This window comes from Harpia harpyja, chromosome 8 (genome assembly GCF_026419915.1).
Source record: "Harpia harpyja isolate bHarHar1 chromosome 8, bHarHar1 primary haplotype, whole genome shotgun sequence".
Lineage (NCBI taxonomy): Eukaryota > Metazoa > Chordata > Aves > Accipitriformes > Accipitridae > Harpia > Harpia harpyja.
The window spans coordinates 52,390-296,182 of NC_068947.1; the positions used below are offsets into that span (position 1 = coordinate 52,390).

The 243,793-nt window shown below is 44.9% G+C and overlaps 2 protein-coding genes across 12 annotated transcripts; one reads left to right on the forward strand and one right to left on the reverse strand.

The window, feature by feature from the left end:
- Window positions 1-106,705: 106,705 nt before the first annotated feature.
- On the forward strand, window positions 106,706-153,010 carry RAI2 (retinoic acid induced 2). The gene is given in 5 exon segments (XM_052793990.1): window positions 106,706-106,879; window positions 150,837-151,436; window positions 151,438-151,793; window positions 151,795-152,080; window positions 152,082-153,010. Coding segments are annotated over 4 exon segments (1,671 nt in total). The 5' UTR covers window positions 106,706-106,879; window positions 150,837-150,941; the 3' UTR covers window positions 152,616-153,010.
- A 10,431-nt stretch (window positions 153,011-163,441) lies between these two features.
- Window positions 163,442-238,611, reverse strand: SCML2 (Scm polycomb group protein like 2). Of its 11 annotated transcripts, none has more exons than XM_052794205.1 (17): window positions 223,917-224,010; window positions 223,636-223,811; window positions 217,670-217,738; window positions 212,611-212,749; window positions 211,030-211,100; window positions 206,090-206,324; window positions 201,905-201,993; window positions 200,217-200,460; window positions 186,530-186,780; window positions 181,611-181,746; window positions 179,530-179,733; window positions 174,882-175,064; window positions 173,626-173,739; window positions 168,312-168,593; window positions 167,439-167,602; window positions 167,069-167,216; window positions 165,811-165,922 (listed from the first exon to the last, which is right to left on the reverse strand). In XM_052794205.1, the coding sequence occupies exons 6-17, from the start codon at window positions 206,286-206,288 to the stop codon at window positions 165,915-165,917; spliced, it is 2,022 nt and encodes a 673-aa protein (XP_052650165.1). In that variant the 5' UTR covers window positions 206,289-206,324; window positions 211,030-211,100; window positions 212,611-212,749; window positions 217,670-217,738; window positions 223,636-223,811; window positions 223,917-224,010; the 3' UTR covers window positions 165,811-165,914. The 11 variants fall into 11 exon arrangements, with proteins under 11 accessions (XP_052650164.1, XP_052650163.1, XP_052650165.1 ...); XM_052794209.1 differs by having other exon boundaries at window positions 206,090-206,344; XM_052794206.1 differs by having other exon boundaries at window positions 223,636-223,829.
- Window positions 238,612-243,793: the final 5,182 nt, after the last annotated feature.

Below are 243,793 nucleotides of genomic sequence, written 5' to 3' on the forward strand. Positions count from 1 at the left end.
AGCTGGGGCGCAGGCGCTCTGCCCTGCCCGCGGCCACGCTGGAGCCTGCCGCAAGGCTTGGCCTGGAAACCCGGGAGTCTTCGGCCAGCGTGCTGGTCGGGAAAAAGCGCTAGAGCGTCTCGACTGATTTCGTGGCGATGATAACTGGCAGGCCATTAGAAGCAGTAGGAGAGGGACAGGCAGGGCCGAAGGAAAATTTTAAGGGTGCCCAAGGTGCAGCTCTCCCTGCCGCTGTGCAGCCAGGGCGGCGAGTGCCTCGGCCAGGCTGTGCTGGGAGCGGGCTCACGTGCTGGGGCATTACTCGCGCACACCCGCTTGCTCCCGCACACAGAGCGTGGAGCACAGGGGAGCCCAGACGGGGAGCCCCGGGTTCCTCCCCCCTTGCCTGCATGTAGCAGAGGCACCACGGTGTTTTTTGTCCAGTGTTTGCATTGAAGACCTGAAGCTGTCGGAGTTTCTTTCCTCGGGTGTTGGGAGATAGAAAAGGGTGAAAGTAATGAAAATCTGCTAAAGACTCAAAGTAATAGAATTCCTCATATTCTCCCCATCTTCTCTAGCCCCCTGGAGCATATGAATTCATTGGCAAGATAAGCCAGATATTTTATCCACTTGGCTATGCGATCTTAGTTTGTATCCAGGGGACTTTACAGGTGTAAAATTAACCACAGGAGAGCTCTTCTATTGTTCACTGACTGCAGTGCAAACATATGGAGGACTACAAGTGAAAAATAATTAAAACAATATTTGAGTATACGCCTGTTCTCTCATTTTATATGTACAACACATGTAAATCCATCCTCTTTTTTTGTTTCATTATCTTGACACAGAAAAGTGAAACTTCCTTGTTTAAAACATAGTTTTCTCTATGAAATAGTACCTTTTGAAGATAATTTGCCTCTGCTGAGAGCACAGCAGTGTCCAGAAATGCATACAAAAAGGAAGGTTTTATTGCTTGGCATGAGCAACAGAATACCTTGGAATGATCCTGTGAAAATACTATGGCAGACTTCTCTAACTTGGCTGCCAGTGCCTTTCAATAGCATACCTCTTAAAAAAATAAATCTGGATCTAACTGATACTAAAAGGTCACGGTCCATCAGGTACACTAAAATGTTTTTAAACCTGTCCTAATACACACCCATCCAATAAACCAGGGAGGCTTCTTCTGAGGTTTTCTTCTATCTGGTACAGAAAATGTATTTTAAAGTTTGCCTAGACACATGCTTACTCAGCAGAATGGAGTGGTTCCAAATTAAGTGCTTTTTTAATTAAAAAAAAAAAAATCTACCTAATTAGATCTTTTTCCTCAAGAGACAGGAACAGCTGCAAAGGTGCCATTCTGATTTCTCTGATAAATAGCCTTCATTTTATTTACTTATTAAGACCATTTAGCACCCCGAAAGGTGCCAGTTTGAGAGCTGTAGAGCATCTAATTATTTTTTCCCCCTCTTTTTTTTTTTTTTTTGAAGTGGCCAAAACAACTGTGGCACAGGAGGCTGTTATTAGCTTCCCCACTGTGCCTGGTAGTCTCAAAAAAAAAGACTGAGGGATTCACACAAATTTCTCCCTCAAGTGGGAAGGGTGGCAGAGTGCTTGAAACTTGGGTGGGACCAAAGAGAGAAGGAAACAAGGAGCAATAGGGACAGCAATGTGCAGGGTGGAGAGTATGGATAGACCAACAGAGATGAAGTGAAGCATTACTGAGTGTCGTGGTTTAACCCCAGCCAGCAACTAAGCACCACGCAGCCGCTCACTCACTCCCCCCCACCCAGTGGGATGGGGGAGAAAAATCGGGAAAAAGAAGCAAAACCCGAGGGTTGAGATAAGAACGGTTTAATAGAACAGAAAGAAGAAACTAATAATGATAATGATAACACTAATAAAATGACAAGAGTAATAATAAAAGGATTGGAATGTACAAATGATGCACAGTGCAATTGCTCACCACCCGCCGACCGACACCCAGCTAGTCCCCCAAGGGGCGATTCCCCCGCCCCCACTTCCCAGTTCCTATACTGGATGGGACGTCCCATGGTATGGAATACCCTGTTGGCCAGTTTGGGTCAGCTGTCCTGGCTGTGTCCCCTCCCAACTTCTTGTGCCCCTCCAGCTTTCTTGCTGGCTGGGCATGAGAAGCTGAAAAATCCTTGACTTGGTATAAACATTACTTGGCAACAACTGGAAACATCAGTGTTATCAACATTCTTCACATACTGAACTCAAAACATAGCACTGTACCAGCTACTAGGAAGACAGTTAACTCTATTCCAGCTGAAACTAGGACACTGAGAAAAGCAAAGATGCCCCTCCAAAGAGGGAGAGGACTGCACAGCAGCTAGATGTGTAGAGTGAGATGACAGATCTCTTCCCACATCAGACGCTAATCTGTTGTCTCGGTTTTCCCCCAAATCTTTTTTCCTCCACCTAAATAAAAACAAATCATGCTTTCCTCTCTGACAGCACTGTGCATTTGATTGAGGATCTAGAAAATCATGTTGCTGTTAAAATAGATTAATATGCATATATATCATTGTATTTGTGTGCATAGTGACTGAGTATTTCTGCCCCAGTGTGCCATCATAAATTAAAGTGCAACTGCTCCAAAATATTAGTAATCCACTATTGGCGATTGCTTGGGGGGGCGGTGAGGGGGCGGTGGTTCATGGCAATTACATCTGCAAATATGGTATGTGTTATGTTCTAGTTGTTCATATTTTTTCTAAAGCAGCAAACAAAAAGAAGCTTACAATACAAACCACTGCCTGGTTACAAATATGAAATCCATTAGATCAATTGGTAGCAGAAGAAGGAACTTTTGGGTCCATATTTGGGGTCATTATCAAATCTACTTCTTATGTTTACTGCAGGCAGCGTAATGTAATGCCCCTCCTCCAGTGTGACTGCATGTGTGTATGTGCACAGGCACAGAAAACATGTCTATCAATTATTTGCATGTAGAAATACAACTGGTTAGCATTATTTCAATAGCGTCCAGGCACACACAAACAGGCATGTGTAAAATTTAATGTAGAAAAGCTCTTTTTAAATGCTGGATTTGGAGACTGACCTCTCAAAACTATTCCCTTGGCCTGACTCCCTACCATGAACATCAGCAGGAGCAGGTTTACAGCTCAGCTGTAGCCGAATGCAGGTTTGCAGCAGTTTACAGCTCTCTTTTAAGCCGGATTTAATTTGCACTGCCAGTCCTAGCAGGATGGTGCTGGGTTACACGAGCCGAAGCCCAGGAAGAGATCAGGCTGGTGCAGCTGCACGGAGCCTAAGCCAGTGCCAGCACACTGCCCTGCTGAAGACCGGGTAGGTTAAAGAAAGCGTAGGTCCACAGCACCATACAGCTGTATCCCTGAATATGTCACAGACAGCACAGACCTGGGGCTAAACTCTGTCCCCTGTGAGCTACATCAAGTGTGGTCATCTGGCTTTTGCTCAGGGAATGAAACCCCCACTCTTTTCAGGCTCCTTGGTGTGGATGGGGACAGGACTTCCCAGGTTTCTGTCGCAGGCCCCTGTGCCTGTGCCCCCTTCCTCTGCTTAGGGCGGTTTCTGGAGGGAATTGCTGTGAATTGCTTCATTTTCCTCTTCCATTGTCTGTGGTAGGGGGAGATGGCAAAATATCTTAGAGGCAGTAATGCTAGAGATGATCTCAGAGCGCAAGTGGAAAAAAGGCAGTGGCAGCAGGCAGTCAGAGGAGGAGGAGGAGGAGGGTTAGGCAGCCCTGTCCCAGCCCCAGAGCAGGAGCAGAGCATCAGGTTGTAAGGGCAGGCAAAAAAAGCAAGCCTTACACCATCCCTCCCTAGCTTTAAGGGGCCAATGCAGAGTTCAAGGCTTTTTCACAAGGAAGCAGCTGGGCAGCACCTGCAGGCAGTTTACTTAAATTGTTACTGGATTATTTTGGGAATCTGACTGGGTGCCAGGCTGCCTGCTTCTGAGGAAGTAAATACTTAAAGGCAAAACGTTCAAGTGTTTTGCCTGAGCTGTGTGTGCTGGCAAGAGGATAAAAAAATAAAACAAAGCAAAGTGTGCGGTCAACAACAACCTGGCTAGACTGGAATGTGGAGCTCATAAAAAGGAGAGATGCCGGAAGCCTGGACGGAGCACAGTGGAGTGGAGCAGCCTCTGCCCAGGCATCCTTGCCAGGCCTGCCCACCGCCCACATCGCTGCAGTCCCCTTACTCTCAGCTCAGGCATCCCCCCACCTGGCTCCTTTGAACAGCACTGCTGGGTGACACACAGGCACAAAAACATCAGGCGTGTGCTCTTTATGAAATCCAGCTAGTGATTTTAGTGGATGGAGAAAGTGGGGGTGATTGAGATCCCCCCCTCCCCAAATGGGGAATTACCTACCCCTTTTACAGCCTGGGTAGCACATTCTGATGGTACGAGAGCAGCCACCCTGGTCACTACCAAGTGATAGGGCGGTGCTAGGATGAATGATGGGGCCACAGGTGCCAGGTAACACCAGGCAAAATTAAAGCTTCTCGTGTCATCAGGACAAGACACTAGTGAACAGGACTGGTCAGACTTTAGCAGGCCATTTGGCAGTTCTTAAAAGACATCTTGGATGTGGAGCTCCCACCTTTCACATTGCCACAAGAAAAGAGGGGCATTTACCATCCTCGAGGGAAGTGGGTTTGAAGCATTGTAAGGACAAGAACCTGGATGCACGCAGCTGAGCCAGGGAAGGATGCACCAGTAAGGGACTGACAGGGATGCCCCTGTGCCAAGTCTGAAGGACAGAGGAACAGGTGGTTAAAATTATCCTTCCAGCTGCGAGTCTGCTTTGCCCAGGAGCCCATTTGCTGGCAAAGGAAAGTCCAGCCCTTCTGGCCATGATCTGGGAGGGAATGATACAGATGGTGAAGAGAAACCGTATGGAGTCAGATCAGGTGTTGCATCAGCCACTGAAGAGCTCAAGGTGTCTATAAACATGGGAGGAAAGAAGTTTGGAGGAACCACTGCCTGCCTCCCACTTCCACGGCCTTTGAGGGCAAAAAAAGCAGGTTTTATCTGGGCACACTTACACATGCCTTTGCTTTTTATGCTTTTCTTGGACCTTAAGAAACCCAAACAAGCAAAAGCTCCTCCTGGTGGTGTGGTCACATAAGGAATATCCCGTCCTGCATCTCTTGTGGCTGTGTGAATTCTGCTGTCACTTGTAGCTCTACAGGAGAACGAATTGTTCAAAGTAAGGGTGGGATGCCCCTGTGTTCATCATAGTGTTACACATGGAGCGTGAGCAAATTAGGTGCTACAAGGTATAGGGTGTATGTTCGTCGTGCCTGAAAAGAACAAACAACAGGAAGGTGTGTATTGCCTTTGTGTATTCCTTTTAAAGTGTGCTGGGGGGCGGGGATTGGCGGCGCTTTTGTTAAGTGAATTTGTGCTTTGAAGAGAAACTTTAAGGCCTCCCTGACCTGAGAAATACTGCTAAGTACAAGCCTGTGTTGGACTGGAGTGGGTCTCTGTACTTCATGCTAAGCCAATGCCTTACAGATCCAGTGACTGCTATCATCAGCCATAAAAGCAGTCCTGCAGAACACAGATACTTGCTCTTCTAGGATTTCAATCCCTTGCCTTAGGGACCCAAAGCCCAATGGCAGCAGATAGGGCTTTCTGCCTGAAGACCTTTATTGTGATAACCCACTAAGTCGCATCTGCTGGTGGCAGGGGGCATGCTCAGCTCAGCTGGGTAGCTCTTGGGGGCCCAGGGAAGCCATGGAGCTTGCCCGTGGCCACATGGCAAGTCAGCAGGGGAGGGATGTGACCACAGCCACGCAGGGAGAGATGAAGTCCCAGTGCAGTCCTGGCACCTCTGGTACCAACACCGCTATGCAGCGCAGCAGCCGTTTCAGTGACCTTCCCCTTCTCACACCATACTTATAGGTGTAGCCATCCAGGGCTGTGATGGAGGTGGGTTCGCTTCGTTGAACAGAAAGCACTGTTAAAATCGCAGCCTGGCTGCTTCAAAATCCTGCCTCTAGCAAGTTTTGCTCTCTGTTTGCTCCTCCTGGGAGCTGCGCTGCTTGTGCCTGACTCAGGCAGACAGATTCTACATCCCCTGAAAACAGATTTAGAGCCAGGAGCTGCTGTGTGGTCCCTCCCCGTTCCCACTTGATAGCTCATGGCAAGCTCTCCCAGAGCCCCATGATCATGCCAGCCCCCACAGCCCTGCAGTGCCTTTCTGCTTGATAATGTACATGCCGTGTGTCCATGGAGGGATACCAGTAAGCTCTGACCTATTTCTGTATCACCCTCAGATCTCTGGGTAGGAAGGGTTTCCTCTTTCTCTCCTGCTGACCCTCCAGTTGCTGGTTTTTCATGGCACTGCTGGTGCTTGCTTATTTGAAATGGAAGAGGAAGGTTCCTCTTTCCCATTTGTTTGTTGGTTTCTAAGCCTTTTGTATTTTATTTTAGCCCAGGGGGACAAGACCACTACAGCATTCTCTCATCTGTTATGCCTCTCTTCAGCAATATCATTTGGACAGAAAATATCTCCTTTTAAAATGAAAGGTGAAGCTTGGAAATAACGCAGGCTGTTAAATACAGTGTTGTGAGCTTGAGAGCCTTACCATGCGTTCCTCAAGACCGGATGCCTGCTGTAACACTTCCTGAAACACGGTTTTCCCTCCAGGCCCACAGGCAGAGTTAAGGCCCTTCTTCCCTATTGCAAGTGGCATCGTCTGAGAATGTCACAGCCTGAGGAGCACAAGCCCCAGAGCATGGAAACGTTTTGTTGTTGCCCTCACAGATAGAGACAGAGCAATTAATCAGAATATGTTTCATCATCTTTCTTTTTCTGTTACCAAGCCCTGTTAATGTAATTGCCAAAGAACAACTGCTAGCTTTTCAGTGAGCTCCTGAGCTATTATTCATTCAGTCTTCAGAGGATGTAAATGGCTTTTTCTCATGGCAGCACAGGGAGGACTACACATGCGTTGGTCTCAGGGAAAAGATGGTGATGCCAGCAGTTGGGGTAGGAAGCATGACAGTAAAAGGTGTGTTGGAGACACCTCTTTCACTCTGCACTGCCAGCAAACATGGTTTAGACAAGGACAGAAGTTTCTGACCAGCACAGCTTGCACAGACATGGCTAGAGATTCAAGACATCTGGTCCCTTCTAGGCATATCCATCAGATCTGATCCCAGGCCTTTGAACAAATGGGAGAATTTTCTCTGGCCCTGGCTTGGCCTTTCGGGGGGCAAAATGCCGGGGGAGCAGGCTCCCCTCCTGCTCAGTTCCTGTGAAAGCCTGCGCTGCTGAAAGCATGAGCATTACTTGTTTGGGTGCCTCTCTGGGAGCTGAACTCCTTGAGTAAAGTCTCATCCTGACCCTAGGTGCTATGCACTTGAAAATGTGGCCCCTTGGTGCTGCCTGAGTAAATCACCTGTGATGTGCTTGAATCAGATGCAGAGTATGCAGTCATCCTTCTTGATCAAAGGAGAGTTTCCCTTAAGCTTGCTCTTGAAATCTGCAGTTATGAGCCTGCTTCAGCTACCCATGCACTCTGCAACGGTCAGCAAAATGTATTCAGATTTAATGTCAACAGCTCTTGGCGTAACACTCCTTTGGAGCAAAGCTGAGCAATGGGAATAAGAGGCAAAATCTGCTCAGTCATGATGACTCGTGTCTTGTCCTTTAGCAGTTCACCAGAGCACAAAATATCCATCTCTTCAATGAGGGAAGAGGGTAATGAAGCAGCTGCAAGAGCAGGAAACCAAGCTGGAATGGGGGCTTCAGATCAGATGTTAGTGCACTTCACAGATAAATCAATGCACCAGTAAGTCGTTCCCACCATCACACTCGCCCTCCTCAAATGTCCCTTGACTTAAAACTTGAAGCCATATCTCTCTCCTCCAAAATTAGCACATTGTTACCTGGGCAAGAGTTTAGCTCCTGATTTCACAATTTGCTTTCCTATTTCAAATTTGTGTTTCTTGGTTGCACCAGCCCAAATAGTTGGGTTGCTACTGCTGCTGCAACTTTAATAAAATGCTCCTCAATACACACAAAAATCCTGTGTTTTTGAAGCTACGAAAAAAACCACTGACAGATGGTGGCTTTTCTGAGAAAAAAGAGGATAGTAGAAAGCATCTACAATGATAATGTCCTTCTGAGACGTGACTGTGTGCAGAAAGGTATACAGAAGACCTGTTGTGTCTCCTATGGGTTGACACTTGGACCCTCTGTCAGTGATATCAGCTTCCTCCTCCAAGGCACCATAGTTAGTGACTGCAACATGCTAATTTAGTTGCTCTGTTTAGTTGGTCTGTGTGAACTCAGTTTTTCCATCAAACTGGCAATAAGTTGGCACGCCTTGCCTTTTTCCTCCATCTTAAGACAAGACAATGAAGCCACAGCGCATACAATAGTGGTTTTTTCTTGTGGGGAGATATTGTTTCCTGAGGAACTAGTGCTTTGTTTTGGAGTAGCTTTATTAAAGGAGAGGAGATCATGGGGATTAACCCCACCTCTTGCCATTTCTTGGGGCAGCAGACCCTGCATCCCTCAATGGGGGAGTGGAGGTGGAATCCCTTTTCACCTAAGAGGTGCATAAGAACAGAACTCCCACCCCCTCCCCGAAATACTGTATCAGACCAAAGGTTTATCTAGTTCAAGACCTAATCTTCCACAGTGGCCAGAAGCAGACACCTAGGAAGAGTATGCAAAAAAAGGCTAGCACAGCGCGTCACCCTTGTCCTGGCACACCTTTTCAATCTCCACCAGCCAGCTATTGCAAGACTTCCCACGCTGGAGGTTGTGTTTGCAATTCAGTTTAGTAGGCTACTGATAGACTTTCCCCTGGGGAACTTTTCTAATCCCTTATTCAGTTGCTCTGAGCCATTTATGGCAATGAGTTGCACAGCTTTAATTATGCACAGTATGAAACCAGCTTCTTCTCTGTGTCGGTTTTCAAATCTGCTGCCTTTTTATTTCATGGGGTGCCTCCTAACTCTTGTGGTAAAAGGGCAACATTTGCTCCCTGCCCACCTTCCCCATGCCATCTGTGGTTATATAGCCCTCAGGCATAAATTGCTTCCATCATCTCTGTTACTGCTGTAGCGGAACAGAAGAGTCTTCGTCTTTTTAGTCCTTCTTCGTGTGTAAGAGGTCCTGTGCTTCTGATCACCCACTTCATCCTTCTCTCTACTTTCTCTAATTCCTCTATATCCCTTTTGGAAAAGACTGACCAGAACTGCATATGGTAACCATGATGCGTGTGCTCTATTGATTTCTGCGCCAGCATTGCTTGCTCACTTTTTTCCTCCTGAACATGTACGGCACAATAGCAATGCTAATTATTCTGCCCTGCCTTAGCAAAGTGTATTTTTCAGGCTGCTGAAAGCTAATCTTTTGATGTAAGTGGGTAGTCTGTCCTCCAGTGCCCGTTCACTGACTGAGGTCATTCATGGAATTTGGTCCTGGAAGAAGAAGTTGGAAGTTTGTGATGTTGGTACGCACTCCCCGGACACTTAATTCATTCTGATAAGTCACTGAGGAGGTGATCAGATGGCAGTGATTCCGTGTGCCACAATGCAGGTTAGCCTCAAAAGCATCATCAAAAATCAGTGGAACAGTTTGCTCTCCAGCCATAGCCAGAGGATCTTCAGGATTTACACGATGTTTTCAAAAGCTAAAAACCTCTGACCTTTCTCAGGAAAGTGCTTGAAATTTCCTGAAGAAATTTAAAATCTTTCTGTAATAAATTTAGCCTAGATCCAGCTCAGTAAAACATTAAGCATTAAACATCTGCTGAACATGAAGAACTACTAAGAATGCTAAAAATGTGTAATCCCATTCCTATTTAGGTCTTTATTCATTGTGGCAATTAAATATGTGCATTAGTGCTCTGCTGCATTAGGATCTAAGTACCTGCATACAATTAAACTCCGTGCTGAACTGAGTCCCAAAGCCAACATTGCTGTACAAGATTTTAACTTATATTTCTGTCTACTGTGCACCTCAGTTTAGTGCAGAGAATATTTATTACTTTTACAGATATTTTTGCATGAAGAGGGATTTACTCTAAAATATGTCCCACATGCTATTTTAATGATTCCAGCTTGCAGAATTATTTTGTGATAGGAATAATTAATAAGGTTTTGTGTATAAATATATTTTAAAAAATAAGGTTAATCTCTTGATTAATCACTTCAAGACCATTCTAGGCAGCAGCATGTTTGTAGGTTTGGCTATGTATACATCAAAACATTCTGGGGTTATATGTACAGTAAACTCATCAGAGCTTCATATAGTTTTACATAGAGAGATATATAGTTAATATGGGATTTATTAGAAAGAATACCTGAAAAACAGGATAGGAGCAATTTTAAATCTCATCTAATTCAATCCATTGCACTTTGAGCTACAAGCTTGTATGACCGTTAAGATCTACAACAGCACAAAGGCTTCAAGAGACAACACAAACGCTGCTGCTCACACTGCTGCCCCCAGCTATCCCTGGTTTCTTTTGAGTTTGCATTGTGAGCTTATTTACCCAGGAATGCTTCTTTCAGCAATGGCATCTGCAGCATATTGAATATTGGAGCATACTGACATCCATTCTGCTTTCATCCAGTTGAACTGCTGGAATGACTGAGATGCAAAGAAGTCCCAGGACTTGCCCACGGCCACACAATGAGTCAGTGGCCCAGCTGTTTTAAAATAGAGAATAATTTTCCTGTCTCTTTGCTTTAACAACTTTACTGTAAGGCATCCTTTATACACATTAGATTATTTCTCTTTTTCAGAAAGGATGGGTCTTCATGGATACCACTTATCCTTCCACTCACATGCTTGATCATCACCTTTCCTGATGGAAAAAATCTTCCCTAGGAATTACTAGTGAAATTTTCTCTCCTTGTTCTATGAAGTCAGAGGACAAAATAAGCTAAATAAATGAATTTTCTTTGGCACAAACAAAAATACCCAAATTGCTGTCAGCATTGTGTATTATACAGCCCCATTTTCTCTCTCACTTTGCAGACCTGGTGTTCCTCTCTTCAGAAGCTTTTTTCCTCCAAGACCTGCCAGTTTTTCAGATCAAGCTACATGGTAGTTTCACTGAACGATTGCATGACATCTGCTCATGCCTTCTAACTACCCAGACGTTTACTTCTAAAACTTTTTGCCTCTGATTTTGCTCGATTTCTTGTATGATTTTTAGTTTATTATTATTGTTATGTCTAAGTGGAACCCAGAATGTTGTTCCATTCATGGGTCTTGTGTCTTTGTCTGTTAAATTCAAAATTTTTTAATGAGGCTGGAATTCCACAGAGGTGATAGACTCATACCAATAGATGGCAGTGTCTGTGTCCTTGGAAATACAGCAGCAGCTGTACAAAACACCATGTGCTAGCATGCCAAAGTGCTCAGATTTAACTTGATAACCTGATAATACCTCAAGAGACCTGAGGGTACCCACAAACACAGTAGCTGCAAATATGCTTTTTCCCCTCAAAGTTCACTGGCTTCTTAGGACACAGGGTTATTTTTTCACCTTTCCAGAGAAGATTTTGACAAAATTCATCAAACACCATCAGGAGTTGAGTTCAGCTGCAGTATATGTATGTATAGTATATGTATGTGAAGTTGTGGTCTGACCCATCTTGGGTTGCTCCTTTGCAGGACCAGCCCTGCTCACCATTGTCTTCACTCAGTGGTAAGGTCATCTTTGCTCTGTCCTCGGTTCTGTCCTCACAGACTTACTCCCAGACACAGTAAGAAACTGGTGAAATTTAAATTGGAATTTTCACTTGAAAGAATCCCGTGGAGAGATACTAAGTTATTCTGAGCTGCTTGGTCATTGCTATTTTGGGTTACAGTGTGTGAACCCTCTACTTGTTAATACTAGTAGTGTTGCTTGCCACACAAGTTGGCAAAAATGGGCTCACACAATGCACTTCTTCTCACATCACGTCCCACGTTTCTAGTCTCTCACTGGCTTCCATTGGAATATATAAAAAAATCCCATTAAAATTTTTTTTTACTCCTTTTTACTCCCACTTTGTTCACCAGATGTGCAAACTCATCCTGGGCTTTGGTTGCCAGCTGGGCTTCCTTTTTTTGTTTATTGACTTACCCTCAGTAATGTGGGTTCCCTCAGGGCCAGATCCTGGGTTCACCTAGAGCCCTACAGCCTGTGGTCCTCAGCAGGTGTTTGCACTCACGTGGTGGGTGGATGTGGAGCTGGGAATATATCCCTGCCCGCAGGGGGTCAGTTAGCATGTCCGTGGTGATGCACAAAGTGGACTAGAGCCGGTCACCCTCCCAGGCTGTTGGGAGTACTTGGCATAGCTAGCAAAAATTAGCACAACTGAGATCATATACATTTTCATTAATCATTGTGAGCCTTAAATAAAAGCAGCACTGCTGGCAGCTCTGATTAAGAGCTTTCCATTGATCATAAAAGCCTAACGCTAAAATGAATTGTTTAATGTTGAAGGATTGAGATAACAGCCAAATAATTTGATATATCGTGAAACCAAGACATAAGAAGAAAGAAAGAATTTCAAAATAAGAATGCTACAGTCTCTGTGGCAGGCCTTGAGCTAATTTCAGGCAGACCAGGAAAACACCCCAGCCTCCTTGGCCAAGTCTGCACCACAGTACAGGGTGGTCACAGCCCCTTGATGCCTGATGGGTGCCTTGGCCAGCACTAACATGGAGGAAGGAGGCCTGAGATGCCTTAGCTTTGCACAGCAAGTCCATTCTTCTCTTGTGTGTGTGTGCTTTCACGTGCCCTTGCTCTAATGGATACACATTTTTATACAAAGCAAGAAAATGAATACAAATATTATATATTGTGAGTGGAATTCACCTCACCTGGCCAATTCAGCCATCTGAAAGCTGGGCACTTGGGCTGGTTATTTATATTTAATAGCCTCTATTGTTACTGGAAGGAGAGAAAGCAGCTCCTTGGTGAATACCTATTTGAGGGAATCTGAGTCACCTTCTGGAGGTGTCTGTTTCTGTTCACTGTCTAGGAAGGGAACCAAGACTCTTGGGTTAGATTAGATACCTACTTTTTAGATTAAGCTAGACATTGCTACTTCTATGTATGTGCAGGGTGATAGAAAGTGTGAACAAATAACACAGTATCTCATGTTTAGACCCTGTTGAGACCCCAGAACTCACTCACAAGAAGTAATCTGCCATTTTGGTGTGTACTGAAGGTTCCCACCGAGCGTACCACCCCAGGCACAAAATGCACTTGCAAATCGCCTACCTTACTCTTGATAATGAGTAAAAAACAGAGCCACATTTTCTTTCAGGACGGTGGACTCCTTGGAAGAGTTTTGGCTATTCATCATCAGCCTTGTAGTCTCTGGGAATAAGGGAACACGGAGGTGGTGGGCGAGTCATTTGGAAGAAATGAGACATAATCCAAACATCTCTATGCCTACTTAGCTACCAAAATGGCTGCTCTGGCTCTGTTAGCAGTTAAGCATCTGTCAAGTTGCTCTGCTGTAGCCAAAGCTTACTCAGTGGCCAGCCAACTGCAGGCTGGGCAGTGGAGCTCTACCAGGGCTTAAGGCAGACCTTGGCTATGAACTCTGTGAGTTGTGCAGAAAGAGTTGGGAGAAGCCCAAAGACTAGCTGGCTCCTTCACTTGTCCGTCAGAGGACAATGCTTGCCTCTGGGTGGGAAGAAGTTTGCAAAGGAAGTGTGGTGTCTAAATGTGTGTGCCAAGGGTGGGGACGTACGTGCTGAGCATGAGACATGTTCAGGAAGTGTGTGTCCACCTCATCAGGGCTTACGGTACAGGAAACTCTCACTTGGGGTATGTGTGTGAGTGGCATACCCTCCTAACCTTCATTACCTTATAGTTAAAGTTCTTTCAGTGTGCCTTTTTCATAAATGTGTGTGTATGTCTGTCTGCTTAAGAGCATATGTCTTAAAAAACGAGTGCATACGCTACTTTAGTCTGCCACCCAAATCCTCCTCCCAGTCTCCCACCTGGTTTATTCAGGACTCGTACTGCTTTGGTTCCCACTTTAATGGTTGCACTCCTTTTGCTTTCTCCATATGCATGAGCATGTATAGGTGCCAGATAGCATCAAAGATCCCCACAATAATTTCCTCCTGGAGATCTGCCAGTGAAAATTAGGGCAGACAACAGCTCTGTCCATACACTGTTGCAGTGGAATTAACCTGTTTCTTTGTTTTTAAGGGGGGGCTGTGGTGTAAATCAGCCTGGCTCCCAGCCTCCTCCGCAGGAGGAAGAACGTTCCTGGGTTTCACTATTCCCTTGCTGGTTGTTGAGCATCAGAGCTGAAGCTTTCTCTTCGAGCCACAATTTTCAAGTACTGACCCTTTAAACTTCCTGGTGTCGAATCACTTTTATGTCTTTGTGCTCCTTATTGCCCAGTAGATACTGACTCTTACAGCACCACAATGGTTATGGCTTTGCTTTTGGTTATGGCTCTTTAAACATTTAAGCAGGGCTTAGTCTCGGGCAAATAAGCGTAGGGGAAATTCCTGTTTAGTGTTTGTGCCCTTGGTTTGGTGGCTGTGCCTCCTCAGGGCAGCTCGCCATGGATGAATTTGCATTTGGCAATAAATAAGTGAATATTAAAATGCAAGGGAGAGTTCTTTCCCCTCTGCTGTTGTTTCTTTGCCTGTTTTGACATTTATTCTGAATTCTAACATGATATGCAGGTGTGAATAGGAACATTTCAAGCACTATCCGCTTGCTGTGATCCCTATAAACAGTGGATGCCACCAATGGAGTCCCTAACACGTTTTTGGAAGAGGAATATAGATGGCATATGGCACAGAAGAATAATTTCATACTAATAAACAAAAGCTGGTTATTAGTGAGACACTGCTTCGTAGCTAATGGCGTTATGGATGATGATGGTGGTGAAGGAGAACCTGTTCTGAGTGCTGGGAAATAGCCGATTATTCCCTCAACAGAAACAATACCATTCCTAAAACTCCATTGATCCTTTGATAGACTTTGGGGAAAGCTGTCACAGTGCTCAAAGGCAAGCTGCAGCACAGCTTTGGGACTGGGCTGTGCTGCAGCTGGTGGGAGAGCTTGCTGGCAGCTCTACTACAAAGTTAGGCCAACCTGAGCAGCAGTACAGAAAACCCTGCAGGTGGCATGGCCATGCAGCCATTGCCACTGTGCTGCCATCCCCGCACATTCGAGAGCAGCAAATGTTTGGGTTTCTGTGCACAGCAGGGGTTGTTTTGTTTTAAAATAAAGCCAGCAGCAGGTTCCTATGGCAGCCCCAGCTCCCTGTCTTGCCAGTTGCCATGCAAGGGGGGCCTGCAAGGCTGGCCTCCCCATACCCCCCAGCCACTGACATTTCCTCACACCCTGCTAATGGCAGCGCCTCCGCCAGATTACCGAGGGCCACGTGAAATTGTTATTAATAACGACAGGAGCCGCAGCGGTGCCAGCATCCCCTGCCCCACGCATGCAGGCCTTGTGCCCGCGCTGGCCTGTGGGCCCCGGTGCAGTGGCAGCTGCCCTTGGTGGCCACAGGAGCTGTCCTGACGCCCGCCCTGAAGGGTTTCCCCAAGGCTTGTCTCCCCACATCCCTAAATAGATATGGTTCCCCCGCACACTGAAATATAGCCGCCTCTGGAGCAGCTGTCCCACAGCTGCTGTCACCCAGAAATTTCTACAAAAAACCGTTTCCAGAGGCACTTGCCTGGGGTATGGAGCCATAGCAGGGTGCCCATGCACCCAGCCTGTGCCACCTTCCTTGCTTCAAGCCACACTCAGCTGGAAAGCTGAAATGTCGCTGATCAGGGCTCAGAGGACAGGGGTGGTGGAGAATTTTGTTCCCTCTCTCCAGAAAGCGCGGGCCAGCCGGTGAACGTGAGCCAACACAGCTCAGCAAAACCCACCCCCTGGCCACCCGCCATCTTCCCCTGATGAATGAGCTGCAACACACTCAAAAGGTGAGAAGGCCCAGCCATACCCATATCTTGCGAACCTCAGCAAAATGGGTGGTAAAAACCTGTGAAGTAAGCTTTTTTTTTTCCATTCTGTTTTTATTTTTTGTTCTTGCTTTTGGGCTCCCTGTGCAGCATGACCGAGCGGGCCGGGGCTGTGAGGATGGGGCTGTGGCAGGGCCGGGCAGAGTCCTGAGCCTTACAGGGTGGGAAGGAGGGTGGACATCAGGCTGAAGTGTTCAAACGAACGCTGTGCTTTTCCTAGAGTGACGTCAGGCCACCTTTTCTGCTCGAATCGTAGTAAAAATAAATACAACTAGAATGTGTGGGCATGGTTTGGAAAAGGATTAAGGGGACATTTTAACATTGGTCTCACTGAAATGGAAATGATTTCTGATAGCCAGCTGGAAGCTGACAGAGGCACTAGGTTGAAGTTGAGAGTTCGTGCAGCTGGAGTTTCGTAATACAAAATTGCTAGTCCTTCATTTATTACTTGAGTCAGATCCTAAAATCTTATTTATATGATTAGTCCCTCTGGGCCATACCCTTATTTCTCTTACACCAGACTGACTCAGAGGAGGGGACATCTGTGAGGCAAAGCCTCCTCATTAAAAGGTCCCTCTAGAATGGAAAAATAAAAGCCAGCTATGGTAATGTCCTCTAGCCTGCAGCTAGGAGGCACAGACCAACACAGAAATAAGCTACACACCAGGCAGCTCTCTTCAGCAGAACTAGCACAGCCCTCCAGAGCCCTCCACTAGCTCCTTCTTCAGATGAGGGTTCAGTTCAAGTACCTGGTACTAATCATCCAGGTCATTAATTTTTTGGGTCCAATTTACCTCAAAACCTGCTCCCCCCTCCACAATGAGCAACACAGCAGCCATTACTAGGGAAGCATTCAGTACGGAGATGCCTGGCTCAATAGGCTGTCTCAATAGCCTGGCTCCTTCATGTGAACCCACAGCCAGGTGCCCAGCACATCATGGGGTTCCTGCTAGTTTGCTGCCTGACACTCATTTGGAGTGAGCCAGCCCCAAACTTTCTGGGACAAAACTTGGGTAACACACTGGGTAGTGCCATACAGGCTGTGTAGACCAGACCATAACGGGTCTGACCCTGCTGCACAGTCCTCCAGTGCTATGCCAGCAGGCCTGGCACCCTACACCTTCCCTCAGGCCACATCCACATCTCCACTCTTCACATCCCTTTGGAGCCAGGCTGCAAAGCAACTGTTCTGGAGGGCTGCAACACAACTCTCTCATTGATTTATGCACTTCAGACTGCCCCCCACCTCCCCAGCAATGCCAGTTACAATGATGAACAGGCCGGTGTGTCACATAGTGTGGATTCGGCCATTTTGCTGCAGAGAGCGCCAGCCTGGAGCAGTGTGCACAGAATATGCTGCACCATGCTTGGCCTGGATGCCAGGGACCGCTGGCAGGGCAGATGCCCTTAGCAGTGCAGTATCACTCTCATTATGGATTTGGAGAGGATACACCAGGTGGGACTCTGGGCGTGGGAGGCCCCTCCAAGAGCAGAATGATGGGCAGAGGGTGGGGAGGCACACCTACTCCAAGTGTTAGCCTGGTACGGAGATGTCTGAGGTCACGGAGCTCTGAGCTAGTCCATCTATATGGTGAAGCACAGGTTTGCCAGCTCAGACTCTCACGCTGCCCAGGCACCTGAGCCCACTAGCCAGGATTTATTAACACGGGGGGCAGTGGGAAAACAATTCCTCCAAGCTTGATTCTGGATCTGGGGGAGTCCAGCACGAGTGCCCCTGTATGTGCCCCACCTGCATATCTAATCCTGTGCCTATCTATCTCCCACACAGACAGTTTGGGGCTCCTTGCACCTGGTGGAGTAGACTCTGCCATATTTTCACTCCCAAACCTGCCTCTTTATCTGCAGCCTCCTGCAATAACAGTTGTGGAATGAAAAGGCAGGGGACAAAAGGCAGGAGGAGGAAGATGAAGAGGAAGGAAGTGGCCAAGGTCTCTGGCACACAACATGAACTCAAATGAAGGCAGCCTGCCTTCTGGACTGTGTTCATGCTGTATAAATATCCCCAACAAATCAGAGAGATGGGGAAAAGACTCTGGAGCAAGAGCCTGCAGAATCAAGGCTGCAGGGGCATGTACAGTGCACTTATTCAGGGATGTGAGAGGCTCCAGGATCCAGGGCAGAAATTCCCCAGCAGAAACATTATGCTGGGGGGAATCCACCAATTACTCCTGTTAGCACCTGCAAGCATGCTTTTTAACAAAGCAGCATTCTTTCACTCTGTGGAAAGGCATAGCACATCCTGCCGGGCTAATTAAATAGTAACCCTCCTCCCTTACAAATAAGGGCGCTGCAGTGGGTGTGCATGAGCTCAGCCCCTGAACACAAAGGGCGACCGTTCCCAGGTTGGATTCCAACAGGGAAATAAAAACTTCCAGCAACAGGGATCTGCTCTGCGCCCGATGCCACAGCTTAGCTCGGTCTGCACAGCAAGCCCTCCTCTGCTTCCCACCCAGCCGGAGCAGCTGCGCGGCGTGCTGCCCCCACCGAGCCTGCATCCGCCTGCCCAGACTTCATGGAGCAGGCGAGCTCCGCTGGCTTCTTGGCTCAGCTTCCCAAGCCCTGCCTAATTGACAGCCAAGGTGCATGTAACACCATGTGCCACGGAGCGGTTATGTTTGTCAACCTGGAGGGCTTTGTGCAAGTCCTATAAAACACAGGCAAAGTATATCCAGCGCAGCGTGGTTCGGTGTGCAGCACAGTGATGTCGTCTGCACCTGGACACCTCTGGGACCCGTTACCGTTGCCGAGGGTGGGATAAAAAGAACTTTGTTTCTTGACTGCATTTTTGAAAACTGAGAAGACTGCTCAGGGATTTCTGAAGCTTGAGTTGATTAACAGTTAATGATGTGTGTCCTGAAGAAAAAGTAAGATTAAATATTGTGCTCCTATTGAGCAGGGCATTTTAAGCTTGAGATTTACAGCTATTTTGTTGGTATTTCATGAAGTGTTTAGGTCTGCCCAACTCTTGGTTACACAGCCGCTCAGTATTTTGAACACTCATTTTATGCAGATAGAACTTAAACAACCGATGATGTATTAAAGTGTATAAGTGTATGTGTTGTAACTGCATGTTAACTCTCAGGGAACGCTATTGGAAAACAGACAGCCAGTGGGATGGGAATCACTTCTTTGGCAGCCTGCAGATCTGTGCTCAAGATCTGCCGGCTCATCCCAGGGCCATCCCAGTCCCAGCGCCAACTGCCTTGCAGCTCGGGCACTGTGCCTTCCAGCCTGGGAAATGTGCTGTGGCAAAGCTTGTCCTCTTTGCTTGTCACCTCAGCCCTCACCATTGTGTCTTGACTAGTCTCAGCTGGAGTTGCCTTATACTCACTTTTGAAGCACTGCACAGCCCTGCCCTTTCCCACATGTTGTATTTCTGAGTTATGTTGCCCACCTGTGGCCCCAACCCTGCAAGCACATCCCAACTCAGCTGCCTGCGTGTCACCCCCATGCTGTTTCTGTCCACGGCCCTTAGGATGTGGTGCAGCTTTCCTGCAGTAAGTACCATGCTCTCACTACTTACCTGTTTTGATGCCTGCCTTCCTGAAGACCTGCTTCTGTCATGTTTCCTCCAAGGAATGCCATCCATACATATATCAATTTAAAAGAAAGGTGAAGAAGAAGGAGGTGGCATTTTCCTAATCTCTTAGGAGAGAAACAAGTCATGCCTTCTCTCCCTTTCCGGGGGTTTGTCTCCATAACACGATAAAGGTGTGCTTAGAAAGATGTACAAGAGCAGCAAAGATGCAGTGGAACAGGCTTCAGGCCTCACTGACAAGTCTTGGGAGGGCAATTGGGTTGCTGAGCCGTTCTGATTCCTGTACACCATCCTTCACTCCTCTTGTTACCCAGTCTAAATAGATTCAATGAGGCATAGATATGCCCAGCCATGCTACATTCATAACTTCATTTTGCCATGGAGACATACTGCAAGATGAACAGCTAACACATCAGGCTTAGCAAATGGTGACAATACAGTGTATAAAATGAGGACACTAATTTTTTTTCCCCTCACTTGGGGAAATTTCCCTCACACAGTACCATTTGTGCAAAAGAGTAACTATTGCCAACATATGAAATGTAGCCAAACAGGCTAAGCTGGACAAAAGCTTCAGGCCCTACGTGGCTATTAAGAGTTTCCAATTAATTGAACACTTGACTGATAAATGCACGCAGCCACATTTGGATAGGTATCCTGTTAAAAGCAACCCTTCTACCCTAGGGAAACCCTAGGGAAATAATTTATAGTGCAAGCCAGTGGTGTACTTTACAATGTATGCAATGTATATCTCAGGCTAAAAAAAGGCTAAAGCTAGAACTGGCTGAAAGAAATGAAGCAACACATCTCAAAAGTTCTGAATCTGCACATACAAAGTCGCTAGTCTTTAATACATATGAACTGATAAAACTTGGACTTCCAGTTTGCTACACACACAGACACAAAAAGCAGAGTAGCTAACGTTGGTCAGTAGATGCTCTGTGTTATTACTGTCATTGCCCGTATGGGGGTCATACAGATTTTGTTACCAATATAGCTGTGAAAATCTTCTAACTTTCTTTCTCTGGCTCTCACTTTCCAAATGTGAACCTGAATTTCTATCTTGCAAAAGGTACTATAGCTCCCATTATAAATTGGCTCTGCTCCCCAGCCTGACTGAGCCCACTCTGTGTGGCCAGGGGGATTAGCAGAAGTCAGCTTAAGTGCTTTTTTTTTAGAGGAAACAGGATGCATTGTACGTACGCGAGCCTTCCGAGGCAGCTTAGCAGAAGCACAGCAGTGCTGCCGACAGGGATAATAGCACTGCTAATAGGTGTGGCACATCTTCCAAATGCATTCAAAATACTGATGGCTGCATCTCTTTTTTTTTCAAGTGACAAACACCAGTGAAAACCTATAAAATAATAGTTTATTTTCACTAACATCCTCTTGAAGGAAATGTGACTTAGTCTACAGTTATCTGCTAATTTGGGAGAGAAAGTTTGTTTTAATGCATTGTAAAACAATCATTTGAATTGCGTTTTAGCATTGGTTTTCTTTAAAAGTCAAAAGGCCATGTTCCTACTTACTGTAGGACTATATCTGGTGTATATCCAGATTCACAAATAGCTAAAGAGTAAAAATTCTTTCTTTGGCAGCTGGAACAAAGTGTCTTAAGCAAAATCATGTGTTTGAATCTACATCCAGACATGGGTCTTACTAGTACAGGTCTGGAAATTTCTCCTACAGTCAGACATACATTGCAAGCCCTGTATATTAAACAGAGCACTGGGCTTAATTTGGATTGCTTTGTCCATACAGAAAAAATTACAGACATTCACAAACATGACCCTTGGATCATTCAAACAATACAGTTTGAAACTAGAAGAATAAATTCACATGGCTATTTTGATTTAGCTTTTTAGAAGCCCCCGTCTTTAGGTAGACCTTTCTACCTCTAGAGCTGGGGATGGGACAGTTCTTCAAACACCAAACTATTGTATATGTCAGAGCTTGGAAAGTATTTTGAAAGCAAAAGAAAGTGGAATCACTTCAAATGCTACCACAAACTCCCTTCCTTTTGGATTAAAAAATTATTCATGATTTACTACTGATTTCCTGTGACCACTGTTTATTGGCTGAGAGTTTTACCCAATATTTTGATGGAATATCAAAATTCTGGGTTCTTCTATTTAATGACTCTTTGTGTTGCACAAATTTCATGGGTCATATGGCAAAATATTTTTTTTTGCGATTGGATGAATAAAACATCTTATATAAGAAAAAAACAAACACCACTAGTGAATGAGGTGCTTCTGGCACAAACACTTGGAGGACTACTCATTCATTCTTAAAATTCATGCCACTTTCCCACACAAGGGTTGTCACATACTTGGCAGTGGTCCAAATAGCATAAAACATAATCTAGGAATAAAAGCAACTGAATACAGGTCTTCTAGCTCCAAAACATCTACAGATCAGATTCTGAAAAAATATATTTTCAGCCATTTCTATTAACAGTGTTTGCTGTAAAACAAAACCTACTTACACAGATGGCTGTGTGTTAGTCCTTCTGGGATTTCTTTTTTTTTTTTTTTTTTTAAAACCTTAACTCCTGCATTTTATCTTCTTTTGTGGGTTTGAGTTAGACCATCAGTGTTATTTTCAGAGAGCTGTTTGTGTTCTAATTAAGCAATAAGGAGCAGAGCCTGTCCTGGGGATTAGGAGTGACTTGGAGTGTTGACGCAAAGCTGAGAGCCATTAGCGACACCTGGCCATTAATTCCCCAGGAGATTCTACTGCCAAACTCATCAGGGCTGTTTCTAACAATTCTTGCTGCTTTTTTAATAGGGAAAAATATATTTTTTACTTTTGGAAAGTACTGGAGGGCAGGCAAGATTACTACAGTTTACCATCGAAGAGGTGACAAGAATAAAGGGAATATGGGTGACTACAATGGTGTCTGTAGGAAAATATTTTCTTATTTGTCAGCCCCCACACACATTCCCACAGCAAGTAGATATTCAAAATACAAATCTGAGAGGAGAGGTGGGAGATATTTTCAGAGCTACCAACTTCCAATAAACCAAATTTCATTAGACGAACCAAGCCAACTTCCAAACGGCACAACACTTGCTGTTTATCAGTTTTTAAAGCACTCCCATTACTGTTGCTTGATAACCATATAGAAAAATGATAGGAAAAACTTATCCAGTTAACATATTTATGCTTTACTTGGCAGAGAGGGAATGGTGGGTATAACCATCTAAGCACTTTTGCATTCCTGCTGGAAATACATTAACCGTTCCCATCCGCTCCACCCCCCCCCCATACTATTACAGCACCTTCATCTGAGACAGCCTTGCATCGCTTCTGGGAGAACACTTTCACTAAATTCCTACAGGATATTAATGGACATTCATGTATAGTATTGCCATATGAATGTTTCAATGACCTAGATAAATGTACATAATTTCCTTTGTGTGTAATGGGCATGAGTGTTTAATTATGACAAGCTGTGACTTTTGTAGTTTATCTCAGCCCCCCAGGGAGCCCTTGAAAATGAAATTTCCTACTCCCTGGTATGCAGCAAGTACAATTTTACAATAACCCTATACTAGGATATCACAATCCATGTTGCTTCCTCCTTTTTCCTCCACTTAGTGTATACAGAGGAGTACAAACACTGAAACTGGAGTTTGTGTGAGATGGTGGCTTTGTACAGAAAGCAGAAGGTTACAAACAAAAAGAAAGATTTAATGGGAAATGGGCTGCAAGACAGCAATCAGGATGATTTTTTTTACAAGTCACTTAAATTACTGACCACACATTAATTCTGAGGTTAGCTCCGTTGGTTAAACTAATCGCTATTAATCAATGAAGCTGTTAATCAAATTGCTGAAAGCACAGGACCAAGTAAATTGGACAGTCAGGTAATATCTTGGGCTGACCAAAGACGCAGAAAAGTTTGTGTCCCCCTCAGAAAAATGAGCAATGAGCTAACTAGTTTGTGTGCTGTCTGAAAACGATGTCTGTTTGCAACAGCATTAAACCCTACTATGCCTTAGTTTTTGGGTGGTCTTTTTACCCATCTCCTGCCTTTCTGCCAAATGCATGCTTTTGTCCCACTTTCACCCTCTCTCTCACATACATACATGCAGGCGAGGATGGAAAAGCCTCGCAATAGAGAGGTTTCAAGTGGAGGATTGATGGCTGGCGATTGTGAAGCCAAATCACTCGCTATACTTGCTTTGCACTACACGATTTCCTGCTGTTGTTTCTAGTTACAGTAGATAATAAAAACTGTTACAAAACCCTCTTAACAAGAAAACAAAACACAGATGGCATGTTGAATGTAAAGCATCTGGGGATGGCAATCGACTCTGGCCTCAAAAGCTATTTTGTTCCATCCTGGTTTTCTTGAAAAAGTGGGAAAGGGACGGCAGGAAATGCTGCACGAGTTGCTGGAGCGAACTTTGCCAGCTACCAAGAAACTAACCCTATGCTGGGAAGTAACTGGGTCTGGAGAGGGATTGTGGCTTTCAGGAACGCTTGGGGCTAATGCGTAGTGTTATTACCCTCTTATCTCTTGAGGTCTTGGCTGGGAGAGCCATCTCTGAGATGTTCATTCCTCAGATTGATAGCCAACTGTGTGAGGACCTGCATGGCTAATTCTAAAAGAAAGAAAACGTGGTTATTATTTGTGCTATAAATTCTGAAAATGGAATAATAGTCAAGGTTTAAAGAGCAGATGATGCCTTAGAGAAAACTTTTAAAAACATCCCATTGAGAAATATTTATGTCTTTCTCCTCCTTTGTTCTCCTAATTTTAAGTCTTTCTCCTCCTTTGTTCTTTGGTAATACAGATAGCGAACCAAATCTGGAAATCAATTACACAGCGTATGTTTGGCATAACTTCACTGACCCCTTTTGTGTTCATTAGCCTGTCTTTACAGGCCAGCGCCACAGAGATCAGCCGGGTTCAGTTTCAATGCAAAGGTCCCCGCAATGAATGCATTCATCTATTCCCAGGGGCCAGCCTTGGAGAGTGCTACCTGCTGGGGGAATATTACCCATTTGTTTGTAAGAACATGAAAACAGATAATGACAGATAACAAAATGGCTATGCCATCGTCCTTGTTGGCAAGCGAAAAGCAATGGAGCGTAACTCGGGGAAGATTTACGCCAAGATGCTTTGGTCTTATTCCCTGGTGTAAGCTGATGCAGGCCGCACGGGCTGCTGCAATTTATGCTGACTGCTGAGGCCTCCTTTTCCAGCAGACATGAATCTCACTGAGCAGGAGAGTGGCTTCCACATTTGCTGTGTTGGGTGTCTTCAGGCCTCCAGGGTCTGGATGGAAATGATTTACTGGCGATAGGTGTCAGTGTCTGCATTTGGCCACTTATTTAGGTGGCTCCTTCTGGCTCTTTTCTTCCGTGGGGGCTGCCAGTATGGCCTCGGGTGGTCCAGAGCCTGCTCAGCAAAAGCAATATGATGCAGAGTAGACTGAAATCCGGGGGACAAACAAGTGGCTTGACATTGCATATTTCTTTGTTCCTACTGACAGAGGCTATTCCTTTCTCACCAGACACATCCCGAATGCACTGCCACATCTACAAGTGGCTTGCCATGTGACAGGGGATACTTGATAACAAACAGATTGAATGCAAGTCACTAGGGTGGGTTTGAAGTGGCTTTGAAGCTGGCATGGATTTTGCTTGACTAGTTTGGGCATGGAAAATTCATGGCAGGCATATGGCAATGCGCTGGGCATAGCAGAAGAGTGAGTGGGTCTCATATTTTGCTGAGGACAGCTGACGCTTGACTGGCTTTCTGTGTCTGGAACAGCATCAGCCTAGAGTTCACAGTTATTTTGAGGATGGGGGTGTTAGCTTAATCAGCTACCTTACTGTGATGTTACTCACTACTTCCCAGTGGCTCCAAAATATCAGAGTTCAACGCAGGTGCTCTGGCCGTGGGGCACGTTTTAGGCCCTGTCGTTTGAGCATCATGTGTAGTTTTTGAGAAGCAGAAGGGATCTGAGTATGGAAGATGCTTGTCGCTGTTCTGTTGCACTTGTCTGAAGGTGCCACTTACCAAAATTTTCAATGATAATGGCATTTCTGACAGTCACAGTAGCCTCTCATTCACCAAGAGACCAAGCAAGGGTGTCATCTGCCAGAGAGAGCCTCTGAGGGTCTGTGTGGAAGGTCGTTACAGCAGAGGCTGAGCAGTGCAATGAAATCCAGCAAGAGTCTGTGACTTCTCTTAACCAGGTCCTGTGTAACCCTGTTTCACTGAAGCAGCTAACCCAGATGGCCAAGTGGATCGTGGTTCAGAAAATTTGCTCCTGTCAGTTTGTAGCAGGGCTCGCACCCACTGGCAGCTCTTTGAACCCTACAGAAACTGGTAGTCAGCAGGGAAATGGCCTCAGGACATTCAGTGAGGGCTGTGACACCTGCGTACAACATGGTTTGTTAGTACTTCCCAGCCGCCCTGCTGAGATAGGGGTCTGTTGAGAGGTGCTGCTTGCCCGTGTGAGTTGTTTGAGGGTGTTGTGCTTTCCTGCTGACCAGTCCCTGGCGTTAAGCTGTGGGAGCAGCTGTCTGGGAGTCCTACAGCGATGCTGCAGAGGGGCATAGATACAAGCTAGGGGCAGCAGATAGCAGCATGAACAAAGTTCGGTCCATTTGTCCGCTGTGGACTGTGCATTTCCCCACGGAATGGCATGTGCCACTCAGGGAGCACTACAAGAGCACTGATACCCTGCACGTGGAAGGGTGGTTGCAGACTCCCAGGAACACCAAGTTACGGACAAGTCTCAGGCCAGGCCCTCTCTGATGCCCCAGCACTTCCCTTGGGGTGCGTGTTGTCATGTTTCATGTTTCTTGGCAGATAAAACATTTGTGAGCCTGGAGTCACAGAAGGAAGCCCAGGTGAGCAACATGAGCGCACAGGGGCTTTAATGGCATATGCGGCCAAGCAGAAAGGTTAGTGAAGGCCTCGTCTGCTCTAGAGATTGGGTTTGGAGGTGGGGTGACCACAGCTCAGTTGGTGATGAGCTAGGAAAGAGGAGAGGGAGGTTTTCGTCTTTCTTCAGCAAGGCAAACCTGGGTAAGAAATGGTCGCCAGGGAGTCCAGAGCCTGTCCATGCAGTCGTCAGGTGCATGCTTGCACAGGACTTTCTTACAAGCGGTGGAGGCCCCTCAGCACTGCTGCAATGCACAGAGCAGTCTTCCCTGGGACACGTGGCAAGTCCACTCTTCTTGTGTCTTTGGTATAAAGTTTCTCTGTGTGCTTTCACATCAGCGATGTGAGGTTGCACAGGCAGTGAGGTGTACCATGTCAGACCTGCTGCGTACTGATAGAAGGCCTTTACAACGTTGGGCTGCAATGACCTGGCCCTCTGGGCACAGCCCTCTTACACTCTGCAACACCAGTGCAGCAGGGCTTCCGCACCAGAGGACAAGGCCAGAAAGTCTTTGTGCAGGTTAGCAATGAAGATGGGAGGTGCACTTGGCCTCAGGCACAGGTGCAGATGCTTGCGGACACGTCACCTCACTCATGTGGAGGACGAGGGTTTGAACCTGAGTCTCTGATACGCTGTTGCCTCATCCTTACCTTCAGATTCCTTTTCTTTACCTCTTCTGTCTGTCATTCTGGATCTTTTCTCGCTGCCACTGCTGCCTCGATTCTGAAAAACATTTCAGACACAGCTTCATTGAAGCCATATGTGCAGTTTGCAGTGCCCCGGTTAGTCTGATGGAAAAGGTGGAGGATGTTGGAGAATTCAGAAACATTACGAGGGAGCATGGACCTGTGGCATTTATTCTTCATGAGGTCAGCCAGTGGCTTAAAGCCTCACCCGTCCCTCAGGAGGCAGGTACTACTTTCTCCTCCTCCTCGGCTGCTTCTCCAGGCTGCCAAGCACCTGGCCTGTTCCTGGGAATTACCCGGTGCCATTAGATGCATCGCCAGCTCTGCTCTCCGATATACTGATCTCAGAGGGCCCAGATCATAAAATTATAGTACTTACATGAAAAATACAAAGGTTGGCATGATGACAAAGCACTACATTTAGTACTGTAGACTAGACACATATATGCATGTATATATATGTAAACAAAAACAGACCTAGTGTTTTGTGGCATGTATTTTCAGCAGTCTGCCCACAAAATCAGAGACAGCAGATGGTTGGTCTCTCAGCAGGATAAAAATTAGGATTATTTGGGTACCTTAGCTGTTCCTTGACGCATATTCAGTTCAGTTTAATGCTAATTTTGATAGCTTTTTAAACCTGGGGTATTTTATGTTCTTTGATGTGAATGCAGGGTTCATTCTTGACTTTGCTTTTAAAAGCTTCGTGTGTGTGTGTGTGTTTGACGAGGATAGCAGCATAGTTTAAGGAAGAAAATGATAGCGTGTGAACATGCATTACCCTCCCGGCAGGGAAATTACTTACCCTGAGGGTCATATCGGCCTTAGGCATTTAGAGAGTGAGATACCTGGAAATTTTGCATTGGAGGGCTACAGTGACCAGGAGGAATAACTGGTAGGGGCTGGATGCCTAGACGTGGGCCAGGAAGCAGACAGTTGAGGACTAGCACTAGGCAGACCTGTCTGCTGCAGAGGCGGGTGAAGCATATCCAGTGACACCCCTCCTGCCCCATCTTCAGAAGGCTGTGATTGCATCTGTAAGGAGTTATCAGTCCAAACACTCTGAATATTTTGCTGGGGACTACATTTTACTTAATTCGGTGGAAAATAAAAATTACATGGACATGGAGGGTTTATAACAATGCAAAGATGGGGGGACGTGCTTCTGAAAAAATAAAAGCCAGCAGTCCTGTTCCTACATCCAGTACTCAGGGTGTAAAATATTGGCATGCATTGCAATGGCTGAAGCTAGACATGTCAGCGTGACTTTGAAGGTCTGTTTGATTCCCTTATAAAGTATTTAAGCCAATTCTGGCTTGAAGCTAATTGCTTTTCCCTTAATTGCTGCTCAGATAATAGGAAGCCAAAAACCAAGCAAAGAACAGCACAACAGGTTCTGTGGTAGAGGTGCACCATATTTTCCCCCAGAGATGACTGGACTAGGGGTCTGATGTGCTTCGCTGACATGCGAATAGTGGCATTTGTATAGCAAAGCTGCAGGACCTATTTGGCAGCAAAACTGTGGACTTCTTCACAGGATCATGGGATAGCTGAGGTTCAACAGCACCTCTGGAGCTTGTCTAGCCCAACCCTCTTGCTCAAATGGCTTTTTAGGTACCAAGTGTGTATTTCTCACCTTGCAGGGCTTTAAGCTTTAGCAATACATGAGCTAAGAGGGAGAAAAGAAAGACACCCCCCACCAATTTGCAAAACACATTAATTTTTCTCTTTCTACCAGAAGGATGAGAAGCAGACAGAGCCCATTTTGTAATCTGAAAAACTTATTATGTCCTAAAGATTCCTCTGAGGGTGAAATTCTAGCTGTTCCTTAAAATATTGTAAACCGTACATATTCCTAGTGAACTATATGCAGCGAATGGTATTCAGTGAATGAAAGAGCAGAGCAGCACTGCACTGAAGACAGGGGGCAGAACTGTCTCTCTGGTCCAGTGTCTTTTATACAGATACTGCCTCTTTTTTTCAATTCTTTCCTGGATAATAATATCCTATGTAACTGGCTCCTTAAGGTGCTGCTACAGCTATTCTCAAGTAATAACCATGCATTGTACGTTGTCTGTCTGGGAGCTGGCTTTAGGGAAAGACCACCCAGACCATTGGTGGTGTGGCTCTGCAAGGAGGCCGCATTAACATTTCTGGGGGGCTCAGAGTGCTTGAATGCCTGACTGCTGTGATCTTCAACTAAACATGCTGGCACTGCATTAAGAGGGCTCTGGATTTTTTACATTTCATCTACCTTATCTGTTTGAATGCAAAATATACCTTTCATCACATCCTCTTGTACTCAGACTGTCGTGATCCATTTTCCACTGTGTGCGTCCAGATGGCTTTCACAGGTTAGATTTCTCCCACTGATTGTTTTTCAATACAAAGATGTCACTGTTTACTTTAGGCACTAGGAGTGCTTAACCGGGATATTATTTTCTGCTGAAAGTTTTACTTTCCTAATCATGGCTGAGTGACTTTCACAGACACATCCTCAGCCACTGAATCATGGCTCGGCAGCTTGGCAATTGCCTCCATGCCTCCGAAATATGCAGCCTGCTGTGGCTGCTCATGGAGACTTCATGGTCCTCTTGGATGCCCGCAGACCCCAGTCCTCCCCCCATCTGAAGCATTGTGGCAGGTGAGGGACGACCTCTCTTGGCATGCAGCTTGAGCTCCTCGCTGCACGTTCTCAATATCACAGGGTCCACCGACTGCTACCTGGTCGTGTCTCTGCATCAAAACCTGTGGGGTTTAGTGATGTGCTGCTTGTGGTGTGGGAAGCTTGGCAGCTCTGCGTCCCTGTAAGAAGGCCCATCAGCTGAAACCCAGTGGGAACTGTGTCCAAGGACAGGGTATTTGTTCTAGTTGTGTCCTCCTGTTCCATTAAGTAGTTACAGAAATGTATGATGCATTCAGCTTTTTTCATATTAGACTCCATAATTGTATTAATAAAAGGTATTTACCCTTCATTATTTTCATTCTCCAGAGGATTACTGAAGACAGGATATAGTTAATCCAGATGCTCATATGAATCCAGGGAAGTTGTGTGCAACAACCACTGTCTTTACTAAAAGTAATTGCACACATTCACCATAGTCCAACCTCTGTGGCATTTTAAGAGTAGCATGTCTAATTCATGAAAGGGAAGAATTGGTTATTATCTGTATTATCTGTAGCACTCCAGCTTAATTAAGAGTGTTAAGGAAAGATAAAAGGTAGGAGAGAAATGCAGGAAGATGAAATGATTTGCCCAAGGTCACAGAATGGAGATTAGCACCTGGGTCTTTACCACCCCAGTCTACTACCCAGCCCATTAGATCAGATGGCCTCCCAAATCACCCTTCCTGAAGATCAAATACCTTGAATGCCCATGTAAACCTCTCCGGGAGAAAAACAAAAATGTCTCAGCATAGTCTGATAAAATTATAGCAATGTGCAAGATATCACTGGAATTCATTAAAAAGAACACCTATTGAGAAGCAATGTTAAAAAGGAAACATACATGCTTTAAAGCAGTGAAGGCAATGAAATCTTCCAACTTGCTTCAATTTGGAACTCATATTTTTGTAAAACTAATCAATTAGATCATGCTCCTAATTTAGAGTACTGATGCTTTCAGCTACATTTCTGAGCTAGGAACAGGCTTTCTAGGATTCACAGCTTCTGAAATAAAAATAATTGGTTTCTGAGGAATGTAAAGTGCTAAGGAAGTAACCACTTACCAACCTATTCATCAGGGAGCAGTTTAAGGAGCAGCTTTACATCTCCGGGCATCTGCAAGATAAAAAAAGATACAGTTCATTAGCAGACAACAATGTTAACACTCAGGTTACAGCTGAAAGGAAAAAGCAAACTTCTTGGGTGTTTCAGTAAGGACGGCAGTATGAGCATCATCCCTTCTGAGCAGCTCTTGTTCAAACAAGTCCCTTGGCTGTGTCCTCTGCCCAAGCCACCCTCCCAGTCCTCCTTGCCCACTGAAGCAGCCAGTGCCTCTGCCTATTCTCCCCCACCCCTACCACCATAGGGGATGCCGAGGGGCTTTGGAAAGATAAGACCCCGGGTTGTGGCCAGCCCCTGTGTCCCTCTGAAACATTGCGAAGGTAGCAATTGAGGGATGGAGCACTGGTCCTGATGGCAATCTCAACATGGGCAGTAATCTCTAAAAGCTATAAGAAACCAAGCCTCTATCCCCCAATTGAAAAGGCAACAGCTAACATAGTGTTTACATTAAAAGATCAGTGCCATTCTCAAGCACTCCAAGGAAATCCAGATGGTAGTTTTCCAACATAGGTGTTTCTGTTAGAAAATGTTGGTTTACTGAAACAAAAGATCTAAAGGTGAAATATGCCACTTCTGAGATGGAATTTCTGTCCAAACCGTGGAGGTGCTCCAAAATAGCCAAAAGCCCTGCTCAGGGCAATGGCCTGCGAGACTGAGGTCATTTCTAGCTGGTACGATGGAGTGAGCTACAGACTGTACCAAAGCCAGCCTAAAGGGGCTAATCCAGAGTACCTGTAGAGACAGTAGGTGTGATTTGGTTTGAAATTGTCACATAGAACTATGTGAACTGGATATTGAATCTCACATTTCAATCAGTGATGGTCCAGGGCTTGGTACAGTTTCCTAACCATGGGTGTCTAAAGCCATTTGAGACATCATAGATTGTCTGAGACATCCACGTGAGACTGGCAGTAGTGGCAACATATCTGTGGGTGACCTGTGCCTTTCTGGACCAGCTGGGGTCCTGCTGTCCCTATGGCATCTCAGCTGCTAATGAACACTAATGTTTAGATAAGAGTGGAGCCTTTTGCTGCCTTTTAGAGACTTTGATGAGGATGTCTGAAGTTAGATCATCTTGCTCTGAAATGCCACCGTGGGCACACCTTCCTTTCAAACACAAGCCTGTTTGATGTGCCTATCTTGGCAAGCCCCACCACCCAGCAGGGCCAGCAGTTTGGGTGCAGCTTTCTATTGACACAGCTGTAAAACCTGCCCATTCTGGGAGCGAAGTAGATCCTGTTGGGCTGGGGCTCTCTGCCCTGCTTTTCACAGCACAGCATAGATGCGTCCTTTGTTTTAAGCCTCTTGTTTCAATCAAGTGAAGTGAGGCCCTGAACTTCGGGCTCCCTCTCCCAGGCACTACCTGCACTCTCACATCTTTTCTTCTGCAGGCTCTCTAGAGAGGGAAGTCACCTCTAGCACTCAGGAGGTATGATCCTAAACCCCGCTGGCCACTTCTGCACTGAACAGCTGTCCAGTGGCTCCAGCCCAAGGTGTTGTGTGCCATCTCAGTGGGATGGGTCAGTCTGTCTCGAGCCTCTGGAGTCAGTGGAAAGGATCCATTAAAATTTATCAGGCTATGGAATTCCATCAGGTTTTTAACTGGAAATGTGAAAGAAAACACAAGGGGTAGGATTCACATCAGCTGATTTTAGTGGGTGTCTAGTGTAAGTGACTGTCAAGGCACTTTATACCAATACCATATGGGAAGATAAGTGCCTTCAGGGGTTAAATCATAATGTTTCTCTTTCCCTTACATTATTTTTTATGCTGAAATGGCTATCTATTTCAGGGGAGGGGAAGCAGGCAGGTGATGGGAAAGTTCATCTGAAACAGACATCTCACATCTAATGGGCTGGGTAGGCTAATTCCCTGCCCTGCTATAGCAGCAAGCCCGTGGCTTTTCCATCTGATGCCTCACCACCACAGTGCAAGCGAAGGCTGCCCTTGAGCCTGCTGAATCCAGACTGCTTGGCAACACTGAACAGCCCACACTTCACGATCCTTATTTTGTATGATCAGGATTCAATTCTCACTTGACTTTAATAGGAGACAGATTTGAGTCCTACAAGACTGCCATACAAAACTGTGCTTCAGAACTTGCCTCTGTTTTCGAGTACTTGGTGAATGTCTTCTTCCTAAGAGAGTGGATTTTAAAATCCAAAACAAAGAAAGATTAATTTGAAATTTAATGGGTCAAGCTGAACACTACAGGGATTACACTGACCTTGAGAAGGTGATAAAGGAATTACACTTTTCCGTACACACTTGCACTAAAGACTTGTTTTGTCACTTCTGCGCTTCCCAAAAGATGTAAACCCGCTTCCTGATGTTCACTGTAGCTCCCATCTCAGATCCACATACACCCAACTTTTGATACTCTCATAAGGTCCAAGGTTTCTAACTCAGCAGAAACTGGCCTAGATAACCCAGCAGGCTCTCCTCTCTTCAGCAAAAATCCACCTGAGTCAAAACATTGTAAACCATTAGAAATGACAGTAGGTACACAATGCACACATATTGATCTTGCCTAGGACACTGCTTTTCCCCAGATGTGCTTGTGTGAGTCTTTGCCAAAGCGTCATTGTATTCCCATGTTTCTGGATTAAGTTTTTTCATACTTTTCTATTTCCAGCATTAATTTCTTCAAGGCATTTGAAGTGGGTCTGACAAGACTGTCAGACGAGTATTTGTTTTGCAGAGTCCTGTAGTATTATAAAGTACCTCAGGCATCTAACCAGTAGGCACCTAATGGCATCCTTCAGCCACAAACCAGGTACCAGACTCTTTCTGCAAGGGGAATGGTGAACAAAGGATCCTAAAGTGGGCAGCCAGACATGCACTGAACACAAAGAAAAAAACCATGTTTCTTCCAGCCAGCACACAGGGAAGATGGCTGAGCTCACTGTGCCTTGCTCAGTCCTGACCTTTCTGTTAGCGTGGAGTTAGGTATGTATGCTGGACCTGCCTCTGAAGGAAAACAGCAGTCTCCCCTCCAAAATGGCCAAGAGTCTCAGTGTGGGAGCATCTAGCTTGGGTGTAGGAAAACAGCATTAAGATCCCCAATCTTGCTGATCAAGAACAAGGACTTAACAAACACAGCTCTTCATCACTGTTCATGAGTGCCCTTAAAGACAACACACAGATAGTTTTCCTCTGGAGCACTTCATGATGCTAGAATAGAGGAAAACTAGGGGATGAATGGCAAGCCATCATACCTCTCTTCAAAATGAAACATGTGAAACCCACCCGGTGGCTTTCTTTGGCAGGGTGACTGGCAAAGCAGATGCACAATAGCTGTAGTAGGTGTGGATTTTACAGTTTTTTCCTGTATTTCTGCATGCTACACTCATAAGAAGACTAGGGAGACAAGAGCTAAATGGTGGCCTTGAAAAGGGGATACATGTCTGGCTGGCAAACTTACTTTAAATCAATAGATAGCACTGAACCAAGACAATGAAAAATATCACACCTGCAGGAGAAACCTGCACTTTCCATATCAAATGAAAACAACTTCAATTATTGATAAGTGATCTGTGCATTAGCAAGCGATGCTGTTGTGAGAAAAAAAACAACACAACTCTTTAGCTGTGACAATCCTTGTCATGTGTCCTGTTAATACATAACAGAGGAGGCCATTATAACTTTCTACCTGGCTGTGGCAAGGCCTCAGCTGGTTACTGTTTCCAGGCCCGGGAGCTTCAGATAAAGAAAGATAGAGATACATTACAGAGAACACAAAGGACAAAAAAGAAAGTTGTGAGACATCTGGGAAATTCAGCAAGGGTGGGTGGGTGGGTGGGTGGATGGATGGAAGGAAGGGAGTGAGGGAGGGATGGAGGACTGGGGGGAGGGACTGAGTTGTTTGTTTCCTGAAAGCGAATACTGAAAGGAAGACAGGGATCTCAAGAGTGTCTTAAAATGTGTATAAACTTGCTACAAGTAGGATGTTGCTCATTTCTTCATCATGACTGAAGGCAAGACAAGAAATTATCAGCTTGAATTGCAACATGAGAGATTTAGGTTAAATGTAATGATTGTTAAGAATTGGCATGGGCTACTGAGACTGACTGTGGAGTGTTTTAGGGCTACACAAGACACACATCTCTCAGTAATGGATGTTCACTCCTGCCTGAGGACAGGAGGATGGATTAAAATTAGCTGACGTCCTGGGATTTAAGCTAAGCCTACATTCGTATGATTCTACAAAATCAAAACCAGGCAGTTTGCAAAAGAGAGGTCATCTCAAACCAGTATCTCTGAGGACTCCTGCTATTCCGCTGTTGATATTGGTTGGTAATATTTTAGGCCAATTAGTTGCATCTGCAATTATTTACACAAGTTAAGCAGACATACAAAGCGGCACATGACGGGGATTTTTTCAGTGTAGTCTTTGTTTTAAGCCAATCAATTAATTTGGCATCTAATCTCTGTTCCACTTCTTCCCTGGGGTTAGTTTAAATATTTGAACATGTTAATAAAGAATTTGAAATAAAAGCTAGAACACACATTTTGTTATAAATCTCTTTGTTTTGTAGAAACGTACTTTGACATTTTGTCAGTTATTAAACAGCTTTTCCCAGGTACTTTATCTACTGCAGTATTAAAGGTGAGATCTTGCTGAAATAAGAAAAATTTACACAGAAGTATGGAAACCCACTTCTGCATTTCAGGATAAATCTCCTGCCTCAGAATGGAACTCAGGATTTTATTTTAGAAAGATATGTTGGTTTTTTCTTGAACAGTAAAACTTGTTTCTTTTGTAGCCCTGTGGGTCTTCAGGGGATTTTTCCGGAAGGGCTTATAGAGGATATTATTTTTTAACAATTTATTTTTGTTTAGTCTTTGAAGGAGTGGGTTTCTCAGGTTCAAGAACTCCGCAGCTCAGATAATGAAAAGTAATTAGATCATAACCCGTGATTTGATAACCATAATCTGATAATCTCTAGGAAATGCAAAAATGCATTCAATATGTGTTCTCACATGGCTGTTGCTGGAGTGTTACAGATCCAGATGCAGCATTCTTCCTAATATATATATATAGAAAAATCCACAATCGCTACAAGGTGCAATGAGATATTATTGACATTAAATTCACTGGAAAAATACATTATGATAGAATGATTGAATACTTTCTGCTGGAATTGAAGGCACTGCTTGCAAACCCAGCAATATTTTCAGTAATTGCTGTTCCATCGTGTCTCATTGGTGCCTCTATCCTGTAGGCACCAAGTGTGTAAGTGTCAGATCATTGTGACTACCTCCTTGGACCTCAAGCCATCAAGCACACATGAGCATTTGAAGTTCAGATATTCTTTGCCCACCCTTTCCTGCTGGTAGGGCCTTTCACTTACAGTCCTCTGAGGTCCTTCTGTTTCTAGCTTTGACAGCGCTGAGGGACAGAAGGCCGTTTAAGCCAAAGGCAGTGAACTGTGGCTGTGCACGCCTTGGAGTCTGCACGGGCATGAGGTTTCTGCACTCTCATTGCAGATGGGAGGCATCCAAGGTGGGAGGGAGTTTGGTAAGCATGGCTGTCCCGTGCCCCCTGAGATGCCTGAGGTCCAGCCCTGGCCCCCAGCTGTCACTCCAGAAAGGCCATGTCTCATATGTCAGCCCCATCTGAACACTCTGGACACCTCAGGGAGTCCAAAATGGCACAAGGTATCCAAGTTTAGATGCTAGTGTATTATCTGGAGAGGAATTCAGCTGAGCTGCTCATTGGTGTCTACTTTGGGATGAAGCACATTGCTCCCCACCCTCCATTGTCCGGGTCTCCACAGACGAAAATGGAAATTTAGGCACCCAGCTCTGATGTCAAGACCTACCATCAGAGACCTTAACCTGGACCTGAATGCCAGCTGTGCCTCCAAAATTTCCCTGTTCCTGTGTGAGAGCTCAAAGATAATTGCTATCACTTCTGAGATTACCCCAGCAACTCCCTTCTGTACCTTGAGCAGCACTCGTCAGACCCTGCTGCTCTGCTGACTGGAGGATATCTAAGTGATCTAAATGTTCTTCAGCACTGTTTTTTTTCAATAAAGGCAGAAATTGCTTCACTGATTGTCTGCCAAAGAAGCAGGAGCTTGGTTATGACTGGCACACAAATAACAAAAGGAAGCCTTTTGAAATGAAAATTAAAGCCAAGACAGTTACATATCCACAGCTTTTTTTCCCAATTATTCTAGCTAAGTTTCCAGGATGTCTTTCCACACTCCTCCAGCCATTTGTTTTTGCTTCCTAAAAAGCTCTGTGTTGTTTCTCTTCATTATTTAGCAGTTGCTGTTTTCCAGAACAGAACGGCTGCGCTTCAGGTTTTGGCAGGAACAGCCCCTTTTTCTATGCTTCGTGCTGTTTGTGAAATGCTTTGGGAAACTTTCCACTGAAAAGCATTGTGAAAATGCAAGCTTATTATTCTTGTGGTGGGGAATAACAGGTTCGGCTGTCGACTCACTCTGTGAGCAGGTGCCAAAATCCTGCCAGGAAACACTGACGGATTTTGCTGATTCACTGCGGCAGATGGGATGTGTTAGTTGGGCTCTGTGTACCAGGGGGGTGCAGGGGGCTGCCTCGGCTCTGCTCAGGGGTCTTGGCCTGGAAGCGGGAAAGTGAGCAAGTCTAAGATTTATACTACAGTAGTGCATAAAGCGCAGGTTTTAAAAGCCCAGCCCCCAGGAAAGTGGATGGGTTTTGGCCTTCCTCTTTGCCTTGGAGCTCGGTTTCAAAGCAAGCTGAGAGAGCCATCTGCTTGCTGACTGCTACGGAACCGAGCAGTGCTTGTCTCTCCTCCACCTCCCTGTAATTGTTTGTAGCATGCTGAGCTTATCCCACCTCTCTGCAGGAGTGCAAGGACCTGGGGCCAAAGTTTAAGAGATTTGCAGGTGCTGTGCTTTGCAAGGCCTGAGCAGCTTGCTGCCTGGCATCCTCGGCACGGGGCGGTGGCAGTGGGCTGCTTGTCTGGAGTGGGTAAAGAATGCTGCATGGGGAGTGTCCTGGTTTCGGCTGGGATAGAGTTAATTGTCTTCTTAGTAGCTGGTACAGTGCTATATTTTGGGTTCAGTATGAGAAGAATGTTGATAACACACTGATGTTTTCAGTTGTTGCCAAGTAATGTTTGTACCAAGTCAAGGATTTTTCAGCTTCTCATGCCCAGCCAGCAAGAAGGCTGGAGGGGCACAAGAAGTTGGGAGGGGACACAGCCAGGACAGCTGACCCAAACTGGCCAAAGGGGTATTCCATACCATGTGATGTCATGCCCAGTATATAAACTGGGGGGAGTTGGCCTAGGGGGGGGATCGCTGCTCGGGAACTAACTGGACATCGGTCAGTGAGTGGTGAGCAATTGCATTGTGCATCACTTGTATATTCCAATCCTTTTATTATTATTATTGTCATTTTATTATTGTTATTACTATCATTATTAGTTTCTTCCTTTCTGTTCTGTTAAACTGTTCTTATCTCAACCCACGAGTTTTACTTTTTTTTTTTCCGATTCTCTCCCCCATCCCACTGGGTGGGGGGGAGTGAGTGAGCGGCTGCGTGGTGCTTAGTTGCTGGCTGGGGTTAAACCATGACAGGAGGCAGGCTGTGATGTCTGGGATCATGAATGCGGTAGGGCCTTAAGGGCTAATGTGACCTCTGCAAGGCAAATGTGAAGAAGCAAGGGTGACTTCAGTGCATAGCGAGTGGCACATCCAAACTGAGCTGTTGGCAGTACCAGGCTTTGCCATCTCTGTAAAAGCAGGATCCCTGCAAAATACTGGTGGAGCTGGGTGTTTGCTGATGCACCTTCCTGGTCACCCTTCCACCCAGTTCTGCCGTACTGCATGGGATGTGGTCAGCAAGCTCTGGAGGTGTAAGCCATGGGCTAAAGCAATGGTGAACTGTTCTACCCAGCTCTGTTAGGCAGCCCATGCTGGTAATTCCCAGGGACTGGGTGTGAGGAAGGGGGTGCCTCATAAATGCATGCAGGGATGTCATATCCCTTATTCCTGGATATGTGGAGAAAACAAGGTTTGATGTAGGAAGTCAGCTTCCATGGTATCCTGGGCCACATGTAGCACTGCAGGCTCTGCTGGGGTGTTGTACAGGGCTGAATGTCTGCACTAGGGCTTCTGTTGCTTAAATAACTCCTGTAACGGATGGAAATGGTGCAAATTTTGTAGGGAGAGGCTGGTCAGCCTTGCCAGTGAAGCTGGGGCTTTCTCTAGGTGATGGGCACAGAGGTCTGCAGGCGCGCGAGGTGCCCTTGCTGCTGCTGTGTGCCACTGGCTCCTGCACCCGGGGCTGGAGAGCCGGCTGCCACAGCTAGTGCCCGACGCCGCAGGGCGCACCGGCACACACACGCTGCCTGGTGCGACTGACCCCAGAAAGCGCCCGCGCGCTCAGGGGAGACGTTTCACCTCGTCCCCCCAAAGCGACCCCCCTCTTTGCCTGAGGCTAGTCACTTCTCTCATGCAACATGTCCCCGGCCAGCCCCACTCCTGCCCCTCTGGCGGGCTGAACCAGAGGACACCGGGACCCACGGCCGGGGGCAGCTGAACTAGGGGTGCCCAGAGAGCAGGAGGGGGGGTTGGGCTGGGGGGGCGGCAGGGACCGTTCAGCCCTACAGCTGTTTCTTTCCTGCCTGGGTGGTCCTGACTACTTCTGCCTCTCCTTCTTTTCTTGCTTTCCTAAGAGATCCTGATCCCTCCTCATCGCCTGTGAACAGACCTCCAGCCCCAGCTGTGGAGAGCGTAGCCCCGGCATGGCTCTCAGGGGAGCTGCTGTGCTCCCCAGGTGCTGTGCAGGTCCCCATGTTTGACTGGGCCCCTGGAAGGCTTTGGGCTGGGAAAATGCCCTGGAAAGTGGCAGGCGCCTCTGCTGTGGATGTGTAGTTCAGATCTGACAGCGATGCCCAGCAAAAGCACCTGGGACCCTGTGGAAATGCCTCTGGGGGGCACCTAGGAGGCTCAGCTGGCAATTGCATAGCAGATCTGGAAATGTCACTGTGTCCCCAGAGTGCTGTGAAACACTGTCAGCACCTTTCCTGAGGTGCAAGGGAAGATGAGACACTGCGATGTTTCCTCCTCCTGTGTTGTTGAACTGCTAGTGAAGCTGGTGGTTTGCCCCCAGGTCATGTCGCTCCTTCTGTTGGCCTCCCAGCCAGAGGTCCAGGGGAGCTGGACAGCCTGCGTACCCCCTGCTGCCACCTGAACTGCCCCAGGAGGGCTGTGCTCTGCCCCGGCATCAGCGGCAGCCAGCCCTCGCTTGCCAGTGCCCTTCTTTGCGCAGGGAGTGAGTTGTAAGGGCTGCTCCACTGCAGAGCGGATAAGCCTCGGGGGAGTTTGAGCTGCCCAAAACAGGGCTGGAAAGGCTTCTTGGAGACTTGCTGCTTAACAGGTCAGCAGAGAGCAAGGAAAGCAGGAGGTAGAGGGTAGCATGCAGTACCGATGAGTGGCATGCTGCCACTGGGAATCGCATCCTAACTAATTAGTCAGCATTGTTGAAAGTATTTTGAAAATGAATATAAAAGGGTGGGGGAAAAAAGAAAGATGCAGAAAGCAGTTTAAAGGATCTCCCTTAGTGTGATATTTCTGGACTTAAGGCACTCTTCCCAAGGGAGGCTGTTACGATACTAAAAAAACCCTTTGATTTTGCAGTAAGATTGTTACCTCCATCTCTCAATTCATTCTGAAGACAGAACCTGCATTACCAACATTAATGTAACCAGACAGAAATAAACCTAGCAAAGGTAATAAGTATTCATTGGCAAGTAAGAGAATATCTTACAAAAATGGTTTTTCCTTACATTAGTTAGGTTTGCTGTTTTTCAAAGGAAAATTGTAATACAGAAACACCCTGTAATCCCCCCAGGTGTCTTGTACATCTCAACTGTGCCCTCGCTATTCAAGTGTCCTTTGCCTGGCAGTTCGTTGTCCCCTGACTGTCCCGTCACACAAATGGAGGAGGCAGCAACATTTCCACATCCTTGACTATTCCACTTTTAGAAGCCATTTCCTCGTTTTTCTTCATGAGGAAGCACTTTTCTTGCTCTGCACTTCCATTAAGAAAATGTACAAGCCTAATAGTTACTAAAAAGAAAGTGACTAAAGCTATCCTAATGTTTTTATGGACTCATTAAAGGTCTTATTAATTTTTCTGCGTATTGGAAAAAATCTAATTTTTTACTTGTGACATAACCAGGAGCAGTACCCAGGTTTTCAGGGGTGAAGCGTTCACATGTTAACCTTTCCTTCTGCTTTGAGCAATCATTCTTGTGAACTTGCTGAACTACAAATCAAACCAGGGCTTTTAAAGGAGGCCCTTCTCCTCCCGATATCTGTTGTACCCTCCCTTCGCTCTTTGAAGTGTTTCTCTGTCTAGCTGAGCTGGGCCCAAGGTGACTTGTGGAGAAGCACCAGGCTAACAGCACTTTAGTCCCTCCGTCCCTGGGCTCCCCATATTCTGGGGCTCCCCCATGCCACCACGGGGCTTTCCATTCAGGCCGTGATTCCGCTCACAGGGGGTGTTTGGGGCTCATTTCCAGCTGCTGCTCCTCATTTGCTTTCTGTGCTTTGCCTCCTGCTTGCTCTGGCAAGGTGGCGGAGCTAGAAAGGGGCTCCAGGCTCTGTTTGGGCCCCGGGGTAGCCCCAAAGACCCCACATACCAGCTCAGCACCATGGTGGGAGAGCCACGGGTGAGGATGCTGTCAGCCCCGCTGCTGGATGGGGCCGGGGGACGGTCCCCACAGCTGGCCTCACATCCCAGCACTAGGGAGGGAGGGGAGTACCCACATGTTCCCTACCCAAGGGTGATACGTGATAAGTAAATTTTTAATTGATTCCGTTACAACAGCTAGCGGCTAAAGTAAAGCAATAAAACTACAAAAGCATAAAAGAAAGGATACAACAAGTGATTTACAGCGCACTGTATCTGCTCGCCACTTACCGGAGCGCCAGTGCGAGCGGGCAATATTTAGTGACACGGCGATGGCGGTGTGAATGTTAAGCATGGTGTTTCACAAAGTGCCCCAACCCTCCCGACAGCCAGGCATGAGTTATTTCAGAAATGCGTGGCATGTCTGTGTGATGCTGATGCATCTCTTAACAATGATACTTCATAAATCCCTGGTTTATAAATTCACTGCCAGTGGAGGAAAAAAGTGTCAGTCTATAATCTGTTGTCATGGAAATAGTTGGGAAGTTCAATGTGCAAAGGTATGTAACTGGGATGGGAAAATACAAGCGTGCTCCTTTTGATTTTGTCTGTTCAAATTTTCTAATCTGGAAATAAAGGTAGAGGCTACACCGAAGCCTAAGGGAAATGCATTTACTTTCTGGACAGAAGCATTTCACTAGCCAAGAAAACCATATCCAACCTAATCCCTGGCATCCCCATGAATCCGCTGTAGTGCAGCACTGCATTTTCTCTTGGATGTCATCTCTCACCTGCTGATCATTAAAGTCTTGTGCTTTCTGTCCTGGGAATAAAATATCTTTTATAAAAGATCCCACACAAGATGAAAAGTGAGACAAGGACAAGCAGAGATGAAACAGAGAATAAATGTTAGAGGAGGTGAGTGCAGGGAAGCATATTCCATTTAGGCTATTATGGAGGTTTTTAATTTCCTGAAAACATTTTATTTAGGCCTGGCAGGGACAGGAGTGGAAGGCAATCACATTATCAAGCCTCTTATCAGTGTTGATTTCGCTCGGTCTTACCTGAATGGATTTTTTTTTCAATAATTCAGTAACTAAATTAAAAAAAGAAAAAAAAAATCACACTTTGGTTCAGGATGATAAATGATGTGTTGTTTCAGTATTTCTCAATTCAGGTGAATTTTAGAATAAAAACATCCTCTCAAAATAATGTGCTGAAACAATTTATTCTGAAACTGTCAAAACAACATATCGAGGAAATATCAAGAAACTTCTCACTCCTCCATTTTTCTCCATTTATCCATTTAATCTAACTCCAGTCGGTGCATAGTTCTCACTGGAAACTGAATTTTTCATTTGTTCTGCTTACTATTCATCAAAACAAATCCTGTCTACTTCTATTGTAGTTATTTAATACTCACTGTGCTGCCGTTCTGCTGCTGCAGGGATAAATCTTTCATCCCCTTTTACGGCGGCTCCTTAGGGGCTAGTGAGATGCAAAAAATTTTTTTTTGAGGAGCACTATGAATTTCTTGAGGGGTGCCAAGATGTGGAGGCTGAGGTCACTTAGGTGATGTTCACCTGGGAGCACTGGTCAATAGCAGTGACCTTGGCATGGCATCACTGGGGGCACCGGCAGCATTGGCTGCCTGCCTCTCCTGGCACCCTGTAACAGCGGGGCTGGGGGGGCAGGATTTATGGCACTGGGGAGGGGTTTCCAGCATGGGACACATGGAGGTGATGTCCCAGGCACTCTTCTGGCCGAGGCGTTGTCCCTTGGCCCGCTGGTGACAGCAGAGAGCCAGGAGGAACAGCCCAAGGGCACCTCAAGTCACAGCCATGGGAGCAAGGGTACAGGTGATTCTGGGCTGAGTGTCAGTAAATCTGATGCATGGATATGACCAGGGTCGATTTTCAGAGATGCTCATGGCCAGTATCCTGTTTGCTGTGGCACAGGCTGTACAGCATGGCACTGAAAGGTTTCCCCTCAAAAGTGTGGCTTTCAGTGGCTGTCAGGAGCATTGAAACATGGGAAAACCAGAGGCAGTCAGAGATTTTGTGATGAAGAGCTCATCCTTAGAGGGTTTTTCACTGTCAGAGTAAGAGTCCGTAGGACTGTTTCAGTGACCGTATGTAAAAACCAGAACAATTACTGATCATGTTTTATTCCTGCTGGAAGATGCTGTTTTGTTTTTCTTTCCAAGGAAATGACTGGATTTGGACCATTTTATTTGGGAAAGGTTTCAGGGGCCCTGTACAATCCAACAGAGGGGCTGTGAAAGATCCTGGACCCCATTTTCAGATAAGGGGCTGAGGATGCTGGGCCAAGGATCACAAAGTTTCTGCTGCCCCAGTGTGCCTGGTGCTGGGATGGGGACCTGTAAGCAGCTGGATACCCCTGTTGCTGAAATGAAGGGGAATTTTTTGTTAGGTTCTTTCAGTTGCAGAATATTTTAAGAAATATGGTCTGTGCTGGAACACTGACATTTCCTGTAAAGGAGAAATCGCTGTTTTGGTAAGCATTACAGTTGGTCACTTAAAAATCTGGATCCCTGGGAAAAGCAGCTGGAGACCAAAACCACAGCTTCAGGAGGCTTTGTCTGTTGGTTGCTCTCTTCACTGGTGGGCTTTGGGCACAAGTCTGGGGGAGGAAAATTAGGTTTGGGCTCTTTTTTGCAAGGGAGGGAAAAGCTCCTGCTGTTTTCAAGTTAAACCTCAAGCCTGGACTTCTGGAAAGAGGAGCTCTCAGTTAGCCACACCAGCCAGGCTGGGTTTCATCCTCACTGGGGGGATACACACGCAGTGGGTACCACCAGTCCCAAACACAGCACCGAAGCTAAGTGGCCCTGCTAGATCAGATCTAGGGAAGGAGGCAGCGAGACCCACATGCCTTCGGGTCCCCTGACCACCCATCTCCCTGGGGAGGTTTGGCACTGACGCAGACACAGGAGTATGGCTTCCCCTCAGTTTCTGTTAAACACTTCAGCTTTTCCACAGAAAGGTTTTACATTGTACTGAAATCCATCTGGGTTTCTTTGCAGTCAGTACTTTTGTATGAGGCTTAAGTAATCAGTATATAGTTTTCACCAACACTTCTTTTTCACACCCTTTTTTCCCCCTTGCCCAGTCATTGCTGTGCCATCACCAACTGACAGCCTAACTGATTGCACTCCTTCCCACCGTGATTTATGTCTAGGAGCAAACAAGGAAAGAGAACTGCTCTTGAAAAGCTGTCCTTGAAGTCCCAGTCTACAATAGCTTTCCCTTTTTTTTTTTTTTTTAAGCAGGGATCAGAAAAACATAAATTGCACTATATCTTCAAAGTGTTTGGGGGGTTGTTTGCCACATGACTCATACTGACTTTAATGGAAGTCACATGCTAAACTCCCATGCAACACTGGAAAGTTTTAAAGTGCCACCGCTTTGTGCAAGAACCCCAAATGAAAAGCTACTTTTGTTTTCCTGCTCCATAGCGCTGGCATTGTCCAAATCCCGGCCCTCCAGCGGGAATGCAGTGGGACAGGGTGGGAAAAACCCAGCTGGGGAGCCAGCGCTGCTACCAGGACCCCCTGCCTCCTGCCTGCCAGCTCTTTACCGCTGCTAGCGCGGCAGGCAGGTGAAATCAGTGCTGCATCAATGCCTAAGAAGATCTGCCAGAGCCCCCCGAAAAACAGGGCAGGCTGAAGATAGGTCTGGCGCCGAGATATTTACATTTCCTCTCCTATTACTAGTGCCTGCTAGCTACCTTCCCTATGTTTTGCAGGGTTACATGTGTTTTCAACAGCATCTGTCTCTCCCCTGATAGTTCCCACTAAAGCTTCTCGTTATGGGACCTTGAAGTCATTGCCATTATCTTGGCATCTTAAAATATAGATACCATTGGAAAAGAACAGAGTGAATACAAAGAAAACTTTCTTGCAAAAAAAAAAAAAAAAAAAAGGCTCGTCCAGCAAGATGCAGGCAGGGTTTTTCTGTTTTGAACAAGAAAAGAGCAAAATCTCCTGCCCTTCCCCACTTTCCACCCCTGAAACAGGTCATGTATTAGCCTGCTGTCAGGTCAAATGGCTAAGCATGATTTAGAGGGATAAAAACCATGTTAAAGCAAACTAAGAGCAGATTGTTCCAAGTGCGCACATGGCTAATCCTTGCCTAGGACTAAGGCAGCCTGGGTACTGCCGATATGAGAATCTCTCCAGGTTTCTTTGAAGTATGGGCAAGTATATTAAAGCGGGAGGAAAGCACCGACTCCTTCAGGTGGTGATTTGTGTTTATTGGCTGTGATTTTTATGAGTTGGGGAACGAGGTAGAAACGCCGGCATATGGTAATTGAAATGTACGGGGTTGGTGTAAGAGACTGTTTCACGATCAAGGGAAGGTGACAAAGCCGTTTCAGAGGAGTGTTTTTCAGCCTTCGCTAATGTTGCTGCATAAAGGGTCCTGGTGCTAATGCTACCTTTAATGGTGTAAGTGCGAAGCCGTGAATCATCCGCCTGACGATTATAAATAGCAATACATCCTCGGCCACTCAGAGCCGGGACCCTGCAGCATTTTAAAACACTTGCTTTAAAAAGCCTTTCAGTACTGTGGGCAGGATGAGGGATCTGTAGGGCCGCCACTGCCTGCTACAGCTCCCCCAGATTGCTCTGTTACCTTGGGGTGTTGCCTCATCCCAATTAGGGAGGGAAGCAGAGGCTCTGCCAAATAACAGCTGGCCGATAGCTGTTTCTCCTGTCTGCCGTTGTCAAGCCATGTTTGCTAGTGAGTTATGCATGCCCTGAGCTGGGAAAGAAAAAACACGTGGGATGTAAATCCAGTGGTCAGGGACTCTGGTGAGGCTCCTCAGTGGTTTCAGCAAGCCATTTATGCAAGCAGGAGCTGCCAGAGTGGGTCCCAGCAATACACCCTCAGCATGAAGGTGACAGCAGTACTGCAGTGGCTTTCCACGCATATGGCTATTTTTTCTGCCTGGAAACATTGCATAGATAGGATTGAGGACTTGGGATATTCTTCCAGCAGCCCAACTGGCATTATGTCTCTGCCGGATATCCAGAAATGCTGGACAAAGGGCCACTGCCTGCAAATAAATCATCTCTGTGGTGCACGTGCAGTGAGCCCAGCGTGGCCGGGATGTTTATCACACAGGCACTCTCCTACCCTACAGATGGCCTGTACAGATGCAGTAAATCAGCCCCATCCTGACGTGCCCGATGCAGCACATCTGGGCAGCGCATGCTGGGAAACCCAGCCCAGAAGCGCTCCCTCCCCAGGGGCCGCACACACGCAGCCCCCCACACGCTGCTGGCCTTGCCAGCCCAGTGTTTGGAGTCTCACCCTACAGGGAAGCTGAGAGGAGACTGGAAATCTCTTCCTCAGTGTTATTTTCCAGCAAATGTTTCTTCACCCACCTCCCCTCTCTTAACAAAATGGAAAAGCGAGCGAGGCGCTGTCGAAGGCTGGGAGCATCCCTGTGCTCAGCCCGGCCCCCACGCTGCGTCTCCCCAGCAAGCGCTGCAGGACCACCCGTCCCCTCCCCTGCTTTCCCCTTCCTCACCCCCTTAAAGTTCAGAGACAATGTCTTAAAAATAGTGTTTAATTTCTGTGCTGGAAAGGGGACCCCTTCACAACCCTGTGTGGGAGGAGGGCTGGCACGAAAGCTGTCCCATCTCGAGGTGTGTATCTCAAATTCAAGGGGGGGGGGGGTTGCACTGCATCCACCCTCTTATGCACTTGTGCACTATGGCAAATGCTGGGGCATGAGCGATGCGGCGGGTGGCAAAGGCTGGAAGTGAGATGGGTGCATTTTTCCCCCGGGAGAGCTCCTCTGCACAGGGATCCGAGGCAGCGCCCTGAAGCTAGGCAGGGCAGCTGCCAGCTTTCACCTCCGTATGATGGCACAAATTACAGTAATGCCCTGAATTTTTTTCAGTGTATACCCGAGGGCCAGCGAGCCCTTTGCTGCACCAGAAGCCCACACAGAGCGTAAGGATGTCTCTTCAGTCCTGTGGCCAAACCTTGTGAAGGTACAGCTCAGTAGGGGCAGCGTTTGTTTGTATGCTTGTTTTTTTAATTTCTTCCTTCACATACTTTGCTGGAAAATAGCCTGCCTGACCTTGACAGCTGGCTGAAAAATTTGGTTGCATGGTTTCTTGGCACAACATGCAGATTTTGTCTAAAGCAGACTGTTTCGTAGGAAACATTGACTATTACCACCAAGTTTTTTGACAGGGAAATGAGACATTGTGCTTTGAAAAACTGTGACCATTTGTAGTCAATTGTCAGTCCTTTTGTCGCGCCTCCCCCTACAAGGTGATTATTTTTAATACTAAAATATGCAAAATATGTAGATAGTCAAAACAAAATCATCACTGGTCTCCAAGGAAAACGGTTTGAATGTTTCAAAAAATTTTGTAGGCTCTTTAAAATATTCATCTGTTTATTAGTTTTTAAAATCAAAATGTTATGTCAAAATTGTGCTCAAATAAAAAATGTCAGCATAACAGCACAGTGAGGTCAAACAAAATCAGATGGTGGGGGGCTTCTCTTTGCCTATTTATGTTCTTCACTGTAGTTTTATAGCACTTGATTTCAGGGCATCCAGCATATCACTGTGTATGTGTGAGAAGAGTATGGGCATAGCTCTGTGTGTACATTATCTCATCAGATATATAGCCAAATTTAGGAAATGAGAGTTTATGAAAGGGACCTCAGCTCAGACAAGGGAAACACAGGCACACTCATTCATTTTGTTGAATAATGGGAAGAAATAAATGTATTGAGTAAGACAGTGAAAGTCAGTAACAGTCCCATCAGCAAGTAGGTTATGATTAATGGAGGACCTGCTTCCTGGCCAACATACTAAGGTCTTCTCCTTCTCAGAGGGGCCTAACCAATGAGTTAGGAAGTTCTTCATTTTCTGGATTAATGATTATTTATGTCACCAATGAAAAACAACTCTAGCAGAAAAGGCTGAGCTCATCCTGGAGCACCCCAGGGCCCAGTGGCTGGATCATGGTCCTAAGAGCTGGGTTGAATCCTCTCAGGCAGAAGGTGGATGTGAGGCTGAGTTTCTAATATATATTGGCCGCTCCTGGAGCTGGATTGGGCACAAAGAAATTTTGCAGACAGGTTTGTGAATCCAGCCTTCATTCCCTCAGCTTTTATGATATGACCAAAAATCAGCATGTTATATGTTAGGTTGTTTGACTGAAATTGGAAATTACCTTTTCTTGTTTTTACCTTGGTGAGGGAAAACAAGTAAAAAATATTTTAGGTTGATCTGACCCTATATTTAGATTCTTCTTCAGGTCATCTGATGAACCAAAAGGCAGTTACTCATATAGCACTACCTTAAGCCCAAAGTGGCTGGTAACATCCTTCCCTTTAAAGATGCTAACTGGTTTCTTCTCCCACTGAAAGTCTGTTGTGCTGTCCAGATACAAACTGGGAATCTATCACAGCCAAGCCTACATTTTGATGACCAGTTATTTCATTAACACTGAATAACTGGGGAAAAAAAGTCATTACTCTTCTTTGGTCATACCTAGTATCCTCCAAGGAGGTATTTACATGTGAGAGAAGTTGTTCATTGGCTTAGCTAGGATGTTTATTACTGTCCCCTGTATAATAAAGCCATCAGTCAGGGTGGAAAGGGGCGATGGAGAAGGGAGAGCCAAATCACTGCGACAGAATTTATGTGTAGATAGTTGTATATATGTTTTCTTTTATTTTTAAATGTTGATTGGAGTATGAGGTCCAATAAGATATACAGCCCCTTAGCCATACACATGTGCTGCTATAATGCAGCCATTCATTCAAAAAGGCTGGCAATGGTTAGGGTGGCAGATTTATTGTGTGTACTGCAGGTTAAGGATCATAGGTCATTTTGCAAATATCCTTTTCAGGTGTCTGTAAATTCCTGTAAAAACACACACAAAGCGCAAGAACACTCAGAAGAGTTATTTTTTTATTACCTTTCTGACTCAGAGCCCAAATGAAAACAAGATAAACGTGTCCTTACTGGGAACACTGGGAGCGAGCTAACTTCTCAAGGTGGGAGTCCTCTGCTAGCCTAGATGGCTGCGACACCTGAAGTTCTCTCTTCCCTGCACATAGGCGTCTAGTTCATTTCACAGAATGCCATAGCAGACCATAAACTTTCTCACTGTTGAGCAAAGTCTGCTTTTAACTCCCGCTCAGAATATGTACCTTCACCAAGGGGTAGCATAACCAGCCCAACCACCTTTTAAAAGGCCGCCCTGACCCCGCTTCCCACACATAGAGTGCTTAATGGGAGGCTTAACCGTAGCCAGCCTGAATTTTAAATGATTTATTATCGCTTGTGCAGATGATCAAACAGTAGCTAAAGTGGGGTCACGCGTGCAGGGCTGGCCGTGAGCATTGTCCCGATGAGGGCTGCCAGCCCCCATGCAGGAGGGTCCCCCACTTCCCCGGGGTCCCTGCTCAGAGGGCTTCCCTGCTGCTGTACGAAGCTGCCTTGCTGCCTTGCCAGCCCTGGCAATGATGGGTGCTCATCGTGATGCCTGCTACCCTCCGATTTCACCAACTCAGGACCAAAGATGCTGCTGCAATAAGTCATATGCTACCCCTTCCCAGAGGAGGCAAAAGCTCAGAGCCATGCTAACAAATTTTATGGGCTCCCCAGATGTTCCTGAAGAAGGATTAAATCACGCTAGCCCCTCAGCTCACCATCCAGGTAAAATGCCCCCGAGGGCCTCTCTCTCCATACCTGACGGTCCTGACTTACTGCAGGTGTGCTAGAAGAGAGCACCGCACTGGCAGTGCGAGAGGGTGAGACACACGCAGGGTGGGAAACACGCTGGCAAGAGGCCGTGTGGAGGCGTCCGGAGGGGCTGCAGTGGTGCATCCCTGCCTGCTCGCCCTTGTCGCCACAACGGACCAGCAGCTACAGCTGCTGTGTTGGTGGGACCCCCAAACCCCTGCTGCAGCTGGGCAATTCCCACTGCGATTCACGTTGCAATTCCCAGGGCGGTTCTCACTGCAATTCCCAGTGCTGTTTCCACTGCAACTCCCATTGTGGTTCCCTTTGCAATTCCCAGTGCGATTTCTGCTGCAATTCCCATTGCAATTCACTTTGCAATTCCCAGTGCACTTCCCACTGTGGTTCCCTTTGCATCTCCCACTGCAAGCCCCAGCAGGACCTCAGGGCTGGCCCTGCTGCCCCTTCACTAGGCATGGGGTTTATCTCAGCCTCGGCAGGGCCCGTGGCAGCGGCTAGTCCTGAGAGATGAAAGGGACTCGATGACTTTTTTTTTTTTTTTCAATCTACGATTTGGCAGACAAGCTAGCCAGGGGCATTAGTGGCATAAAATGAATAATAGTTTCTGACAGAAGGAGGTCACACAGCCCATTTCAGCCTGTCCACCTACGTGTAGGAAAGAAGCATGACGAGGCAGGAACACTAAGTTCTTGTCCGAGTTTTCCGACCGTTCACTGTGCTACTGTAGATGCTTTGGCAGCCTTTTGAGCTTCATTGCATGTTAATTAGTGTAGCTGGTAAGATTTTTTTTTTAACCAAAACAAGGAAAATTTTGCTGACAAGGTGCCTCAGCTCCCTTCCAATATAGGTTTTGGCTGTAATTGTGGAAAGTCTCGTTTTTCTGTGAAAACAATGTCATCTTAACAGTTTAGTTTACCTCAGTGGTATGGCTCTACATTCACCAGAAGCAACGGCTTTGGTCAGTGAATTGCTTTAACCATCAGTTTGATGAAATAATTCACACACTGCAAAAAAGTCAGGTCTTTTGAGCACTTCAGCATGACGTGATGCATTCTGAAAATGACTGGGTTTTTGTTTCTTAGCCACTCCTTGTATTTTTTCCTGGATATTCATGTCTTAACTAGAGCTCATCAAACTCCATGAAGAAACCGTGTCTGGTCTGAGAAGGTATTTGTTTCATCCTGATGAAGATGATGCCAATGTGCTGTCAGGTGGTATTTGCACCCATGGCCTGCAGACCTCTCTGCCCTGACACTGGTGATTTGGAAAATAACGTTTTGATTAGCAGAATCAATATTTTGGCCAGGTCCCCAAACACAGCCCTCCTGCCTTGACCCAGGGCCCCAGCAGAGGCAGGGCAGCCACAGCTGGCTCTGCCCCTCGGGAGGTCTGGCTGGTCCGGGGTGACTGAGGTGGCTCTTGACTTGCAGCTGCAGCACAGCATTTCTGCCCCTCCACGCTGTGCTGCACCTGGGGAAAAGACACCTTTTCATGAGGGTCCATGCATGGCTTTCATCACTGCATTTATTGTTTGCATCCATCCGTGCCACGCTCCCTTTTGTGAGGCTGTTTTGCTTTTGCTTCAGTGTTACTCGGCTGTGTTAAATAACTGTACACCCTCCTGTTACATTACATTGGCTTTTCACTCTAATGGGATTTTATCACAATTGGTAACACCACACAATATCGTATATTCTGTATGTGACTTTCTTAAATGCTTCCTTTCTAAGGTGAAGATCTGCAGATGTGACTCAGGGCTCATTATTCAGAGCATATATCAAGAGAGATGGAGATTTTGGGGGGGGGTATTTGTTTTTAACTTCCACCTAGTGTTTTTTAAATAAGTTAAAAAAGACCCCTGGTTTGAAGATGGTGTTGCAGGCATTTTTTATACTACTTCATCTACTTTTAAAGAGTTAAAATCCAATAGAAAATCCCTCCCTCACCTCTCAGGTCCTGTTGTCTGGGATGCAGGAAAGGCTGTGCACATCTTTTACCATTTCTCAGCCCTCTTCCCTGAGCACCCTGCGCTTGGGTACCCGAGGGCAGGGATGTGGGTGAGGGGCAGTTTCATAACAGGCACATAAGCATGGGCCCCCTTCTCTGTTGCCCTAAAACACTGTCTTTTTGCAGTGCTGCGAAGTAAGTTTGAAGCTTTTTTGGTAGTATTGGGTCTTGGTATTAGTGGCAGCACAATATTCAGAAGAGTGGAAAAACATGTCAGTGGAGAGACCCACTTCAATCCTCATCATGTAATACTTTATATTTCAGACTAGTCCTAAATGTATTGGTAATACTAATATAGAGTTATTGCACTCCATTCAGAATGAATCTTTATTTTTAAAGGAAAATCCGTGCTGAAGCCAAGTTTCGAGATGTCAAATTTTGTAGCTGTTCCCACTTCTACCACAGTTGGAGGAACATATTACAAGGAAGTTTTTGAAATGACCTGCAGTGAGTTTAGGTTCCTGGAGTCTTGCTGCAATTCAGAATCTCCAGACTCTTTTAGAAATCACCCTTTATTTGCTGCCCCACTTTCTTCATTCTAGCAAAAATGTGTTTCATTAATTTCTTTGCAACTACTCCTTATTTAATTTGGCAAAGAGGAAAGCGCGAGTTGGTTCCCCTCGTTTGAAAGTGATGCAGCAGTTTCTCAGTGTTCGTGTTGAGCCGTGTCCTTGAATTCACTTTGTCTGATCAGGAGCCATTTTTCAGCCCAACTGTACTTCTGGCGCAGCCAAGTCAGGCTGGGAATGAGCAAAGCCAATGGAAGATCATGTCTCTATCGAGCAAAATGCCTGGTTCCCTAGCTACAAACAAGGACGTGCCAGAAACCCCAGCTTAAGTGAGAATTTTGTGCTAAGCACTGAGGTCACTGTGACCTTCAAAAAGATTACTTCATGCATTTTTATTTCAGTAGGTGTCAACAACCATGCTGAGATAGCTTGGTTTGTGCTGCAGCCCGAAAAGGTTAGGGGAAATTAGACACTTGGCATTGGCTAGGATTTTAAATGGAAAAGTCCTGCTCTCTTTTTGTTTGCTCAGCCTAATACAAACCTGCTTTTGCTTTTATCTTATCATGACATTCAAATTCAGAAGCAGAGCACAGGGGCTCAGTAGGGTAGCACTGACTGAGAGACCTCCATCTGCAACCTTTTGAGACTGCCCTTTCACTGCTACCCCTTGGATTTGTCTAATACAAACTAACCCCACCAAGGCACGTGCGGCAGCCCGACCAGACCACGGCTTTGCCCCCGCGCTGGGCACCCCAGCCCAGCCCAGCCAGCCAAGAACCCCCTCCCCACCATGCCTGCTGGCCACGGGAACCGGCATGCGGGCTCCCTCGCACTGATCTGCGTCCTCCACAGGGGCAGGGTGGACATGAGAATAAAATCCTTGATAAGAAGAATAAGATTTCATCAAAAGGGGCAGCTGGCAGAAGGCTCAGCCTCCCATATCAGTCTGCACCACTGATCACATCACCGGGCTGCACTACAAATATCTGCCTCTACCTGGCCTGCAGGTGCAATAACCCAAACAGGTATGAGTGCACTGTAATGGTAACAGGAAACAAGCAAGCAGCATTTCTATCAAGCACAATAGCAAAAAATGAACATTAATTAAGAGCATTAACTCTTTCCAGGCTGTTTGACTTTCCCTTACTGTCCTGCTTTGCAAAACTACCTGTCCTCAGTGCATAAGCATTACTCCACAGCAGTAAAATGGCATAACAGTATGAAAACACAATCAAAATGTTTTAATGTGAAATGTTATACATACTATGAAAGGAATTTCTAGATATAACACCCAGAATGCTTCAAACAGAATCACAAAAGTCATAGTTTCTCTTGTGTTTGCCCTGTTGCATACTCATATAGCAGGGTTTTTTTGGCATGGACATTTGTGGAAACTGAATTTCAAAAATGTGCCTGAGGAGTAGTGAAAAATGAATCTTACATTTGCAGGAATGATAATTCCTACTGAAATCTCAATGTGGCAGGAATCAGGGGATCAGAAATGGTGTCCTACGATCTCTGCGTAATGATGACCAGCTTGCAGCTTTCAAATATTGAACACCTGCAGAACGGTGTTTGGAATCAATCAAGCCTCTGAATTTAAGATTTGCAATGTCATTCAGATAATCAAGTATATCTGAAGGATCTGCAGCCCACTCTTTCACTATCCACAGGTAGTAACAGGAGACTCAATCCATCAGACAAATTATTCATTGCCAGCTACCCGCTCTTCTCAACTCCGAAGGGTCTGTTTCAGCTGGAAGTGTCTCTCTCTGACTGCATCCTCTCCCGATGTGCAGCTGGATTTACCCTCCATTGAATAATTTTCTTCAGCACTAAACACACCATCATTCCACTGTATCTCTTGACTGACTTGTGGTACTAGAATTTAAATTAGGGGTATCATGCACAGACACTCCCAAAGCAAGCTTGTATCCTCAGGTTTTAAGAAAAGAATGACAGCCTAAACTCAAATAATATAATGTGCAGCAGAGAGATGGATCTGGACATCGAAGTTGTAATGCGGCATTTTCCAGCTCTGCTGTTGCTACCACAAATTTGACTTGCAGTTAGCAAAAATTGGTTGCTCTGTGAAATAGCTCCCTCCTATCAGCCCATTTTTTCATAGATTATTGAGCTTTAGTAAGGTGCAATTTGACTCCTTTAGAGGCAAGATTGTCTGGGCAGTCAGTTGTGGGGGAGTTCAAAGGCTCTGTGTTTCTGGCCAGGGCTGGCAGAAAAACATAAAGAATTTGATATTTCCACTCGTCTGGTAAGAAATCAGAAGAACTTTGGTCTACATAAATCTATCTATCAGTAATATTATTTGAGACAAAATACACATAATCTTTTTCTCTCCTTTCTGTCTCCTTGTCAGCCTTAAATGAGCAAAATAAAGCTGCTGCTTTACAAACCCGCAAGCAGAGTATTGCCTGCAAGTGCAGTATCGGGCATGGTGACTCTGGGGTCAAGGTGGATTTTAGGGCAGGTTTAGGACATGCGCTGTGCCCTGAGGACATCCCAATACATTTCTCTTGAGTTTTTCTTGCTTATCTCTTATCGCAGCATCTGTCTGCTGTATTTCGGATGTGAAGACTGCCTGTAACTCAGCTGCGTTAACGTTATCCCCTATGGTACAGGTAGCTCAGATGATGTTTTAGTGGTGGACTTGGCAGTGTTAGGTTTACTGCTGGACTCGATCTTAAAGATCTTTTCCAACCTAAATGATTCTATGATTCTATGTTCTGCATGCACACCAGGGCTATTCAGAGAGAAGGAAAAAGACTCGTTTGTATTGCTTTTCTATCCCTCTCAGCCCAGCTCTACAGCAGTTGGTGCACAAGACTGACGTATACTTGAAAAAATTGTACTCCTATTCAAATATCCCCTGCTTTCCTTTCCATCTAAAATAAAATTAGGCTCCTTTTCCTAAAATTAATCCCAGTGACTCTTCCTCTTCACATGGGCTTCCTGGTTCCTCATACCTTTCTCGCAGTCTCCCAATTCATCTGTCCCATAGCTCTTTCGCCCCTTGGGCTGGGCTTACTTCTCACTCAAGACACATGCCTGGGCAACAGTTGAGGCTCTGACCCACTGTGTATTACTATTATTATTACTATGTAATAATACAATGTCATAATACATTGTAATAATACGATGAGCTAAGGCCCCCTCTGCCTCTTGATGATGGTTCCAGAGCATATTGCCCTCTGCTGTCTTCCTTTATTTAGTCTTAACTCAGAAAGCTTCTGGGTTTGTTGCTCCTCACAATTTCTTAAGCTTTTGCCCCGGCTTTGTCATTGCAACATCTGCCAGTGTCAGCCCCGAGGCTGGCTCCTGTGCTGTCCCCATGCCCAAAGAGAGGAGGACAAAGAGAGGAGCCATGCAGAGCGGGGCTCATAGCTCACAGCCGAAAACGTCCAGGCTGCCCCATGCGTGGTATGGCATCACAGGAAAGCAAACTCTCTCTTGCATGGCCAGAAGGTTGCTACACAGCTTGTGCTCGTCTAGTCTTACCTCTTCCCAAAATGTCCCATTTTGAAACACCTGGCCCGTCACCGCGCACTAGCCAAGGAAAGCAGAGGAAACATAGGAGCTCTCCCTCATGGTCTCTCTGTAGCCATCAATGGCTGCTGTGTTCATAGGGTCAGTCACACCTGGAGGTGTTGGAGGAAAACCAGCCCACCTGAGGGGTCATTGTGCCCCCTTAATGCTCCCAGCACGCTGCTCAGCCGGAGAGGGAGGATGCCATGCCTCTGTGCTCTCCAGCTGTATATTTTATGATCCCCAGTTCCTGACTCCATTAATTTTCCACCCATGGCCTGCCCACCTGAAGCACTCCTGATGTGCTCGTAGGCTAATAGCAAGTCTTCTTCAGGCACACAGATCAAGAAACAATCTTCCAACCAGCCGACACAGGCAGCGAGGGGGCAGGGGTGGAAGACTCGCTGCTGTGTTGGGGAGTGAGAACACCCCACGGGAGGTTGGGCGAAGGAGATACGGTCGGGCTGTTGCACATGCTGCTGTTCTCCCTCAGCACCTCTGTCTGTCAGGAATGTACCTGCGGTGGGAAGACGGTTTTTCAGAGCTCCAAACCCCCCTCCTAGGCCATTAAGATCTGCAGGGCTTTCTTTGGTCCCCTTAGGCTTTAAGGACTCGCTGGAAGGAAGCTCACTCTCCATAGTTCCTCTGGCGGCTCAGCAGCCCCAGGCCTGCAACGGGGGACAAAGCCGTGACCCCCTCCGCTAGGATGTCTGCCAGTGTCACGATCCAGATCTGTCTAACCTCTCAGAAGAGATGGCCTAGGACAAGCTGCCTCACACTCCCACCATCCCCTCCTGGACAGCCATGGAGGTCATCCTGTGCCTTACCCGGGTGCTAACATTCCCTCCTGATATCACCTCTACTTGCTTCAGATTTGCTTCCAGAGCAGGATATTGTGCCAGTTCCCCTCTCAGGAGGAGTCCCTGGAGGCACTGGTCCACCTCCCCCCAGCCATCTCCATCCTCACTTGCCTGCAGTCCAGGTACCAGACAGAGGGAACGTGTGAGTTACACGGGGAGAAGCAGCACAGAAATTACAGTTTAAAACTCCAGGAACAGTGAAATGAACACACACACACACACACACACACACACACAAAACCTGCCAACAAAGCAGGGGCTGGTCCTTGCCACCTCCATCAGCCCAAACGTTCCCCTTTGAAATTACACCCTTGCTCCCTTCACCCATTCACCCCACAGCAGTCTGATTTCTGTGACACTAGCACTGTATTGCTTTACATTTAGGACATTGAGGTCACAGAAAGTGCTTTGTACCATGAAGAAGTTATCTCCACTTGACTGAAAGCTTTCTGCAACTGCGTATTGCATCCAGCGTTTGCAGCCGCTGATCCATTATTTGTAAAGAGGACAAATCCCATCCTTTGCTTTTCGGCTGGCTGAAGATTTAACCTCCCTTCACTGAATGAAAACATGATGGTATGAAAGATTACTAGCCATTTTCTTATTTTTTTAAATTATTATTATTACTATCCTTATCATCGTTATCTGTCTGCTCTAGCTATGACATGTAAAGCTTGCACAGCTAACGCCACTCGGCTTGATCAAATTATTTTTGCAGTGATGTTGTAAGACGGGGAAGCGTCTAGTCCCTCTATCCTATTTCATTAAAAGGCAGAGCATTTTATGATTTCTCCGCTCCAGCCACAATGATATGATGCCAGGCACTGTAGCTTATTCCCCTCTCTTTCCTTTGCCTGCAGAAGCAAACCATCTAAGATCTGCAGAAGTCACAGGTAGGACATTAATCAAAACCACAGCAGGGATCCAAAAGTAGTTCCTGGAGCAGGAAACAGTTCGAAGAGTGTACAACATCATTATTTTACCTACGCGCTTAGTAAACCCACCTACAGATGAGAACTTAGGAAAGAGGAAAAGAGCATTATGTAATCAAACCCTAATGTTAATAGCATTTTTCCATAAAAACATATGCTAGCTTGGGTTCAGTTGCTATCCCTTTCTCCAGAAAGGCTAGGTGCTAAATACAGAAAAATATTCAGTTTACATTATAAGTTAATGCATACATGTGTGTACACACGTGCATTTAAATGTGCTGTGTGTATGCATGTACACAAAGTAGTGATCTTTTACAAACGTATCTTTCCTAAGACTACTAAATAGCTTGGTATGAGCTGAAATATTTTCTTTAAATGATCATAAAAGGTGTTCCTAAAATGTCACCACTTATTTTATTTTCCCAGCTTGCCCCACAGTTCACTTTAGACTGAAACTAATTTAAATTACTTTGTAGCTCCCAGCAATAAAAGGAATTTAGTAATTTGCAGTTCATTTGCCCTTGCTATTCTTGGAAACGGTATTTGAGGTTGTCCAATCCTTTGCATTAGGAAATGTGTGGAGTGCGAGTAGCAGTCATGTCATGCCTGGCAGATTTTGCCAAAGAAACTATTGGGTTTTGCAGCTTTGAAATTCTGGGGATAATTGACGTGTGCTCCATTCCCACAGAATAGCTGCGATCCTCGTCACTGCCTGGCTATGGATGAGTTTAGTGAACATTGTATTTCCCGAGTGGTGGTTAAGCTAACTTAATTAGGGAAGTGCCTTTATCCCAGCCCAGACAAAGGCTGCCCTTGATGGAGCACCGTTGAGAAAACAGTTCTGAGGCGACGGGCCTCTGAACTAGAGGTACAGAGGTGTCTCCTCCCTGGCCTCGAGATTCTAGCGGGGATGAAATCTTGGGGGGAAAAAAGGAAAAAAAAAAAAAAAAAAGAATGAACTTTCTAACCTTCTCAGATGCTAACGAAACATGACCCCCGTGTAAGCAGCAAGCAGCATCTACTTCACCTGGGGGCAGCCTGAGCAGGGAGCATGGGGGACCCCTTGGAGACCCTGCACTCCCAGCCTGCAGCCTGGCAGGAGGGAGGCAAGGAGCGGGGCAAGCCCCACCAGCACCCACCAGATGTGCCCACCGTCCCCCATTGCACTGGGGAGTTTTAGGCTGCTGGGAGCCCTTCACACGCCTACACCCCAGGGCGTCCCCAGATGAGCGTCTGCAGATCACCACCCGAGCAGCTTTAGGTTGCCTCTGGGGCAGAAGAGCTGTTGTCGGGGGCACTGTCAGCTCTGCTCTGCTCCGTGCAGGAACCCCATGCCTCCCCCGCCGCATAAATCATTATTATTATTGGGCTTCCCAAGAATAATGAGAGGGGAGAGTGCTTTCACTTAGAAATCCAACTTCAGTGCTAATAAAAGGGAGGAGATAAAACAGTGTCATAGAAATGAGATCTTAACACTAATGGCTGCAAACAAACAACTGATGTTGTACATAAAACAGCATTAGAGAGAAAGCATTGCTCTAGATATATTAGCTGCTTCTGCGTGTGCCGTAGGGTTCTTCCTGTTGTCTCTCTTCATTATTCAGTGTAAAAACATGGGAGGAAAATGTGGGTGGGTGAGACACCACTATGATATTGGGGTTTGGTTTTAAAGTGAAGGTCTCTTTCCCAGCCTGGAAAGAGCTTTGTACTCTCAGGATTCCCCAATTTTATCAGGAGATAAAAGCCTAGTTCTCACAGCCTCCATAAAACAAACATGTTTTTTCTCCTTTTGCCTTAAACATACTTTGGTATGTTAGTTGCTCTCAAGCCTTAACTCTCAGCAAAGGACTGAGCACGCCAGACGCCCTTGCCTGTGCCAAGTGCAGGATCAGGGGGTCAAGGCTGGTGGCAGCGGCAGTGCAGGGCACTTCAGGCGCCTCGTCCACCCCATTGCTCAGACTGACAAACACCCCAGAGCTCTGACCGCTTTCTCATTATGAAGAGAAACCAGCTCCTCCATGGGAATTTTGGTCTGGGCTTTCAGTTCGATCCCTAATCTGACAGCTCTCCATGTCCTACAGCAGTGATAACCTGTGCATTACGGTTTCTGAGGGTGAGGCTTAGTCTTGTAGATTGAAAGTTCCCCTATTGTGATAACTGCGCATGCAGAGAAAGGTTGGGAGTGGGAGGGAGGGAGCAAAAAAAATCTGAATTACCTTCACCACCGCTGGCTTGAAGATGTTTTTCTGGAGAAAGAGAAGGTCTACGGTAACATAGTGCATTGCAAGTTTTGCTTTTAGCTGAATTTTGAAGCAAGTAAAACCACTATTCTTCCTGAATTTTTCTCCCTTGTTCCAGTTTCCCTCTTGAGAGCTCTCCCAGGGCTGGGAGTCTCCATGCTGCCCACCGGCAGCAGTTCCTGAGTGTCCAGCATGTCCCTCAAGTTACTGGAAACCATAGGCTTGTACCTTCCCATTGTGTAATGGTAATTTGGGACCAAGACTTCAAGCAAACAAGAAATGGCATTAAAATGTGAATTGTTTTAATTTAATTTTCCCCTAGACAGCCCAGCAGCAACATACGGCTATCAGTGAGATCCTGCTGCTACACAGTTTGGCAACTGGGCTGACTGAGACACAAGAAGGTCAGGCACCTTGCAAAGCTCACAGTGTGTCAGCATCTCAGATTGGGGGAGAAAAGCCAAAATTTGGGCCCAGTTTCCTCCCTGTATTGCTCTTGGCTCCCAGGGCTTAGCCCTTGGGATGGATCCCAGCTACAGAAACTACAAATGAGATCTTGCCACAGATAGAAGATGGCTTCAGACACCAAAGCTAGTGCATTTTATCAGCACTGCCATTTCCATAACAAGCAATAAATGTACCAGCTCACGACAAGCCTGTGATAAGGATTTTGTGGGATGTTTTCCAGTCGTGTGGGGTGTAAGGCTTGAAGGAACTGTTAAATCATCCAGTCCAGCTTCCTGGAGGCTGTCAGCTACTGCAGCCCCAAAATTTATATCAGACCTGAAGATCCTGGTAAGGCCACAGAGCTCAGACCTGAGGAACAAAACTGGCGTCGCTGGCAGAGCGCACCTCGTGCCCACTTGCCTCAAGTGCCCTGGGGGTGCGGGGCTGCCCGGGCGCTACACACCCCCAGTGATGCTCCCAGCTGAACCAGCCTCAGGCTGCGGGATACAGCTGAGGGCTTGGGTTTAATTCCGTCTACTCCTCTAGAGTTTGTTTTGTTCTTTCTGTGTCCTCAAGAAAATTCCTCCCCAGGTCATTGTGTTCTCCCAGCTTGTGTTTACAGGTCTGGACACAGCTGTGGTTACCTAAGCAAAGTTGATGCTCAGTCAGAAACCCAAGAGGAAAAACCATATTCGTGATGTGCTCTGAATGTCAAGGGAATTGCATCCCAGCCGAGAGGAAACATTTCTTTTATTATCTGACTCCAGCGCTTTCACACAAATGGAGCCAGTTAAACAAGTACCGTGTGGGGTCGTCTGCTTAGATTACATGCTCAGCTTATTGTAGTAATGTGCCTTGGCAGATAAATATCTGATCATCTTTACCTGGACGGTTTCTAGTTGCATGGCAAAGTACCTTACCAAGTGTGTTTTACATGATCCTGACACATCCTTCGCCAGTACATTTACTTTGTGTTAACGTTCCTCTTTGCTGCCCTGAGCACATCTAGTTCACTGATTCCCCCCAGGAGTAAAACACTGTGTACCTGTTGAACAAGGGAAGCCTAGAAAATCAGTGGGTAACAGAGATTTGAGGGTGATGCTGCACAGAGGAGGTAGGATGTGCAAGGGGCCAGGGGCTCATGGTGCCGAGCCACCTGAGTTGCCTTCCTCCCTCTGACCCCCCATGTGCGACCGCCTGGAAAAATCACTTAAAAGATGATTTTCTCTCTTAGGTGGATGGGGAGAGATGCAAGTGCTTTGGCCTCAAGACAGGTGCTGGCTGGTGCCTTCTCTTTATTTATGGTGAATTGCATGACATCTCACCCTGCACACCACCTTCAGTTGAGGTCCGGCCAACAGGCACATGTGCTCTCATGCCTCCCTGCATTACGTCTTAAAAAAATAAACACCGCACAGCAAACTGTATACCTTGTTCTTTGACACTGAAGTGGGAGCCGTGGCAGGAAAGAGTGTCTATTGCATTAATTCACTGCCAGTGTAATGAAGGTGCCAAGGAGAGTAGGCTAAAATGGGATTCAGTTTCTGACTTAGATGTCCAGAAGTTGCTCATGGTGTGGGTGGCTACGGGTGACCCTGGAGTTTAAGCTCCCATGGCAGTCAGCACACATCTAGTGAATACCACCATGGAGCCCAGTGGTGTGTTCAGCTGATAAAAAGTGGGTGTTTCTGCACAAGCCTCTGGGGTCAGTGATGGTCTGTTGCCTGTCTGCAGGCACCCGGAGCAGTTGGAGATGCAGTAGGACGTCCCACCAAGTCCCTGTGGGCACCGCTCCCCATTGACCCTGTGGCATAGCTGCCAGCCCAGCAGAGCCCACCGAGCACCCCCAATGGCACCAGTGGGGCAGCCGCTCCTCTGCACACCCTGCCTCCCGTCTCTGGTGCCTGACCACAGCCGTGCAAATGTTGCCTCAGCTACCACACTTTGATTTTAAGGAGCGAGATTTCATAAGACTATCAAGCTTCTGCTCAGAGACTGCCACTTGACCTTTATAAACAGTATTCCTGTGTTGGCATGTTAAAGGCTACAAGAAAAAATATTCATAAAGTGTCTTTCCTAGCAAATGGTTCCCTTACTCAGCAGTCTGCCTTATAACTCAGAGCTTCAACATTGCAAAGCTGAGGCTTACACTCGCACACCGTGACTTCTCCTACATTGCTGATTGCTACGTGATTTTTTTTTTTTTTGTGACTTGTTAATAAAGTGCTACCACAGAAAAAGCAAATCTATTTGCTGTCTGGGTAATTTCTGAGCTTACCTCAGCTTGGGCAGTAAGGACTGGTAAGAGCTGCTTGCTTTTCCTACTCCAATTAACTTTCAGATTTTAATGAGCTAGTGCTTGAGCTCAGTCAGTGCAAGGTTATGAGGATTAAAAGACTTACGAGACATTTGTGGTCTCAATTGTTGGTGCTGTTATTTTAAAGCTTTCTTTAATATCACCTCTGATAAATGCTTGGGCTCTTTTTTAGGCTGAGAAAAGCTGGGGAAACTGTGCTGCTTTCAGATCGGAAGGCTGTCAGCTAGGCCTCCAGTGATATCCCCTTCCACTCTCTCTTTTTTGTGGTTTCCCCCCGCACGGTGCTGAAATACAGCATTTTGCTACCTATTAAAGTGTCACTCTCAGCGATATTGTGAAGCTATTAAATTCTGCCAGATCATCCTTTGTGAACAAGAGGATGTTGACAGAGCCGCAGCCCCATCCTTCAGCTATTATCTGGTATTCAGTGTCCTCCAATTAGTATGCACAATAAATCTAGTCCAAGACCCCCCACTGCTTTATGTCATTTCTGTATTAACCTCACTGCTTCCCAACCTGTTCCTATTATTAAGCCATTTAAAGACTTCCCTTCATTCACTTACCGGAGCTATGTCTCATTTTCCTTCTTTCATCTATTTGCATACATTTCCAAAGGTTCACTTGACATGACTTCCGTTGTTGTTGGTTATTTTTTTTTTAATTAAAGATTATTTCCAATATATTTTTTTTACTTCATCCTCCTTAACGTGTGTTATCCTCCTTATCTCTATGAAATTATAATGACTGGGTTCGAGAACAGATTGATTGTCATTTCGTGTGTTCAAAAAGCCAACCATTTAAGGCTGCCTTGGTAATTCCAAGGCTAAAATTAAGTTTTGAGACACTTTTTCTCAAAGAAAAATGTGAAATCGTTAAGGCATTGCATTATATGATCCCCTCTGCAGTTCTCACTCTGTGAGGTCTGGTGATAGAGTCAGGAGTGTGCTCCCTTTGCTGTACAGCCTCAAAGGCAGATGGTTCTTAGCTGGGTGGGAAAGTTGGAGGTGGGGGGTACAGATCCAAAGATGGAGCATAAGATTTCAGGTCGAGGAAGGCTTGAAAATTACTTGTTTAACTATACCTGTAACTGCGATAGTTTAGAAAAACACTAATGGAGGTGCCAGAGGATAACCATTGGGTTTCTGTAGATAGGTTGGATTTTATTTTTGCTGGTATTTTGCATCCCTGCATTGTTTTAAGTGAAAGCTGAGGGAATTGGGTTTGTTCATCCTGGAGAAGAAACAGATTCTGGAGGACCCAACAGCTCCCCAGTGCCTACAGGAAGGTCATCGGGATGGAGCTGGGCTCTCTGTGGTGGTGCATGAGGAGGGCAAGAGTTGAAACAGGAGGGTCAGGCTGGGTGTAAGGAGAAGCCTTTCACCCATGAGAACAGCCAGGCAGTGGAGCAGGTTGCCCTGCGAGTGAGGTTGTACTGGCTCTGTCCTTGAAGGTTCTGAAGACCAAGCCCTGAGCAGCCTGGTGTGACCCCAGAGCTGGTCTGGCTTTGGAGTAGAGATCTCCTGAGGTCCCTGCCAGCCTGAATAATTATCCCATGGCCCTGTGAGAAATGAAACGCTCAGTTTAACTGGGATCCAGACACCAGGCAGGCCACCTGCTGCAGTTTCAAGGTGGTAAGGGCAGCAACAGGCCGGGTGCCCCTCATCTCTCAGCATCGGTTCAGTCCCTGCCTCTGCGTACCCCATGCTGGGGATGGGGAGGCAGCGGTGTGTTACCGTGCACTGAAAGATGCTTGGAGGCAGGGTAGCACGCCTGCTTGGCTGGGGTGAGGAGCTGCCGTGGTGCAGGGGTTGGCTGAGCCCCACTGGCTTCTTTGCTGTCTTTGCCGCCAAAAAAGACCTTCCTCAAAGAGGGCTGTGGGGGTAAAACAGGAGATAGTGCTCTCCTGTCTCTCTTCTCTGTAAAGGAGCAGAGGGGAAGGGAAAGGTGTTTCACCCCATAGTGGTAGCTTGTGGGTAAGAGGGAACGTCATCTTGTGCCCTCCTTTCTCAGCCACCTTCTACAGGGCTATGCACCCTTTTGATATATTATACATTTTAAAAGCTGTGAATAACCACAAAAAGGGAGAAAATAATTGGAAAATAAACTCTGAAGCAAGTTCCCCCCACATTCTGAGTACATTAATGCAAAAATGTTCAAAAATACTAAACTAAGGGAAAGCCCAAGGAAAAGTATATAAAGGATAAATTATGTATCTGTTTCCTTTTTTATCATTTCTGGCAGAAGAATGAGGAACCAGGAATATTTAGAAAATTCTCCACCTATTTCTTTGCAGGGCAGGCTGGGTACTACACCATTGCCGTATATCCAGTGTGTCAAGCCCCCACATTTCACTGTCTGGAGCTCAAGAAATACCTTTTGTTCCCCTTATCAGTAAGAAAGCTGATTTTAGTACCAAATAAACTATTCCCAGAGTAGGGAGCACAATGCAACAACAGAAGAAAGCCTTTTATGTGGAGTTCTGCATCTTAATCTAAACTCTCACATCAGAGGTGATGTTGAACTCCTGTATCGGAAGTATTGAAGGTGGAGAGCAGCGAGCCTGGCTTTCTTTGTGCTCCCAGTTTTCAAGCGAGGTACTGGTTTGGTTTAGATTTGAGACATCTGGGGAAAGGGTTTCCCAAGGCTTGAATGGGAAATGAGCATCTTTCCTCCACCTTAGTGATGCCCAAGGCCCCCGAAGGCATCCCAGGGCAGCAGGGCTGGGAGATGTTCCTGCCACCGCTCCCCTTCACCGCCATGACCAAAGCACCTCGATGGGGGCTCTGGTTTTCACAGGCTCAGTTGGAAACAGCCACAGAGATACTGAAATGCAACGTTTCTCTTCAGCCCCCTCCTTGTGCATGGCTCCACACTCACAGCCTGGAGGGCCCACAGCCGCAGCCCCAAAATTGCCATGATAGCATCCTCTTTGTTAGACCAGCCAACCCTCCAATCCACAAGAAGGGAAGTCAAGTGAACCTTGGTTTTTGGGTCACTTTTCTGGCCTGGTGATTGGAAAGGTGACACAGAAGCTCCTACATCCGCGGCTACATTGCCAGTTGGAACAAAAGCGACCTTGGCTTGTGGGACCCAAGGAGGTGCTCAGCATTAACCAGCTGCTGGTGGAAATCATCTTCTTCTCCTGGCTCCTTCCCACTCTGCTTGCCTGCAGCCCCAACTGTGGTACTCTCTGCAGCTATTAAAGGGCAATTCAGATGAGCACAAGTGGGCAATATCTGACATGACAGAGGAGAAAAAAGGAGGAAAATTGGCAATTGTAAGGGATTTAAATAACTCTCCATTTGGAAGCCTTTCTGCTTCCAAGTGGCTCTGACCACCCCTGGCTGACAGGGCAGCTTGTGCTGCAGCTGCATCCCTGCGGAGCAGATCTCGCTCCTCTGGGAAAGGCTGGCTGCCTTTTCCCGATCGGCCCTTCCAGGCATTTTTGTGCTGCACACAGAGGAGGGGAAGAACAACCATCTTCCCTTCCCTGGCAGCTCATGTTCCTTTTTTATTCTAGATGATTAAAATAAAATAGCATTTCCACCAGCTGTAGTAATCTGCTTGAGAAACAGATGTTTCTTAAAGGAGATGGAAGCAGCTTAAACATCTATGATGGGCTGATTCCTGATTCTCTGACTGAGAACCGAAATTATCTTCATGTAACTTTGAAGAGGACATGGTATTTGTCTCCCTGGGCAGGCAGCACTCTGCAATAAGCCCCTGAGCAGGGCTGAGTCTCTGAAAGAATTTATATCCCCTGAGGGATGATGCCACTGGTTTATCTACTTTTTTTAAGAAGTCATTTCACAGAATTAATTGATTATGGAAATTGTTTAAAGTATTGACGTTACTGGTTTGGTGACCAACGGGAGCTTACTGCGAATATTACAAGTCAACTCTCGTGTCCTGCTTTTGTCCATTTTGCCACTGGCTTCTAAGAGCATCTGGCCAACGTTGGGATGTAACTGCAAATAAAAGTGATATGTTGCAATCTCATTACAATAAAAATGCATGTCAAGCTAACACTTTAAAAAAAAATCCTATCTGTGTATGGAAGCTATAGCTATCTCAGAAAAATGTCTTTGGGATTTATATGTTATGAATTTATTGTCCTTTTGCAGAAGTTGTGTGTGTTGCCTCCATCAAACACCAAGCTTGTTCTCAGCATTGCTTTCTGGCAGCATAAATCCCCGTCTGTGCGGGCTGAATCCTACTTGATCCGCCTCCATCAGACACATGAAGTGGAGGGATCTCTGGTTATGAAGCAGAACTTAAATAAAATGAAAGAGCATTTGTTGTTTTGTAACCAACTTAAATATGCATGGGCATAACATGGGGAAAAAAGGATCCTGTGAAAGAGGGTGTATAGCAGCCAGGTACAGCGAGATACTATCTCCTCTTCCCATCTGGATTTATCGCAGTACTGTCTGCATTATCCTAGTGAAGGTGATGGAGTTGCCCACCCCATGCCTCATCAGTGGGCTCTAGCTTTCAGCAGTTTGGGACCTGCACAACTGTTATTCATCCTTTTAAAGTAATTAGGAGAGTCCTCTCCCCCCAGGAAGCTCCAGCTGGGTGGCTGGCTGCGCTGCAGACCATGTCATTGCTATTCCACCTTATCTGAAAGCGTCTCAGGTGTGCACTGTGTGATTAATAGCACCTAGGGATGCCTGACAATTTTATAATTTGAAATGGAAAAAAAATCCACCGTTACTGCCACTTCTCCTTTTATCTTGTTGGTGGCACTGCTGCTTTTTGACTGGCTAGCTGCTCCAGCTCCGGGCTCACTCGATGGTAAGGGAGATGGGACCCATCTCTCTCCACAGCACGCTCGCCGCATCCTCCTGGGAGCACCCTGCCGTGCTGCTCACCCACGCTCGGCCTCCGCCGCAGGAAGCCATTGGGTTGCACGGGTGCGAGCAGCACCTGCGCTGAGGGACGGTTGGGCAGGGAGCAAACACAGGCAGGAGGGCAGGCAGCACCACGGGCTCACGGGACCTGCTCTCCGGGTCACCTTCCCCACACCAAGCGATAGCAGTGCCCTTGGCTTGCCTACCAGGACGAGGGGACCGCATCCCCGGGGCTCCTTCAGCCACCCCTAGTGCCTGCCTCCAGCCTCCAGAAGAGGTGCCGGAATGTCATTTTATTTCACATTGGTTTACACAGGGTTGGGTGGTTTGGCTGCGGTTTTTTTCCTTCTTTTTTCTCTCTGAGAGCCCATCCTGTAGATGTAGCTTCCAGCTGGACGTGGCAATGGGTTGCAGGAATCTCTCTAGACAGAGGGGGCTGCAACTCAGCATCGCCTCAGAAACCAGCCTGCTGCCAGCCCATCAGACTCTCTCCTCCGCCCTCTGTCCTGGCATCCCAAAGACAAAACAGCCAGCCTCAAGGTCTCCGTACTAATCTCTGGTGCCTTGGCCCAGTGTACCCAAAACCTGACGGTGGCTGTGTGGGAATTGCGCTCGGCGATGTCGGTCCCCTGATTTCCCCCAGCAGAGGAGCCACTGCGGTGTGGTGCAGACACCAGGGCTCGGCCACCCGCCTGTGCACCCCCTTTGCCACACTGGCCGTGCAGCTGGGAGGCACTCCTGTCACCCGTCATTTCAATCCACCCATAAGGCACCAAGATAAGGACAGTTGTCAAACAAGATGCACTCCACAGAGCTGAGCGAGCTGTCTCTTCTAAACTAATCTGGGCAAGAGAGAGACTTTCCTCTGTCCCTTTGTGTCTGAGGCTGCAGTACCAAATCCCACAGGGGACTAAGAAATCTTTTTTTCTTCGTGCGCACAGTGTATTTCTTTGGCCTGAACTTTCCTCATTTGAACACAGCCCGGCATGTACATTAAAAGGAAAAAAAAAAAAAGCAAAGCCCAATGCAAAATACTCTCCTGCACATGTAGTTTTTCCCCGGAGAGCAGATGAGAGAAAGAGCAAACCACATGTGACAGGTATTAGTCACATTGCCGAATGCATTGCTGGCAGGAGGCATGGTGAAAAGGCAGTCGGAGAACCCCTACAATATTGCTGCCTTAATAGTTTCAGGTTCCAGGCAAAGATGCCATTCCATACTCTTGGTATATACACAACTTCCAATTGTTTTTACTTCTGCTGTAAGTGACAAGGGAAATTGATTTTACAGATTATTAAGATACTATTTATTTGCAGAAAACCTATTTCTAAATAGCAGTTAGTAATTTTATTGAGCAATCTATGGCCATTTATATTTTGGTTGTTTATGTTGTGTGCCATATAGGGCTAGCAATTTCCTAATTTGCATGATATTCTGTGCAAGGGTGTATTTTGGTTTCTGCTGCTGTGTCAGGCTAATGCCACTGTTGCTATGGTAATGGCGATGTTTGAGGCTGCTCTGTCACCTTTGTCCTGCTATTTTTTTTAACACAAATTCATGCTGCAGAGGCCTGAAAAGCAGGCAGAGGTTTTGCTACAGGAGCTCAGCCCCATCTCTTATTTATTTATAATAGATTATAAAGCAGTGTGGCAATTTCATAGATGAATAAAGTTTAAAGCCAGCAGAGCTCATCAGATCTGCTGAAGCCAAGCTCCCATATAAATGTCACCAAGTTATCCTTGTATGGCAGTTGGGACATCCTGGTTGGGAAATACTGCAAGGCATCCCGTCTTAGAAGATACCCGTAACTATCAGTTCATCGTCATCCTGTGCAGTTTCATCCAAGGTTTTAGAAATTCTCCATGGTTTAGAAAGAGAAAAAGTCTACCAGATTTTTACCAGCTCCACCATGACCTCCAGTGCTTTTTCAAGGTCACCGTGTTTCCTGCCATGTTCCCTTGTCCCCAGGTATCGCCCTCAGGATCGTGCTTTTCCTTCCCATTTCCCAGCAGTAAAGCACATTTTGCTTGTTTGGGTGCAGCTGGCAGCGTGATTCAGCCAGCCTTTCAGCTTTATTTACTCTTCCGCCTTTCTTTGGGTATTATATCAGCAGTGATTTCATATTTATTTCCACATCACTAACGAAGACGCTGGGGAGCGGCTGTGCGTGGATCTCTAAGAAGCTCCAACAGCAGCTCCCGTACCTGAGGATACCTCTTATTTTTTCCACATTGTCACTCTACGCCAGCATTTTCCCAGTATGGCAAAGTATATCAAACATGATGCAAGGCACAGGCTCCTCAGCCATCTCTTTTAGGATTGCTGAGTTTAAGCTATTTTAAAATGTGAATCTCCAGTGGAGTTATTACACGCTGTCCTTGACTGCCAGTGGATGGACAACACTCCATCATTCCCAGCTTGGACTTACATGTGAAGCAAATCAGGCCTGAATTCTTGTTTGATTTCTTGAGAAAAAATAGGTAGAAGTGGTTAAGGTGAGCTGGACTGCTCAGCTGCCCCGAGTGCCTGGCACACAAATCTCCCTCCTCCGCAGCCGGGGCAGCACGTGTGGCTGGGGCGGCAATCCAGAGCTTGGCCTTCAGTGAAGGAATATGGCAGATCCGCCCCAGGCCTTCCAAACCCATGTGAGCCTGTGCTCTGGAAAACAACAAAGCAGTCCCGTTTCGAAGGAAGTACAGACCGTGGCTCCCCTTGCAGGCAGAAGGAGGGGGGATTTTGGCAGGCGGTTTTGGGCTGGGTGGCCATGCCACCCTGCCGCACCGCTCCGGGGTGGCTGCGGGCTGCAATTAGCCTCCAGCGGCAGGAGGGTGAATAGCTCTACAGGAGCAACCAGCATCGCCCATACTCTCCCTGAGCTGGGGCTGGAAGTCATGAAACCCTAATTCACTTTAAGCTTTGTTTTGTGCCAGGAATTGCCGATGTTTTCTTCTGAAACGTGCAGGCTCCCCAATGATGGGACCTTCCTGTCAGCATCGTTTCTTGCTCCGGCTCTCCGTGTCGTGCCATTGGAGCGGATAACAGCGAGGGCATGGTGCTAGCACAAGGTGCCCTTGGGGCTGCCTCCCGCAGATGGGGATGTGCCTGCCTCTAATAGACTTCCTTCCCCCTGTGACCTCCTGGCTTTGCAAATAGAAGGAGGGGGGATGACTTTTTGGCAGAGGGTCAGGATCTGGGGTATCCTACCCATACTACCTACAGCGGTACCCAGCTGATTGTGAAAGAGCGTTTATCATTCCTGAGCCGTTCGTTTGAGGCAAATTGAACAACATGGCAATTACCCTCAAGGTGTCCAGGGACCATCCGCTGTCTCTCATGTGTACATGATATGATGAAACTGGTTTGGAAAGCAAAAAAAAAAGAGTATTTATGTCCCTCGCTACCTCTACGCCTCCTTGCTATCTCCAGGCAGCGCGGCGACGGAGATCTTTGATGTTTGCCATGCATGCAACAGCAGCATTGGCGGTGCTTGCTTTTATGGCACCAATACAATATTAACTGCAGTAATTTAAGATAGACTGTAAAGAAACCTTGTGCAACTGTTTAAGTCTGGAGATACGGTTACCGTTGCTGTCTGACACTTTGTCCTAATGGGATCAAGGCCATGGTTCGCAATCCTCCCTGCCTCTTCCTCAAATGTAGTTGGCAGTTTCTAAGCAGTGTTTGTTCCTCAAGGACCCATAAAATCACCTTTTAAGAAGGGGAAAGACACAAATCATCAGGAAGTTCTGGTTTCCAGTAGTTTCTGTATTTTTTAAAGCCTTCCAAAAATCTTAAGAATCAAAGGAAAACTAGGGTTTCAGCAGAAGTGGCCCCTGCTTTTTCAAGAATGTAGAAACCAGACAATGCTGAAAAATAAAAACCATCACTCTAAACCATTACTGATATCACTGCACAAATGCCAAATATATCAACTATGTTTTGTCTTCTCTGTCATTTCTGGATAAATGCCAGGATCATGAATATCAGAGCTATTAATGCCGCTACAGCTTTGTTAGACGCGGGCCTGCCTGCATCTGAAAATGAACATCACCTTTACGGGGGGAAAAAAATCTCTTAAAATCTGCTAGTGAGGTTTTTCCCTGCCTTGGTTACAGCTCCACCCTAGCACAGGAGAGTTAGTGGAGAACTTGATTTCTGTAGACGCTTTGCTGAGTGTACAGAGCACCATCAGCGAGCAGAGCCTTGCAGCCCTGCTGGCTGACCCGGGGCTGGTGGGGTGCATGGACACCACGTGGGGTGGGACAGGAGAAGGTGGTGGGGACGGCCACACTGGGGAATATTTCCATCGCTCCTGTTGCAGCTGGTCACCCACCCCTGGCAACGTCCTTCCCCGCTGCCTTTCCCCAGTGGGGATGCTGTGGCTGGAGGAGCCAGCCATGCTGCCTGCAAACCACACAGCCATGAGCCAGCATCCTTTTCTTCAGGCTGCCATTGTGCTTCTTTTTCACATCCAGGAAGGAGTAAGTCATGTTTATTATTTATTTCAGTTATTCCTCCATTACAAGTCAAACATAAAAGGTCAGCAATGTTATTTCACCCTATTTGTTTCCTTAACGTTGAAGTCATCCTCACCGTGGCTTCCCTGGCCTGCAATGACTGGCAGCATGCAGAACAGCTAACTGACAGGTAGCCAAGATCTTTCTCCTGGAGGTTAGATGTGATGTTGTCTGCTTCCTTCTGCTTTTTGTTTGTGGTATTTACTTTTTCTTTTTTTTTTTTTTTTCTTTTCAGAAGGGTGGGGGGTGGTTTTGTTCCTTTCTCTTCTTCTCCTCCAAAGATGGGCTGAAACTTGACCTCCTGATTGTTCATCCCAGACGCTCTCAGGAAAGCTCTGAGTGGCAAATGAGGTTCCAAATGCAGGAAGAGATTACTGTATTTTTCTTTTCCTTTTTAAAACCTTGAATAGATGAAAATAGATGGTAATCAACAAACCTGTGGCTAGAGGAAAAAATCCCTTTAACTCACATTTTACTTCAATTACATTGAGGACAAAGAAACACATTGCACCATGTGCATGAATAGATGCTTTATTATTCAAAACAAGCTTCAAAGAGCATTACGTCCCCTATAGAAAATATGCAATCAGAGTTTAATTCAATGGTAGGATGCAAATTTAAATTCCCATAAGGGGAAGACTGTTAATACCATTTAAATTGGTTGTAAATTACAGATAATACGCTTGAGACCCGAATACAGATTAGCAGAGTGTTGCTTTATGAATCCAGCCCTACTTTGAACTTATGGCGTATTTATTTATGGACAATAAGACAATGCAGGCTTGTTTACACCTATATTTTATTATCATCTGACACAGTACATATGCAGAACCCCCCCCAGTTTGTTTTTAAAATACAGCTGTTAGCTCCAGTTTGATGGGGACTGGTTGTATGGAGATGGTCTTTGGTTGCAACCATATGTTCTCCTCTCTGTCCGCTCCAGTGTTAGGTGTTTCTGCAGCTTTTGAATCACACAGAAATTAGCCCAGAGGAATCACCATTTCTCTATTTTATTAGCAGCAGAGGGAAAATCCTGGCTCCTTAGTGTAACGCATCAGTTTGTGTGTGCTTGGAACACCAGCCCCTTGCAGGGCTCGAGGGCTGCCACTGTCTTTGCTGGGGTCAGTACCTTCGTTGTTTTGGTATACCGAGTCCAGTGTGTCCCTCCCTCCCCATGGTCACGGCTGCTGAGCAAGGAGCCCGGGCCCTCTGCAAGAGTTTTCAGGGGATTTTTTGCTTCCAGAGAAAACAAAGTTCTGTGGCTTCATCCTTTGTGCACCAAAATAATCATTAAAAACAACCAATGCACTTTAAGACCAGGGTGTTTAAAATGAGCGACGTGTCTCACATGGCACCATGTCTGTTTGCTGTTACTTTCTGCAGCATATTTCTTGCCCATTCTTCTATTGCATTTGTATAAGACAATAACTTGTAGAACCAGGAATTTTTATTTGGTAAAAAGTGACTAACTAGGCATTCAAGAAGCAGCTCTGCAAACCACTGATGGTATGAATGAGCCCTTCTGGTATGGATCCCATTAAGGTCACACTAGCAATGTTTTGCTGGGCTGTGTCATGAGAAATTTTGGAGCACGTTTCTTCAGGTCCAGAGCATGTTGTATGTCCCCAGCTGTACTGGTATTACACCAGCACATTACAAACCGAGTAAAAATATTTTGTGTAGCAAAAGCACCACACTTTGTGGTGAATTTCTTTCAAGGCAGTACAGCTTACCTACCCAGGGTCGTGGAAATGTGGCCATTGCTCTCAAACACTATTTTACAGAGTGGCTTTTACTTTGAATGTGTATATGTGGGAGGGTGGAGGGGCAGAACACACCTCTCTGGTCGTTTCTGAACCTTCTGGCTCCATCACGGAAAATGACCATTTCAGAGTTACCTGGAGTTTACACAACCGCTTGCACATTCATCCTACACTGGCTACAGAGAGAAAACCATTTACCCACCTTACTTTCCTCCCGCTGTTTTCAGGCCCATCCAATTATCTAATACAGATGAAGCACCGGAGCTCCTTGTGCTTTTCTGTCATCTTAAGGAGCTCACTGCCATCAGAAAGATCTTCTTAAACAGAATGTAAAGGTGCTTATCCAGCCTGATCTTAAACTTCTCGTGTGTATGCTAACCAGCTCGTGCTGCTGCAGCCTGTGCTGGGAAAGCACGTGGCTCGTTCCTGGATCTTTCCAACTCCTCCTGACCCCTGCTGACGTCTGGACACCAGAAGTGGATGCAGTGTTATGGTAATGCTCTCACAGAAAGATAATTTCATTGTATGCAGGGATGATACTATTTCTCTATTTCTACGTGTTCAGATGCTCCCGAAGCCTGCTTGTTCCTCTGGCTAAATTGTTATACTGGGAGTACCATATTCAGTAATTTATCTCAAATGACTTCCAGGCCTGTTTTAGGGTCACCGATTTCCAGAATACAACCCCCCATCTTACACACCTGATCTCCATTTATTTCTAAATTCATAACTGGACCTACGCCTACATGAAAATGCATGTGGTTTACATCAGCCATCGTCACCAGAGGTGCAGGTCTTTCTCTCCAGGTTATAAAACCTGTATTAAATAGCATTAGATCAAGAATAGGCTCCCATCGGACTCCACTACAACCACTCTGTACGGGATTATCATTCCCTACTTCCAATTTTTTTCAGTCTCTCAGTTCACTAGTTTATCATTCTTTGAATGGGACCTGCATTGGTTTTGTTTAGTGCTTTTTCCCAAAACACAAAAATGTAGGTACCTTATGGCAATACCGTCTTTTATAACCTACAGACTTGTGATTTTATTAAAAACATGCTATCACATATAGTTGACAAAACCTGTTTTCCATAAAGTGATGGTGATTGGCATTACTTATGCTCTCATCTTTCCATTTTTTACGGATTGATCAGCCTTTCCCCTGACTATGCCTGGGATCAATGCCAAGGTAACTGGTTCAGTGTCTCCTGCATCATTCCTTTGGCTTTCTAAAATATTGGCCCAACACTTGCTTTTAGGGCCCTCCTGGTCTTCTTCTTGTTTGCTTTTTATTCCCTTCTCCCGCTCCCGTCTTCTTTGGGGGATTTTCCCGGGGCTTAAAGATTTAGTTCAGAGGACTTCTCTGCTGGTTCTAATGTTGTTCTTGGGTGCAAGCTACTTAGGCCTATAGATTTTAAATAGTTACAGATTATGAATAACAACAGGCTAGGATATAAGACCCATATCTGTTATGTAAAGGGAAGGTAAGATCTCTCTCATGAAGTTCAGTCATGGATCTATGTTTCATTCTGGTCTTTTCCAACACTTTTTTGGTGTGAATGAGCCCCAAACTTTTCCATCCAGCGGACCAGTTCAGCCTTTGCTTCATACTTTTCCTGGTGGTTTGCACCAGTTCAACGTGGGCATACACACATTACCAAATCAGCCTGACATTTATCACTGCACTTTCAGTGCTGCCATCTCAAACCTGACTGTGCTCTGATTGAAGTAATTTGGTTTTGAAATGGGCATCATTAGCATTACAAGCGGGGTCTGGATTTTAGGATGCAAGTTCTGAAGTTCCCTGCTATTGCTAAGTGCCAAATTTTCTAGGCTCCTCTGCAGCATGAATAAGGTAAACTGTTTCATTAATGAGAAATGGTTATGTATATTTTCATTTCCACCTCTACACCATGGTCAAAAGTGAACGTCACTGCAAGGAGGAAGACAGCGGAGTCTTGTCCAACATATGTTTGACCTTAGCACACAATGGGCTTAATCCTGCACTGTGAGTCTCATTGAATTTCATTGCAGGAGATATACCCAGCACTTTATAGCCTCAAAGTCCCAGAATCACCTTCCCCCAAATTTCAAAACTTAAATACCATAATTACTTAACTGTCTTATTTAATTAAAGCCACAGGGAGGCAAGGCTGACAGACAGGCATGCCGCTACTGTGTCATGGTAGGATTGCTCCCAGACGTGACAGAAATGGGTCTCCCTCTGTCCCTCACCCTGCATCGCTACCCCTCTCACCTCCTTTCATCATGCTCTTCTCAGCATAATTAAAGGAATTTCCTCCTTGGCCTTGTTGGCTGCAGGTACCAATTTGCAACCTCTGCTTGACCGATGATTAACACGTCTTCAGAGCAAAACTGGGGGTATGCCTCCAGCCTCCCGTGGGTCCTGCCATCCCCGTCCTTCTCAGGTCATGCAGAAGGTGTGCGCAGCCTGTCCCCATCTCCTCGCTCATTTACGTACATCAATTGCTCCGGAGCAGAGTGGAGCATACCGTGGTAAGGGCAGGTGCCAACGCATGTCCCACGGGTGCAACAGACCGGAGTGATGTGGGTCAGAGAGGGGTTGAAGAAGAGCTTAAAGCCTCCCTGGATGCATTGCCTGGTAGCCTGTTTCACTGTGCACCGGGCTTTCTAGTGTTTATGACTGAACAGAAAGCCAAGTTTGCTCTTTGAGTTTCTGTATGAAATAGTGTGATAACACATCAAGCGGCTAATGTCAAGAGACTTTGGGCTATATTCATAAATGCTTCAGTGAATTGGTAAAGACACAATAAATTATTGCTTCAGAAGTTTCTTCATTCACCTGCTCCAGGCAAATGGGAAAATGACAATCAGTATTTCTTTTTGAAATGCCAGAAATCCTAAACATATGAAATTTCCTGACAGTCCCTACATTTGCACTAGGATTTTATGAGGTTGCATCAGTTGACCTTCCCCCTTTCAGAGTTCAAGCAAGCTGAAAAAAAGGAATTGTAATAAATACAGCCACAGATGGATTTAAGCACAATACCACAAACCAAAGGACATTCAGTAATCCAGAAAATGGGGCATATTCTAAAGGCAGTTCATTCTGAATTTTCAGTGAAGGAATTGATAATGTTTCCCATTGAAATGGAAATGAGTGGGACAAATTTTTGCTCCATAAAAGCCTCTGATTCTAAGCCAGCATCTTAAGAAAGCTTTACAGATGAGAGAATGGGAAGCTGTTGTTTGTTTGTTTGTTTTCTATTAAGAATAGGGATTTAAGGAAGAAGGAGGGAAGAAGGTGGTGGTACTGCCCCAATGACCGCTTGCGAGCCGGCCATCACTCCTTCTCGATGCTGCAGCCAGGTGTGGCCCAGAGCAGACTGTGTGGCCATTCAGCATATGAAAGCACAGACATTTGTCTTCAATGTCCTTTAGCTTTTGAAGCTTCTTCCTTCCATCCTTGGGCTGCCTTTTTCTCCTGGCATGTCTGTTTCCCCCTCAGCCACTTCCACATGTCTCCCCATGCATAGGAAAATCCTTCAAATTTCACAAAGCACCCATCTTTCCCTTTTCTTTAAGCTTCTCTTGAAAACTTTCCTCAGCCACCATACCTACAAATCTCTCCCATCTGGGGCTGGTTAGGCAAATACGAGCTGTGACTTCTGGTTTTCTGCAAACCCTCTTCCTTTTATTGCTCCCCCACTTTCCCAACCCAGCTCTTAGCCGATTTTTCCCACCCCCTGCACCCTGCTAATGTGCAGATCTGGTGGCGAGGGGGCTCTCCTTTTCACAACCCAGCTGCAAGATGCCCAGCACAGAGCTTTAGCTATCAGGTCCTCTGGCCGGAGGCACCAAGAGGGAGCCGGCTGGGAATTTGCACAGCATATTCCTCTGTTGCTCCAGTTATGGAACCAGAGAGAGTGACCTTGCTGTCCGCACGCTGCCAGTGCCAGCACACTGTGCACCTTCACCTGCTGCAGGCAAGCTCTCAGCAATCAAACAGTTAAATATTCAGCTTTTTGCAAAGTTCAGTGGCTTTTACAAACACTGCTTTGTGCTTTGGTTGTTATTTGCACAACACTAGGTGCTTCATGGAAAAGCCAAAATTTGAGCACTGAAGCAAGCCCAAGCCACAGAGCCTCCCATTTCAGATGTCATTCTGAGGTAGGCACAATTCTGGCTGCCTACCCCTATTTCAATGAAAATCTACTGGTTGAAACACTTTTAGGTGTCTCTGACAGAAATACCGTGTGCCAGCAAATAAATTCTAGTTTATAAAACTGGTTTGTTGGTACGAGGAACGGGGAAGCCATTTTCCCACTGTGTCTCATCCCTGTCCCTAAATATGCAGCACACACCACATATGTGGAGGTGAGACCTCTGTGATAAATTGCAGAGCAATGTGCTAAATGAATTTGTATTGCAGTCCCAACAGCTTCCCCTGCCCTCTGACTTTTAGCCCATCTCTCAGGATTTACTCTAACATTACCCTGAACAGCCACCATTTAAAAACAGAAAACTAACACAGAAAGCCCACCATGACCAAAAAAATCCAACCCAGCCACCTGCTAGAGGTTTTTTTCCTTCTTCCACACAAGAATTTCCAGAGAAAGCAACCTGGCTAGGGGATGAGATGAGCAAGCGGTAGACCTGGACCGGTTAGCAGTTTCTTTATACATAACATTGCTGTGACCCTAAGGCTTTTATCCTGCAGCCATACAGAGAAATGCAAACGGGGAGCGAAGTCCGACTGTTTGGACGTGGCAGCCTCTCGCCACAAGCGTGGCACAAGATGGGAAAGCGGAGAATCAGACTGTGCAATGTTCAAATTTAATCTTTCAGGGAGAGAAATGAAAGGGCCGTAGCACTGGGAAAGAGAGCTTTCCTGTTTCCTAGTGACACTCTATTTAGATCTGGAAGAGCTCCCAGAAAGGACTTTAAGTATGAGAGACCTTTGTTTTTGAAAACACAATTTTGGCTCATTTCAGAGGGGTTTTATGGTTTTCTGAGGGCACGGATAACTGGATTCGTGACAAGTCCTTTTGTATCCTTTACCAGCAAAAGTATACTTTTGAAGCTGTCACAGTATTTTTAAATTTCAAAACCCACATTGCTCATTATTCCCTAATATGTTTGATCTATGCGGCATCACCATCATCTGGTGTATACACGTTTTATTTACATTAATGTAGCACAACTCATGTAATTTACTTGGATGAGGTCAAATTGATTCAATTTTGTACTTTTGATTGTCTTGCTAAGAGCTAGTTCTCTTTTACCTCCTGCATCAGAGCCCACTGCTCTCAGGATCAGAAAGTCTCAGAGGCCATGATGTCCCATTTAGCAATGACCATGAAGAATCAGCTAGCAGTGAATTTGTAGCAACATATTTAAATATCACAGCATTTAGGTGTGTACCACTATTAATCCCAAGAACCAGCAGTGAGCTATGGTGCGAATCATGTGTTGCACGAACCTGTTGCAGCTTACATCACCCCTTACAAGTGACCATGCACATAAGCTGTTGTCAATTATTTCTATCCACGCTGCACGTAAACATAGTCCAAAAGGGCGTTTGACCACCACAGCCAAGGGAGAGGTTGCTGAGCTGCTCAGAGTCTGCTGAGCAGGAGGCCTGTGGCAGCATGACGATGGCCGTGACCTGAAGTCACGGAGGTTGGGCTGGCACTGGGACGGGTATTTGGAGTTGTCCTCCCTGGTACGGACCAAAGAGGACTGGAGCCATGTGATTTCCTTAGCGCTTGGGACTTCTGTGTCCTTGGAGAAGGAGTGAGATTTACATCAAACATCTTTAACAAAAGAAAATTATGATAAGCCATTCTCCAGGCAAGAGCTGTAAATACCACTGTGTGTATTGGCTTTTAAAATAGAGATGTTAGCCAGAATACCTCAGACTGTGTAATTTAGAGTCTTTTATCATTTCATCTTCCAGTTATGGTACCACAAGAAGTGATGTCTGGAAGATAAATTTCACATGCAGAAGAAAATCCCTCACTTAAAATATATTTAATACTTGAATGGTGTAATAGAAAGGCCACTTTTATTATTTTTCAAAAAATGGACTTAAAAACTCAGTACTTCCTGCAAAATGGCTGAGTTTTTTAAAACTACCTAAGCTTTTACGAGTTTCAGATCTTTCCCTTCTTCAACATCACAGGGAGCAAAGTTATTGTAGTCTGAGAATCCCAGTATATTTTTCATGACACATTGGTGTGCAGCAATGGGCTAAGCAGCAGGTTATTAAACATAGGCTACAGTAATGCCTATTTCCCAGCAGAATGGAGGATGCAGACCTCACAAGTTTCTGAGGTTAAATTATAACAATGACTTTGACTGGTCTTCAAGCTCTTGTACTGAAGCAGATGTTCATACTTTACCTCCATGTGTGATATACCTATTGAACAAAATTAAATGGCAGAGCAGATGCAGTCGATATGTGATGTATGTGATTTGGTGACCTTATGGAAGGAAGGGGGAAATCAGACTTCACAACTGTTTGTGGTCTGTTCGTTGCTTGTGGAAGGTTAAGACCAACAGGTGAAAAAGATGGGGAGGTTATATTGAGAACAGGGTAGGCTGAATGAAAGAAACATGTAGTCCCTGCCACGCAATCTATAGGTAACCTGTAATTATCAAAACAGAACGCTGCTTTTCACATGGTGTATAGGCAACAGACCACCACAGAAACCAAGCACGGCAGCTCTGCACTTGTATTTCACCTAAAGAAAACACAGAATTGAGCCAGCCTTAGCAGAAAAGTGCATGGCAAATTAACCTTCTCTTAGAGACAAGAAAAATCATCCCAGGAACTGACCATCTCAGCCATTTCTGTGTGTCCATGGAGATGTGCGGAGGCACAGTGGGTGAAGATAAGGCCAGCCAGCAGGACCCAGGAGGTACCCTGGGCATCCTGCGTTTGGGAAGACTCGCGAGGGAGATTGCTGAGGCACCAAAAAATCCTTTACCTTATGAAATACACTTCATGATGTGTGAGTGCACAAATCATCCAGGGAGAAACTTGTCTGTCCGATCTGCCATGTAAATCACGGTGAAGTGGCAGGAGTGCAGTGTTTGCTTGGCTGCAGAGCATGAAGGGGACTCAGTCCTCCACGCCTCCCGACGTGGTGGGCCAGACCCCATTTCCTTCCCACCATCCCATCTGGTCAGGTGCCAGTGCTGCAGGCAGCGCTTGCCTTTGCTACCAGAAGCCAGCCTCCCTGCTTGCAGTAGGACTACGTATGTCCTGACCGGTGCTGTGCTGGCATCTGCCCTCGCTCTTGACCCACCCTGGCCAGCCCTACATGCCCCAGCAGACTGACCCGTGCATCAGCTTATTGGTGTCAGGTCCCGGAACCACAGAGGAGAAGTTTGAAAATCCACGTGAAGATGCCCCTTGTCCATACAGTGCAAGTGGCCTGGGCGCTTCACTCCCTAGTCCCTGTATCCCACCTGGAGGTGCCTTGAAGAGTGCATCTGTGTGTGGGGGGGGGGAGCTCCACGCTGACTGAAGAGAACAGATTTTTGTGCTGCATGCTCCTGTCTGAGACATGTGGATTTCATAGGAGAAATCATGCAGAAGTTAGCCCAGATAAAAAAAAATTCCCTGTAGGTAGGTGTAACTATACAGCATCACCTGGACGATGTCTCACCTACACATGGGACAGCAACATTGCTATTTCCCCAGCTCCACTGGAAACACCTTTCTTCCCTCCTCTTGGAACAGCATTAGCACTTCATACCAGCAACAGATGGCCATCCTGTGCCTCATGAACCCTCCCAGGCTTTTCTGCCCTGTGTGTAATTTCTGACATGAGAGCCTCCAGCTTCTGTCAGCAGTGCTTGTTCAGCACCTGAGAGCAAGACCTGGCATTCAGTACTATTGAATTTCATATGCTTTTTATTAGTCTGGCTTTCAAGGTCACCCAGTTTTCCTGCATGGTCGAGCGCTGCACCCTGACCAGGGTGCTCATTCCTGCCAATGGGAATACATTTTTTAGAGACTATGATGAGTGCTTGATTAACAGCATGTGTCAGGAAACGACACCAGTTCCCAATGTGTCTCCCCAACCCCACAGCATCACTTCTAGCCTACAGAGCAATCAACTCAGATTGCGCTTCTGGAGCATGAGTTTCCCAAAAGGAAGTTTTCTGCCCAAAAAGGGCTCTCGTGCAGCAGCATCAATGTGGAGCTGGTGAGCAGGCAGCGGAGACAACCGATGAAGACCTCATCCTGTGTCCAGTTGAGGTGAAATGGACGTTGTAGGCTTCAGGAGGGTTTGTCTTTCACCAAGTATTTTCCAAAATAATGTTGATGGACGACTGACAGAGCATCTGCCGCCTCCATCTGTACCCACGTGTGCTGTGCGCCGAGGTTGGGGTCCCTGCCTGTGGCGCCATTTTGGGGTCCATGTGTGGGAATGCTGGTGTTTTGGTCAGCCATACTAAGCACAGGTGTAAAAATCCTGATTTAAGACTAATTATGGCAAAGTAATTATTTCTGAGCCACCATGGCAGGCAGTCCCAATTAGCTCTAAATAGGATATAAGTAGTGGGGGGAGAAAACCTTCTGTCAGGGGAATCTAGGCTAGAAGGGGCCGAGAAGACCCCAGACGCAAGCAAAATAAATAGGAATCTTTTCAAGTGGAGGATTAGGTTGTGTTACTGCTTCTCAGTTTCCAATAACCACGAGTCCTAGAAGGCACGCAGGCAGAAGGTTGGGCTTTCTCTGCTCTGCCGCAGATGGGGAATGGCCTCACAGTAGCCTCTGCCAAATAAAAAATTAATAAATTACCTTTATCAGGATAATTTTCCGAAAGGCAGCTCTACCGTTGTTGCCAGCACCCATATCCTGGTAGCTGCATCCACAGCTTTTTGTGTTCAGCACGTTTCATATGCTCAACAGAAACCCATCAGACAGCATTTCCTTCGGCCAGCCAAAGGAAATCCTGCTTGATTCCTTCCCAGTTTACTCCGGGTGCAGCCTTATGGCAGGCGTTTTGTACCTTTGGGTTTCCTCCCAATCAATAGCTGCTGGGCAGCTGCATTTTCCAGAGCTAAGTGTAAAGATGTGCAAGAGGTTTTCAGACTCAAACATTAATAATGTTTTACAGTGTTATCTCAAAAAAATATTTACAGCTTTCCTTAAACATTACAACTAACTTTCTGATTTTAATATACATTTGTCCCGTGGGTTTTTCACCCATTAAGATAGATTAAGTGACTATTCTAATATTCAATAGCAGATTTTGCCCTGTGGTTTAGTGGCTGGCTGTGGTTGACTGATACCCAGCCCTCTGAATCCCTGCTGAGTATCTAAGCTCTATGAGCTGCAGTGAATGCATTTAATCTACATAAAAAGAACACAAATTGCATGTTAGCCTTTTTGAGCCCAGTAATCAGTTTTACAATTTACTTGGTATGCTTCTCCGCAGTCCTAGTGGCTCCAAGGAGGTTCCAAGGATTCTTCCTTTTTTTTTTCCCTACCCGTCTCACGTAGAAGAAAAGTGTTTGCATTTTGATTGTGCTCATTCCCTGACCCCTGTAATTTAACCATTGTTCATATTTAGTGCCGACTGGAGTCCTGCGGGGCAGCTGATAACAATAATTTGTAATAAAGCATACGCAGGCTCCATTTTTTTTATCCTTGTTTTCCCTAATAATGTGAAATTAAATTTGTTAATTAAAACAGATGAAATCAAATAGGATTCTGGGGCTGCAAAAATACATGGATTATCCCAGCCTCACATTTAGGATGATTATAATATTTGGCATATATATAGCACTTCAAAGTGGCATCGCAGTTAATCCTTACCCTACCGCCCCTCTGAAGTGTTGTTATTCCTCAATTTGCAGATGAGGATGCCCAAGCAGAGAGGTTAACTCCAGAATTAGCCAAAGCCTGTGCAGGCACAAGTGGCTTGCCGCAGCCCCGCCCCAAAGTGTGATTTTGGATGATCGGGAGATTACCAGGGAAGCCTGTAGGTCCCCTGAGCTTTTGCAGGGCAGGGGATTTAGAGGCGACGTTCCGAAACAGGGATCGAAGGCTGCGGGTTCAGTCGGCGCGCTCCGAGCCAGAGGCACTGCGCGCATCCTGCTGGTCCTGTCACAGTGGCATCATGTGTAGACCACGAGGTGCAAACCGAGTTGCTCATCTGCCAGCTGTTGCCCAGCGTGGCATGCAGATGAGAAGCTTGTCCCAAAATTATTATAATCCCAAACACATACGTGCTCTTCGGGACTCGGAAAAAAGCAAAACTAAACTTAACGACTAGGGGAAAAAACATACAAAATACCCTTTAGACTGAACTGTTCTCTAGCAAAATGCAGTTTCAGCTAAATGTTTTGTGGGGTAATGTTGATACCAGTGTTGGCACATGCGAAAATATTGTAACCTTCCATCTCCACTCAATTGCAGCTCAGGTCATTTTGATGTTTTTTGTGTTGCCGTTTTGATACACAAATATGCTTTGGTGTGCAAGCGAAAACAAAACCGAAATTAAACACACCAGAACGTGATGTCTTGGCAGCTCTGCAACTTATTTTGGAGGAGAGCTGGATTTTCTGGGGCACTGCAGGACGCAGCGCTCCCTGCTAGGGCTCAGTGCTGCTCCCTCCCTCTGCGCTGCAAATTCCTCAATGGCAAAATCCCGGTCCCTGAGCAGCTCTGGTGGAGATAACGTGTGAGATGATGGGAGCGTGCACAGGCTGGGCTTGAGGTTGGTTGTGGCTAGTTTTCTCATTATGACTCACAGGCTATAAAAGTCCTCTGCTGCGCTGTGGGAGCAGAGCCGCAGCCGTCGGCGTCTTCTGCAGGGAGCAGGCTGGGGCGGGAGCATCAGACCCCGCGCTGGGGTGGGCAACTGATTCTGCCTAAAAGGCTTGGGTTTGCCCTGTTGTGGGGGAATAAAGGGTAGCCCTGAAACTCCGGTGAGTCTGCCGAGAAGACCAGGGGCAGGCGGCCGGCACTGCCGCACCGCCGAAGGGCTGGGAAGGAGGCACAGTGCCGTCTCAAACGGAGATGTGAGTTGATGGCAGGTGGCAGGACTCGCCCAGAGGGATCGGCCTGGGTATTCCTCATGCGCTGCAGGCTACCCAACGGGGAGGAGAGACACGGGGTATCCTTGCTGAAGGGACGATCATAAATCAGACCGTGACACGAGCTAATGAGGAACATGACGAGGGGTTAGAAGCTGAGGGTGGCTGATAGCAGGCAAAGCTGATGCGGCTGGGAACGTCTCATATGGCCAGGAAAGTGGCTTGTAGCCTCCGTCAGCCGTAACAGACAAGATTAAAAGGATCATCTCCATATTCTCCCCCAAAATATGTACCTTCAGCAGGCAGTAAATTCTGGCAGCTCGAAAGGGTGAACTTTGCAGAAAGCCGCGAGGACATCGGAAAGAGATTACATCTTTTTCCTTAGCGGAAATCTTCAGGACATCTGGAGGACAGCTATAAAATTTTTCTATTTTATGTTTTAATTACATTTTGAGACTGTTAGGCTAAGCATCCTGTGCTTTAAAAAGAGAAAATTTCATGCTCAAAGTATACAGAACATTAAAAGATCTACCGAGAACTGTAGCTGTGTTTTGGTTAGTTGTCACTTGTAACTCAGTATATTATAAATAATGGAAGAGGGAACATTAAAACATGAGCTCCAACAATTTTCACCAAGAGTCCAACAAAGAAACAGACTATAGGTGTTGACAAGAATTGTTTGGTGGAGAATGATATTGCATATTGCAGAGCCTGTGAACATCAGCTTTACATAAACTTCTTCCATATGAGATGTTAATCAGGACGGAGAACTGAGGGATCTGAAAACAATCAACATTTCCCCTTCCAGACCCTTAATGCTCAGCATGGGGAGTTCGTGGTACCCCTGCACGGTGGGAATGCAGGAGGATCTAGGGTAGCCGTGGGCTGATGGGAGGTGGGCACGTCTTCTGAGGCGCGTTGGGCAGACCCCGAGCCGAGAGCCCCGTGCCGCCCCGGCGGAGCCAGCCCGGGGAAGGGGCTCCCCGGGGCAGGGGTGTGGGACCCAGTAAAATGGACTTCTGAACTAGGGTGAACCAGACCTCAGTGAGCCTGGGACAGATGTTTCAGTGGTAAAAATGAACAAAAGAAGGAGTAGAAAGTGCCTGGGAGGTTTAAAAGAATAGATGGAAGGGGGAAGCCAGCAGCAAAGGAGGCAGAGCTGCGGATGTACACACGCAGCTTAGGTAAATAGATGGATTACTGTAGTTCCTACAAATTAACTTTGGTGATGAACGAAAGCATTCACAAAGGTAATGTAATAGGTATTTGCAAAATATGAGGGTATCTTCAAATGTACTGATATGAATATATTTCGTATGTATATGACTATATATGAAAATATATAAGCATGGTTTGCATATCTTTTGAACCAGAATTTGGAAGGAAGGGGTAATTTTCAGAAAAGTAAACAACTGTATTTCACAGTTTCTAAGGAAGATTTCAATTTTGCTTTTTCAAATGACATTTTCATTTTCAAAAATGCAAAATGTGTTTCAAAAAAAGAGGGGCTGGTTGCCCTATTTACCTTTGTATAAAGATCTAGTGGTGGAATACAGTTTGATTGCAAAATATATGCTGTTCCCAAGGGAACTGCTGCTTGAAAGCGCTCACTAGCCGTGATTAGACTGATCAGATGATCATTTGCTCTCAGCTTAAGCTAGTATAAAGCCAGAGAAAGTCAATTGGCTTGAAGGACCTGTGTTATGGTCACCCAGGAAGCTTCTCTTCCTTGGGTAAAAAGGACAAAAACAGTTATTATGACCAGAGTATTGCTCTTAGCTCAGAGCAGTACCCCGGCTGAATTCAAGGGCTGGATCCACAAGTGTGGGAGATACTGCCTTGTGATGTACTCGCGCCATACCCATTTAAACCAGCAGTGATTTCATCAGTTCCTTTTAGGGGCAAAACTCACCTTAAACTGTGGGGCACAGCAAGTTCCTAATGATAATGACTCTTTTTTTTTTTTTTTTTTTGGTGCTAAACTGATCAAGTCGGCACTGCCCTAGGAAGGCTCAGGGGGCCATGCCCAGATGCCCTGTGCCCACCGTCAGTCTGGCAAGTCCATCATCTCCAGCCCCTACCAGGGAAGGCCCCCGGGCTGTGCGTGTCCCTGCTGCTCCCAGCACCTGGCACAGGGATGCTCCAGGGGCTGGCGGGACCTCTCTCCCTCGTTTTCCCCCAGCCCTCCCCACCAGAGCTGGATCCCCGCTCTGCTTACAGCTGTGTTACAGTGGGTCAGAGCTTCAGCACGCACAACTTCGGAATGCACCATTAAGAGCAATACTCAACTTATCTATACATTTTTCATGTTCTCTTCTTTTTTTTGTCCCTTTAAATGCTCTTGGGGGATATTTGTGGAGTATTTTAATTATTTTTTTTTGCTGCAAAATGAATCCGAAAGATTAATGCAAAGTCAAGCAATCTTCTTTTACTTAAACAAAGTCACTCTCACATATACTTTCACTCCCCACCTCTTGGGGAGTGAATATTTATACACTGAATTCTGCAATAATAATTTAACTCCAGTGTGCCCACTGCCTGACAGACATGCCAGTGCTGCACTTACTCTTCCAAGTAACACGGTGTATTTGGGACTCGAAGAGAGTGAAGCTAGGACAATCGCCAAACTGGAGCATTTAATCCCACAAGTAACTACACAGAGCCAGGCGGGAGTGCCTTCGGAGAGTTGCAAGTGTCTGTGCTGTGCAGGACGAGGCTCAGGATCAGAAAAAGAAGACAAAATCTCTTGGTAGCATGCCCAGCTTCCCTCTCCCACTCGCAGGGCTGTCACCATGTAACCCCAACCCGGGGTCTTTTTCATCTTGCATGGCCACAGAGATGAGCCTTGGCCTCTGGCCTTGGCAATTGTGCTACATACCAGATACTTTCTGCCCCCAAAAGTCTAAGTTTTCCTTTCCTTGACCTTTGGCCAACACTTGCTGTTCTACTATAAATAATTCCCCACCTTTGTTTAAACTGTTAAACTGAAGGTATTTATTGCTTGTCATCATATTCCCCAGGATTTTCCTCTCTCTGCTAAAGATACTGGTGATCTGTAGTCACTCTTCATAAATCTTACCCTCCCGTCTGTCTGTCCTTCCATCCGTCCCTCCTGACCTGACCCCACAGACAAGTAACGCATTTTCAGCCAACCTACAGGGAAGACAAACTTGTCTCTGGGGTAATGGAGAAGGAAGGACACAGCGGCAGCGCAGAGAGCAGGCTTGTCATGCACAGCTTACAGAGCCTACCAGATCGCCACCGTTTTCACTTGACGAGTAGCAACTGATCCCATGTAACCCTCCTCCCAAACCAGGCTATTATACCCAAGCTGCAGGACAGTCAAATTTCATTATCCCTTCTGCAAAACATATGGAGGAAACAAAATATTGGAGGATACTCCAGTGACAGCTAATGACATTACTGAAATGACTATAAATATCATCTTTAATCTAATAAAAAACAGTATATCAAAGGCATTAAAGCTGCAGATGCTTACTGTGCCAGGGGGGGAATCAAATGAAGCCTTACAGATGTGTCATACTGTGAAGTTATATTTGCATAATAGAAAATGAATGCTGGTTGTATCTCAGTTTTCTGCTGCTTTTTAAACCAGGGGGATCTGGACGCTACATTTAGTGAAGATCTTTTTAGGTAGCCCAAGATTCGGGCAGACAAACAAAAATACAAATTAGCTGCAGGCCTGACAAAGAATTCCCAATGAATGGTCACTTTATCCCTTGCTAATTAGTACCTGGGCTACTTTGTCATGTATTTAATTAGCATAATTTCTCTTGAAAGCACATTTTGCTGAACTGATGCTGATTGTGGGGTGAGAACCAACAAAGTAACATCAATCGGTTAATTAACTTGGTAACACATTTCCTTCCTTCTTAATTTCTGCTTTTGATTTCCATTTAGCTGCTTTTAGGATCTGAATTTTCAGGAGGTTTGTTTCTGGGCAACCGGAGGTAGTGATGGGTGAGAGGGGCCCTACCAACATGACCTTTGTGATATTATTTCGCTATTGTAGGAAGAGGATGCTTTTGTGCCCTCATGGGGTCTCTAGCACCACAGTGAACACTTCTGGGAAATAAAGTAACAGGTGTACTTTTATTAAACACAGGCACAATCCTGCTTACTGCTGGATTTCAGGGTTTTGCCTCTGGTGCACGAGAGCAGGAGATGCCCCTGGACTTAGGCACAGTGCTGCTTCCTGAGCCGGAATATTTCCAAATTGGCAGAACTACCACAACTTTGGGCTTCTACAAGCATGAACCAAGACACCTGACCAACCTGGGTGATGCAATGCTTCCCTCACAGTGTGGTCTCCTATGTCAACCAAGAGCACTACGTTGCTGGGACTACTGAAATCTCATTAAAACAGACAGAGTCTAATAACATTTTCATTTGACCTCATTCCAGCAGAAGGTACAGAGCTAAGAAAAGAATCTGGTGGGGGGTTTTTTTTGTTTTGCTTTAGGTTGTTGTCTGTTCTCCTATTTGGTCACCCTGCTCAGCAATGCCCCCCTCCAATGACTACTTAAACCTCAACCGTGTCCTTGCCTGAGCTGTCCTGGTCTCCTAGCAGCCCTACTTCCAGCCGCCCTGGCTTTGGTCATGCTCCAACTTCCCTCTTTGGTGGGATGAGAACAGCACTTGTTTCTGGTAAAGCAATCCAGTTCTGTGTTATACATGGGTGATGCTGGTGTAAAGGATCAGCCACGTGTTTCCCAGCCACCTCGTGCAGTTGGGCTACATGGAAGGAGGTACGGGTCCAGCAGCAATGTGTTTTGTCTCCCCTCACTCAGCTCTTTGGAAGGAGATTTTGAGGTTGTCCTAAATGGACCGTGGTAGGAATATGCGTTATCAAGGCAGAAAAGGGTGATATGGTCCCGGTAACTAAGCATGAGCGTTGTGGAGGTCCATGGTCACCCCTGTGCTCATAAACTCCAGTAGAAGCATTGCACTGAGCAGGACAGCAGAGCTCTGTCTTCATGGGGTGCCTGAGGATGGATTTCACTAGACTGCACACTAGATTTTACCTGGCACGGGTCCCACATGTGGCCTCTACTGGAAAAAACGGATTTTTGCCCTAAAAGATTATGTGCCTGGATTTATTTAGGCTGCAATTTGCATGAAGATATTCATTTTAAAATTAGTCCCCCAAAAGCACCAGGGAAAGAAGGAGGTTGACTGGAAAAAGGATTTCTGTTCAGCCTTAATTTAAAGTGGAAAATAATGTTTGTACTGCTGCATGCCAAATATATTAGAAGGATTTGAGATTATAATATAGAGTAGGTTAATGGCAGTTTCATAATCTAATCTGCTGTTGAATTCTGACTTTAGCAACCACCTTTCTTTCTTGGGCTTAGAAGGTCTTTGTGTTTCTGTAAACTCCAGCAGATTGAGAGAGTTCAGAGTTGAAAGCTCAGTGATTTAAATTCGCCATGCTGCTAAGTGCTAAGGCTTAGGAGCAGTGAATAACTGCAGCGCGGAGTCTGTTATACACCAGGACTTCTCCAGCTCCCTGAGCCAGCGACCAAATCCGTCCCAGGGATTTGCACCCCGGCCCCCACGGGCTGCTGCCCATGGGTGCCATACGTTCCTGCCTCTTTTGCAATGGCACTCACCAAGAGTGCCTGCACGCCCGTGCTCGGATAACTCCCCGGAGGCAGGACACGCCAGCGATTTTAACTCTAAACATAGCTCATTTTCTCCACCTTCAGCGGACGAGGATGTCAAAAGGCAAGCCCTAGAAATGCAGGCCACATTGCATGGTGTTCCTGGGCATCCCCTTCTCTGGGGGGACATGGGCTGTAGGCAGCCAAATTCCTCCCAGTGCCTGGTTTCTCAGAGAGGATGGCAAGCAGAGAAGGAGATCTGCCGGTGTGGACCCCACGGGGACCCTCGGGACGTGAATCTGACCCAGCAGCACGGCCCGCGGGCTGCTTTAAAGGGATGCTGTGCGCATTGTGCTCCATCAGGAGCAGATCCGAGGTACAGAAGCACCGCATCGCGCTGGGTTTTTCCAGCTGCGTGAGAGGACATGAGCTGACTGTGCCTATTAAATGATGCTTTTAACTCAGCTCGACTGAAAATGTTGACATACACAACGTGGATTTAGTACTTTGATACTTACAGGGAAAGACTGAGGAAGGAGGAGGGGGATATCTGACTGTTTAGAAGGGCAATATTTAAGGAAGATGCAGAAGAAGAAGCAGTCGGCAACTGGTACGCCTAACCTACAAATGTCAGCTTTACAGAGTGAGTCAGTCTAAAAATAACCTCCAATTGTCTCCCAGCTACTCCAGCAGCACAGCAAAAGCACAAGTGGTTGAGAAAAATCACCAGAGGGGAGAAGGATTCTCTGTCTGGCTTTTTTTAAAAAAGCCTATGCTTTTAGAAATTTCTGATTAAAAAATGAGGCAAATACCAGGCTCTTAGAAGTCTAGATGCAAGTTAACCTTGTTTAAATGTATTCACTCTTACGTATTTTGCCTCTATTTATTTTACCTCTGAAAAGCAGCATAGGCTGAATTCCAGATATTCCCCGGAACGCTGTAAACGTAAAACATGGGTATCCTTGCAAAATTGCATGAGAACATATCTCCCATCCAGACTAGACTCCCTTTCTAGACTCAATATTTTAAATAAGAGTATTGAATATCACTCCCTATAATTTGCATGCTTTCTTTTTTAAGAGTCTCCCTGTTCGTTTACGCCCTATGAACTATTCCTTTCTCTTTCAGTGATCATTGAAATGCAGTCTGTCTATGGCAGCATTAAATTAATCCATGATTCATTTTCAATGCATAATCCAGAAACCTATAGATGCTTTCTTCCCTCTCCCGCTGTCTGAAGCCATTGCTCTACAACAGGTGCATACTGGCTTCAGATGTAGTAAGAGCCAGAATAATGCCAGCACCATCCCATCCCAATGCACTACCCTTTGCTATAGCAAACCAACCAACCAACCCAAAGGAAAGACCTGAGACACATGACATTGTAAACAAACAGGCAAAAATGCTTTTGAAAGACATGAAAACTAAATACCTCTCCAATGATGTATAGGACTGCTGCTTACCTGCAAATGTTCCTGAGATGGAACATACTGCTGGAGATTAGAGAAGCTATTTCTCCTATTAATGCTACATAATTCTCTGATTTAATGTCTCCCTCCCAGCTGGGAATGAAGATGCCATGTGGTGTCTCCACTCTGGAATGGGAGATTTTCCAAAAGCTGAGGTTTTAAACAGTTAAGCCTGGGAAGTACCATTTTTGGACTTAAAACATTCCTCATCTACTGTGTTATATTCCCCTTTTCTACTCCGTGAGTGGAAAAAAACCCCAGCGGTGTTCCTGATGTAGACTTCCAATGTCTTGTGGACCCCAGTGGTATATGCATTGCCATAGCAAGAGCAGACCGAAAAGGGTCAAGCTTGCTACTGTTGATGCTGCTGCTCAGGAAAGATCAGCCACGAGGATGTGGAGGAGCACGCGATGAGGGAGGCGAGGTACCAGGAGGGGGGATGCTGCACTGAAAATACGTTGTGCCCAGGGTGGGATGATGGCAGGGGCTGGTATCCCTCTAGGATGAGTTCCTCAGCTGGGGTGGAGTCATGAGTGCTGCTCCATGATGGGTTTGTGCCAGTGGTAAGACCGGTCCCTCTCCTCCTAACACCACGTGGGCAGCTCAGGTGAGGAAGACATGAATGATAGTGTCACACGAGTGACTCTTCCTCATGGGGAAGCAGTGTTAGGCATCTTCATACCTTTACCCTTACCCGGGGGGTACCAGACTTTAATGCCCCGCGGTAGCATGCTGAATACATCAGAGCATGGGAATGCAAGGACAATGCAGAACTGCTGGCAGTAGATCACACATATGGGCACATGGGAAATAAGTGGCACAAAGTACTATTAAGCTGTTAATTGATTATTTGAATTTTCCCCAGATTCACTGGAATCAGCCACAGAGATGGACTCATACCATAGAAATACAGCTAGACTTGGGCAGACTACCAGGTTTCGTCTTCAATTGTTCCACATTTCAGTGTTGCGGGAGCTCCATATGTGGCTCAAATATGCCAGATGGCCTAAAACACACACTGTCCTCAATACTCTGACACCTCTCCCACCCTGCAAAGCCACCAAACACCAGGCACGTAGTAATCACAGAACTGAATCCCCTTGGATATGAGCTAGTGACAGCAAAATCGAGTACTCGGTTCAAGAGATCCATTCCCCAGTTTGTGTGGCAAATTGATTTGTTTTACTCACTGATGCCCACTTCCCTAGTTCATTTAAATAACGCCTCTCTGGGAGGGCTGATGGCAGGAGGCTTTGGTGACCGAGAGCCAGAGCTGTTTATATTTACATCATTGGTCTGAATCCAACAGAGACTGATAGTGAAAGAAAATATTAGCCATCTGCCCAATGCTGGACAGCCTTGCTAGCAATAACACCAAGAACGGATTAGGTACAGAGGTGGTCTGAATATCCCTTGCTAAAGTTGGCCTTCCAGCTTGGAGAGGGGCTTTCTTGATGAAGCAGAGCCGTTAGTCCTCTTGCCACCCTCACCACCTGCTGTCAGACCATCAGGCAACTCCAGCAGTCACCACCAGAGACTCAGCTTTTATGAACACTGACTTGTTACAAATATTGAAGGGAAAATATTGAAGAGGGGAAAAAAATGGCTCTGTATAAGCCATTGCTCTTTCTGGTGATGCATCACACTGGTTATGAACTAACAGATGCCACACAATGTCTAGTATTTATGGCAGCGCTTACAAAGACGCAGTTGGAAGGTAGACCTTGCCCATTACTATGTTATTGCTGTGTTCTTCCTTGCCAAAACAGAGTCCTGTACTTTAATATTTCCTACTTGCAATTGCATTTTACCACATAGTAAAATGCCTCAGCTGTAAAGATAATACTTTATAGCCTTAGACCTGAGGTGTAGGTAGTTCCCGTACTCGAACGGTTGGTACCACCACTGGGTGCACGGAGTGGAAGGCAGCTGCCTATGGCTTTGCCTCCCCTTTGCTGCTGCAGCTACAGCAGAGGGACTGCCTTACCATGTGGGTCACTTCTCTGCCCAACAGACTGCCTTGGAAACTGCCGTCAGTAATGAGAGACTAGTGGGTCCACATTTCACTAGTTAAAACCTCTCTTCTTGGTTTGACTAAGTAGGTAAAATATCTTAAACCTGATACAGAGGGTGGGTACACCCGAGAATAGGTGGTGGTCTGGAAGTTGTTGGGCTTGTAGCAGAATCCAGCAGCAGGGATGGGTAAGGAGAAGATGCTCTTCCCACACCCAGATGGGCAACATGGCCCATCTCCCCTGGCGTGGCCAGATACCACGCTGCTCACCTGGGAAGCAAGGGGAAGGGCAGTGTGCCAGGCTATGGCCTGGGGGTTTGGTCCCCTTTGTCCTCTGCTGCCCAGGCAGAGACCCCCAGCCCACGTTTGTACGTGTGTGTGTTGGGAGGGCACGCGTGTGTGCTGGGGTCGCAGGCCCAGCCCTTTGCAATCCACCGAGCAAAATGGGCAGGAGGAGCTGCAAAACTGATTGCTCCCGGTGGCAACAGGATTCCCCCCAAAGTGGAGTGCAGTGGGCAGCACCGTGCTTACAAGCAAAGTGTTTCAACTGTGAGCGGTTGTTGGGTGGCAACATGTTTGTCTCTGCTCAACTGGGCCAGTGCCTTTCAGTAAATAATATCCCTTGTTTCTCACATAGCGTTCCTGCGTGTATTGGGTTTGCGTGGCAAGGTTTTGGTAGTGGTGGGGGGCTACAGGGGTGGCTTCTGTAAGAAGCTGATAGAAGCTTCCCCCATGTCCGACAGAGCCAATGCTAGTCAGCTCCAAGACGGACCCGCCGCTGGCCAAGGCTGAGCCCGTCAGCGACGGTGGTAGTGCCTCTGGGAGAACATATTTAAGAAGGGGGGAAAAGTTGCTGCACAACAGCAACTGCAGCCAGAGTAAGGAGTGAGACCATGTGAGAGAAACAACTCTGCAGACCCCCAGGTCAGTGAAGAAGGAGGGGAGGAGATGCTCCAGGCACCGGAGTGGAGATTCCCCTGCAGCCCGTGGGGAAGACCACGGTGAGGCAGGCTGTCCCCCTGCAGCCCAGGGAGGTCCACGGTGGAGCAGATCTCCACCTGCAGCCTGTGGAGGACCCTACGCTGGAGCAAGTGAATGCCTGAAGGAGGCTGTGACCCCGTGGGAAGCCCGTGCTGGAGCAGGTTCCTGGCAGGACCTGCGGCCCCGTGGAGAGAGGAGCCCACGCTGGAGCAGGTTTGCTGGCAGGACTTGTGACCCCACGGGGGACCCACGCTGGAGCGGTCTGTGCCTGAAGGACTGCAGCCCGTGGAAGGGACCCACATTGGAGCAGTTCGTGAAGAACCATAGCCTGTGGAAGGGACCCCACGCTGGAGCAGGGGAAGAGTGTGAGGAGTCCTGCCCCTGAGGAGAAAGGAGTGGCAGAGACAACATGTGATGCACTGACCATAACCCCCATTCCCCATCCTCCTGCACTGCTGGCGGGGGTTAGGTAGAGAATTCGGGAGTGAAGCTGTGCCTGGGAAGAAGGGAGGGGTGGGGGGAAGGTGTTTTAAGATTTGGTTTTATTTCTCATTGCCCTACTCTGGTTTGATTGGCTATAAATTATGTTAATTTTCCCCAACTCGAGTCTGTTTTGCCTGTGACAGTAATTGGTGAGTGATCTCTCCCTGTCCTTATCTCGACCCACGAGCCTTTCGTTATATTGTCTCTCCCCTGTCCAGCTGAGGGAGGGAGTGATAGAATGGCTTTGGTGGGCACCTGGTGTCCGACCAGGGTCAACCCAACACACTGTGGCAAAATGTTTGCACCACCTTGCTTTTATTGAGTGTCTTGGCCAGAAAGATCCCTACCACAAATGATGGACTGACTTACATTGTACCAGCTACGCTTTATCATGTAAGGCAGTAATAAATGCATGGAGAAGTACCACGCCTCAGGACAATTTGGGCACTGTGCAAAGGTCACTCTCTTCAGACCCTAATTGCTCAGCAGAAGTGACATTTAAAATCCATATCATTAAAATCATAACAAATTTATTTACCTCCTCCCTTATTGGGATAATTTTTGCATACATTACACGTTTGATATATTGCATGCTATGGAGGTCAGAGTGTGTTTGCATCATAAAATAATGTCTCGTGGAATCATGATGACACAGGATGCCAGGCTCCGAATATTACTCATGCACCGGCTGCTCTTGTAGGAGCTGTCACAAAATCCCAACAGCCAGAGAAGGCCAGCACTCTCTGAGCTTTGTAGGAAGACAGTATGGCAGCTATTTTAAGACAAGCAGGTAATATTGCAAACGTAGTGGGCAAATAATAGGGTGAACTCTTCTGGACAGTGAAAAGAAAGTTGCAGCAAGAAGGACATATAGAAACATGTACATGTGCACCTCTGACTCAGCTCTGAACCATTTCTTCAGTGCTAGCATTGACATACATATATACGTGTGTATGTCTATATTATGTTTCTTTCTGTTACACTTATATATGTATATATCTCTATACCTTTCTTTCTGTCTCAGAAGACAGCATTCAAGCCAGCATTTTTTTAAGAACTGGATACACTGCTCATCTAACATGTCTAGTAGGTGTTTTCTCTCTCATTTGCCATTAGACTTCAAACACTGCATTTTAGCTTCATCAGCCTGAAAACCACATTCATCGTGCCGTTATCATAGCACCTCTATGTTCCTCTTTGCCATAATATGATTAGTTGAAGGCAGACAAGTTAAAAGCAAGTTCAAATAAGACAGAATTATTTCAGGTAGCCTCAGTATTCTCTATTTCACTTATGTGCATTCATTTCTTTTGTTCATGGTGTTATTTACTTACCTTTTAATGTACTTTGGGACACTTGGAGTTGTGTACCATATGAGAGAAAAAAGGTTTTGTGACTATAATCATGACAGCCTGCCATCAGTGCCAGAGGCTGAAGGAGATCTAGCTTGCCTTCTAACTGAAGATGAAATAAATCTAACTCGGTATTTCTCCATGTGTGTAGCTCCCTTCTTCTACGCAGAGACTGTGGAGGACCGAGGAGTCATACGCTCTCCTAAAGCATGCAGAAAATATTTATTTGCTGCTTTACAAGGCCTGAACCAAAGCCTACTGGACTCCTTCCAGTCCATTGAATTTTGGTGTCTTTTTTTTTTTAATTAAAGCTGGGAGAATGTTTTTGGCAAATAACGAATTTGTCAAAAAATGTAGTTTTGAAGAAGCAACTTGCAGAATCGAGTCCAACTTGGTAAACAGATTTAGCTGGGAAAGAAATAGAAAACATTTGTGAGAACATAACTGAGACTTTCCATGTTTTTCTTTGGAAATTATATATTTGTTCCACGTGTGACATTATTTAAAAGCTACTAAAAGGGATCTAGGCTGGTTAGACCCTGTAGAAAAATCTCTTCTTTTTCTTTGATTTTCCAGACTGGCCACTAAACAGATGTGTCCTATGTGAGTTTCTTACTCTCTTCCATCCCATCTTCTCTGTTCATATCACTTTTGCTTGCTTCTTGCTGCCTGTCTTCATAATTTCCAGTGCTCCTCCCCGGCATGGATTCAGCTGAACAGATTCTAAGTTACTGATCCCCAAATTTATTGCAAGCAAAAGATGCCACCATTGGCTGGCAGCAACCTCTTACATTATATCTTATGCAAAATATAGCAACCACTAGTGGCTCACTGTGCTTTCCCATATTGATCTCGAAACACACTCTAAAGTAGGCTAGAGGTAAAATCTGTAATCTGTGTGAAATTTGCCAATGGGCCAAGGTACTATTTCCTCTTCACTAAGCATAGGGAACAGTGAAGAGCCAAAATGGACGAGTCTCTCACCCATAACAGAGCCTTCAAAGTGTAACTCTTCAACCCTTCAATGCTGCTGCTGGCTAAAGCTACAGGATAGTACCCCATGCCTCTGTCAGGCAGAATTCCCTCTGACCAAAGCAAGTCAGGTCAGCAAGGGTTGCATTTTTCATTGCTGTGTTGGCCCATTGCTGATCCTGGCAGACGTGTGAAGACTATTCCAGCCTGACACCAGGATCAGACCCCAAGTTCTTGATTTTCCCGGACAGCCCCTTTCCGAGGTCCCCAGTCCAGCACCCAGGTGAGCCGAGCAGGGGGCTGGATGTGTGTGTGTGTGGAGGGGGTGGCTTTTGCAGGTGGGAAGGCTGGCATGCAGATCAGCATCCTTCTCCCAATCCAGCCGTCACGCTCCTGGCAAGATCACTTAGTGATGCCAGCTCGCCGCTCTGGTGCTGCGTGGAAGACGGGAGCGCAAGAGCGGGTCCCCGTGGGGTGGTTAGGCTTGCGCCACAAACCAGGAGCAAGCTCTGGAGCTGGCTGCCCTGCTGGTTTTGATTGACTGCAGCTGCTTGTTTGCTCTCAGCTAGGTTGCTTCTGGAAAGCCTGTCCGTTTGACCTGTCTGCCTCCTTCCTGACGCTGAGCTGCTTCTCAGCTGCCTCATTTCCTCCCTGGGAGCATAACAGAGGCAGCCTGAAATCTCTCTGCCCGTTGGGCTTCCAAGTGACTTTCCATCTATTTAATGTATCATTAAAACTTAATGCAAGGACTTCCTTTCAGAAAAAAAAAAAAAAAAAAAAGGAACAGAGCATTCTTTTCCTTTTATGATGCTGCCTGATTTTTAGCAACTACGCCCAGATATTTGTTTGACAGCTACAAATCAGGAACTCAATCAAATGCCCGTACCAACCACGTACAGGAGTTTCCCCTGGGACACCGCTATCTCTTTCTTTCCTTTCTTTTTCTTCTGCACAGCAGGAGTGAATGGCATAATAGTGGATATTGGAAATAAACTCTCGAGCAGTGGAAGGGCCATCATTAGTGCTGACAAAAGCAGCTTTTGAGGCTGAGCCAAGATCAAATAAATGAGAACTGGTAGGAGAAGCTGTCGTGTTTATGAACAGCTTATGAATGTGAGGTTCAAGTTATCACTTTTTTGGAATCAATTAACTTTTGATACTCTGTATAGATGGGTCAAAGCTGAGGGTTTCCCCCTGATTTAAGCAGAGATACCCTTGCCCTGAATTGTTAATTATTTCTCCTTGGGTGGAGCAAGAGGCTTCCTCTAATTTACTTCGAAGCTGTTTAACTCTAGCCATCACTGTCCTTTCCCTCCCCTCTTTCACAGCTCTCCCACACCCAGACTTCTCTGCTGAAAGCACATGACAGGCCAGCCTCACCCCAGAAGGACAAGGACACACTTATTTTCCTGTGAAAACACAAGAGGAAAGAGCTGGACTGCTCTTTTCAAAAGGGGATTTGTCATGATATCCCTGCCTCCACAGCCAAAATGTGCACTGACCACAAGGACGCTACTTTCACCTTCATCCATGGAAGAGTTTAATTAATCTTTCCATATTGGCAGGTGAACAACATTTCCTGAAGAGAAAAATAAATGTTAATTTCCAGAGGTAATTAACAGTCACTGAATGAGACTAAAGGGCTTTCATCAAAATTACCAATCAGCTCAAATTTGAAGAGATTCTCTCCTCCTCTTTGCTTCTTCATCTCATTCAGCCAGTCCTGCTGAATTAGTGCCTAATAGAGTCTCAGACATATTCATATCCTGTCAAATACCCATCCTCCCAAGGAACTGTCCCTTTCAAATGGTAATACAGAGGGCGTATGATGTGCATTCGTTGCTATTTTGGATTTAACAGCTGGCTGCATCGCACCAAGGGTAGCTGTGGAAACTTAAATAAGGGATGTGTGTGCGTGTGTACACGTGTGTGGGTGTGTAAACACCTACTCTTTTGCAAATGATACCCTTTATCTTAAATAATGCTCTCTTTATAACTCTTTGCTAGCTAGTTCTCTTTTTAGACCACCACGGCTGCCGAAGGAGAGAGCGGTACAGCTTCACAGCAACCAAGAGCGTGGTCTCACCCCAGGACTCAGCTGGGCAACTCCTTTCTCAAACAAGTTCCCGCTCGGCAGATGACCAGGGATGGCCCATCATCAGTACTGGGGTGCTGGTGGCCCTTGTCAAGACCTAAGGGATTAAGAAAGGCTCTCCTCAGGCTATGCTCACCTTGGCCAAGTATTACGCGGCTTCAGATGTTCTCAACGCAGCTCAACACACACGCAGTCGGGGTGCCTGGGCGAAGGGACGGGTGGACGGTCTCAGGGCTGGCCTCCACAGAGCAGAATGAGGACAGAAAGTAGGAGTCTTTCCAGATCAGTGTAATAGAAAAGGTTCCCTCCTCCTGCTTTGTTAAATATTTTGGGCCTGAGCCAAAGACCCGTGGTGTTCGCAGGGACATTTCCACCGTCTCCAGCTGGATCTGGCCCTGTAATATGGAAATCTTGGGGGACCCCATGATGACAACCAACAAGGAGGATTTCTAGTGAAACCTTTCTGTGTGCTGTACCAGGGCACTTCTGGAGACAGCACTAGATAGGCACAGAGCATGACCTCCGTTAACAATATACACTACATGAAAGCTAATAATTCTGGCTAAAGCATATTCAAAATAGGATGCTTGAAGCAAAACTAATGCATTATTCACTGCTTGTTGGGAATACAAGAACATAGAGATAGACATCTGAGCCTTGGGCCTTTTCTGAGATGTACTGTACACGGGCAGGCTCAGTGGGCTGATGGAAGTACAGTGACTCTCACTGCCATAGATTTTTCATTACTAATAGTATTTAAAATCTTGCCCTGTGATCAAATAAAACCACAAATGTGTGTGTATTCAACTTTGCTTTCTAGTCGTATACAGTGATGGGAGATGTTTCTAATGCTGTATTCATTTCCTTGGTGTAAAATATGCCCTTCTTCCACCTTTTCATTAAATCAGACAAGTATTTGGCAAAAGTCACAGGGTGAAATAGTGCGAAAATTGCCAATTTCTCAGTAGGTAGCTGAAAACAATTCTGAACAGAGCACCAACATGCTCAACTCCAACACAGCGTGCACGCCCTGCTAAGGTAATGCTTCTCAAAAATAAAGACTGCAAAAGAAGGAGAAAAATATGTTATTTTATATACTCATGATATAGAAATAAAAATCCTTGTAAAGCGCTTCAACAGCCATTGTGAGAGCAGCATTGTAGAAAAATCGGTTTGACATTCACCAAATTGCATGTAGACAGCCTGCAATAGAGAGACCTGCCTCTGAAATAATCACTCTCTGGTCCTTTTGTGGTCAACAGAGAAACATAGACACTTGGGGGAGTGATTTATCTCTTCCTAAAGTAGATGTCTAAGAAAGGTCAAATGAATTGCTTCCTAAAAGTGCCTATTTCTCTCCATTGACCATAAAGGTTGAAGAGTGACTAGCTCAGATGTAAATTAATACACTGTAGACATGCAAGCCTGTAGGCTGGTGGGGAGGTGGGGGATGCTGAAGTGCACTCCTATACCCCTGTCTGCCACAGTGGAAAGGTCTGTAGAATAAAGACAGATAACTCCTCCTCCTCTTCTCCAAAGACAGATTTCCAGGTTTTCATCAGGTGAGATATTTTTGGTTCAAGGTGTTTTGCTGTGCATCAGCTCAAATGGTATTGTATGCCCAGACCTGCCCCACAATATCATGTCAGACAGAAAAAATTCTTTTGCAGGTGCTGCTACAAAGAAGAATCTTACGCAGTTTTGGATCCCAGCACTTCCAGCAAGCAAGCCTGATTTACAGCACTGGTGAAGCCTTCTTGGAGCTGGAAGCAGCTTGACTGGATCCCAGTCACCGTTTTACAAGGTATGTCTTGTGAAAATGGTTTTGAGGCCAACTTCTGATCCTAGCTGATCTTTAAGTGCGACTGCAAATTGGCTCCAGTGGCACATCTTTTTCATGGCAAATTCTCTTTAAGGTCTCCTGGGGGGCTGACATGGGACCCACCTTCTGCTGGAAAACAGATTGACCTGTAAAAAGCAACATAATTTTATGCGTTACTGTTATCCAAAATTCTCACTTGTCATTAGCTTTCCTATGGCTTATCTTTTTAAAGAGCCACATAGTAATGTACCTGGCTTACCGGTGATAGCTTTGCCTTTCTCAATAACTGCTTTCAGGATAGTTGAATTACAATATGATTTCTAATGAATGCTCATACATTTAATTGAAAAGAGAAACAATTGTGAGAATGGCGTTACCTGAAGTCACTGTGCTTGATTTCAACATCCTTGAGTTTATATTTTTCATGTTTGATCCCAGAAACATTGCCTAAAAAGCCAGCACTTGAAGTTCAGACGACCTCAGAAAAAGGCAATTTTTAAATGTGAAAGAAAAGCCAAAGTACATTCATATCTGTTAGCATGTGCTCTTATTATAAAGTAATTTAAAAAACACAACTAGATCAGGCTGACAATAACCGCATCAAAAATCAGTAGGTACTTTGGTCACATTACAAGCAACAAAGCTGAGCTTGGTGATTTATGATAATATCACTAAAACCTCTTGATATATTTAGCAAGTGGTAATGGTAAAGGTTATAATTCCTCTGAGGGACAATAGTGATGAAATAAACCACAAGGGTCAAGTGGATTATGACCTCGTGAAAACTCAAATAATGGAGATGGAGCTTTATAAACTTCCTTATAATAGATAATGCCTTAAACAATTTTAAAGCTGCTTAGTACTTAATTCAGCCTTGCCACGGGCTTCCTACTGCCTACGTATTATTAGAGGAAAAACTGAAAACAACTTCTGTCACTACAAATCTTGTATCTGCTCAGAACCCCCATTTTAGGTGCAATGAGCACTCTTGCTGTGCTCCGAAAGTTCACAACAGGTAGTGTGTGTGCACCCATCTGTCAGTTCTCCCCACCCAGCATTTGTAGTGTGAGTGCTTATATAGAATTTGTGATTCCAATTTAAAGCTTGCAGTGCATCCTGGATTGCCATGTTAATAATCACACCTGGCAGCATTAATTTTGCTGCTGTATAGTATTGTCATGGGATCAAAGTGTTTCTACAAGACCAAGAAATAGGGCAAGATGAACAATACCACCGACTGTTTTACATGCCTCACTAAAGGAAAGAGTAACAGCCCATTGGTATGCTTACCAGCACAGGCATAAAGTTCATGCAAATCCTCTATATATAGTTACCTTAGCCACCGGACTTTAGAACAAAGCTTACATGGGAGGTCAGAAGTGCCACATGCCTGAATTTGTGGTGAGATTCAGGTGGAGGGGGAGCAACCTGACAGGCAAATGGTGACTATCCTGACCTTCCTGAATACGTTTCCCTGAGTAAACACTGTGAAAACACTATATGGGATCAGTCCCATAAAGAATTATGTCCATGAGTCACTTGACTAAGGTCACTCACGTACAGAGTTCGGGCTCCTTCATCTTCATTCTTGCTGTAGTTTGCCTCCTGCATGTCAACCCACCTCACCACAGCAAGTTTTTCTCCTGGCATTGTACTAAGATAAAAACTATTGAACTGGTAAATTCTGGAGAAGCTGCATGGATAAAGCAGCGACACTCGGGCATACCTGCACAGCTTTATAAACTACTGCACAGAAAAAATTCCTCTGTCAGAAACACAGAGAAGTGTTTGAGGCCATGCTATCTCAACTTCAAAGACGTGGAGGAAGAAGGGAGACAAGAAGATGGCACAAGGCTTACCCACTTGTGTAACAGCACTGACGATGGCAGGCCTGGGAAAGCATCAGTCTGAGATGTGAACAGGGTGATCTGCTGCCATTGACAGAGGGATTTTTGATTGATTTTAAATTAAGGTCACTGTCTCCAGGCCACAGCTAGATTTGATTATTTCTGTCACGTTTTAGAAGGGTGAGAGAAACTTATTTGCAATCAGTGACCCTCTCTCTTCAGTGACCCTCTCTCTTCAGTGACCCTATGTATAGTGATGGTTTTTCCAGTGGGCTTTGACACTTCCAACTTCCACGACATGCTGTGCATTGGTACAGCATTGCCACTCTCCCACTGAAACGAGCAGACATCTTCTTCAAGAACTGAATTTTGAATTACAGGTTTACACTATTAAGAGCTTATGACACCAGCACCAACATCATCCTCTCCACTCCTTCCCAAGAGTGTAAAACAACCGGCTCATGATTTCATACCTATACATACTCCATTCCATACGTGATGTCACATAGTCCACACATGCCTCAATGAATATGTTTGACAACGACCTTTCCAGCTCTCGATGGAAAGGTGGTAATGTAATCCAAGCACTCGTGTGACAGCTGACAGTCCTGAAACACTAACCCACTCCATTCTTCCAAACCAGAACCTTTTTCCACTCTTAAATACAGCTGTTTAAAACCAGTTTTGCTATTGCGCATTTGAGTGACCACCTCCTCCTCATGTTCCTGACCGCTGTCCCAAGCAGCCCGCTTGGTTGACAGCATTTCCAGCTGCCTCTCTGCTTGCTTACAAGACTCCCCCACCTTACTGTCCTGATACCTTCCAGAAAGCCACTCATCCATTTTAGTACTCAATTCTATGCAATACAGGTGCTAGGAAAGCTGTGGGCAGCACAAAATTAACCCAGATGTGACATTAAATCTGAGAAGTGTATTCACTGCTGGCAGGTAAATGATGGCTATCAATGGACACCTAGGGGAGAGTGCAAGAACAGAGCAAGCCCAGCCATGAACCATTTGTGGTGGAGGGACCTTTCTGAGCTGGCTGTGATTTGGCTGCCCTCTGTGGATTTCTCATCTGCCAGTTAATCCATTCTCCCCTCGAAATGACATCAACTGCCCGCTGTCAGATGGCGAGGGGCTCCACAGTTGTGTTTGCATGAAGAATCACCTCCGTACGGTCAGGTGAAGTGGCCACCTGCTACCTCCATTTAATGGCCTCTGCTTCGTGTGCTGGAAGTCAGGGTCAGCAGTCCCTGCTCACTCTCTCCATGCTGCTTGAGAGTTGAGGAGCCTGTGTCACATCTCCCCTCAGACGCCTCTTGCCAGGCTTGCATGTACCTAACTGGAAAGCCATTTCAAACCATGGATCGTCACTGCTAGCCTCCTCTGAAGCTATTCCAGCTCTACCGTGCCCTTTTTGAGCAGTATTCAGGGCACAGGTGCACCACGGATTTACAGACCAGTGTAAAATCCGTTTTCGTCTCCATTTCTGTCCTAACAAGTCCTGACATTTGACTCACTCTTTTGGCCACACAGAGCACAGAGCTGACATTTTCCCAGCTGTTCTTGTCCCTGGGCTCTCAACCTGGGGGAAGTGATGGCCAAAATCTTTCTGTGCTGATGGGCAAGAAAGAAATGACCAACTGCAACTGCACAGTTGTGCTGTTCGGGAAAAAAAAAAAAAACAAACCTTGGAATAACAGTAGTGGATGTTAAATCCCAAGATGCTACGAAATTCACTCTCAGGCAGCTTGACCTAAATTCCTATGGGCGATGAGGAAGCCACATATTTGGAGCATTTGAAAGAAAACTAGACAAATGCCCATAAATTATCCTATGGGGGACATTCCTACTCTCTTTCGGAAGATGGATTAGGCAGATGACCTACTAAGTATTTTTTTTTTTCTTCTTTCACTAATTCCTACAATGTCATGAGTGCGCGTGCTTTACCCTTTCTTAAATCATAATCTGTTTGATCCAGCACCAGTCAAAGGTTTTGAAACGCCCATTAAACCGCAAGAGGAAATCTCGAGCGGTTTGCTAATATCAACAGAAATCCAGATGGAATTACAATCATCTTTTATGTACATTCGAGGGCATATTATGTAATACTAGCCACGGATTTAGTTTAATGCACGGCACCTTCCAATAAGCTGCTGGCGACACTAATAGCGATTTGAAACCTATGAAAAACTCTTTTGCCCTCAACAAAACCATTTTAAAGCCCAGAGTCCGCAGTCAAGGGGCTTGGGATGTTCAGAGTCTTATGGGAAAATGGGGACAGGGGAGATCAAGGGTGGAAAAGACAGGCCAAAAAAAAATTTTTTTTCGAAAGAGGAGAAAGGGGGGGGAATAAAAATAGGAAACTAGAAACGCGGTCAGTCTGAGATAGCGGCAGAGGAGACAAGGTCAAAACTTCAGGCAAGCGGGGAGCAAAAAATCCATGAGATTTATTAAGCAGCATGACGCTGACTGCTGCAGCATCCTCCCGGCCGTCGGGCTTGTTCCCGCAAAGGCTGGGGCGGCCACGCGGGACCCTCGGTAGGCCCTACCCCACGCAACCCTCGCGTGTCCCCGTCGCCCCCCCCCCCCCCGCGCCGAAAGCTCCGGGGGGGCGCGGGGGGGGGGGGGGGGGTTACGGGGACGCGCCGGCGGGAGGGCGGAGCGAGCGGTAGTAGGCGTGGCGCAGGGTGGGGCAGCCCCGCCCCGCCCGCCGCTCGCCCCGCCCCCGCCCCGCCCGGCGCGGGGGGGAGCGGGACGCGGTACCGGGCAGGGCAGGGCGGCGCGTCCCCGGCGGCGGCCGGCGTTGACAGAGGCGGGCGGCGGCTGCGGCCCCCATGGAGCCTAGCTAGGGGCTGCCGCACCCTCCACCGGAGGTAGGTGCCGCGGAGCGGCTGCGCACCGATAACCGCGGGCGGGCGGGCGGAGCGGTGACAGGTTGGCCGGGGCGGCGGCGTTTTGCGGGAATTCCCCCCCTGCCCTTGCCGGCCGCGGCCGGGCTCTGCGGTACCGGGGGGAGGGCGGCGGCGGTTCCGCGGTCCCCGCTTCGGCCCGTGACTATTGTTTCTGGTGGCGCCGAGCGGGCGCAGCGAGACCCCGGCGGCGGCTTTGTGCGGGTTGTCCCGGCAGTGGGGCTGCGGCGGTGGCGGGGAGGGGGGGGGGGGACGCGGAGGACCGAGGCGGGGAGAGGGACGGGGCGAGACGGTGACCGCAGGGGCAGAGCCAACCCCCCCCCCCCGCCGCCCCTTCCTCCTCCTTCTCCTCCTCCTGCCCGCGCAACTTCTCCAAAATCACGCCCGTGGGTGCGCGGGGAGGAGCGGCGCGTGCCGCGGCGAGGCATCGCCGCCCCCCCCCCCCCCGGCTTGTGGCTCCTGCCCCACGGGAAAGAAAACGCGGCGGGTCCCGGCGGCTTGAAGCACCCGGGTCTGCGCCCTGGAAGAAGGAGAGTAAAGACATAGGGTGGGTTCCAAGAGGGGCGGTAGTGGGGGGATTTGGGGTCCCCCTCGTAGCCGGTCCCAAGCGAGGAGGAGGAGGAGGAGGAGGGTTTATCCTTCCGAAGTCGGGGCAGAAATTCCTCCCGCTGCCGCCCGGCTTCCCGGCGAAGGCTGCCAGCGGGGTGAACTGTCACCTGCGTCCCCCTTAATGGCTTTTTCTGGAGGAGGTGGCCGCGGGGCGTGGGTCCTCTGCGCCGGCGTGGCTGCGCTGCGGGTGTGCGAGCGGTGGGTGCCTCGGTGAAGTGTCGTGCTCCAGAAGTTCTGCATCCCTCGGGGGAGATGGAGATGCTGCAGGGTGCAAGCGCCCTGTGCCAGAGTTGCAGGGCAGCCCATCACCTTCTCTCGTTTTTTCCCTCTTTTTTACGAGGTTGGTTTGGCTTTGATTTAGTCACTGCTGTTGATGTCGGTTTTCTCGCGTGCCGTTCTTCATCAGAAGTGCTTTTTAAAATAACGCTTAAAATGCAGGCTTCAGAATGTACGTATAGTCTAATGGGGATGTATTGTTAAAGAGGAAAGGGTATCTGGTTGCCCATTAATTCTTCAGGTATTTTCCATTTAAACTTGATGAGGAAATGTTTTTTCCAAGTAACCTTTCATGTCATCTATCACTAGCAAACTGGCTTAGCGTTTAAAGTAAAGATTTCCTCACAAATATGCTACTGATTGGCGTGTTTCAGGCATAACACTAGTACAGGATGGAAAATCAGCACGCTTCCATTTTTTTAATCTGTAAATTTGGAAAAGCCTTTCCTTCCTTTTCATGACTCTGAGTGGCCCTGGTCAATCAGATGTAACTACAGTAACTAGTCCAGGAGGCCGCTGATAGCCTGCACGTTTTCTTGCGTGGCTCTGCTGGAGAAGCCTGTTCAGTTAATGCACCCTCACTATTTTGTTCTTGGCATCTCTGATGAATTTTGTAGCATTTCTGTGATAAGCTCCAGTGGGACTCTCGTGGAGACACTGAAATCTCTTTTACCTTGAGAGATGATGGATGCCAAATTTGAAGAGGGGATAACTGCTCGAATTAACTGGAGAGTGATGCTGAGTTTCCGTGTATACATTAAATTCTGGAGGCGCTGCAGTAACCAGAGCTATCCGAGTCAGACTGGGAATCACCCCAGTGATGGGTTTTGCAGGGTCCTGACAGCTTCCTACCAAAAATGCAAGTGATAAGCTTTTGCAATGTGCGTGGATTGCATTGCAAGTGCAGGCTGGAGGATGGAGCTAGTCATGTAGCGGGCATGACGTGTGTGATGAGCAGGTCACGCTGAACACGCTACAACTTTGGGAAGCTGGCATTTGCTGTGCAGAGCCTGCAGCGGTGTGAATTGCAGGGAAAAAATGCATTTGCATGTAACAAAGGCGGCTGGCTCATCTCCTGCGTGAGGAACTCTTTTTTTTTAGAAAATCTGGCTCCCGTTTCTGCCTCTGCTGCAAATTGCCGGTGTAGCTTTGGGCAAATCATTTAATGTTTCCGTGCCTCCCCTCTCCTCATCTTGGCCCATGACCCACGAAGGGCTTGCCTATACCAGGCTGTCAGTTCAGACCCTAACTCAAACCCTTTACCTTCCCCGCTTGCCTCGCGCATAGCAGCCTGAAGCCTGCGATAGGTGGTACCTAGCTGCTCCGAGGAGATACAGTTTGACATTCAAATGCTGCTGCTGGAGCCAATAATACAGACGTAGCAGCCTCACAGCTATTCATTAATCTCTAATCCTGTCCCTCTTCTAATCCAGTCATTCTCTGCTGCTAATCAAATCGCCCGGCATTGCTCGAGCGGTGTTTGGCTGTGTGCTTGCCCTCGTGTTGGCTAGACTATGTCAAGGCAGGGAAGCGGTGGCAGTGAAGATGGGCTGAGTATCACCAGCTCTTCAGGACAGAGACCGTCTGTCACTTGAGGTTTGTAAAATCCATGGCATGAGAGAGGCCCGGTGTGATTTAGTAATACAGATCATAGCTAGAGGGTAAATTGCAAAAACATCACAGAAAAATGGCCAGAAAATGGCACCTCGGGCGTTCCTGCGCAGCCAGCTGTGTGCACATTGGGAGGGAACGGAGGTGGAAGGGTGCAGCTCCCTCGGCCTAACAACGGCATTCTTATTTTAGCATGGAAGACAGCCAAAGATAAGGAGTGGTTGTCATCCGGCTGGTTGGAGGATTAAAAAAAAAAAAGAGAGAAAGAGAAGCTGTGTGGAAATAGAAATATTTTGATGTAGGTACTAAAGGAAAAAAAGCAGATAACCTTGGAAGTGGTGGACTAGCCACATAAAGCTGGCAGTACAAGATTTCTCCCATAAAATCCAGAATGATCCTAATTAAGCCCAGACCCTGTGAAATGACACATGGCTTTATTTATTTCAGATGTTTCTAGGTCCTAAAGATGGGGCCAAATGTGAAGAGTTTGATGTGGCAGATAGTTTAACCCCAATTACTTCTACATAAATCACGTGATTGTTACAGGAGCTGAGTACATCTGATGGGTGCCCCAGAGCAACTGATAAAAATATATATATATATATTTAAAAAAAAATCCCCTGAAAAATCTCTGGCGGTGCGGGCGAGGGTTCGGGGGAGAAGGGTGGCCATCCTCTCCGCAGGCAGGAGGATGGGGATGCAGGAGCTGTTGCGGCGCAGTGTGCCCGCTGGTCTGCATGCACAGGCAGCTGAAATGGTGGCTTTGTAGAGCAGGCAGGCAGAGAAAGGGAAGCAAAATGGGAGCTCACAAATATTCTCATTATGAAACTGGGATGGATGAATGATTTATGGGGGTACTTGCTTTTTTTAAAATTTTATTTTATTTTGAGCGGACAGAGTTGGTTGGCGATGTGTGGTGCTAGCCATGAATGGCTTTGTTTTGAGATGAGGCTGCACTGGGTCATGCCTCCAGAAATGACATCTACAGAATAACAATACAGTAAAACACTTTTCAGCACTGCTTGGGTTTCATAGACTGTCTTCAGGAGGAAAAAGTTTTCCTTATTTTTTGTTCAAAGCCCTAGGCCTAAATTCTCCCAGTGGACTCTAGATTTCAAAAAGGAGGTGGCTGTACGAGCAGTCCTAGGCTGCGGGGGATCATTATGAACCTGTCTTGGTTCTCCTTGGGTATTTCCATTCCTGGGTTTGCAATATTGCCTATCCCTCCTGGAGCACTGAGCAACTCCGTAAATAGGCCACTCTGTGGAGGAGCTGCTCTGCCGGGCGATTAAATGTTGCTTGTTAGTTCTGGCTTTCCCTTTTTTTTTTTTTTTTTTCTTTTTTCCCCCACAAACAGGTCTATCCATGCTGTACTTTAATGTGCAGAGCAGTGCTGTAACATGGGTAGGGTGAATTTACGGGGTCATGTCTGTGGGATTTTGCCTGTCTGTGGGATTTTGCCAGTCCCGTTGCTGGCAGGGTGTCCTGGGGAACCCCTGCGGCAGCTGCCGCTCCACACTCAAGTGCTGGCTTTGGGTGTGAGTGACTGGACCCCTCTGAGCTGGACCAGTTTCCAGTACCCTTTTATTTTTGCTAGTTAATAGAATCATAGAATAGTTTGGGTTGGAAGGGACCTTTAAAGGTCATCTGGTTGAACCCCCCTGCCATGAGCAGGGACATCTTCAGCTAGATCAGGTTGCTTAGAGCCCCATCCAACCTGACCTTGAATGTTTCCAGGGACGGGGCATCAAGCAACTCTCTGGGCAACCTGTGCCAGTGTTTCACCACCCTCATCGTAAAAAATTTCCTCCTTGTATCTAGTCTGAATCTACCCTCTTTTAGTTTAAAACCATTACCCCTTGTCCTATTGCAACAGGCCTTACTAAAAAGTCCGTCCCCATCTTTCTTATAAGCCCCCTTGAAGTACTGGAAGGCTGCTATAAGGTCTCCCTGGAACCTTCTCTTCTCCAGGCTGAACAACCCCAACTCTCTCAGCCTTTCCTCATAGGAGAGGTGTTCCAGCCCTCCGATCATCTTTGTGTCCCTCCTCTGGACCCGCTCCAACAGGTCCATGTCCTTCTTATGTTGGGGGCCCCAGAGCTGGATGCAGTACTGCAGGTGGGTCTCACCCGATCGGAGCAGAGGGGCGGAATCCCCACCCTCGACCTGCTGGCCACGCTGCTTTTGATGCAGCCCAGGGCACGGTTGGCTTTCTGGGCTGGGAGCGGCCATTGCCAGCTCATGTCCAGCTTTTCATCCACCAGGACCTACCAGTCCTTCTCCGCAGGGCTGCTCTCAATCCCTTCATCCCCCAGCCTGTACTGGTACTGGGGCTTGCCCTGGCCCATGTGCAGGACACTGAGCTTGGCCTTGTTGAACCTCATGAGGTTCACATGGGCCCACTTCTCGAGCTTGTCCAGGAGGCACCAGCTTGGTGTCTGCAAACTTGCTGAGGGTGCACTTGATCGCACTGTCTGCGTCACTGATGAAGATATTAGATGGTACTTGTCCCAGTAGGGACCTCTGAGGGACATCACTTGTCACTGATCTCCATCTGGGCATGTAGTTGTTTGGAAATGCTTCTTTGAGACATCGGATATAGGGCTAAATGTTCTCAAGAATTAACCAAAGAGCCTGGGGCAGGTCTCTTGACCCCTTCACCCTCTTCAGAAAAACGTGTACTTCAGCTTAGTGGCTTCCAGGTCCCTGTATTGCTTGCACTACCCTGGAAGTGGCGAAGAGCAGTCACTATAGCAGAAGGAAGGTGGTTGCTGTTGGCTTGAAGGGCGAGCTGGGTTTGCATTTGGGTTCCCCCCCCCCCCCCCCCCCCCCGCCTCCCCCATGGCAGGCACAGAATTCTCAGAACAAGCCCCAGGACCGACCACGTCCATAAATGTCTTATTATCTTGTTATCTTTGAACCAGTGATTGGGGGTGAGCTCTGACAGGCGAGAGAGGCGAAGGAAGCTTGCTGCGTCACCTCACTGAGCTTCAGTGGGGCTGCTGAGGGTAGGTGCCCCCCTGAACACCCGAGGCCGTAGCTCCAAATTCAGTTGGTCAGGCTAGTTTTGAAGAGCAGTCTCTCCTCCAGTGCCTCTATGTGCTTCAACCTGTTAATTATTTCTCTGCTTTTCTTGTGGCGTGGAAACAAAGAGGTGGGAGAAGTGCAGTGGCTACCAGGAGGCCCAAGAGGACAACAGCTCTCGCCTGCCCAGGCAGACAGTGTGCTCCTTGTGGCAAAGCTAGGTTATTTGGAGGAGTGCAGGTCTTGCATTCCAGCAAAAAATAATTCATTAAGGGCCAGAGAATAATCACTTTACTCCGAAAAGCCTCTCCAGCTGCATTGCACCAACTGTTCTTTTTCAGCCTCTGAATCCTTAATGACAGTAGCAGCTAATTTCTCTTTCTGTGTTTTTCTAGCTGCAATGTCCTATTTTCTCTGAGTTTATTGAGAAAATAATAGAAGTCATTACATAGCTACTTGTCACCTTTCAGAGAAGAAAACTTCTCCCTGGTTGAATGGCCAAGTTAGTTACTTGGTGACTGACTCAGACAATAGCGACTTTTTGTAGCTCATCAGTTAGTCATCTGTGCTTCCTGAATAAACTAATTAGCTGGAGGAGTGTTACTTAACTTATAGTCCATGAATATCAGAAGATGGTGAATAAACCAGTTGCGAGCAGTATGACAATGACACATGCGTTCAGTTGCATGTAAGCAAAAAACCTGAAACATAGGGTCAGGAGTGGCAAAGTGAGAAATGTGTATTCATTGTGTTTGTTTGTTTTTTTTAAATTTGATTGTCTTTGAAAGCTTATGTGACAATACTGCACAAAATGGTCCTTGGTTTAAAAATAACAATTAAGTGGTCCATATATATATATATATATATATAAAAATATATATAAAAATAATTAGGTTAAAGAAAAGATACTGAGGAGCATTGAACTAGATGATGCAGAAGGGCAATGAGAGTGGAAGATGTGGAAAACTAAGTGAAATGTGAAGTATTTTTGTGTGTGTATGATATGCATCTTTCTGGTTGTTGGTTTTGGATCGCTTGCTGTAGAGCTGGATCCACACAAGGCCACTGCAAAGCAAACAGGAAGGGCAACACGTTGTTTTTTAATCAGGATTTTCCTCACTGAGCAGTCAGGCATCACTGTCTGAATAACAGATGCCCTCATCTCCAGCCTTGGTGATGGGGCTGGAGATCAGGAGGCAGCTCTCGGCCAGGATGTCTGCCCCACAGAAAGGTGGGGAAGGAGGACTGTTCGCGTGGCTGAGCCTTGCTCTCCAGGTTGTGGGATGCTGAGGGGATGCCAGAAAGAAGTAGGAACGTATGTACAGATACATGTTATGGCACTTTTTTTCCTCCCAAAGTGGTGTGTACTTTCCAGGGAAGAAAATGAGAAAGATCATTCCTTGTTTGGAAGAATCTTGTCTGTGTTACTGTCTTGGGCAGCTGTCATTGGTGTCCTCAGAGACAGTTGTTGCAGGTGCCAAGCCCGTTGGACCCGCTATCTGAGATGCCTGGCCTTGGGGGAGAGTTTTCCACAAGCCCCGTGGGAGAGCGGGTGGATCAGAGGGCTTCACCCAGAAGATCAGTGGAAGCATGGGTCTGCAGCCCTGGAGGGTCTTCTGGTGTGACAGCAAAGGGTCCCTTTGGCACAGGATACTTTATACTAGAGAGAGCATGTAGTGTGTAGATATAAATAAATACATATATACACAGGCAGACGCATGCACGTGTACTTGCACAAGTGTATCCTAGAAGAAGGAATGCACGGAAGAGCCTTGCTGTTATGCTGTAACCAAAGTAATGTTGGTAGGTGGAAGAAAGCAGTTGCAAGGAGTTATATTTCCCCACTCACTGACAGAATGCATGTGCCTTTGCTTTGGGTTTGCCATTTAGGTCCTTAAGTGATTTTTTTTGAATGGTTGGGTAGCAGCTGTGTTTAGCCATGAAACCATCACTTGTCTTTTAGGATACATTTTGGCTGTCACCATAGCTTTCTGTCTTCTAAAGGGGGTTATTAAATTGATGGGGGTAGCCCCGGATGCCATCAGATGCTACAGAAGAGAAAGTGAAAGCAGCGTATGGCTGTGTGCCATTGATCCCCATGTTCATAGCGTGTAACCGCAGAGCTGTGCAATGACGATCACGGAGGGACCTGGTACAGCCTGCCACCTGAAACGGTTAAGTCAACAAACGAGATGGATGCCCTTGATCATGAACAGGCTCCAGATATCTTAGATTTGCTTTGGTTACTGGAGAGGTGGGTCAACACTCTTGCTTTCTATTTGCTTTCTGGTGGAACTGAAGAGCTCTTTGCTTTGAAGCATAAAGGCCCAAATATTTTGGGACCTGGTGCTTCTTAAACTGCTTTTCTTGAGAAGAAGTGCTGCTGCATTTCCAAGGGGCTGAGGTTCTCAAGCAAGCAGCCTTTTATTTTTAAAAAGGAAGGAGGTGTTTTTATTAAGAGTTTCCTGTTTTGAACTCTTTGGTTAAAGGGTATGAAGTGGTCAGAGGTGGGAGAGTTATCATTTAGGTCAGGGTTGTCTCTTTGTATTTTCATATTTGTACACATAGTGCACATATATGAATTCTTTTCATATTTATATTATATATTTTTATTTGTGCAATTTTTTCCTGTTCTATTTAAGGCTGCTGCTTTAAGGAAGTCTAAATAAGGTTTCCTGTCAGGAATGGTTTAGATATAGCTGGTCCTGCCTGGGGCAGAGGGATGGGTTAGGCAACTTCTCAAGGTCCTTTTCAGGACCTTTTCTGTGGTTCTAGGCCGTTACCCAGCAAAACAAATTCGTAGTAGGTTGTGCTGGTTATGCTGATAGGGTTTTGCTATAGCATTTAATGTGGATATTTGTTTGAAAAGGAAGTAATAGCTAATTGTAGCATAGTAACTGCTGCCGCATAAGACAAATGTTTCTTAAAATTAAAGAGGAAAACAACTGATGTTACATTTTTAGACTAGCATCGTGATATGGCTGTGATTAATTTTTCCAGGAGCTTTGTGTTTTTTATATCTGCTTAAGTGTATTAACATTTTAAAAGGTCAAAGGTAAGCTTTAAAATGGATGCCAAATTAAGATGGATGGGAGGAAAATGACATTTACTTCTTGTTACTGCACATTGTTTGAATTTGACCAGAGGCAAAAACAAAACAAAGAACACCCCCCCCCCCCCCCCCCCCATACATACACACATGCACGCATGCATGTGTGCGTGCACAGACAGACACATTCCCACCACCTGCCTTCCCTGCACACCTGGTCCGGGAAAACCTTATTCATCTAGGCAAATCATCATCCTAACAAAACCAGTAGACCAATGTCTTCGTTTCCAGACAGCTTAAATATCCCTTTGCCAAGTATCTCATTTAACTAGGGTGAGCGGACTCTGTAAATAAAAGTAGCTAAAATATAAATATTAGAAAAATATGGCTAATGGGAACCATAACCACGTTATCATTTCCTGCCCTTGGTGGGTTTGAGATGATGATTTCATCAGGGAAGGGACTGTACCCTCATCCCTATTCATGCAGTTCCTGGCACACTAAGTCCCTGTGAAAACAGAAAATAAAATACAGTGGGAAGGATGCCTTTGCTTCCAGTGGGAACGGTGGCCAGTCCCAGCCGAAAGCAAGGCTTTAGCAGAGCTGCTCTGTGAACACACCAGTGTACAACAACTTTGGGTCTGGAGAAAGCAGCATAGCTCGAGGGAAGGACCGAATCTGATTTATGTCCATCATTTCCACTCTTGCCCTGAAATGATGATGTGGAGCTAGGCTGGTGATGTACCCTGTGCCTTGGGAATCACAGCCACTCTCTCCGTCAAGGGACCCAGCCTGGTTTTGTGGATGTTGTTTCACAAGGCAGAGTCATTCCCATCGCTTCATGACACTTACTAATCCAAGGTTTAAAAAAAAAAAACAAACCAAACCAAAACGAAAAATCCCTAAAACTTCTTCAAATCCTTCTTCCCGCTGGTGGCTCATCAGTGAGGATTCGGGCTGCCTCCGGCTCCCTCAGCCCCGTGCTGCCCCACGAAGCACACCCCGACCTCGTGCGGGCTGCAGGGGCTGTGCTGCCCTGGGGAGAGCCACACCGTGCCAGGGGCCGTTCTGACTTTAGGCCGTTGTTGGTTTTTTTAATAGACAATTGTAAATTGTTACAGCCGTGGAGGATTCAGGGCGGTCGCTTCATCCAGACCTGGGTGCTCGGTGCGGGGTACTCGGTTTCCCAGGTCCGTGGGTAGTTCCAGCCTCCTCCTTGAGGCATGCACGCGCCTCCCTCCCACCCGAAACCCGACCGAAGTGTTCCCTGAAGCACTGGAAGAGGAAGACGTTTCAGCGCAGACCCTCTCTCCGGGGGATCGAGGCAGCCCGGCCTCTGAGAGGAGCCTGCGTCTTGCGGTGCCCAGGGTACCGGGGTCACATTTCCTCTGAGGCTTCTCCAGCCCTCGTTTTTCTGCAGCCTAATCGCTGTAGATTTAGTCCTTTTGTTCATGTCAGCTTTTCAATTTTTTGACTGACTTCCCTGAGATGAGAACTGTCTCTTCCCAAAACCAGATGCCAGCCTCAGTAGCTGCTGGTTCCAAAGGGTGTGGGTGTAAGCGGGGTGAAGCTTTGGCCCGGTACCGGTGAGGCGACTTCGGCGCGTCAGCTGCGGCGGGGCCGCCGGTCACGGAGAGGAGGCACGGCTGCTGCTCCTGCCGCCGCACCTTTGGCAGGCGGCCGGCCAGCCCTGTGCCGAGGGGGAGAGCGGGAAGATCCCCCCGGGCTCGCCGAGGGGGAGAGCGGGAAGATCGCCCCGGGCTCGCCGAGCTGGGGGGCTGCCAGAGGCGAAGGGCTGGCGGCGGCCCGTCCTCGAGGGAGGACGCCGCGGTGCCGAGCCCCGCCGCTGCGCGAAGGCCCGAGGTGTGTCGGAGGTTCGGGTCAGAGATGGCCAAATCCTTTCCTCCCTCCCCCAACAGGCAGTAAGCCCTCCTAAGCATCCCTTTCTGGGTGCTGGAAATGCTTGTCTGACAAAAAGAGAAGGGAAAATGTCAAACGCTCAAACGCTTCGTTCCGGCGTGAAAATGTATTTTTCATTTCAAACTGAGTGGATTCTTTCAAGGCTTCGCTGCCCTCTGAGTGGAACAAACAAAACAGTTTTATTTTTTCATTTTACCAAAAAAGAAAAAGTAGTTCTTAAATTGCTCAACCCAAACATTTCTTTTTAATTTTTTTTCCCCCAGCCTGGCCACCATCGCAAACAATTTCATTATTTGCATAGCTCTAATTGCAGTGATTAAACAAACACAGCAAATGCCGACCCTTCACAGAGCCTCATCACACAGCCCCACAGCCAACTTGGTCTGTATTTTGTCAGCAGAGAGGGAGATCGGAGTGGCTTTGTGCTAGGCTGAAAATAAATTACCGACTGACTTTTTTTTTTTTTCTTCCAAACTGATACACTATCAGTTTAGAGCAAGAATAATTTTACCCCTTGTCTTGCTAGCCAGCTGAGGGATATCACCATATTGTTTGTGATCATGGAAGAGTTTAAAAAACATTTGCATTTGGAATGTCTTGTTCGCGTGTTACTCTTAAGTTGCAACCTCTGTTGCCGTTATTAGAATAACGTGTAGGGTTGATACTCTGTTAGTGATACCCATATTAACATAAAGCCATGAGAAACAAACATCTGCATCTTTTTTGTTGTTGTTGCTGTGAAGATGGCAGGTACCCAAAGACAGGGTTAAGGAAAATTTTATCTGGCTGCAGTTCCATCAAATAGGAACAAACAATTTTTTGGACATTTTTTAATGACATTTATTTATAGCAGGTAGCGCACAGGCGGCTGCTATTTCTCAGTGTGCTGGAAGAATGTTCTCCAGATGGTGCTTACTGTTTATGCTTTTATTCACTTCGCTTGAACACAGCAGCACTCTGCACAAAACATGGAAAATTGGAAAATAAAAACAATTATGTTTTTACAAAGTGCCATGTGATTTGCTGAAATGTCTTAGTTGACTGATGAGCGATGCTTGGGGGCAGCATGGGGGATCACAGAAACCCCGCGCCCGAGTCCCCACGTGGGTAACAGGCATCGCCCCAACTGGAGAGGGGCTCGCCCTTCTCTCCCCAAAAGGTGGGTTTGAGCAGGGCTGCTAGTCCTGCCCTCGTGTCTGTGCCTCTTCTGCCTCCCTTTTCCCTCACAGGGATTTGAGTGAATGTAGGAAAGGGGTTATAATGGCAAGATTTTTGTTGGGCTTTCTGTGGCTGTGCAGCCCTAAGGTGGGAGAGACGTGAGACAAAGCATTTCATAAGTGTCGCCTGTGCCATCGTGTTCCGTTGGCTTCTGATCTCAGTGAAAAATAAAGTATTAAGGCCTTCAGCTGGTCCAGCTGAAAGCAATAGCAAAAGTCAGGACTGGTATCCAGAAGGACCGGCATGGTCCATGATTTCTGTTCATTGCAGTGGTGAAAATATATATCCAAATGGTGGGCATGCTCTTGCAGGCTTTTATTATGCAGCTTCTGCAGGACTACTCACACAAAACATTTTCAGACTGGAAGCTTTAAATAAAAGACTCTGGAATCTAAAGAATTTTTTTCATTAAAAAAATCCTTGGGAAAATTTTGAAAATAATTAATTCTTTCAATTTCATTTAAAAAAAAAACAACAAAAAAAGGCAATCGTCAAAACAGATATTAAGCAGGGGAAAAAATAGTATTATTATTTTTAGGATTTTTTTATATTTTTTGTATATGTATATAAAAATATATGTATAAAAGAAATAAATATTTCTGGCTTCTATTAAAAAAACAGAACAAGAAAACAACAAACCCACAGCACTTCAGGACAATTTTTCAAATAGCAAAAACCATATCAAGTTTAAACTTTCAAACAGGACACGATTATTATTTCTTTGTAAACAGGAGCCTTCAGATTCCTTCAAAATCTAGTTTAAAGCCAGCAATACTTTTAGTGAAATTAAATTTCAAGAAATTAATGTATAAACAGTTGTTCAACTGGTTTGGGGGATTTCTTCGCTAAATGGGCAGCGCTGCACAGCGCTTCAATTTCTCTCCCTTGCCCGTTACCCAAGAGACAGCCCTTTCCCAAGCAGAATTCTTGCTACATCAGCTCCATGCTGTTTATCTTTCGTTGCTCCCTTGGCAGTTCTTATTTCTTAATGTGTTAATTGTAGTTCCTGGACCCTCGCGTGTGAGCATGTGTGATGTTCACGGTAATGATGCCGACACGTTCTCTAGTTCCTGGAATCGCGGAGAGAAAACCTTACATACGGTCTGGGCACAGGGCATCCAGTAAGAGAAACCAATTACAAGAATTCAAATAGCATAAAAAGAATAAAGTGGGTAACTGGGGAGAGTAGGCATTGGGTTGGGTTGGGGTTTTTTTTGCTTATTCGGTTACAATTCCTTCTATGGCTCTGGCTTTGTGTGATATATATATTTTTTAATTAAAACTTGAATTATGTCACTTGCTTTCCACCTTTTAGCAGTATTTCACAGTAAATTCATTCCTAATAGCAAGTAGTCAGGGGTAAGGAATGGCTTTGCTGAGCGATGGGGACTGTTAATTATTAAAAAGAAACCTATGGATTTAAAACAAATTAGACCTCATTAAGCCTAGGTCTGTTTCCACACAGATCAGCTGACATGAAAAAGCCCATCTCTGAGCATGGAAAATTGCGCTTTTTAGCTGACACATCCCTAGCAGAGATGTGCTTGGGCTGGCACAGGGTGCGTTTGCTCTTTTGGTTCGTGTCAGACATCCCCGATCTCTGATCTCAGTTCAACACCTGTGGCTTTCTTGCATCTTTCCCGTTTTCCTTCCATCTCTCCTGTCACCCTCATCCACCCCCGGTGATGCCACCCAAGCCCGCGGGCGCGCAGGAGTCCCACCTCACTCCTGGAGGTGGCTGCTGGCCATCAGCAGCTGGAGTCCGGCTGGCTGGGTCAGCCAGCTCCTGGACAATCTTGGTGCTAAGCTCAGCCGAACAGCTTGGCTGCTCCAGGTGTAGCGAAAGGGGAAACACGGGAAAACTCCTTTTCTCTTCCTTGCTTTTGGAGGGGAGGGAGATCTTTGACTTCTGCTGTGGGGCTCTTGCCATGGCGAGGCTGACAAGCTCCGTAGGATAGATGTACTTATTCTCATTTACAGAGGCGGGGGCTTTTTTGTTTGTTTGGGTTTATTTTGTTATCCAAACTTGGCTGTGACTCTGAAGTTGGTTGTACTTAGAGGCTTTCTGTGGGACCTTACAGAACATCCAAAGGGCTGAAGTGATTGTTGGAGACCATACGCTCAAACCTATGTAACTGCGGCATGTTTTAAGCTGCTTTTCTGAAATTTTTTGGAGGCAATGGGTGAGTGCGTCCACAGGAGAATCCTAATAAGGAGAGTGAAAGGTGGCCTACAATGAGCATTTTAATTGTATGTTCGCAAGCATGCCATGTATGGGCTTTGCTGTCTTGCTGAGACATCCCCCAGATCTTCTCTGGCATTACAGGCATTGACACACTCGTATCAGGAGAAGAAACGCCCGTTCTGCTGGCTAGAAATCAGCAATAACATTTTGACATCTGTGCAACAGTTTAAAATGAATTATTCAGCACATAGATCGTGCTATTTGAGCAGCCAGCACATCTCTGCCCATTTACTACTGTCAGTCCATGGTGGAGATATCATTGATGCCAGTGGGAACGGAGCACATGGACTGGGGGTAGGTTTTGGCCCATAGCCTGGAACAGCATTTGACAGCACCCCTGCAGAATATGATAGGGATAATCTGCTTTGCCACCAGCAAAAGACTGAAAGACAATGCCAGTCTGTTTCTTCCCTTAGAGTATTTTAAACACGTGCGGGGAAAAAGATCTTAAGAATTGAAGAAATCATTAATCGTTTGACTGTTTAAATTCTGCTTTAAAGAGTGAAACTTGCATGTAATTTTGATGAAATCAATGTATTGCATATGATCCTCCAGAAGCCCTGAGCATCTATTGCCTACTGGGAGTAGACCCAGAGCACAAACTGGCAGCAGGTCCAGGCCAGTCTCCAGCTTCTGCCAAGTTAGAGGGTTAAAGTGAAGCAGTCGCTAATTCCTATCAGCAAAGAAAATTCATGAGCTTCACGATGTAAGCAGCATCTGATTCAGAAAAACAAGCCAAACTGCTGTAGAACGCGCTTTAGGGAACTGCAGATGGGGAACCGGGAGGAAACACAGATCAGCCAAACACCAGCAAAACCAGGTCTGCTCAAGACAGGCGTTCAGGAGAGAAGGTGGACATTTATCTTGTATTTAGCTTCCTAATTCAGCAAGGTCATCTGAATTAAAGCAGTGTATGTGTGGTGAGAGTCTAACATCTGTTATTTCACAGGACGCCTGTTCCCTGTAGCTGCATTTTAAATATAAAATGCAGAACACGGTATGGAAATGTTCTGTGCTATGGGTTATTGTCCTTTCCTCACCTTTCTTTAAGGTCTATTGTATAGCTGTCCACTGATGCTTATCTAGCGGGCAAGAATTTGGGAGCACTCGGATAGCATTGCAGTGTGCAACAGTATCATCTGCCCATCATTGTCCATGTTTTTCAGGTGGCTAACTAAAAATCCAGCATGCCCCAATTTCTACCTGCTCTTCCATTTATGTGTAACAAGTAATACCCTACAGTGGAAGTAGCCCAGTGTTGTACTTGGAAAGGCAAGACATATTATCCAGGTAACGATAAAACAAATGACTAGTATACATTAAAGTTCTTGTGCGGGAAAGCTTATCTATTGAGAAAAGACACTTAAGCACATAATGAAAGTTAAGCAAATCCTTATGTCCCACTGAAGTCGGCAGAATTTAAGCCTGTAGTTAAATCGTACATGCAGTAAGGGCATATGCTGTGATAGTAACACTATAGCTGTAAGATTTTTTAACCCGTGTGTGTGCGTATAGCTTTATTTTCAGAGTCCCCAAGAGCTTTGCAATTAGCAGAAAGATGGGAAATCATGATAAATACCATGCAGCTCTGGATCCTCGGGTGCAGTGCTTCAGCAGGAGGTGGGACCTGGCTTCCTCAGCCGGTCCTTGACAAGAGTGGCTCTGCAGCTGATGCTGCTGCAGCTGGGTGCGAGCCGGAGTTTGCACGCACACCACCCGGGTGTGGGTACGCGTGTGTGGTGTTTTCATAGGGACTAAAAACCTGTTCTAGCTTTGGTGGGGCTGCCATCACCGAAGTCTCTGAACCTTCTTGCCGTCTTTGATCCGCGCATCGTCACTGTGCTCCCCTGGGGCAGGAGGATTTTATTCCCCTCGGGCAGGGAGTAAAAGAGGTGCAGAGAGATGTCAAGCCCGATTTTAATAGTTATTTTTGTGTCTGCATATGCAGAGACATCTCGGGGGGGGAGGGGGGCATTCCAAACCTCCTGTCTGTGTAGCTTGGACCCTGTCTGCCATTACAAACCTGGCTCAGAGCAGCTCGTCGCTCTGCCTCACGTGGGAAGCTCGTGAGCAGGGACATGAGTGTGCATGTCCCCGATCCGGAGCAGAGGAATATACCTTGCTAGTGTAGGTGTGGGGTGGCAAGGGGAGGGGGGTGTGCGGAAGTCCAGAAAAACAGGGAGGAGGGTAAATAGCCGAAGTAATATATGTGAGGGTGAAGAAGGCTACCTGGTTTTATTGCCACTTGATTGGAAGGATGTGTGTAGCTTGTGAGCATCCATTAATTAGTGATGCAATTGCTCCGTGCTGGTATCAATAAAACCTTAATAGTACATGATACCAGCCTGTGATTGCTTCCTTTTTTCCACATGCCCTTGTGAGGATGTGTGTCTATTGGTGCAGCTGTGCACTGTGTACAGTGTATATGTGCTGTGGCTGCTGACATAAGAAAGGGACAGTAAAATCGTTTAGCGGCTAGTTACCTCCCATGTGATTTTTCCAAGCATTTATAAAAGGATCTTTGATACGCAGCACTCTCTCACGTGCACAAAATAACTAACGTTGTTTTTCTTCCTTTTGCTGAGACATACTAATTCTTAAAATGGCTCCTGAGCAGGCATTTCTAGGTACGTGTAGCGACTGCAGCCTGATGGGTTAGCAACAGCAACAACAACAAAAAAGGCTCTCCTTCATTTCCTTTATATGCACATTGTGCAGCTTTTCAAACAGTGCATCAAACACTGCCGGCTGGAAATTTCCAGGCCCATTTCCTGCCTGGTGCATGCTCATAAAGCAAGATTGTCTGTACGGTCCGTAGCTGCAGTACTGCAGAAAGTCAATAAAGAGCTGACCACCTCACCTCTATCAAAAGCAGTTGAGAAGCCCTGCCTCATCTGCCTTATTAAAACCACACTTGATTCCTGCAGAGAAACCTGGCTGGGAACCTTGAAGAGGAGGGATAAAAAAGGAGGCTGAAATTGCAGTGAGTATTCTACAGCTAGGTCTTGCAGTAAGGTTAAAGAGGGCTTATTGTAAAATAAACCAAAAAGGCTGCTTCATTAAAACAAGGAAAATGCCTGCATTTAATGCAATGAACTTCTGACTCTCCCACCTACAGTACGGCACAGAGATAAGATGATTAGTTATTGCAGCAATGAGCAGATTTAAGTAGCTCTCTAATGGATTTGTATTTTGAATTTAAATATGTATATGCATATATTCGTGCATGTGTGTATATACTTAATTTTTGCAAGAAAAGGCATGATGTAGAAATAGATGCAAGAGGTAGAATTTATACTGCAAAATGTATTTTAGTATGTGTTTGAAAGGATGCTTTTTTTTTTTTCTTTCCCTTATATAAGAGTAATTGATTGAATGTTTGCCAAGCTTTCAGTAGTATCCATCGGGAACCCCCGCCCCCACCTTCCCCAGGCCCACCAGCTTTTTCTCACCTTAAAATGAAAAAAGAAAGAACTTTAACAGAAAGATCATTGCTTTAGCTTAATATTGTAAGATTTCAGAGATTGAATTTTCTGATAGTAATGAAATGAACCCTGAGTTGTGCCATGAATTTGATTGCAGTTAATTTGATTTTTGAGATGCTCAACAAAGCTAGCCCATTAGCTTTAACCTCACATACTTTGGATTTGTACAAAGTGGTATTTTTATATATATATATGGGTGTAGATAATACAAAAGTCTCTCTGTGGTAATTCAGTTGTTTGTGACAATTACTGTCAGTGAGTAGTTACTAAATATAGCACTGTTGGAAGTGTTATCCAGTGAGTTGCTGACCAGTAATCCCACTACGTTTATCGCTTTGGTGGTACAGGGTTAGTTTTCCTTTTCACAAGGAAAAATACGGCTGAACATCTCAGCCAGGAGACACATGCACACTCTGTCCTGCAGCTTTTTCCAGTTCTCATTGATCTTAATGAAACTAGTCATATGGATAGGAGTAACTCTTGTCAGAAAGGATTTTTTTGGCTGAAACTCACAATTTCTATTTATTTGATTTGCCTCTGCAGACTTCAGAGTGAAAGTGCTCCCCTTGGTAGTATTTGCCAAGAGGCAACAACCGTGGGGTGGCACATCCCCCAAGGTGGTCCCAATATCTGGCCTTTTCTCTTTACATAGTTTATTCTTGGTCAGCAGTTAATAAGATGGTGGAAGATGGCCTTTTGTATATATGTGTATATAAATAATACCAGCTTTAGGTAAGAAAGTATTTGGTGATGTCAGAAAACTAATGGCACAAGGCTACAGGTAACTGGGAATAGTGTTGAGGAGTTGATTGTGGGGGGGGAAAACAGGAGGGGAATTCTGCAGCTGGGAGGAGGTTGGTCACTATGGGAAAAAAAATACAGAGGATGCGTTTTCCAGAACAGGGGAGAAACAAGACCAGGGAGGAAGGAGATGAATGGTGGGGGCACACAGGTTGGGAGTGATGCTGAAAGTTTTCCAGGCGATGGGCAAAGGTTGAGCTGCAAAGGAGATAACTGCCATGAGCTGCTCGTGGGAGGTCCTGTAAGTGGGGGAGTGCAAAATCCTAACAGAAGTCGGGGGATATATGACTTAGTGATGTGTGGGAGGGAGAGTGCCCATAGATGGGAAGAGGGTTGGACACATGGCAGAGACAAGGCGTTCTGCCTGGATCTGTGCCGCTGAAGTACGCGTCAGGCACTTGCGGAGCCAGGAGCCAGGCTGCCTCCCTCCAGCGCCGTCATCCCCAGCAAACGTGCTGAAGGGTCGTCTCTGGACCCCGGTGCAGAGGGGCTTTGGGCAGCCCTGCTCCTCGCTTGGGTGCTTCTGCCTGTGTCCCATGGAGGGCTCCTGGAGGGCACAGCCGGATGCCTACAGGAGCAGGACCAGGGCACACGCCGGTCCCCTCCTGTCTGCCTGAAGCATTCACGCGTCTAGCCTGGGGTAGAGCTGGGCACTCGCACCGGGAGTGATCCACGAAGTTCCCGCTTTGGGCAGGGTGAGGAGCCAGGTACCAGGGAGCACTGTGGCGGGGAGCTGCTGTCCTTCTGGAGGATGCTTACATGCCCACACCTCTACAGCATCTTCTCGGGTCCTGCCAAGCCACAGTCCAGGTGTCCCCCTTGCTTACTACAGGGCAAGGAGAGGTTTTGTTATTCCTAACTTACTATTTTATGGGGTTTGGGTAGTTTTTTTAGTTCTTCTCTTTCCTTTATGCCGCTTTTGGTGGTCCAGTCTGAAGGCAAGGTGCCCACTTATTTTGGCAGGAATTAGGCAAACCCATTCAGCAGGAGAGAAACGGGGGGAAAAAAAAAAACATTAAAGAGATAGGACTGACAACCTCACCAGAGAGTCCCATAGTGCCAAATTTAGCACTAAAAATTGAGGAAGGGGACAGAAACCCCATCTCTCTTTTCAGGGAGTGCTGAAACATGGTGCCCCAGAAATGCTCAGGCAACAGAGGCCATTAAAATATGCTCCTGGCACGGGGCGGCCCTGTGATGCCGGCCGTTTTGCCCCACAGCCAACGGTGCTTGCTCTTCCCTGGGAATCTATATCCGTAGGCTCCTCACTGCCGGTCCACACCCAGTGCAGCGGATCTGTGGGTCCGTGCACTCCCCAGAGGGATGTGCCTTTCCCCACGGCTGAGGCTGGGAGCAGCTTGAATCCTCACCAAAAAGGATGTTACAGCTTCCATACTGCCACTAAGTTAGGCTAATTCAGAGGCAGCGTGTCCGATGTTTCTCAGCCAATGCTAGCTAGAAAGGAAACAATTTTACACATCAGCAATTTTTTATGATTAATAATATTATCCTGCCTTAATTGAAAAATGGGCTGATGCCCTTAAGAAAAAATTAAGCTGCAGGAATTAGTATCTAACCTCTTTATGATGAACGTGTATTTTTACACGCTGCATATTACTGTCAGTGCTTTTAGAAATAATAGTGCCGTGTATTGTAATAAAAAATTGTCCTGTGTTGTTTGTAGTTGCGTGGCACCATTCTGTCTGGCTGACTTGGCTTTAAGAGCCTGAACGCTTGGGAAGAAGCAGCGTGAGGATGCCGAAATCCTTTTAAAGGGAATTTATGTACAAACAGGAGGATGATGTGTAGGCTCCGAGCTCTGCTATCAGTTGTTATTGCTGAGAGATATTCGCGGGGAGTCGATGCCAGACGGAGCATTAGCGATTGCCGGCCTCGGTGCCTTTGTAGGAAGTCGGTCATAAAGTCGTCGAGGGCTCCTGTTTGTGGGATTTTTAAACACCAGTGAATCATTTTACATAGCAAGGCAGTTGTCGTTGGGGTGGGTTTGTGCAAAGGTCTTTGTGAACCACTTTCTCTACCCAAACAAAGCTGGAGGAGGAGAGGGAGACGATGCCGAAGGACAGGGAGATTGGTTGTGCCCGGCGGAGAGCCGGCGGCTGGGCTCTGCCACGGTTTGCCAGGCTGTGTGTGGGAGTGGGGGGGTCTTGCCTGCCTCTGCCCGTCTGCCTGCGACCGCGGGCAGTCCCGGAGATGGGGCAGGTCGCGGCTTCAAGGCATCATGCTCCTTCCACGTATCTGGCCCCGGGACTTTGTCTCGCGTGCAGCAGCCCAAGGAAGCTGGGATTAAAGAAGGTGAGAAGGTCTGGGTCTCTGATATGGGCAGTTGGGGACAAAACGAAAGCAATGGAATCCCTTTTGGCCATACTGCTGTCCCGGCATCGTCCATCTCCTGCAGGCTCCTCGGAGGACCGTGGCTTCAGCAGCAGGCTCAGAGTGAACCCGCGTCCATGCGAGGGGCGTGAATGTCGTGTGTTACAAATGCCCGATTCCCCCAACGCAGAGCTCTTGAATGCTCTCATCAGCTTAAATATTGCTCACCCAAACATTTGAACGTTGTGAGTCAAATCTCCCTGGAAACGTGCAGTGAAAAACAGACGCCTGTGGTGGGGTCACTGGTGCTTTCCAGTGTCCCTGGCCGGCAGGATGCGAGGAGCCTCCTCCTCTTCTTCCCGGGAGAGCCCTGGTGGGGAAAGAAATGCGCTGGCGGTGCCGTCTCCCTCGGAGGGCAACCTGCCCACGCTCTGGGACTGGGGAGGGAGGAGGAGGGTCCGGGGAAGGAGCCAGGAGCGTCCCCAGACGGGGGGACAGGCTGGCTCTGCAGGGCCACGGGGGAGCGGGGTGGGAGCAGCGGGGGGGAGGCTGCCCTCCCCTGCCCCTTCTCGGCCGTGGCCCTTCGGTCTGCGCCCACCCGGAGAGGAGCCCCAGATCCTCCCCGGCCCTGCCGGGTGGGCCGGGCGGTGGGGGCAAGGGCTGCGGGCTCTTTCCTGCCACATCCCTTATCTGTTGTTGCTGCCTGCGTAGGCTGGCCCTGGTGCGTCCTCACACCCGTTTTCTGGCGTCTCTGAATTTGTAGCGAAGGTCTTTTTAGTTACCTCTTCCTTTGTATTTCAGCCAGGGTCCTTATTAAAGCAGACAATGAGGAAGTCTGCATTAAAATGCTTCCTTCCATCCGTCTGTCCTCCCCCCCTCCCAGCCCCATCCTCCTCGTCCCTGGAGGAAACGCTCGTCTCTGCCAAGATCCTGCCTCGCAAAAGTAAACAATATGAAATTACAATAAAGTGTTTTGATTTGCTGGGCCTGACATTCAGGAGCTGCACAACAGAGACTTATAAAAAGGATCTTCCATAGATAGCCAGTGTGAGCAAAAAATAATCACTCATTTCGGGCGTGTTTCGGATCCAGGCATCGGGGCAGCGTGGACGGAGAACAGGGGATTTCTTCACCAAGCCCGAAGGTTCTTAGGAGGTTTATACTGCAGCATCTGTCAGCAGCTTTCTGCCTGGTATCTGCAGGTGACTGGCCTATTGCACAGTAGTGTCAATATTTGGGGCTCTGTGTGTGCGTGCATGTATGCGTGTGCGCGCGCGCACTGTTGTTGCTTGATGCTTTAAGACTGGGTAGTGTACTGAAAGCCTCGAGAAGGAAATGGATGAGCTGAAACTTGTTTCCTCCGGGACTCTTCCAAATAATTTGGAGGAAAGCAAGCCTAAATGGAGGTGTAATCCCTGGGAGATGAGCTTCCTTGGGCGCTTGCCAGTTTAGCAGGCTGGGTAATCTGCACTGTCATCAAGATTTGCGGATTAGCTGTAGTGAAGCTAGTTGGCTTTGACATTTCATTAGGGAAGTTTTCCGTAGTTTTTCATCCCCGGTCTTGATGCTGTGAAATATGGATGATGTAGCTTTGTTATCCCTACACCTTCCAACAGTCATGCAAGTCGATGCTGCAACTGCAAACATCTCTCATGCGCTGAGGATTTTTTAAATCATTGCTTGTTTATGAAAGACTAACTGGGTCAAAGGTTAATTTTGGAAAGGATCTGCTTTCCCCAATGCTAACCAATAAATTCTCATTTGGGTAACGTAAGTTACCGAACTGTTATCTCCCAAAGAAGGGATAAAAGCAAACACTATTTATCCTATAATCTGCAAATATTTTGAAAAGTGAAACGGAATATCAATAAAATGGCTTATCATCAAGGTCTTGTAAGAGCTCTAAAGGACATTTATTTAGAAAACAAAACGTTAGATTTAGAGGCAAGAACTGTGCAGATGAGGAGGGAGTGTGTACGAGTGACAGCGTTGTAAATTGTCTCGGGGGTTCAAGGGACCAGGGAAGGACACTGTGTCCTGAAGTCACTCCTTCCCAGAGACGTGTCTGCTGATAAGAGCCGGTGGTTGTTCCTGGTGACAGTGATCGAGGGGGACAAGGCAAAGGATCCCCCCGTGGGCTCCTGCGGCGGCGCGCAGAAATGGGGATGTGGCCTGGTTTATTTATCACGGCTGGACGTGTCCTCGCTCTTCCGCCTGCCGCCGAGGATGGGTGCGTGTCCTTGGAGCGTCTGCTGCTGTCCCCACGATCGTCTTCCAACCCTGTTCAGATGTCCCCCCGGAGGCTCGCTGCCCCGTGGGCCAGGGGACGCGGTCGTGCGAGCTGGCCGTGGAGGACGTGCTGCGGCGGCAGGGCTCGCGGGCCAGCCCGAGGCCGGGTCTGCGCCGTGGCCGTGGAGGAGCGCCGTCGGCCGCCCAGGCTGCGGCGTTCGGGGCTCTGCGTGCCAGGGCGCTGTCCCCGTTGCTCTCGGCTCCCCCGGCACGGCAGAGCGTGTGAAGTGCCTGCTGTGGGACCTCGACTCCCTCGGCCCCCGAGGTGGCCATCCGGCAGCCTAACGGTTGCGGTGGGGAAGAAGGGAAGAGTGACCAGGGCAGGACTTTTGGGGATGGCCAGGAGGGATGCGTCGCACAGGGTGTGCAAGGGGGGGGTCGGCAGGGACAGCAGGCTCCACCTTGCCGGGGGACATCCTTGTCCCTCTCTGGCCGCGTTGCCTCTCTCTCCTTCGCTGGTGCCGTCTCGCGTCCTTCGCTTCCCTGTCAGCCTCCTGCCCCGTGGATGCCGTAGGTAGCGAGTGGCACATGGGCTCTGGTACCTGAAATCTGCCTTAACGCGCTGCTTTATACCTCTGTTGCAAAAACACGAGAGAAAAGCAAGGCTTAGTTAAGAAATGATTTCCCGTGCTCTACTCCAACTGAAAAATACAGCGTTAACGTAAGCGTTGGACTGCATGTTTTAGGGCTTCAGCGATTTATCCATCAATTATGTCATTGTAAACTGAAGGTGAAGTTACACCTTCATAGGTCTAGAGTAACAAATGGTTGAACTGAACCTCTGCTGGGTACTTCTGCTTGGATTTATTTTAGCGAGAGAAGAGGGTACAATTAGCAGAAATGTCCTATGTGAAGGGCTGGGTACCTTGCAACTGCATAGGTCTTGGTTTGGGATAAAGCAGCAGTTCCTGTAGCATGTATTCCTGTGATCCGAAAGATGGAGAAATATTAAGAATATAAGTGTGTGTGCGCGCATGCGTGCACACATGCGGACATACACACACATGCTGTTCCTGTAGAAGGTAAATATCAATTTTGATTATCTGAATATTGATGTAGCAATTTAGAAATAGCTTTCCAAGAGAAGGTGTCTGCACTGTTATATTTACCAGCATAATTAAATGAGACAACCTTTCAGTCCATAAATCACAGTACAGTATTTGCCATTACAATTTCTATGGTTGTACTGAGCAAGCAACACTATCGAGAGAATTTTATTAAATCAAAGTAATAAAATTGAAAATCTGTATTGACTCTTCTTTGGCTCTTTCAGGTTCTTTTAGATTTTGGCCTGAGAATATATTTTGTTTGGTTTTCAGACTCCATTTTATTTACTTTAGTTACTTTATTTCTTAGATTGGAGGCTGTCTGTTAAATCACGGTAACCTTTTGTTGTAAAGCTCAGGACGTTCTCCTTGGTGTTTGCCAGCTGCAGCATAACACACATTTTCTAACGTCTTTGCTATTGTGCTGATTTAAGAATTTGAAGCGCAAAGTGGGTCTAAGCAGGCCACAAGAATTTGTGGCTTCAAGGCAATGATAAGAAATTTCCTAATGGCTTAGTAAATGACAACATGCATTTAAAGTTGGTTTTCAGTCATCTCAAGATACATTATTGCTTAAGAATGGCTTCAGTGTAATATTCTTTCCTTCTAGAAGACAAAGTGTGAGGGGATTTGTATGTGGGAGTGACTGCAGACAGAAAGTAGAGTATTTTTCTTCGAGAGCCTTAAACATTGTCCTCAATATATTTTCACTCTGCGCAAACTCAGCTCCTGCGATTTTAGCTGAGAACGGTTTTGCGGATCATACTGTGGAGGTGCCCTGGGACTCTGCTGCTGGCCGATCACCTCCTTCGGGCCTTCAGTCCAGAGCAGACCTTCACGCCCAGGCCGTGGGGAGCCCATGGAGGTCTGCGAAAGAGAGCATGGGTCTGCCCAAGGACACCTGTTTGCATGACCTGGCTTTCTGCGGTATGATCAAGACACCCCAGTTCTTCTCCAGCTTTCAAAGTTATGGACATAGAGCACTTCCTCAGTTGTGGTCAGAGGAATTTTTCATCCATCTTTGGCAACTATTTTAGAAAGACAGTAGACATCCATCCCTCAGTGAGTCTTGTTTCTGCAAGCTAAGGACACTGCACAGCAGCTCTTTATTTGTCACTCTTTTCTGTATCTTCCCTAACAAACTCCCTTCAGGTGTTCTCTGCCGCTTCGTTCATCTTATCCCTTGTGTCAGCAGCTCTAGGTTTTATTCCTGCACTCCCCTCTTCCTCTCTCCGTCTTTTCTACAGCAGTCGTACATTTTTTTTTCTGTTTTGGGTGTTTTTTAAAGGCCCAGAACTCTCTGTGTCTTGTTCCCTGCACCATCTCCACTTTTCAGAGCAGCACCATGTGTGTCCCCAGAATTGGATCCCCCAATCTCTCTGCCGGTGCCAGGTCTCCATGTGCTACCACTTCCTTCCATTGCAGCTACTCCTGCGAATAAATCACGAAGTGTGTCAACGTAGTGGCTTCTTTTGGGAGGATGTGAGAAGGATGAGATGAATGGTGGCGTTCTGCTAGAAGGCGTTTGGTGACTGCTATCAAGTGGTCCTTTGATCTGGAGACAGTCCACAGGTCCTTGCAGTTCTGCGATACAGATGTCAGGAGCTCCGCATCCTACCCTCCTTCCCCCTCTTTTTGCCCCTCGCTTCAGTTTTTTGGGGCACGCTCCTGGTCTCCACAGCACTGGTGTCCAACCTGCTTGCAAAGGCATCTGCATTACTGATCCAATACAGCTCTGAAGCTGTTGCACCAAAATCCTGCCAAGTTGAATGTAGGGCTTCATAACTGGCGGGACCTCATATTAGGGCTAAATGCATTTTCCCGTAAGGACCAGTGGCAGACTTCCAAGGCGCCTGAGGAGAAAGTGGTCATGCCGATGTGCACAAACCCCAGGCCGACGTTTAATTACTTCTTATAGCCATATTTTTAAGGAAAGAGGTTCCAGTGATCTCAGATCATCTGAAGAACGGCATGGCAACCTGATCTTGTAAATACGCTGAACAACACTTGTGTCTCTGGCTTAAAAATAGCTCCTTTTTTCTTCATTTATCCCCAAAATTTACCCTCTGATGGAAACCGTGCCTGTCACATGTTTAAAACAGATTTTCTTCACTGTGCGTATGGAGGAAGGTAAAGGAAGTGATAAATCTCTAAAACCAGTATGATAAAATAAATCCTCTCTAACTAAGGGGCCAGATACGGAGCCTTTTACTCCTTCGGGGTCTTGATCTGTAGCTGGCCCTGCTGACTGTGAGACGACTTCTGCTGCAGCAGGACTGGGAGTGCCAGAAGCTGCCCTCTTGCAATCAAATGGGAACCCCGAGGACTGAAGCTGTAGATCACCATATCCAGTGAATAGCTGGTGTGCTGTCTGTCAGCAAGGAATATGTTGAAGGAACCGGAAAAAGCAAAAAGCAACCCCAAAAACCTGGAAAAAATCTGCCATGTTTGAAAAAACTAAGTAAAAACTTTGAGGCTTTGAGAATTTATGACTTTCCTTTTCTTGCCCCCAATAATCTGAAGAAAATCCATCATCCTTCCTCCCTGTTTCTGACACAGGAAATATTTTATAGTTAGTTATGTCCCTCTGTTAGCATCCAATCGATAACAGGATCAAACTACCGACTACACGCTCGTCCCATGCTCCCCATGTTGCTGCTGTTTGGATCTGGGGAATAATTAACTCTGGATCACGGTGATGTGGCTGCAGTAACCTAATGTTTCTGTCACACTGATACCCTACTGATGGATGGACAGTTGTTGAGCTTCCTGTCATAGAGACCACGGGGCACATCGGGGCGGGCGCTGAGCATCTCATCCCGCTCCACTGCGGCGTCAGTTCTCCGCTGGCTGTGGTTTGGCAGCGGCAGTGACAGCTATTTCCCTGCCTGCCCTCCTCCGTCGACCAGAAGAAAGGGAAAAGAGGAGGACGGCTTTTGTTCCTGGGGGATGAACTGCCCCAGCAGTGGCCGCAGGGTGTGGAGTGGATGCTTTCTGCTTGCAGTCCTCCCCGCTCCGCTGCAGACGGGCTTCAGCTAAAATAAACCAGTATTCCAGGAACCTTTGAAGTGCGCTCGTCTTCTGAGTCACTTCCCTGTCACCCGGCGGGCAGCGTGATGCAGAGGGATGTTGTTCACACGGGCGCGCTCAGACTTTGATCTCGCGGTGGCTGTTCAGCCTCCCACGTCATTTCCCGCGTGAGTGGCAGCTTCGCCTTTCCTGAACAACATCTTCCTTTCTTCTGGCGTTTTCCAAGACGCTGGAAAGCTAGGACCACTGGAAACACATGGAGACTACGTTAGGTGCCTCTCCTGGCCTCTGAACGTCCCCCCTGCTCTCTTCTGTCTGCAGATCAGTTGTATCTTAGTGGAAGGATCTGGGAGCACTGCCATCAAAACAGGTTGCCTTCTCCCCTGTCTTCCGTGACGGCCACTACACGGCAAAGAGGTGCAGCCGCTCGGGGCAAGCTGGCACGCACATCGGCAGTGCTCCATGTGCGTCAGATGGACCGCCATCATCGGGAGTCATGTTCTTCCATCGTTAGTGATTTTACACCATACCATTAAAGAAAATCCTGATGTTGTAATGCTCTCGGTTCTCTTTTCTATACCTGAAGTTGCCAATTACACGAAATAATTTGTGATGAGCCAAAAAAACCCCCCAAACCACCAAGCGCCTTTTGAATGAAATTGCCCAGAGGTCTATTTTCTTCTTCAATCAGCCCAAAGACTTTAATTTGATAATGTTGAGATTTTTACCCTCCAAACAGTATAATTCTTTTGGTTTTAATTACAGAATTTTTTCCGTTGCACTAGACTGATGCTAAACTGGCTTCACTAAATCTTCTTATGCTGTAAGTAGCAGTGACCCAGATAAACATGTTTAAAAATGCAACTGCTGAAACTACAGTATGTTGCCTTTGTAAGACACAGCAAGAGAAAGACTAAAATAATTCTATACATTTACAAGGGTAGCAGGTAGCATCGTATCATTAAAAGCAGATTCATAGACCAATTTATTTCTTTTATATTACACGTACAAATCGGCATGAAAAAAAAGTGTTACTTAGTTCGGAGTCAGAAGCTTGAAAGTCACAAAGAAAGAGGCCTATGAAAAAAATTACTTTTTCCTTTTGCATATGTCCTTTTGCAGCATAACAAGGCCTTTTGAAAGAGAGGGGATAACTGTGTGTTTTAAGAACACATTGTAACGCAGCCACGCAGAGTCAGGAGCATATAGGCAAGGCAGCCAGGAGAAGGTTGCATTTCTGTTCTCAGTGCCTGTGTTTGCAGCTTCGGTGGCTTTTTAATTAAAGGCCAGGCTCCAGTCCCAGCTGAACCCCCTCAGTGCCCACAGCCCACCTAAGCCAAGGCCTGGAGGAAACACCCGTCTTCCACTGGCTCTATCGAGGACGCAGACGTTGCCAAAGGGCCGTGTTTAACTATATTTAGGTAAACCCTTTCTAGGGCCCCAAAAATTGCGGTTAAGGGGCTGCTGCCTGTTGTTCCCGATGCACATTTTGTGTGTATGAGCGCTGCCCGGGATGCTCCAGTAACGACTTTGCCCTTGGAGTGCACTCGCTCCGGCCACGTTGTTAAGCTCCGATCATGCGTAACTGGTGCTGCTCTGAGAGCAAACGCTTCAGCCAAAACTTCTCTCCCTGGTAACTATTGCCCACAGCACGACCAGCCTGGGAAGAAACGGACGGAGCTCAGCGTTCGGCCCGGCACCGAGCGGCCGTGCCTGCGGCGAGCCCGGCGATGGCAGGGCGGGCTGCGGGGTGTCCCTCGCACCCCGTAACTTGCTCAAACGCGGACCCTTCCACTCCTCCTGGTTTTGTGCGTCCGCGTTGGCTGTGCTTACACAAAGAAGAAATATACGCTATCGGGAACAATCGGATAATAAACAACCTTTAATTAGCGCCAAAGACACCAAGGGACCTAATCCCTCAGTGCCTGTTTAGACAGATAAACCCAAACAGCCGGCCGCCAGCACCCTGTTGCCGGCGCCCCGCAACGCTGTGCCTGGTGCTGCCGGGTCGGTGGCTTTGGTGCCACCACCATGGTGGGGGTGGGCGCCTGCGGCCCCCGGGCTGCTCCTCGTCCCGACTCTTGACCTCTGCCAGCCCGTGCGGGTGGCTGCGTCCTGGTGAAAGTGTACTGGGTGACTTCGGGATCTTTGAAGATCCACACCCCCCCCCCCCCCCCCCCCCTTTAATTAAGTTTTGGTAGCAGTATGCTCTCCGCCTTGCTCTGGTTAGCATTAAGCTATGAAATTGCTAATGTCAGACTAAAAGTCAATGGAGCCTACTGATTTTTCATGCTTTTGCAGCATGCTGTGGGAGCCTTTCCACTGGACATGGAGGGCACCTGGGGGTGGCAAGATGGGTGCGCGCTGGGACCCGCTCCCTGTGGCCGCGTGCCCCGTGAAACTGTGGGAAATGGCACTGGCTTTGCCAGCGGGGTTTGGCCAAGGGCCGTTGCCTGAACAGAAGCAAGAGCTGCACCCAGCAGCTGGCTGCTGTCCCTTGAGATTACTGGAGTTAACCTGCATGAAGTGTTTTCCGGGAAACGCACCACGTGGAGATGGCCCTTTTAGCTGGACGAGGCAGCCAAGGAAATGCAGGTTGGTTGTTGCAGCCCGTCCCGTTCTCCCCGTTGCAAAAATTGTGGGTGCTGGGCAGCTCTGGTGCCCTTTCGGCGCGGAGCACATCTTGGCAGAGAGCTTGGCTCCTGGTTTGTGGTCACTCACACCTGCCCTGGTGCAGCCGTGGCCAGCAGCTGGCTGCTCGGTTTCTCAAACTATGGATCTCGACACCTTTTTGGGAAAGATTCAGCTGGGGTGGCAAAGGGTTTGCGCTCACCGGGGACAGCTGTCTCTCTGGTTTGGTTTGTGCTGTTCAGATGTTTACCCAGCTCGGCCAAGGGTTTGGCACGTGAGCACGTCCACCGACACGCGGTAAAAACAGAGGTTTTTCTTGGCTGCCACCTTAGCTCTCTGGGCTTCTTTTGCAACCTCTGTTGTGGTGTGGCTTGTTCCTGCTGTGCCTCCCGTATTGCAGACTCCTCTGATTTCCCTCAGCCCCCATCCTGGGCAAAGACTGGCCGGCCAGCAGTGGCCCCGGGAGCCCAGCGGCCTGGCACGCGCTGCTTTGGCACCCCACAGCCCACCCGTCCCTGCCCGTGGGGTGCCTATGGCATAGCTGGAGCCATAGAGTTTCCTGGGGTGGTGTGGGGCAGACCCACGTTTTGCATGAGCTGAAAGGTGCAGCAGCTCCTCCATCTGGCAATGGCTTAGCCCCCTGAGCAGGGGGCAAGTGCGGAGACCTGATGCTGACTGCCCCGCTGGAGGGACGGTGGAGAGCTTGTGCAGGAGGCAAGGGCTGGGGGCATCCGCCCTCCCCCTTTGCCAACAGCAAGCTCTTAAATGAGCATGGTTGTTTTCTCTAACACCCCACCAAGTAAATACTGAACATTTTGTACTTCTTGAGTGCTCTTGCTGTTTCTGTCTGCAAGAAAGGGTATCATTTTTGTAGCTGAGCTAGTCTACCAACATATGGATTTGCCTGAGGCGAGACGAGCATGTGCTGTTTCTCATGACTTACTTACACAGGCTATAGGCAGTTTTTTTATTCCCTGAAATTATTATGTAGTTAAAACTACTTCCTCCTTGTGTTGCTAATCTCCCAAGCTCCATTGTGCTCCTTGCTGCTGCAGGAGCTGCAGTAGCTCAAGCCGACAGTCTCCATCGCTGCCCCTCTGGCCAAACCCGCTGCACCCATACCGAGACAGCAGGAGGGGTCGGCCACCCTGGGGACAAGGAGCTTAAGGGCTGGCGTGTGGGAATGGGGAGGGTTGGACAGGCACGGGCAGCACCCCAAGGCTGTCCCCATTTCGGGGGGCATGTCCAGTGGTGGCCCCATCCTGGTGGGAACAGGCATTGGTGTTGATGCCTTCACGTTGGGTACCTGGGTGAGGGAGAAGGACCACGCACATTGCCCGTGGTGTTGGGGCAGGCGTGGGGTGGGTGGTGGAAGCCGGTGCCTAAGGGAAGAGAGGACTCAAAACAGTTAAGCCTGGGAGCAGCGATGCCGTGGCAGATCCCCACCCCCAGTACTGTACGAGCAAATGCTTAGCTCCAGCTATGTGAACGGCATGTCAGGAAAATGCATCGTTGCCTGAAACAGAATATACACAAAGCAGGAGAGACAAAAGTGCCCTCGGACCCCCTTGCTTGGAGCTGCCTCCCAAAAGGGCTTTGATGGGGCTGACCTTCCCCTCAGCCTGCTCTTACACTGCTCCTGTATTTGCATTAGTGCGGGCGATGAGCGGAGACAGCCTCAGGTCCTATTCTCCTGTTATTACAAGGATAAGCTAGGACATGGTACCACCATGGAGGTTTTTATCTGTGCGTTATTTGTTTGGCTTTCATGAAGGAAAATCCTGTGAGGAGTATGTTCTTCCCTAATAGAGCATCACCTTACATTTTCATGGCAGACAGTCTACTCTGCCTGCTGAGGTGGCCTGAAGAATCAAGAAGATAGACTGACAGCAAAAAAATTTGCTTCAGAGCTGCACTGGTCTGCTGGCAGGTATTTTTTTTTGTTAGTTTTGTTCTTCTTTAGTTTTCATTTTCTTTTCTTTGTTTTTGTTGGTAAAGGAACGAAGCTGCGCAGTCAGCTTTCTTCCTTCACAGTCTTCGATCTGCGTACCGAAATTTGGTTCTTTGAAGAACCAGCTATGAGAGGAATTAATGCCAGGCTGCAGCCCTGTGTGCCCTTCCACGCTGGCGTGCAGGACATCCTACACCCAGAGCTTCACGGCTGTAGAGCAACGTCACCTCACCGGGAGAGCTGACCCATAGTCATGCTGTGGAGTGTGTTGCTAAACTGTTTCCTAAGGCTGAGCCGAACAGCCAAATACGAAATCTCCCGGTCAGATTTATTGGAGTGGCCTGGTGACATTCCCCAGAGGACTTACGATCTATGGTGATGGATGACGCCGATCCATTAACGTAGTAGTCTCATCTGGGAAAGATGTAATTGTTGTTCTGCATCCTGCAGTTTCCCTAAGTTTTTCTGAACATGTAATAGCACACATCGCAGCGGAAATTGCTGGTGAAAAATGCTGCAGTAAATATGTCAGCGGCTCTATATACTCCAGCAGCACACTCCTCTTCTGGAACCACGCAGCCATCATTAAGATAGGGGAGGTGATAATAACAAAGTTTGGTATACTGCATTCATCATGATGTATGTGCTCTCCAAAGGTTTGATGGAAAAGCATGGGCAGGACCGACCTTGTTTCCTCTTGCAATATGTGTCTGCGAAATATGTTCATGTTGACTGGTTCATAGTATCAGGAAAATAATACTTACTTTTACCTGCAATAGCAGCGCTATTTTTACAGCACTGGTTGCCCTCCTGCATTTCCTGAAATATAACCTTTTTTTTCTGAGTGGTTGGAGTCTGGATCCCTGATGACAAAGAGCATTATTACTTTTTTGTGTAGTCTGGAGTAGTCTCACCTCCGTGCAGTACGAGCAGTGTGTCGGTCGGAGCCAGGATACCCAGCTGGAGAAGACTCCTTTGAACTGGCTGGAAGGTCTCTGTTCGTATAGCATCAAATTAGTAAAATGTGGACATTAACATTCACCCCTAGGCAGACTGTAAGTGCTCTGGCAGCAGAGAAACACAGTAGACCTTAACGAAATGGGAGGAAGAGGCATGCTGGAGGAACACAACTGCAAGTAGCGGCCAGCAGCTAGACTAAGAAGGAAGGCAGTCCCGTGCCACCTCAGTGAGTGCGTGCCCACCCGTCCCCACGAGGAAGGGGTAATCTGGATTGCAGGGGTAACTGGCATCCAGGCTGAGGTCTGTGCTTTGTGCTAATCATGTGCCAAAACGATCTCTGCCCAGAAGACCTCACGGTCAAATAGGTGAGGCAGAAGGCACTAGGGAAGAAGTGCTTGCATGTGTGCATGTGCGTGTGGGGCATTTGTAGGTGTTTCAAGTAACCTGGATGGGTTAACTGAACAGCAGTAACCTCAGCGGCACTGAAATGCAACAAGACAGAATTTCAGTATTTTCTGTTATTTACATATTATTTGTGGTCAGAGGCATCTGTATTTCACAGTTCAGCACAGGAGCTGAAGTTCTAGGGGGGCTAAATTGGTCTTTGAGAGTGAAAACACAGTGAAAAGTTGTGAAGTCTTCTCGTTATCATCAGCACTGTAATGCTGCATCTCACGCTGGTGTTAGCCTGAATTCAGTCAGAAGGCTGACATCTTGTGCATCATGGAGAGAAGAGGTCATTTCTCTGCCTCTCAAAGTCAGACCAGGAAACGGTCCAGACACTGGGGTGAAAGCGAGTGTGTAAAAGGATGCGAAATTCAAAGAAAAAATGCTGCAGTTTTCCTCACATCACAGGAGTCCTACATTTTTCTGTCTCTTTTAAACAAAATCCTTACAGCTGCTTACAAATTTTGCAAGGATGAAAGGGGCTATTTCTGCTTGAAAGTTTTTCCATCCACACATTTTTAGATAGGGTGGTGCAAGAGCAGGGCAAATTTGAAATCTGCTGAGGATTAGCACCGTCAGGTAGCTGATGAAATGTTGGGCTTCGTTTATCAAAGTGATGGGGTGGAGGAGAGGGAAAGTCAGTCTAATAAATCTGAAGCTATGAACATAAAACTTGATCTTGAAGTGGCAAGCTGAAGGAGCATTTGGTTACTCATGCCAGTGAGGAAGGATGAAGTATTAAATCTCCACATTTTGCACCGGGAGAGGGAGGACTCCTCTACCCTTTTGCTCCCAAGCAGCACCCCGATACTCCTGTGCCTTCGTATCTGCCCGTGCTCCCAAGTGAGACCCTGTCCCACAAGAGAAGCTGATGAGTTTGGTTTTGGTCCCCAGCTCTTTGGCCCATCCCTGAATCTTGTCATTTGGGACAATATCCGTGCCACTGAGAGCCATCAGAGCTATAGGTGGGAGAAGGGGTTTGCCCTTTCGGCCCACCGTGGCAAGCGGGGTGGCACGCGTGCATGTGGTTAATCACCTGCATGTCCTTACCTGTGGTCTTAGATAGGAGCATTTGTGCCTCACCAGAAAGGATCTGCGAGCTGGAAGATTCAGTTTTTCATTTGGTTTTGCTTTTCTTCCCATTATGTATTTATTTAAGCCAGACTATATCAGGACGATGAGAGATTATGTGAAAATTTGGCTTTCAGTTAATTTAAGATGAATTACAGAATTGTTGGGATTTGCTATCCTTAACCCCCATGGCTTTAAAATACAGTAAGACTGTTTTCTGCTTGTTCTTTCTCTCTGACTCGGGAAGGTCCAGAACGCAAGATGAGCTTAAGGGGAGTCCTCTCAGCAGTGCTGAGGTTAGCCCTATTCTGGCCTTGTCTGTACCAAGAAAAAGTGGTTTTTAACCGGAGCTGGCATGCCGTAAGGAGGGGATGGGAAAGGGTTTGCAGCATGTCTGAGGGGCCAGGGCTCTCGGGGTGCATGTGGTGCTGGTGGCACCTCACTTCGTTTATGGGTTTTGAGCTGGTGAAGCTGGTTTACCCCTCGAGGGGTACCCTGGTGTGCTTTGCTTGTGTGGCTAGTCGGGAGACAGCTGAAACAGTCGAAACCATGTCGGTATAATGGGGCAAAGTCAGATGTTTCACCTGCAAAAGTGCTGTAGCAGTTTAAAAGTGTTTTTTAACATTACCTCACTAACCCGTTGGCTGAGGCTTGGTAACTGGTCCATGAGGGGTCCCTGTCCCTCGTAACCGGGAGCGAGACAGATTCACATAAGCAAGAAGAGACAGGCAATGGGTGGCGGCCTTTGCCACACCAATACCAGTTCTCATCTGGATCTCAGAAAAGATCAAATGAATGTAGTAAAAATATCTGAGCCTGGGATCAGTGGAGAGGGTCAGGACAAAATAGCGAGCCGAGCGTCTCTGAGCAGAGAACAAACCTCCGCTGGGGAACTAATGAGGCTTTGAAGTCATTTCACTGACATCAAACTTGGAAATCCTTTGTAAGAGCTGAGATGCTTTAAGGACTGTTTAATAAAGCACTTGACTGGCAAAGGAGCAAATATTTTATCAGGCTGACACTGAGTGCTTTTTGTTTCGGGTTTTGGGGGAAGTGGGGCTGGCAATTACGTTTAATTGGTATCCTTTTCCTCTTGTTATCATTGGTGTATCGATTGCTGGGAAAACAAAATGCATGGTTTTTAAAATTTACTGTAAAGTAACGGCTCTCTTGTTTGTTTTGTTTAGCTCTGTGTTCTCAAAACAGCTCATTTGTCTTTGCTTAGCTGGCGAATATAATGTTTTGATTGAAAATGATACTAAATAATCAGTTAAACGGGATATTTAATGACAGGAAAAATTGTTTAAAATATTTTTTCCCATAGGAAAATCATGCACTTTACTTTTCGAGCCTAAGAAGTCTTTTAATGCTAGCATGAGTCTGCATTCTTCCTACGGTCTCGCTCCAAAAGTAAACATGTGGGTCCACCACGTGTGTGAAAACCGTGGAGGTCAAGGTAGAGTAAATCTCAGGAGCTCTGATCCAAGAGAGATCCCTAGAGTAAGTCCAGTTTTTCCCTGATACCACTTTAATTTAGACTTTCTTAGGTTCTCAACCCGCTGCCAGTTTGCCTTCCCCGTGGGAAGCTGACCCACTGCGTGAGAAGCAAGCCTGGCAGATGAGGGCAGAGGAGTGGATATTGTCTACGTAGACTTCAGGAAGGCCTTTGACACTGTCCCCCGTAAGATCCTCACAGACGAGCTGCTGATGTATGGGCTGGACGAGCAGACAGCGAGGTGGACTGGGAACTGGCTGCACGGCCGGGCCCGGAGGGTGGTGATCGGCAGCACGAAGTCTGGTCGGAGGGCAGTGACGAGTGGTGTACCTCAGGGGTCAGTGCTAGGTCTGATCCTGTTTAACAGCTTCATTAACTATCTGGATGATGGGGCAGAGCGTACCCTCAGCAAGTTTGCAGGTGACACCAGGCCGGCAGGAGTGGCTGATACAGCAGAGGGTCATGCTGCCATCCAGAAGGACCTCAACAGGCTGGAGAAATGGGCCGACAGGAGCCTCATGAAGTTCAACAAGGAGAAGTGCAAAGCCCTGCACCTGGGGACGACTCCGGCCACCGGTGTGCGCTGGGGGCTGCCCCGCTGGAAAGCAGCTTGGCAGAAAAAGACCTGGGGGTGTCCTGGTGGACACCACGTTGACCATGAGCCAGTGACGTGCCCTTGCCGCAAAGAATGCTAATGGTACCATGGGCTGCACGAGGAGCGTTGCCGGCAGGTCGAGGGCGGCGATCCTTCCCCTCCCCTCAGCGCTGGTGAGGCCACAGCTGGAGTGTTGTGTCCAGCTCTGGGCTCCCCGGTACGAGAGAGGCGCAGACACGCTGGAGAGAGTCCGACGAAGGGCCGTGAAGATAACGAAGGGACTGGAGCGTCTCATGTATGTAGACAAGCTGAGAGAGCTGGAACTGTTCAGCCTGGAGAAGAGAAGGCTCGAGGGGGATCTTGGCAACGTATAGAAGTAGCTGAGGGGAGGGTGCAAGGAGGACGGAGCCAGGCTCTGTCCAGCGGCAGGACCAGAGGCAATGGGCACAAACTGAAACACGGGAGGTTCCCTCTGAACGTCAGGAAACCCTCTTTCACCGTGAGGGTGACCGAGCCCTGGCACAGGCTGTCCAGGGAGGTTGTGGAGTCTTTGTCCTTGGAGATATTCAAAAGCCGTCGGGCCATGGTCTTGGGCAAGTGGTCGTAGGTGGCCCTGCTTGAGCAGGGGGTTGGACCAGAGGACCTCCAGAGGTTCCTTTCAGCCTCAACCCATCTGCGATTCAGTGACTCTGAGTGAGCAGAGTGCGTGATGGGGCTGAGAGGCGGGGAGGGGAGGGGAGGGCGGCAGGACTTTCCCGGGGGCGAGCAGCCCTCCAGGTTGGCTTTTGGGAAGCTGCCGGTGAGAAGATGCTCCCCCAGGGCCACGCAGGCAGCACCTCCCCACCGCAGGCGCTCGGAGCAGGGGGGTGATTGCTGGGTCACCGACGCGCCCGTCCCAACACAACGCTGCGGCCGCCGCCATCCCCATCCCAAGGGACTATGTCACGCTTCGGGAGGAGACACCTGCATGCTGCTGGCAGCATCGAGGGAAAGCTGATTGAAACAGATACTTCTGTAGCCGCAAAAGTGGTAACTTGCCTTCCCTTTTTGAACAGAAATTTGGAGTGCGAAAGCTGCACTGAGTTGGAAGAGCCTGCCGGGTGGAAGGGACATCGCTGAAGTGGGTGGCACGTGACTCAGCAGTAATTATGGCTGGCAAATTTATATTTGTCCTTCACATGTCACATTTAATACATCAGATTTCCGTGCACTGTCTCCGCCTCAGAGTGTGTGTTCAGCTTACTGCGGGCTAAGCAAGCTGCCACTGTTTAGGCATTTCTGTACTATGCCAAGGGAAAAAAAAAAAAACACCATTCAAAAGGTTTTATTTTCAGGAACTTGCTGCAAGGTTCCTCCAAGCGTGACAGTTTAGAGACCTCAGGAATGGGGATGTGCAGTGAATATGAGAAACGAGCATTTGGGAATAGCAAGATCAATCTCAAGTAATTTCAAAGTAGCCCTGTTTTTATAGTGCCTGCTTATATATAATACTGTATATTGCGTGAGCGGTGGTCCTTTTGAAAGTAGGAGTCCATCAGTTAAGTGTTACATCCAGTTAGTGGAATAGTTTGTGAATGGAGCAGAGGAAGGGAAAAGGCACCTGGCAGTACGGCGGCATGTGCTATCTCTTGTATGCTTGGGGTATGTCGTGGTTTCCACTGCAGATGTAGGGGCTTTTTGTGAGGTGTCCAAATTGGGTATAAAAATTCACTACAGGTTGAAATTTGTCAGGCAAATGCTCTATTCCTTCTACAGCACTTATCGTCTGTCTTGTATATATTGCCCCTGGGTATAAAGACACTGGTTTGAGACCCGTGACAGGATCTTTTTTTCAGTTGGTCTGATTTGTTTTGAAATGAGAAGAAAGTGAGTTCTCTCCTCCCTGGAATAGATTGCTAACTACAGGCTGTTGACAACAGCAATATAGTTAGCAAATATATGACTCTAACGCAGCTCTTTGCAGGCGATTAGCCTGTGCAATAGGCAGACCACCGTGGTATTTCTCAGCTGAACTATTTAAAAGACCGAAGTACAATCAGCCAGTCAAGCCTCTGCATTTGGGAACGATTGTGCTGTGTGCCGAAGCGGTGTATACATATTGTCAGTGTCCTATCTATAACATGCCATTTTGCACTGCCATAATGATTTCCTTTCCCTCTCGTTCCCCCAGGGCTTAACAGCCTGGATGGGAGCCTTGACACAAATAGGTTTGCCTCCCGGAAGGTTCCATAATGCAGCGGTGGAAAATAAAAGTACCTGTTGCATGAGCTGTGTGGGAGCCTTGTTACTCCTCCGGTGTCTTCTGAAGTTGTCTGATGAGATGCTCTTATTTTAACTGCTCCTCGGCAGCGTCCAGCTCATCCTCCACAGCGTAGCTCCTGTAGAGTGAGAAGTAACGCGGGGCGGCGCGTGGGTGCGCGGTGAGCAGGGGACGTTGTGCGGAGGGACGGGGAGCAAAGGCTGCGGGTGTAGCTTTCATACTGGCAGGGATACCCTGGTGTAGCCCTCCCTCCTCTCTCTGGCTGGTACCGGCTTTCCAATGCCTTTCTCACCTTGCCCTCAGTCACTTTTGAATGGTGCCTCCTGAATCTTAACAAGGAGTTGCTGGGTAGTTGAGTCGAGCGAACAAGGGGGGAGAGGGCAGGGCTAAGCCACGATGTTTGCTCGGTGCCCCTTGGAGGGGACAGAGAAGTGCATCCCTGCTGGTTCCCCATTGCTGATGACCAAGGGGGGGACATCGGGCCCCCTTTCCAGAGGTGTTGGAACTGCGTTCGGGGTCCAGCTGTGAGCCAGCAGGAGGGCGAAGGGCTAGTTGCCTTAACAAAACGTCCTGTGGGTCTCCGCCACTCTGCCTGTCCCGTACCTCGGAGGGGGGTCACCATCAGCCCCCCCTGCGAGCAGAGAGGACAGGTCCCACTGGCCCTCTGGGTGCCTCTGCACCCGGCCAAGGTAGGGGGGTATCAAACGCAGCACCCTGAATGGTGAAACAAGGTGGGGGGAGAAGGCTGGTTCACCATATTAGCTGTGAGTTGGTTACTCCTCTGCCCTTTGGTGCTCGAGGATTACACTACTAAAGGGTATGCGGGATAGCCAGGATTGTCAGTCTCAGGTGCCTGAATATGTGAATCGGTGGGAAACGTGAGAGGCAAACACTGCTGAAATCATCTGTGGTTTTCATGTATGGGAGAGCCCACCTGTACATTATTTGTCTAGTAATAGCTCCTTGTATCTGGTATATGAAAGCTCACTTTATTCAAATACATTTTTTCTATCCTAGCAACAAAACACCAATAACACTATGGTAAAGCCTTTACTTGCGTATGGCTCGAACTGCACAAAGCAAAATTTGCAGGATGGAAGGTGACTCGATGACTTATAGTGGTTGGTCTGGGTCAATATGCGTCCTCGTTGCCCACTTGCGTATTTACTGCAGAAGGATGCAGAAAGATGGGTCGGGCTTCGGCCGCTGGGACTGCTGAGGACGAGCAGGCCCGACCCTGAGCTCCTTCAGAAACCCGCGTCTCGGCAAGGCACAGGCTGGGTGCGTGGTTTCGTGGAGCGTCGAGGGCGACGGGGCGTGCTGCCGTGCGGCGGCCGACCAGCCCGACGGGGACCGGGGCGTGCAGGACCTGTTTGGGTGCTTGCTGCCGGGGGTGCTCGGCAGGTCTGCCGCCCTCCCAAAGGGCGATGGGGCGTCCCCGTCGGGGATGCTCTCACGGTGACCCTTGTTAACGGGCGTCTGCAAAGCAAAAATCAAACATGTTGCTTCTGGCGGGAGGATCGGCGACAGCAAGCAGTGAGTTTTGGCAAAACATTGAAGTCCAAATCCGGCCATAATTTTGTCCCCAAGCTGTTCCGTTAAGTCAAGATTTGTAATTTTGGTTTGTGTTTGATACTGTGTTTATACTGAAGGGAAGCCCGATTTTTCCAGGAGGTACTGAGCAGGGCATCTCACAAAGGGAGCATCTGAGACCCTTCTCATAGCGTAATTTGAATTCTGTGTAGATAGGGAGGGACAAGCTGCAGTATGGGCGAGCACGCAGAGCGCGGGGATAGCTGCGTACGGTGCGGTGCTGCGGTCCCACAGGAAGGCATGCAGCAGCCCTGAGAAAAGTCTGTTGCGCGGCCATCAGCAGGAGATAAAAAAAATAAGCTAGAGTTATCAGCACCCTTTCATGGCATTTCTGTATAGCTAACATACCATTTCCTGTACAGTTACACACATCATTGCACAGTGCCATGAACTTAACTCTTATCAGCACCCCGGTGGGAAAGCCTGGGTTATTTACAATAGGGCTCGTTTCAGTGTTGCAAGCTTCTTTTCAATTAAAACAAAGAGCAAATTAAATATTAAATAGATAAGTAGGAAAAGTGAAATTAATTGATTTTCTGGCACTGAGGTGTGGCAGACAGAGGAAACTTAAAGCAATTTCACTGAATTATATTACCTTCATTTGTGTATATTAGGTACATGAAACTTGTTTTAAAAACTGAGTAACTCTGAATAATGTATGTGCAGTGAAGCAGCAATCTTAACCAGCCCCCCGCAAAACCCCAAACCCAGCGCGTGTTTCAGGTTGATTTTTTATTAAAGGAGAAATATAGTATAGCTACCACTGTTAATACCAACACTGAAACATCACTTTAAAGTCATCTTCATGTTGACTTACGGTTTTGTACCTTGTACTCGGTGTACATAGTATAAAAGAGGAGTCCAGGAACTACAAAACACCTCTTTGGACAACTTCAAACTGTCTCTTGATCCCAGATCTTCAAATGTTTCCTTTTTTGAGGCTTGGGGACTTGGATCCTTTTCACTCTGTCTGCTTACTGACCTTGATAATAGGTGTTTAGTGTAATACATCTTTAGCAGCCCTGGGATTGCCTCCCAGGTGAAACTGAAAATTGCCTTACAGGGTGCAGGAGGCAGTTGTGCTGGGACTCCGCTGTACCTGGCAGCTGGCTATCGCCACGCTGCAGGCTGCGGGCAGGATCGTGAAATATTTTTGGGGGGGGGGGGGGGGGGGTGTATATATATATGTATGTAATTTTTTTTTTTTTTTGTAGCGATCACATGCTCAAGAAGGAGGTACACTGGAAGTAAGGAAAACTTCCACATAGGAAAGGTGAGGGGGGGGGAAAAAAACCTCACCCCAAACGCATAAACTTGGGTCGAGGGCTGCATCTCACCTTTCTCGTTCTTCTCCAGGGCCCTCCCAGAGGCAGTGTAGGGCCACGAGCTCAACAATCTGTATTTATAGATCCCAGAAATATGTAGGATTCAGTGTGGAAAACAATATTTGACTATGCTTTAAAAAAACAACCAACCAAGCCCACAGGCATTTCTTCAAGGTGTCTGATGGTGATAGATGAGCTCTTCTTCCCCTCATCTAGATATTTCCTCTGCCTCCAGCCCTGTCACCTTTTAAAGCAGCAATGGGGGGATTTTATTACGGTTTATACTTTCATCTTCATCCGTGATCTGTCTCCCTCTCCATGGGTCTGTACAGCATGCTAATCCCTCAAGTCTCTTACGCAGCATAATTTTCATCTTAATTTTTCTATTTCTCAACATTAAATGGGTTTGCCAGGGGAACAGGGGTCATTTCCTGTCCCTGCCAGATCGTTAATTCTCTATGAAAACACCGCGATCTCACGCTTCTCAAGCAAACAGAAACATTGGGAAGAGCCAGTGTTATGTGCAAAATACTCAGCTGTGCTGCAGCAGCTGGAGGAGCAAAGATGCTGGTGTATGCTGCAGAGACCACAGGGTTTTAAAATGGTCATTTTAAAAACAGGGAGAGATTATATGAGAGCAGCAGAAAATGACTTTTTAATTCCTTAAAACAGAAACAACAACGTCTATTTTTTTTTCAGCTTGCATCTGCTGAGTGGTCTCCTCATTGTCTTTATTTTTAGAAATGATTGCTCTTCCCTTCCCCCCCCCCCCAAAAAAAAAACGACCGGTGCAATTTTTTTTATACTGACTCTTGTCACTTTCTGAATAAGGGATTTGATTTTTGCTCCTTTTTTTTTTTTCGGTGCTTGGGCACCTCTGTCTGCCTGTAATCTGTCTGAGCCAAAGCTGGAAAAGGAAACAAAAACCCCTCAACCCTGTATTTGTGAATGCTTTCTGCAGAACATTTCATGAGATGAGAAAAATCCGGAGTTATTCTCCTTAAGCCAGCAGCAGGAGAGGAAAAGAAATGACTCATCTGTTTACTTTTAAAAATCCTTTTTAAGAACTCAAACGCGTCTGATAAATTATTAGCATTTTACCCAACCAGCCTCCGCTATTAACTCCTGGCATTTCTGTAGTCTTGCGCTCACTGTAGCATCTTGCTGCCAAATCCAAGGATTTACAAGTCTCAGGAGAGACTTGGGAGATTTCCCGCTTCCCTGCCTTGGCCATTTTTTAGCCTTTGTTTGTGGAGTTTGGTTTTTTTTTTTTTTTCTTTTCTTCCCTTTTCCCTGTCCCCTTTGCAGGTTTGTCAGTATTACAAACATCTATGCGAGCAAATAATTTCTGCAAGCGTCAGAGCCAGCGGAGCTCTTCGCGTGCTCTCAGATGCAGACACATCCCCAGGCTGGGAGTCCTTACCCATCCAATTTCGGAGCGGCGCTGCCCTCCCTATCATCCCAACGCCAGCGTGCCAGCCGGGCTGCAGCCCTGGCACACGGTTTGCTCGTAGGGAGCAGGATTCAGCCACGTGCAGGTGAAAAATGTAAATTTTGGGTGTGCCAGTGCTTTCCTGTGGTAACGGAGCTGAAACCGGACAAGTTTCCATGGTGATTATTACTACGGCAGGATGCGCCGCACACTTTGGGAGAGGCACGGGCGGTGCCAGGCGGAGCGGCCAGCCCCCAGCCAAAGTCTGCTGGTGGCAGCTCGCGGGGTTGAAATTATTTATCGTTCTAAATAAATGCATGTGCAGCGCCATTAATTTGCTGCTTTTTTTGGGGGTGGGGGGGTGGGGGGGTGTAGTCTTTCTAGGAAATAGGCTGGAAATTTCACCGCAATCATGAATAGAAACCATCTCTGCCCTTTTTTAATTGCCATTTGCTTGGTTAATATGAAGGGTTGGGCTGTCAAAATAAATTTGCAGTTGCTTTGATTTTTTTTTTCGTTATTCCTTGGGTCTTTAATCAATCAGCTGCTTGGTTCACACTACTGTCTCTAGCTCTGTGGCAGGGTGAGGGCCGGGGTTTGGTTTGGTTTTGCTTTGCCGTTGCCTGGCCACGCTCCTTTCTCACCCTGCCCACGGCAGTTTCGGAGGTGCCGTACGCAGCGTGCGGCGCGCGCCTGCTTGCGTTTAGTAAATCCCACCGGGATGAAAAAGGGCCAAGTACTACAGGGGAACTGAGTACCCTTCGCCCAGGGTGGAACATTTCTTAGCCGTGCTATTTTTAGAAATGTTTGTTTTGGGGGCTTTTGCTGAGTTAAAACAGCACGCTGTCGCTCGGCTCTGCCGTGCACTGTCATTTACGTGAAGCTTTGTTTAAAAACGTGAAACGGATGGCCCAAGTCCTTGTTCCTCAGGCTGCGTACTGGGGGGGGGGGGGGGGGGGTGCTGGCTGCAGGCAGTCCTCGAGGCCTTTTACATTATCTGTGTTTACAGCTAAATAGAAGTTCCTCAAAACTCTTCGTACAACACTCAGGGATGTATGTATATCCAGCATCGCTGTATATATAGTACACTGTCTTATGGAGCCGTTAGCCTGAAGCACGGAAACGTTTAGCAGCTTTTCTTTGGCGATGGGGTCTTTAAAGGCAATTGCAAATATTATTTTAAGGAGGAGATTTATGCGCTGCCTATAACATGTTTCTGGCTCGCAGGCCAAGTTATGTTGGTGCCGATGCTCCCGGCAGCCCGGAGCCGCCGCGGGTCCCGCTGACGGCAATGTAGAGGCGGCGCCGGCAGAGCCCGAGAAGCCCCGCGACATGGAGGAGCTGTACAAGGACGCCCCGAACCTGCCCATGGATGTCACCAACTCGCCCTCGGCCATGGCCAACAACAAGCTGGAGAACGGGGTGGCCCAGCTGATCACGGCCGAGGCCTGGAACATCAACTCGGCCGACCTGATGAAGAAGGCCCTGTCCCCGCTGGTGACGGTCCCCGCGCCCTCCATCCTGACGCCGCCGGCCGAGTCGCAGAGCGGGGTGGCCCTGAAGGTGGCGGCCACCGTGCTGCAGCCCATCTGCCTGGGGGACAGCCCCGTCGTCCTGCCCATCCACCTGCAGGTCGCCGGCAGCGCCGCCCCGCAGATGCCGGCCACCAGCGCCGCCACCCCCTACGTGATGACCACCCAGGGCCCCGTCCCGCTGCCCGTCCTCCTGGAGCAGCACGTCTTCCAGCACCTGAACTCGCCCCTGGTGCTGCCCCCGGGTACCGCCTGCCCCGCCAGCCCGCTGCACGCCGGCCTCTTCCCCGCCACCGCCGCCCCCCCCCGTCGGGCAGCCCCAGCTCCTGGACCCCAAGCCCTCCGGCCAAGCGCAGGAGCCCGTCCTGCCCCCCGTCTTTCAGACGCCGGGCTTCGCCGCCGTCCTCCAGGACCTGTTTCCCTCGCAGGGCGCCCTGGGCTCGGCCCCCTGCCAGCCCCCCCCCGACTACGCCGCCCTCCCGCCCCAGGCCTTCAGCTCGCCCCTCTCCCCGCTGGTGCCCCCCGCTACGCTGCTGGTGCCCTACCCCGTCATCGTGCCCCTGCCCGTCCCCGTCCCCATCCCCATCCCCGTCCCCATCCCCGTGCCCCACGGCGCCGAGGCCAAGGCGGCCCCCGACCCGCCCAAGCCGCCGCTCTTCGCCCCCCCACTCCTGCAAGGGCACCCAGACCCCCCTGGAGAAAGAGGAGACGAAGCCCTTCGACCTCCTCCACCCGCGGGAGCTTCCCCAGCTGAGCCGCCACACCGTCATCAAGATGGGCGGCGAGAACGAGGCGCTGGACCTCTCCATGAAAGGGCCGCCTGCGCCTCGGGCCAGCGAGGCCGCCCTGCCGCCGCCGCCCGAGGACGGGGCCCTGGACCTGTCCCTCGCCTCCTGCCGTAAGCCGGCGGGGCCCCTCGGGGAGGCGGCCGGCACCGGCCCCCCCCGCCGCCGCCGCCGAGGCCGGCGGTCACCCCGCGCCGGACAAGCTGCCTGGCCCCGCTGCCCCCTTCGCCCCCTGCAAGCCCCAGGAGGCGTCGGGCAAGGCGGAGGGCCGGGGGGCGGCCGGCGGGCCGGCCGAGCTGCTGCGGCAGCCGCAGAAGTGGCTGGTGGAGCCGGCGGGCCGGGCGGGCTGCGAGCCCAAGGCCGGCAACAACATCGAGATCGTCAGCACCTCGCAGACAGCCAAAGTCATCGTCTCCGTCAAGGACGCCGTGCCCACCATCTTCTGCGGCAAGATCAAGGGCCTGTCGGGGGTCTCCACCAAAAACTTTTCCTTCAAAAGGGACCTGCCCCAGGACTCGGTGCTGCAGTGCTACGACGTGAAGAGCCCGCCCGAGCCCCGGGACAGCGCCGAGGCCCTCAGGAAACCCGTCAAAAACAGGAGCGTAAAGCTAAAGAAAATGAACTCGCCGGAGATACATATTCTTCCAATCAAGAAGCAACGGCTCGCTGCCTTTTTTCCAAGAAAGTAAATTATGGGTTTTTAGAATTTTAAGATTATTATGAGGAGAAGAAGAAAAAAATTAAAAAAAAAGATGCACTTGGTTTTAAACTCATTTAAAACTTTAAACTATCTTTGTAAGTTATTTTTGGGGGAAGGGGGAGAGGATCGGATGGAGAGTCCCTATAAGCTGGGTTGGTTCTTTTTTTCCTTTCCTTTTTTTTGTTATCGAATTTTGACTTTTCATGGGAAACTGAATAAAAAGCAACCTATTTTTCAAGCAGATTGCACATTTTGCAGCTTTAATGGAGTAATGGATGAGTCAGAGGGGTAAGAGCTATTTTCACTGCCATAAAGTGCTTTGATGATGTAATTCTTCATAACGGTCGGAATGGAAATTTCAAAATAAATGTTTGTACGTGCTAATTGGTCGCGGCATTCTTTGTCGTTTCTAACTTGCTTTCAGTATACAGAGAAGGTTTGGCAAAAAGTCTGTAAACTGTAAAGCGTTGCAACTGACTTGTGATCAGCCTAAAATGTTAAGAAAAAATAGCAGGCTAAGAAAAATTATATTGTCCTGCAGCACTGTTGGAGAGCACGTCACAACAGCCACTAACGATGCGCCCAAACGAGCTTCCAGAGAAGCGAGAGCAAGAGCAAGCGAGCAGTACAGCCCAGTGTGCACCTAATGCCAGCTTCATTGCGAGAGACCTGTAGGAAACAGTCTTAAAATATTAAATAATGTTATTAGTCATTTAAAAGAGAAAAGCCTAAAAGCTGGGGGAATTTGGTTGCCAGGGGGCAGGAAGGGAAGGAAAAGTCACATAATTTTTCCCAGCCTGACTACACATACATGGAAAGGTTGTTTATTATTAGTTTTCTAAGTTTTTTTGATGGCTGAAATCAATGCACATGAAAGAGCAGAACTGTGTAACTTTATCACTTGGCAGTGTACAAGCCCCCCACGTCAATGGAGAAATGTGAATGTACAACTAAAATAAAAGTTTTGGTAGGTTACGGTTTTGCACTTGTGTATGGAAATGAGGTGGAGATGCATTATTGTCTGTTGGCTTTTAAGTTCACACGGCTTGCTTGTAAAAACCCATCCCCGCAGAAGGATGAATGTGAGAGCAGGAGAACAATTTTTGGTGGGCACTGCCTTTTTTGTGGCTATACCTGTCACGTAGAAAAACTTCTTTTTTGTTATTTCAAATTACATGTTCCCAGCACCGCACCAGTACTGTCTAAATAAAAAAAGCCATTGTAAACCCATCAGCTGGATGCTGTTGCACGCTAACTGTGCCTTCCTTTACCTAGCTGCAGCCAAGGAACTTCCAAGACTCCTCTTGGACAGTTTTGGGAAGGTTTTTGCAGTTGTTCATGCAATGAGAAGTTGCCCAAAGAAGCGGCTTCAGGGTTAGAAGTCTAATTGCACCCGTAGGCACCAGTGTCGTGCCAAAAGCTGTTGAAACTTTTGATGCCAGCAGACACCAATTCGCTATTCAGAAAATGCATCTGCATTAGGAAGTAAGGAAAGGCATGCTGTTTCTCTTTTCTTGGGCTGAAGGATCGCTGCCCCCTCACTTAATATAAAAATGGGGGACTTTCACATAACCATAGCATCAAGTTCTGTCAAACTCTCGCTTTTTAAGTATTTTTAAAGCCTTTTCTTTTTCCCAAAGCTGGCAGAACTGACAATGTTCAGAAGAGCATAAAGTGTTGATGGATTCATTAATGTTTAGTCATCTGACTGTATTTTTTTAAATATTTTTTTTCTTAATTGAAAATACTCTGCTACTTTGTTTTGCTCCTTCCAAGAAACTGTGCTGATGAAATGTGTCATCTTCTGGTTATTGCAGTGCAAAGGCTCAGGATTTCGACATCCCTTGGGACAGCCATCCCAGTTGTCACTGTCCCACTCTGTTTCAGCTGGGCCCATTCCAGAGTGTCAAAAACCTTCTGAAAAATGTAGTTTTTTTTCCCCAGGGCTACAGCAGATTCTTTAAAAAGGAGGAGGTCACAGCATTAGCTGCTGTCATTTTTATTCTGCAGTTGACAGAACCAAGTTCAAAAGAAGTTTCTGGGATTTTGTTTAAAAAATTTTTTTTTTTTTTTTTCCAAAAAGTGTGTGCTTCTCACACTGGTGGTTACATCTGCTGCACTGACCACCCCGATCCCTGCCATCCTTGTGCGAGCATCATCCCCGCAGCATCCTCAGCAGGCGGAGGGAGGGCATCCAGCTGCTGCACACCCTTCCCGCCGGCCACGGGGCACTGGCGACAGGCAGAGCAGCGCCCGTCAGCGACACTGGCTGCAGCTGCTGAGGTTCTCCCTCCTCTCCTTTGCAGGCCTTTACTGGGAGCTATTGGTGCTCCCACGTTAACTTCAATGCCCAGGCTACCTCCCGGCCCGCGCTCACACAGTGGTCTGGTTTAACTGAATTTAGACCACAAGCCCCAGAAACCCTGACAACAAATTAGGCTAAATCAGCTTTATACCATTATAAACCCATACAAGCACTTTCAAAACACCCAATGCCTACGGGCAACTAATTCACTTTAAAGCCAACTGGTACTGGTTGTAAAGGCAGACCAGACCAGCAGCCATGCGGATGCATCTTTCCCCCAGGCCATTACAAGAGTAACTGCAGCCTCTGCGCTCTGAAACAGGGCTGAGAAAACCATAACAGGCTCCAGCTGTCCTAGCGTCCTCCTTTTCCCCACCCAGGACCGGCCCCCCTGGCTTTATGGGGCCGTCTCCAGAAGGACCAAGGTCCCCAGCACTGCTGGTCACCATGGGTGTCCCCCACGGGGCGACACGGGCTGGAGACACCCCACGAGAAATGGGCAGACAGAGCAGACTGGGCTCGCCCAGCTTTTCCATCGCTTAAACTGCAATGGCAGGGGGATATTCCCAACAGCATCTTTCCGGGAAGGCTTAGAGCAGCTCCCGCTCCCTCCCCCTGCCACCCTTTCACGCAACCCTATTGTTCAAGGCAGTGCCATGGGAGCAGGACCCACGCACCGGCACCTCTCCTGATGCTTAACTGTTGGGCAAACGACACAAAGTAGGGACCATTTGCCTCCCACCATCTCTCGTGTGTGAAGCCCAACACCTACATCCCATCGGCACGGGGGAGAAGCAGCCACAGAACAAGATACTTAATTACACCAAGATTGAGCACTTCCACCTCCTCCTCCTCGCCTCTAGCAGCAATTACAGATTTTGTATATTGGGCCATTAATTTTCTACAGGGCTACATTTTAACTGCTTCTGAAACTTCTGTATGAGGAGAAGGACACGGAGCTGCACTCATGATATATGGAGCTTCCATTTCTGGTGGCTGTTAATGGAGACATTAATACCTCTTGTGAAGTTGAAGGGAAAGTCATTAAGCCGTAATGGTAGGAGGAAGATGTTTTACAATGATGGGTATATGTAAGGTAGAAAGAGAGAGAGGAGCACTGCAGACCCTCAAGGGCAGCCCTTGTTGGCTCCAAGCTTCCTTCGACTTGGACTTGGGCGTGGGCTTTTATTACAGGGTGGGTGAGAGGGTCGTGGGGGGGGGTTACCTTCTCCTCTGCTCTCTTCCCCCCATCAGGCAGGGGCTTTGCAGGACGCCAGACACCAAATCCGAGGAGCATAGCGGAGCTGTGCGTCTCGGATGAAGGCCACAGTACGTGGCAGACTCCGGAGCGGGAGAGCTCAGATGCACCAGCCTGGAGCCTTCCTCCGCGGGGCAGCTGGTCCCCTTCCCCTGCGCTGCCCAAGGCACGGCCCCGGGACCGGGGGGGCATGGCTAAGGCTTCGGCAGATGGAGTGAGCCGTTAGCAACAGAAATGAATCCAAAAGAAGAATGAGCAGCTTCTCAGCCAGAGAACTTAACTGAAACAGGCAGTTTTTAGGCTGAGAGAACAGACAAGCAGTCAGGTGAAAAGACGACAATTACGAGCGCAAGGAAAAGGTGGAGGTCGGGGAGATGAAAGCAGGCAGTGGAAGCCGAGATAAGAGCCACCCCCAGACCTGTGAGCATCGCACCTTTATTAAAGTTAGCAAGCAGCCAGCCCGAGAACGAAGAGGAGAAGGAAAGCTGCGGCCCTTGGCCATAAGCAGGCGGACAGAGAAAAGGAAGGTGTCAGCTTCAAAGGCAAGGCTCCAGGGCCGCTCGGCTTAGCAAGAGCGGGAAGAAAGGTGAGCACCGAGAGCTGGGAGGGTAACATTTTCTTGGGCTGAAGGCAGCTGCGAAGTGGGGGGGGGGAACCGTACATCAAACCACACACACACAGAGCACGCGAAGCAGCGTGGCCTTCCTGCTCCTGCCCTGATGCAGCCGGTGACGGGGAAGAGCTGCAGCAAACCCAGCCCAGTGGGAAGGGGAGGGGAAGAACAGCAAAGGCATCCATCTCTGCGTACCACAGGCCTGAAGTTACATGCGCGACCTAGGCTCTCCTACCACCCACGCTCCTGCACGCTGTAAAACTGATACGCCACTGTGTCTCCCAACTTTTCTTTTTTAACCTTTTCTGCTCAGCCCCCCCCGAGCACCTGGGTTATCACACCACCTTGCACATCCCTGCAGAGGTTTGACCCACAAGGGCTCAAGAAGCAGCTTCACGCACTTCTGGCATGCAAGAAAGCTTTGAGGTGAAACCGGCTGGCACAGCAGTGGCCACCGCGCACCGAAGGGAGCAATTCAGAGAAGTCTGCGCTCCTTCACTTGCACAGAGGCACCTCAGGACAGCGATCGACAACAATAAGCGACTCATTAACAGTCCTCATGAAGAATCTTAGACAATGAAAATAGCATAAAACAACATTGCATAATATCCTGGTGCCAGATGTTTTAGTTTCTTTTTGTGCTGAAGTTTATAAAAACATGCTACAGGGCTCAGTCAAAGACCTTGTTTTCCTCTGGCTGGGATTGGTTCCTGCCCTCCCGAATGGAGCCAGCCTGCCACCGCAACATTAATGATGTTAATTTGTGCAATTTGCTTTTTTCACTCACATTTCACTTTTTTCCCAATGCTTCCCCCTCCTCTTATGTAAAGTTGCATTTCTTTTAGACTATACCACATACTCCTAATGCTGAAGTTTGCATTTCAGAGTACTCTGGGGCAGTCCTACACACACAAGCAAATCCCCTAATTTTAGTGCGGAAAACATATTTTCCACAGTTGTTAAAATCCTGGTATTGCAGCCACACTAGGAAAATCCATTCTGTTGTTGAACCATCTGAAACATTTCTTCATGTTTGGGGAGAAAAATTACTAATCGCTAAAATATTTAGCATTGCTTTGTGCCCATATACCCGAAGCTCGCCTAGAATAACAGCATAATATCCTGGTACTGAAATGATGAGGATACTTTCAAACTAAGAGGGGAAAATTAAAAGAGAAAATGGCAGGATACAATGTAATCAACTATCTGGAAGGGAGCACTATTTTCCAGGTAAAACATAAGTTTTCACTGTAAAGAAGCGCATGTTCCCAGTGAAGCACTGGTAACAGACACTTCACATCCCTGCATCAGCCTGTGCCCAGCCCGCCCCTTGATCCTGGGATTACTAATGTTCCTTAGCCCACAGCTGTCTCAAAACAGTCACATTTTCTGCATTGTTTCAATATCATCCTTCCCACCACATCCTCGTCAACAGAGTTCCCATCTTTCTTTGCTTAAGAACCGAAGATAGGCAACGTTTTGTCCTAGTCTGGCATCTCGCACACCAAGGGTGCATCACTGTGACACAAAACAAGGAGGTCCTTCTTTCTAGAACTTACGTACTGCAAGAAAACCCCTAAAAGTCCCTCAGGAAGCATGGGAAAGCTATTAATTTTTGAGACTTCTGATACACAAGTCATTTCTTGTTTATTGAGAAACAAAAACTCCTACGTGCATTCACAGTTATAAAGGTATGGAGTGCATTTTCATTCTTTAAACAAATGTTTCAAAGTGCGTGCCTTGAAAGCTTGGTCCACAGAGCACGGTCCAGCATAAGACAGCATGTGCCTGCCCCTCGGAGACCCTCCACAGCTCAACCATGATGGCACAAAGCCACCACACTTGATCTTAAAGCCTGATGAGGCATATGCCACACTCACCTAGCACCACCCGTATTCATGTACAGGTCAGAGTGGGGTTAAAAAAGACCAACAGAATATTTAAATGCTTGTTGTCTGCCTTTTGCCACTTTAAACAGGAGATATGCAACAGCGCTCTAACTGTGCAGCAATGAAGATCTAAGAGAGGAGAAATATTCTGTATGGATAGACTTTTGGGGCTAGATATTCTGGACATTTGGACTTTCAAGCAAGACCCCTTGTATGGCAGACCATGGGATCTGGCCAGCATTTCTTGGTTAGTACCATGTGCACCTGAACATCTCCTTCTGAGTGCCAACTAGGTCTTTCAGTGAAGGGCTCAAGCGGACTGTTCCATCTTGCTTGCAACAAACAGTACTTTAGGTGGGGAATTAGCTCACATGCTAAAGTTAAGTGAGATGGGTATTGAGGCTCCCATGACAGATACTGGAAATCTAGTCAATAAAACCCATAGAGTCAAGAGGGCTATTCATCTCTTTGTAAAGCAGATGTTGGTAGCTGGTCAGATCACTCATACCATCAACTTGGTCAGCTAGACCTCCATGGACTACAATGAGAGAGAGTCTAGACAGCTATGATATAAAGACATGAAGTTATATGAAATTAAACCCAGTCCTGTATTCCTAGGTTTTGGCTCCTCAACTGGTCTGGCTTTAAAAGAAATCACATCAAGAGGGAGTCGGTAGCAGCAGCTCATTCAATTAGGAAGAAACAATTTAAGGACTGAGAGAGGATGCCCCAAGAATTGGGTAGGGAATTACAAGGATTCAGCCCATGTTTTCAGATTAAATCACGTCAAGATAAAATACTTCACACCCCTGACATAGTTCAAAATCTTAATTTCTAACTTTCCTCTTTAAAATCCCAGCTCAACACAGTCAAAGACACTAGTCATGACTCAACAGTTAGTGCATCCAAATCTGAAACAGTTTAACTTAGTACATCCACCTGGTTTTCTCCTTTCTGATTTTCTCTTACTTCGTTCTTCATATATTTTCCTTCCCATGTTTATTGCATACAAATCCTATCACTCATCCCAGGCTTCCATTTCTGTTTTCTTTCCAAACATTTAAACTTGCCCCAACCTGTTCATTTCCTGTAGCCAAACACCACCCAGGCAAAGACAGTTTACCATTAACACACTATGGTGAATGCAAAGATGTATGAAAGTAATAAACTCCCTTTGGCTGAGCTGGTCCCTTGGAAATAAACAAACAGCTGACAGCATTCAGTTAAAAAACCCACAACAAACCAACGAAACTCCCCAAAACTGCAACCAACCAAAAAAACCCCCAACCCTCCACCATTTCCCACTGAGCCTAATAAGCAATAAGTCCCCAGTACATTACAATGACCTATCTAGCACCTCACCCCCGAAGCATAGGCATAAACCAAGGCTAGACTAAAACCGAGCATTTATTTATTCATTCCTCCCTCCCCACTGTTTTGTTCATGTGAGCACAGGGACTTAAAAAAAAGAGAGACAGACTGACAGACAGAAAAGCACTTTGTAGACCACACCTTGAGTAACATCGCCCAGGTGAGAGGCATATGTTCCTAACAGAGTACCACCAACATTCCCAGGCAAGGACTGAACTCAGTAGCAATAGGTGGTACATACGTGAGAGAAAGCAAGCAAGCTGCAGCATCCGTTTCTTATTTTTCAAAACACGCAGGAATAAGCAGCATATGCAAAGATCCTTCCCTCAAAAGGGTCTCCAATAAGAGGAAGACCTGTTTGGCAGCACAGGTTTGCAGAGATGGAAGTTGAGGGAAGAAGAGTTCAGACCTGTTTGAAAACCCCACTCTTAAGGATCTGGACAGCACTAGCACAATTGCTTGGGGAAAGAGTGCCTCCATAACTACTGAAAAAAACTAAATATGAGAAAGGGAGAAATCTAGTAAAATTATGGCCTCTTGCATTTGAACACCAGACTTTCTAAGGTGCGCCACCGTTCATTAAGATTTTTCCCAGTGCCTTGCCAATTGCCTCAGCTTCCACCTGGGAGGGTAGATGAGTCTTTTGTCTTTCCAGTTCTTGACCTCAGTGCCGAGACTGCCAACGCAGGGTAATGGCAATTATCATGGTGGTTTTGTGGTGTGTTCATTTCCTTCCAGCTGTCACAACTAGAAAGGAACTACTGGCAGAGAGGGTTTCTGCCAGCTCCAAGCTGTACATCTGTTCGCATTTGTCTGTTCACACAACATGGGATGCAATCTCCCTTTCCTCTTGTGCTGGCATCCGTTTGCTCGTACTGTTTGTCCTGGAAGGGCTTTGATTTCAGAGGCTGAAAAGTGAATCTCTGTGGATGAAAATGTCTTCATGTATTTTAAAAAGAAAAGAAAGAGAGGTGTGCAGCCTTCACTATCAGCACCGAACAGTTCCCCTGCAGATAATGAAAGCTGAAATAAAACTAGCCGTGGTCCATAAAGCTGCGAGGAGAAGCAGCTCATGCAGGACTCCTCAGCTTGTACAGCAGGACTAGGGGATTCTGGAGCTGGTGGAAGCTAATTCCCATTCAAATGGGACAAATTACAGCTAATCAAAATGATCTGCTAGGACAGGGATGGATGATTCATGTAAGTGAGGGATTTAAAAGCCTATTGGACTACTGTAATGGCATATTTTAAGTACACATAGGACTCCCACCATGTACACAGCCACAGTAAGGAGAATTTATTTAGGACAAACCATCAGAGGAGAAAGTAGCAAAATATTTTGCTACTTTTAAAAAACAATCTCTGAGGTTCTCACTGTAAAAAAAAAAGGATATAAAATGTCTCATAGTTGCAGACTCAAAACACAGTGAGTTTACAACAGACTGTTCAGATTTTAAGACGACGAAGTCTCAAAATGGCTCTGCGTGACCTTTGAAACAACAGGAAAGCTGACAGTTGGGGAACACGATCCCAGGATTACAGGCTAGTTAGTAAGCTTTACAGAGCGGAAGATTTTAATCAAGACTTGAAAAAAAGCAGCAATCATTTCACCACTGAAATGGACATGAAATCAGCTTCTGCCTCCCTGCATCACTCTTAGGCAGTTCCAAACGAGCACTTTTTACTCACTCCAATAGTTTTACATGTAATAAAAAAAGAGAGGAGGAATATATGACCTTTGAAATTGATCTCGAGGGGGGTCTCTTTTTTCTTTTTTATTTTTTTCTCTTTAAACCAAGCCAGCCTAACTCTACATAGCTTCAATTCAGCAGAAAGAGCAGCGGAAAGACGAAGATGCTCACAACTTTTAGAACAGGTTCACATATCTAATGCTGGAATTAATTGTTCATTTTACTCTATTATGTAACTAGCTAGCCAATCAAAGGAAAAATACTGCCATCCACTTCTAAAATGTGTTTTGTCACATGATACTGCATTAAAATAGACTACAGGTGACAAAAGGAAGACTGGGGAAAATGTGGGCCCACTGTTGAATGAGACAAACCATGGCATTTCATCTGACCAGATTCAAACTTCAAGATTTTAGTCATCCTTACCCAGGGCTTCATTTTTCCCCCTACAGGAATACGTGAGATACTCAAATATAGAATTTTTGTATCACGTTCAGGGCATACACCATCACATCCACGCACTCACATAAAACTGTCATCAGAGTTACAGAGAAGATTAACATTGCTTTTGATCAAATTATATACCTGAGCGACTGGAAGAAGAGTTTCTACAAATACTATGCATATTCAGATGAACACCTTTGCCCCTGTGTCTACCACCTGAAGTAAAAAATGGTGTGCCTTTATTAAAAGCAACAAAAAAGGGGAAGATGGTCCATCCTTTGAGCCAACATTTATAACATGATGTTGCTGTCTTTCACTGTCATTCCTGGAAAAGTCCTACAATATGTATACAGCCACAACAAACTTGTTAGAAGTGCAGTCAAGTCAACTGCAACGTGCAATCACCCTGCCATACAGCACTCTTCAATTTCAATATTGCACAGGTCTTCTGCAACAAGAATTGTGAGAGCTACTAGTCCTCCCAGGTAGCAGTATTTTAATTTCAAATAGAAGAGGTCTTACAATGTACTGAGGAGTTATGGCACTGTCTTGCAAGGCAACTAAAAGATACAGAACCAGATAAGCAGATGAATCCCTGTTGACAGAAAAGCAAGTCAGAGAAACAGAGAGATCATGATGTCTTCTATATCAAATACACACCAAAAAGATATTCAGTATCTTTTGAGAGAGATCAGATGCAAAATGCCTCTAGACTACTATCACTACCAACTTCCAAGTTCCATAATTTGCCTTGTAAGGATCTGAAGTTACCATTAACCCAAGTTACTTCTCAAGCGCGGGCTTATCACTGCAAACAGCCACCAGGACAACAGACTCCTGTATCACAGAAATAAGAAAGCATGAAGTGTATGAAGTTCAAACCTATTGCTATTAACTGCCTTGATTTAAAACACTTCAGGTCTTCATCTGAACATAGGACAAACAGTTTTTAGCAGCCTCTTCCCCACAGTGGTTGTATGATAATTCTGTAAGTGGCAAAATGCTATATACAAAACTAAATAGTTGAATATATTCCTAAGTTGGTATTTTGAAAGCATAGACCAACCCAAGTTCAAACACTAATTGCTTCAGATAAACAATGTTGGAATGATTTTACCTTTTTGATTAAAACTTCCTTACATCAGATGTTTACATGAACTGTCAAGAACTGCCAAATGCCAGATAAGATAGCTACCCTTGCCTACGCAAACAGTGCTCACACATATACACAACGTCAAACAAAATGGACAGTTAGAACAATGAACAAACTATTTTATTTTTGTTGATAGATAAGAACATCCCATTGAAAATAAAGAATAAAAAATATATTCTGCTACAACACTTGGAATGCTTGAATCTCACGCTATAGCACATGGTGAAATTCTGGTACTGCAACATCACAGTAATCCCTGTGCACACAGGTGCACAGAAAGCCTTGAACAAATATTTATACCCATAATAGTGCCATGTACAAAAATGTCATTCCATAAAGGCCAAACAGAAAATTTAAACATCTTTGTTTTTCTTACACCAATGCCAATGTAAAAAATGAAAACTGTTTTCAGTCAATTACTTCCACTTAAATCGTATGAGATCTTTTTACGCTGAAGAACTCTGAAATTCAACATAATAAAGTGTGGAAGAAGTAAGGTATAAACAATATACTAAACGTGTCGCATGATGTTTTCCTCAATATATAATTAACTTTCATATGGTTACACCAACAATCAAGTCAGTATTTTCCTAACACAAAGAGAAAATATTCTGTTTCTTCAATCGATGCTCTGACCTTTTCCTACTATAGAGAGCATGCTTGTATTATTCATCTAAGCATATATGCACCCAAAAGATATGCAAAACAAATCAATATAGATAACCTTTAGTATCAAATGTCTAATGATGTAATAATAGAAACAATTCTCAAAGTCCAAATGACTTGCTAAATCAAAATTGCATTGCAGTCACTTAAACTAACAAAATACTTGGACACTTGTGCGCCACAAAATTTATTATTTTGCAGCAGTATCTCTGCTGAAACCTGAGGAGTATCAGACTATCAGTAAAGCAAGGCATTTTCAGAAAAGGAATTTGTAAAAATACATTTATACTATATGCTTTCATATAAAAAGGCAGTAAGAAATATAATAAAACCTACCATTTTAGGACTACACCTTCCCTAGCAAATAGTTTTTATCACTTGCACTATTACATACAGTACATTCAGTTTCCTACACAGAAAGTATATTTTCTTGTCCCTGATGTATATTACAATTGGCAGTGACAACAAACTGCTGTATTATCACCACTCATTCTTGCAGCTTATACAAACAGCACCAATTTTACCCAAAAAAGGCTTATGAGTTACATAGTAGCACTTCCTTATAGGAAATAAAAGCCCAAAACATCAGAACCAAGCGTGTCTTTCCAGAACTATACCAGAATATATGGCTCAGAGTTAAGTGGTGAATAACCAAGAGTATTGCATAGTACAGGGATCTCACCTGTATGAATAAAGCCACTCTTTGATTGTTTGTCACCTTCTGTCTCCAAGAATGGACAACAAATTAAACAGGTGCTAATGAATATGAAAGTAGAACACAACTAAATTTACTGGTAAAAAACCAACAAGAAATTGTACAGTTCTCTCTGGCACAGTGCAAAGTACACATTAAAAAACTGAATACATATGTACAGTGTGTATGTATATTTTTATATATATATAGCATGTATTTTCCCGACACATACACGTGTATATATAAAAAGCATGAACACACATATCCATGCCAAACTTAGCAAAAAGATGGAATGTTTAAGATGTGAATGCATTGTTCCAGTTAAATCAGTCTGTCCCAGAAATGGCTGTTTATACAGCCAATATGCCCTTCCATGAAACAGAAATATTTATTGCCTGCATAAATTGACAATATACCGTACATTTGTCCTCATAACTTACCAAAGGACTGATAATCACACTTTATAAAAGCTTATATTTGTATTAAGCCCTCTCCTCCATAGCCCTTCCCTCCCCATACCTCCATCCGCCATGACCAATTCATATGGCTATTCCCTTTATGGAAATCTAGGAAGAATAATCTAGAATAACATAGTAGAGTATTACTCTGCTTGAGGACCAGACACAGTATTCACTACAGAGATGAGATCTTCTATTTTAAATATTTCTTGCAATATAAAAGTTTACAGCCACCCCTGTAAAAATTATTAACACCTGATGCTGGTTTGTTTTATTATTTTCCTTTGGGATTCAGCTGTTTTGGTTCTGAATATGAACACGTTGGCTGAAGTCTGTAACAGAGAACGCACTTTTCAGGATTCGGAGAGCGCTGTTACCTGACCTGCCCGCCCTCAGTATGATCAACTGTCCTTCCCTGCAGACGTTCTGAAATAGTTCGCAAAATACTAGAATGTAATACAGATTCCCCCCCACTCCTTTATCCTGAATGTCTTTTTTACATTTTGAGAGCACTTTCAAAAACTAAAGATGATTTATATCAGTAAAATAGCTTCAAATAAAGGCGATGGCTGTGAACCTGAGAGCTTAGTGTGATACAAACACACATATTTGTGGTATTCCCCACTGGCTAATACTTTCCTTGTTTAAGTCTTTCAATGTGGTAGCACAACTTTAGGGCAGGCCCCAGCTTCAGTCCCATATATTTCATGATCATATCACTCCTCAGTAAGAGTAGTGCCTTCCCATCAATTTCCTGCAGAAGGAAGAGAATAAACACAACAACATACAACTACTTTAACGAGATGCATGGTAAAACTGAAAAGTACATTATATTTGTTTACGCTGTAGTAAAATTTTATCTACTATATATAAAACAGTAACTTAGTATAATTTCATATTTACAGATGGCCACTGAAATTGAATTTATTTTAGTATTTTTTAATGTACAATTAAAGTATTTGAGATGCTAAAGAAAATTATAGTAAGTGAAAGAAACTGACCGAACAGCCCTCAAAATTAGGTACTGGCTGGGAAAAAAAGTGAATGGGTCAAGGGAAAAAAAAAAAGAGAAGCTGCAAAGGAAGGTCTGTGCAGTTAAAGATTAAATGATCCAAGCACTGAGGCCTTGCACTGAACCTTGAACACAGCTGCGGGAGGATTCTGGCATGCGCATGCAAACAGTCACATGGAGGAAGGGGTTACAGACCATCTAAATCTGTGAAATAAGACAGATCTATGTCCAGGTTAAAGCAGACAGATTGTTAGGATCAAGACCAAGGACAACTTAGTCAGATTTCAACTGCCTGGTTGAGAAGCTGCTGAAATGTGACAGTCCTAAGCTCTTAGTAGCATTACATACTGTAGGCAGGCAGTTAGTTCCTTAAAACACCATAAAGAAAACCATTTTTTTTAAACATAAACCTGACAAAACAAGTGACATTTAGTCTTGTTATACAACTAAGAATAAAACATAAGACAGGAAGCTCTGTTAAAAGTTATTTTAAGTTCTCCTTCCAATCCAGCTTACTCTGAGATTTAACTGTTAGTAGGAGCTGGTGCAGAACAAGGGTGAAATACTACTAAAGAGAAAGCCAGTCTCTTTTTGGAGGGCCATATACACAATGAAATAAGAAAGCAGCTCTTTGCTGAGCAACCTGCCATAGAAAATCACAGTGAGAAGGAAGAGGGGAGACCAAAAACAGCACAGAGAAACTGACACAGCTTATCTATCTAAATACAACATCTAGTTAGATATTATGAAACCTTACACGTTGTTTTTCAGAACAGATGAATTCAACATTTCAATTGATTCTTTCAATTTTAGTATTAATTACCAGGTGTAAAGCTAATGAGGCATAACAGCATCTCTACTTCGGGATACTCAGTCTCCAAAACAGACCTAGAGAGGTGTCGTCTTTGTAGGCCAAATGCCCCACACTGTACATGAGAATGCCATCTTCTCTAGAGGTACCAGGGATGACGGGGGTACCATGGATGTTGGCCATTAGAACTTGGATACTTCCAGTACTGGCCTTGTTCCATATAAGCTGGAAAGCAGTGGGTATTTACTTCAGTCTAACAAGACTGGAACACAGATAAAATATACTGCAGGAGGAGTTTCAGGTAGAAAAATAATTTTCAGCCTCCCTCTAATATACGAGTAGAGCCTGTTCTACCTTCAATTGCAAATAGAGCGATAGACAGGAAAGCTGTATTTTAAGATTAACACAACACACAATCTACTAGAACAGAATGGATATGCATCATACATGTCTCCTAAAGAGTTCTGCATGTGGAGCTAGTGCCTGTGGATCAGCTTCTTTCACAAAACGCATTACTTCCTCTATTGACCAGGTAGAAGGATCCTTATTCAATATTCTTGAAGGTTCCCTTTTTAGTGAATTCAGATCTGGTCCAGTTGTGGAACTTGCAGCTTTTAGTATAAAAATATTGTGAAAGGAAGAAGTATCACTAGTCTATACAGGGATAACACATTCCATTTTACGTAAGACATTCTTAATATTCACATGCGGCTTTTATTATGCATTCTTTGCAATATATTAAAATGAAAGATGTTTTATTTTCCTCCAAATAATATCGAACTGTTACATTTGTCTTTAAATGTGTTATATAACTGCAAATATTTATAGCAGCATAAACATTAGCACTATGACATACCTAGAGGGATTAGTTTGACTTGTACTTGGCTCCTGGGTCCCAAGATGCCATAAATTGGGAATGTGGCAAAGGCAAGTTAAGGTGTGCAGACAGAAGGAGGGACAGGAGGAGACCCTATTCCCATATTTCAGCAACACAGCAATAGTTGATAAGATGCTCAGGAACTGAGCTGCATATAACCAGCCCTCCTCAGTCTGGCCTGCCGCAGGGTCCATAACAGCAGTGAGAGGAAGGTGCAGCAGGCAAGACCCCTCCTGGCTTGCACCGCAGTATTAGTTCAGTTCTAACAGGCTTAAGTTCTGCATTTGCAGTTACATTAGCAAGGCTGACATGCTTGGCAACAGCACATTTCACTCCATATGCAAGCTTTCCTATGGCAAAGGAGTCCTTTGTTCATAACTCTCGGACTTTGTACACTAATAAAAGCAGTTATATACTTTGGAAAGTTTAGTTATATAGCATACCTTCAATCTGCCTCTGTATTCGATTCCTACTAACTTCGTAGTAACTGCTGCTCCCAGCAGAGCTCAAGGACAGCCTGCACAGAATTGGGGCTGAATTTGAGGTAGCAGTCACTGGCTGAAGGGAATTTCTGTAATATGCTGCACTCCCTGAAGTACGATATTCTGTGGAATTTCGATGGGTCGGACTTGAAGGATTTACAGAACTAAGTGCAGAATCCATAGAGTCCTCAGAAAATCGCTGTTCTTTGGAAATGCTGTTTTCCTCTATAGGTAATGTTTCTGCTACACAAAAAGCAAGTATCAATATGTTCAAAGTGATGGACATCATACCTTTGTTTTTTAACTCCTTGCTATGTTCTCTTGAAGATACTGACAGATTGTAAACCTATTAACAACTCTCCTGTGAGGCAATCACTGCTGCTGAATGTTTGCCCCTTTTCCTCAAATAATCACTGGGCTCTTACTGTATTTTTAAAACATGTTTTGTAGCAAAAGATTTAATATGTCAACTTTGAGACAGTCTTCCATATCATTTCAGTTGTATTTGTTAAATACCATGAACAGAGAAGTGACAGAGGAAATTTTTGGGGGTAAAATTGTTTGATGTTAATACTGATACATCAAGCAAACTTAGACAAGCATTTTCATTATCTTTTTTTAAACATATTCTCAAAAAGCTAACCATTAAGAGTTTGTTATGTTTACCTTGCAATAAATTTTTAATATAAATAAAAACTCTCACGTTAGGTAACAATTGTTTAATTTGTTCTAAGCAGCAGAGGGAGTCACTACATAAACAAGTGGACAATTATCATCTCTAGATCCCAATATGTTCAGACATAGAGGCCATCGTTAAAAATTGAACAGGTTACAGGCAAAGCCACAGATGGCTGTGAGTGCCAGGTACAGCACAGTAACATAACATGTTTTGACAGCAACGCTGTATCTACATACAGTTAGTTATTTGCACGGGGCAGGGTCTATGAGCACAGACTCTGCAAAGCTAAAGATACGTAAATTACTGAACCCCCTGAGCAAGTTAAAAAAAAAAAAAAATCAGATCTCAGGAAGGGAGTATAACAACACTCCCCTTTTTAGTTCTTACCACTTCTCAGCTAATTTCTACTCTGCAAAACACAAACAACGCTCACTTAGAAGACTCCTGAGTTTTTAGAGCCTGTCAATACCGTTTCTAAGCCAGATGAGCAGAGTTCAGCAGGTCCCTTTCCCTGTGCCACAAGACAGGAGCCAGGTTTGCCTGATCACTGAAAATTCCAGCCTCGGTCAACCAAATTCAGGAGAAACATGCCATGATTGGGAGAAACATGCCATGTGAGGAAAAAAAACAGCCCCTAATCAATGAGAACACTACTCCATTCTCTAGCAATCATACGTATTCTTCTCTGTTTGCACCAGGCCAATATCTGGCCCGAGAAAGAAGTTGGAAGCATGATGTACAAATCTGTATGAAACAAATGCTACTTTGGCAGCAGAGTTAAGAGCTGGAAAATATAACTAACAGGTTCACAGAAGTGTAAACCCCATGCTACCATCTTGAAAATTACTCTAGTGAAGTTATAAAACATATGCTAGTGAAGCAGCATATTCTTTGGAATAAGAACTGGTATGTTCTGCAAAACAAGTTCCTGAAATAAGCTTTTTACTACCATTCTTATATGACAACTTTCAAGAACTTCTTGGGCGAATACCCAATTAAAACTAAAGGAAGAGCACTTTCCTAAAAAATCCAGTGAGCTTCTCAAGAATGTTTTCAACTTGCTTCATGAGGTCTTAGGTTCTCTGCTGGAACCTGTTTAAAAGCGGAGTGCAGTGAAGAACTGTTAAGTGTATTTTGGTCTTCAGATAGCATAATCCTGAAAGGGAACAAAGGCACTCAGAGAGCCAGCTCCCTACGTAGTGAATGCGGTAAGGCAAGATCTGCAAGACGATGTAACATCTTTTACTAAACTTGATAGTCGTGGAATAAAGAAGCTTTTATGGACACAGGACCTCGTCTTTCATATACTCAACCCTCAAAACAACCACTGCAAAACTTTCTAGTTTGTTAGACTTGAATCGCAGAAGTAAAGAAGCAGCTGCTGAGGTTTTCAAAGAAAACAAACAAACAAGAAAACTAACTTATTTACATTTGTCAGCTTGAAGTAGCTGCAGCAACTTACTAAAATGAAAAACAAAAGCCATCATTCTATAGAATTTCAGAGAGACTTTAAGAGATGTAGTCAATGATATGCACTATAAAATTAAAGGGTAGCCAACCAAGGGAAAATTAAAACTGTAAAGAATGAAACCACTAACAAAAATCTCAGTCCAAGGCCAAAAGGGAGAGGTGATACTTTAAATAGTTACAGCAAAGTTGTATGAAGAAGCCTAAGGTTTAACTGACTGAACCTGTAGATTTAGATTTCAGAAGTCTTGAAAGGTAGGATGAAACAACAGAGATGATACTCCGCAGCAGAAGGTTTCAACTAGAGTATTTAAGCATTTACCAGTCAACTCCATATAATATATTAAGAAAAAACCTTTTTGTAGTTTTTATAGTAAACAAGCAGAGGTCCCAAATGTAGGGGCTTTTAAAAATAATTGTTTTACATAATCCTTGTCAGGATTTCTGAAGACAAAAAGATTTTTTAAATTGACTGTATTACAAAAGAATTTAATTATATTTATTCCAATAATATCCCAGATTTTTCTCTGATGTTATATATCCTAAAGTAAAGAATAGTAAATAGGGCTGGGAAAGATCAGCTCTGCTTGTTTTCCCAAGATAGCAGCATTTGAATTTATTTTACTGTAAATTCTCAATTCACGTACACAAGGTGGAAAAGCTGGCATATTTCCCATCATCTTTTAGAGAAGGTGTTTCTGTTCAGCAACTATAGCATCCAATCCACTTTCCTTTCCATCCATCTAGCTTCTCTACACACAAAACACAGCTGAAATCTTGTTGAAAAAGTGGTCAGCTGGTATGACAGCTGATTCAAAACTGGCATCTAGCAAATGGAGCTTTGCAATCCATGGAGCAACGAATGACACACTTCTACCTTGACATTTTGAGCAGTTGTGAATAACAGTGGTAGGAAAAGAGACGGGAGGTTCCACTTCAGAATGCCTGATCTCTGGGTAGATTAATAAAAAGCCAATAAAAGGCCTTATGTTTCAAATGTAAGGATGACAACAGACTGTTTAAACACTGAAGGCCTTAGCAGGAATTGGATGTTTTGTTTTCTTGAAGCTCCTCCGGGAATTAGAAGCCAGTTGTTCTGCCTCATACATAACAGGAATGATGTAATTGGCCTCAGTAGTAAGAACACACTGTTTTCAGGGGGAGGGAGACTGAGTTATTCCCCACCCTACCCCCCTTTATCTTTTATAACTTTAAGAAGAAACTGTTAGTGAGCAGGAAAGACAGCAAAATCTGCAAAACATATCCCTGAGCAGATTAGAAAGAAAATGAGCTGTTTGAAAGACCCTTTCCCACAATTATTCCATTTTGCCTTCAAATGGTATTTCAAAACAACTGTTTCAAGACAACTGTGTCTCAATGGAACCAGAACTTTTTGGGGGCAGATCTTTCTCGCTAACCAACCCATGACTGACCGCTATAAAATTACCTCCAGATTTTCAGCAGAGGACATTGCCCTAATGGGAAACACACAACCCTAGAGAACACTTTGCGTCTTGAAATGCAGAGTACAAATTCAAACCTCCGAAACCATGGCAAAACACTTACTTTAATTATTTTTTATCCAAGTAACTGCACTTTATAATGAACTATTGATCTTAAAATGTATTTTAAGGAGTACACTGACTTCATCTGTAAAGGGGATCCGTTAGCAAACAAGGATTAAAAAGCAGTACATGCACGCATGTTTACTTTGAGGAGATTTCTTACAAGATAATGCAGATCTACTCAAACATTTGTTTTGCTCCAACTGAAACAACTTCATTTGAGTATAATTAAGTGCTCTACTCTTACTAAGTTACATACCAGAAATATCTGACTTAGGTGTACAATATATCTGTGGACTTAAGCCAGTACTTCTTTTGGAAAGACACAGAAATCAATAATCAATGCAGAACTGTATTTCCTGCTGCTGTTATTACATGCAAAGAAGTGAATATGCTAACTATACATAAAATAATAAGATGTAACATTTTAGATAAGCTATCATTTTGAACATTTTAATTTTATATCCTTTTCTGCTTTAACTGTAGTCCTATGACTTTTTAATCTGCACAGAAAAAGAGATCATTCTGCCCCCACTGATGCTAATAGACACAAAATGACCCCAGGATCTCCAAAAAGAAGGAAGAAAAAAAAAAACTAATGAAGAAATAACTAATCCCTGCCATATTTCAAAAAAGCCTTTGGAAATGCTGTGCAAATATCTTGCAGCAACAGAAAGCATGTATCAGATAGGACGACTCAACATTGACCAAGTTACCATGGCTTAACCAGTTAAGTAGCAAATGCAGAGTAAAAATTTTCTTAAGTCTCTCTCACTGAGGTTTAAACCTAGATGCTTTACTTCACATCTGAGGCAGACTAAGACTAGACACATGCTCAGTTGCTGCAGCTCAGCTGCAGCGCAGGAAAAGGTGCTATTCATCAGTGAGCTAAATCAATCTAACTGCCAGCTGCCACGGGGAGGCTTCGCTGATGCCCTGGCCATGGCTGCATTTTATTCAACCCTTCCCTGTGCTCACCCGAGTCCACACTGAGTCAGTCCAGAGAAGTAAACTGCAAACTACTCTTCACTTCACCAAAATGTTTTCTGTGCTTTTGCTCACTGGTTCAGCTCACCACCCAGCCAGGGGACCTGGGACGCACTGCAGGGACAAGGAGGCAAGGAAAGCAGGAGCAGCACAACTTTCAGTGGCAGCTAACCATAAACTCAGCTGAATTGTATCATCAAGCTACACCCTTCCTCACTTAATGGCCCCAGCCTAGAGTTATTAAGGGTTGCTTCCAATTTATCTCCTAATCCATTTCAGGGCAACTGGTTTTCTGCTAAATAGCCATATATGAAGCAGGAGGCTTCATCTGTCACCTATTTGCCTGAGCCCCTTCACAAGAAAGGCTAGCAGATTTAGCAGAAGGACTGCTGGAACCTGCAGTAGATCTTCCCTAAGTGCAAAATCTGTGCCAGTGATCAATAATTAACATACTTTCACCCTGACCTGTCAAAGGCTAGAGACAAACCAGACACATACGTTGAACTCGGTCCTTTTTGACTGGAAATACTGAAACCATAAATAATCCTCATATATAATCCTGACATAATGTAATTACCTTCAGATGGATGAGCATCATTTCTGGGAAGCTTAGGGGAAAGAGGAGCCGAATATGGCGGAGAGTCCTGAGAGTATCGTTTAGCACTCCTGTTTTCAGGTATTTCTTCTTTTGCTGTGAAGAGAAAAGTCACCACCTATTATTCTAGCATAAAGCTGCTCAGGTGGAAAGTCCAGGGACAAAAGCAAAGACATACATCAGCCATTCACCAGGTTACAGTTCAGTTTCTTGTGTCACACAGACTCAGTCATTTCGATACAAACTTTCAAAGCTGAACTACAGCTTATATACTGTCATCACCCAAATTACCTTGACCCTGGCTACTTTTCTGAAAAGAGTTAAAACTAATGACTTTCATATGACAGACAGAATTATAAACATAATTTCTCCATTGGTGGGGGGGGGGAGGGGGTGGGGTGGGGGAGGTGGAATATTTTATTTTCTAAAGTAGCACCCAGAAGACAGACTCAGCCAATCAATCAGACAGCTGTCAGGAAGCTTCATACCCTAAGCTTCATACCCTTCATACCATAAGCTTCAGTATGAATCTTCAGAAATTGCCCTGACATCAAGGTTTTCTCAGCTATGGCTGCTGGTAACCTTTGGGCTGGAACTTGTAATGCCAAGCCCTGCAAACAACCTGATTGGAGATCTGGTGCAAGTCATTTCATTTCCCCCTCACTCCACGCTCCCGGTGCAGCAAAGATATTGGCCTCATACAAAATATCACAAGCAGCCACCTGCAAACCCCACCTTTTCTACTAGGAGACTGGACTGTACATAGTAGAATGTAAAATTTTTAGAGCCACCACTTCGTAAGGTGAATAAAGAGGGAAGAAAGGACCTTTTACTGGTGTGGGAAGGGCTAGACTGAATTCCCTTTCAGGGCAAGCCCCTTCTCATAAGGCAGTAAGTATCTTTTTGTAAGTTTATTTTATGATCTGATCATAAATCTAACAATGACATGTAAAGTTTTGAGCTTGTCCTTTTAGCAGTATCACAGTGGTGCAATACATATGTTTCCTGGCTTGGCTACAAGGAGGAGTTTGCTGAACAAAATGATTTCTGCACACGTGGTATGAGCTATCCCATCCTGTCAAAGCACTACTACACTGGAACCAATTCACTAAGAACTGAAGGGTATTCATTTCAATCAATTCACGTCATAGTAAGACAGATTTAAAAATTACATTTCATTAAATTGCCACACTTCTCAAAAATACCAGCACTTGAAAATAACAGCTGTTTAACAGTACCTGGTTTGTTCCTGTCATACTCTGTAGGACTATGTGCACATCCCACGTAAGGGCTGAAAGGCTGGCTACTAAAGAGATTATCACACTGCAGGCTGTGGCACAGTTTCTCCAAGAAGCGTAGGACAAACGATGCACTGTTTACAGAAGGAAGATTGATGGCATGCTTTTCTCCATCAAAGGAAGCTGTGAATAAGAAGATGATGTCAAACACCCCCCAAGCATCATGAAGTATAGTGAAACACCATCATTAACTTAAAGGAGAAGACATCCAGATTTGATTTAAACCACACAAGACATGAGAGGAGTAAGCAATCATTCTGGTAGTTTAACAAATTTACATCCAAAGGACTGATTTTACGTTCTGTTGGATCCATGCCAGTTTAAATTTGCTCTATGGGAACTTATTTTAAAAAAATAATTTTGGATTCACACCAGCATAACAAAACTTGCAACTATTCCCTCATCACCAAAACCTTACGTATAATTTCTGTTGTTTCCTTAAAAACAGCAAGCTCTCTCCACCACCTGTTTGCAGGAGATAACACAGAAAAGACCCTTTACAGCACTTGCTAAAAAAAAAAAAAATACAAAAATTTTTTTTAAAAAAAAGGAAGCAAACAACTTTAAGATTTTTTTTTTCTCAGTTTCTAACTGATCTGAGCATACTTGTGGTAATGTGCTAGCATCCACTACCACTGAAATTCTTACTACAGACACTGTTTTGCCATTTGCTATTTTATCACTAGAGAAATCTATCCTGCTGTCAACACTACAGTGGTCAAGCTCCCACTTATTTCAACAGGAGCTAGGTGGCAGAGATACCACAACAGCCACAAATGGATCTGGTATCTTTTAAACTGAGTGATTACAAAGAGCCTGGACATGTGCCTATGTCTTTTACTTGTTGAACTCCTTCCTTGCCCCCCAAACAGAGTGTTGCAGCTGATGATATTTTCCTTTTTTGTGAAAATTAGTAAGATTTTGAAAAGACTCGATAGTACCAACATACGGATAAATAATTACCATTGCATTAGCTGAAACTTTTAGCTACTTCTGATTAGACAGACATTACGACAAAGCAGGAACAAACTTGTAACTTAAGCTTAGGGATAGAAAGAAGTGGCATAAACACCAGGTTTATGCATCAATTTGTCGTCTTGGTTTTCAGCCTGTCATGCAGCTTTCTGTTGTTAACATAAGTTTCCAAACGGTAAGTAGAGCTTTAAAGGATCACATTTTGTTGGTAGCATGGTAGCAGATGCATTTAAAAAAAAAAAAAAAAACAACAAAACAAAACCACCACAGAAATGGTTTTTTAGAAAACCATTCAAGAAAGCCTTTATTCACAGATCTGAATTAAGGAACATTTCCATATTGTGTTACAAGAGAGACAGATACTATACACAAAACCAAAGAAAACGCCCAGGTTTAGCATATTTTAGGCTTCCTTAGGAAATCAGAAGTGTCAATTACTTAACACTGTTTATGTAAGGAAGCTTCTGATTAATGCAAGTTAACCAGCTAGCATCAACAACAACGTGTTACTGCTCTCATCTGTTTTCATGACAGACTGACCCAATGCAAGTGCTTAAAGTTTAAGAGTCAGTACTACAGGGACAAATCCCAGACCAACGTGTTTCCATGGCCCATTCCATTTTTCCAGGCCTCAACATTCAAATGAAATGCTAATGAATCACAGTCCCACAGGTGGCTCAGACACAAGGTCCTCTACCTCCTTTTTGGGGAAGGGGTCTCTGAAGGCAAATTTTTGCTTGGAAGTCAACCAGTTCTGGAAAGCAAATGGGCTGTGAGACCTAGCACAGCCAGATCTCCTGACAAATTTACTGCAAGGCAGTAGTCAGCTACGGCAAAAATTTAAAATGCTTTATAATAGCCTTATGGATCTTCTTATATGACATTGGGGAAATCACTTATTCTCCATGCCTTAATTTCTCATTTTGAAAAGAAGCATTGAAAAGAACAATATTATCTTAGAGTTGTCAGGAGGGTAAAGCAAGAAACAGCTGAGGCAATGTGACTGCCTCAGCAAGACACACCATGGGAAAAATCCACAAATAAAGATTCAGTGCAAACACAGCTCTCTTGTACTCTGAACACCTGAGGGCAACCATACGAACTCCAAGGGTGTGGGATCCAGATCCATAGGCTCAACTGTCTGCTCTGCTTGGGAACAACATAAGCCTCTTACTTCTCAGATAAATGCTAGGGTAAAAAATAAAAAGGAGTACTGCTGAGGTGCCATAACCTCAACCTTTAATGACAAATAAACAGGCACTGGAGCTTGTGTGTGCAATCCCAGCCCCTGGAATGAAGAGTCATTCTCATTTCTTCACCTTCCATTGTGTAGATATGTTTTAAATACCAGATTCAAGCCAGGAGAAAGGCTGAGAGCTAAGCTATCAGATAAGTGTGTTTGTCTGATAGTGAAGAAACTCACTCAAGAGTTTGATTTTAATTCTCTGCTTGAGAAGATTTATCTGAGCCTCAGTCTATTTCATCCCACCAAACGCCACAGTGTCTGAGCTACAAGGAGAAAAAAAGGGCTGACACGGTCACCACCATTAGTGGGCTTGCTAATCAAGCCTTTACTTTCCTTTCAGTTATATTTGCCTGAATTGAAACCTTATGCATCAAGCAAAAATAAAATGGTTTGTGCTTCTGTTTGAGTAAGAAAAGATGGAAAAAACCTAAATTTGATTCTATTCAAAACAATTATTTTCCTTGGCAGCTGAACCAAAAGAACCCGCTAATTATTCATATGTATTCTAGCAAGGTTATTTTATCCATGTCCTCATTAGCATACAGTTTCCTCCTACGGCAGGTACAATACTCATCATGAAAATAGCAGTCCACAAAAGATTTAGATTTCTTTCCTTATTCTCTGCTGCAATGTATTTTTTTTTCTTGCCAGTCTAAAAAAAAAGCTGAACAACAAACCACACTCCAAAAACACTTTCAAAAACTCTACAAGAAAACACTCTCACAATTTCATTCTGTAATTCCTCATTTTATTCTACTGTAACTTTCCTCTTCTTCCTTACTGTTCACATGCACAGCTGGTTGTAATGTGCTACATTAACCTAAGTCACATTTTGTGCTTTTCAAAATACATTACACAAATTTCTGATAAAATGACAGGGAGTGTTTGCTCACCCGCTTCTCAGCAACCTGTTTGACACGCCAATGAGAAGGCAAGAGCTCAAGAACACCGGAAACCCACCGGGGTCTTGTGGCTCGCTATCACCTGGACCAGGACTCTGCTTCAGGAGCAGTCCACATCATCAAGTTCCTCAAAACCAGCGCTACAGAGCTGGTTTCTCTGAATCAAGGCCTTGGGGTAAAGCCAGGTGCAGAACAGCAATTCCTTTCTGTACAGAATTTTTGAATGTAAACAAACCACAACTACATAAAGATTCTGAAATTTCTCTCTCCTCTGTGAGATAATTATTTTCAACAACTCAGTCACAGCCCAGATACTCCCCTGGCCTACGATTTAGTCCTTCATGATAAACAACTCACAAACAGAATACTGGCAATGCACACCTCAGTGCATTTTGTTCAAGAAATTTGACCTGTCTGAATTAGGTACAGCAAGGTATTAATAATGTAATAAACTTCCATATATCGTGCATAAAGCAATATGGGTTTCAAAACCACATGTATACAATGCCATTAAACCAAATGCAGCAGAGAAGCAGCATCCATTTTGTGAATGAAGTCATGGGGGTGCATAAGCAAGGCTTACTGTAGTTCTGCTATATGCAGGTTGGGGTGCTGCTTTTTAAATATTGTTAGACAGCAACATCTTTATGAGGATTTAATTGAACCTGTATTCCACTAATCTTTCACATCTGGTGTTAATGTAAGGAGATTAAAGTAACACAAAGTCTTTTTATCGCCAGTGATGGAATTATGAATTGATGTGCTAACTGCTATATGGAATATTTCCTAGCCTAGAAGTAAAAAAAGTCAAGCAGCAGCTATACAGTTTGAGATACAGAGATAATTTATCTGTGGACCTGCCATTAATATGTAGCAGAAATAAACCTATTCCATAATAGGGCACACAGGTGGATGAACACTGACCTAAGATACTGCTACAATTCTGGGGAATGGGGAAAGGGGAGAAGCAGCAACTTTAACATGTGGAATCACTTGCCTGGAAGCTAAACACATTAGTTTGAAACTTTTCACCCACTTGGTTAAGGCATTAAGAACACAAACACTATGTATGGATAAGATTATGCGAATGACTTGAATTACTAAAGCTGATGTTTCACTTGTACTGAGTTTACTTGACAAATGTTTGGCTACAGCTGCTAAATGAGGTGCACGAGCTCTACTTAGTATAAGAATCTAACTGTATTTTGTATATGTAATTTAACACTGCTATTGCTAAATTCTCATTTAAAGAATTGTTCAAATCATCCTGGACCCGGAGTCAGATAAATCACACACCACCAATACTTGCTTAGTAAATAAAAGAATTCACAAGTACATGTTCTCGACTGTGCTTAAATAGTTACAAAAGTGATATAAACTCATTGCACCCACTTCAATTCTTCTGCCCTACCTCAAGTTCGCAAACCAAGTGAAGAAACAGAAGAAACAAAGCATCTTTACATACCAGTTATCATTTCCCCTCCGTGATGGCCAGATTTCAGAAATCCAAAGACTGTTTTGGATTGATAGGCACAATCCACGCAAGCCTGTACAGCCTGCTGAAGTACCACATTGACAGGACCTGGTCCAAAGTGATCTGGAAGCTGCTGAACCTTCTTCTTATCCAGGTGAGGCCCAGAATTTCCATGCTTGTTGACGTAAACACACACTGAAAAAGAACAAGCCATATTTACCGCCAAGGAACTAAGACATGTTTCCAAGTTACAACTGCAAACCGCCTTTTTAGTTTTAATCTTGAGGAAAAGATGTACTTGTCAACTCAAGAAGCTGAACATGCATGCGTACTTGCAGAGTGTACAAAAAGTGCGCTCTCTGTCTTCCACCAAGGTTCTCCTGCCTGAGTCCTAAACCCACTTCTTTCTGGTCTCTAAAGCCCTTCTCTACCCCACAAACGTAACAAAGCTGTCATAATCTGTGCTTATCTTTTATTTTGACTAATCTCTGTTCATACACTAGTTCCAATAAAGTAAGAATTACTGGCAGGTACTCTAAACTATCAAGATGCGATTCTAAAAAGCTGGCCTTGCCAAGTTATTTCCCTATTTTTTGTCCTATTTGAGAAGCTGCAACAAAGACAACCCTATGGTATATACCTACCACTGAAGCTCATTCTGAAGCACCCACGTGTGCATGTATAATGGTCCTGTGTGCATGTATAATGGCTACTGAAGGTCTGTACCTTCAGAAGCCCCGAGCCACTCATGTATGATTTCCACACAGCAACTTGGCCTTCTCTGCTAAATAAAATAAACATACTTCTCTAGAAATACTGTAAGGTGGTTAGCACAAAACAATCAAATAGGACTTTAGAAATTACTTTTTATAGAGACTATGCAAAACTGTCTTTCAAAAGGAACGGCAAGGCAGAAAAAACATGGGAAAAAGACATAACAGAAGATTTTTTTTTTTCTTTTTGGCCTTGGCTGTCACATGACCACAAAGGCACCCAAGACATTATTAGAGCTTAATGAAAAAATGTGCCTCTGTGGTGATTAAGCAGACAATCTAAGCATTCTGTTATACAAGACTGCCATATTTTCTGAACTGTAGGATTATTTAGGCTTAGTTAAAAACCTGGATTTTTAAAAATGAAGTATTTCTGTAAATGTTTTAATGATCTTATATCTTCATGCATATCTGCTCACCCTCTGATGTCTGTAAATTGGAGGAAACCTATTTGTACAAATAAGCAAAGATACAAATCAGCAAAATAGTTTTCATGGCATATTCTGTCTGGGCTCAACAACAACTGCCTCTTGAAAGGTTTATTTTCCTCTCATCCGTGACTGAAGTTGGGAGTGAGAAGAGCCTGACAACTTCTATTGTAAAAACAGTTTTTAAATGTAAAAAAGCACCCCAAACAAATTTATCATAATTTATGGAGTTTTTAGAAAGTTCTGAGATTTGGTTGACAACATACAAATTGTTTCACTACAGGGTTACAAGTTCCTCAATGAGTTAATTCATCAACTAGCTTATTTCTCTTTTGCCAATCCTTTTCAAGATACATTTCATTATATTTCAAAAACAAGCAAGCGTAAGAGGAAGGAGGAATGTATTTCCTCTGACTGCCTTTACTTGGCTTAAACAATCTGAGCTGTTTCTTTTAATGTAAGGCTATACAGAGATAAAATCTCCATTTTGTTATATTACAGTACAGCCTGCATGATATCAGAATATCCTATGGGTTTTTAGCTACATCTACTCCCATTTCATACATTAAGGAGTGGGTCAGACATTAGAGAACTGTACAGTTTCCGTCTTCAGACAGGAACAAACTGCCAGGTCTGGGAGGTCTTTCAAAAGCCCCTGTGCTCCAGCACTTCTTGCTGCAATGCAGACATCAAAATACTAGTTCTGCAAAGTAACACTGGCACCTACAAGTATCTTTAAAAAGGTAGCTGGATGATGATTTAAAGTAATAAGTTTGCCGCACATTTTCCATAAAATGACACTACTAGTTTGCTTGAAATGGAAGCCATTTTACACTAAAAATGTCATTAATTTTTTTTCTTTGTCTTTTACCTGTGGATATAACTGATGCAGTTGCCCCAGACAAACTAATTCCATCCTTAAGTATCTGTGTAGTGCCACTGTCCCCCTCAGGAGAAGAATGAGGAGAAGGAGATGCAGGAGTCAGTTGTTCCGGCAAGACTTTTTTCTGTTTAGAGAAAAAACCCAAAGTCAAAATGTTTCATGTTTTTTAAGGAATCTGCAAAACCTTTCTGCTATCAGTTACCATCTTACTGAATGTGTGTGGTTCCTTATTACAAAAGTACTACACAAAGCAGAGAAGATAAAGTCCAGGAAAGAAAGACCAGAAACTGTCAGTTTGCATTTACAGCTACATAAGTAAGGCAGTGGAAGACAAATTACTTAAAAAGGAACCCACCTCTATCTAAAAAGTGGGAAAATAATGAGCTTTATATGCTAATTCATGACCCTTCTAAATCTTAGGAAGCACAAAAGAGGCATTTTGGATTATTTTCCTGTCCAAACCCTTCCAATCATCCGGATTTAGGACAACTCAAATCAGTTAGTTGGGCTGTGTATATATTCCCATATAAAACTTGAGTCACATTTAGGTGTCAACTTTACAGTGCACCTAGATTTTCCCTTGCCTTGTTTCAAAGGGTCTGAAATTCTCAAGTAATCACTTTGAGGAATTGGTGCTTTACGCAAGATACCAAATAAACCAGTAGTTACAATCCAGTCATGTGGGTTGCCAAAACCTTCTCCTTTCCCAAACCAAACTTATTTGCAGCTTATCATATGACAGACAGAGTTCGCGGCACAAAGACTTAGAAATTGGTCAGCGTGCATTACCTGAGAAAAGGAGAATTTTGTTGGAATTTGGTTTGGACTGGGGTTTAGAACAGAGACATGCACAATGAACACATTTCTAATCTGCTTTGACATGCTATGAAAATACATGGAAATAAAAGAAATAATGAATTGGAGAAAAGTTCATCACCTCTCCCTTCACCATTTATTCTTGCATGAGAACAGATTATGTTCTCATTCTCTTACCTATGAAAAAAATTAGGAATATATGAGATTACCCAAGGTCTTGACATTGCTGAAGGCAGCAGAGACTTGGCTACTCATGTGGTAAGGATTTACTGCTAAAATTAATCCATAGTGAAGTGAAAATTCAGTCAAGTTTCTAAGGGAGGCTAAGCCCTCTTCCATTTAGCAGTATTCATCCTTTACACTTTAAGCAGCAGCATATTTTCTGAATAATATATTAAAAATCACGTAGAAAGCAATCAAAATATATACTTTCCTAAGAGCAGCAGTGCTCAACTTCTTCACAACATCTATAAAGAATAAATTTACTTTCTTCTGAAATCCAGGGCACTTGAAAGAAAATTTCTGTGCCCCTTACAGTTCAGAGAAGATAGGTTTGACTGGAGAAACTACCTGACAACATGGCACTGGGTGGAATCACCATGAATATAAGGAATAGACTGCCAAGGCTTGGCACTGGATCGTGAATGAGACAAGGTGGCTCAGGTCAGACACTGAACCAAGCAGTGATGTATTACTTGTCAGGAATTGCCTATGTATCTTAACATTGGGTGACAGAAAGGTCTCTCTCCACCCTTAACACAGAGAACAAAAATGCACTGGGAAGTTGGAGCTTTTGATCTGAAGTCTGGCATTCCTGAAGGCCCCTCTGGAGCAGGGACTCTTTGGAGGGGCAGTTGTCTGTCACCATGCTGCAAAATATGGGTGGTTGACTTGAGAGGAAAGAGGAGGAAATGGGAGAAATGTAGGCATGAAAACAAAATACAAACACTAAACTGTAAGACAGAGGAACTACCCACCCTCCACACTAATACATAAGCGTGGCGAGGCTAGCCAGCCATTTCCCACCTTCTCCATCAGAAGGAGGAAAGAGCACGCGTTTTGGAAATACAGCACATCAGGCTCACTCAGCTGAGGTTCTCATTTTGCAACCCCAAACCGACAAGCAGCAAACTGCGATCCCAAAGCCGTGTTGTTTCACGAGGCAGGCCACATTCCCAGCAGGGCTCAGCTTGGTCGGGGTGTCACCGGCTGGCCCCAGCCAGCTGGGAAGGCACACCAGCTCCGTTTGCCTGCAGAGAGCACTGCTCGCAGTCTGGCACCACATGGCCAAATTCACAGGCTTTACCCTGATGCTTAAAAACTCTCTTCTTGTGGGGTCAGATTTAGGGCTGTGATCCACACTCAGACCAAGGCACTTCCTCAAGAAATTCCGGAAGGAATTCTTTGCATTGTTATGCAAAGTGTACTTTTAAAATAATTAAAGAGGTGTACAGAGATTTCTTCTTCATTTTGACAGAGTAAAAACATACGGTGCAAACTGGGGGAGACAAATGGAAAACAAAACCCAACATGCATCTCATAGTTAGGGAGAAGCTTAGAAAACTTTTCAATGAAGGAAAAAAATGACACAACAGCTCAACATTCCTAGCTGTATAATAAATGTTAATACCTACACAATGATAAACACTGCAGCATAATGAACCTAAAAGGGCAAAGAAAGTCAAACAACTCTACAGAGTATCAGGCATAGACCAATCTCCCTAAATACACAGTTTTTGAACTACCACATAGCCAGCTCACACATGAAGCACAATTACTTAGCCTGAAATCTGGAGGGTTTTTTTGGATCGGCCTGGGGAGGAGAGGTGGGAAGCACTTTCAAATCTGTAGGCACATACCACTTGCATTATATTTGTGTATGTATTGTGAGGTATACGGGCTGTATGGCACTCCATGTCAGATATACCCTGCCTCTGCAGAACTCCCACAAAGCCATTTCTTCTCTTCACCCGTATGCTAACAGGCCTAACAGTCCAAAGAAGAGCTTGCACTTATGTACAACATCTTGGCAATTTAACCATGTACCAAAGCAATAACAATCTTCCGTGGATTCTCAAAAGGAGCTAATTTTTAAAGTTTTTAATGCAAAAGTTAATGTAGTGAAACTCCCAAGTTAGATATATCAAAGTTAGATTCTGCAAAACCTAACTCTTAGTTGCCTGGACCCACACAGAGGAAATCAGGAGTGTGTAGAGGTACCTCAGGTGCATTGCCTCAAGACAGGGAGTGTCAGTGGTAAACCCCATTCCCCAAGCAAATCCCCCCAAGTACCTCACACAGACCAGGTGCCAAATACAGTGCTCCAAGCAGACACTTTCAGACACCCAGCTTTTAGAGCCCAGAAGCCTCTAAGGGTGAGATGCCTCCAATTATTCTTTCAAAGGATACGCAAAGCCTCTGAATTTCTTTTTCATGAGACACAGAGGACAAAACTCTTACATGAAAGTGCGCACCCTGCCATACCTGAGTACATTCTTAAGATATGAAAGTCCTATGTTCAATGTTCTCCTTTAAAGCCCCCCAGACTTATGGAGAACACCCCGTGCACCAGCTGAGTTTGGATGGCAGCACCCTTCTCCTCTTTGATCCGTGCCTCTATGCACTTCTACACACCAAGCAAGAGATAAAGCTGGAGACCACTTGCATCAGTAGCCTACCAGTTTGGATACCCAACTGGAAGGGGCAGGCAGCAGAGGAGACAGCACTTGGCTTTCAATTGCTGGTCCCCAGAATCATTTCTTATCTTGTGGTCATCATTTCAACGAAGTGCCTGCTTCCAGCTTTGTGCTAGAGCCTTCTGGGTATGCTCTAATAATATTACTTCACTAGCACTTTACACTGAACAGCGCTATCACTGAAGGGAGAAGTCCCACCTGTGCCATTACTCCACCCCTTCCCACACATCACTAGCAATAGATCCCATAGCCCACAGTGATCTAGGCTGGAGTAGAAAACCCCCCAAACTTTAACTTTTTCAAACTTGGGGGCGGGGGGGGAAGGAAAAAAAAAAACCCAACAGAAAAACAATGTCCTCCACTCTGCCATTGGTGCTAATGCAAAGGAGGGAGGAGCGCAGGGACAGACACAAATTGCGTGGGGAAAGACACTGCAAGATTGCTTCTCCTCTTTGCCAGCCTGCAGTGGGTGAGCAAGCCTCAGAAAATAGATTGTACTTCCACGGCACTTCAAATTGTCCTAAATCTGCCCTGCTGTGATCCTATCCTTCCTTGCAGCAGCCGTAGCATTTGTGCTTTTTTTGGGTGGAGCAGACAAAGAAGAAAGTAAGAGGGCTGGATGCTGGGTTAGCTGTCTACCAGTTTAGCTCCCTGAACTAGCTCACTCTGGGATTGTTTACCCACCAGTGTTGCTGTCACGTGGGAGCGGGAAGGGGGGGTTACAGCAGTGCCAATTTGTACCTGATCAAACAGTTCCAGAGGAGCTGAAGCTGGAGGCAGCTGCCAATACTCCAGGTCTGACTCAGCTTGGCAGGGAGAAAGGCATCACCTCTTTCAGACCAGGGCAGAATTAGGCCCACGCCTGGAGAAACGTATTGCCTGGAAAGAAGCTTCCTGCTTCATGCTAGTATCTCCAGGATTAGGGGATATCTAAGAGATTCATTTGGCAAATCCAGCTGTATGCTTAAGATGCCTAAATTCTGCAACAAAGACCTCGCTGTTCCTAATCCTTTGTTTCTAAACACGAAACAAAACAAAAAGAAATTAAAAAGTTATGCAAACTATAGATATGGTTCAGAAACAAAACAACCCAGACTAAAAAGCCTAAAGGCTTCCCTGGCTCTTGTGATTTTACTGGCAATGGCTATCCCAGAATAGTATTTTTCAACACCAACAACTGACTCAAATAAATTAGTAATCTTGTTCTGGAATACAATAATCCATAGAAGCTTATACTGAATATTCCAGAATAGCTATTCTAGACTTTTTCTTGTAATCAACTGCTGAGAACAGTAAAGCCCTGAAGGCTGAAGAGAAGACAGAAAATTAAATAATTTAAAAAAATCTCACTACAAAATTTTGCAATATAAAGTAAAGTAGTAGATAAGGACTAACCTTTTTTCCAGGTTTTAAACTTTTTTTCCTTGTTTTAAGATTTTCAGTATGAGAGGTGCTTTTTGTCAGGGGAATATTTTTAGGAGACCTGCCCTTCTTGGGAACTGCAGACTGTCCAGGGGGTTTGCCCCGACCTGGTTTCCTGCCCCGTTGCGCTGGTACTGGAGCAGATTTCTGTGGAGACTGCATTGAACGCCGGGTCACTTTGGAAGGGGAAGATTGGATTTTTGCACTGCTCTTTGTAATGGAAACTGAGGAAAAACAAAAACAAAAGGGAAGGGGAGGAAAACCTCAAAATGAACGATGGAAAGTAACTTTTCTAACAAAGGCTTAAAAAAAAATAAAAGTGTAGTGCACAATTTACATTGTAAAATAAATATACTTGGATATTTTGAACTCAAGTGGTTGGCATGAACTATATAACTTCATTAAAGCCAAAGAGAGAACTCTTTATACCCATTATTTTAGAAGGACTTTGCTAAGAGAAAAACATTCAAATAAAAATAATTAAAAAAGAATTAATCTACTCACCTTATAAATGCTTCCCATAATTTAATTACGATAAGATATTTATAAAGTGCCATTCATCAAGAAGGCTTTCAAAATACTTCACAAATTATACAGCCCATAATACATCTGTTCTCCTCTAAGAGCAGTTTCCATGATTACAATACAGGCCAACTACTTCTAGGGAGCTACAAAGGAATTCTGAGCAGCGAAGAAAATCATCCCACTGAAGAGGAGAAACTGATGATAGGCAAAGTTATCATTAATGAGCATTTGTCTGAGATGCCAGTTTAGAAAAAATTAAGTTCACATAACTATACCCAGATTCTTCTACCTGGAGCCATCCAGACTTAAAATATTATCTGGAAAAAGGACTTCCAAAAATCCAACACAAAGTATCATTTTTATTCATTCTTAACACTAAAGTGGTTCTCTGTTGAATCTCCCATCCCAAGACAAGATTGATCCAATATGTACATGATGTGACTGTATTATAATCTGGTGTGAAGCTGGAAGATGTAATCAGATTTCATTGAACAGAACTTCCTAGTTAACAATCTTTTCCACCCAACTTGCTCTTCTCTGAAGTAATAATGATTTTATTTTAACAATTTCCTTCACAATGGACAGATTAAAACACCAGAAAGATGCCAAACAAAACCTACGGATAAGGACATATCCTCAATGAAAAGTCGTACCGCACCGAAAGTCCCACAAATATTCTATTTTGTTGGCCTGACTGCTGGCAGGCAGACAGATGCATAAGTTAGAGAAGAGGTAAGTAGAAGATGAAAACAGGAGGTTTTGTGATATCAAACCACCCTCTTCACAAGAGGTGTGGGAAAGGAACACACAACATATTTGAAATAATTTGAAGCCTTTACACTAAAATTAGATGGCCTTCTAGTATCACACTGCCCCTACCACAGCCTTTTGCATCTCGCTGACGATGAAACTCCCGTGATTCACCCTAACCTTAAATACTATGAACTAAATGTGACACAACATAGAAGTATTGCAAGTTAGGGTTCAAGCGGGCTTTGACTGTGTCAGTCACCAGTGCCTGATCCAAAGTGCTAATGCAGACTGAAAGTGGAGCATAGGGGGCTACTAATAGTTAATTCCCTGGATTTTTGTGAATTTGGAATATTTCTTCTCCTAAAATATCAGTATGTTGAGGCTTTCTGGTAAGCAAATAAAACATGAAATAAAACTCAAAGATACATTTGAAATGAGATCTTGAGAAAATAACATACTTAAAGATTGAGTAACAGTTTTAATGTCTAGCTCTGAGTGATATTCACCTTAACGATCCACCACCTAGCTTTATAACTGTTACTTCAACTCTGAATTTTTATTCAGGAGTTAACTGTTATTAAGTATTTGCAATGCAAAATGTCACAGTAATATGAAATACACACTGCAAACAGACTTCTTATAAAATACAAGTACTACTGACACACATTTTTAAAGCTGTATAGGAGCATTTACATACATTGCTATTTGTCTGATTTGGTTACTAATCTAATCTTCCTAAATGGCAGTTCAGAAGAAATCTCTTCATTATGGCTGGTTGCAATCCTAATACATCACATACAGACATGATATCCCTAGACATCTGAGAAGGACCACGTTCTGGATATGCAAAGTGATCACTTTTATTTATGCGTGCCCAAACTTATTTTCATAGGCAATGACAGCTTAAAATAAGATGAACAGAATTTTAACCAAATGCTGGCATAGCATTACTCTTAGGTCTCCGAATTGCTGCATGACACCTTGCATTAAGCTGTACATCTGGAAAGCAAAACAATATCAACTGTATGCTGTACAATACAATACTACGTATTGCATCCTGTATTATGCTTACACCAATGTAAAATGCAGCTATTTTTATTTACTCGTGCCACACAACTATGTGTTTAACAAAACAATCATAACCTCATAAAGAAATGTTTCACAAATTCTTTGTGCCTCTGCCTATCCTGAAATCTAGCAAATGCATTTCTATGCTCAAAGACACAGCTAAGGTTAAATACACAGATAATTGCAATGTCAACAGGTTCTAGGAGCACAGGTATGAGTTTCGGGACACTGGGCAATCCCTACTCCCTTCCAGAAGGGCATTTACCGGACAAAGAGTAACAATGCAAACAGCTCCAACCACTTCAGGCTGCCCTCTTGAACCACAAACATCAAATACCCTTATCTCAGCATCTTCCTACCTGTATACGCCAGAGGACCAAATATTAGCAGCATTTACCATTAAGGGGGGGGTAAGGTCCCATTTGGTATTTTTTTCTTCTGCCTAGGGCTGAAGCTGCTTTTTTCAATAGGCAGAACTGCAACAAAGCCCATGCTGCCCGGGCAGCTTCCCAGAGATAGCAGCAAATGAGGAGGCTGCTATTTGCATTTGTTGATTTAAGAGAGGATGGGGGGAGCGCAAGGGAGTGGGAGACTGCTAAAGTAATTCCCATATTGTCTGCAGGCTGTATTGACAGTGATCATCAGTCACCTGCTCATACTTCCTTCACCCCGGCCTTCAGAGGGAGACCAAAGGTTACGCTGGGTCACAGGATCTGGAGGGAAATGAAAAGACATGCAAAATCAAGCTGCCAACCCACTGCATCTGTAGACAGAGTTATCCCCACTAGGCCACATGTTCCAAAAACTAAGACGTTTTAATAGTCTCATGAGAACTTGTTAAAATATAACGATGAAGAGAATAGAGAGGAAAAATGCCAAGCTCTGCTTGCAATTACTGCAGTATTTAGCTGGGATATTTACAACCAAAAAAGCACATTTGCCTTTTCAGGATGCTGCTTTGCATCACAAAGGCCTTCTCATTTGCACAAACAAAATCAAGCATTTGTGTCATGTTGCTCCTCTACACAAATATTCACTGCTCCAGTTTCAGGAGTGGGATGCATTGCATTGCATTCTTTCCCAAGTCTCTTATTTAGACCCAAAAACTGTACCGGCATCCTCAATAACTGAGGAGCAGAGATCATGCTACGCAAACATACTTTACCATAGTAATGTTAGCAACTAAACAGCGTTTTCAAAGTTCACAGAGCTCTAGTTACACTGTCATGTTAGTGAGGGCTATAGGTGACTACCTTCATGCAACACTCAAACAGCTTTCACATACTTTCAATTACTGCTTATTCAAAATATTCTCATTTTTTTTCCCCAAACTGTTCTCTTAGAATCCCAACACCTATAAACTTTGTATCTAACGTGTAAGAGAAACCCCAAATCCAATCTTGGAACACACAGCCTACAGATGCATTGCCACAACTCAGTCCTCACTCACACAAGCAGATCCATTGGAGTCAACCAAGCTCATTTGCATGAGAAGGACATGAAAGATTAGACTTCAGATGGAGGGCCAAATTCTGCTTGTAGAAGCAGAAAGACTGCCCAGACACATGCAGGACTGCAAAATTTGACCCCAGAATGTTATCCCCAAGATGTCTTGCCAGAATAAGTCAGATATTTAATACAACTGTGAAATCTGAAGCTACTTGAGAGTGAAACCTCCAGCACTTGGGAAGGGGATGGGACAGATGGACAGCTCAGAAGCCTGAATTCTCATGCAATTCTAATTAGTAAAATTCCCTCAAATCATCCACAGTGACGGTTTCACTCCATGTTTTTATGGAAAGCGAGGGAAAAAAAGGTTCAGATTTGTAATATTTAAACGTTAGAAATCTACCATTCAGTTAGTATTACAGAGCGGCAATTACAAGACAAGACTTTAAAAAGCTGAAGTGAAATTACATGAAGCAAGGCAGGGGCCCATTTTGCCGTACGTTCTGGGAACACAGCATTGCTACCTTAGGTGAAGGTGCCAATTAGGACAGTAAAAACAGTAATTCAGTGTTTAAACCAGCATTTCTTTCAAGACAAAAACAGTTCTATTTGTACTGCATTACTGTTCCTATGCCCCCACTGAGACACAAGCTGAATGTTCTTTGGAGAATATAAAAACCTGGCCCTCCTCTCATCTGCAGATAAAAAAAAATAAGGTGAAGAGATTTAGCAACCTACCCTAAATCCATGCGAGCATTCCACAGCAGAAGTAACAGAAACATACCTCCTGAGTTCTAGCCTGGGATTTTAACTATAAAATTAACCTTCTTTAATACAGTAAGTTATTATCATGATAGTTTTGACAACCGGCAAAGGAGGTGAAAAAGATTAGCAATTTTTCAGAACAGCTTACTGCCAAAGATTATAAAAATTTATGTCCTTATGCCTCAATTAAACAAGAGAGCCATATAAAAAAAGCTTAAGTGTCTGTAATACATGCCACCTCTTTCTATTTGTGTTTGGATTACTTAGGGTTAAGAGGCAGCTGCGAGATACTAATTGATATGTTGCTATGATACAAAATCAGTTAGAAGTCATCATTTTGCTATCTAAAAAGCAAAAAGAAGAAAAAAAAAATCTCTTGCTATCTTCTGTGAAAAATCCTAGCCTTCCTTTCACAGCCCTGAAAGGTGAAACCGAGGGCTCTGAGCAACATGAGACAAAACTGGAGGAAAGGAAAGCATTTCTTCCCTAGTGACTTCCCCAGGCGGCATTGTGGCACCTTCGGTCCCTCACCTCCACACCCAGTGTCCCACATTTTCAAGAGCTAGGCAAGCCAGCACCTACGGAACAGACCTGTGAAAATACTAATTAAGCTCCATCAAAACCCACTGCTAACCAAATTAACACACATCACTTCCAAAAAAACAACTTTTAATAGCCAGCCGGGGTAGGGGGCCTGCGAGAATGGGGGGTACAAGCAAAACAAAAGACACACTCCTGGAAAGATCTCTCCAGTTAATCTCCAGAAACCAAGAACTGTGAAAAGCAGCTTCTCGTCTCACCCTTCAACAAAGCACTGCCATTGCAACCACACTAGCGAAAAAAACCCCAACTTTATTTTGTTGCTAAGCTGAGAAGGAAGAGAGCAAGTAAATACCCAATAAACTATCAAAGCAGCACAAACTTGACTTACCTGAAGAGTTTTAGGTGTGCTGCTGCTGAATCTGTCATTAAGCCTGGCAAAGCCTAGCTCTACACATCAGGTAAGAGTTTTAACATCCTGATTCTTCACCCCATCATTACTGATTCTGCCCAGGTTTTGCCATTATTTTTCCCCAAATAGCATCAGCAGGGTGAAAGCTGCACCCAAAATGAAACAATAAAATGCAACAAGCTTCAAGGGAAGAAAAAAGAAACACAGAGCATGGTTACTGCAATGCCACAATTTGTTTTGTCTCAACATCTGAACGACAGCACTGATACTCTTACCATAGCTGCGCTGGTTTTGGCTGGGATAGAGTTAATTTTCTTCACAGTAGCTGGTATGGGGCTACTTTTTGGATTTGTGTGGGAAACAGTGTTGATAACACAGGGATGTTTTTGTTATTGCTGAGCAGTGCTTACAGAGTCAAGGGCTGTTCTGCTTCTCACCCCAGCCCACCAGCAAGCAGGCTGGGGGTGCACAAGGAGTTGGGAGGGGACACAGCTGGGACAGCTGACCCCAACCGACCCAAGGGATATTCCAGACCGTATGATGCCATGCTCAGCAATAAAAGCTGGGGGGGGAAGAAGAAGGAAGGGGGGGGCGTTCAGAGTGATGGCATTTTGTCTTCCCAAGTCACCATTACAAATGATGGAGCCCTGCTTTCCTGGAGATGGCTGAACACCTGCCTGCCGATGGGAAGTGGTGAATGAATTCCTTGTTTTGCTTTGCTTGCACTCGCGGCTTTTGCTTTACCTATTAAACTGTCTTTATCTCAGCCCACGAGTTTTCTTGCTTTTACTCTTCCAATTCTCTCCCCATCCCACTGGGGGGGAGCGAGTGAGCGGCTGTGCGGGGCTTAGCTGCCGACTGGGGTTAAACCATGACAATAGCTTATATGTACTAACACAGATTTGGAAAAAATCCACTCAATCCCATCCACTAATTGGGCAACACAACCACTGTTGACATTAGTATCCACAACACCTGAACAAGAGCAAACAAAAAAAATATTTTCCGTGTAACAGTCAAAAATACATGTGTTGGAGTACTTCCAACTTAAAAAAAAAAAATCACAACTACCTTATAAATAAACGTGGTAAGATGGTGAGGAAACCAGACTTACAGTAAGGTCACAGCTTTGGGAAAGGCAAAACCTTTATTTTTCCTTAAGTGATTACTGCTCTGTAGCAGCACCATCCAGGCCTTGCTGCAAGATGCCAAGAAACATTAATACCAAATAAAAAAAGCTTAACATGTGAGAGAATGTGGCAAATCAGATTTTAGCCTGAAGCACTGAGGAGTTTTTCATGCACAATTCTGAAGACAGCATAAATCTGCTTACTGTATGTGCCTGATTTAACTACTGTGACCTGCTCGTGAAAAGAAGCTGGCTGCACGAAGAGAAAAATGAAACCTCCAGCAGTATGAAATTGTACCACTTCAGCATTTGTTTTTTTTCTTTAATGAAACTTAAGAATTACCATGCTTATCTGATTTTTTTTTGGCTACTTTAAACAACGCAGAGTCTTTTCACAGATCTAACTGTAGCTCTGTCTAAAGTTTCAACACTTCTTTTGTTTCATCTGCAAACATACAAAGTAGTAATTAGGTTTATATTGATGTTGCACATTTGCGTTCAACTCAGCTGAAAATATAGCACAGCTATTTTGACGTAATTTCATTATCAATAACAGAGAAGTGCATCTCCAGTAGCCAGCTTGGAAAAATCTGCAGAAAGTAAGCATTGAGAACACATCTGAAAATTAAATAAAACTAAACTAAGAAATCATAAAACAGACAAGTAAGATACTTTTTAATCTCTGCTTGAGCCTGTACTACTCTTATTGCTGCAGACAGCTTTTGAAGGAGACCTTTAACATCACAGGCTGATTAGTGTAATGAAGGAAGATTGCTCTCACTGACAATAAATGCACTGAATTTGGAGAAAAGCAATGAGGGGACACACAACGTGGAAAAGGGGAGAAACAGAGGGGAAGGAGGGAAGGAGGGAAGGAGGGAAGGAGGGAAGGAGGGAAGGAGGGAAGGAGGGAAGGAGGGAAGGAGGGAAGGAGGGAAGGAGGGAAGGAGGGAAGGAGGGAAGGAGGGAAGGAGGGAAGGAGGGAAGGAGGGAAGGAGGGAAGGAAGAGGACAAAGGAAGAAAGGAAGGAAGGAAGAGGACAAAGGAAGGAAGGAAGGAAGGAAGAGGACAAAGGAAGGAAGGAAGGAAGGAAGAGGACAAAGGAAGGAAGGAAGGAAGAGGACAAAGGAAGGAAGGAAGGAAGGAAGGAAGGAAGGAAGGAAGAGGACAAAGGATAAAAGCTACAGAGTATCACTGTTTTTATTTAGATTACTACATCATCTTCCTTTGGTCACCCAAATTGTCTCCCGTACAGCGCAGAGAGCAGTTCCTCCTTCATGAGTTCTTGCATCACCTTTATCCATCAAAGATCCAGCTTCATAAGACGGTGGGGATCAGAGATGTATAGAAACTGATACCCCTCCAGATGCTCTTCACATCTAAATGACAGATACTACTTTATACTGAAATCAATCTTTGCAGGTGAAACCACTTATTTCCCACATGGCTTGTCCCCGGTTGTTCTTTTGTTTTCTCTCTTTTATGGAAAAGGTTTTACTCCTATTATAAATAAAAAGGTGGGTTGCCTAAGTAACTGTCATTTACATGTAATGACTAAACAGTAAAATGATTTTATATAGGAAAAGCAAACAGAAACTGCTCTGACAACCTCCAGTCATCTGCCCTCTACTTGAATCATAAGCCTCAGATACCACTAGCTAAGTGCAATACAAGAATATTCTGAGGCATAGTAACAGCCTTCTATTATCCAACTGAGTAAAATAAAAATTACAATCTATGGTGGTTAAATTGAAAAGTATAGTATGGTTGGCCTAGAAAAAGAGTTAACAGAAAAACATCCAAAAGATATCAAACTTAAAAAGCCTTTTTAATGCATATCAAAAGCAGAAGTAATATAGACCCAACAGATGATCAAATTTCAGAATGAGCAAACGCAGAAGATAGAACTAAAGTAACAAGATTGAATGTTTTTTTGTGTTCATACTTACTCCAAGGAAGCTCATCACATTGGTTCCCATATGAGAACCCCGCTTCGCAGGGATTTGAAACAAGTTCCCTCATGTGAAGTACCAGTAGTAGAGGTCAGGAAACAGAGACAAAACAAGCTGTAGAGAGTTGGCAGGACGTACAACACTTAGGAATTTTAAGGAAACTAAAAGATGAAATGTCAAACCTACTGATGGTGCTGTGCAAGTTTGTCCTTAAAACTGCCTCAAGTACAGAGACTTAAAAAAGGTGGTTAATGCGATGCCAACACTCTAGTCAGCAAGGTATGGACAGGACACCTGATGTTTGTACTCGCCAAGTTGCTAAGAACTCTTGTACAGAACAGAGGCAGTGAACCCAAAGATAAATACGATGTGTTGGGGGAGGACCAATCATAGCTTTTGTAGAGAAAAGTCACATCTCACAAAACTATTATTGATTTTATTTTTTTTTAAGGAGTCAATAAGCAAGTAGACAATGGAAAGTCAATTGATAGTCTGTGGATTTGTGCTTGACAAGATCTCACACCACAGTCTCTTAAAAAAAATCCTTAGCTGGCAATGGGTATGAGGGAACATCCTCATGATCCTTCTCAAGAATTTCTTGGAATATACCAAACAGTGGCCAGGAATAAGCAGACATGTTTCCACAGCCAAGAGAGGACTCTAGAGAAATCCTGATGAGATCTCTGCTTGGGCTTGTGCCATTCGATTCACATATGATCTAGGACAAGAGTAAAGCATGAGACGGTAACAACTGCTGAACGATTATTTGAGTCAGTAAAGATGTATAAATAGATCTTGCAAAGCTGAGCAGTTGCTCAGCAGAGGAAGTAACAGATGAAATTCAATATCAAGCAATTCAAAATAATCCAGCTTCTGTGAACAATGACAGGCTATTAGCTGATGTATACAAAAATGAGATCTTAGAATTAAAATAAGTATTTCTATTACAGTATTAGTTCATTGCCCAGTAGTAGTCCAAAAATCCCACATACCAATTCATGAATAATTATAGAAGGAACAGAAAACAAAACAGAAACCACCACTATGTCACTAAGTCTTCTTTGCACTTCTGGGTCCAGTGGCTCAAAAATGCCATAGCTGAAATGGAAACAGTACAGAAGAACAAGGGTGATCAGAGGAATTAAACTGATCCCATAACAACGAAAACCAAACCAGGACAGGATTTTACAAGTTTGGAATACAGATAGCTGAGGGAAGCTAGAATATAGGTCTACAAAATCATGATGGATATGAAGAAGGCAATTAGGGAATGACTATTTACTGTCTCTTCCTGTACAAGTACTGGAAGTACAAGAAGCTATTTCAGTACAAGAACACAAGGAAAACAAATGGAACTACCAGCAAGAAAAAAAAGAGATCTCCTTTTCCATAGAACATACACTCAAGTACAGAACTCCTTACTACAGCATGTTGTAGGTGCTAGAAGTTCAGATGGCTCCAAAATATAACTGAACAAAATAGATCAAGCTCCTCCAGGAGGCTGTCAGCATAAAAGCATTATTCTGGGCTTGGGAGGTGCTGGGTTGTAGACAGCCAGATATTAGGAATACTTCTGCAAACCTCTTTCCTATGTGCTTATGCTTTTCTTCAGACATCTGCTTTCAGCCACTGCTGGAGAAAGCCTGCTAGAGCAGATGGTCCTTCAGACTGATGCAGCATAGACATTAGCATGCCAACTTCTTTCACCAGCTATAACTTCACAACGATGTTCCTGAGTGACAAGTCATCTCTAAAAGCACCTAAATGACTAAGACACACAGAGAAAACGATCTCCTGCATCCTTAAAATATTAACCTTGGGCTAGCAGGCCAAGCCAACATCAAGCACTGTTGTCAAACCATACATAACTAGTATCAGAGATATTTCTAAGGAAACAAACCACAATATTAGCTAAGCACAGCTTCTGCTAGTGTAAATATTGAACACTACATTTCATACCACTGTATGCATACGCTGACACCCAGCCAGGTCCGCTTAAGTCACATTTTCTGATAAGGACCAAAGACAAAACATCAACACGAAGATTAAGGCCTGAATGCTAAAAACAGTTGGTCCAAACCAACTTTTCACCTACCTTCTACATTTTATCTTCTATTAATTGTGTCACAGTTCCTTAGCTTATCTGTCTAAAACCAATGAGAGTTGCAGCAGATACGGCTATAAAGACTAAATTTACCACATAATCTGGTCTGAATAAATTCACCCATATCTAAGAAGCCTGTGTTTAAACTGTTCTTAAAAACCTCCCATGACAGAGGTCCTACATTCTCTCTGGGCATCCTAAATGGCTAAGACAGTAAACAGCTGAAATAAAATCTTCCCTAATTTTTATATTGCCTCCCTTCTGCATTTCACCTCTCTTTCAAAAGGCTAAATTAGACCCTAAAATATAAGTCTCATGGCACAAATTGTTGTCCTAGGTATGGATGAAATTTAAAGCATCCTTTATCACTGTCATACTTAGATTGCAGGATATTGGTTTTGCTCGTTCACCAAAAACTGAGGGGGGTTTTTTCAGTCCTTTAACTAGTGATTTAACATATTTAAATGCTTTCAGGAAAGGTAATTACAAAAACCAAGAATACTTTTCATCATATTCACTCTGAAATCTAAACCACACACAGTCAATTATTTTCACTTTCTATTGCAGTAATTCAAGGCAGAAATACTAAACTAACCTGCAGGAAAAAAAGTCCAGGCCAGAATAATACTATAATATTTCAAGTGAATCCCTACAATATAGTATCTGTCATATTTTCTTCCTTAACAGGAGTAGTCAATGTTAATGTGACTTAATGAAGAATCCTGACAACATTATCATATTTCTGAATTGAAATTACTTGATTATACTCTCCTTGAAGCTATTATTTACATCTTAATAAAGGACTATCATTACAGTTCTCTAATGGCTCAAAAGCAATCAAATAACAGTGAAAAAACATAACCTGAGAGCAAAAAATATTTCATCTAACTACATAAATTTGACAAGTGCGTATAATATGAACAAACAGCACATAAAAATTAAGCGCATGAAGCAAAATTGAAAGAAATTCTTTATGCTCAGAACAGGGAAGAAAGGAGCACACACAATTTTAATAAAACTGCAGGTAACTTGGTCTTACTTTTAGAATTAAAAATAACGAAATCCCCAGCCTGCACCTCTCCACCCTCAGTTTCTATCAAATGTCCAAAATTCTCAGTTTTGACTACAAGTCTGTAAGAACCTTGTTTCAGGTTTTATTAATGCCTAAAGTGTTATTGTTTTTCATAACAAAGCAATAGAATCCAGAAAAATACCTGGGTAGAGGTGTTTCAATTCTTCAGCAACTTTGAACACACTCAAGAATTTTGTTTGGTTTATTACCTGAACAACTGGAATACATCATCAACTTTACTAACTAATTGTTAAAAAACTCCTTGATCTCTATCAAGCACTAATCAGGCAAGAAAAATTCTGAACTTATATTGTCTCAAAATACTGCTGGTTTTCCAGCAGTGAAACTGGAGTAGACTAAACAGTTTAATATTTCTTTCCAGAAGATGGAATTGGACTCAGCAATCTAAACTGTCACAAAAATATCTTCTAAAAATTTTGTGCCACTTATTTACATAGCCCCTTTTGCAGAAAGCCATTTTATTTCACCACAATTAATGTAATTAGCTTACCATAATAACACATCTCATTCATGATTTCTCAAGACAAGGTCAACCTTCTGAAGAAGCTGAGGAAGACAGTTTACAGATTGGGCACACAGAAACATTAAGACTGAGGTCAGCTTCGTCCCTATTAGATGACTTCTGACCAAATATAGATTGTCCTCACCTGACCTCCCCCTGCCTTCTCACTGCAGGTTTGTATTGGCAGATCATCCTGGATCTGCCAGGCCAGCCACACACATAGTTGTTCCCTTGCTGAAATCCGCTAAAACAGACTAAACTAGATTACAGGTACTATGACCATTGGCAGTAACTGCAGACAGTAACTACAGACAAGCAGGTGTGGGCAAGGATGCAGAGGTACCCTTATCTAATTTCAGTTAGATTTTCCAGACAGTTCTTGACCTGCTGGCAAAAGATTGAGAAAAACAATGGGGATGGAGAGGGCAGGAACTGACGGATTCCTTGCCTTCTTGCTTCTGTTCCTTTGGTACTTCCAGTGAGAGTTCTGTGATACTGGTCTACTCATTCCTTACTCACCTAAAGCCAGCTGTGAAAATGCTCACCATAAGAACAAACTATTCTGGTCAACAATATTAAAATAATTAATTAAAATACCATTCCCCTCTTTAAAAACCTCTCTTCCTGTCAAATTTGAAGGGAGTGAGGATAGAAGAGCCCAAACAGTTTGACAGAAAAGCCTTACACTACAGAAACATGACAGGAGGTCCCCAGAGTAGCAGAGGGATTACATTCAGGGATATCCCTCTTTATTCCATTTCCCTTCTTTCTAAGGTAGACAGCTGTACATTATAAAGCACAGTGGCCATTAGTTAAAGGGACTTTATAACCCTATGTACAAACATCCTTAAAGGCATGAGGATGATAAAACATTCAGAATAGGCAGCCTCAAAACAGAATTTTTTAAGTATGATGGAAGAAACACTAAATATATAGTTTAAAGCTCCAGTCGTCACAGAAGCAAAGACTACTTTACTTTCTTAGCAGTTAGCTTAATATAAAGTGCTGCTGCAGCCAATATATTAGTATCATTTAACAGGAGCATTTAACTATCTATAATACAAACAGCAAATTCTAGTTTAAGACCAAGATTCTTCACAAGCACACAAAAATTAAAGATTATCAAAAGCCCTCCCAGCGGTATTAAATAAAACATGTTCCCAGAGTTACTATGAACAGACAGAAATTGTTTCCCAGAAACTATCCTATTAGCTTTAAACTACATAAAGAAAATTTAACAACATTTCATCCTCATCAGCTACTCATAAATCAAATCTTCAGTCTTATCTGCTTACACACAGCTTGTTTTTAAAATTCTGCTGTAATTGAGGGGAAAAATAATTAGAGCAGTATCATTGGTCATCTTACCATTGTTCCCTGGTGGTTGTAATGCATCTCCTGTCAAGCTACACCATCCAACTGGGAAAATATCTCGAGAATCACATCTGCACCAATAGTCAAATGCTCCTCTCCAGCCATCAAATGTAACAAAAACTTCATCTCCTTTAACATCTCCAATGGTTGCTGGGCAAATCAAGTATGGGTTCTTTCTATCTATAGCTTCGAGTTTCATTCCAACTTTAAAACAGTTTGGCACAGGTTTTGGTGGCTCCTACAAAAGTAAGAGTGGTAGAATATTTGTATTTCTGTGGCCTCTTAAAAAAGAATAATAAAAAAACCCCTCTATTTTTCTTCAACACCTTTACTTCTTATACTCACTACTCTCAAAAAGTTATAGTAGACATTCAAGGAAACTTACTTGTATTTCAGATTTGTTTTTGCTCTTCTGTATTATAAAAATCCAGATTCTGTTCCTACAAACACAGCTGGGATAATTAGCAAAATTCTCCATGACAGAAAGGCCCTGCTAAAAGTATTTACATAAGCAATAGGTTGCACCCAATACATTATGTCTGGGCAGCAAGACAGCGAAGACAGTAAAATGAAATTATTACATGCTAATAAAGAAGAGGAGGTTTTCAGGGAATGGGTATTTCTGGGGACTGATAACTGTCTGGTAAAAGCTTCACCTCCCAATTAATTCATGAAAAATTCATTACCATTGGTCATTATTTATAGGCCTCTGTTAACTCAGTTGGCCTTAGACCAATTCGAAGTGGACAAAAGAAAAACAAAATTCGAGTCAATGTGACCAGCATAGGTGTACCCCCACAGCAGGAGTTGTGACCCGATGGAACCTGAATTACCACCTCAGCCTCAGGAACCTCATTACCCAAAAGCCATCTCAGATGTACTGGTAGGCTAGCACAGGGAAGCATGGCTCATCATGCCTCAGAAAATTTATATTACCTTATATTAAAAAAAATATATAATTATATAAAGTTAACACACAAGCAATGCGATTACAGGTCTGAACAGAACTGTTTGATTTGCTGACATACTTGTCAACATCACTCTCAGTATCAAAAATGAAGGCAGTCAATGTAACAGCAGGGTTTTAACACCTCGACAAAAAAATTGAACTAACAAGTCATTTTAGTATTACTGTTGTTTTTATATAATTTTTCATGTTTCATAGTAACTTACTCAAGAGTCATATCTAAAAAACTGAACAGCTTTTTCTGCTATTTTCAACTACTTTCTAACTACATTTTAAATGATGAGTACGTGCCCAATGAAAACGTTTCAACAAAACCTTTCCAGGCACCACTGTATTCCAATGGCTTTTATTCCCCATTAAAATTTTTTTTACTCCTGTGCACAATCACATAAATATGACACTGTTAAGAAATGTGATATGCATTGTATCTTAAATCCACGAGACACAAAAAATGAGCTAACATAATTTTTCTAAATAACAGACCACACTTTAAAGTCTCAACTCGGGAAAAAGAGATGCCCATCTCAATGGACTAGAAGCAGATCACTTCCTGTCTAGCTTTGTAGCTTGCCAGTCCAGTTCAAAGTCATTTTAAATAATAGTTTTGCCTTCCTGTGCTGCAGACAACAGGGTAATATCTTGGCATCCTCATTAAAAAATGTAACCATGGACCAGTCAATGGAAAGTTGTTTACTAGCAGTCCCTTTCTTCTTACCTTCTTAAAGAATGCTGCGGGTGCCATTTCAGCTCCATTGAGAGTTCTTAAGAGAAACATTGGCCAAGAAGATGCATTCATCTGGAACCCTGAGTAACAAACAAACAAATAGCCCTACTTTCAGTTTGTAAAATAAAATTGGAGGAGAAGGATATAAAGTCTGTTTTACTAATGCCTCATTCCCTCTGTTTTGGCCTTGGCCAAAATAAAAGTAGCCAAGAAGGAATAAACAGGGTCGCTGTCAGTACAGAAAGCCGTGCAATGCATTTCCATTGAGTGACTTGCCTGCAGAATCACTCATCCTAATTTGTGATACTACAGATAAACATCTAGGACTTAAAACATGCAAGTTTATTACAGAAAATCATAAGGTTGTCCCACACAGTCCCTGGTCCAGTGGAACTTTCCCATCAAAAGCGCCTAGCTTACTTTTCAGGTCTGCTTTTTGCTCTCATTCTAAAACAACATCCTCTGCTCCAGTTTCTCTCATTTACTGAGGAGATACCTTTCTATTTTTGAGACTCTTGTAATTCTTTCACCAGACCACAGACAAAAAAAGAACAATCGGTTTCTTCTCCCTCCCCCATTAAAATAAATTAAATAGCCTTTAAAACCAAACAGATAAGATAAGAAAAAAAATACAATTATTTTAATAAAAGAATGTATCATATTGGAAAACATAAACTGGAGGATGTTTCTACTTTAATATTCTTCATTAACAAGTGAATAAAAAGCACAAACAATAATCAGATTTGTTTAGATGAACTACCTTATTCAAGCAGAACAAAGGTTTGGCTGAAAACATTCTCATTCCAGATAATCTTCCCTCAGAATCAACTACTTCCCAGTTAAAAAAGGAACAAAACAAAACAAAAAAAATCCTTTTGCTTTCTGTGCTTTCCAAATGGATGTTTCAAAGGAATGAGTAAGATAACAGACAGAGTGGACATTTTTTCTACGTCTTTAGCAGTTATATGTCTGGCACAGTTCTACAGAAAAACAGACATAACAGAGCAAATCAGAAGTTTTTCCACAAAGCAAATTAGAATCTGCCGGGAACTGATGAGTTCCCTCGTAACTCAGGCTTGACAATTCTCTTAAAAAAAAATGTAACTAGAAAGGTGGAAAATACCTGCAATTCTTGATCAGTTAAATCATTAAGTCATCTAAAATTGGATTATATGTTATAACGGTTCTTTAACTAGTAGCTTTAAGCTGTCTTCAGTTGAATAAACAGGTTTCAAGTTGGAACTACCCATGCAACACCTAAATGAATACAAAACTCATATTTGATAAATGGTGTCATAATTTGAGGGCTGCTGAGCTGATTACCAGTCCTGGTTTGATATCAGAGTCTTTATGCAATCTAAACATGTGTGGTTACTGAAACACAATATTCCTAACCAGCTAGCCCAGAAAAGACATATACAAGGAATGACAACTAAACAACAGTTTCAATTAATTTCATTTGGCCTTTAAGTTGTCCTGGTAAAACCAGAGAAAATTTTATCCTCAATGTAATTTGTTGAGAACATCGAGCTCTCAACAACAAAAAAGCTCACCTATGAAAAAACAGAGGCTGGAACAGGAACCCTTTGCTACCTTAACCACTTTCTCAAAACCCTTATGTAACAGGCATAATTAAACCTATACAAAAATCAGGTAGGAGGGACGATTTTAGCTAGTTATTATGACAGAAGCAGAACATTAGCATCCAGAAGGTTCCCCACTACTCAGAAAAAAAAATATAATCAGTTGCTTAAATGTCTAACAGGAGGTAATTATACACCCAATTAGCTCCCAGCTTTGCCCAGGAACAGGATGCTGTAAAACTGCCAAAAAGGCTTTTTCAAAAATTTAGCTAGGTATGCCAGAATGTTTGATTGCTGGAATTTAGCCTACCTCTAGAAAAATCTAGGGCAGGAGGGACAAAATAATGGCACTCGCATTCTTCTCTGAATAACCAGCAATTGTTAGGAAGGCAGGTAAACTTACATGCCTGGGTGCAGGGAAACAGCTGCTTGCTAGGTTCTGTACTACAAGCAGCCTGATCGAATAGGAGTAGGAAACAGTATCCGAAGAGAAGGCCACCTTTCTATTGATGATCATGGAAAGCTTCTCTTCTTAATGGACCAACTGCCCCATTATACATAATCAGAGTTGTTTTATTCATCAGACTGGTTTAGAAACTCATTTTAAAAAGCACTATGCTCCTGAACCAAAACCATATATTTAAAACTGTACTTATGTGTAGCTGAAAGAATCAATATACTCTTCTCTATTACAACCCTCTTTCATACTGGTACCACTGCATTCATTCTACATGGTTATACCAAGAACTTCGGAGAGGTTAAACTGAGTTACTTCTCAAAAAAAAAAAAAAAAAAATTTAGAATCTTTTCCTCCAGGTGTCAAGAATTTCAAGCGCTTTCATTCAAAACCTCTATATATCCACAGGAAAGAAGGAAAAAAAGCCCTTCTGGGCTCAAACTGTATCTATCTATCCCAAATAATATTTTTCTAGAGTGGCACGCTGGTTGCATTGCTTTGCTTGTGTTTCTGAAGCAGCACAACAGCACAAAAATCTACCCTTCTAATCTATGTGAAGTGTCTTAATGGTTATGTCAACTGCACCTGCGTCTGCCTCTCTACAAGCAAGTCAAGTTTCATACTGTAGTGAATGGATACTTTTCACTTCATCTTTCAAACAGAAGAACTGAAAGTTGTTAGCAAACAGGGATGACAAGTTTTTTGAGAAGCTACTAAGAGAAAGCATACCTATCTTCACTAAACCTCTGATGAGAAATCTGTAGGAGTTAGTGATGACACCAAACCAGAAGGAGGTTCATAACCATAAGATGGGAAACCAACAGTAACCAATTTCTGCTTACAGTTTGTTTCTTATATTAAGAACATTATTTCTTGCCTCGTCTAAAAATTACAGAAGGTAACAGGATAACGGGGGGGGGGTATCGCTGTTGTGGGAGCTTTGGTGGGTGGTGGTTTAAGATAAATTTTGGTCATTATTTTTCCTCCTTTTTAAAAGTAGAACTATTTTCAGGCCAAATTGAAAAAAACGTGTTTCTTTCAAGATTTCCACACCTAGAAGTTTAAGCTATAACAAAAATGGTACAAGAATTCAGATCTAAATATACAGGTTAATCACAGCAAAGAAAGGTGGTATCACACTTTACTACCCCTAGTAGTTAGTCAAAATGACCTCTGACTATTCATCATATAGCAAGGAATTCCTCTGTACAGTTCCCCATTTAATAAACTTCTTCAATAAAACTAGGCCCAAGCACTATTTCTCAGTTTGAGGAGACACATAACCTTGTCACCCGTATTGCTCATGGAAGGCAAAAGAAATACTGCATACTATTTCTAAGCACAGGAAAGCTACACCTTGTTCATGAGCATTCCTTGTGCTCACAAACTAGTCATGACAAACTGATCAGACGTCCCCCAACACGTGTCACTTTGAGGAGATGAGAATCACATGCAACATAAGCTTGCAGTTTGCTAAAGCTCTGGAGTGCTATTTTTCCCGCTTCAGAGCGGAATGCTGCAATACTGCCGTTAACCCACCCTATGCTGCCTTTCCCAGACCACAACCAGTTTGCTCAGTGCCCAAGAAAACATCAGGCTGTCTGAACTGATGCACCTCCTGCAGCCCTGCGGAGCACTTCACAGATCGGTTACCAGTAAGCACCTTCTGGTGGGCCACTCGGATTTACCGAGGAGGAAAAAGGCAAGTCAACTTTCCCCAGCTCTTACGAAGGTCTACTAAAAGGAGCACACACAGCATCAAGCAAAACGTTGTATCCATATGCACTGGTAAGACAAGGTGTGTGTGAGGTAACATTTATAGAATGGGTGGGCACATGACAGTGTATCTCAGCATTAAGAAAGCTGTCAGACACTCCCATTTAATATCAAAGGACTATTTTGAAAAAATAACAGAACTCAAAACTAATTATTCTGCTCATTCTTATGTCAAAAGAATCCAAAAAAGAAGAAAAAGCCACAATTCACTTAGCCTGAATTAGTTTGCTTACCTCTTTTTCAATTAAATAATGGATTGGTGAAATGTTAGTACCATTGAAATTGCCCAGACAGAAAGGTAAAATGGACTTAATGAAAGCAATACTCCACACACATTAGTTCAGAAGCTTTGTTTCTTACCAAGCGGAGGCTGGAGCATGCCCCCTTTCTTTTCACAGGTCCCGATAGGCTGTATGTCCGAGGAATCCACAAGCCTCCAAAAATCATTTTTGTTGTCACTTCCATCCAGCCGCAGCCTTAGCCGGGCACCAGTGATTCCAATTACTGTAGCTATACAAACTGAGGTAACATTGCGAGGATCATGGGCTTCCAGTTTCATGCCAACTTTGAAATCATTCGTAGGTGGAATTCTAGACTACAATAAAAGGTAAAAGACTTTTTCTTATTGTTGTAGTATTGCTAAATTTACCAGCCAGTTCAATATACAGCTTTCATTCATCCAAACATATCATATAAATGGTAAATATAAAGAAGCCTTTGAACTTTGAGTGTTTAACAACAAGTCAGAAAAGGCAGCTGGATAACCTACCAACAGCTACCATTTCAGATACTTGATGTTCCTACTGCATAAACATGACTGATTTCTGAAAAGATAAGCACGCTAAGAAGGGTAACAAGGGAATCCTGACAAAGATATGAACATAAAGATGGGGGAAGAGTGATTAATACTTGAAGTGAATGGAAAACAAGTACATTAGGAAACATGACATTCAACTCAAAAAAACCCCCAAATCAACCCACAGCCCCCCCCCCCAAGATATATTAGCTTTCAATTCAAACGAAATAATTATTCTTATTATAGGAATATCTTGGAAATGTAAACAAAATTCGGACCCTACTGCACTAGGCACTACAAACGCTCAAGGCAAGAAAGAGTTTCTGCATCAAAAAAAAAAAGCTTACAGTACAAAGAAAGAAGGCAGAAAAAGGAGTTAGTGTTAACTGCATTCTACAGAAAGAAAACAGACAGTCCTGAAGTCACATAAAAGTTCTGTGCTAAGACAAAAATTGCAGCTTGTGCTTATTCACAGAAAACTGAATATACACATACAATGAAATGCCAATTTAATTAGCACAGGGAAAAGGAACATTACGAATGCAACTTGGTCTGAGCAGAACTTTCTGTCACAAGCTAAAGATGAACAAAAGAGAAGAAGAATATTTTTTACTCATGTATCAATACACTACTGGCAGAGATTGACTGGATCGCAGTCTGATTACTTGCCTACTGTAGTACTGCAGGCAATAACATCATCTGATGACATTCAAAACTTTGTATTAACACTAATTGGGATTGAATGCCTCTCACTGTTCTCTTTAGATGTCTCCTCATTTTCCAGCCTAAATTTATTAATGGAAATTTTTGCCAACAGTATCATTTAACTTTAATTCTTTTTGCACCTTTGCAAATAACAACAAAATCTACAGTGTATTTACAGGGGCCAACCCCACCCTTTCTCAGTACTCTTTCAACAAGTTAAATAAGCCAAGCACTGAAGTTTCTCTTAGGAGAGGATGACTATTCTCCTATCACCCTGGCAGCCCTTTCCTGCAACTCAAGTACAAAGCTGCTCTTGAAGACAGACACAGAGGACTGTAGGCAGCCTTCCCCATGACATTTAAACCCAGTAGCTACCCCATACAGACTAACACAATCTGAATCCTAATACAGGAGGCAGGTAGAAAAGCCAAAACCATTGGCATTCACGTTTGCAAGATTCCTGTGTCCCTTCTCCTGCCCGCCTAACCAGATCAGGTAGGGATCCCATAGTAAGCAGATGAGGGTGCACTTATCTGTCCGGGCATGCAGGAAAAGGCTGAAGAAATCTGCAACCGCAAGAAGTGTTAGTGACATATTGTCTCCACCACATTTAATTCTTTAAAATACATCTTGCTCTACTTGCTATCGTGTGCAGGTACACTATTGACAACACACCCTAGATCAATGGCAGGAGCCCTGGAGGAGCCCGAGCCCAAAAACCAAAGAATCGAGCAATATTCAGTGAACACTGAGTGTAGCATCTGCCAATGCTGCATTCAGACAGCAGGCTGTCTGAAAGGGGAGCCTGAGCATATTAAATTTAAAGGGCAATTAAATTTCAGGATATTGCTTGTCAAGCTGTTATTTTCTACAACCATGAAAGGCAACTGAAATTGAGAAATTGGGGAGTTTGTTTATTTGTTTGTAGAAAAGTTGAGCTTGTTTAAATACCAACAACTCAAGGCATTCTACTAAAAAGGTAGCTCTTCCATGCCAGCCCATCCTTAGAGCAAAACAACAAAACCTGCTCAGTAGCAGCTTCATTTTAAGCTGTGTTCAAACCACAAGGGACTGAGCTTTTTTATTTAAAATTTTCAACTGCTTGGAAAAAAAGTTTCAGGGTGAGAGAAAGGTATGTGGGATGCATCAAAATTTTAAGTAGTAATTATAAACAACTTAGAGCAACAGATAAAATACTTTAATCAATTTCCATTAGCTGTCTGTGCCTGTATCTCAATTCATGGTAGAGGCTTTAATTTATTGCTCCCCGTGTTATTTTTAATTACTACAAAATTTAAACTCTGTAGAATTCCCACAGGTCACAAATTCTGGATATAATTGTCAAATTATGCTTCTCTCTGCTATTTGTTTTGTGGCTGGCCACAGCAGTATATTTCTTTGCATTACACAGAGTGATAGCAACACGTACAATTCATGTGTAACCCAATGTGCTGGTTTTGGCTGGGATAGAGTTAATTTTCTTCACAGTAGCTGGTATGGGGCTACTTTTTGATTTGTGTGGGAAACAGTGTTGATAACACAGGGACCTGTTAGTTATTGCTGAGCAGTGCTTACAGAGTCAAGGGCTGTTCTGCTTCTCACCCCAGCCCACCAGCGAGCAGGCTGGGGGTGCACAAGGAGTTGGGAGGGGACACAGCCAGGACAGCTGACCCCAACTGACCCAAGGGATATTCCAGACTATACGACGTCATGCTCAGCATATAAAGCTGGGGGAAGAAGGATGGGGGGACATACAGAGTGATGGCGTTTTGTCTTCTCAAGTCACCATTACATGTGATGCAGCCCTGCTTTCCTGGAGATGGCTGAACACCTGCCTGCTGATGGGAAGCAGTGTGAGGCTTTTGCTTTACCTTTTAAACTGTCTTTACCTCGACCCATGAGTTTTCTCACTTTCACCCTTCTGATTCACTCCCCCATCCCACCAGGGGGAGTGAGCAAGGGTCTGTGTGGTACTTATTTGCCAGCTGGGGTTAAACCACGACACCCAATAAAAGTCAAATTAGTTCTACAGAAAGCTCAAGCACTTTAGTTTCTGAAATCTGCAAACATCATGTAGTGAAAGGAGCTACCTCTGCACTAATTAACACGGCATATCACTTTCTACCTAAAGGTCTTGGAAAAAACTGGAAGTCTGCATATGTAAATTGTTTTGAAATTTGCTATGCACAGAAATTAAAGCTCTTCTTTCCAACCCACACACTCCTTAAACAATCCAGGTCACTCAGATTTATCTCTCCCAGTCCATGTATGTCACTTAAGCGTCTTTATTTAAGGCGTTACTCAGTTGTTCAGTTTGGACCTCTTGAGCATTAGGAGGGAAGAGGAAGATGCAAGAAAGGCACAAGGAAAGGCTTCTGAGCAGCTTTCTGCAGTAGCTACATCTCTCGGGAGCGTACACTCTGGTCATGGTGGTCTCTGGTCTGTGAATATGGTATTAAACTCAAAAACACATACTGTAGAAATAATTTCTGAAGGTCCCCTCATAGCTATAGACACTGCTATACTTGGCCATCTGTCATTGAAAGCAGAATGTGAGGCGCTCTTTGTCCTTTATCCTCATCTGCAAAGAGCAAGCTGAGATTCAAGATCTAGTGCAAGGAAATGGTACCACCTGCATTTCTCTCTCCCTATTCTCCATTCTTGCAACTATTTCAGATTCACTGAGTGACAGTTCCTCTCCTCTTCAGACTATTCCATTCATGTTGCTTTTTGTTTGGTCCCCGCTGGAGGACAGTATCATTTACAGTACCATCAGACTACCAAGAAACCCTAGAAGATACCTTTCTGAACATGCCCAATCCACTAAACTAGACATGCACCGCTTGTCACACCTATTACAGTTCTACCAACCTGAACTATCCAATTCCTTCAGCATCTATCCTCCTAACACAGTGAAGGCATACAGACCAAAACTCCTCCTATTTAGCTTTACGCAGCTAAGATACTCTTCAACTGGGGAAAATACTGGCCCCAGCTCCATCTACAGAGAGAAAGATGCCTGCAGAGGTCGAGTCAGTCTCCAGAGGGCCCTCTGGGGAGGGCCCCCAGGGAGGTCATTGGCTCACACAAGGTGGCAGATTTAAACTGCATCTGCAAATACAGACCACACCATCGGATGGGGCAGAATCAAACTTGCAGGGCACAATGTAAAATATACGATAGTACATTAAACACCCTTCACTATAAATCCAGCATTTTCTTTGTATTCTCATATATACCCCTTGATTTATTTTAACTTCAATATCTGTTACTCCTTAGTAAAAAGCACTCTGCTCAGAAAGAGACAAAATTAAACATATTTGAGAGATCCAGAAAAGAAGTGGTGAATGAACTCTACTACATACACACACATACATCTTGTAGGTAGCCAGAATTGAAAGGACTCTTTCAGAAATGGGGCAGGAGAAAGCTTCCTCTGACGATCAGCCAAATTTTAATTCTCACTAAAACCACTGTACCTCTAAGATTACTGAAAAAAGTAGAAAATATTTTTGAACTCTGATAAGACTATCTGTTTTCATTAACTAGTCTTTTTTAAAAGGAAAACAGAGTCCAAAGCTACAATTTTAATGAAACCCTCAAAGTCTGGCTTGAGGCAGAAACTGGTAATGAAAAACTTCAGTAGCTAGCATCTGCCAAAACTGTAAGCTACTGATAACTAGACATCAAAAGAAGTCAAATGGGAAGTTTGCAAGCAGTCTAAACGTAAAAGTTGCTCTAGGATCACCCCATAACATGCAAACATACACACACACTTGCAAAATAGTATCTGGCCTACCTGTCTGAAACAATGTAGAGGGGCAGCTACTGATTCAGTCTCTTTCAGATAATCATCCCAATTAAACTGTTCTGGAAGACATAAGATAAAAAAAGACCATACAGACAGTTTTTAAAGGGAACTTAAGTTAAAATGGGGGGTGGGGAAAGAAAGGGACAGAAAAAAACCAACTATCTTGTAGAATACTTCCCCCCCCTCCCCCCCAAGAACAGGATTACTCTCAAATAGAAGCTCCACCTCTGAAAAACATACAACCCTTGAAGGAGCTTTAAGAGTACTGTTAATTCATGGGGTGATCACACAATAGGCAAAATCAATATAAACCTTCCCCAAATTCTTTTTTTTTTTTTTTTTTTTTTTTTTGTGGTCCATATACAAAGATACAAGTCAGGATATCTAGATTCAATTATCTGCATAAGGACCTCCCAAGCGTTCTTATACAAATCACCTTAGCCTTTCTGTATCTTAGTTCCCCTAACAGCAGAACTGATATGATAACCTCATAGGAGTACTGAGATGATATATGTTGAAAAACACAGACACGTAGATTCTGTTGAAATGTATGCTGAGAATACTATCCCCAGTCCACTAGAAAGCAAAAGGCTTAGCACAGCCTTCCAACTGCATCTTTGTCCCTTTTCATCTGAAGTCTGATAAAGGTTTCTCTTTGTAGGGTAAATACTATGGCAATGTTCAGCAACAGAATCATGGTATTTTTTCCATCATTAACATTGGCATTGTTTATGTGCATGGGTGAGTATTCTACATTTGATTTAATCAGTGTTATCAGTTTTGCATGAATGGAACAGTATGAAGTACTAACATCAAAGATAGAAGCAAGCATTACTTAAACTAATACAAAGTACCAGAGAAAAACTACAATAGCACAGCTAATGTTTTTGTTCCTAAACTATCTAAGTGAGCTCTCCTGCTTATTTTTCTTGTTTGGGCAGCTGGCATCTTTCTGATGTTCCTGAAGAGTGGATCACCCATGAACCCCAAAATGATGCAGTGATGCCACCCAGCGGCTCAGCAACAGCCATTCACACGGCCTATAGCAAAATCCTTGGTGATGATGGGGAGACTGTGCCGGGTTTATCAGTAATCCTTCCAAAAATGCCACTGCGCACAGTTAAACACATTTCTGCAATTTTCAGGAGAGAGGAGAAGCAAAGAGACAATCAGACAACAGCAGCATTTTCCAGCGCTCACACAGTGCTGCTCTGAAGCATGCATGGTGGCTCAAACCCAGAGTCTGCCTGCGTTAGCACAGCTTTTAGTTGAAAATATACAGTGCCTGAAGCAGAAGAGAACTACCCCCTTGGCTTACTGAGATCCTCTTTTTTTGGCATAACAGACTTAAAAGTGTCCGAGTAGTTTGTTCTTGGCACTGCAGAGGCCATGTGGTTGTTAGCTATGTAACAAGTCAGTAAAATCTCAAAAGCTGTTAATTCGGTGGTCTGGACTGTATGTAGGCTGGTAACAAAGACGTTTCCATACAACATCTTGGAAATCTGCCTATTTGGGAATGAAAATTTTATTCACACATTTATACAGTTACATCGATTTTGTATTACTCACAAAAGGCAGGGTACATAAACTTAAGCATATGTTAGATATTTGTATTTCGGGAAGGCATGCTCAGGAAATGGCTCTTCAGAGTTTTCTCCAGAAAGTAGCCTCCAGATCCATTGCTCTTTTCATTGACAGGCCAAGGAGGCTGCAAAAATTAAATATCATGAACTGCTAGCAAAAGTTTCATCTTATAAAAATTCTTCTTTGAGTCTAATAATGAAGCTGCCACTTCAGGTTGACTCCTGATTTAAAAAAAGAAAAAAAAAAAAGTTGTTTTTTAGTCAGAGTTTACCTTAGTAAACTTTAAAGTACCCAATTCAATAAAACTAAATCTAGCAAAAAGAAAATGTTAGCTACGTTCCCAGCTGTCTCAGATATAACATGATGTAAAAGCTGTAACCATGAATCAGAGTCTCGCTGTGTTAAGGACTGTATAAATGCAGATACTTCAAAGACAGCACCTTTCACCAGGAGAAACCCCTGGAAACCCCAGAAAAAATTATCTCTATATACCAGCATTTCCCAAATGATCTTAATTGTTACAACAGGACTGTAAATTTGGCGGGATGACCCAAAAGTACAGAGGGAAAAACACAGGGTCTTTTTCCAGAGAGCATTCACTAGGAAGACACATAAGGTAACAGAAGCAGCCAGCTGCAGATAAAGCCAAGAGGAAAACAACATTGCCTGGCTCTTTGCTTTAAATCTTGGTTATCAAAACCTCTTTCATCAAGGAGAAATGACCTGAAGTTTAAACCAGAATCTCTCCACCTGCGAAGATACACTGTACTAAATTAAAACCAAGCTCTCAGATATGGTGCTAATTATCATTTAATTACCGCTGTCATAGAAATAGGAGATGAATGTATGTTTGCAACATGTAAGATGCATGTCTAGGAAGATAATCACATTGAAAGAAATCCCTAAACAAAAAGCTTCTCTGTATTCTCAGTGTGCACAGGTAAAGAAGCAGGTTTTTTTTATATATATATATATATATATTTCTAATTCTAAAGCCCCTGAAAACATGCAACTTCTGAGGAATAAAAATCCTTAAAAAAATTAGCTCGCACTAAATGATTTAACATGCATTTCTCTTCCCACTCAAACCTGCAGGCTGAATTAAACAGCTTAAGAAAAACCCATTATGCAACAAGCACAACTTTATAACCTACCAGCAAAGTGAAAACTAGAGAGAGAAAGGAATTTTTATGCTGAAGAACAAAACACCATATATTGGAAACAGGGAAAAAAAAAAAAAAAAACCAGAAAGTAACTAGGACCTTTTGTAAAAAAAATTAAACAGTTCGTAACCAACACAGGAGTGAGACTCTAAACAGTGATCTAAGACAATCAGCACAGGCAAACAGCCTGACTAATTTAAAGATGGAGGAAATATGTTTATGCCATAGTTACTGGCAATGACCACTGAAGCTCTCTGCAATGCTGTATCAACACCGTCTCACCTCTTGTCAAGCCTGCCAATCACAAAGTAACTCAAGCTAAAAGGGACCCCAGGACGTCTCTAGTTCAGCCTCCGGCTCCTCCAGGGTTCCATCGCCATCAACGCAAAAATTTCTTTCCTTCCATCAAGTAGGAATTTCTGGTGCTCCAGCCAGTATTTGTTGCTTCTCATCCTTCCACTGCGCCTCAGAGGAGCCTGGCTCTGTCCCCTCCACAGCCGCCTGTCAGATAATTGAAGACAGCAAGACAATCTCCCATAAGCTTTCCCTTTTTGGCTGAAGAAACCATTTTTCTGGTTTCACTACCAGTTTTCTGCTTACATCTTGCGTTCCGGCTCCTTCATTTTTTTGGTGGACTGCCAGCCAGCCTGCTCCAGTACAGCAGTTTCTTCCTTGTACTGGGGAGCTCAAAACTGAACACAGTACTCCAGAAACGGTCTCACAAATAGCAAGAAGCAGCAAACCCCTTCTCTCGGCCTGCTGCCTACAGTTTTGCCGACAGGACTCGGTATGCAGTTGACGTCTTTCACCACAAGAGCACACTGCTGGCCCACACTCAGCTTGCTGCCTGCCAGGACAGCAGGGCTTTTCCTGCAAAACTGCTTTCTGGGCAGCCCAGCTCCCGGCTTGGGCTGCTGCAGGGCTCCAGTCTGCCCAGGTGCAGGGGGGACTCTCCATTTGCCTTTGAATCTTACAGGGTTCCCGTCAGCCGGTTTCTTTAGCATGGGGAGGTCCATCTGAAGAGCAGTCCTGCCTTCCAGCCTACCAGCTACTCCTCCCAGTTAGATGTTGCCCACAAACTAGCTGACAGCGTGTTCTGTCCAATCGTCCCCCTCTGTCAGTAAGGCATAAAGTAGCATCAGCCCTAGTATTGACCTCAGAGAAATGCCACTAGCTACCAACTGCCAGGTGGACCTTGTACTGACCGGCAGTCCGGTCAGTCTTCCACCCTCCTATCCAAACCACATCTCACCAGTTTGGCTTAAAGGACACTACAGAAACCGTACAGAAAGCCTTGCTAAAGTCGATACAAACAACATCCACTGCTCTCCCCTTGTTTACAGAATCACTTATCACAAAAGGCAGTCACGTGCATTTCACACTTGGCAAACCCATCTCAGCTGTTCCTAATCTCATCTTTGTCCTTTATTTGCTTGGAAATGGCTTCCAGGAGGATGTTCTCTGTAGTCTTCGCGAAGACTGTGGTCAGGCAGGCCAGCCTGTAATTCCTCAGGTGCTCCCTTCTTCTCCTTCTTGACACTGGGCATACTGTTTGCCCTTTTTCAGTCATCATGAAACTTCTCCAATCACTATGACCTCTCCAAAATAAGAGAGAAACCTCACAGTGACATCAGCCAACTACCTCACCACCCTTGGAGGCATCCCATCTACTCCCATAATATGTGGATGCTCAGTTCGCTAAAGTGTTCCCTGTTGTCTTCTACTGTACATAATGCTTCAGTTTAGTTTAAGGCAAAGTTTTACAAAATTTAAATTGAAGATTTAAACTATGAGTTAAGTTTCACTTGTAGATAGGTAGGATTTAAGGTCCTGGTTAATTTAATACACTATCACCATAGCCTATACACTGTTTAAGCAGACAGAGCACCTTGTGTCTTCTCATCTCATCCCTAGGTTCCCTTGGCATGCATCCGAGACCTTTGACACAGAGACGTATCTTTTCTAGTCTTCAGCCTACAACCTCTCTTTGTCAAAGATGAGGTTTCCTTTTAATTTTGGTTTACATACTCTTGCAAACATAGTAACTTAAGTGTAAGGTATTTCATACGCTGCTTTATACCTTGTACCTCCTTCTGTATGTTGTGATCATTCAATTAGAATTTTTCTCCTCCTCCTGTCTTTCTCCACCCACTTTAGTCTATTTTTTCACCTGTTCTTCTCACATCTCTGTATCTTCCCTCTTCTTAAACTTTTCCTATCACACATCCCCCTGAAAACTCTGGAGATTTCCTGGATGCTAGCCCAAAGCACTGTAAGGCATCTTCATCCAGCATCAAGAGGCTCTTTCTTCTTCCTTGCCACCAACAAGCAACAACACAGGATAAAAATTAGCATCTCATCTATAGAAAATCAGAGATCTTGCATGACCTTGAGCAAGGCACTCCTCTCTAAGTGTTTGACAGAGCTGAGTCTAGATTTCATGAGTAAATTCAGTGGTCAGACACTAGATTAACAGCGTAGTCCCAAGTGGAAGAACACAGATGACAAAATAAGGTTTGCCTGCTTAGCACTGCTTCTCCACAAAGCTTTTTCAACACCTTGCTCTCTACTGCAGGAGGAGGCAGAGACGTTTTCCAGTGACTCGTGAAATATGGTTATCTTACCCACATATGAAAAGCGCTTTGCTGGTGAGGGGGCGTCTTACGGGGGTCTGTCTGTCATGTCAGACATTATTTTAAAACACAGACATGCTATCCAAGTCCAGTTTGACTGGAGCTCCTCTTACACTGCAGAAGAGGGAAAAGAAGACACAAATACACCTCCTTTCCTGTCTCAAAGTAACAGGGAAGAATAACAAAGATGACTGCTAGGATCCCAAGACATGGAAGAATTAAGTCTGACAAATGTAACAGCAGAAAGCTGTACTATAGCTGGTGGTAACAGTGTACCCTACCTTTTATGCAAAGTCATCACCTCAACTATGCAGCTACCATGCCAGTATCTCAGCATGTTTGTTCAGTGACTACACTACTTGTAAGGAACTCGTCTGCTGGCACCCAAGAAAAGCTCTGAACCAGACCATCTATTAGGAGTCAGAGGGCACAGAAATGTAAGCAGAGCAAGAGTTTAAGTAACTCAGTGACATTTTATTGAGAATTAACCAACAACTCCTGAAGAGATTTTCTACTTCTACTCATGACATTTCTTACTGCCCCAGATTCAAGCAACCCACATGAACATACAAAGGGTATATAAGGATGCTGCTGCCCTCTCACTGCAGTCCACAATAGCTAAACTGCCAACAATCCCATGTATATGCTGCCCTACAGCACCTGTTGGGATAGTAGAGGCTAAGTTTGATAAGGAGCTGGATCATTTCTGGCAAGTGTGTAGTTTCCTTAGTTTACTATAAAAACACAACTGATTTGAAAACAGCATTTGTTGAAAGTAAAATTAGAATCCCAGGCAATTTAATCCAGTTAGCAATCCTAAAAACTCTAGACTGTTAACCTGAAAATCCTTTTTTGGCATCAGCAAACACATAAAGGAAAGAGAAGATAACTGCGGCAGAAAAGGCATGAAACTGGGAAATACATGATGAGAAGAACAGACAAATCAGTAATGATCTAAAAAAAATTAATGTTTACACAGCGTCTTTGATTATATATACAAAGAGTACTTATCTTGGCTTAGTAAAGCTATCAGGCTCAAGTCAAGCAGTTTCAACCACCATTTTCAATACCAAAACATACTTTCCTAACAGAGTTAGACAAAAGCAAAGATATGTTTTTAACTACCCACCAGTAATAGCCAAAGAGATTGCAAAAAAAAAAAAAAATCCTCAAGAAATAGTACAATCCAAATAGATACTTTTTTTTTTAGGGTACCTTAACTAATAACCTGACAGCTGCAATACCTACCACTTTTTAAAGACGGGTTGTTTGCCTGCTGATTCTTTCCATCTTTCTCTTTTTTAATATTCTTTGAATCTAAAAGACAAGATTCCATTACATAATAAATGTAATATTCACATCATAATGATGTCCAGCATAACACAGAATGCTTTCAAACAATACAGAATGTCTTGTTCCAAATATTGACTTTCTTGTTACTCAGTGCATAATCAAAAAGGTATTTGTACCACAAACTTAATCACTGCGCTATTTTTCTATCAAAATATATTAAGCACAGCAAGAAAAAGCAAAGCTTTTGACTAGTTTACATTACATTATCAGAATAAATCTAGCTGCAGAAAATGTAGTATTAGCTCCACAAAGAGCAACCCTGTCCTAATTTTTAACAGCTTTACTCAACCTACACACAATTTGAGATCCTCAAGATCACTGGATATCTTTTTAAATCTTGTCTAGACCACTATGAACTGAGAAACAAGAAAAAAACCCAAACCCACCCTAAAAGCGTATTTCTGAGTTAAAGATTCCATTTTATATTTAAAATCTTGAATACTGAAATGCAAGCAGCTACCTCAGTGCATATGTCAGTTCTTTTAAAAAAAAAAAAAAAAAAAATCATTCAGAAGAATCTACCTTCTCGATCATTCATCTCTACACACATACAGAAAGGAGTCCATCATATTTCATTTTTGCTGGATTTCAGCGTGTATGTGTGGCGGTGCATTCTCCCCTTTCCTCTCCCCCCCAGGCCGCTCTACGATCTCAGGAATTCCCGTTAGGCCTTGGCCTTTGAGTAACGAGTTGGGCAGTTACGCGTCCCTTGATCATACCAGGAACTCTTGCATGGCTAAGATGGGGAGAGGCACTGGCTGTACCAAGAATTCCTGTTGCTTGGCAGAGGCGGGGAACGAGAGCAGGAATAATTAGTCATCCCCTGACAGCCTTGGAACATCCCTTGTCTGGATCATAGCTCGAGTGAAACAGTACCAGTGTTACTGGAATTCCAGTAATTTGCCGATGACTAAAGCCAATCATCTTCCGAACCTATAAACAGCGGTCCTAAGTGAGGCCCTTTCAGCTCTCCTGGACCACAGCGGGCTGCAACGAGCATCTCCCTCTGAGGGGGATGCCTCTCAGAACTCGTGAACTCTCCAGTTTGTGAAAATCGGAGGACCATTGCCGAAAGCTGATGATGGGACCTGGGCTGATACCCTTTGCCCATTGAGAAAATGCCGAGACATTTGACATGAATATTTCACTGAACTCGAGGGGAACTTTTAACAGGTATACCTCTCTTTATCTATCTATCTATGTTAGTGTCCGTGTGCATGCGTGTGTGAATTGACCCAGGTATCCTACAGCAAGTATAGTATAAATATTGCCCTTTTGAATTTATCACTAAGTCACTGTTGTGATTGTAGTAAATTCTATTGAATCACTTTGGAAATGTTAAAATGATCAAATTCTGCTAAATCTGGTGATTCATCTCAAACTGCGAATGAATCTCAGAATGCTGCTACACAATCCATTTAGATGTAAACCACTGCCCAAGTCTGGGACTAGGAGTGGATCCAGCCGCACCTGAGCTCCATCAGGAATTTAGAAAGCAAGGGAGCCTCCTCTGAACCTCGTGACTCAATGGGAGGGTCTTCCCTACCTTTTTACATCTCCAATCTCTCTGCAAATCATGAAAAATCAATTCTAACTTAATTTTCCTTTGCGTGTTTCTCTATTACCCTTTTGTGTCTGCAGTCTCTGTATAAATAATTCTAGTTTGATTCTAAGTTGATCTTCCTTTGTACATTTCATCCATGCATTAAGTAATAGAGTGAACCTTGCCATCCAACTTTGTGAAGTTGCGCTTTTATAAATTCCTATTAAATCATTTTTGCTAATACCCCTGACGGTGATTCTTCAAGCGGTCCAAACCACTCATCCGCAACATAGAGACACAGGTGGACTGGGAGGCTAGAATGGAGAAGACTGAGGGAACCAGTTCCACTCGTTCCTTATAGTCTTTAAAATACGTTGGTCTGGTGACCTGCTTTTGACACTCATGGACTCAAGCGCAATTCAAATATGACACTGAGTTGGCAAGCAAAATGCAAGTTTTGCAGAATTAAAAAGGTTATCAAGCTCTGTGTGGCAGAATAACTCTCTTGGTTCGCAAACGCCTCAGCACCGGCAACGGGGCCGCTCTTCTGGGAAGGTGTGTGCCTCAGCTCACACCCTGGGTCACCCCAGCTAGCCTGAACTGCTACAAGCGAAGGGATGGCCCACTTGTACCGAAAGCTTGTGTTGGCAGCCAGTTCCTGTATTTGCTTACACTTAAGTCTTCAGCTGTTGATTGGCTTGCGCTTGAAATAACACTCCTAACCTAGAATAAGAAGCATTTGGCGATACAGAAAGACTTGAGATACAATGAGTTGTTCTGCAGCAAAGATTACGCCCTAACAGTGTTTCTCTTCTGTGTTTTCTGTAAGGCTTTTCTTGAAACAGAGAGTACCGACGAGCAACGTGCGACGTTCGTCATTTCTGACCCACTTATTTCATTGTTCACTGAGGAATCGCCATGTACGGCAAGAGCGGAACGATGACGATCGTCTGTCATCAATCCCCAAATCCTGCCCGCTCGGTCAGTGAGGAGGGGATGAGCCATCCCCCTGGCTCTGTGCCGGGTAGGATGTGGTGCTCCCTCACCGGCCAGGGCCCCTCAGGGGCAGCCGGGCAGGGCCTCACCGGGCAGGGCCACCCCAGCACCGGGCACCCTCCCTGGGGACAGGCCAAGGCCGGGACAGGACACGGGCCCACGGGTGGGCAGGGCCCATGGCTGCGGGGAGCTGGAGACCGGCCTTGTTCCGGCATCGCTGGGGCAGGGTCTGACGGCCTGGGAGGCCAACGTGGGGCCCCGGGCAGAGAAGGGAGAGGCCCCAGGTGAGGTTGGTCAGGGCCATTACAACCTATTAGTGTCCTCAGGGCCAAGACGCCTTCCAAGAATAACCCAGGCTCCGCAGCCCTAGAAAATACACCTGCTCAAAATATCCTGAAAAAATATCACCTGTCTCTCCTAACGCAGATATGGAGAGTACCGCAGATACTTTGAAAAGGAAAGAAAACGCTATGTTTACTCTTTGGCTTAGTCTTCTGTCTTATGTGCTCTTTCTTTTGGAAAAAGTTTGCCTTGAAACATCTTCTACTTGATAGGTTCCCAAAGAAAAATCCTTATGGAGGTCAACTTCAGATGGACCTGCTGAAATGCTTCTGGATGGTGCCCACAGAGCTCTAAAACCCCAGCACCTCCTCAGGAGTAGGGCTTTAACCCGCACAAGTGGACACCCTGTGTCCTGACAACTACCACCAGTGGGAATCTGAGAAGGGACAGCGTTAAAACTAGTTCAGTAACAATGACGAGACACAAGGCTAACATTCGCCTTCTTCCTCCTACAGATCAAAATATATTCCATGCAGCCTCTTTGGGATTGAACTGAATCCAGCTAGTTTTCTCCTGGGCAGTGGCAATCACCAGCAGAGCCTTTTGCCATGTTCTACAAGCTCAGTTAGTCAGGCTTTCCCAAAAACAGTCATGAGACTGTCACAAACATCAGGCTGACAGCTTACAGAAGAGATAACTTCCCAATCCGCTTATTTCTGAAGAGGAAATCCAATGGAGTCCCACATAAGAGACTTATAGAACAGAACTAATAACTGCTTCCTGTGAACACCCAAAGCTTGAAAGAACGGAGTCACGAAAGAGTACCCCACAGGGCCAGATTTCAAATGAGATGACAGCCTTTCATGATGAGAGACACCAAGAACAGGTGAAAGAATGTGAAATACCACAGCCTGGACACCAGATGCGTTCTCGCTGGCAACCACCACCTGAATTATTTCCTGTACCAGTTAGGTTTAGTGCCTCTCTCACAAGTATCACAGCAAATACAAATGCTGAAATGGAACACTCTCGGTAACACATTTTTCTTATCATCAGCCATTAGAAAACTATGACAACAAGAAGAGATGGTGACATTAATGAGAAGAAATGGATTCCTCAATAGCAGTTTAAACATCTTTCATTTGAGATGGAGGCATCTTCATTCATAATAAACCCAAAGCACCGTCACTATCACTTGGTTTTGATGGCCATAAATTTACTCTTTAAAATGTTCAAGTAAAACTCACCCAGCACATGCAGAAGCATCCAAAAATAAGTCTGAATAAAATCAAGATTTTTTTCAAAGGCTCCCCTTGCTTTTATGCATTCCAACCTTCAACGCTGGGAAGACCGTTACAAAGCTGGAGTGTTTTGTCTAAGCAAATGAAAAGCTTATAGCAGCAAGAATTACTAACCTGTTTTTACACGAGATACCCTGTATCTGCTACCACCTCAGAAAACTTTCCCCCAGTCTATACTTCACAGTTGCTACGATGCCTTGGTTTGGTGTGCCTCTTCCAATGTCAGTAGTTACGGTGGATAAGAATTCATGGTTTATTTTCAAAAGCAATATTAAAGAAAATAACATTTTATTAAAATCCAATTTTATAAATATGAAATACATGCACTTTTTTGCCCCCCCCCCCTTTTTTAATGCATGCCAATCTACATTTGAAATTCTGATATCCTTAATTCTAGTAACTTTAGTTTCAAAAGACCACTGAAAACAAAATTAAGACATGGAAGACTATTCTATCAAAAATCACTCGGCTGAGGAAGATGACTCCCGCAGCATATGACCCTCAGCTTGGTCAAACTTCGAGGTCAAACCTCAAAACTTAGATTGTGAAAGAGGGAAATACTTCTGCAGGTACAAATAGTATTTTCCTTTCATCTCCTTCACCTAGCCACATTCAATGACTAATTCCTTGAAACCTGAAAAGTGGACTTGAAAATGGGAACTTTATTCATATATTGAGAGACAGAAGTGACTTATTAGTTCTAGAGTATTGAAGCTCATGGTGACCAAAAAATATGTCAGTTTAATTCATTATCTGTCTTCCTCTATTCATAAAGTCCATTTTTAGAGAGACAAGTTTCAGTCTACTTTCCAATGTAAAACGCAGTAAGTTTTAGATCGTTTTGTCAAAACATGAACAAAAGTAAAATGCTGCTACTATGGACTTAATCACATGCTACTTAGCTCTCTTTAAAAAAAACCAAAAACCAACAAAGAACGGGATACCATTTTCAAAGAAAGTTTAAAAAAATATAGTAGTACATATAAGCATACAGAGTTTATATATTCATTATGTAAATATATATACATTTAGCCTATAATACATACAGGCTAAATACTTATCTTCAAAACCCCCATGAAAGATTGTTTTCTTCTAGGTAGCAAGATTAGAATCCAGCATATACTAAAATTATAAAAGCAGCATATTCTATTGTTCACCAACTAACTGTTTTTCTAAAGCACACTTCATAAATTAAAGCTGTAGATACAAAACAAGATTAGAGTAAGATTATTTAACATGGTGCTTTCTGCCTACCAATTCAAAACTCCATGTGTTTACATTACTCCCACCCTATCTGTAACCACAGAATTCTTCTGCTGATAAGATTACTCAACAGAAGACAGGCAAGACCAACCACATCTATCATGCAAGAAATTAAGAGACAAGGAAGAAAAAAGACAAAGCTATCTTGACTAACTTGTGAATACAAACCCCCCCCCCCCCCCCAAAAAAAAACCAAAACAAACAAACAAAAAAGACAATCAGAAAAGGCACCTTTAGAATATAAGGTCTGGTAAAGATAATCCCAGTGACCAATGTATAGTTCCTCTTATAAACTCCTATGCTGAACGCCAGCTTCTTCTCTGAGATGCTTTAAAAATCTACAACACTTCTTTCTGGGAAGAGTTAACCTTTCAACAAACAAGATGATTGCTTTGTCTGCGTGCTGGCAAGCATCACGTTTTTTGACAGTATTAGTTTTTACCACAGAATGGTGTGCTACACGAGGAGGCATATACCTGTTATCTTCTAAGACTTGCTATTTGCTTGCTGTCCACTGTGGGGAAAAAAGCAGTTCACAGTCACGCTTTCAAAATTTCTGCAGCTATTTCTTAGCCACCTTAAAGTCTTCAACTGACAGGTGTTCAAAACATGGCAGGAGGCCACTTTTCTCAAAGAAACCCCTTGTCTCTTCCTGAGGGATATGAAATATCTTTGGGTGACAGAAACATTTGCTCCTCCCATGCCATGCAGTTACTTGCCTTCAGACTAGGTTTACTACGACAAGTCCAAAACTTACCATTGCCCAGGAATCTACTTCACTCCCTACTACACAGGGTTGTGAGCACCTTTTAGGCACCCTTCAGCAATCCTCAGTGCACACAGTTGAGGATAGCAAGACAGAGTGACTATGAAATGCCTCCTTTCCCTTCTTTTTGTGCTTCCCTAGTGGGATTCTTATCTTATCTGCCCGGAACCGGGTGTCTCTTTTAGTATGTTTAGACAACAGCCATGCAGAAAACCTACAAGAGAAGGGGACAGACTTCCTCCATAAACTCTTGGTGCGACAATTAAACGGATGACTCCTGCCATTACAGAAAATCTATTAAAGCAAAAGACAATTATTTACCAAGGGAGTGCACTAGTGTATAAAGCAGCTTGGGCTGAAGGTGGAAAGCTCAAGAAAAGTACAAAAGTGTTAGCAGCCTTTTATGGGGGAGGACTACCCATCCGAAAGCTCTGAAAAGCAGCAGCAACCTGGTTTCAGACCGTGGGTCTTTCTCTCTTCACATTCTCTTTGTTTCACCAACCCAAACACCCTTGCTTCTTCTTAAGTTTCACTCTTTAGAATAAAGAGTGAAATAATAAACACTTAAATAAAGCACTTAACTCACAAAAAACTTCTGCAGACATGACACAGCAGAAATCACACTTTCGCAGTACATTGTGCATTTGTGGATTAATTTCTTTAAAAATGTTAATTTTATCTTCAAGAGACAACTGCTAATGCCATTCACTGTGATAAAATCTGATTCCTTGTACTACTCAGTTATTATCCTGCTAAATTATATGGAGTTACAGAATAAAGCACTAGATTTTATTTAATATCACACCCTAGACACATTCTTCAATTTTAGAGTAGTATAATGGCTTCAAGGCTGTCACAGGACAAAATTGCTTTGGTTGAACTTGTAGAACTCCAGGATAAGCCAAATTTTGCATACTTACTCTAAAACAACGTGAAGTTTGAACTTACCTGTACTCATATCATAAACTGTCTTCTTTAATCTAACAGTAGAGTAATCCCACCACCTTCAAAAAGAGAATTTAACAGGTTCCCTATTTTCTTTCCTCTTGGATAAAAGTTACCAGGCCTTACCTTTAGCTGCTGTTCTCCCCATGGTGACACTTCTGTGATCTCCCCTCTCACAATAAAAAGGCTGAAGTTGAAAGACCAGTTAATTCTTCCTTTCAGCACAACAGTTTCCTGTGGAGTAGTAATACAAGTTAGGGGGGGAGGTTGTTGTTGGGGTTTGGGTTTTCTTTTTTTGGAAAGGAGGATTTTTTTTTTTTTTTGTATTGGTGTATAATTATCTCGCTGGTTTTAAGTTGCAAACATTTAACAAACTATGTGTAGGAGAACAGCATGTAAACAATGGATATATCAAAGTAGCAAGGGTACAGAACCCAAACTTTATTGCATTGTTTTAGACAGTTCCTTGTAAAATGATTTGCATTTTCTGTGGATTTCTAATACAAAGAAAGATATAAAACGTGCTTTATTCCTTTTTTCCCCCAACAAACACTACTGAAAAATGGAAGAAATACTTTTATACATAACCCACTCGTCCTGCCTCACTTGCACAGAGTTAAACAATCATCGATTGAAACACCTTTGGGTAAAACACACTATCTTGCACAACTACAGTGGAAGGGGGAACAAAACGCTGATGTAAGAAATCCAGACAAAGGCCCAAGTGCTCTCCGATACCCCTGCCCTCTACGACTTGTAACAGAACAGAGAGAACCTGTTAGGGAAACGCTAACTGCAGATAAAAGCAGCGAGCCACATTCTTGTAGGGTTTAGAAACTAGAAGTGCCAGACCAGTTAAACTACTGTAAAACAGCAAAAACAAACTTTATTTTTTTGTGTGTGTGCGCTACTGTGATTTTCTACTCCAGCATCTAGTTTTTTTGAACTCTGTGTTCAGTTCAAGTCAAACTCATTTGAAGCTTTTTAGCCTCAAAGCAACAAAGCCAGCAAGTTTATTATCCTTTTCCATTAACTTTTCAAGTAATAATGGGTAAAAATACATTCAAACTTCTGAATTATCTTCTTTGATAATTTCCTTTCTAGGAACTCCCATGAGGTTAAAGTTGACATAACCAAAAGCTCAAGTTGTTTTTTTTTTTTATTTAAATATGTGCATACTTTTTCCAAGATTAATTTTCCCAAAGGTAACATTTTCAGAAGCTACACCTTTCCAGTGTTACATAAAAGGAATAGTTGAAAAGCAAGTTATCTACTTGGAATTTCTTGACTCTTATATTCGCACGCTAAAAAAAAAAAAAAATTACACATACGTATCACATACAACAAGAGAGGCATCATATAGCTGAGTATTTTCCTGAAACTGTGACATTTCAGTGAAACCTCGAGGAACTTGCACACTATGGTGATGGATTGCATGATGAAAACTTTAAACAGTGCAAGTCCCACAGCTAGAACTGATTAAATATGGTTTTAAAAACGCCACTGACTGAATAATTCATTGTATGTGTGTGCGCGCGCGCGTGCTGTGTGTGAACGTGCTGGACAGTTATTACAAAAACTCTCAAGATTGAGACTTGAAAGCAGTTATAAGTAAAACTGAATACTACCATAAAATAAGCAGGTTTTGCTACACAATAGCATTCATAGCATAAGTGATCATCAGGATGAAGAACAGAAATCCTTTTAAGCCATCAAATAAATTTGAAATACTTGATACTTTCGTAGGCTCCCCCCAAAATTCAAAGCTTTTCCACTGCAAGCAGTAAATCGTGAAAGGTGATGCAGAGTCGAAGTAACTGTTTTTACAGATTACTTTAAAACAGTGCGTGGTTTTTATCTTTTTGTTCCAAGTACCAGATTGCACTTGGTGCAGTAATAAAGATTCCAACCCCGCAGTGATAGTCATCAAGTTTAGCACAACCGGAGCATCTGTCAGAACATAAAAAGGATTCCAGCTTTTCATTAGCCTGTGTTGTACCAGATAGGCTATTTTACAGCATGCCCACCAGCCTGTTAAAAATATAAGACAACTGAAAGTTCTGAAAGCACTGTTTGAAATGAGGCAAACCCAACTGCAGGAATACAATAAATTACTGTTTTGAAGAGGTGCTACTTAAAAGTCAGTTACACCTAAGTATTAAATTTAAAGCCACTATTAAATTAGCTTGTAGATGGTACTGTTTGTCACAGAAAACATTCAAGAATTGTATTTCTGAGCCTCTATCTAACAACCGCTAGATACCACAATGCTAGACCGCAATGCTGCTGAATCACAGCAAAATGAAAACCAGTTACCTCCAAAACAGAGCAGGGTCAGTCTGAAATAAAGTGTAACTTCTTCTGCAGGGGCAGACCTAGGAACAGCTTTCTATTGCCTCACGTAATTAAGTGGCAAACCGTAAGCAAGGCAGTTATGTCCTTTGCTAACCAAGACAAGAGCCCTCTTACGTTGCACTCACCATCACCAGCCTGGCTCAACCCACAGCACACCCACCACAGAAGAGAAGAAAACTGCCAGCAAATACAGGGGAGAAACCTCCAGGGACCTTTTGGCAAAATAACGCAAAAAGGGCAGAGCTCAAGGCATTCTCGTATGTGTGCCTGGGCAAGCAAGTTGAGTGAGTGATACAGAAAGCTGGAGTTAAGAAATTAATCTAGCAGCTTCTAGAAATGAAGGGGAAAAAATGAAACAAAACTAGGTCAGGAATACACGAGCAAACAAAGAAATGCAATGGCAAGGTTGAAGCGTAATGGTGTTAGGGTGCACAAAGCAGCACAATGAAAACCAAAGTTACAAAGATGAAGCTAAGCATAGTGACTGTCAGTCACGGATAGAAAACGGCCAAAACCTACTGATTTAGGGAATGGCAGTACAGAATCCATATCGGACACCAGTGAGAAACTGTTTGCTGTAAATTAATGAAACTGGAAAAGCTGAGAAAAAAAATCCATGAACCTAGGATAACATCGGATTCATCATCGAAATATCTTCAATTTAAAGAGGCGTGACGGATCTCCACACTCATGAAGTGTGTTATTTACATCACTTACACCTCAATTCATCCTGTAAACCAAGTTTTATTCTTTCTCTGATTAGCGTCCTTTACATCAGTTACTTTTTAAAAAATCAGATGGAAAGCATTCATCTGCCTTTAATACCCTACTGAAGTTTTTATTGTTAATCCCCAAATCACTTCTTCTAGCCACCTCCCACTGTGCGAGCCCTTTGTCAGAAAGTATATTAGTAGACCAGCCTAAGCCTTCACCCTTTCTGCATTGCTACTACCTAATACTAGGTGTCAGAGAACAGGATGGAAAACATTCTTGCTGTCTAACTTTGCTCTTCTCATTTTGAAAGAATTACTCAAAGGACGTGTATTGCTGCATTTCAGAGAAGCTAGTATTCTACAGAAAATGTCAAAATCATTCTCTGTTTTGTCCGCTATGCATCTCCATTATCGTTCTCACTGTAAGCCAGGCACTCAAGCAAGCCGAACATCCTGAAACAAATCATGCACAGCCTCATTTATATACCAGTACTAGGGTCAAAAAGCTAACCAGCTCTAAAATTGGTGTCTCTGTCTTACCTCTGAGAATGAGATGCAGAGTCATTGACAGAAAAACCTTAATCTTTTAGGTGGGGACTAAATCCACAATCTACTGGTTGCTTAGTCTTCTTTTAAATATTATATTTATCTCCATAATTCTGGGCTATCTATTTTTATGAGCAGGCATGCTGTCAAGATAAACTTGCACTGGGAAGCACTAAATACGCACAGCCTCCTCCACAGACCGACACACAGTCCGGCAGCTGTGCTTCCCACTCCAGCTTCCAGGCATGGGTAACATGTACCTAACCTACAGGCACCAGACACTTCCCAAGCAAGTGTGACTTAACTGCCTTCCTTCAAAGTTATCCTTCATGAGTCTGGAATACCTTTTTTTAAACCTAATCATCTATTCATCTGTTCTCTTAAATAAAAACCCTACTTCACACCATTTTCACAAGTCTTTAGGGGGCTGAAGAGAGGCAAATAAAGAGAGTAAGACTTAAAAGGGGTATTTCTAGAACATGCAATACTTCCAAATTTCCAATACTTGAAAATTTACTTTCCCGCAAGTTACCCAGTGTGTAGACTCATTTAGTGTACTTCAAGACACAACAGCATATACTTATTTCTGTAATAGAGATAATCAGTTCACACCTTTTAGAGCATACTGTGGCATCATTATAGAAAAGTAAGATCTCAAAGGCTGAAAGAGAAAAAAACTTACACGAATGTATTGGAAGTTTATAAAATGTAACACAAGCTTTGTAGTTGTAAAATCAGTATTATTCAGCATTACACACATATGATGTCAAAACAAAACATAAAGATCAGGTCTTCTTTCATTTATGCAAACAAATATATCATTAGTCAGTGTTCTGACAAGGAATTTGATCCAAGTTGGAATCCCTTTTAGTTCACGTTCTTTGTTCAAAAAAAAAAAAAAAAAAAAAAGTGACATTCTTTCAAGGAAAGGAAATGAAACTTCCATGTTTTCGTACAGCAGAACTTCTAATGAGCTGATATATCTGAACACCTTCTTTTCCGGCCGATAAAAACTGAGCTAAGAGAGATCGGCTTTTGTCAAATTTACGGGCTTTCAAAAGAGCAGATATTAGCTAGCCATGTGTATTATTACAACAACTAAGTGACTATTTCTTAAGTTGTTAAAGGAAGAAAGTGGGTACTTAGTGCTTTACAAATACCATTTTGTAATGTCATTTGCCTTAGTATCGAGAAGAAAATCTTCTGCACTTGCAAAATTCATCAGAAAGTCACCAACAGTGTACTGCTCACTATTTATGAAGTGATTAGCATAAACAAACTTTTAAGCTGTCACCAGTAAAATACTGCCTGTAAATGTTCTGCCCTCTCTCCAGGTTAAGTTTATGATCTGCTTTAGTATATGAGCAACTGTAATTACAGTAAGTCATACATTTCAAGACTACAAAAATCTCTCTAAACTCTCAAACCATACTAAGTGTATTATTCAGTACGGAGCAAGGCATTGTGTATTTGATAAAGCAACACTAACAAGGTTTAGACCAACAATTTTTCCCAAAAATTCCTGAAACAAGAAATAAATACTTATAAATGAGAACAGCAGAAAAGTAAGGTCTCTGAATTAAACAGCATAGCTTCTATCAACACACAACAGAAACAATTTATGTCATGTAGATTCAACATTTACTAATTTGACAATAATTTTAAAAATTAAAGTTTAGAGCTGCTTTATGGCTAACAGTGGAAAATAAAAATAGCTTTTTTCCTCTTTCCCTCCCTCCCCATCCTGCTTTAAAAGTCAGAAGATGTGGGGTTGTAAAAACCTGAAAAAGGAAATGGTATGTGTGAAGTCAGCAGTTCAGCAAAGCGGCTGACTGGCCATTAACAGCTTTAAATATTCTTAAAATGCCAGTCTTCCCACATGAAAGGGTATTTTAATGTTATATTCAAATAAATAAAAAATACAGCTCGCAGTGCTTACATTTCTGTCTTTAAGTAAAACTACCAGTTTTAGATGTTTACTAGTACATATTTACAGTAGTACAAGAGTTCAACAAATTGTTTAAACATTTTGGTGAATTCAGCTCACTGAAACCTCTGTACTGTTTTCCACTTCCCCCTTCAAGCCTGGAGTACTCTTCCTGAAAACATTCATCATCATTATTCAACCTGGTTTTGTTCAAATGCCTAACTGAAATTTCTTTCATAAGCTAACTAACTAAATTATGCACACCAAAAAAACCCCAACAATTTTGTATGATTAGCACTGGCAAAGAGCTACATACCTGCATGAAATTCTCTCTACACCCAGATACATCTCCTCTGCCTTCAGCTCAGCCTCCCTTGACACAGACGAGAGCTCTCAAACTATTTGTTCTGTGAGGCACTGAGCATACTTTTAGCACAGTGTAAATACAGCAGGTAAGGGAGAAAAGAAATTGTTGTTGCAAATGTAGTTAAGAGATGCCCAGATGCTAGAGATCCCTATAGAGCTCTTCTGCACTTGTCTTTGGCAGGCAACAAGCAATACCACCAGCTTTAAAAGCAGTAGTCACAGAGAATATGTGTACATAAGTGGACAAGGGGGAGAAAGACAAGCAGAGGAGGGATGGTCGAAAAGGGATTTTACAACCTCTTAGGCAACTTTGGCTCCAAACTTGAAAAGGACTGTGGAAGCTCGGTTCAGATATGATCTAACAGAGCTCTCCACATACCGCGTAGCTGGCAAATCCATCCCTGTGGTCCAGATTTTTTATTCACCCAACAGAGTATCTAGAGAAACACAAACACCTTTAGTCTGATGCAGAAATCTATGAAAGTCAAATAGAGTGCACAATGTATTTATTTTTTTCATTGAAGGCATGGAGAACAGTCTTGGGACATTTCTGCACAGGATCAGTCTGCTGCCAGCACCCCAGGAGGAGTTAGCTTGTTTCAGAGCAACACGCTTGTCTCCCCTTGCTTGTACTCAATGCCAGCAGCAACATACTTCTGCTACCATCCTTTCCCAGTGCTTAAAGTATCTGTTTCTCTCTCCCCACTTGAGAATCCAAACAACACAATGTTGGCTTGGACTCCCTGCCACTGTATATTAACAAAGGCAGAACTTGCCTCACCACGTCTATCTGCTGCTGCAACACTCTGCGGTGTACCCTGGCTTATATAATGGGACAACTACATCGGTCCCACGTATTGGTGTCTAATCAGGGCACAAAACCCAAACCGACCAGAACTAAATAAACCCTTAAGCAATTTCCTGATAGCTCCCCCTTCCAGAGGATGTTTCAGAAGGGCAAAAACCCCAGAGAGCTGCTTGCAGTCTCCAGGCTCACCCATATCCCCACACTGGGCTCATCTGTGCTGCTGGTACTGGTGGCTGTGCTGTTTCCCCAACTTCTTATTTCTCTAACCAAAAAGGAAAATCCTTCTTTAATCCCCTTATACAAGGAAGGGAATTCATCCTCCATGCAGATGTCGCCAAAAATATTTGTCCATCTATTTGGACAAACATTCATAAGCACCATTCAGTGCTACTAGACATTTCTGTAGCTAACAAAGTGCCAACAGGTCAGAAAATACAAGACAACTCCTAAGTGCTCAAAGGACTAGACAGCTGCAAATACTCAGCTGTACTGTTTGCTGCACTCTTCAAAAATGGAAGAAGATGAAAGACCTAAAGCATCAGGAACATCCACGGCAAATCCTTGTCTCTTTCCCACTTCCCAGGTCAACTTTCCCATTATTAAAAAAAACCCCACAAAAACAGGTGAAGCAGGCTGTAACGGGGCAACCTCCTCCACCTCTTCCTCAGTACAGCTGCACAGCTGTCACTGGTTGTGTGCGGCTCCAGCCCATGACAGAGGCAGAGCATCTCCCCTTCTGCTATTTCTGGAGATCACCTTTCTCGAGGCAATCCCCCCTCCCTCCGCCACCCAGTGCTTACACCTTTGAGCACTGGAGAATATTCAAACAAGGACCTAGGTAGCATTTTCCTACAACAAGCTGAAAAAAAAGCTTTCCAGCTAATTTTAATACTGTTTATTTTCTGATTAAAACCAGTACATATCTTTTGACCTTTCCAGAAAACCACTGTCTGCCTCTTTATAGCACTCCACTGCAGGGTACACATACAAGAGATTGAGCATGAGAAGTGCCATCAAACATGCTACAGCCCTTTTAATCTCTGAGCCCCTGTCAGACGATAGTGACAATAAGGAGTTCCACCAAATTTAGCAGCTCTGATACCCTTTCACATTCCTCCATGTACAAGACTCACTTTTACAAACTGTGCTTTTTAAATGGGCTTTTAAAAGTGCCCCATGAATTGCACTCCTTCCACTGAACCTTCCTGCATTAATCTCTGATAGATTCCATACAGTACATAAATAATGGTCCAGGCTTCAGTTTAGGTATGCACCTCATTAAAATGGTGCTACCCTCTTCTAGGTTTTATAAACTTCAGATGCTCCCTGAACTAACGTATGCTAGAGATGATGAAAGGCTCAACCTTGTCTCTGCCCTAGTCTAAAAGGGGTATCATATTACCTTGAGAAGACAACAGACTTCGATTTCCATCAAAGAAGTTCATCCCTTTCATGAGAGACTGAATTCCCTTGGTATCTTAAATAGAATTTGACCTGATTTGTGAAGCTGAAGGCCTAAATCAAACTATTTAAGCAGGACATCTACGTTTAATGCAATGCCTTGCTTGGTTTTAGATGACAACGTACAAATGGGGAGCTGCACAGAAAACATGCCATTTATGGGTAAAAAAATTTCACTCCAAAACACTGGTCATACTTGAGCTGCATGTAGCATTATTCTCACAAATCCGAAAAAGTACTTTAGGATTACTTTGGACATAAGATGTCTAGACAGCATCTTCCCTGTGGAGCAGAAAGGCTACCCCCCTCCTAAAACAAGCAAAAGGGCACTAAAATTCTGTTAAAGGTTTCAGTATTTCAGAAAGACTTTGATATTAGGCTCTGCAAGTAATTCAGAAAGGCAGGAAGAGTGGACATGGAAGAACCACAACAAGCACACACTTAATATTGCACCAATTTGGATCCAAAATGATCAACCACTACCCATAAAGCAGGCACCTTTGTTAAAGTCCAGAACTATGAATCAGTCTTGAACCTACGCTGCTGAAATAAGAGACACATGTAACTTACCATCACAAAGAAGCAGTGTATACTTCTTCAATTCATTTAGATCTAAGATAAGAAAATACTGGATTTTTGGTCCTATTCTAAGGACATCGAAACTAAAGCTGTTACTTTTTGTGACAGGGATCTTGGGAGGAGAGTTGCTAAGCATAGGAGACAGCATATCCCCTCTACCACAAATGGTCTAGTTGTATATACCTGTGCCCAATGTCCACTGTATGCAAGAGAAAGTATCAGAGCAAGCCCAAATAGAAGAGATAAGGTGGCTTGTAAAGACCTCTGAGGGTTATCATCACCATTTATGCATTGGTTATTCTTTGTCTATGTACCTGCTGCAGGTAAAAGGGGAGCCTGCTCCCTGTTGGCTCAGGTACCTGAAGCCACCCCTCCACTCCTGAAAGCCCCCCTTGCCCATCCCAAAAGACCATAGATAGATATACTTGAGGAGATCACAGATACGGGATACCAGTTTTAGGCAACCTGAGGAGTTTACACACACACCCACAAGTGGACTGAGCCGGTCACTCACCAAATCATCTCTTGCTGCTCCCAGGAGCGAGAGGCAGCATTGCTGCTCCATGGCCAGCACTGCTGCAGGAGCGAGGGGTACACACTCTCAGCCCTCACTGCCCACGCAGGTCAAGTCAGCTGGCAGGTGCGTGAAGGTACAAAAATGGTATTTACACAGAAATATACTCTTAAAATAAACTACAACTCACTTAAGGACTTAACTGTTTCACTTTTTAGAGGCTATACCTCAAGCAAATGAATCATCTCTCCACTTAGACATCGTAAGTAAAGCTGTTCACACAAACCACATGTACCTCACCATTATCAGTCATCGCTACAATGCGAAAATAAACATAAGCGCATATAACTAATATTAAAGCTTCCTACCACTACATCAAGATATCACCAAATTATAGAACACCTGGACCTTAAAAGAAGTCTTCAAAGAAGCCGTACAAATTGTATTAGTAAAAACACCCTCATATACTAAAACACAAATCACAGTAAAAAAGAATCATTCACCAAATCGCATCAGAATGTTAACAAATATTCTGGGACTTCAAACTGCATTGAGCCAAAAACTGCCAATCAGAAGTATTTGCAAAAATACCAGGACTACTACATGTAATGAAAACACCTGTAACATTCAAGCACAAATAATTTTCCATTTAACATTTCCATTGTTTCACATTTACAAACTGCTCTATTAAGCCTCAACAACTTTATAAGGGATTTTCTGGCTCTTCCCACATGCTAGAAAGATCTCAGAGTTCTGGGCCATTTATGTTGCATGTCTTACACTTTAAAGAACACAAACGGTATAGTCCTTTACACTTAAGATTTTAATCTCTGGAAGAAGCAATCAGCACTAAGGCTGGGTGCCTAAGGCTATTTCTTGCAAATGGGAATGAACAGAACTTTAAATGCCCTGCAGTTGCGGAGGTCAAGAAGTTGGCTAACAGCCTCCCTTGTGTAGCCTCCTTGAAGCAGTGTCCCAGTCTCTCGGCTGTAATTTGTTCTATATTCACTCGTAGAAAATATTACAGTAGACTGTCAAATGGCATTTTCAAAGATTATCTTAAAACATGCAAGAATAACTGTGTGTTTCACCCATCCTTGTTTGAGGTAGGTGTATCCAGACGAGTAAGAAAGCCAGCCGCAGTGTCCTGGACAGTTAATGACAAATGTCATTTCCTGTTAGTGATGCTATTTAATATCAAGGGATAATTACCGAGGACTTAATTTCTCCCCATACATCCACTCCATTATGGATCGACTGCAGAGGCAGAGGGAGTAAACAGGGCTCGCTTACAGCTCACGATCCCATTGGAACAGTAAGAAAAAAATGAGGCAAAATCACAAGACAGACAACCATGTGCAAAGGGCAGAAGGAGCTACCTACGTTTGTTTCAGGCTTTTTCGCATTCTCTCTTCTTAAGTAAAGCCGCATCACTGTTTTATACACACAACTTACAGACCGATATTGGAATTAATACTTCCTCAGTACTACAAATTTCACACTAGCAAAAACAAAGTTACACTTGGTTTTGTAAAGGAAACACTCTCCAACGCCTGTTTTGAACTCGAGCAGCTACTCCAGAAAAGAACACCTCTGACTTAACGAGGGCACAGTGTCTGGACGCAGCAAGGACAGCCACAGCAAAGGGAAAAAGAGGCATCTGCACATTCAAAGTAGGAATATACAAAGTCTGAGGAAACATATTTTAGAGGACTGTCACTGCTTCTTCCCTAACCTCCCTACTTCAAGATCAACACTTAACATATGACCGAATTTTAAGAACATTCTAATGAGAGACAGTCATATTTGCATATCTACACAGCTTGTAATTGGTGTGAAAGGAGTTTATACTTGCAGCTATAACACCTAATCAAAAGCCAGCATTTGTTTTTGCGGAATCTGAACACTACTATAAAAATATACAATACCAAGCAACCTGAAAGATATTACACAAATATTATGAACTTATTACACAAATATTACTACAGATTTACACCAAATAGAGAAATAGAACATCAACTCCATCAGCTGAGTCTCAAACAAAATCCGTAAACATTACTTTCATATTCAAGACCAGACCCTGTTAAAGTTAAAAGCTGTACAAGTACTTCCAGGTCTCAACTTCAGTTTTACCATACTCTTTACATACTCTTTGCCGCTGCCTCCCGCTTGCATTACTGCGAAACTTCCCATAAATAAAGTACCAACAGAAGTGTCTTCGATGTACTTTTTCTTTACATCAAGTCAAGTAATATCATCCTTAAATAGTACTCACATTTTACCATACCCTAAGGGAGAAAACCAGCTCCCCCTGCCCCCAAGCACGCAGCCCGGTTGCACGAGTAATTTCCCTGGACGCGCCGCCCGTGAGCCCACTCATGTGGGCTGTGGGTTGCTGCGGTCTGAGCAGCACTTGATGGTGGCCTGTGGAAAACTGGTACACCGCAAAGCATTCACTCCCCTATTTATTACCTGATGTTAATAAGACAGCTTCAAACATAACTAACGCAGCGAATGCCTTACTGTCATTACTCCTCGCATCTCCACAGTTGCTGTACAAGTTGCTCTTCGCTGCAGTTGTTACTGACCCTAAGTGACTGCCTCACCGACTGCCTTTCTCTGCCACTTCCAAAGAGTAAGGTGCAGCATGAAAGCTCTAAAAATCCAGAAGTTTAAGACTGTTACTCTGAATAATTAAAAATTCAGAACCAGTCAAACTTGAAGAGCTGTTTACAAGTCAGGCACAGGACACCCTGAAAAGCTACCGTCATATCTACAAAGTCCATGCTTTGTAAGTTTTAATCACCAAGCCTACACTAGTCAGAATATGCATGAGTCAGAAGTGAGGTTTACATTATTAGAACTCACTAACATATCAGTATTTCGCCTCTTCATTAAACCTTTTAGAATTATTTTTGGCTATCTCCTATAGCCAAACTCATCAGTGAGAAACAGAAAATAACTGTAGGGAAAGGCTTCAACTTTAAAGTGCGGTAAGTAACTAGCTAGAGATTTTTAAAAACACTTAAAGTGTCTCTTTACTCCTATAGAATAACTGAGCGTAAAATTTAACTTGAATGTTAATTTTATTACTACAGCACTGCAATCTGCTTTGCAGGTTGTCCCAGCAGCTAAAGACAGCAGTGATGCACAACACCGTAAGAACAGAACTTTTCATACCTGAACCGCTTCCTTTGGACCATCCCGCAGCTATGGAAACTACCATTCCCCACGCAAGACACCCCCTTCCAGCCGGCGATCAACGCATGCCATACGTGCAGTTTAACTCCGAAGAAAACGGGAACGGTGCCGCAGCGCATGGCAAGCCAACCAGTGCCCCCCGCCCCGCCGCCCTTTCGCCGCGCAGCCTTCAAGCAGCTCCCCCAACCTCCTCACCAAACACAACGGCACGCTCCGCAGTAGCCAATTTTTACCGCGTATCCCCTTTTCCAGGTTAACCACCGTTTCCCAGGACCCCGCCAGCCGCCGCGGGAGCGAGGAGCGGGGCGGGGGCAGGCCCAGCCCCGCCGCCCCGGCCAGGAGGGCGCGGAGCCGCCGCCGCCGCCGCCGCCGGGGGAGGCAGCGGGGCCGCCCCGGCCGGGGGAGGCGTGTCCTCCCCGCGCTCCTGTCAAACGCCGCCGGACCCGCTGCTCGGGCGGGCGGCAGGGAGCGGGGCCCGTCCCGGGCGCAGCCCCGCCACGGAGGCACCGGCGCGGCGGGCAGCCGGCGGCCCGGGACAACGCCAACTCCCCCCCCCGCCCCAGCCTGGCTGCCCCGGGCCCCTCGGGGATCCTCCCGCGCCGCCGTTGCTCACCGGGGCTCCCGCTGCCCGGGAACCGCGACCTCCCCCCCCCCCCCCCCCCCGCCCCGCGAGGAGAGGCAGAGCCGCCCCGCTCCTCTCGCCCGAGGAGCGGCTCCCGCCGCGCCGCCCTGGCAGCTGCGCCCCCGCCCCAGCCACCGGCCGGCTGCCGCGGGCGGGGGGCGGCGGGAGCTCAAGCCCGCCGGGGAGGGGAGCGGGCAGCTCCGAGAGGCCGGGACGCGGCGCCTGAGCCCGGGGCAGCCCCGGCCGGACCCGCCGCCGCCTCCAGCGCGGCGGGGCGGGCGGGGGTCGGCAGCCGGAGGCCCCCGCCCGGAAAGGAAGGAAGGGGACGGGGCCGAGGGTACTGGGCCGCCGCCGCTCTCCTTTCCCCGCGACGCCCAGCGCGGCCGGTGGCGGGCGGAGGTCGCGGTGGGAGCCCGGGGAGGGGGCGCGACCCCCGCCTCGCCTCCCGGTCTCTCCCCACTCCTCCCTTCCCCTGCCCGCCGCTGCGGGCTGCGCCGCCGCCACTCACCGGGCGGGCGGGAAACGGGTCCCCGGCGGCGGCTCCCGCGCCTGTCAAGCCGCTCCTGCCGTCGCCCGCCTCACGCCGCCGCCATGTTCCGGGGGCACCGCGCATGCCCGGCAGCGGCACCGGGGGCGCGGGCCTCCCCCCCCCCCCCCCATGACCACCACCCCTCCCGCCGACCCCCTTCCGCCCGCCGCGGGGGGAAGCGGCGGCTGCGCGGCCGGGGGTCCCGCGTCCCTCGCTGGGGGCAGCGGGGGCCCGGGGCCGCCGGCGTCCCCGCACCTCGCCCGTACCTGCGGGGGGCGGCCCCGCCGGAGCGGGCGCGTTAGGGGCCGAGCCGCCCCGTCCGGCGGCGCCCCGGCCGTTCCCCTCCGCTGCCTCCCCGCGGTCTTCCCGCGTTCAAACCTGGCGCCGTCCCCTCGCGGGGCGCCCCGCTCCCCGGAGCCATCTTGCGGCCGGGCGGCCCGCGCCCAGCAGCCCTTCAGGGGGCGCCGGCCGGGGCTACGGGGCTTCGGCGGGAACGGCAGCGGCCGCCACACCGGCGCACGTCCCCCTCCCCTTGCTGCGGCGGGGAGGAGCGGGACTTGGGGGGGGGGGGGGGCGCCGGCGGGGGGCTCCGCGGTCCCGCGCCCGGGGAGAGGGAGCGCCTTGTGAGGGGGGAGGTTACCCCACGGCAGGTGTTTTCTGTCGGAGACTGCGGTGTGAGCGGTTGGCGTCCGGAAAACGTGTGAGGAATCGAAGGCGAGGCTGTTCCGTGAGGAAACGCCAGGCAACCGCCGCCCCGGCTGCCGGCGGTCGTTCCCGTCTGCTCCGGGCACCGCCAGCGCCGAGGTACCGCCCCGCAAGGCCGGTTCGGCACGGCGGCGGCGGGAGCGGCCGCAGCTGAGCCGCGGCTGTCGTCGCCGGTGCGCGGCCGCTGGAGAAATCGTGTGCGATTGTTCGGGAGACCCACGCTTACGAACCCCGCGTGACAGCTGAAGAGCACCCCTTGGGTTTTGAGGAGGGCGCGTTCCCGTTTTGTAAGCTCTGAGTTCAGACCCCGAGAGGCGTGTAGGAGTATCTGGTGAGGAATCGTCCTCTACACGCCGTCAGCGTTCGGGGCTTTCCGTGCCCAGGTTGCATCCTCGCTACTTGCATCACTTGAAAGCGAAGTTTTAAATTCAAAACTAAGCTGAGGGCACAAGAGTGAGATTCTAGGAGGCTTTTTAGCGGAGAAAAAAAAGAAAAAAACCAAACTCAAATACATACCCCCAAACCCCTCAAACTCTTCTATCTGAAAGTGAAATTGATACAGCCCGCTTTAGTATCCTGCATATATTGCAAGTTACTGCTAACTACTTTAAGCACTCTCATAAGCGCTAAATGGTTCTTCCGAAACAAAGAAAATGAGTCCTTGCCATAAATTATAAAAATCTAATATTTAGGCAACATGAGAGAAACAAGTAAAAATACGCTAATCCAAGCGATGAAAAATATACAAGAGAAAGGTGAAGAAATACTGAAACATGCTTACAGAAAATCTTTATAGCCAAGTGTGGTATGCTCATAACCAATGCAGATGGACGCTGCTGAATTTGAAATATTTTCCCCTTTCTGTCATCCTGAACTTTTGCAGGAAAACGAGAGATCATGTACATTATAGAGACGGATACAGAAATGTGCCATGTGTCACAGAATAAGTCCTTGGGAGATGCAGAGGAAACAGAAACATATTTTAAAGATATCCTTTAAACCCAAGCCAGTGCTAGATATAACATCTGAGGAATCTGTTCCCTGTGAGCCACTGGGACACGATACCGTTCGTTTCTACAGCTTTTGCTGCAGAGCCTGTCAAATGTGAACTGGTGCAGTCCTCTACCCGCTCGTAGTTTTCCCAGGAAGCTGAAATCAGGAAGCCCGGCCAGCATTAAGCCTGCTTCTTAGACCCCTGATCTGGTGAAACTGCGAATAAACAATAGACATAAGAGTAACTGTCTACAAGATCACAGATACATCACCAGTAAAAAGAGCAGAACAGAAGAAAACTTTTAATACTCTCTTCTAATCCAGGAGCCGAATGGGTCCATAATGCCTTCACATGTGTCCTTCACCTACGAGCTATAGCTGATGTAAAGCAAACAATTTCTTTGCAGGATTATTAGAAAAGGAATAAGAAGTCCTGCCTGCTTCCATTTTCCAGCAGAATGATGAGCTTGTTTTCTGGTGACTCACCCGTCATCTTTCGTTTTCTTTTATAGGGATTAAACTGAATTATTTGGGTCAGAAAAGCCAGGCAATTTTTAAGTTCTCAGTGTTCTTCACAAAGAGAGAGATAAACGCCTGTATGTATATGTGTATATATATATGTATGTGTGTATACATATATGTGTGTATGTGTGTATACATATATGTGGCTTCACAGGTTTTTTGCAGGGAGATTCTGTGATTTTAGAAAGAAGCAACAACATCAAAACAAAACCAAAATGTTTCATGGAGGTAGACTCCAATGAACTCATACAACTGGTCAATATGATATTCTGGGAGGTTGATGCAGACGAAAAAGATGTTTTAAGAGAGCAGGCAGTTCCTCAAAGAAATAACATTAAGAGTGTGAGCGAACTATCCATGCAGAAGAGGTAAAAGGGGCACATTAAAAGATCAGCCTGGCTGTCACAAGCTCTTCCTGAACCTCAGATGGGAATGAAGCATCCAGAAAAGAGAAGCTGGGTCAGGTTACTTGGGAGAGCTACAAAAGCGTAGCCTGATCGTGCAGGGATGAAATCAGAAGAGGTGGCTGAAAATGAGATGCAACAACTAGCAAGGGATACAGGGAGTAACATGAAATCATTTTAAGTAAGTACATTACCAGAAATGGAAAAGAATCAAGCAAATGATTACTCCAGTATCAAGCAGAACTGCTAAGGTTTTGACAGACAACACTGAGAAAGCCAAGCTTAATATTTTTGCACCTAATTTTGATTTTTTTTTTTTTTAAATATCAGGCATTATTGATACTTGTGAAAGCAGACACATTTCAGACTTGATTATCGAAGGACCAAGTGAGAAATTATTCAGACGGAATTTGCTGCTTTTCCATCAGCTGGACTTAAAGAACTGGCTGATGAAATCTCAGTTACGAGTGGTTATCTTTGAGAACTTACAGTGGAGGGATATTACAGGAGAGAAAGGGAAAAACAGTATTGTTGAAAGGAAAGAAGGAAATAGGAAGTTATATACCAATCTATTTAATTTCAGTGCCCAGAAAAGATACTGGAACAAGTAGACAGGCTATTTTTAAGCACTTGCAACACAACAAGTAACAGCCAACACAGCCTTGTCAAGAACAAAAGATATCAAACAAATCTAGTCTCTCTTGCAACAAAGTAAGAGGAATCGTCAGTAGAGGAGAAACACTGGATGTCATGTTGGATGTCACTTTAGTAATATTTTTGATGTGGTTTCATATGATATACTTTAGGTAAACAAGGGAAATAATGTAGGTGAAGATACTTAGGGAGCTGGTACAAGCGGCTCGTTGTCAGAAGGATGTTAATGAACTCAGCGATGGTTCAGAAAACATGTTTACATAACTCCAGATTATACCGAACTGGGAGGCTTTAGCATGCTGGAGGACAGATGTGGGATTTAGAAGGATTTTCACACACTAGAGATTGAGTCTGAAAAAAGGAGGGTACTATTCAAAACAGGGATAAGTGAACGCTGCTGGGCAGAGGCAGATGTGATCAAGCTATACAAGCAGGAAAGGGGGAACTACTGGCTGTTCTGCAGGGAAAAAAAGCTGCAATTATGTGAAAAAGAAAAAAAGAAAAAGATCTGTGGTTATGTGAATCACAATCTATACAAAGCGGACAATGTCAGAGAGCTGCAGTGAGAAAGTCAAACCACGTAAAACAATACAGAAAGAGAAGCACAGACCCATTGTGAAACAGCCTGCTTTACATGGCCTGAGAAAAACTCAGTAGCCGTGGTCTGTCTGGCTTCAGTAAATATGTAGCCCGCGAAGAGGGCAGAAAACAACAATATCTGAATGATTTGATATTTATAAAATATGCCCTGTAAGGAAATTCTGAAAAAAAACCAACATGGATTGAGGTTGAAGGGGCGAAAGTGGAAGAAGAGAAAATAACATACATAACTATACAATACAGATATGGATGTATATCAAATGCAGGAAAGACTGCTGTGAAGAGAAAAGGATGAATTTGCTCTCCGGTTCCATAGTGGACAGGTCAAGAGAGAACAGGTTTAAAACACAGCAAGAAAGATTAGAAAATAAAAATGATAAGGGTAGGGAAGAAGATTGGCCGGGTGGTTGTCCAGCCTCCAACCTCCGACTCTTCAAGAACCGCTAGGCACCATCAGTCAGAGCTGGCCCAGGTGGACTCAGTCACCTTCCACGGCCCGTGCCAGCAGCACGATGCAATGAATGCAAGCTTTCTTTAAGGCCGTTGGAAAGTATCAGCTTTCTCAGGGAAAGGATTTTATTGTTTCTGCAATGAGCATGCCGCTAGCTTCCGAAAATGAATCGTTTCAAAAAGAATTTTAAACTGCCTTCCTGTTTTCTGAGTCCTCCTTCTTTCAAGCTGTCACAATACGATTGTCCTATGTAACTAAGTATATTATAGATACACGAGAGATTGCACAGTTTCAGTACCTGAAGAGAGACGAAATTCAGACCTGAATAGGTCTGCCTTCTACTCTCGGTGATGTGAATTCAACAGAAATTGTAGATTTTTATCTGACAGCAAGTTAACATTTTGTTCTTTCCCAAGAATGAAGTTTACCTTTTCCAGAACAGCCTCAGAAGTTCTTCAAAGCCTGAAGTGTGACAATGACATATTCTTTTAATAACATCTTTTTTTTTTTTTCCCTTTCTGCTTGCTTGTAGGAAATGCCATCACCTCCTTCACAATTTTTAAACTGTGTAGATTAAGAACAGGAATAATTACAGATGACAAGTGTAAAGAACACTCATTGCGACTATATTAAGTAAAAATATTCAGACATTCTAAAGCATTTTCATTTAATGCTGTAATACAGTATATACACAAGGTGTTTAGACATGCATGTAGGAACTGGTAACACTAAAAGAAAAGGAGTTAAGTCATTTTCATTTGCACGGCTGCAAACCTGAAAACAACTTCTCTGAGGTACAGGAAGCTCACAGAAATAAGTGGGAACAGAATATTGGCCACACAACTTGTTAAAATATTTTGATGTAGTAGTTAGAAATTAATTTGCAGGGGAAAAGCAGCGAGGAACCAATTTCAGGCAAGATAGGCTCAAGCTATTGCCATTGGATGGATAGTGATTAGAATTGCCCCAGCAA

Bases quoted from the DNA above. Each gene is read 5' to 3' on its own strand.
- SCML2 (XM_052794211.1), bottom strand. From the start codon at position 238,575: ATGCGCGGTGCCCCCGGAACATGGCGGCGGCGTGAGGCGGGCGACGGC. The intron at 181,747-186,529 runs GTTAGTCCTTAT...TTCTCTAAACAG, and splicing joins GTTTAAAACCTGGAAAAAAG to AAAAAAGTCTTGCCGGAACA. The intron at 179,734-181,610 runs GTAAAAGACAAA...GTTCTTTTTCAG, and splicing joins TGCATCAGTTATATCCACAG to TGTGTGTTTACGTCAACAAG.